The sequence below is a fragment of the Aythya marila genome (genome assembly GCF_965140915.1).
Source record: "Aythya marila genome assembly, chromosome: 2".
NCBI classification, from domain to species: Eukaryota; Metazoa; Chordata; class Aves; order Anseriformes; family Anatidae; genus Aythya; species Aythya marila.
Window position 1 is genome coordinate 135,193,263 of NC_139043.1, and position 242,238 is coordinate 135,435,500.

The 242,238-nt window shown below is 40.8% G+C and overlaps 5 protein-coding genes and 1 long non-coding RNA gene across 8 annotated transcripts; 2 read left to right on the forward strand and 4 right to left on the reverse strand.

Annotated features, from left to right (window-relative positions):
• Positions 1-917: 917 nt before the first annotated feature.
• On the reverse strand, positions 918-64,639 carry RGS22 (regulator of G protein signaling 22). Its single transcript, XM_082752766.1, has 27 exons — positions 64,612-64,639; positions 63,924-63,952; positions 61,263-61,325; positions 51,699-51,920; positions 46,624-46,709; positions 45,066-45,231; positions 44,553-44,721; positions 40,892-41,552; positions 40,203-40,364; positions 39,138-39,309; positions 37,381-37,517; positions 36,730-36,835; positions 34,724-34,849; positions 33,043-33,144; positions 26,880-27,074; positions 23,051-23,143; positions 22,387-22,553; positions 19,180-19,342; positions 18,393-18,551; positions 16,536-16,598; positions 14,326-14,487; positions 11,271-11,450; positions 9,565-9,726; positions 5,697-5,804; positions 3,832-3,934; positions 3,150-3,260; positions 918-1,041 (listed from the first exon to the last, which is right to left on the reverse strand). Exons 1-27 carry the CDS (start codon positions 64,634-64,636, stop codon positions 1,022-1,024), a joined length of 3,912 nt encoding a protein of 1,303 aa, XP_082608892.1. The 5' UTR covers positions 64,637-64,639; the 3' UTR covers positions 918-1,021.
• Positions 64,640-77,210: 12,571 nt separating this feature from the next.
• On the reverse strand, positions 77,211-81,145 carry FBXO43 (F-box protein 43; the record flags this gene model as incomplete). The annotated part of the gene is made up of 4 exons (XM_082755327.1): positions 77,211-77,459; positions 77,551-77,733; positions 78,675-78,777; positions 79,701-81,145. 4 exons carry the CDS (start codon positions 81,143-81,145, stop codon positions 77,211-77,213), a joined length of 1,980 nt encoding a protein of 659 aa, XP_082611453.1.
• Positions 81,146-88,520: 7,375 nt separating this feature from the next.
• On the forward strand, positions 88,521-92,334 carry POLR2K (RNA polymerase II, I and III subunit K). Its single transcript, XM_082752767.1, has 5 exons — positions 88,521-88,570; positions 88,688-88,736; positions 90,289-90,352; positions 91,162-91,254; positions 91,697-92,334. Exons 3-5 carry the CDS (start codon positions 90,292-90,294, stop codon positions 91,717-91,719), a joined length of 177 nt encoding a protein of 58 aa, XP_082608893.1. The 5' UTR covers positions 88,521-88,570; positions 88,688-88,736; positions 90,289-90,291; the 3' UTR covers positions 91,720-92,334.
• Positions 92,335-93,354: 1,020 nt separating this feature from the next.
• On the forward strand, positions 93,355-134,224 carry SPAG1 (sperm associated antigen 1). Its single transcript, XM_082754322.1, has 19 exons — positions 93,355-93,441; positions 94,437-94,578; positions 94,667-94,826; positions 97,918-98,043; positions 102,622-102,689; positions 103,813-103,931; positions 104,417-104,522; positions 105,177-105,307; positions 105,883-105,989; positions 108,365-108,527; positions 113,912-114,274; positions 114,652-114,751; positions 118,147-118,299; positions 122,457-122,632; positions 125,547-125,688; positions 126,613-126,739; positions 129,892-130,056; positions 131,986-132,363; positions 132,485-134,224. The coding sequence occupies exons 2-19, from the start codon at positions 94,439-94,441 to the stop codon at positions 132,611-132,613; spliced, it is 2,853 nt and encodes a 950-aa protein (XP_082610448.1). The 5' UTR covers positions 93,355-93,441; positions 94,437-94,438; the 3' UTR covers positions 132,614-134,224.
• Positions 118,163-129,963, reverse strand: LOC309875180. Its single transcript, XR_014317001.1, has 3 exons — positions 129,890-129,963; positions 126,367-126,478; positions 118,163-118,252 (listed from the first exon to the last, which is right to left on the reverse strand). It is a non-coding gene; the product is annotated as an uncharacterized lncRNA (long non-coding RNA).
• A 5,026-nt stretch (positions 134,225-139,250) lies between the features above and the next one.
• On the reverse strand, positions 139,251-192,465 carry RNF19A (ring finger protein 19A, RBR E3 ubiquitin protein ligase). Of its 3 annotated transcripts, XM_082754296.1 has the most exons (11): positions 192,311-192,459; positions 181,930-182,152; positions 157,455-158,219; positions 153,534-153,742; positions 151,426-151,570; positions 150,636-150,798; positions 146,760-146,874; positions 144,236-144,397; positions 143,085-143,298; positions 141,924-142,067; positions 139,251-141,539 (listed from the first exon to the last, which is right to left on the reverse strand). In XM_082754296.1, exons 3-11 carry the CDS (start codon positions 158,048-158,050, stop codon positions 140,849-140,851), a joined length of 2,439 nt encoding a protein of 812 aa, XP_082610422.1. In that variant the 5' UTR covers positions 158,051-158,219; positions 181,930-182,152; positions 192,311-192,459; the 3' UTR covers positions 139,251-140,848. The 3 variants fall into 3 exon arrangements, with proteins under 3 accessions (XP_082610422.1, XP_082610423.1, XP_082610421.1); XM_082754297.1 differs by lacking the exon at positions 181,930-182,152 and having other exon boundaries at positions 192,384-192,465; XM_082754295.1 differs by lacking the exon at positions 181,930-182,152.
• Positions 192,466-242,238: the final 49,773 nt, after the last annotated feature.

The window sequence follows — 242,238 nt, forward strand, 5'->3', positions numbered from 1 at the left end:
TCCTTCTTCTTGTCCAGGAGGTTGGGAGGGGGAGCAGAAGACAATCCCACCCCTAGCTCAGGAATAAGTCGTCAGGAACTCAGCAAGCTGAAGCTCCCTGATCTGCCTTTCTCTTACATGCGTTACACACATGTAGAGAATGGAGCCAACAATGCTGTGGCTGGGGACTGGTGTTTAAAGTGGTCTGGAAAATGTGGAGAGGTCTATCATCATCCTGTCCCCTGCCCAGCAGCTAATTCTGCCCCTGCCCTTCCTTCACTCCCCGCTATCAACTCTGTTCCAGCTCTTTTTACAACTTAGTTTTAAGACTCAACTCATGTTTTAAAAGGAAGTAAGAAAGAAGGGAGAGCTACCCAACAGTTATGAATTCCTGCAGCCTTCCAGTGAATTACACCTCGGGAAGAATGATGTTTTGCAAAAGTTATCAATCAGATCGGTGTCCTGATATATGTTGAGTCTTTCATGTGGATCAAAACTGAGAAATGAGGCAGAAGGTGTACTTTGGACCAGGAATCAGACTGGACTGGGAACAAATCACAATAGGGTTTGTTTTTAGAATAGTTCAGACACTTCATAGGGTTATTCTTGATAACCAGAAGCTGTGTGAATTGCAGTACTGAGACCATAGCATGCTGAGACACTCTGCTTCAGAGCTATCAGTTAACGCAGTGTTTTACTTTTTCATCAGATTAGGTGCTGAAGAACTAGGCTTGGTTATAAGATCATTAGGACCAAGACTACGTCATTGTTTGTATTGTGCATACTTCAGTGGAATCTTGCTCTAAGCTGAGCCTCCAAGGCGTACTGTTAAACTAATAAATGACACAAGAGGCAGTTTCACAATCATGTTGATAGGGAATATATTGGAAGATGTTTCTTTTCTACCCTTGACTAATGCCTCATGGTTCTTAATTATGGTCAAAGTCGTTGTCTTTGCTCTGGAAATTGAGTACAAACCTTGCACGCACATTAGTTCTGTGTCTCCTGCCCACCTGTGGTGAATGTCTCTGCATTTCCTTCCTCAGGGAGATTTTAATCTGCCTGCAAAAGGTATCAGAATGTCATTGCTGTGTGGCAGCCAGTTGAAATAATCAGAACAAGTCTTCAAAAAGTGCATCAAAAAGTGTAAGAGAACACCTGAGAAACAAGGTGTGATGGGTTCGTCCTGCCTAGCACATCTCCCACCCACAGCTGCTCACTCTGCCCCCAGCAGGATGAGGGGAGAAAACGGGAAGAGCAGGAGAGAGAAAGCTTGTGCATGAAAATTATGATAGGGAGATTAGTTATCAATTACTGTTGCAGGCAAAACAGACTGGAAGTGGGAAAATTAACTTAATTTGCTGCCATTTAGAATAAATAATTACTGATTTTGGTAGTGGGAAGCAAAAACAAACAAAAAGGGAGAAAGAAATGTGGATGCACTTAGGGAAAACACTTTTCCTCCTCCTTTCCCTGGCTCAAGTTCACTCCAAGCACCTCTCCTCCCCTACTTGTTATCACCGTGGGTCACACACAGCCTCTTTGGTGAGGCACTGGGCAGTGCAAGGGGGGAGGCTGCAGTCTGTACACAGCAGTTTCTCTCTGCCACTTCATCCTTCTCACTCTTTCCCTCTGCTCCAGTGTGATTCTACTTGGGCTGCAGGGAGTATCTGCTCTGCCACGGAACACCTCCTCTTTCTCTTCTTCTCCTCCTCCTCCGACCTCGGTGGAATCAGCAGAGCCCCTGCTCTCTCCTCAGAGGCCACCCCTGCAGCCCACCACTACCAAAACTTTGCCATTTATACCCAAGGCATAAGGCTCTGTAACAAAGCAGAGAGACGCTGTCCCATCAAAAGCAGCAGTGGTCTTTCACAGCTGTTTTGCCCCATCAGCAGAGTGAGCAGATCACTATGTGAGTAAGGAGAGCCACCAGAGAGTCATGAGGGAAAAAGAGGAAACCACCCAGGGACAGCAGGAACATGAGCTGTTGGGAAAAGGCAGGGCAGGCAAACTTCCAGTGGGCTTGGAGAATGGGTTGTAGCTGAAACGAGTGGGAGAGACCTATCAAACCTCTCAAGACCTCTCATTTCTCATTTTGTTAGCCTGTTCCACAGCCTGGTGCCTGTCAGGAATGCCTTTTTCAGGTTTAGAAAATCAAGGTGGGCCAGGAACTGCTGGTCTGGTCTGCAGAAAAGACTGCAGTGACCTTGTAGGGCCCCTTCGAGCACTGGGCCCAGCTGGAGGTTTCTCAGCTACAGAGAAGAACCAAAGACCCAGCACAAGAACTCCCCATGCTGACATAATTGCACGTGAAGCAGAACTGCAGTGCAAAAAGGCATAAATGCATGAAGTATTGTAATATCTGCAGAGAGCCATAAGGTCCAACACAACCGAATGAATTTCACCTGCAGCTAGAGGTGATGAGAGGGCAGAAAGAGAACATGAGGAAAGAACAGAATGAGGAATGCTGTGGTTTTCTTCCTGAAGCCACATACAAAAAACGCTGCCACAGAAAGAGTGTCTTCAGGCATTGGCAAGTTTAGGAGGATGAGGGAGGGCTGGACACCTATTTGCCTAAAATAGAAGTGCTGAAGTACAGAAATAGAAGATGAAGGAGAAACAGAGAAGAAAGGGGAGCAATAATCCAAGTTCTATTATTTTTTAAGTCTATCTAATTTCAGCAAAGGCTTAAAAAACTCTCCAGGGGATTCTTTCATCTAAAAATCCAAGCTTTGAAGCAAAATCTGTTTTTCTGTTTTTAACAGATCTCTTTGCTGTCCTATTTCTTTCTCCCATTCTAATGTTTAATCTGCTTCGGCAGGGATGATCTATTGCTAGATCTGTGTCAGGTCTTTGCCAGACTCCATGGGGTCTGAGTTTACTCCAGTCATCTCATGCTCTTATTTAAAATATTTTAACTGGAAAGCCCAGATAACCACATTTCAGAGACTGCCATTTTGCAACAAAATTCCATCTGGCCAACATTAGGTCCACTTACCGTGGTTGGAGTAAAAAATAATCTTGCCTTCATGTTGAGGCTGTACAGCTTCAGTTAAACGTGATTTGGAATGGGACAGCTCACTCCTAATGAGCATCAGCACTGACAGCAGGAAAACTAGCTTTTAAGAATCCAAATTTCAAAGCACACTTGTTGGCAGTCTGGTACTCACTTTCTGTTTCTTTGGGAGGATCTGAGCGTTTCTCCAAAGTCACGCTCCTCTTTGGAGAAATGGTGGGTTTTTCAGAGTTTCTAGCCTTCATGAAGGATGTAGATGAGGTACCTGTATTTAAAAAGAACATTTAAATGATGTGAAGCTGAATGGTTTAGTATTACATAGTGCTGTTGCTAGCCCTACTGGTAAGTGGAGCTATTTAAGGAACAAAGAGGTCATAATATCTTTGAGGAAGATGGTAAGAGGACATTCACAGAAGCACGAGGTAATGCCTCGTACAAGTCCTGAAAGCATGCTGCATACTGACAAACTGGTGAAAATAAAATAGTTTAATCTCTTGGGTTGTATATAAGTCGCTGAAGCATAAGAAGCCATGAAAGTGAAATCTGTGTGTGACTCAAACAGTATTGCTGTGTCACTGTGCAGAATGAATGGCCAATATTCACCTCTGCAACAGAGCCTGTACAGTAAAGGCAATGTAGTACCTTGCAACTTTCACTTTCCCTTTTGTAGAAAACTTATCATTCATCAGTGTGGTGCAGAAAGCAACCCTCCTGCAGACAGCATAAGAGAGGCAGATGTTTATGTATGCAACTCCAAAGAAGAGCGAACAAAGCCCTTATGCTGAGAGAATTTTAGCTAAGCTTGTCCTCATAAACTACAGAACTTGGATAACAACCTGTAAAGAATGATGATGAATTTTTCTCCACATCTTCTTGCGTTTTAAGGAGTACTCTCTCCTGCTCCAAGGCTTCTATGTACTTGGAATAAGACCAGGAAGCCTGCAAGAATCATTAAAAAAATCAGCCTCCTGACCACACCACTGGTTGTCGATGGTCTGTTTCGACCATGAGATTAAGAATTTGTTTATATTATATCCCAGTTATTGAATAATCTCCGTTACTGAAAAGAGAACTTTTTTCATGACAATACTAGAATCACGTGAAAAATAATATATTGCTACAAATGAGCAAATCGCAAAACACCATGAGATGTAATGTAAGCAACTCTGACAGATACAATGTTTATCTTCATTTATTCTCTATCCCTAGTTCTGAGTCCTATTCTCTCATTTCTTCTACAAAAACTAAACACAACAGACCTTTCCCCTTCCAAAGCTGCAACATTTAGTCCTTTTGAGGACTTCATTTTATCTCCCTGACACATCCTTTTATGTGCCATATCTCAAATCATAGAAAGTCTCATTAGCCTCACAGTTCTTTCTGCTGGCTCACTCCAGCAGAATGCTGCTACCAGTAGAAGCAGGACATCCAGAGATGGTCATTCTTTCCTTTTCTAAGGAACAAATGCTGCCTTTTTACATTGCAAGAACCACAGTTCAGTTTCCTTGTAAGCTTCAGGTCACTCTCTCAAATCAGAAGGGAAATGGGAACTGTGTGGTTATTTGGCTTTTTTTTTTTTTTTCTTACAACATCAGAAGTTTGAGACCCATCTGTCATTTTGTGTACTTGTTAAGAACTTCAAGCACCTTCCCATAAAAGAAAGGGGCTTGGAGGGAAAAAAAAAAAAAAGAACAACAACAAAAAAAAGTTATTGAGCCTTCTGCAATTACCTGGCCTCTTCTTGAGGGCTTAGGAATGTAATATTGATATCCTGGCTCACCCATCTCAGGTTATGCTTTTTTGTTTGTTTGATTGTTTGTTTTGGTTGGTTGATTGGTTTTGGTTTTGCTTGGAACAGGTATGAGTGAAGGTTAAAAGGCTTATTTAAGGGCTAAGACTGTGAGCTTCATACAGCCTGTAGTGTGGCTTCAGATTTTGAGAATATTTCAGACTTATTATCTATATTCTGCTCTCACTAATGTAATGCCACAGGAGCTCTGTGGAATTTAAGCAGTGGCCAGAGTGCAAGTTACTCCTCTATCACATGACATAGCTGTGATTATGTGGTTGCACAGATTTCCCATTATATTATGTCAGTGTCAGGGCAGCTATGAGCGATCACTTCGTATGCCCAAGGTGGTGTGTCTAATATTCCATTTTCTCCAGTAAAATAACTGCCACCTTTTCACTACAGATTTGGTGCATCACGTGAGTTGTTTCCAAGAAGTACTAGATGGCTATTTTCTGTCTGAATTTCTGTCCAAGTAACTAGATTTCCAAAATGAGTTCAGCTTCAGTTTTTGATGAGTGAGCAGAACAGGACTCAAGCCTAAACCATTTTTTTTTCAAGATATGAATTTCCCAAGTAGTGAATTATTTCTTATTCCAGATTTGAACTTCCTTTCCTTCAACTTATATTTAAATACAGATAATTTTTACATCTCCAAACCTAAAGATCGTAATGTGTTTTTAGGCATTAATACTACTCAGAACCTAAACCTGGAAGCAAGGAAGGATGGGAGAAAGGAAGGAAGGATTGAAAAGTTAACCTTCTAACAGCAAAGCTATGGTACAGGAATGAACAGGTACTGAAGAACCACATGTAAGTAGTATTCAAGACCAAACCCCACCTTCCCATTCTGCCAAGATCATCTTATCTCTCTTGAATGATGATATCTGCAGCAAAATGTTTATTATTCACCTGCCACTCATATCCATCTGAAAATGATGTTGGTCTTCTCCCCATGCCAGTATCTCGTCCCAGAGCACTACTTGGCAGATTGATGAGGTTTGCATCCACTTCTTTACCCTGACAATAATAAGAACTGATAATTAGCTCTAAACAGGAGCTGCTGAGCTAATGTAAAAAGCAAATCTGAGGAAGCAAAAATTGTCATTGGAAACATGACAGTGTTGTAAGCAGTGTCGTTTTATATGATGGACATATTGTGGACAGAGTTTTGTAATGCCCAGTTTTATAATTCATCACTTTGGGCATACTAAAAGATACCAGGAGGTACTGCTTTTTTAATACTTTTCTTTGTCTTAATCAAAATTTCCTGACCCCTACACACCTACTGACTATCTTCATTTTAGATTTAATAACTGCTTCAAGAGTGAGCTATCACTAAGTGAGAGGGAACACCTGCAAGAGAACTTATTTTAAGGACAGAGAGGCCATTGTGGTACCCTAATTGAGCCTTGGGTATAAATGTAGAACGAAGGACTTCCCATGATTAATTCCAGCCTGGTCCAGAAGCTGTGAATGAACTACAGCATACATGCTAGGAAAATGGGCAATCTTGTTTAAAACATTTACAATGAAGGACAAGGCATTGTAACCCTTGGTAAACTGCTCTAGTGATTAAGTGTTTGTCATTTTCATGTTGTTTTAGTGTTTTATTAAGGCTGCATCTTTGCACATTCTGCCTGATGATCCCAAAACTCGTTATGGACATTAATCAGTGTTCACATTTAACCTCACATAATTAACCCACAAAATCCCAATGAGGCAAGTGATATAACTCTCCTGCATGCAAATGAGAAAGTGAGAAAAAAACAAAAGAAAAAAAAAAGAGGTCAAATGTTTCCCAAAGTTGCTCAGAAACCCCCTGAAAGATCTGGAAAAGGACCAGAATATCCTACTTCATTGCTCCCATGGAGCCTTTCCCTTCCTTACCATTCCCACTGACCAATGGACCCATCCTCTGTAATGGTGATTTTAGGGCATAGAACTGCCCGGGCAGCATGGTGTTTATATTCTCTCCACAAGCAGACTCACTACCATCTGTGGGACATGCAATTGTTGGAGCAAGGAGGCCAAAACCAATACAGAAATAGGGTGTATAGGATAGTATATTAATACCATCATTTATGTTTGCTGTGTTTCTAAATGAGAACGGTGAATTGAGTCCTTTAATGATGTTTTCTCATAATAAATTAGCCAGGTTATGGCAATGTCATATCTCCTGATGGTACACCACTTACCAACAAATAAGCTTACTGCTTAGAAGCTTAAAAAGAGATGGTGGGAAACATGGAAAAGTAAAATTAATATATATGTTTTTAACCTTTCTCTGTTAAAGGGCACGGAAAGAGCAATGACAGATTTACAGTGGAAGTATTATTTTGTACACTTGAAATCTAACATTTCAAAATCTGTTTTGGGGGTAAAGGGCAATTGTGTAGGCAATACATTACAAATAATAGCATCGAGGCAGCCTGCAAAAAGTGACTAATGATATTTTTAAAAGTATGTGGCACGTGCAGTTACCAGAGGAACAAATCCACAGAAGGGCAAAGAAGAGCCCATATAGCTGTGCCACACTAAGGACAAATGTGTGAAAAGGGACAAGAAAAGCATGCTCTCCCAAGGCAATATCTTTTAAAACAATGATTTCAGCTATATACAGAAGCAATCACATGGTGTTGAATATTCCAGCTTACTTCACACCATACCTATTTATTCCTGCCTTTCAGACACAAAGCTTGGAAGAGGTCTCTGCACAGTACATGCATGGCTTCCCTCACTGTCAGCCACTCATCCCCTGCACTGAGACCATGGCGAGGAAGCCTTCAACAGCATTTGCCCCGTAAATAACCAAAAGGCACCCACAAAAAATAATGAGATAGTCAGATGACACTAAGTCACGCATCACTGTCCAGTGAAAACTACCTTGTGTGCCTGTTTTTCCTCTATGCTGCATCAAGGCCTCGCTGCCTTATCTAGTCGGTTCTGACAGTGAGGCAAGCCCACACAGATCAGCCACCCTAAGGACAAATCTGGGAGAAAGGAGAAAGCAAAATTCCTCCCACAGGAGGATGGTTGTTCCATTTGACATAAAACAAAAATGATATGAGGTGGGGGGGAAACAGCTATAAGAAAAAATATCATTTGTAATGCTTGCCAGATTATTCCTCTCCCTCAGCATGGAGGGGCAGGGGAACAGGAACAGAACTTTGCAGGAGGTGGGAAAGGCTTTGATCCTGAACCAGGCTGATTGGCTTTAGGAGCTTCCTACACTGCTCTGCCAGGGAGACTGGATCAATTGTCTGAATGGTTGGTTATGTTGTCTCTGAGGGGACAGAAGTCTCAGGTAGGAGAACAAACAAAGGCAAACTTAAAAATAATTGAAGAGGAAAGGGTTTTTCAAAGACTTATCTGTTCCACCTATTCTTTCAAGAGGAAATAACTGGTTTACTGATAATATATATATATTTTTTGTGAATAGTCTGTAAACTGTTTACTGAACCGCATTCCCTGCCTGTCACTTTCTAAAATTTCTTACCCTTTTTCCCAACTCAGATGGGTAATTCACCTTTCCCATTTGTTCCCCATAAAAGCTAGGCTTTTGCCCTCCTGGCCAAGATTTTCTCTTTACTTCCTTGATCTTAATCAGAAATCTTATAGACAGGCAACAAACAGATGGAAAAAATAAGTCTGCAAAAACACAAAAGTGCATTACTTTGAAATATTGCATTCTTGCACTGTAAGTGTTGCCAATGGCCTTGCCAGACATATCTGTATGCAGGCAATGTGCTTTGGAGAAAGCAGCATGGGTTTTTGAATTTTAGACTTCACTTGACATTGCTGTGTGGCCTTGAGTAACACTTCACTGGTCCTGAGCTTTCACATGTCTAAAAGGAGGATAGCAATGTACAGGCATATGTCTTTATCTGTTTGGATGCTCATGTGGTTCTCATCATAAGCAATGTCTCAACACATGTGTACATGGCATTTAAAATATGTAAAGGTCTTTTAACGCTACTTATGATGGTTTGCAAGTCCAATCATTTCTCTGCCCTTAAAGGAATGTTCTCTCCTCAAAGCTTGCTGAACAATTACATTTCATAAAAAATAATATTTTGCAAAGCCTATAATCAATAGCAAAAAAAATATATTTTTTTTTTATTAATAAAATTCCAAGAAAAACAATTTTACAAGTGAGCATTCCACTGCAGAGGTCACAGTTGTGCTAATGCACTGACACTGTCTGGGAACTTATTGTGAACAGTCTAATAATTTCACTGTCAAAGCTGAGAAATACTCAAGTAAAGACAAAGACTATACAAAGCATTTAGCTCATAAGTATTTTAAACAATAATGTGCAGCCTTTTCAAATGCTCCTTCTGAAAAAGAAACATGAAATCTTGTTGTTTGTTTGTTTTTTGTAAATTGTGACCCAGCAGGACTGTAAATTCTTTAAAAAGGACAGTACACATGGGAAGTGTAAGCAGGTTTGCAGTTACCCATTTTACACATGAAGTATACATGGAGTTTAAAAAAATCAGACCTCTTTTCCGCTATTCTCTTGGCACAAAAGATCGCTAAAATACATTTTCCTCCCTGCTTAATGAAAGGAGTATTCCACTGACTCATCTGCTTCAAGTTAAACATATGTATATGCATTGGCAGGATTGGGAACTAATCGCCCTAGGACTACATTGTATGTAAAGCTTGAAGTCTAACAAAAAGATTTCGGTAGCTTTGGATCAGGCTGAGAAAAGGATATTTGGATTCCTATCCGTTTGCTCATGAAACAGTTTTTATTCAGTCCATCAGCTCTCACCTGAAGCTTTGCGAGCCTCTCCTCTAATGTTTTGCCTTCCTTCTTTTGCATCTTTTTTCCTTTTTTTCTCTCCAAGGCAAGCAAAATTTCATCACTATCCAAACGGCTTTGAAACTTACAAAATTTTGGCCAAAATTTAAACAGAAGAGCAAAAATAGTCATCTGTGCAGAAAGAAAAGAAAGTCAGTCTTGACTGTACTAGAAAGACGGAGTTTGCTGTAAAATAAAGTATAGTTTACCGTGAGAATGTAATAACTATTTCTTTTTGAATACACAGCCTTGTTCCTCCTACGTACTGTGTCCTGACATTTCAACCCAGCTTTGCTCGGCACATGCTTTTTTCATCAGTGTGTTTATTACTGGTGAGAAATCTTCCTAAAACATAGTTAAAAGGCACTTTCTTTTTTATATATTTCCCTAAACAATTGTTTGCATTAATGAAAACATCCATCATTTTTTACAAGTATTCTTGATAAAATATACACCAGTAGAATTGCTTTTGCACCACTGTTCTGTTCAAGTATTTCAACTATTCAGTTCATTAGGGAGAGAGGGGTTTTTTCCTCCTTAAGAGAAAGGAAATACTTTTTTGCCTCTGGAAAGCCTCTTAAACCACATTACAGATCTATGAGCAAATCTTGGATAATTTTTAAATGATATAATCTCTCACAGGGTCTTTTTTGAACTAGAATAAGAAAAACAATTTTTAAAAAGCAAACAGAAGGGCTCAGTGAATTCTGTTGCTGCATGTACTAAGGCTCACATTTTTCAGTTTATTTAGATGTTTAATTCTCATTGAGAAATTTGGCTTCTAAGTAGTCAAGTATGCTCAGCACCTCACTGCTTCTGGTTTAAAGTACTTGAAAGTGACACTTGAGTCATTGTCATATTTGAGTCACAACTTTTTGGCCAAGTTCTTTCCTTGGTTTTGTGCCACATTTCTGGAGTTCACTGTCTTTTACATAGGCTGAAATGAGACTTATTTCTCTTAGGATCCATACGTACCCTTTTGTCTGACAAACCACCCATCTTTTGCAATCCAAATGTTTTGCGCACTCGCATTTGATTTTTAAAGGTATTGATGGAAATTTGATAGGAAAATAAAACAGATTAGCTTTCTTGGGTTTAGAAGATAAGTCATAGATTATAGTAATGAGGAATAAGAAAATAATAAGTCTGTAGTAAAGGTTTATAGATTACTGTTTTGTCTGATTAGTAAAAAGATCAGAGAGAGAAAATTGCCTGCAGACTTTCTGTAATGAAAAGGGAAAGACTCAGTAAGTTGAGCTTTGTGCTTCACTCACATCTGCTTTTTTTTTTTTTTTTTAATATTTTTTTAATATTTATATGAATGAATCCTGTAACTGTAAATTGCTTCTCTGGCATTAACCAAATTATAAACAAGCAATTCAAAAAATAAACAAAGTTCATTTCAACTGACAGTACTCCTAACACAGAGCTGGATACCACCTTTCCCATATCAGCTGGCTGACACAAATTTTCAGTTTATTTGGCAGCAAATATCTGAAACTTCTCTGTCATCTCCACCATACAATCTTAATTGAAATGGATGACTCTAGTGTTCTACTTCATGGTTAGGTTTATGTATGGAGTCAAAATTGCCACGTAAGTAACAAAGGATGTCCTTAAAATCAGCCACACAAACTCTATCCAAATCTGTTACAGAGATTCTCCCAGCTTCTTACCTGCGCCTCTCTAAAAATGTAAGGTCCTAGTTCTTTCCTGTGCTCCAAAATCTTCTGTGCTTGTTCAGTTGGGATGTCAATCTGCAAAGCTGGGGGTACGGTGGAATTAATAAAGCGGTTGATGATAGCCGTGATCTTATTCTGGACTGTGGCATCATCACAATGAGAATGGCACAAGTCCTGAAAGATGAAAAATAGCACTTTCAGTCAGTGTAAAGAGAGATGCAAGACCCTTTCCAGGGGCCCAGTGATCAAAGAGTAACAGTCATACAAAAATAATTATACAAAGAGATTCCTTCAGTATGTAGGATGAAATTCTTATAGCAAATGTGCACGGTCACAGCAATAGTTAAAACATGAGTGGGACTTCTGGTTTGCAAATGCAGATACACAGCAGTCATTGATTTTAGGTGATAGTCTCTGCCTGCACATTCTGATGGAACAGTGTAGTCTTTGTCCTGCACTCAATCTGAGTACGTTATTGGTAAATAGGAGGCATTTCTGAAAAGACAAACACACTTGCAGGTGTGAGATGCACTGATTTTCACAATGAGCTTGCTATGACTAGCAAAGTAACTTTAAAAAAAAAAAAAAAATGCTTTACAAACTCCAAGAACAGAGGGGGACATTTTGAGTGGTACAAGGTATTATAACCAAGAATGCTGGCACAAGAGGAGACAATTTAAGCTACAAGTACAGTCTTCCATTCATTTCTAGTTTCTCCAGTCATTAAGATTTTGTAGTTTCCCAAAACCTCAATGTCTGAAATAATTCATGCAGGATAGACAGAATACAAAACAAACCTGAACTTACACGAGTAAGATCTCAAAGGAGCACTGAGGTTTTCTGCTCTTGGTAATGTGACCCTATCATTCTGTTAAAACCTATTATTACCGTGTTTTCACACTCTGGTGATGCTACTATTGGGCTTTGACAGGAGAGAAAAATCATTCAAAGAGCTTCCCTGAAATCCTTTGAAACGTGTACTTTCCATCTATCTATAAATATCAAGACATTTCTATAACAACAGGAGATTATCGCATGTATCTTCCATAGGCACAATGAGCACTCCAGAGAATTTTCAGGAAGTGTGCTCTCTAAATGAAGAATATGCATTTAGTTTTGGTAGAGGAGGCTGGATATTTACTTTGCAAAGAAATTAAAAACAGGGCTTTTAACCAGAAATGTGGTATGTGGAAGAACAGTTTTGTTTTATTATGAATACTTTTTAGTTTTGTGAAGGAAAAAAAGAATGATAACAGCTACAATGAAGAAAGTAAGGCAATACAAAAACATATTCAATATATCCTAAGAATATATTATGGTTTTCTTTGCTCATCTAGCACAGAAGAAAATGCAGAGAGCTGTAGTAAGAGGGAAGAAAAACAAGCCATAAGATATGAAGAGGAATGAGACGTGAACATACAGAAACAGATGGAAATGATCCACAGAGTTATATTTCTTCATATTTGTTTTCAAAAATTTTTTTTGTATTTTTTGTTTGTCCCAATATGTGCTGCCAGCCCAAATGGGTTACAAGGAGCAATGCAGACACTGACTCCCAAAGGGAGTTCTGTCTAAACTGATGGCGTGATAGGGCTCAGACAACACAAGCATGCACTATGCAAAGTACTGCCCACATCTTTGGCAATATTCCTCCAGTTCAGCCTGACCCACAACACTCCTACTGCTCCAGCCCTTTGCTTCTATAAAGAGCATCAACTGCCAACCATGACAAATCGCATGCATGTAGAAATATGGTCAGATTGTGCTTTTTCTTGATAAGAAGACAAATAAAATTAACATAAATGAAGGAGAGGGGGTGGGACATAAAACAATGAGGCCTTTCTTCAGAAAGCAGACACACAAAGAAAACAGTCTAAACTACACTCCACATTTGTAGAAAGTTTCCATGTCCTCCAAAACGTAGCAATGAAGAGTCACAAATCTGAAAAAAAAAATGTCGGATATTGTGAGAAGCATTTATATCATGTAACTTCAGATGCCCTAATGTGATGTTTCTACTATAAGACGGTCACTCTGTAACCAAGAGAGACAGCAGCACCTCCAGAGAGAATATCGGCCTACAACTTTGGGGTCAAAGCCACTGGATTGACAGGAGGATTGCCCTCTGTAAGCAGAGAAGCTTCAGCTTCTAAAGTAGACCCCAAATTCAAATGCCAGAACTATCCAGTGAAAGTGCACCCACATGTCTGCAGCAGGATCTCCAAGTGCTACCGCAGCATCACCTGTGTTCAGCTCCTAATTTCTGAGCATGTTAGCTAACCTCACACTGCCTGTGCTATGTTCAGGAGCCCAGGAGAGGCTTTGTTTGCTCCAGCAAAATCCCAGAGGCAACGGGAGTAAGGAAGAAGTGAAAGATCTGCCTTTAGTCCAGGGTGTTACTAGGAGGCTGCTGTGTGATTTAAAGTCTCACTCCAGAGGTTTCTGATTGTGCTTTGCCTCACACGACAGCAGCTGCTGGAAGCGGAATGCATGTGGAAGACAGAAAACCCCTGCTGACCTTGGCCACCTCCTCAGTGGCAGTCAGATGCAACTGTGCAGGGTGTAAGGGAGATGATGTCTGCATTTTACATGCAAGTTTTTTGGGTAGAGACCATATTTACATTTGTACATTTGATTGAATTTCAAAGTTCTTTCTGATTTTTGAAAAACTACCCAACTCAGCAATAATCCCTCTGTTTAACAGTGTTTAGCTATAAAGACAGAATGAACATTTACTGCTTGCATATTTTCTACTGCTCAACACATGTATACCAAAATCTGGGCATTTGTTAGTACCCCTTCAGAGATTGAAAAGAATGGTAGAGTTTGAAGAAGCACAAAAAAAAACATTCAAGTCATTAAAAAACAGCTACTCTTAAGAAATCAGGACTTTCATCAAAGAAAAAGACAAATAAATGGTGAAGGAGGTTTTACTATGAACAAGAAAATGCTTAGAGATATTCTTGTTAAAATTCTCCTAATTTGCAGTAATGGATGCATTTGCTTACAAGTTGAATGATGCTCCCCTTGTGCCGTTTTACCACCGTACCTTATACTTCTGTACCTCTTGCCAGAAGAGCACTCCATTCTCCAGGAGGTCTCCTTTCAGGGACACAAAGCGTTGAAACTGATTTGCTGTCACTGGATTCAACAGCGCTTTGCGGAAAGCAATTATTTCACTAGATGAAGAAACCCACTTATTGTCCACATGCTGTCAAGAGAAGAAATAAATGCACCAAATAAACTTTGTTTCAAAAAGCAATAACAAAGGCATTAGTTAGCGTAAACTGTCTGATTCTTATCTTTGCACTGACCCTAACTTTCAGTAGTTTATGGGTTTATGACATGGATACAATAGAATTTGGCAAGGTTTCATTTCTTTCTTTCCTTTCTTTTCTTTTCTTTCTTTTTTCTTTTTTTTTTTCCAGTTTGGTTTGGGCAACATTTTTTGGAAAACGTGATGGGAGAGGAAATGACTGACAATGATTTAGACCATATGAGTACATACTATAAAGTATGGAAACAGCTATTGTTATTGATTATGGCAACAGGCTACTTTTCTAGAGAACAGTTTGAGTTTTGTGCAAACAAACAACAAAGAAAAAGGAACAGACAAACCACATAGCTAAAAGTTGTAAAATGCTTCTGACAGGGATCTCACTAACAAAATGAGCTTTGAAATGTGTTGCCATGATCACCAACAGAAGCTAGAGAATTTGCTCTCGGTGGAATAAAACTACCAATAGTAAAATAGAATTTAAAGTCATCGAGACATTTTGGAAATCCTCCTGCTGCAAAGCAGGGAACAGTAGGCAGCCAGGAAAGGGTGGAGAAAGAAAGATGGCTTATGCAGGGACAGTTTGTTTGAAATGAAGTTCAGGCTGGCCTGCCTTCCTGAACAAACAGTTCTTGTGCTGTCAGTGAGCAGCAAGCCAAACAATCCCCCTTTGTTATCAGATGGATGAATGAAAACTGTCTTGTAACAGTGGTAGAAAACTCCTGAAGTCCTGGAGAGATGGAGTGCTGTTCTGCAATGGTCCCATGCAATGGTCTGCATGGGACAGGAGCATTTGTAGTTGTTGCAGACAGTCCTGGCAATATAACCTGATGCTAAGCTGAAAGACTTTCTGCAGCTTTGCTTAAAGACAGGGGATACAGTTCAGATTCTGCTGTGGAGCTTGCCAGGGTTGGGCGCCTACCCTTGCAGGAGGGTGTGTGGTGGTTGTCCAAAGAGTCCTCTGGTTAAAATGAAGTCAGTGCAACTTAGACAGTAAGTAAGGTGGCATCTTCTCGGCCCTCCTCCAAATTTCCAAACATGTTCCCTCTGCTGTGACCAGGGTTTAAGAAGCTATTGGGAAAAATTCCTCCTGGGGCATATTCATAAAAGGAGGAACAAAACGCTGCTCCCACCCCTATCCTGATGTATGAATACTGTTTAGCTTATGGTTTAATAACCTTAAAGCAGAATATGGAAAATAATCATCTTCCTGACAAACAGACAAAAGAAAACTCAGTTAACAGAACCCACATGCACTTTGGATCCCTTCCGAGCTAATGGTTTGCATGGATAATTGGTGACCGGGTCTCCAGTTTGATTTCAACAGACAATAAAAGTTCAACTGAATAAATGTACACAACTTGTATGTTGGCAATCACCAAGAGTTCACTGCTCTTCAAGAGAAAAAACTGGCAAACATCTGATGAAATGTATTATTACAAAGGTTTAAGATGTTTAAAATTGATATTATCTCAGTGCTGTAAGATTAAAATACAATTCTAAATGAAACAGATACTGTGAGATATGATTAAACCTGCCCACTCCACTGCATACTTCACATTCCCTTTTGTGTCTGCACGTAATCCACTCGCAATAATAAATAAACTACCAGATGCTGGAATGAACAGCTTGTCCCAATAAGTCCACAGCATGCAAAATACAGATAAATGTGAATTAAAGGTACAATACCAGTTTAAGGAGGGTTAACAGTACTCTACAGAGAAGGATGAGACATGTTTTTTTCAAGTATGACCTCTTTAGCCAGGAAGGGAGAGAAATTTACCGTGAACATCCAGCAGGGAGCTAGATTCACCAGTGATGTGAGTTTTTGTCCCACTGTAGCCAATACAATCATGCCTGCTTTTGACAGCACTGCATTTGGGCTTCACGCTGTCAGCAGGGAAATGGTGAAGGATGTGCAAGGTCTGAACAGAAAAGACATCAAAACTGCAGACACATGAGACATAATAAACTTCACTTGCCTTCCACATCCTAGTTGTCTTCTCCTGCTTTTGGCTTAGGAGATCTTCGGTTCTGTCCCTTACCTACAGTTGAACAAAAGATTATCATTGGTTTTTTTTTTTTTAATATTTTTGTTTAATGTTCAGCCCTCTAACGATTGAGACCACAGTGGGAGAATAGTTGATACTTCAACCATCTTCATTTGGCTCTTGATACATGAAACTTGTGGACCCACATTGAACACCATCCAGGGTTAAGCTATAAATGAGCCCTCGCTCATTAATACTGAGGAGTTAAGTCAAGAGGCAATGGCAGTGAAATGGTGCTCTTCCCCTGGTTTATCCTACCCATAATGTACCACTTAATTTGGGAATAGATTTTGAGTCTAATGACATTGTTCTTTTTTTTTAATATGAATTGGTTTTGTTCCTTTGGACAGCTGTATCAGAAATACAGACTTGATCCTTCAGCTTCTTTGTAGCAAAAAATACACCTCAAATCAAGGGCAGATTTTCAGAATAAGGACTACATAGCATGCCCACAGTGTTTGGTCACTGTGAAATATGAAGCCAAGTGGAGAATGTCATCTGGTTTCGTTTCTTCTAAAATACATTCTTCAAAGGACCTTTTCATCCTCTGAATTTGCAGTAAGAAAGAGAAAAGAGCAGTGAGACAAAAATGAAGGGAAAGACTAGGGAAAGACTAAAAGCTGATTAAAACTATGTATTTCCTGCAAACTGTTTATTAGGGCTTAATACAGCATTTTCCAAACTGCAGGGGCTACTCTCCCTGCCAGTACAGTGCAGCAGGTGCAAGAAGAGGCATGCAAAAGCTAGCTTCCAGAACTGGAAGCAGCTTAGCCTCATCCCATGGTCTTGTGCCAGGGCTCATAAGTGAAGCAGAGTGCAGCTACAAAGGGCAGAGGACTAGGAAATTTTGCTTCAATTTTATCATTATTAAGATTACAGTTTGGCTTACCAGAATCTACACTTTTCCAATTCCTTAATGCTCTAAATCAATTAAAAGGATCCAACAACACTTCTGATAACCCTTTTGATGTTAAAAAAAATCATAGAAAGTAAGTTTTATGAATCACTGCGGTGTGCATGTCTGTCCGCATGGTGGAACCATCAAGTTTCCTTCTGCTGTGACATTCACATTTCCTAGCTCTTGTGGAAGTGCAGAGAACAAGTTGTTCTGCAACTGTCATGAGCAGGAGATCTCCCTGCATAGATCCCAACGACAGAGGCGCTCCTGTAAAAGGCAGATGTTGGCTCTGCCCTTTCCCCAGTCTTCCTAATGAGCCAGCAGAGTGAACGGCTCCTCATTCCAAGTTTTTTGGCAACTTTTTAGAGTAACTTGTTGGAAGCAAGGCTTGTAGCAGTTAACATCCCCACCAAGCAGAATTTCAGAAGTCCAGCAGTCATTTCTACAGGCACTGTAGCTCCCGAAGGGAAAATACGGACACCATATGAGAGAGTGAATACAGCATGGGAAGCCCACTTGCTTGCGTTCTTGTCCCCTTGGGCAAATCCTTTACAAAGCAGCATTTCTTCTGTGCGCAAGTGTATGGCTCAGGCAGAATGGCACATGGAGAGTGCAACATTATGGCAAAGATTAACTTTCTCCCTTGGCAGCAGAGCCAATACCAACTTCTTCAGATGTAGGATCTAACAATAACACTGTCAGCCAGACTCTGCCTTCAGAGGAACTGCCTTCACAATTATCAAGCTAAATGCTTCAACCTGCATGTGCTAGGGTGTCTTTTTCAATGTAAAGTGAATGTGAGTTATAGGCTGTTTTCCCCCAAACCTTTTTCTCCCAATGAGCCAAACAAAAAACAATGCCCATATGTGTTGCTGTTGTTAAAAAATTACCTTTGCTTGTCCCTCCGCCCCACGTTGTTCATCTGCCAGGAACAATGGCAGCCATTGTTCTTCTAATCTCTTCTGGATGCACTGCTGAATTTCTAGCAAAACCGCTGGAGGAAGCCGATCATGAAGGATTTGTCCCCATCCTCCACCTGAATGCATTAGCTAAGCAATCCAAACACAATAACACATGAAATAAACTTTTGTGTATACCAGAAGTCCTTTATCTCTCTACATCCTTGATTTAGCAAAGCATGAGCTTAACTGTAAGCAAAGCATTTAATGCATGCTTACCCAAGGCTCACATGTACTTTTCATAAAAGGGAACAGATTACATTTGTCCTTACCTATAATAAAATACAGACTCTGGCAAATAATACCCCAACTTGACCAAGTATATTTCATAAGTATGAAGATGTATTTGAGTACCACAGCTCAGACTTGCCATCTGTGACTTTACTGACACACCAAAAATAGAAAGCTGAAACAAGCCACTCTGCCTGAAAAACATTTTTACACTTTTTCTGAGCTGTGCTGTGCGTGCTCTGGCTGTGGCCTCAGATCAGGATTTAAGAGAAATGTTCTGTGAGGACCTGGAAGGGTGACCCTGAACAGGAAGTAAGGGACCCTGACAACCAAAGCAGAACCAGACTGGTTCTGTTCCAGAAATACTGGCCAAAAAATGTAGATTACAGTTGCAGAGATAGCTTGGGAAAAGTAAGAGTAAAGCTGATGACAGACTCATCTCAGTCACAGCAACTAGTTTCTTAATGAATGCTTTTGTAACGGGTACCTGTTCTTGTTGCTGTCTGGTAGCTGGGCTGTTGGGTCCAAAGAAGTATTTTTTGTTCAGGTACTTGTTTTTAATATCCTTGGATTTTTCCTCCCTTCCTTCTTTATCCTTGTGGAGCATCCTCCTGAACTGTTCAATATCCACCCAGCACATGAGATCCACCCTACAAACAAATTTAAACAGAATGTTTTCTTCAATATTGAGTTAATTTCATAACATTCTAGAGAGTTATTAATTTAACCACAAACCACCAAAGTGTTAAGTCCTAAATACCAGGTCAGATTGGACTGAAATTTTATGTCTGTTTTTCTTTGCTTGTACCATCTGGTGAGACTGTGGCACATGCTGAACAGACAGATCAAAAAGCATCTGGGGCGGCTCATTCAGGGTTCCTTATGGAGGACCCTGAATGGAGCAACCTCCTCAGCTTGCTGCTGCTAAATCTAGCAGGGACTGCAAACTAGAGACACAGAGAAGAGCTCACAGGGTGAATGCAAAAAGAAACAGATGAGTATGAACTGGTACTATGAGAATTTGAATTGATACTACAGGCTGTGGGCCACTGGGAAATAAGTCAACATTGCCGTTCTGCCTCCTGGTCTTGCCTTCTGACAGAGGAACAGGGATGAGAGGTTGACAGCTAGGAGCAGCAGCCCCAGGAATCAACCCTCTTCCACCCCATGTGAGATGCTAGAGCTTTTGCATTAGTCCACAAGTCAAGCAGACAAAAAGAATTTATGGTAAATCCTACTTCTATGGCTTTTCATGGGCTGCCTTTTCATAAACGACTGATTCTACTACTTATTTCATTATTTATAATAAATGACAAATAGTATCTATAGGCAATACATGGTCATTCAATACTTATTGTTCATAATTGTGTGTATACTATCTATTTGAGTTTGTTTGAATGGAACATATATTGGTTTTATTCTTTAAACCAGAGGACATAGTAGTTGACATACCCACAATTTCAGTAATAATTCACATAACTGTTTTCTGATAGTATCTTACTATCTGGACTTTTGTGAGCATTTTAATGAGGACATTCATTGTATTTGCAGCAGGAAACATGAAGCATTAAATTCAGACAAATCTGTTTCACTTTTCCATTTGTTTAATAATGGGCTTTTTTGAAGGATTAGTCTTTGAGTAAAACTTTCAAAAGCATCCAACTGATTTAAGAACAGATGTCTCCCTTTCAAAAGCCTTTTGAGACCCATACAGGCCTAAGTTCTACTGAGACTGAAATTCTTTCATTTGCTAGTTTGTCAAAAGGGAAATAAGTTCACCCACAGGAAAGCGATCCAAGTTACTGTGGTTTATGGAGTTATTCCTTGTCATCTACCCATGCCAACTGACCAAATATGTCCATCTTACTTAAAAAGCAAAATATATCATCTTAAAGTGTATTAGCTTAAACTGTCTACAGCGATGGCTTATCCAAGCATGCTCTAGTTTTTACTTCGAACAGATCAGGAGCATGTGCAGGGTCAGTTGCTCTGGCAAAACTAACAAATTAGTTATAAATAACCCATTAAACCTAAGTAACACAAATTGTCCTGAAACTGTGTGATTGTATCCTGTATATTTAACAGGGTATAAATTAATGGAAATTGATTTTGTTTCTTACCAGAATTTGTGTGCAGGTGTTTAGCAACCTGACTTCATGAAACTTGAATTCCTTACAATTGGGCCACAACAGACTTGGGTTACTAGGTCTGGACCTATCTCTAAAACTGTTTTCTGATACTTTTTCAAATGTTTTTCTTTAGGAATTTTCACAAAAGGCAAATTGTTCATAGATTAAGCATTTCTCTGGCCGGCTCTATTACTTAACACAGGACTTGTCTGTGATTAATAGAGAGACAGGAACTCACAGAGGTGACTTAGCATACTCCATCCTAGCCAGTTCACTGGTGATTGCTACCATTACCCCAGCTAGAGAGGAAGTCTAGACTGGTGGTCTCCAAAGTGGAGTGTGAGCATGCAAGGGTTCATGAAACAACCCACTGGGAGGGAGGAAGAAACTATTAGAACTTCAGTAGTACATGCTTCTAATTTATTAAAAAAATAAATACAAATATATTGAGTATGCATGCTCAAAAAACTTTTACTGACAGGTGTGCACAATCAAAAGAGTTTGGAGACCACTGATCTAGATAACTAACTTAGAAGAAATGTGGCACCATGCTTGCTTGAACGTGAACACCTACACCATGAAATTTTCAGTCTAAGCTTGTTACCTACAGTCTTTTTGTAGTCAATGAAGAAAAATAGATAAATTAATCATTTAGAAATGATTCATCCAACTGTTTCTAGATGTTCCCTTCAGAATAACAAGAATTGTGTCCAGAAGTATTTATCTCTCTGACTACAAAGGGAACCTATGATGATAAGCAGAAGTGGTGACATTTGGTCTTGGCCAGAGGAATCCTGTGCTAGATGACCATCCTTAGGCACTTCAGAAGAAAGTGACGAACATCCAATTTAAAACCACAGCAGTGTTTATCTATAAGTATCAGCTCATGGGAACCCAGGTTCAAGGAAGTGACAATTAAGGGATTTACTAGCAGTTACTTAAAAAAGTACAATTGCCTTTTCCTAAAACAGAATAGAGATAAGTGAGGGGCTTGGGAAGAAAAAAAGAAGGAAAAAAAAAGTGGCAAACTCACATTTACTTCTGCTAGAACTATTGTTTAAATCTTCATTTTTAAACAAGTGGGTTGTTTTTCAAGAACCTTGCATAAACTGTATCTGTTAGGGGTGCGTAGTTAATTCTGTTCAGATCAGTACAAAGAAAACTACAGTTGCCTTCACACAGTAAGCATAACATGGCTGTGTTCTATTTGTACGTTTTTGTAATGTCCTACCTTAATTCTTAAAATGTACTCAATTTAAACTGTACTAAAAAAGATATTTTTTACTCATTATTGACTCATTGCTTCACTCAGGAATTTGCCACTAATAAAAGTATAAACTGAAAGTAAAACTGGACTACAAACACGCTATGAAGAAGAATTTTTACCCTCAAAAATAGTTAAGACAATTCAGCTGTCTGGACAATGTGCATGCCTACTTCATAAATATGCAAACACACACACAAAAAAAGATTAAAATCCATGAGCATTTACATAGCCAAGATTCTCAGCAGAGATTTCTTCTGAACTTTAAAATGGATAAATTAATAATAAACAAGAAACATACCCAGCAGAGTGCTCATTAAGAAAAACCCAGAACTTTTCTAACTTCTGTTTGTCGTGGATCAGATCATACAGATTAGAACCTCCCGATTCTTTGGGAACTGGACACAAGTTCTGAGCAACTTTGAGAACATCAGGGCAGGATGGCAGACCAGTGTCAGCAACAGTACTCTGAGGGAAGAAATGATTTCACTTGCATAACTACTTTGCTCGTCTCTATATTTGCCCAGTCTAATAATCCTGCATTAAACAACTTCTGTTTCCATAGAACAGCTTTGTGATCACTAAGAAAATAGATTGAGTTAAGGCCCTAACTCTTATACAGCTTAATTTTTATGCTTGCTTTAAGCATACCATCTGCAGGTTCTTTAATCAAATAAACCAATACATACCTGTAATTTACTTGAATTTGGGATATTTGTTCAAATAGTGGAAACTGTCCCATTATGTCCAATCATATAATGATGTATTATTGATGTAACTGACAGAAAACTGAATTTGTAATTAACACAATAGCTATCAATCATTACACAAAACCTGCATGGTAGAAATCAGATTACTCTCTTCTCCAAACTGGCATTTAGTCAGTCTTTCATTGCTGATACTCAAAGCGTTAACCCTCTCTGATAGAAAAAGAGTTTGTTTTTGTTAGTAGGTACTTGTCTTACCTCATCCTTCTTGGAAACACTCTCTTGATGCAAAGCCTGGAGCTTTCTAAAGTACACGGAGTCCAGCTGTCGAGTTTCTTCCACCAACTCCACCTAATAAAAATAATATCTTATGTCATCCCTACAGTACACATTATAGAAAGATGGAGAACTGGACAGGCAACTTGCCAGTGACAGTGGATAGAAAAGAATACATTTGCCAATAATGAGACAGATGTTTAGGAGACACTAGAAGTCACATCCTTGTGGCAAACAATTCAATTAAAAACGCTGGTGGAACAAAATTTTCAGGTCTATGTAGTTTCACATGTAGATTTCTACAAAACACAGCTAAATAACCTCTTTAAGGGAAGAACACCATATTTTAAAAAATTGTTGAATTATAGTGTATAAAGCACACCAGACTTACCTGATAGCCTCTACCAGCAAATTAGCAAATTGCATTCCAAAGTGTCACTGAGAAGCAGAAAGCCAGGTCTTAAAACTATCACTCTCAGTGGGAAATAATGAAAAGATAAAATGACACGTTTCCAGAAAAGGAAATTCGAGACGAGGATGACATCTTACTATAATATCTAAACAATTAAGTCGAAAGCTTTCAGACTCTCAGTCCTGTTCCTTTCTTCAGTCTGATAACAGTTAATTAATGCCTTAAAACAGTAAATTGTACATGATTGGAACTCATTAATTGTTGGTATTTTTTAACTTAACTAGAAGCATTATATGTACATGTATAGTTAGAGTAATGCTCCATGTTATGTGCAAACAACCCGTAACTGAGTAAAGAATAGTTTGGTGTCCCTCTCGGCTGACTAAACCATTCAAATGTAGGTTTAGGATATTTAGCAAAACTGAGTCAATTAATTAAATTGATTAGCACTCCTATTACAAAGATTAGAAAGCTGTGGTCTAATTAAACAAGAATTTGCATGCAAGAGAAAGAAGAGTTTTTAGATTAATATTCATTACACTTTTATGTAAACATGAATACCACACTAATCACCATTTTATCTGAATGCCCTTAGGCTCAGTGTAACTCTATTCCACTGTTACAAAGTGCTTTGGGGTATTCTTTTCTTTAAAAGAAAATGTAGTTTAAAAGCAAATAGGAAAATAATTCAGAACGTTTTTCACAAACTTCAAACAAAGAACAGATAGAGGCAGGATGAGAGTCAATAATAAAAAGGAACTCTCCTGTTTTCATGTTTTGCTTAAAGATAAAAATGTAGATATATACTGACTATGTCCCAAATAAACAAATTTGAACTCACCTAATTCTTGATAAAATATCTTGTTTCATTATGGGCCAAATACATCCTGATGTATGGGAGAACAAAGGGGGAGAGTAGAGCCAGGGACTGAAGAAAATACAAAGCAGACCTTTTCTTTGTGCTCAGAAGGAGTGTGCCTAATGCAACAGCCTGCACCCAGTACAAAGAGACTTGAGTGCCTCCCAGAACAGGTTGTTTTATGTCTGTTTATAATAACTCTTCACAAACACATATATATTGTGCATTCAAAAGGACTTAGTTCTATTTTTTTTTCAATCTCTGATTAGGATGCTTGCATTATTAGGGCACTTACTTAAAAGTCTGCCTGTAACTGAACACTTGCAAAGCAAAGCATCATCTAAACCAAAAGAGGAATAGATTAATCCTCAGTTAATTCAAGGAAGTATTACCTGACACGTGCATTTAATTAACATAAAGTAAGGGTTTGGTTTTGATTCTTACTTTGGAGGAGTTCTTGTATCACTAGAAGCAGTGAAAATGTTGTATTCAGAGTCCTCAAAAGCAGAGTCCTTTTTATACGCAAGTGGTGTATCCTAATACTCTGCTTAGCCGATCATGTGCTTCCACGAGGCATTAGCACTAGATACTAGACATTATCATATGTGTGTAAAATATGCATTTGCAAATAATATACAAATTACTTTAATATTAGTCTGATAGAAAGTAAATAAAATTTCAGATTAATGAAAGCACCAATCAATTACACGTCATTCTGCAGGTCACAAACAATTTTAGATGAATAGCTTGGAAAAAATAACACAGAAAAAATTGAAAATTAAATGGAATATTTTGCAGATGTGTTTGGATTCCCATATTTCATTTTAGAAAGTTTCAGCAATGTTCAAACTTTCAAAATTTCTTAAGGAAATTAAGTTATCACAGGATGAGATAGAAGGTCCCCTTGTGAATTAATTAGAAGGTAGAAAATCAAAAATAAAGAAATACAGAGTTTTCATAATGGGGTGTGGTTCCTATTGGAGTCTCCTGGGGATCTGTGCTGAGGTTGTTTTTTCAAACATATTCAGAAATTATCTGGAAAAGGAGGTGAGTGAGGAGACAACAAAGTTTGCAAAATGATTCCACAAAGCAAAAAAATAAATTGACTGTGAAGAGCTCCAGGATTTCAGGATACTTAATGTCTGCGTGATACAAGGACAGCTGAATTCAACAACAATAAACGTTAGGTCATTCAAATGAGCTCCAAATTAGGACTTTACATTAGCTGCTATTACTTAATAAAGAGATCTTGGAATCATTGCAGATGGCTATTAGCTTACATTTTGCACATCCACTCAAAGTTCACCAGAAATCAAAAGGCATCTAGAATAACAGGAACAATTAGGAAAGGAAAAAAAGAACAAAACAGAAAATACCATTCTGCCACTACATAATCCTTAGCGCATACAAATCTTAAGTATTGCTTGCCTCTCATGAAAAGAACATAAAATAGCAACTACAGATGGGATTGACAAATTTAAGAAAGGTATGAATTGACTTCTGTAAAAGGGGAAGTTAAATAGTCACGGATTTGTGAGTTTCAAAGAGATGTAATTGAAGTGGGTTATGACAGAGACATGTAAAAGCATTAACACTAAGGATATGACAAGATAACAATTGTTCACTGTTCCTCGTGCTTATAGAATTAGGGCATCAGGTGAAATTACCAGGAAGGGGTTTGAAAACGAACCAAGACAAGTATTTATATTTTATATGCATATGAAGGTTCGTGTGATTTTCTTTGATGACATAGCAAAATAAGTATTTGGGTTCATTTTCATAACCATGGATCGTAACTGCTACAGTGAGGCTGAAGATATACAGTGACCCAAGACACGTTTACATAAAGTCGTGGGGAAAAAGGGTCATCAAAGACTATTAAACATAAAAATGTGAACGAGACATCTGAAATATGAACCTCCTCAATTGCAAAGTGCTGAAGCTGGCAATACTGCTGTACGTTTTTTCTCTGTCCTTATACTCTATTCTTAAACATGTAGTACTACCCACCACCTAGAAATGGCCTTTTAGGACTTCCTAATAGGCCTAGAAGACCATTCTCTAATTTGAATTTAGGTCTAAGTTCTGCTACTTGTCCATACGTACATGCAGGAAAGTAGTGAAAAAAAAAAATACACTGTACTACATAATCCCTTTATAGTATATATATATATACACTATATATACTATATATATATAGTATATATTGTGCTATATACTATATATATATATATATAGTATATAGCACAAAGAGAAATTTTGCTGTAGCAAGAGGCATTCCTTCCCTTTCCACCAAGTGTGGGGTCTATTAAGCCTGCAACACCCTTTGAAGTGGAAGTCTGCTCTTCACAAGAAGCTCAGCCTACTCCTTGCATCTTTGTAGAAGGGAGTGTGTGAGTGAGATATCCCATAATACTTCACCCTTCCTGGCTGTAAATAAAGCAGAATTAAGTGCAGGAGTGGGGAAAGGCTGTATATGAAAGTTCTTGTGATTTTCTTTGATGACAGAAATTTTTCACAGTGTCATCCAAGCCAATTACCTTTCCGTAAGTGTACTTGTCTGCTTCCACCATTTTCATCCATGGTTCTAACAGAAGAATGAGGATATATTCTTCTGCTAAGTCAAAAAGATCCTCAAAAGCTGGGTCAATTTTCTGATAAATCATGTTTTTCTTCCTCTGATGAAGTCCAATGTCCATACTGGCAGATGGGGCAATGTAAGTTGCATAAAGGAACTGTAAAAAAAAAAAAAAAAAAAAAAAAAAAAAAAAAAAACAGAAGAAATCCTTACCAAAGCAAGGTTTATAATACGCTTTTTTTTTATGAAACACACAGAATTTGCCATTCAACATGTAAAAATAGAGAAACGCAGAGCCTGGAGAATGTTTTCTTTTCACTAGCATCACATTGTTGAAGCACAGTCTTTTTTTGTCTTTTTTTTTTTCCTCCCAAAAGACTTCTTTTTTTTCAAACAGAGACCTAGATCAAATTCTTCTTTCATTTTAAATGTTTCACAAATTGCTGTGAAAGACAATACTGAAGAGTTGGAAAAAAGCACTTTCTTCCAGGAATATCTTGAAAACATATATTCAAGAATATCTCTCTGATACATCATAATGCTGACTGCAGCTAAGACATCAAGTGAAAAGAGAGATTGCCATGATAAAATTCATATAAATGCTTTCTCTTATTCACATTGTCAAAGTCCAACTATTTTTAAACATATGGTTGGGGATCAGATTAGTAAAAAAAAACAGAACTTCTCTGTAGGACGGCACTGAAGAGTCCATCTTCAGTATTTATTTTCACACAGTTTTGACAATGAAGAATGCAGGTTTCTGATAAATCTCATTTTTCTTTATGCTGATAAAATCCAGCTGTAACTAGTAGGTGAGCAAAGCAGTAGAAGGAGGAAAATAGTACATCTACTCTGTTTTCAAGCAATAATAGAACACAGTTGTTATTAGATTTCTAGCACAGTGAGAGAATGTTTGAGTACATTAAATAATTATATTTCTGTTTGACTTAGATCAAATTCTGACTTATTAGACTCTTTCTTTCAAACAGCAATAGTACCAGACTACATCTCTATTCTTTTGGACCTTTCAAACATACCCTCTAGATTCTCACGGTATCAGGTCATCGAGGAATACAGAGCTACAAAAGCTGAAATCCTCCAATTAGAACCTGTAATTAGTATATTTGCTGTTTCTGCAGGATTCCACTCCCTTTCTATGGAGATGTAATCACTGAAAACAAAGACTGTAGCTATTTTGGACCACCTTACCACCACCTTTTTGGGCAACCTTGTTTGTAGCTATTATGGACCACCTTATCAGTGCAGCCCAAAGGTGGAAGGGTATGGCTGAGGAAATAGGAAATTCACATGTAGAGTCCTAGCCAAAGAAAAAGACCACATTTATCCTAACTTATACCTTTCTCAGCAAATCGCTGAATAAATTGAAATTTAACAGGGAGAGCATTAATTAGGTTCACAGTGATTTCAAGTCTTAGAAGTTACTTTGAAGAACCCTAAAACTACCAGAGCTTCAGTTATGTTCTAGCCTGATCCAATCCATGTAACATGTAAGATAGACAAATTAGAAAGGAACAACCCAATGATAAAAAGATGCGATCTATTTAGAAATAGATTTTTTAAGGAGAGGTTAACCGGTTAACCATTTTATTCATCATTAGGGATATATTGGTCCACCTGTCATGACTCATAAAACCACACAAGCAACCTGCAAATAGGTGAAAGGGGCTAAAATAGGTCCTCAATATTTTCACACACATTTAGCCTCATTCCTTAAATGGCTGGTCATTTTCAGTAAAGATTTAAGAATAAAATTTAAAAAAAAATGAAAAAACACAACTTACTAGGTGGTGTTCCTCTTTCCCTCATGATTTTGTACACAATGGGTTAAATTAAATATTTTTACCAGTATTCTTTCGAGATGACAAAAAATATCTACCTACAGGGTCAGAAATTGCCCAGATTTCTGAAATTTTAAATAGTCCAAAACCTATTGGCAATCTGCTAGCACAAACACTGTTGTGATGTTTTGCTGTATTAGGGACTGCCTTTGCAGGCTACTCGACCTGCAAAACTTCTCTCTAACCCTGTTTAATTTCATATGAAAAATTAGTGCATAATAAAGAAATTCTTTCTTTTTTGTTTGTGTGTTTTTCCATAGACAATTGTTAGGGCTGGTAATACATGTGAAACAGAAATTTAGAGGTGGTTAAACCTCTAAACCTAGTTGTGCACTTTTCCAAACATAAAGAATCAGACACTCAGAGCTGTAATCGGTACAGCCTCTTCACCTTTGAAGGATGCAGATTCACACTGTCTGACAATTTGGTGTGATGCCATTTTTTTGCTTTAATCCTTGTAAGAATCCATTGCTATGGAATTTGACCCACCATGTAAAAACATAACATCACAAAGCAATAAATTGACTCTTATAAATAAATTGCATGCACTTGCAATATTTTTATAAATAAATTGCATGCACTTGCAAATGGGGTGTCCCCTGCTGAGGGTGCAGGCACATCTGTAGGTCTGTGCTGATTTCAGTGCAAGGACTGTGGGAAGACCAACTGCTAAGAGTTCTAGGCATGTCAGAAAAGAGGAAAAAACACAGCCTTCAACACTGGGCAATGAAATTAGCAAGAGGAAAAAGAAAAAAAAGGAGAAAAAAAAAAGCATTGTGTCCTTTTAAATAGAATGGTCATAGCCTTTTTAGATTCCTTTGTCATGGAAATTTTATGTTTTTTTCAGTCTCAGTGGAACAGTGAAACTGTGGTATTGGCCAGTGTCCTAAAGGATCAACAGGAAAAAAAAATGACATTATATGAATTTGAAGTTTATAAAACTCTTACAAAAATCTTAGGCATGTGATATCGAGTGCACATCATGCTTCATTTACTCGATGTTTTGTTTCTTTTGTAAAATACAGAGAACTTTCCTACCTGCCAGCTATACATTTTCCTGTAAGTGCATTAGAAGTGATGGATCCAGCCCAAAACCCTGATCTGGAATTTTGATCAGAGTTTGTATCTTGAAATTAATTATGATGGCACAAATCTGAAAATATGAAATGTTCAGAAAATTCAGATTAAGAGTTTGGTCTCTTTTACTAATTTTCAAATCAGGGTTTTTTCAGGCCTTGGGTTTTTTTGTGAATTCACCTTAGATGAGAAGGCTTTGGTAAGTAATCTCAGAATGACTAGAGTAAAGCAAAAAACACCAAAAATTTAAGTCCAAATGCTTCATGTTGCTGCCCTTTGGTGTGGATATTGCACTGATCTAAATGAGGGGCTTGTGCAGCTGCTTGACAGAATTACATGATGGGAAGAATACAATGCACTGCCTGGCCTTAAATGGAAAGGCTGCACTGCCTTAACCTCCATCATCACTTTCCATTAACATAAATCTTGCATCTGACCCTAGAACTTCACAGTAATGAAAACTTCCTTTATCTAAGCTGATTCTAGTGTTAAAATATTGTACTTCCCATAGCTATATTAAACTTTCCAACTCTAAGTAACATTTTTTTTTCAAAGGATGCATCTGTTTCTTCATTGTTTTTCTTTCCCAATTTATTTTACACTCCCGCGTGTATGGTTATAGTGAATAATGACATACGTTCCTCGGTGATTACCAGTACCCATCACTTTTCTTATGTATCAGATTTCATCCTCACTCTATGTTGTTATTTGTTTTTTGTTTGTTTGTTTGTTTTTGTTTGTTTGATTGATTGTTTTTGTTTGTTTGTTTTTCCCTGAATGAATGAATATACATCCCCCTGAATGAATGTGCTTCTCTATCATAAAACTATATAAAAATACCTAACAAATGAAACAATGAGTAGCAGACACACAGCAATCCAGGTTTGCTCTTGTTCCTAACAGGAAGCAGGCAGAACACATACAGAATACTCTGGATGTCTTTTTCTGTAATAAATAATAAAATACATAGGATGATGTGTTGGTAGAATCTGATCCACATTCTCTTAGGAGTATTTGGTATGACTATCTTATTGTGCCAAAGGTGAGCACAGAATCTGGGAGAGCATCTTTTCCATAAGCAGACCCTGTAGATTGGATGCAGCTTGACTCTTAACAGTGTTCCAATGAAAACAAGAATAATTTTTGTGCAGCCTTAAAAGGCAAGCTTGAGAATGATACCAAATGTTGCAGCACATGTGTTGATTTGTTATGTTACATTTCAGCTGTTAGTTATGCTAATGGAACAGTTTCACATATTTCGTTTTGATGTATTTACTTTAATGGCTATGTGTACGTAGCTCTTTGCAATTGCTTAGTAACACCGATTGTGCGATGTTCTGCTGTCACCACCAGGCCAGCACTGGAAATTTTGATAAGAAAAATAAAAAAGACCTGAGCCGTAATTTTCAACCATGCAACCGTATCAAAAAGAGATGAAGATGCTGTGAAATTAATCTGAATTAAAAACTGAATTGTAGCTCTTAACCTGAGATCATCATAGACCATAACCTAAGACTGGTCTATGAAAAATATACAGGAAGATCAAGACACAGTCTAGATACAGTAGGTTAAATAATTATTTTTTTTACTTAAAAAAAAAAAAAAAAGAATTTTCTCATGTTTTTTTTGACTTTACACAGAGTGCCACTGCCACACTCCTAACTCTCTGATTAAACAAGCTAACTATGCCCACAAATGGCACAGTAAATTTGGGCCAGTATATCTTTGCCTAATGGAAAGAGGGATTTATCCAATCTGTTTGTGAATCTCCAACATCTTATATTTTCTGAGTAACAGTCCCTATCAAGTTTCCCCAGAGATTATCTAGTTAAGTATACCACAAGTTCAGAGACTCAGCTACAAAGTTAAAAGGATAGGGACAAAACATCCACACAGTCCAACTTGCTTGTGCAGCTTCTTTGATAGGTGAGAGTTCTGAAGAAGGACACCAGGAGAGGCAGCCAGCTTACGTGTCTGTTGTGAACTAGGTCCCTAGCCACAAACCCATGCAGCTATGGGAGATGGTCAGCCTTAGGAATGCCATCGGTAGAGTTAAAGGGGAAAAAAAATAAACAAGGTAGTACTTCAGGTTACCCAGTATGCAAGAGGGAGAGGGAGTCCAAGTTTCAGCCTCTGCTTAGAGTTTCCATATAATTAACATCGATTCTAGTGAAAAAAATGGACAAATATGCAATGTTGTGTCATTTGCCCCAGTAAAACTCCCAAGTTAGAAGAGAAGACGAATTCAAGATGCTCAATAGTGTAAGCCATACAATGAGATTATTCTCCACTGCTCCCTAGAGATATTTGCTCCAACAACCTCTGAAGTAGTTTTGCTCTATTACAGCGTATATTCAAGTATGCAGATAGAATATACTCCCACACAAGGTTTACAGGGGAAAAACAGACTGGTTTCACAAAATTATGTTAAAAGTTGCTTGGAATCCTTCTCACAATATCACACTGCTGTAGCCTCCTTCCCTGGCAGTATCAGACTATTTTGCAGTCAGTAAGAGCTATCAGTATCCATGGCCTGGGGTGAACCACCTTAGATTTGTTTTATTCCCTGACTTAAAGTGCATATTCTATTAAGAATACTTGTTTATAGGAAACATCCATTCTGCTTGACAGTAAATAAGGGTCTAAAGATCAAATCTGGGGATGGAAGATATGCTTATGTAAAGAGTATGAATGCCCTGACAACCAGAAAAGGAAAATCAGGACTGACAACTGAAAGATCCATTTTCATGACTTAAGGTCAATATCTGAGGCCTGGACTACGAGACCTGCAATTTTAACCCACGTAGGAGACGGAAAGAAAGGTAAAACACAATTAGATGATTTATAAAAAAATGTTATCACAGATGTTAACACTAAACAGGAGGTTTCCAAATACGACGTAGAGTAGCAAAGGGGAGATCAGGTAAACTGAGTATAATAGATAAAACTGGGAACAGACAACAGAGCCTAGAAATGAAACTATGCATGTTTAACATTTAAATCAAGACATTCTGTGGAAGCAAGCCAAAGAGCTTCTTTTATTGTCCAAAACCAGATATACTTTGGTGTGAGTTGTCAAGATTTGGAAACTTTTCTATCTTCTTTTCAGTCTTTACACTGAACAAAAGCATTTGTGAAGGGAATGAACAAATTTATTTGTGAAGAAAAAATACATTATTTACAACTTACTTGAGCTTGCTTGCATATTTTGAAGGGATGAAGAGTTTCTTGGTAGAAAAGCTGATGATAAGCCTGTAGGTCAGCCCAAAAGTACGCACTGTTCTTCCACAACTAGAGATGAAAAAAAATGTAAGTTATTACTACCCGAATATCAGGCATTTATAGAAGGTTGAGTTTCCAATGCAAGTAATTATTTAGCTCCTTGGGGTCATCATAAATCAAGCTCAATTTAAAATGGATTTAATCTTCTGTTGCACACTGGCAGAAGGACAACATATTTAATGGCATCGTCACTGTGATACTATATCTTTTATTGTATCCTTTATGCATAATTGGCCATTAAAATTGTTAACATTGTAGTTAACATTTGAAGAGTAACCACATTTCAGTGGCATAAAGCCAGCACTTAAGAAGAAATGCTGATAACGGACATGCAGAATTTGTGCCATGGTGAAACAGCATTTTGCAGCAATAACCAAAACAATTAAATATTGTATACTTGATATATGTTACTGTGGCTATCGTTGCATTTTTGTTACATGAATTTCTGAGGCATAGTGTCTTGGAACCAGTTCATAAATTCAAACAAATGCCAAATTATCTTTTAAAAAAAGGAGTCTAAATCTTTCCCCAAATCCTCTGTTTTAATTATGGTGTTTGGATCTGAAAAATACCCTGAAACCACCATCATTGGACAATAATGAATGTGTTTCAAAAAGATAGGGACAGGAAACTTTTTTCCACAAACTTTAGCCTATGAAACCTGGCATATAAATGAAGTAGGTTCCACAGTTTTAGACAAGCCCTTAAGGAAATAATTTTCAAAGGAGTTTGGCACCTGCATATACTAGAGGATATGTGGGTTGGTGCCTATCTCCCATGAAAAATGAGTTACTTTTACTTAGATTCTATCTGTACACATTTAACATTTTTAGTTGAAGGTATTCAACTTTGAAAATGTTGACTTTTTCCTTCTGGTAGCCAAAGGCATTTCTAGCTACTGCTGCTCGATTTTGGGTTGTGCTAGCAGTGAAACAGATGTCCATCTTGATCGCATTCAAGTCTCCCCTAAAGACTTAATGTTCCTCAAAAGCCACTAAACACTGACTCAGATCAATAAATTGTTCCAACCAATCTTCAATTTACACCCAGCAATGAATGATGACTTTACTGACTGCAGGGAAGAAACAGTGTTATGTTTCTCAGAAATCCAAAAAGCTTCATGGAAGTAGAAGAACGTTTTTAAAACATTGGAGAGTTTGGACATTGCTAACCCAACAAGCAAGAATGAGACAGATTATCATGAGTAATAGCACAGCGGATTTTCCATCTTTATAAAAAATGTTTTTGTGGGTTAAGACCTCATTTTTTCTGCCAAGTTAAAGGCCAGTTTTTAAAAACGATTAGTCTTTTTTTTTATTCCTGATGGTACATTCAGATTTCCAATAGGTTTAAGACAGTTAGGATCTGACAGCTTGGTTAAGACCTGTCATTAGTTTGAATATACATATGAACAGTTTATTGTTGTTGAGGGATTGTAGTCTCACAAGTAATAATTCATCCAGTCATCAATCTTTCTTTCTCCAATTTTTTTTTTTTTTTTTTTTTTTTTTCAGTCTGGCTGCCCTCTATAACTTGGCATTCAGTCAATTATGGACTAAATTATCACAGGGTAGGAAAATGCTCATACCTTATTCCCTGACTTCTCACAGAAGTGTGTGAAGTAGTAGCCTGCTCTGCTCTCCAAATAAAGAGACTGCAGCATGCTTTCCATTATTGATCTCCCTAAGACAGCACTGCCAGCAGCACTTTTCCCCTGGACAAAAAAAAAAAACCACAGTTATACAACAAGGAATAACAGGCTTTCATTATTTTTAAATGTCAGTACATTGCAATGGAGGGCCATGCAGTGTGTTCAATTAGTACCTTCATCCCAAGAAACCAGACTCCATTTTCTATTACATGTGCAATTGATCATAGCTCTCCTTACCATTTTCCTACTAAATATTCATGTTTTATGGAGTAAATCTGATGACTTAAGGTGTGTAGAGCAGCAAAATGACCATAGCATCCCACAGGTGGTTCCTTGAAATAGGAAAAGAAACTTGGCCTTAATTCTGTCATTGACTCTTTAGCACTGAATCCATGGAATTGTAGTGATACTAAACTATATCACGTAGCTGTCAAAAGCTGTCTCAGCTCAGGCTACTGTGTTTTGTACTAACAGAAGTTACCAAGTGATATTTTTGGTCAAACCTCATAGTGGTTAATCTCCATGGAATAAAATATGTCTCTTGGAGGTATGCCACCAACATCAGTAACAAAATCATGAATATTGTAAGGGAGAAAATCCATACCCTTTGCAGCAGCTAGCTCCCAGGGCATTTGAGGAGGAATACATCCATTTTGCCAATGCTCACAGAGAAGCCAGAGGAAGTTACAAACTAGTACATTAGCTTCTGATGATCATGAAAGAGAAACTTTGGCTGGCCTGCCACCTCTGATGGAAAAGGTGAAAGTAGATGAGTATGGTGGCTGACCACCAGTTTCTTTCCAAGCAGTAACAAGGGATGGAAAAGGCTTCTGAATCAGAGTAGGAAGATCCCACTCCCCAGTATGAAGTTAAATTGTGGATCCCTGCATTCCCCTTTACATTGTTTTTGTGATAGCAAATTGGGGGGTCCTGACTGTAGGTTCCAGTCTAGCCTTCCAAGTGTAAACAGATAGAATTTTCCTTCCCTTGGCCAGAGAGAAACCCTGCATGATGAAGGTGCATAAAAACTAATAGTTCATGATGTAAACATTTCCTGAATGTAAGTTTCTAAATGTAAATGTCCCTAATTGCAAAGACAAGGCTTTTTTTTTTTTTCTGTCAAAATTAACAGAGAAATAAAAAGAATGCAGTGAAGTAATAAACAAAGTATGGTTTTGGTGTGAAAAGCAAATAATCTTGTGCTCAACTGATCCAACTAATTCCATGCATGTGTAAACAGGCCCAGATTTCATAACATACTTTTTTTAGGTATGAAGCCATGGGTATTGGTACCTCTGTGAAACAGCAATCTGCTTTGTGAACAATCCACAACTATTAAAGTTTTAGATATGTTTTAAATTGCTAAATCTGGACATCTCAAATTGCTTGATTTGCCAGCATTTTAGAAGTTATTAAGAGAAGACTCTTCTGTTCGGCCTGTCCCTCCTGAGGCTTGCTGGACTGAGGGCTTGCTTAGGAGGCAATAATTCAACAAACAAAAGAACAAAGAATGCAAGCAATAAAGATGACTTTTACAACTGAAATATTTTCCCCTTATGAATTTTACTATTTTAATGACTTCCTATGCCAGATTCAGTTCTCAGTTACACTTTAAGTCTGATATACTTTCCTAGGTAATGATTCCACTGAAGCATTTATCCAGTGAGTTTTCCATAATAGCCTACTGAACACATGGTCACCATGGAGAAGATCAACACTTTCTAGTGAAAATAAACCTCTGTATGTGCCATGATTTCCTATCAAATAGGTGACAGATACCACACACAAAATGCTGACATTCTAATTATACCTCTGCATAAGGCATTGACATTCACATAATCAAACCCATTTCCCCCATCATTGCCTACTTCCCCTTTAATACTACAGAATAAAATATTTTAACCCATGATGCAAGACAACTAAAATTTTCAGGTACTACTTACTGGGAGCAACTCAGCATAGGTGTACTTTCTACGAGCCTGGTATTTCACTTCTGTAGAGCCATCCAAAGTTGTACAAGGTATCATGTCCCTGCTCACTGACTTTGGCCTAAGTCCACCAAAAAAAAAGAAAAAAAATCTATTTAAGAATAAAACTAAAACTGTCAATGAAATAAACAACTAAGAAAGGACATCAGAAGGGTAGAAAACATAGCAAGCAGTAGGGAAAAAGTAAATGGAGTTCAAACTTACAGTGAATGTAAAAAAGGTGAAGAAATACTTTTTTCATGTGACCCCATGAAAATAACTGACACAACATATCTTTAAGGCCAAATGCTTGAGGTGAGTTTAGAGAATGTAAATGTATGTAGAGAATATTAATGGTTACATGAAAGGGTAAAAAGTTTGCATTTGGAGAAATAACCCCTTTTGTGTTGTGGCACAAACAAATGAATAACTAATCAGACAGGAAGAAATTCTCCATGCAAGCAATCTATACCATAAATGTGCTTCACTAAGCAGAATACTGTATTAAAGATAAGTATTCATGAAAACAGTAGGATCTAAAAGCCTTTCATAAATGTTTGAGGTGTATTGGAAAGATGTACTTTTGTGTATTTTTTGAAGTACTTTTTGAAGTCCTTTTGTGCTTACCACTTTCTAATGCTAGAAAAGTCATCCCTTTGGGGGCTCTGACGTGAAGACAAAATAGGTGATAACCTTGATGAACTCTTCAAAGAGAAATCTGGTGTGGCTAGTTTCAAAAACGTTGGTGTGCTGGTTCTACTTCTCTAAAAGACAGCAGAAAAATAGGGCAATTATGTTATTTTTCCACCTTTGCATTTTCTTAACGTGTTCTCATTAACTACTCAAAAGCATTAAAAAGGTTTTCAGGACCATTGTTCCTTATCAATCACAATATGTAAAGCTGGTAATCGCAAAAAACTTCTCTGAATATCTTCCAAGATTTTTCAGGACTCTTTAATAACTATGATAACTTAGAAATTGCATTTTTAACAGGTAGAAGTATGTTACATACACTTTGCATAGAACTACAGAGGATGTCAGGTGAAAAGCGTGCTTTGTGAATCTCAAGGACACCTTGAGTAGCTCTCTGTAAACCAGGGCTGTAAGAGAGATACAATTGTTCAGACTAAGAGAGAAAGGGTGCATTCTGCCACACCTTCACTAACTTCTGAACAAAATCATGCTATGACTTTTTGGAGATGCCAGTTGTAGTCAGAGTGCTCTCAGAAATCCAGCCTGAGTTACTGCTTCTTCTAAGCTGTTGCAAGCCCAATAGATACAGAAGATTCAGAAGTCCAGATTTCTCACAGCAAAAACAGCAGCAAGAAATCAGCTGATTCTGTAAGAGTCACAGGTGCCAGGTCATAGTTTTCTTCATGCACTGAACCCAACAGGGGCTGGAAAACCTGCAGAGTTAGGATCCTGTCTCCATGACCTACAGCTAGTCCTGGGTCATTAGCACACCTCGTGAAGCCAGAGCTGGTCTCTGTAAGAAGCAGCTGCTTCTGGCCCATTCCTGCTGTGCTCAATGGGAATCTCATCCTGAACTCAGCTGCTTCTGAACAGGAAATCTCTCCCACTGTTTTTCCTCCATTATCCCTATGAATTAGCTTTTTGAAAACATGCACTATAACTGTAGTCTAAAACTATCCACTTCAAAGTAACAGAGGCGTGTGAACAGATCTGTGGCATAGACCATCCAGTTCTTGATACTGGAATCACACTCTAGAGTCATATTCTCCAACTGCCTCCTGTCCAGAGTCTTAACACATCATTGCTGAAGACCTGCTGCTTACACTGCAATCACCTCTCAAAATGAGGCTTTCAGGGAAGAGCAGAGTCAAAACTGAACTGGCCGCCTGCAAGCTACATGCTGTGAAAAAGACAGGTCACTGTCCTGTGGTTCATGGCCCTCTGTAGAAAACAAAAATCATGTGTTGCTAGATTATTGAAGTACTGTGGTGTTAGAAGCTGAGCAAAACTCTGCCCTTTTTATAAACATGAAAGTAGATTCAGGGTAACTGCAGTGAAGTTGTAGGAATTACTCAGGATTAAGATAAGGCTGGCTGAGGGGCAGAATCTATGCTGCTAGAACTTTAGTATTTTAATTCTGAGAATGAAAATAAAATACATATTCAAAAGACTTACAAAATAGCCAGGATATAACTGAGAAGAAAGTTTGGCTCAATTTACAGTGACCTGTTGCATAAAATGCAGTAAAATGATACTTTATTTTGCTATACAACCATCTGGAAGAGACAAGATTGCTAAATCTCAACTTCCTAACAAGCAAGTATGATATGCTTGTTACGTTGAACTCAAGGAGTTTTATTGTTATTTTTGATGGGACAAGGCTTTGGTCTCAATGTCATGATGCTACCTACCTGAGGAAGCATTCGGGGCACGCAAGTTTTAGGTGTCAATGGCAGCAATGATACCATTTGTGGGAAAGGATCAATGTCTACCCTCGGTCTCTCCTGGCACGTGTGCCAGAACTTCAATTGTGCACTGGCAGTATCTATTGCTGTTGAGTGAGTGACACAGAATCTGGGACCCCTAAAGAAAAAGAAAAGGAAACAAAAACAAACAAACAAAAACTAGTAAGTAGAATTTTTCCAAAGCATGAAATACTAGGCTATTTGGCTTTTTCATTTTTTTATTTTTTAAGTTATGTTTATACATTGCACTCTAACAAATTTAAAAACAATCTACACATAAATTAACTTAGGTTCCAAATACTGCACCATTACACAGTTGCCTTTGTATGAGTCTGTAGTGGGATATGCCACATTCATCCCACAGCAAAGAATAGGAAAGAATTTTAGGTCACAAGACATAGACCACAGCTCTCATGAGGCTTCACAGCAAAGTACACAACTGCAGGTATTTGTTTCTGCCTGCAATTTGTTGATACCCCTTGGGGAGGAGAGAAGACCTTCAAAAATCTAGCTAATGTTTTGGAAACAGGCTAGAATTTGTATCCTTGCTTAAGCTGTCAATATGTAAAGGCATTTTGTATAACAGACATTGAACAGTAAAGTCTCAAGGTCAAATTCCACGTAGATGTATACACAGAGCATCCTCAGAAACTTGAGAAGGGCAGTATGGGGAATAGGTTAGGACAGAATTAACCTTCTACGCCTGCAGGGATTTCTCTACCCTGAAGCCAAAGTTTATTAGAATGGTATCCAAGGTAGCTATACACAAGGTAGCTCAGATGCTCTGGCAGTAAAATAACAAAGGTTCAGTAAGGCAGATCTACCTGTCTTCTCAACAGATTGCAGTGTAGTTTAGTCTCAACTGAAAACTTAGAGGCAACATCTGCTAGTATTTATGTGACATTACTTCCCATAATTGCAATGGGATAAGTGAGAAGAAATAAACCTAGTAGGCTTATCAAAGAAAAGGGAAATCTGTTAAAAGTAGAATCTTAGTTCATTTTTTCATACCAGTAAAGAAGAAGAGGTTTCACTACTTCAGGCTGAATCCGCTTTAAATGCTTTATATTCCACTGATCTCCACGTAGCAGATCAAGTCTAAATAACACTTCAGAAGTAAGGAAATAGTCTCCACTGCTCAGCAGATAGAATTTTTTCATCCTATCAAGTTGCCTTGAGTCAAACAAAAATAGTCACATAAGCATGTATCATATGCTATACAGAACTAAGTACAGTACATTCTGCTGGTTAACCTGCTGTCATGCAATGTATCTAATTGCAAGTGGCAGAAGCCAAAACAATTTTTCCACAAATTAAAGACAGGTTGTGTATAAGAAAAAAAATGTACTTTGCCTTAGGATAGACAACCTGAATGTAGTAGAGCCTGTCACTAAAGCAGTTTGTCATACAAAATGCCCCACTTGTGATTTTCAGTTCTTTTGTTCTTTTTGCCTCTCTATCACTTTCTGTTTTCCAAATTTATTTCTAACAAAGCCTTAATGCTACAGTGATTCTGAGCACATGTAAGTTTTGCTTTATGAGCTTCAGCAGACTCATTTCTGACCTACCTGTCAGTATACTCATGATTAATTGTGTCCATTCTATTCAAACATTATTTATTCTGAAATCCCAAAACCTCCATTGATCTGTGTTACAAATATAAAAAATAATAGGAATAAATGATAAATAATAGAGAATACCTTTGTTGCCTTGTAGTGTCCTTAAGAACCTTTAGTCTCTCAATATCCATCCAGAGACACCAATACCTTTCCCCAAGTGTTCCTTTAATGAATTTCTTGAATCTTTCAAACTCATTTCTGTTGCCAGCATCATACGTTTTGTGGCTAATACACCAAGCAGCCCTACTGTCAGCCCCATCACTTTCAGAACTTGATCTTAAGCTCACTTCTTCAGTATCCTGTTCTCTTATATCTCTTGTGGAGTCTAAGACTGTAAATGGAGAAGCACTTTGGGAAAAGAGTGGCTCTGCTGTACTACAGGCAACTTCATTATCCGCTAACTCGCGTACAAACACTTCAGGCTGTTTATGGAAATCCATGTCACTCTCAATCTCAGCAGATGGCTGGTGGCTCAGTTCTGAAATTGATTCCTCCATTGCTATGGTTTCTTCTGGTGTCTGAAGAGTTGCATTCTCCTGTCCACTTTCTTCTTTTGATGCACTTTCCAGTTTCTGGTCTACATAAATTAGCTGAGTGTGAGAAGGAGTTTCAGCAATGGCCACAGAAGAATGGTCCTCAGCCTCTCTGGATTTCTCCCTAATATCATCAGCTTTTGCTGATGCAGTCCTTGAAGGGGAAAGGAAACTCCGTTGGTGATATTCCTTAGACAGGGAACCTGCTTCTGCATTAAATCAGAAAAGATCATTGAACACGCTGTTGGTTCAGGACTGCTCTCTTGCACATCAACATTTCCAATGCAACTTACTCATACTGTGCTGCAGCAGCAGAACAACGAGACCGTGTTGCACTGCAGCACAGGTATCAGTGGAGGTGCTTCTGCTCTTGCTATCTGGCTAGAAACTCAGCTCCATGACTCAGAAACACATTCCCTATTGCATTCCAGAAGAACAGCAGAGTTCAGGAATAACTCCCTCTGGAGTAAACTGTCCTGTTTACTCAGCTGAATATCACAGATCCTCAGCATTTGTTAAACCACCCTGCAGCAGGGCCTGATTTCTTCCCTGAGCGTTTGCTCATGGTTTGATCAAAATCACAATTCATAGCAGGATTGTTTTCTCTTTAGGCATAAGGAAGCTAGTAAGTGATAACTCTTTGTATACTTACGTTGATTATTGCAAAGTGTCTAAAACATCGAATGGACCTTTGTTCAGCTGTCTAAAGTCTTGGCATACACAGGAGAACAACAAAGCCCTTGATTATGTCAAGGACTCTGGAAACATTTAACAACCCTGCAGTCCGGTCTGCCACCCAGAAATCACAGAATCACAGAATTGTCTAGGTTGGAAGAGACCTCAAGATCATCGAATCCAACCTCTGACCTAACACTAACAAGTCCTCCACTAAACCATATTGCTAAAATCCTTTCTGGTTAGAGATGTTTTAAAACTAATAAGTCCATAACAGTGACCAGACATGTTTGTTTGGTTGTTGGTTGGTTGTGGGTTTTTTTTGTGTTTTTTGTTTTGTTTTGTTTTTGTTTGTTTTGTTGTTTTTTTTTGTTGTTGTTGTTGCTGTTTTGTTGTTTTTGTTTGTTTGTTTTTTGTCTTCACTACCCCACTCCTCTTTGTGCCCATGCTATGAGGCATGCCCTGCCATCCTGGTCTGCTGAGAAAGAAACTTGATGCTTTATCTTACTCAAGAACCTTTTCTACTTCTAACAGACTTTCAACAAAACACGTACTTCTGGAACATGTTAGTGGAGATGATTTGAATATACATAATGTTTACCTAGGTTAATGCTGTTACCATTGCACAGGTCAGCCCTGTAAAATTGAGCAGAATAACTGCAGATATTTTGACCATCAACAGAATCTAAGTGAAAGGAAAAAAAAAAAGTAATATTTCAACCATGGCTTTAGAATATCTTCATATCAATCCAGTAGTTAAAGTAACTAGATAAGCTTAATCTTCTGTATTTTCCTAAATATAATACTTAGGCAATTGCATTCTATTGTGTCAGTAAGGTAAACACCTGGGTACATTCAATCACATTGTCAAAGAGATGGATGCTATGAACTCTGAGCACATGCACTACATCAGACTGTGACAGAAAAGGGCTAAAGCCCTCTGAGCCACTAACTTCACACGTGCAATGTTATCAGCCAATGTAACTCTCCAGTAGGCTAGTCAATAAATGGCAATGGCAGTTAGACATTCCTTGTGTCAACCTACAAAGAAGCCAAGTGCAGACCACTGCACTAAACTATTTCTAATACTGTCTTTGACAAAGTATAACTTCTCAACACAGTTCTATGAATCTGAAACAGGAAGAATGATTTCACAAGACCTAGAAGGATCAGGGAGAGAGGCACACAGCTTTTGAGTAATCAAAAGCCAAGTGGTAATTTTTTTTGCTCAAGACATCTGTTCATCACCCTGATCCAACTGAAGCAGAGAGCAAAGAATTCAAACTGTATTGTCAAAGCAAATACCTTCAACTATTGCTCTCTTTTTAATTGTAGGCTGGTTCTGAGAAGCTTAGCTGATGCCCTTTATTGCTTTTAGTTCTTGATCCCTACAACAGATGAATATTGTGCCTAAAAATAGTTTTCTGACTGGAAAATGAATGCTAGCTTTCCCGTGAAAGAAGAATAAAGAATAAAAACTTACTGCTGTAAGTACATGTAAAATCAATGTCTATGTTATAAAACACTGCTTTCAGCGAGCAAATACATCCATTGAGGCAAAATGCTCAGAGGACAGAGAGGTTTTCTATAGTTCTATGCCCAGTCCACTGCAATACAGAGCCATGCTATATAATGGCACTCTGCAAGAATGGTGCACTTGTGACCTTTCTGCTCAAAGCACTGCAAAAATTACTGGTAGAGTCATGAGCTGCAAACAAGTGCAACTTGAATAACTTCTTCAATAATCCATGAATCAGCAATATGTTTCCTGAGAAAACCCACATGGGTTTGGGAAAGAAGACAGATTTCTGGAATTACCACGTCTTCCAATTTTCCATTCAGCCTTTCTACTCCAAGGTCCCAGCAGTACAAGTCTCAAGGCATGGCTGTTTTTTCTCTGAGAATGGGAAGAGAGAGAACTCCTAGCAACATTGTTCATCTTGCTAGTGCAGAACAGAAGCAAAGCTATGCAATCATGTATGTTAACATGTGTGTCTGTGTGTTTTCTCCCAGTACCTTTGAACCTGCTGAACAATTTCAGTTAAGTTTGACTGACAGACAAGAATGTCACAAACAATTACATTCTCTAAGATTCATAAAAACTGGCAGCCAGAAGGCCTGTAAGTGTCAAACATAAATACCCTGGGATGGCTGCAGTGCAAATCATATATTATCAAATACCCAAAGGATCTAGACAATAAAGTCTTTCAAATCATCTCAAATGAAAACCAACCAACCAACTAAACAAGCAAACAAAAAAACTCAGTTGAAACTTAAAGACATATGTGAGACACAAATATGTAAGGAAAGCGGCTTCTACTATCACAAAATTACTTGACTATTAGGTCAAATTTACATTTAATGTTGTGACTAGGGAAAGAAACAAACCCATTTTTTCCCCCATCTGAAGCCTGAGATACCATGTGATACTTTTAGAAAGTAGTAAGTGGAGTTAGTAGCAATTCCTTAGAATGCCTTCTATTTTGACTAAGTCAGACAGTTATATATACAATATCTGGGCCTCTGTTACTTACCTAGGCCAGTTTTGTCACTTAATGAATCATCTCTTTCATGCATCTCAGGCAAATGCTGAATATCTTGAATTTGACTAGAAGCTACAGGACACGTAAATGAATCTGTAGTTTTTGTGCAATCACTTTCCTGTGCTAACGTAAACCAATCCTTCGTCTGAGAAACTGTAGCCTATGAAAAGATATGTCATAGAATAATTCAGCGTTATTTATTGCAGTGTTTCTGACAGAGGGCTTACTGTCTGCAGTCATTTTGTGCAGTCTGTTTGTATACATTTCTACTCCGATACTTCCCAGTGAAAAGAGCTGTATGACAGTAGCTGAGCATACTCATAATACAGCAGCAGTTCTGTTTAAGTTGTGACCCACCAAACTTCTTCTTTAGCACAAAGAGCTTTAAAAAGATGGAATATTCAGAGACTCGGTTATTCAATTAAGTTGAGACCTCAATTACAATAATTTAACCCAATGCATTCAATCTAGCTCAATGTTACACCCACTAAACGTTCATTTTACCTGGCCAAGTGATACATAGAACTTCTTCATAGTGAATGAAGTCTCATCCTCTTCAGGAGAGGGAGGACTAGGAACTTCCTTCCTTATCCAGGGATAATAGTTACTGTCTATAATGAAATTAATGCCAGTCTGGCTCCATTCTACTTGTGATATCAACTTAGCTAGCCTGGAATTAAATGTTCAGACAAGAAAATGGTTAATCTTAGCTTTTAGTCAGAGGAACAATTGATTTTTCCCTAGAATAGGCAATGAAAAACATGATCACTCTGAAAATAAATTGCCACAAGGAACTTCATGTTCTACTTTATTATTTCACCGCTCGCCTGCTGTCACATATGTAAACACCAGTACTGCCATTCCATAGTCCACCAGCTTTACAGATGGTGGCCTGCTTTACATTATAAATCTTTACCAGCAAAATTGATTTCTGTCAGGATGATCTTGCATATATCCATACAGCTCCAAACCCTGCCAAGAAACACTTGAACATATTGTTTGCTAAAATGGAACTATTTCCCCAGATTGCAGAAGCCCTGTATCAGTACCAGACATTACATTTCCTGTCCCTGACACAAGCAATCTGTGAGCAGCAATGCCACAGCAGTGCTCATACTAATTGAGCTTTCAGATGATAACAAGACAGCAGATGCTACCATGTTCAGTTGGCTGCTCAATGTAGACATAATACACTCCAGTGCTACCTTGTGATATTGTGAACATTGCAATGTCCAGAAAAAGGCAGTATTAGAACCACATGACCAGGAGGATCTTGAGGATGCTTTGGTCTCAAGAACTGTGGCAGAGCTTACTCAGTTAAGTCAGATAGTAGTATAAAACCAAGGTGAATGTGAAGGGAAGAAGCCTATGCCTTAGCATATGACCATGAACTGAATGCCCATTTTTGTTTGTCCCCACTACTTGGAGGCAAAAGGATTTCATTCTAGGATTGGGGTACCTTGTGGTGGTTTCACACTGAAGGGCAAATAAGTTCCACAATGCTGCGCTCTCATTCCCCTTCCTCAAAAGAGCAGGAGGAGAAAATATGATGAAGAAAGGTGCGTGGGTTGGGATAATGACAGGGAGATCACTCACCACCTACCACCATAGGCAAAACAGACTCAGTATATGGAGTATATATCCCACAGAGAACCTTGCAAAAGGAAATCTGAAGTGGGCCCGAAGATACAAAACAGATAATTAAGATAAAAAGGACTGTCTGTCTTTTTTGAATAGATTTTATGGATTCATCTCTTTTACCCATATGGCTTATATATTAATTAGAGAAAAATGTATTGCTACCATTATATCTCTGTGAAAGAGAGATCCAGGAATCTGCAAATACTCCTCCTACTCTCTGTAGTGTTGTAATATAGTATGTAATTGTAGTCAAAGATAATTACAGAAAAACAAATGAAAAAATCACTGATTTTAACTTATCCAGGTTGCTAAAAAGCTAAAAGACGAGATGTGAGAGAAAATATATTGAGTACTGTCATGATTAGTTAAAGATAAAAGAAAAACATAGATATAAAACTAAGAGCATAAAAGACTGCAATACCTGTATTCAAAGTAGCAATCACTTTCTAGAAAAGCTGGAAGTCTTTCCTTCTTAATCCACTGCACTGCTTGTTCTCGATCAAGGCGCTATTAAAAAAGAAATGCCAGATATTTGCAGTATTCTTGACTTTATTATTTTGCTTGCCATATAATGGATTCTCTCCATCCCCCTTCTAAAGAAGCATTGTCTTAAAAAACTAGTATACAATGAACATCACCTTTGTTATCCAGTTTAGTCTTAATTGTACCAGGAAAATTGAATTTCTTTGCTATTAACAGGTAATAAGATCTAAATACGATTTTGCCTATGAGAGTACAACTTTTTTTTTTAACAAATCATGGCTGTTTTTTCTTCAAAAATAATGTCTACCTAGACTTCAGCAAGGCCTTTGACATGGTCTCCCCCAATATTCTCCCGGAGAAGCTGGCAGCCCATGGCTTGGACAGGTACACACTTTGCTGGGTTAAAAACTGGGTGGACAGCCAGGCCCAGAGAGTAGTGGTGAAAGGAGTGAAATCCAGCTGGTGACTGGTTACGAGTGGTGTTCCCCAGGGGTCAGTGTTGGGGGCCATCCTCTTTAATAGCTTTACTGATGATTTGGATGAGGGAATTGAGTGCACCCTCAGTAAGTCTGCAGACAACACCAAGTTGGGGGGAAGCGTCAATCTGCCAGAGGGTAGGAAGGCCCTGCAGAGGGACCTGGACAGGGTGGATCGATGGGCAGAGGCCAGTGGGATGAGGTTCGACATGGCTAAGTGCTGGGTCCTGCACTTTGGCCCCAACGACCCCATGCAGCGCTACAGAGCTAAGGGAAAATGGCTCAAAAGCTGTGCAGAGGAAAAGGATCTGGGGGTGCTGATTGATGCTCTCCTGAACACGAGCCAGCAGTGTGCCCAGGGGGCAAAGAAGGCCAGCGGCACCCTGGCTTGTATCAGGAATAGTGTGGCCAGCAGGACCAGGGGGAGGTGATCATCCCCTTGTACTCTGCTCTGGTGAGGCTGCACCTCGAGTACTTTGTTCAGTTCTGGGTTCCTCAGTATGAGAAGGACGTTGAGGCCCTGGAATGTATGCATGAGTCATGCTTTTACCGCACAATTCCAATACAAATTAAATGCTCATAAATTTTCTGCAGTAGGAAACTGATAATTTTTCTTATTCATCTTTTATAATCAGACATTATTACATTTTATCCCCAATAATTTGAGGAATAGGGAAGCTTTAGCATAAATTATGATTCCCAAATGGTGGAACTCTGGATATTAAAAATAATAATAATCAAAGATCAGTTATCACCTTTCCCATTTTTATGTTGCATAACTGCATTGCACACAGTAACACTTTAAATGGAAATCTAAGTGTGAATAGAATCAGACCCATAATATATTTCCGCTCAGGTGGTCATTTAAATCTCAGTGCCTAGTCAAAGCAGAAAGCTAGGTGCCGCCAAAGAGTGATTTGGAGGGTGAAAAGGAGGTGTTAAGCGGTGAGCTACACAGAAACAGCTAACTGAAAAACTTGCCTGAGGGTCTTATAAAGAGAGCAAGTTCTCCGAGTGTGGGCCACCGTGAACCGTAACTATTCAAATGACACAACACACCTTTTTTACTTTTCTTTAAAAAAATAATTTAAAAAATCGTGTTTTTTACATTCTTAGGGGATGACTGGTTTTATTTATCTGAGATGCACTTTTCCATTTAGTGAAGGTGAAATTGATGATTAGTAAAAATGCAATAACTCCTCTTGTCCAGAGAAACAGGTGAATTTGGGTCAAGGATGGAAGTATCAATGTTTTTGCTACTTGCTATATCAAATAACCAGTTCATGTAAATTACATTTTAAATTTTCTTTCCATGAGCTAATATTTCATTAGGGACCAGGTTTATTTCTCCTTCATGCATATCTGTAGGGGATTAAAAAAAATCTAAATTACTCAGAAAGTGGGTGGTTTCATTTAGAGAGAAGAAAATATTTCAAAATACGGAAAGCTTATGTTGGCAGTGGCTCACACAATGTAATTTGTGGAGATGGAGACTAATTACTCCCAACCATACCGTATATACCTCCTTTTGGTAACTAACAAGCCTTTTGGAAATACAGAAGATTGTCTCTTTATTTTGGCCAGTCAGTCTGCATTTAATATTTATGTATTTACTGACTCACAGCCCAGTTTTTTATCTGAATGATTCATAACATGTTCACGTCTGTACATGGTTGGTACACAAAATTATATATACTATCAGAAGGAAAGAATCTCTACTCTTTCTCCTTCCCCAAAGACAGATGCAACATTCAATCTGGTGGGTTTTGTTACCTTGGTTAGCTTCCTTACCCAGTCAGCCTTAGGCCATGTTGGGACCCAATCCAGTAAAGCTTTTAGCACGTGTTTAAGTTTAAGCATGTGTTTAACTTCACTTGATTAAAGTTAAACACATACTTAAGTGCTTTGCTGAACTGGGGTTTCTCTGAAGTAAGGTATGTGGGATGCCAGCCAGTTTCTTTCCATAGTGGTGACTGGGTCTACCCAACTCTGCAGGTTTTTTTCTCAATATATTTCACACCGAGTTGATTTTGACTATTGATAAGAAATTACCTCCAAATCAATAACTAGCAAGCGTGCATGCACACATGCAGAAGGATCTTTTGCTTATCCATAAATTTGTGGCAGTGTGAGAGAGAATTAAAATAGAGAGAAAAATGCTGCCAGTGCATTTCTCAGGCTATACATTTGAAGTCAGGCTGTAGCCTGAAAGGTCACAACTCATTTTCACCAATAATGTGCAAGTGAGTGATGGCTGCTCAACTATCAATCAATGAGAGAAGCAAAAATAGAACAGTCAAAGCAACAGAGGCAGCCTTGCTCTATGCTTGAAAGATCAAATTCTATTTGATTTGAACTGAACTACTTGACGCAGTGGGTCTGGGATGACTTCTGGTTCCGCCACTGTGTGGTACAATGAATGAAGTTGACATCTTTCACCTTACATAGTTGCAATCCTGATTTTTGGCAGACTATTTTGCAGGCCACTTAGTTCCAGCTCAACCTTAAAATGCCAAGTTGAAGTGGATGAGTGTCTAAATTCTCTGGTTCGGGATGGGATAATTTTCTTCCTATTAGCACATATGGTGCTGTGTTTTGAACCTGCGACCAAAACAGTGTTGATAACATACTGTTTTAGCTATTGCTGAACAGGACTTACTGAGCCCCAAGACCTCTTCTTTTCACAGCCTACCAGCAAGGAGGCTGGGGGTGAACCAGAAGATCGGAGGGGACACAGCCAGGACAGCTGACCCCAGCGGACCAAAGGGATATTCCACAACATATGCTGCCCTGCTCAGCAATAAAAGCTGAGGGGAGTGATGTTCAGAGTGATGGCATTTGTCTTCCCAAGTAACCATTACACATGGTGAGCCTGGCTTTCCTGGAAATAGCTGAACATCTGCCTACCAATGGAAAGTAGTGAATGAATTCCTCGTTTTGCTTTCCTTGCACTTGCAGCTTATTTATTTATTTATTTATTTATTTATTTATTTTTATGTATTAAAATGCCTTCATCTTGATCCATGAGTTTTCTCTTACCTTTCAAATTCTCTCCCCAGTTCTACTGGGGGAAAGTGAGCAAGTGGCTGTGTAGGGCTTAGATGCCCACTGAGTCATATTGTTCCTGAAAAAGCCATAATGCTTCCCATCTTTGGAAAACTCCATGGAGAAGGAAAGATATCCTTAAATAATATAGGAGCCCTGTTGCTCCAATCCATGAGAGATGTAAGTAATAGTGAAGACAAGGTGATGGCTTTGAATTTGTCAAAAAAGTCATCCACTGTCACAATAATGTGAGGTTATCCAAGAGAACAATGTTAGCCACTCTTGCACAGGCACAAAACATTTCCCCAGTTGAATCCTGACCCCAAATAAGAAATCGAGAATACATGTAGTTCTTCTACTTCTGAGCTTTTGTCCCAAGCAAAATATTCATGAAAATAATCATTTAACATGGTGGGCATGTCTGTGAGCTTTGTCCCATTTTAGCATTTTCCCAGTTTATATTGCAGATAGTTGCAATCTCACATTGCTATCACTTTGTTAAACATCGTTGCCTTTTGACCTCTCCCAACATTGTGTTTTCTTTTCTGAAAATCATTAAACTTATACTGAGCAAAGCAGCAGTCTGTTTTAACTCCCTGATTTTCTCTCAGCTTTCCAGCTATGACATAATTTAGAGCAGCCGCCTCTAAAAATGTAGCAAGACCTTAAACTGGCCTTGAATGAAATGAACTGAAGTCACATCAGTCACACCAATGCAAAATAAGCAAGAAAGGAATAAACCAAGTATCCCAGTGAAATATATTTTTGTGCTCCAAAGATATTGCTTAAAGGTAAACTCCCACAACTAATGTCTTATATTCTCACAGATGCATATGGTACTTTGGTACTTGATTTTAACATGCCTAATCTGGTGCTGAATAAAGTCCTGAAAGTGAGCACGTAACAATACCAAAATTGATGATGTCTGAACAAATCTGAAACTCTTTTTTTTTTTTTTTTTTTCTCTAAAATCCAACCTATTTTTCCATTAATTTACTATTCTTGTTGCCAAAGGTTATTTTTTCTGGCCATTTCAATTGATGCTAACCATGTAAACCCTTTGGGAATTGATGGGGGAGAGACTTATGTGTTGCCAGACCACAGATGAGCTCATAGCCACATAAGGAAATTAATTAATAAGGAAAGACTGAGATGCATTAGTTTCAGTCAATTTGCACATTCCAGGGATCACTAGTAAAGTAACTGTTGTCATAATATTTTTTCTTTTAATATTAAAAAGTATTCGGACCACACAACTGAATCCTGCCCTACAGAATCTTCAAAATTCTGTGCTACAGGATGTACATGTGTAATTCCATTCAGTTGTCTGGTAGACACATGTGCATTGCAGGGCATAATTTGGCCCATCATTATGTTTTCCTAACATAAATTAACATTTTTCCCAAGCTACCAAGCCAAACACAACAATAACTACTGCCAGTATCTCTACAGTAAGATCTAAATATAAACTCAGTGGCTATAAGATGCTTACCATAGTGTTGTAATTTGGATCAATATTGAAGACAGGAGAAGCGCTGATCTTTTTGGAAAGCTGCCCATCATTCTTTGCTTTCCTTATAACATCATAAATGGGGTTTGGAGGTTTCTGATCATGTAGAACTTTTTTCAGCTGGTTTTCCAGGCGTTGTGGGGCATCATTAACTACTTCAAAAACCCCAAAGTCAGGGTTAAATTTAACTGGCTGGGCAAAAGTCTACAAAAAGAAGTTTGGAAAGTTTTTAGCACTGTAATAAGGGAAATATCTCATTTAAGAAAGTTACTTTTTATAGTATAGCTGCATCCTACAGAATACAAGCTGGTATTATGAGGCTTCTTTCTCTTGATTCTAATTCACTCTAGATCACAGACCATTCTTTTTCAGATGCAAATTATAGATCCACTGCACAAATGCCTAGAACATATAATTCATAGTGACTTCAACAACTGTTCTGCAAGAAACTACTTTAGATACCAGATCAGATCTCCAGTATTATTTTCCCATTTACTACCACAAACAGGCAAGACTTGAAAAGATCAGCAATGAAGCTGACTTTTTAAATGTGAAAGCATTTGAGGAGGATGAATCTGAAGATTCCCAAATATAAGAAAGGCTTTTCCCCATAGTATTACTTGTAGGTCAAGCACCTGCCATAACCTATGGCCTATAGTGAATATACAGCACTACAACAGATAGATACGGTAGTACACATGAGGCAGACCAAACTTCATCTTCACCTACATAATTTTAACTTTTGTCAACACACACACACATAAAAAAAAAAAAAAAAAAAAAAAAAATCCCCGCATTGTACATTTTAAAACAGATCGCAGAAATCTTTCATCTTTTAGCTCTCATATTAAATATTTCCTTTTCTTCTACATATTTCTACATATCTTTCAAGTGAGGAGGGGAAAATATTGATGGATTTTACAGAAATCTTGGGAGATAACCAAACCCTTTATGAAACTGAGGCTATACACAACCAGAGCATAAGTATCTCCATATTGAGCTGGAGGACTAGCGGACATGTCGTATTTAAGAACTGAAGAAAGCAGGAGGGAAAAATCCTGGCCATATCCAGATCCAGTGCCAAGACTTTTTTTTGGCGTTGTTCCAACTAGGATCCCACCTGGTGTTTGTACAGTTGTCGTTCCCCTGCACTTAATGAGATTATTATATTTTTTCAAGCACTGTATTTTTCATTTCCTTGAACTTCTTCATGTATCACAGTATGCATATAGAAGCATATATATATACACACACAGACATAATTCATACACGTACTACATATGTTGAATACATGCTACATATAATATAGAAGTATATTATAAACCAATTTTATTCTTCTTTACACCTATGTAAGTCCAAAGCAACCATGTCAGTGTCAGCTATTTTGTTGCTTCTGTTTGAAGCACCTTTGTTGATAAATGTCTTATAGAGGAATGCCCCAAATCAACCCATGTGGCTGCAACATGTGGTTACAACATTCCCTGCTTGTCCCATAATGTCTCGCTGCGGAGGCTCAGCCTGGCAAAGCACGTAGCACGTGAGAGCTTTAAGTATATCACAGAATCACAGAATTTTCTAGGTTGGAAGAGACCTCAAGGTCATCGAGTCCAACCTCTAACCTAACGCTAACAGTCCCCACTAAACCATTTCCCTAAGCTCTACATCTAAACGTCTTTTAAAGACCTCCAGGGATGGTGACTCCACCACTTCCCTGGGCAGCCTGTTCCAGTGCCTCACAACCCTTTCAGTGAAGAAGTTCTTCCTAACATCTAACCTAAAACTCCCCTGGCTCAACTTAAGCCCATTCCCCCTTGTCCTGTCACCAGGCACGTGGGAGAACAGGCCAACCCCCACCTCGCTACAGCTTCCCTTGAGGTACCTATAAAGAGCGATAAGGTCGCCCCTGAGCCTCCTCTTCTCCAGGCTGAACAAGCCCAGCTCCCTCAGCCGCTCCTCGTAGGACTTGTTCTCCAGGCCCCTCACCAGCTTCGTCGCCCTTCTCTGCACCCGCTCAAGCACCTCCATGTCCTTCTTGTAGCGAGGGGCCCAAAACTGAACACAGTACTCGAGGTGCGGCCTCACCAGAGCTGAGTACAGGGGGACGATCACCTCCCTAGCCCTGCTGGCCACACTGTTTCTTATGCAAGCCAGGATGCCGTTGGCCTTCTTGGCCACCTGAGCACACTGCTGGCTCATATTCAGCCGACTATCCACCATCACTCCCAGGTCCTTCTCTGCCTGGCAGCTTTCCAACCATTCCTCTCCCAGCCTGTAGCTCTGCTTGGGGTTATTGCGCCCCAGGTGCAGGACCCGGCACTTGGCCTTGTTGAACTTCATGCAGTTGACCTCAGCCCATCGGTGCAGCCTATCCAGATCCTCCTGCAGAGCTTTCCTACCCTCAAGCAGATCGACACACGCACCTAACTTGGTGTCATCTGCGAACTTACTGAGGGTGCACTCGATGCCCTCGTCCAGATCATCGATGAAGATATTAAAGAGGACCGGTCCCAGCACCGAGCCCTGGGGGACGCCACTAGTGACTGGCCTCCAACTGGACTTGGCTCCATTCACCACGACTCTTTGGGCCCGGCTATCCAGCCAGTTTCTAACCCAACGAAGCATGCGCCAGTCCAAGCCAAGAGCAGCCAGTTTCTTGAGGAGAATGCTGTGGGAGACGGTGTCAAAAGCCTTGCTGAAGTCAAGGCAGACCACATCCACAGCCTTTCCCTCATCCACCCAGCGCGTCACTCTGTCATAGAAGGAGATCAGGTTCGTCAGGCATGACCTGCCTTTCATAAAGCCATGCTGACTGGGCCTGATCGCCTGCTTCCCCTGCAAGTGCTGCATGATGACTCTCAGGAGGATCTGCTCCATGAGCTTTCCTGGCACTGAGGTCAAACTGACAGGCCTGTAGTTTCCCGGGTCTGCCCTCCGGCCCTTCTTGTAGATGGGCGTCACGTTCGCTAGCCGCCAGTCGATTGGGACCTCCCCCGATAGCCAGGACTGCTGATAAATGATGGATAGTGGCTTGGCCAGCTCCTCTGCCAGTTCCTAATATGATTAGGGCCTATGACATCAGACTGTCACTGGTCAGAGCCGTGCATTGAATTGCAGTAGTCTGTTGAGTTACCTAACTTCAGTTGAAAATCAAGGCTTGTTTTTTGTTCTCTGACACCTCTTTCGGCATTAATTTTCTCCAGGGTACTCTGCAGGTTTTAGTGCTTTTTCTCCAGATGTACCAAACAGCATTTAAAAGAGGCTTTTATGTGTTGTTTTATGTGTTCTCTCTACTTCATTCCGACCTGCTCCCCATTTGTTGTGCATACGTTTCACTTAGTTTCAAACCTAATTTGGGCAGCTACTAACTTTTAAGAGACTAACTGTGCAACCTTAATAATCTCCAAATGTATTCTTTCTCATTTTTTGTGTGTTTTTAAAATGGAAGCAGAAGAAAATACACTAAGTAACAAGGTGCTTCAGTCTCTCAGAATTGGAAATGCACTTGCTTGCAGAAAAAAAGCAAACAAAATGCAAATTCCATAATCTTGGGTTGCATGACTAGATATGACCAGATTATTTTAGTACTATGTCATTCAAGTTGAAAACTAAGCAAAGAGGACAAAGTTTGTCACACATACCTGCTTTTACTAAATCCTGTTTAACTTACTCTAGATTTTTCAATGCACATTCTCATTCACTGAACGGAAAACATATGGCAACTTTAATATAGTGAAACAGATGCCAATGGCAAGTTTTAAATTGTAAAGTGTATTGCTATTTTGGATGTCCAACTATGAATCATTTATAAGACATACACTAATGGAACAAAAGGACATACATGGGTAAGAGGATTAAGACTTCACACAGTACATACAGAATCACAGAATCATCTAGGTTGGAAGAGACCTCCAAGATCACCTAGTCCAACCTCTACTTCACTGAAACAGGTGGTTCTGGTCCAAAGTTTTGAGGTATAGACCAAGCTGTAGTTTACTTATCCCCAGGTATAATTATCACCAGCAAGATAGCATCTGAAGTACTATATCCAGTTTGGGGTCTCCAGTACAAGAAGAATGTGCTTAAAATTTAGTAGACCCAGCAGAAGACTTCTGAGATTTTCAAAGGCTGAAGCACTTGCCCTGTGAGGAAAAGCTGAGGAAACAGAGCTTGTTTATCTTGAAGAGCTCTGGTGTGAGACTTAGCAGCGGTCTGACAGTACTTACAAGGAGATTACTGAGAAGACAGGCTTTTCAGAGAGGTACATGGTGAAAGGACAAGAGATGATGTTCATACACTGAAATAGAAGAGGCTCCAACTGGATATAAGAAGAAAAAAAAAAAAAAAAAAAAAAACTGATAGTAGGATAACTGGAATTGGGACAAACTGCCCAAAGAGACTATGGAATATGTTGTTGGAGATTTGCAAGCAACCTGGTCTCAGCATTAAAGCACTGACCCTGCTTTGAACAGGAGGCCAGACTACAGACCTCCCCAAAGCCCCTTCCAGCAGGAAGTGCAAGTCCCAAATTCTACCAGATAGAACATCTCATCAAAGCATCATATAAAAACAAATTAGAACAGTTTAAGCCTTCCTGGGGAAGTGTATTTCACTACCTTGCTTAAGAAAACTAGAATGATAAATCAGAATGCTTTTATAGGCATAATGAAAGAGGAAGTCATGACCTTCTTAAATCATCCTCACCACAAAAATAAAAATGATAATGTTATGATAAAATCAAATAGGAACATATACACACACACAAAAAAAGCTGATTTCTTTGTAGGAAGCATTTTCCAAGTTACAGGACAGGGCAAAGAGTCTCTCAGTTCTCTCAGCATATGAAAAACAAAAACTTTGGAACAAAACACATGATCTAACCATTCCCACACATTACAACCACAAAAAAAAAAAAAAAAAAAAAAAAAAGGCTCAATACCCTGTAGCAAAACTAAAGCTTTTCCCACAGAAGCCAAGCGCCATAAAATCCTATAATGTTTCACAGGACAATGATGGGAGAGGTTTATGGCACCACCAATATGCTGGGTCATTGCAATAACAAGGAATTTCTTCAGTGAAGATGACTATGTTGCGTTAAGGAGTAGATGATAGCCTACACTATAAAAGAAGGGAAAAAAAATATCCATGCCAATCTAATATACTAAGAAATGCCTTTCTTACCCCAAATTTGGCAAGTGCTTTAGCTTTTTATGGACAAGTAAAATACAATAACCAAAGACTAAAAGTATCAATGCATTCTTCCCTACATTCTTTTTCTAGTTTGGGCCAGTTTTTGATCCTTTGAAGATAAAGAGGAAAAACTCTAGAGCCAAATTATACTTCAAGATGTTAAAAAATAAAAATAAAATTTAAAAAAAAATCCGTTTTGGCAGGAGTCTTGAAATTTGGGATTCATATATTATCAGTTTAGCACAATAGAAAGGATCAACAAGGATTTGAGAATACTAACAAATAAGCTTACTAACTCTATAATCTACAGGCAATTCCCCCCTTGGCTCCAGTATGACCAATATAACTCATCGTAGTTAGCTTCAGAAAAAAATCTCCAAGCAAACAACAAAAAGATGTTTTCACACTGTGGTACAGCAATACTATTGAATAAATAAACAATTGCTTGTACATTTTGACAGCAAAGAAATTTTGTGGCTGTCAAATGCACATTGATTATGGTTTCAGCTTAAGAATAAATAAAATACATAATTCTGAAATCTAAAGTTATACGCTTAACTGAAGGGAAGGCAAATTTCCCTCAGTCCTCCCAAAACAGAAACCAAAACAGCATCCATCACCATGTTGCCAGGATATCAGACATATAAATCTTACTGTCCTCTGCCTTAACAGTTTTCAGATATACTTAACTTCAGATACAGTTAACAAATGCGTAAATATGCTCACCACATCCCACCCCGAGTAATATAGTTTGATCCCAAGAGAAACAGAATGACCACAGCTTGGCTGCCTCTTAGGTTAAGGCCCTGAAAGGGTGGGAATGAATAGAGACCTCATCCAGGAACTTTGCCAAAACTTCTTTAAGAAGGGTATGTGTATATCATAACTAAAAGTCAGTGAGAATCCAGACCAGAAAAGAATTTGAGCAGCTCTAGGAAGTGCCTGGAAAATTCAGGCTGCACATGGTCAATGCCAAATCTCCCATTGACTTCAGTGAGTCCAGGATTCCCCTTCCATTGATGAGTAAGATGCAAGTCACAGTCACACACCACAATATAACAACGAGAGGAGCATTTTAGGTAAACCTACTACCAATAAGAAGAGAAGTCAGGAGAACTTTTTTTGCCTCCTTGTATATCAGTGCAAGTTTTTGGCCTGGATAAAACTCAACATAATATGTATGTAAGGCCTCACTGATATAAATGTGTTTTGTTGTTGTTGTTGTTTTAAAAAAAGGGGTTGTAATGGCTCCTGCAGCCTCCTTCCATACACCTGGAAAAGACAAGCAGAAACTAATGGGCCTGCATTGATATCAATGATATCAAGCAATCTACCTGCAGTATATTGTGTCTTCTATCCTTGTGGCCCTATTAATACATCTCTGTAAGGTTCTTTTTCTTTTTTTAAGAGTGGAGAGCTTTTATAGCGGGAATGAGTTCTAAAAGAAGTAGGTCTTCAAATCTGAAGTTGATAAAACTGTGGTCACTTCGTATCTTTCCGATGCAAAGGAAACCCACAGCCAGGGACTTGCCACCAAGGGTACCATCTCCCAAATACAATTCAAATGAGGTACACATAGCTCAGTTGTCTGTAGTGAAATTCTTCAAGCAGGCTGAACAGAGCGCGTCTTCATCAGGAGCTGGTAGTTGGAATTGGTAACTGGAAGACGAGAGGCAAGGCCCCAGTATGGACTTGGGTGTGGAACGAATAGCAGGTAGGAGAACGAGAAACAAGTTGACATGACTGCACTTTCTTACTGAGGCCTACAACACAGAGCTGGACAGAGATTTCAGACTTCTGAGTTTTCATTCCTGGGTAAGCATAATCTTGGATGTTTTAATCGAATAAAGATTCCAGTGCTAGGGATTCCTGACCAGCTCAAAATGGAAATGCATCCATACCGATGTTTCTCTTAAATTTTTCATTTTTAATTATTTACTATGGAAAGTGTAACTTGTTTGTATGCCATGTGATTGATTGCTGCTGCTGTGAAATCACTGTACTACTGGCAGTAAGTGCCCTCATGGGATTTTTTCTATTATTTTATCTTTCAAAAGTATTTTCCTTATAAACTGTCTTCCATTACAATACGTAGTTCTTTGGAGTACATAGATATTCATGTCAGATTTTCTGATGATTATTATGTCTATATTATTGCTTAAAGGATATTTTGTAAATCAAAGGAAAAAAAAATGTGCTGCTATAGCAAGTTCCCAGTGATATAATTTTCCATACACCAGAGGTGCATTATAAATCAATACAGAGACAGGCTCTTAAAATAAGCACGTATTACCACTGATTTCTTGTATCAAGTCACACAATATTTTCAGTTTAACTTGTTGCCTAACTACTAACACACCTGGGTAATACAGTTTCTAGGCAACAGCATATAAGCACAACAAGAATAAAGCAATGGAATTTTCAAGGCGCTGTTTTAGTAGAAGTGTTCTGAGAAGGAGAGGGAAGTTGGGAATATAAAATATTCAAACCGCAGAACCCAAGGCATTAATAGAACTTAATCCTGCAGAGGGTAAATCCCCAAGAAAAGATCAAAGAGAAAATAAATCCAATTATGAGAACACGACAAATAAACATAGCTAATACATCTTCTGTTTTCATGAAAGTTCATAAATAAATAAAGAGAGACCATGTGTGGTTTTAGAAACCTACCAAGATTACCAGCATAAAACAGTGTTTACTCAGGACTGTCTGTGAACTCTTTTCTGTGGGCTTCAAGAGCAGTCAGAAGTGCCTGGACAATTGCTGCATTTCAGAGCTGCTGAACTGAGCCAGGACTCTGGGCTGAGGAGCCCTGTGAGGCCAAAGAGAATTTTGGCCTCTAAAAGATGTCCTGAAATCTGTGCATATCCAAGGAGACCCAGATACTAAGCAGGCTGAAGTTTTTTTCCCACTCCATCCTCTGTGATTTTGGGAAAACCTGAAGCATAGTTTCCAAATAAGCAGGGAAGGCGTGGAGGATGGTATTTCTGTGCTAAGAAAAATCTGGCATATAGATGGAGGCCTCGCTTTAAAGGCTAGGTAGTTAGGCTTGGATTTAGGCAATTATCCTGAAGCAGCTGCAGAAAAAGAGAGAGAAACCCAACACTCTCAACATACATTTCCTTCTGGCTGTGTCTCCATAGCTTTGTAAAAATTTTTCTTAGGAATCTTGCAATGAGGTGAAAGTGTATAAAGTCTGAGATACTGTTAGAAGTTAGTACCACTTCTGTGCACAAAACCCACACTCTGATATGGTTGTTTTAAGCTTCCAGATTCTATTTTCATATCAAAAATTGATATAGGCATCCCATGCGCAACTCCCATTTGGCGTATTTTAAACAAATGTGTGATATGGTTTAGTAAGTACATGAAAGTGTAGATCAACTTGGTAAGCCTGAATCCTAACTGAATTTATTCCAATACTGGCCAAGGAGCATCCAAGAAATATTCTGCCCCTTCCTGTTGCTAGTAGTGATTCCTACCAAGCAAGCTGCAGAAATGAGTATATGCAACATGTTTGGCTGCAGTGGATTAATGTGGGGCAACTCTGGGGTAGATTGTTTGGGAGGTCCCATGAGAACTTCAAGTGACAGTCTGTGCCAGCACGCAGGGGAATACCTATGTGATGTGTGCCAATGGAGAAAATGGGGACCTACTAAGTAAAGAGTATTAAGATGAAGTCAGGTGAAGTTGCCACATTGAGGGAATAGGACAGTATACGTAACTCGTCTGAGAATGTGGGGAGGCAGGGTAGTTGGTGGGGAAAAGGAACAAAGTATAAGGCAAATGGTTATATATAGGGCACTGGATCTGCTGATCTAACTGCTGGATCAGCACACAGAATACAGTGTAAGGCTGCATCCTTCTAGCTACAGATGGGAGGCGGAAAAGAGGGGAGCACCAATTTTGAGGCCTTCACAGACATGAAGAAACACAGTGTTGGTTCCTAGGCTAGAATTTTTATTAACTGCTGACTGCATTGCCAGAAGAACTTAAATGACAAACATTGGTTTTATCAGCATGTATTTATTCCATGATACTGGAATAAAAGTGGACTCCTTATATTTTTTACGTAAGCATTTATGTATCTTTTTCATTTACTGTTCATAATATTTTGGTGCACTGTAAGTTAAATAAGTAAATTTGGAGGAGAAAAATCCATCCCCAGAAGTGCTATTTTCTTGACACTGATAATTACATTAAATAGTAAGAGTTACTACCATTAAAATATGACAAATTGTAAAAGCCATTTAGCTTCCTTGTGGCAAAAATGCAAAATGTTCTAAGATGGATTACCTTATTACTAATCTTAGTAAGGTGTTTCTTGTATTTTGAAAAGGATTTCTGTAAGGTACTTACTGGAAGACTCAAAAATTCATTGAAGTAGTCCACAAGCATATCATCTGTGGCTAAGCAGTCTTCCTACGGAGACACAAAACCAGAAAGCAAGGCTTATAGTAATATATGCTAACAAGTTTTGAATGCACTGTTGCCTCAAACAATGTTTTTTTTTTCCATGAGATATGACATGCAAACTTTTGTAAAATGTTATTTCTCACTTTTGAGAATACAGTCATTGCGTCATCTTTATATTCTGGCCATTACACACCACTGAGGTACTTAACAATTTAAAAAACACACGTAAAGTTAAATCCTTTGCCAAGAAATTTACAGATAAAGCCTTTGTAAACCCAGCAGATTCTAAATGCTGGACACCTGCATGTTTACTTTTGAAAAAATGCATAATCTAATAGTCTAGAAATTCCCCACATTATACCTTTCTCTCTCCCACTGAGGAATGAGAAGAGTATAAACGTTCAGCAGAGCCTGCTTCTACTCCCACAGTACTGCTTGGAGATGGTTTAGGGAATGTTTAGGAAACAAAAGCAAATTTTCTGATCTATAATTTGGCTCACCAAGCAAGCAGTATATGCCACACCTGGAATCTGACAATACTGGGAAGCTTCCAGTTGACTTCATCAGAAGTCAAGTCTGCATCTACAGGTTTTGGTACCTGTCTGACACCTCTTATTTAAGTACTGCAAATGAGACTCATAAACTGCCAGTAAAATAAAGTTGTCATCTGTTTTACTGTTGTTGAATCAATAAATATGAATCCCAACCTTACCAATACCACCACCCCTGATTTAAATTCGACAAAAGGTAGAAGAACACTATTATATTTGTCTTCAGAAATCTGCCTTCAGTATCATGAAGACTTCTGAAAAGTTTTAACAATTCCTTGAATATTATTTCTGCCTTGCAACACAAGGAGAATGCACCCAAGTCAAATCTGTTTACCAGTATCAGCAAAGATTTTATGACCAAAATCTTTTTCTCTTTCACAAGTTCATAACATTCAAATATATTAGTGAGGTAGAGTGTTAAAGAGAGGTTACACACAGCGCCAGTGGTATCATTTGTAGACAGGCAACATCTTGATCCAAACTCCACAGAGTCTGAACTAATTAAGGATAGTTTATCTTCAGCAAGGAAGAAATCTCTTCTAATCTACTCTTAATATGAACTCAGGAAGGTCCCTATGTGCTGCATAACAAGCCACAACCACCCCAGTGGTGTTTGTCCACTCTTCGTCTGCCAACATCTATTCCTGAACACTTGTGGTGACTGCTTTGACTGATACAGGAAAAGCAAGTTAGTTCATGCTCATTCCTGGAAAAAGCTGACAACACTGAAAGCAAGGCTTTCTGCTTTACAGAGATCATGCTTTTTGATTATTTGGATCACAGGCCCATAATCCAGTGCAGTTGTAGTACCATGGACCTGGAGATGTTAGGGTACTGATCATATTTACCAAATTGTCTGAACTAAAGCATTTTGAAGTCAACAGAAAATTCTCCCACTAATGTCACTAGGCAGTCAATAAGATCCATAAATCTCAATTCAGCAAGTATTAACACAATTAACAATGAAAATAATTAGAAACAAACTGCTGTTTGCCTCACATTTGGTTTGGGTAATGCACAATTAGATTTCAAACTGATAAAGATGAATCTGAAGATTGCAATATATATAATACACCATTCACATTTCACTGTTTCAAAGGACTTATTCAAAAACAATTCATTTATTACTGGCTGAAGTATAAGCTGCTGAAGAATACGCAGGTAACATGTGTTTTTAATTTGTAAGGAATATAATTCTCTGTAGTCCCATATAACAGCAAGAAATATAAACACACTGGATCACTAATCAATAAAATGTTTATGATCTTATTAATGCAAGCTTTGCTACTTACTGCATCTATTGATATACACAACATGCTTTCCTCAGGTTCTTTTTTTTTTTTTTTTTTGTGGTCAGTCTTATTTTCATTTGAAAGCATAGTTGCACTTTCATATTTGCACATTATAGGTTACAGAGCTGAATATACAATATTATAACTTAGATTTTTTTTTGTGCCAGGAAGACTTTTAATTTCTTCCCATGATAGCTTTCCTCCTATACAGTCAAAATTATACCTAGAAAAAGCTGCTTTCCAATTGCAGTTGGAAGTCGATTTGCTAAAAATTGGTCAAAAAATATGATTTTAATGAAATAGATGACAGTTTTGCCTTCATGCAATTTTTGTGTAAAATACAGCTTGTACAAATTCTATCAGTCTTTTAACATTGAAAGGAATTTAAAACTTATTTCTACAAAGGAATGCAACTGTTTCTTAGATATTTTGAGGAAAAGATTGTTAAATCTGTCTTATTGAACCAAACTTGTTGATTGTTTCCTTCCTTCAACCTATTTCACTTTTCATTTTCATCTTTATTCTTCACAGTTTTGTTTCTCCTTTTTCTTTCTTTCTTTCTTTTTTTTTTTTTAACTGTTTTTCAAACTAAGTGTTTTCCTTTGTCTGAGAAAGTTGTAAGACATTGTTCTGTCACTCCATACTTAGAAGAGGGAATAAATAAGAAAACAAAAAACAGTTTCCAGTAACTTTTTTGTTGTTGGTTTTGCTCTACTATTACATGACGAAATGACTGATCAAGCCTTATAAAGCATACTTACAAATACGTCTTCTGTTATACATGGAGGCTCTGAAATAGAAAAATGAACTGTTATACATTGTACAAGCAATACAATCAAGTTCGTTCAACTATGAGCACCTAGCAGAAACAAGAAGTAGTGAGGCATGACAACCTTCTTGGATATTCTGCAATAAAACAATATAGCTGAGGAAATAAAACAAACTCTAAGAAAATGCAGAAATGTTAGTCCATACATAAAAAAAGTCAAATATCACAAGAATGATTTAAATATAATGAAAATATCATTTAACTAGATTTTTTTTTCTGATATATATCAGCTAACTTCTTGTCAACTTTCCTCAGCAAAATTGATGACTAGAAGCTTGCCGGTCTTAATGAAAACACAAATTTGCATGAGGCTCTGGGAGCCTTGAACAGCAAGTATTGTGAATCATAAGATTAAAATTTAAAAACAGATGAGTTTGGGGTGTTCTCAAATAGCCAAATCCCACTCATTCCAGGAAAAGTCTCCATCTTCCGTGATACCACTTAAGACAGTACAGCTCTCTCTTCAGATTAATTAATTTTGCTAAACAAGTTTAAACCTAACAGTTCCAAATCCTTCTCCTTTTTATCACAGTCTCTGAACTTGAGACGACCACGCCAGGGGTCAGACTTGTGTCTGGCATAGAGTCAGTTCATTACCCTGTTTAGAAAGCGCTACATACCAGTAGTAAGCCTCTTCGACTGCATGCTGGAGCTACACGCAAAAGGGCCGGCATCCACCCCTGCAAGCTGACAACCTCATTTGCAAAGGTGAAACCCTTCCCTGCAGGTCAGAAATAGAAGTTGCAGAGTTGCAGGGCCTGGCTCTGAACTCCTGGTCTGCACTAAGGCAGCCTGGCTCTGCTGTGGCTCACGGCAAGCCCGGGTTGCTATGGCACTGCAAACAATGCATGGGACTCACATATCAGGCACGCTTACGATACGGTCCCAAAAGAGATGCCTGGGAAACAGGAATTTGAGGATATTCGAAGGAAAAAGAAAAAAACACTCTCTTCTCAACCAACCTAGGCAGTTCTTAGTCCAAAATGATATTCAACTTTTCTCCTACATTAGCAACTCTCTTCAGCCAGTTGGGATATTGCCCTAAAAAAAAATCTCAAACCATACGATTAACGACCAATGGATTTACATCATAAATCCGTATCCTTAAGTGAGGCTGGATCCCAAGTAACAAAGCAAGTCCCATCTGTGGTAGAGCCAAGTAAGAAAAGGAGAGGAGCTTGGTGTTCCTCAGGCCGAGCTGAAACCAGGCCTGAGGAACTGCTTCCAGGCCCTGACTTAGCAGAAATCCAAAGGCAGCTCCATTTTCCCTCACTTAGGGAGATTATAAACGGCCTAGGGGGGAGGAGAAAAGACGTTGAGAAGTTGAAGAAAGCCTCCCAGAACGTTGGTGGGCTCAAGGAGATATGGGATATAAGAGAAAACCATATTTCTGACACATTTAGCTGAAGCTGCACATGAGGGAGGAATTCATGCTCCTAAATGTGAATTTCAGTGGATTTTAGCTACTCTATAGTTGAGATATGAAAACTTCCTACTTAGTGGGTATCTGATCCTAGAACTGCTTAAATTCTTCAGTCACCTACAGGTGGTTTTTGTTTTTCTTGTTATTGTTGTTTTTCCATAAAATCTCCCTCAGAGGTTTTAGTGCTGCATATTTCCAGAACAGCACTGATTCCAGTAGCTTGGCATAAATCCCACTGGGATCAGACGCAGTACAAAAGGTCATGTGTACAAGTTACATAAAGGTCACCTTTAAGAAGCCTAATCCCAGACCTACATGCAAGAAGGACCCAAAATGGACAAAGAACATCCAATTTCCAGCAAACTCTTCTCATTGTGCCCATTTTCACAGAACTATACAGTATCTCCAGACATACTCCAGGTGTGGAAAAAGGATGATTGTGATCAATACACGACTTTGGTGGAATTTATGATCAAATAAAACAGGAGAAACGCATGTACTGAAGGACTACAACTTACAGCCCAGGAACTGACAACCACCAAAAACAAACAAGCAGCAAATCTAGTATCTCAGAGGCAGGGAAAAATTGTTTAATTTCCTGGAAAGAAGTGGTATTTTGCAGCCTTTACTTCAAATGTGCGTTGCCAGTCACGGGAGTGCCTGCCCAAATACCCTGATCATTGCTCTAATTACTAAATACCAGAGTAATGCCTCTAATTGTCCTGGTGGAGTGCTGTTTGCTCTCAATTTGGCTTTTTAGTGTGTTTTGTTTTGTCTTGTTTTTTCACATAAGGGAATAGTAGTATTTCCAAAAACCTAAGAAATAAGTCTGAATAATATCGTAGCCAAGATACACATTTTGGCCAAAAGCTTGATATGTCTGAAAAGTATACTCAACAGAAGCAAAGAACAAAATATAAAGTTTCAGTCTCCCAACCTAAGTAAGCTACGCTTTAATTTTTGTGGTCAGTATTCTGACAAATTATTAACCACTCATAAGCAAAGCTCTCTATGTAGCTTCTTTTCAGTAAGAGGTGAGAGATTAACACCAAACGACACATTTAAACACATGATTTCTTAGTGTTGTGTATCAGGACACGTTCTGTTATGATTATGAAATATTTCAAATGGGTATACCTTGCATATACGTAAGAGAAATATTCATAACCAGATAACCCATAAAATGTAAAGTGAAATCTTTCCAACAGGCAGCAGAATTGCATGGCCTTTTATATGAGACTGAATGGTCTTATAACCAAACTACTTAACCCGATTTTAAATCTTTAAGTTAAGATTCAAGGGAGGATTTCGCTCCTTTCCCCCACCCTTCTCTTTTTCTTTCTGACATTGGTTTAGATATAATCTTTGGTGTATTACATTCTCTTAAACTTCCGTACTTGCTTGTAATTTTACAAGAACAAACAACAATAGGAACATGATGAATGAATCTTTTTTAAAATACAAAGTGGAAGCCACAAGTCAGCTTAGATAGAAATGAAGTCTGGAAACAAGTCAATAAAAAAAAACAATAGTCCTTTTTCTCTCCCGTCATCTGGTGTATTTTGGTATAAAACTCTTAGGTCTTTGGTCTCTTTGTAGTATGCTTCAAAGACTGCATTTTGGAGGGAGCTCATCAGGAAATACACACTGTACTCTCATGGAGAATCTGTTCGCAGTCATCATTGCTTTCTCATTCTCTTAGTTATCAGCACACATTTAAATTGACCAGTGTGTGTATGTGTGTTTGGAGAAACAGAACCTTTCACTCTTCGTTATATATTGCCAAATAAGGTTCATCATCTGATAAAATTGGAATATAAGTGTTCAGCTCATTTCTCTCCTCTTCCACATTTTTCTTTCTATACTTTTCTCTTATTTTAATTTTGATTAATATTTGTTTTAACAGAGGTGCAGACCTAAAAAGCATTTCATAAATATAATCAAAGCTATAATCCACCCCAAAGAGCATCTGATCATGTAGAAAAGATGAATGGCTGGACAGGACAGAGAACAAGTTACAAAGGTTACACTAGTAAAATCCTAAACAGAAATAAAAAAAAAAAAAAAAAAAAAAAAAAAAGAGGACGTCTCAAGTTATTAGCATTTTAACAAAATGTTAGCCAAGCAGAAGGCCCACACAGCTTTGCAAAGGAATATAAATTAGAGGATAACGTAAATGGGTCCTATCCATCCCCATTGGCGTCTCCCTCTTCTGCTCATTACTGAAGAGCCATTTGGAGATGACTCAGTCAAAACTTGTTATTGTCCCTTTCACCCCATTTCTCTAAAACTTGAAGTGTTCCTAGGCTATCAAACATTTGCCAGGAGCAGTGTTTTAAAGCATCACCTAGACAAATCAGAGCAAATCTGCTGAGACAACTTTGCACCTGAAGAAACAAGCCTATAGACTATGACAGCCTGCTGGGTGAACAAGTCTCCTTGTGACTTCTTCCAGTGAAGAAGAGAAACCGGATTGCTCCATTAAATTCAGATGTCCACTTGTCCTTTTTGGTGCTAACCTGTGTTTGATTCCCATCAATGGTCACGGTGAAATCATGAACACCTCCATAATTAATGACATTCAAACCTAGTAAATAACATTTTTTTAAAAATGCAGTTAGACATCTAGCCATCAAGGGCAGCTACGAATGAATTGCCACTGATTTCAATAGGAACTTTCCATCTCGGGTATACGTGGGCACTTCATCATATGTTATCCTTAATGCTTAACTACCCTTACAAAAATCCACCCTTACTTGAACGTAGCCATTCTTTCTCTTTTGGATGATTGCCACATACTTTTTAGCTTTTGCATCTGTGAAAGCAGCGATCTCATGATCAGAGAACAGGTGCTAGGAAACCTGTTTAAATATTGACTACAGGGCTGCCAAAATGGGAGTCGGACCCTGAGGGGAAAGCATGAATTCATCACCAGATAGCTGGTCCTTCCATGCCTGGAAGGATTATAGTAGCAAAATGGCAGAAGGCAGCTGTTGCAGTGGCATGTCCCCCATGTGTGGAGTCTGATAATACAGGTTTACAGCATGGCTTAACACGATCCTGTGGCTGTTGGAAAACATTAAGGCAGACACCAGAAGAAATAGTTATTAGGAAAACAAGCACTCACTTCTGAAAGGAGAAAAAATATATCCCCGAATATAGTCTAAGTGAAAAGAAAAAAAAAAGTGCTTAAGATAGGAAGAGTTAAATAGCAAAGGTGGAGATGCAAGGGAGCCTGACCTGTACAACAGTAAATATATGGATGGCCAGTGGAGAACATTCTCTGCCTTGTCTATGTCATCAATGGCTTGTGGATTCCTGTAACAAGTCTTACTCTACCAGGACAAGGCAGAGGTGTCTTATCACATCTAAAGAGTTTATTTCAAGTTTGATTCCCCTGTCCTTATCACAAACCTTAGGAAAAAAAATAAAGAAAGTACAGAGACATTCCTGGAAATTGAATTAGAATTTGGTAGAACCACCTAGCAACTTATGATGCATATTTGTACTCTTGCTACCTTGTATATTTCAGCTACCTTCTTCATACCTGATCTCTTCAGAAATTTCCATTATCACCTTCAGAGAAGAAGTGCTAGAATTTTAGGAGAATATGGCAGCATCTTTCCTAATTTTGGAAAGGAGCATTAATACTTGATTAGAGAAAAAAAAAAAAAAAAAAAAAAAAGCTATTCAGCAAAATTGTTGCAGTTTGAAGAAATGTCTTAGAAACTTCTTTACTGAAAGGGTTGTGAGGCATTGGAACAGGCTGCCCAGGGAAGTGGTGGAGTCACCATCCCTGGAAGTCTTCAAAAGACGTTTAGATGTAGAGCTTAGGGATATGGTTTAGTGGGGACTGCTAGCATTAGGTCAGAGGTTGGACTCAATGATCTTAAGGTCTCTTCCAACCTAGAAATTCTGTGATTCTGTGAAATAGTCATTTTATGAAGACAACATAAAAATCAGGAAAGAACTACTGGACCCACAGCTATTAAGCCTCATAGAAGATTTTTTTTAAAATGGCATATGAATAAATTTACAGCATGGCAGACAATTTATTGCTAGCAGCCCTACTACAGTTAACATAACCTAGCTTCCAAATGAAACAAGATACACAGATCAGAATAACCTATTGCAGATATTTCTCACAGAGGTTTCAGTGTCAGGGGATGTATTAGAAATTTTGGCACTGTGTATGAGATATTGCACTGTCACTGTCTCTTCTCTATTTCTCATGTAGATAAAATGAGTCATTGTTTGTGATGCATTTTAGTAATGCTAGTTCAAGCTTTACAAGTTTACCACCACTTCTTAGTTTTAGTTGTATGAACAAGTTTCATGACTTTCTTTTTCCTCCTGGTGTTACCTGTAGCTTGGTTTCAAGTTGGATCAATTCCTTGATCTTGCTTTCACAGGTGTTTTATCCAAGTGTAGGGCTCATGCAAGAGACATAAGCAGTAGCTTCAGTAGATAGGAATAATATATGCCAATAATGCTGAACATGACCTTTGCCTGGCAGCAGGTAGCACATACCCAACAAGAAACAGTAAATGCACGCATGCCTTCGAGTCTCACTGTTATAAGCAAGCAGGTGTCAACAACAGCCCCCAGGCCCAGGATTCCCCAGCTGACAGCTAAGTTATCCACATGGGATATTACTGATGCATCCAGCCTGTGAATTCATAATAGCACCAGTGCTGTTTCAGGCAGCACCTCCTGCTGACCACTGATCCAGACTTTTGCATTACAATGCTGTGGCTGCTTGTCCTGCACTGTAAGGAAGCAGACAGGGAGACCAATCCACCTAAGAAAATATCAGGAAATAAAGAGATTTCATATACATTATTTTCCAGAACAGCATAGCACCAACATGCAGGTCGTAAGAGTGGCGTAAGAGTCAATAACTAATAGGAGCTCATAAAGATTTCAAGGCTTCTGAAAAGTAGACAAAGTTACAGCTTTCTCCCCTCATTTATTCTTCTTTCCTGCCTATTGCTCTCCTGGACTCCAGGAGTATCTAGTTAAAGAATAAAAAATTCCCAAGTTAGCACTCCAGACTTCATCTGACAAGCTTCAGCTAAGAAGAAATGCTGTGATTCTGGTATAGATTAAAAACTTCCATTGGAATACTGGGATACTTAGCCCCATCCCAAATTTGATTTTTTAAAAGTTAATATTTCCCCTTTCTTGTTCATTGAAGCCACCAGAGCATCAACTAAATATGAAAAAAGATACAAAACAATTTTTCCCGTCATCGTTTTAAAATGTGATGGACAGTTACATTTTGCAGCCAGCACCAGGCTGGTATAGGGACTGCTGGATGATCAAGTCTGTGGCTGAGACAGAGGAATGGAGCCTGTTCAGGCCAACCTTGCCTGGTTGCTGTAGTACCTGGCAGTGTGCCCACCCTGCAAAGGAAGCTCTGAAGAAATAATACTCTCTCGATCGCTTCCCAGGATGCCACTCTTCCCATGGAGATTTGAAGATTTTGGTATGCAGCTCCTGGGGACAGGAATTACGGCCATCCTTGCTTCCAGCTATTCAAAACATTTTGCATTTGTAATGTTGAGCTGGTGTGCAAAGGTTAAAGAAAAAAAAAATAACACACAATTTAAAGTTTTCTTCTGAAACAAAAACCTTTGGTGCCCCCTTGTGATAAAATGCTTTCATCAGCAGAATGTGTGCAGTTGAAATGCAGGTCTATTTACAGTGAGAAAAGTAGCTTGGCCCTTGAGACACATTCACATTTCAGTTAACTGAGCAAAGCATTTCCTGGAATTAGTTTGTTTTCTTGTTGTCCATTCCTTGTTGTATGATGTTCTCTCTAGGTGATGATAATTATTTAAACTAAAGAAGAAATCCAGAACAGGACTTAGATGACTGCACCAGCAAGCATTTATGTTTGGAGCAGAGAACAGTATCCATATCTTGCCTTTCACAATGATTTAAAAATAAATAAATAAAAGCTTCTTACTGTGCCCATTTAGAATTCAGAGTCTTGAACCATTTCTTGACAGAAACACCTTCCAAACAGCAAGGCTGGAGAGTAACTGTATCTCACCAATAGCTTTTGAACTCCAAAAAGCACACAGTGAGAAAGGGAAAACAAGAATCAGGAAGGATGAAAGAACCTGAAACTCCAACACTTTAGAGGAGCATTTTTCCTTGTAGAAATTTTGAAAGATAGGAGAATGTTCTCAACACAACCAATCTTTGTGTTTGAAAACAAAGCTGTTGCTATTGCTGCAATCTGTGTAGCATCTAATCCATCAGACCATGCACCAGAAAAATATATGGGATTCAAAGCGGAGGAAAAAATAATTTTGGATATCAGTGACCAATATATAGACAAGTCATTGAGCTCCTTGAGTACTGTCACAATGAAGCAATTCTGTGAGGCATGTTCTTCAGGCCCTGAATAATTTCCTACACTCTAAAGACTTAAAGAACACTAACATCTGCTCTGTGAACATGAGATTGGAGTCCTCTGTTTATGGAAGAGAAGCACTTTAGGGTGATAATCAATGTTTCTGCTGAAGTAGAAGACCACTGCACAGGTCTAATTCTGCAGTTCCAAATGATAAGCATAGCTTCTAACAAGTGTTTTTATCTAGTCTACTAACACTTCTCAGCTAACTACCCACCTTTTGCCAGAAGTTACTATCCCTCTACCACAATAGCTGGTTCTAGTCATGATGCAGTGTTTAAGCTTAAACACCCATGGAAGCAGATTTTCACAATGGTTCAAGACTGAAGGGGAGCAGCTGAAGTGCACAAATTCCACATCCCATTAGCCAGAAATTGAAGGTGCCCACAGAATTAAGATAATTAATAGATAATTGAGATAATAACTCAGCAACCCTCACACAAGTGTTTTCAGATTTAGTTCTCAGATGCACAAAAAAGTCTCTAAAGTAAAGAACCATTTTTATATGAAACATCCACTATTCAGCACCGATGCTTATGGATTCATTCAGCACTCTGTGCCACTCATATCATCTGCTGAACAGTTGGTATCTCTACTGATCATCCAGTAGCACTCAGCTCAAAAAGGTCTTAAAAACATTTAGGCTTCCAACAAGCTTATACAGATTCCAACACTGTACAGAGGCTTGTAAAATTGAGTATAGAAGTGTTAACTTTTTTGTAATGAGCATTTCAAAAAGGCAGAGCTCAGGAAGTCACAGACAGTAAAAGCAAACTTTGTTTTTGCTTAACTAAAAATAAACAGTTCCCAAAAAGCAGTTAGATTTTGTTGGGGCATGTGACAAGTAATAACAATCTGCTATAAGTTTTACATAAAAAAAAAAATCCATTAAGATTCACTACAAAGAATTTGCACTTAAACATGTATTAGAAACACAGAAAACATTAACTCACGACAAGACTGAAGCAGAGAAAAATTCTGAAGCTTAGTAGTACAAAGTACAAGGTTATATACTTAAGATTCTGTAAGAATTTATGGAAGAAATTGGGATCTTATCTTTTCAAAATTTGAGAGAGAAGAATGTGGGAGTACTACACCTAGTGACTAAACTGCAAATGTGTTGAAGCTGTATAAAAGAAGTTCTACTCTTAGTATGTGTTAGTATTTCCAAATATTTCTGATAGATCAAGGAAAGCACTGATAATATTCAAGGTTGTGATGAGCTTTTACCTGGAATACTGGCTGCACACACTTAAAGAATAGATTCAAATGGAAACAATGGAGTCATTGAAACAATCCAAGGAACAGAAGATGTATCTATAAGATTATATTAAGTTCAGTGTTTTGTTTGTTGTTTTTTTTTGTTTGTTTTTTGTCAATGATACAAAGAGTGAGAAGATATTTGTATTACATAGTCACAACATTGGGGAAAAGAGGTGAGTAACAGATGCATCAAACAGCTGTTTTAATGGCAATGTTGAAAAAAGGCAACTGGCTAAGTGACTAGTAGAGCAATTTGAAATAGACCTCCAATATAAAGGTAATTAGATGGGATTCTATCCAATTTTAAGACAGAGCCTCATGAGTTGACACGAGCTCAGCACTAGACTCCAGGAACCAGGAGTCCCTTTCTAATCTGTTATTCCTGCTTTTCTTCATGTGCCTATGAAAACAAGGAAAGGGAATTACTTCTTGTATTAATTAACCTAAGTAGTCTAAATTACCAAAGGGTACTGATGAATAACCAATATATAGAAAAGGAAAATCTGACAGATGTTGGTGAGCTCCTTAATTTAGTAAACAACTTTTCTTACCATTTTTAGCTAGAGTTAGTGGTAAAATATACTAATGTTCTCTGTGCTATAAACAATTAGAAAAATTTATAACAATTTTCCCCAAGTTCCTTGTCACCTAAGAAAGAATGATCAGAGACTTAAAGTCATTTCAATTTCCCTCTCAGAGACTGCTTGAAGTTTATAGCTGCTACTTAAAAAGGATTTATGATGTATGACTGTTAAGGCAAGGTCTGTCAGCAGACCAAGGCTATTTCTAAGAAATCTTGTTTAGAATTCAAACCCACAGTTTTGGCTCAAGCCATCACCTTCAGAAATCTAAGCGCATTCCTTGGACATCTTTTTGTAGGCAGTATTGCTCCTCCCACTGGAGAACATGCCTGTCTAAAGGGAAATGTCAATGAAAAAATTCAGCAGCAAATACATGAACCAATACTATATTTTATTAGGCATTAATTTTAACCTTATTATCCATGTCTTTCAGAGTGAAAGACAATTCATTCCTCCCTTTCCCACAATCTTATTACTAAAACAAAAATTCTGCAACTGGAGAATAATCATAGGCAGAATACTTTAGGAAATTCTCGACCATACTCATCCTACTGCTTCTACTCAAGGAGGAATTTTGCATCCTTTTTCTCTATACTAGAAAGTGGTGCTAGTATGTGACAAACTTTAGTCATTAAAGCTGCAGCAGTACTGAACAAGTATCAGGTCCAGGTCTTCAAATATTAATTTAGTCAAGTAGGAAAAAAAGATGTTGGGCATGAATCCCTGGACACCCTCACACTCATGGACCATTTTATTTTATGAAGTTGGAATAACAGCCATACAGAACCAATTTGCCAGCCCTGTTCTTAGTGAATTATTCAGATTTAGTAAAACCAAACTTTTTGTATAAATTCATCTCTTAGCAGAACTTTTGTTAAGTATGTTTTAACTTAATGGAACTGGTTCTTAAGCTCACGTATGGCTTTCCATCCAAAGGTGGTTGCTTGAAACAGGTGCACCTATTTTAGGTGCACCTAAATACTAAATACTAATAAATTAATAAAAATATTGATATAAAATATAAATAGTAAATAATACTAAATACATTTCTCAAATACTTTGAGAAATATTGCTAAAGTAATTAACACGAGACTTGCTCTCTTCCCGTATTTCCAAATTAGGCTAAAATACTGCATATCAGAACAGTGAGCTAAATCATCTCAGCATCTGTGATAAATCTCCCACTAATTTCAAGGATGCATTTAAGGCTTTTTTTTTTTTTTTTTTTTTTAAATGTTAGAGACAGGATAAATTGATATTTAGCAAAGGAAAAATGCAGCAATGGGTATAGCACTCTGGCATGGTTTGATATGCTGTACTTATTCTGCAGTGCAGCTACTACCATCCCCTATTTTATTTGATAGTTTGATGACAACTATCAACAAACACTAAACCAAATGAAGTTATTGCAAAGTTACAAATTACATGTATTATGCAAGATTCTGATTACAACTTTCTACACAGGAAGTTCTGCTTCATCCTGTGAATGTAAACTTTCATTGAAACTACTAACTATCTATTTTAAAAGTGTTTACTTTGTACCTAAAAATTAAAAAAGAACCAATACAATTAGCTTTCAAATTAACTTTCAACTAGACCTTGAACACAAAGTTCAAAGCAAAAAATACAAATATTAAATCAAATAACTTAGCTATTTTCCCCATTTGCCATCACCTTCTTTGTAATTATTTTAAATTCTTCCTAAATCAAAACTATGTATACAGGTAACCCTAAGTTTCCTGGCTTGCCCCAGAATCCTTCTCCTGAGTTATCCCCCTCAGAAGAGGCTTTATGTAGTCTCCTCTTTCAGTCTTCCAGTTCAAGAGCCACCAATCTAACCCTAGACAAGAATAACGTAAAGGCTTAACAGAATGCAAATGAGCATGGAATTAAATTGTTGATAATTAACAGAGTAAACATGATTTTCTGCCAGATGCTCGAGTTGATCCCTTCTTTAATGTTGTTATGCTTGGTTAATAAGGTTAGTACTAAAACTATGATATTTTACTTAGCGTATTTTACCTCCTCCTTCCAAATGCTGTGCGGAACTGCTGTCTGGAACTACTAGCACTATCCCCAAAATCAAATATGCTACAAGGACTAACCAAATTGTAACAGTTAGAAATGAGAAATAGGAAATTAGGTTGCTAGAACATCTTGAACTGAATTATATCAGTTCATTTCTCTTAAATATCCACAGATGGTGCGGAAGGGGAAAAAGCACCTGAAGTTCCAATTCATGTTTTTTAGACTATAAAAGTAACAGATATGTGAATAAATAAATATGAAGACAAGCGAACATACAGATTATAACTTAGTTGAAAGCCCATTTTATCAAGATGCTTTTTTAATACAGCCTAGAGCTAAGGCTTACCTACAAATACACAGAGTAAAATTACAAAGTCACAATCAAAACACAAGACAAAAGAAGGGAGGCTGGGGGGCAGGGAAAACCTGACTATAAACACTCTACAAGATGTTTGTGACAAAAAAAAACTCCTTGAAATGGCAAGTAGAAAAATGACAATTTGAGATGTAAATTGACATTATATCTTCATGCAGTAAGTACTGTGTTGCCTGTATTTCAAGTTGTTTAAAATTACTAGGGCAAACATGAAATTCACTTAATCTGGGAGACAGATTGAGTTATTTTTCTGCAGATGGTCAGTATATTTTGTTCAAGTGCTAGATCAGTAAATTTCCTTTAAGTCTACAGATGGAGAAAGGAATATTTCTGTCCTTTAACTCAAGGAAAAAGTATGAAAATGACCCAGTATCTGGGAGCTAAATTTAAGTCTAAGTATACAGCACAAGTTCACATCAAAAGAGTAACACAACAGCTTATTTAGATACATATTATGTCACTTGAAGTTTTCAAGAGAGAGAAAAATGCCATGAAAACCAGTATAACCAAACAGAGCATCACCTTGATTTAGATTCCTCTTCTATTGACTTGCACTGTAGAGGTTAAAAACAACAGAATCATTATTCTAATTATTCAGATATAAAACACAGACAACGAATAATTTGCTTGTGAGGTATCACCATTTATAAAAGGTAGAAGTATCTCTTGCATGTGTACTTAAGGTCCAACTTTAACAGATTTTTTAAAGATTTACTGTAAATTGAAGTGAACAATAAATAAATCCCCAAATTTTAAAAAAATGTTTTTTCTTTAATTTGTCATTAAGACAAGAATCACATTTTTAAACACCTATGAGATGCTGTAAGCTAGATATTGAAGACTACATTTAAGATACTTTATTGAATACTTAAGGTGTTAGTAAGTGCCTAACTACTACATGACAGGTAAAAGAATACATAAAATGTTTTAAAATACTCACTTTTTTCATAACCATAAAATACACTGAACAATTAAGATGCATACATGAGAAATTATCTTGATAAATCAGCAAAAACACAACAAATTAGACTTTCAAAATGTGCATACTTAAGAATATGAACAAGACTGGGAATTCAGGAGAAGGTAAAAAGAATCAAGTGTAAGGACTTGCATGCCTTACAAATTTAAAGTCTTTTTAAATTTCTTTTGCTTTGGGCACTTCCTGGAGGAGCATCTTCTTTGTTCTTCCGTTTTGCAGATAAACTATTACATTCTTTTGACCCATGGAAAGAATGCAGACATAAAATACAGAACTCAAATGCACAGGCCTCTCTGCTACATAGCCCCCGTTTCTTTACCAATTGATACTTTGCAGGATATTGACATCTTGGACAAGGTTTCAGAGCTTCATCGGTGAACAGTGTTTTAGCAGCCTACAGCAAGAGGAGGGAGACAAGAGATACTTAGTTCTTGTAATTTAGAGTTTTCCAAAGCCCCAAAATTAAGAGTGTGTTAGAGACCTACTTTTATGTATTCTTCCTGTCTAGTAGTTAATTGGGGAACAGAATTACATCTCCTGGGAGTAACTTCAATGCGAGAAGGCGGTGTTTGTACAGGAGTTCTGGCTTGAGCCTGAACAGGCCTTAGAGCAGATCTGTTGAGAACATTAAGTCTTGTGGCAGCATCTTCAGCTTTCAATAAATATTCCTGTTATGATTGATAATTATAAGAAAAAAAAAAAAAAAAAAAGAAAAAGAAAAAGAAAAGGAGGCACATCAGGGTTTTATTTAATTTAGAATTTGCAACTGTGTTTTGCTTCATATTTTAGGTTTTCCCCTGCAACAACACATTAAAAATGAAAGTGATGTATAGTGCCTGTATTTCCCATTAGAAGTTTGTATTTAGTAAGGGGACAAGATAGGAACCATTAAAAACAAAGCCCCATGAGCAGGTAAAGAAGCCAGTCTTTAGCACTTGGTTACTCGCTACTGATCCTTATATTTCTGAATTAGGATACCTCTCAATATCAAGCATTAAGTGATCAAACAGTTTTGTCACAGTTAAAGCAAGGTTATCCTGAAGTGTTGCGTGTACATGTGGAGGATTTCTTAAAAAAAAATACTCCTATTAATACTATGCTACTTTTTCAAGAAACTCCTTAAAAACAAGTGATCTATATGCTCTTCTATATGCTCTATGACGATCTAGATCATCTATGATATAGATCTATATGATCTATATGCTCAGAAGTACACCACAAAGAAGCTCAGCAACAAGCAGTACTGAAAACATTTGGGAAGTAGCCCAGAGTGGGTTCTAATGGACTACAGTGAAATGGGAAATGAGCAACAGCATGACACAAAGGTATAAACAGAGTTTAAGATCCAAAGCCAGAATCAGTTTAGGAAGAGATCCTCAGGATTTGGGGAAAAGGGGAAATCACATGATTGAAAGACTGCTACTCAAACTGGGGCCAGATGAAAAAGAAGAAATAAAAGCAACGACAATCTCATGTCAGAATCTTTTACATACCCTAGTTAGAACTGTTGCTATCAGCTACCTTTCTATAGTTTTGCAAGATCTTTACTCTTTCCTCTGACCTGCATTTGTTCATGCATGAAAAATATTACCTTTGAGACAAGCCTTACCCCAGCTTCTTCCTTCAGCTGCTTTATGTACAACTTTCTCCTCTTATCTGCACTTTTATCTTGTACAATGATTTCACGCCAGTTTTTGCTTACTTTCCAAATGCTGGAACAAATGAATTTAAAAAATTATCCACTTTCACAGGGTAGCACAGAAGCCATAACAGTAGAATTACCTTTTTCAGATTTTTTTTTTTTTTTTTTTTTGCATGATTTCACATACTATTTTGGTCATTTTACAGACTATTGCTATATATTAGCAGAGTTCACTGTACTGTCATGAAACAAACTTAATGTATTCCACACCATTGTTCATAAATACATAGACAAATCTAGTGAATGACTGCAATATAAATAACACAACATATCTTTGGCTTACAAAATCAGATGTTTCTTCTCTACACATAAGACACTTCATTTTTATTCCTAAAGTCACATTTGTATGTATTAAGTCCTCTAAAAATCTGTGCCATTATACTTCTACACATTCCCTTTGTAACTAGTAACACATGGCACTTTTGGTTCCTTTGAAGTAAGTGACAATTTCTGTTGATTTCAAATGAATCCAGAACTTTACCCACAAGGCAATATTCTTTGAGCATTTTTGTCTTTGTGCTTAAAAGTGACTGAGGAAATCAAATTTGCAAGAGAAATCTAGAAAACGTGTTCTAAGTTCCATGCATTATTAGGAAACCTCTAATGAGAAGAACTGACTTCCCAGATTCTAAAAAAAATAAAATAAAATAAAAAAATAAATAAAAATGGTAATGTGTTAAATTTTACAAGTACTATAATAGTTTTAAGTTTGTTAATCCCCTCCTTTTTCCCCAACTCCTCCCTCAAATGTATTTTTAGAACAACATAGAAAGAACCGCTTGATTGCCCCAGTGACAAACCCCTTCTGATGTCCTTAATTTGAGGAAACTTCTATTGACGATCCCAATTATTCCAAAAATTATTCTAATTTATTATCAGAAATGCATTTTCAATGTTTTGGGCGTGGGGAGTGGGAACAGCAGTAGTACCTACCTGCAGAGACTTTCCACTGTCAAAGCACCTAAAACTATAGCAAGAACATGTTTTAAGTTTCTGTATTTTAATTCAGTTAAAATATCTAGTTTTTCAAGGCCCATTTTCTTGCCAATAAGTCCAGAAAGAACGTGTTCTAATGCAAGTATTTCTGTTCCATTAATATTCTTTGATACTTGATTTTGGTCTGATCTTTTTCTTTGCAAGCAAATCTCATGGACTACTTGCAGAGCTGGAGTTCTGGAGAGATCTATATAATTTACAATTAAGTCTTCACTTGTCTGTTCTTTTAGAACTACTCCGTGGTGTTCACTGACATTTCTTTCTTCTGTTAGCATATATTCTGAATTAGAAGGACTGCCATAATGATCTTCTGTCTCTGACTGTGAGCCCTGTTCCCGAAGAGTGGATAACCTTCTAACTCGCTCAAGCTTTCTTGCTTTTCTTTTACTGCCTTGAATTTTGGAATCTTCTTTATGTTTTTGACATGACTCTTGGAAAGAACCCTCATAATCAGACGATAAGTCTCCTGATTTGTCTAGTTGAAGTGAATTATATCCGCTGTCCTCAGGTGTTGAAAGACTTGGGTAACTGGTCAGTTTAACAGGGGGAGTGTTTCTATTACACAGCTCAAAGTTAAAGTTCTCTACAAGCCTATCAACAGTAGTCAGTAACTTATTCTCATTGGCCTCAAGTAATGCACTGTAAGTAGGGGTCTGAAGCAACCCCTCATTAACACTCTCACCAAATTCACTAGCGTTACTAACACAAGCATCCTTACACTGAATTGGTGATAAACATTCTGTTTCTAGTGATAAGGGGTCCTTACTTTTGGTCTCATCTAGCGTAGAACTCCTTTGTTGAGAAAATGACAGTCTCCGTTTGGGGACATTAGGACTAGAGTCCTCTATTTTTGAAGTGCTACTTGTCAGGTGTTTGCAACTGTTTTCTTTTGAAGAACCTGAAGCAATTTGTGAAGGTTTTTCTTCAGAGCTCGAAACACAAGAGAATAGTTTTTTCCTACCGCTTCCTGAAGGGCTAGCTTGTCTTTCACAGGATCCTGCAGGTGTGCCAGCTGGAGCAGCCTTGGATAAAAGCAGTCTCCTGCGTAGCAAGAAGCCTTTTCTACTCGCTTTAGGAGTTTCAAAAATATCTGTACTTCTATTTGCTTCTCTTCTTTCTGATAAGGAGATAGAATTCATTTCTTTTTCAATAGATGATGATACGGACCAGAGGGTGTTTGTGCGAATATGGTCAGAATGCTCTTGCAGAGAAGATAAACTTGTTGCACTTGGTGTTTCTGTATGTTCTGCTTCAGGATCATTGTCCATAAACACTGAAGGGGAACGGGTGTCTTTAAAATCAGAGTATCTAAAATTGCTGCTGGGAGATGTTAGCCTATTTCTTTTCAGAATATTGAACGTTATTGAGTGACTGTCTGACATCTTCTGATTGGGACTTTGGCTCTGTGAATAAAGATACCAGTGTTATTTCTGAAACAAACAGTAGAAGTAGTCACCAAAAGACACCTGGAACAGTGAAAAAGTCTTCAATAAATCTACCAAGATAGAGATTTAAAATAATTTTCATTAGGCTTAATAGAAACAGTGCTTAAACATGATCACAATGGTAAAGTGCAACCAAATAGGTTGTTAGAATGAGCTAGTAAAATGAATGCTATATCATAAGCAAGGGAAATTAAAATTTCTTTTCAGTTAGCTGATTAATCTGATAACATTCACACAATGAAAAACATTCAAATAAGCAACACAGCAATGAGAGTCCCATTTACACTGAAGTCAGAGACAGAACTCCCCCTCATACCAGTAGGGTCAGGGTACTGTTTTTTTTGGTTGTTGTTTTTTTTTTGTTTTGTTTTAAATAATTACTTTTTAAAAAAATCATCGTTGTGTTATTGATTCGTGCAATCACTAACAGTTTAGTCCTCAAGAAATAGTGGAAAGTCTGATAACAGATTAATTAACGAAAACTTGCCTTTTGTCTAAAGAAAAAAGAGAGGACCGATCATGAAATGACAAGTCTACAGGTCTCCCTATTATTTAGATCCTACAGTCCCTGGATGGAATAAGGTTTTTCCTCCAGTTACATATCAACTACTGCATTCTCATCTGTTTTAACATGCAAATATTACTTTGTAAATAAGGTATCTGCTTGTGCACTGTTCTGTGGATAAACTAAGTGTTCAGAAGATTTAAACTTCAAAGAAACTGATGGATTATACATCGTCTCACCATGCACATAAACTTTCTACATTAAACTTAGTAAACACAAAAGCTTTAAGTTTTCCCCCAAAAACTACAAAGAGCTGATACACCCATAAGTAAACAGACAATGATTTTTGCCATTCAAACATGCCGTTTCTCCACCCTACCCCAAATGGCAATAGGTTACTGCTTTATGCATACAAAAAGTAACCAAAAAGATGTGAATAATACCAGCATGAGGGTTGTTCTCTCAGAAACCATAGTAGTTCACATCAACATCCAAGGACCCTCAAAGTCTGAATTAGCAGACTTTAGTAAGGCACGTTCAGACCAGACAAAAATTGGAACATTTATCAGTGGCTTAAACACCAAACATTAAGACATCATTAATAACCCAACAGTACTGACCTAGACAGGCCCTAGGCTACCAGATACAAGCAATGGGAACCTGAACTGCTGGGGAGGAGATGATCTCAGGTCATTTAATTAGTATTTTTTTGACCTATGATGAAGGCACACTGTAAGATCTTTGTGATATACAAAGTTTTTTTTTTTTTGTGTGTTTTTTTTTTTTTTGCTGTCTACAGCAAGCAAATCGCAACGTAGACAAATTCAGAGGAACAGGATATTCAACAGATTAGAATTTGCCTTAAAGGTCTATGGAACCATGCTGAGGTCAGTATGAAATCAAAACAGATTTAAAACAAAAAAAATAAAGTGTGTAATTGAGAAGAACTCTTCAAGGAAAGAAACATATGTAAGTATAATTACAAAACAAAGACAGAAGCCTGGCCTGCTTTCTTTCCCTCTCCCATTTACCTCTACAAGTACCTTATTTTCACATTATTATAGTAGCTTACTTCTGTAAGTGTTTTCCCTGCCTTTTTCCTCATTCACTCTTTTAGTTTGGTGAATTAAGAGGCAATGCAAATAGGACACATGAGGGGCATTGCTTTAGGCTAGCTATTACATGGATTAGGGATAACTTTAGTGATAGTGCAGGACCAACTCCACGTAGTGTCTAGCATTTCACCTGCATAGCTTTTCAACATCATAGGTAATAGGCTGAAAATGCTGTAAAACAAACTGAAAGGCAATATTTAAAAAAAAAAAAAAAAAAAAGTAGAGGAGATATAAAAAGTCTTTTTAGTTCACCGCTGCTCTTCATCTGATTATTCACAAGGAAGAGCTATAACATACCAGTACTAAAAACATGGCATGATCTTTTTGTAAAATACAAGAAGAGTAGGGCCTCACTTTCCATGAGGAATTTTGGTGAACCACAGTTAGTCAACAAATGTGACCAAGAGATATTCCTACCAAAAATACTGATGGACAGATCATTTTGAAAGTTGTTTAGAGACAGAAGCTCAAGTTTTCAATGCCACCAAAAAGAAACACACCACACTTACCTTTAAAAACATTAATATTTTCTTTAGACAGTCTAACTATGCATTTAACAAAAAATGGATGGGCCTGCAGGTTTGCAAACTTAATGTTCAGGCAGCAAGATGAAGAAATAATAGAAGGGAAACACACACTTGCAGTTTTGTTCTCAGACATTCCAGGGGAGAAATTATTTAATCTTATGAACAGTTGAGAGTAGAGTATATTTTAAATATTACAACTTTAAAGTATTTATTTAAACTCGCTTGTGTTTTAAATAGCATAAAATCACCGGGGGGGGAAGTTTCTACAGTTGTAGGAGAGGTCAGAATGGCACAGTTAAAGGAAAAGCCGCGCTGCAACCTTAAGCAGCAGCCAAAAATACACTGTCAGTATGCCAACGTCCAGCAGGAGACGCTTGTGAGCTTCCTATATCGAAGGCGTGAGACCTCTGAAAATTTTTAGGGAAGACACCGCAATACAGACCCTCAGTATGTAATTCTTTACGACAGATCCCAGTATACACCTTAGTTTTGCATAAATACTCTTTTCCAAGCATGTTACTCTTGAAAGTTAAGATTTAATTAAACACAATGTCTCATTTAAAAAAAAAAAAAAAAAGTGAAAGGGAAAGCCTTTCAGAGCTGCTGATCATACCTCATAACACAGTGAGATGCTATTTACATTCATAAGAGGTACCTAGTAAAACTTTCAGAGGCTTGTTTAGTCCTTTATAAGCACTTTCTCTTCTTATTGGGAGAGACATATGAGCTACTTGTTTTGATACGTAGTATCAAGCCCTTTTCATTTGAGGATCTTGAAATAATTTTATGAAAGTATTCTTACCCTTATTTTAGGCATCAGGAAACAGACACGTCAGGAAAAAAAAAAAATACTAGTCACATTTCAAGTCTGTTACAGAGAAAGGAATAAAATGCGTATCTGCTAAGTGTAGTTTCTTGTTCTCCATCCATTTCTCTGGTATCTATTATTAATTCTGTAGTCCTCAAATCCAGAAGTCATCAGCAAACTTCACAGCAGTTTACAGAATAAATTACTTCATGCTCAGAAACCCAATTTAAATTACAGACAGGATTTGGATATTTAGATCTGGAATTATATCTGACAAGCCTAGGCTTTACAAAGCATCCTAAGGGGGAAAAAAACGTTTGTTACTAGAAGACGGTGTAAGTAATACCCATAACATAGGTGTGAGTTCCAAGAGGGAATTACCCCAGTTCTAGATGCTAATTTGCATTCCTTAGTAATAGAGGCTGAACACTTTCGTTTCTAACAAGATGCTTTCTGTCCTTATTTGTCACTGATCGTCACGTTAACAAAAACAGATAAAAATACAAAGTTTTGGTGGTACAAGACTGCTTTCTGAGCTTTTTAAATAAAGATGATATCTGCAAGAAAAGTGGTTTTTATCTGAGAGCTGCTCTTCGAGCTCCCAGATCTAAACCCAGAGAAGCCGTCAATACAATAGCATAGCTCAGTCCTGTGTGTGAGATGGGGGTAACTTACCCTAATTTGCGAAGCAATTTGAGCTCTTCCAAAGCAAAGGTACCGTATTCGGAGCACAATTTACCCCTACCGACAACCTAAAGCGGGGAAGGGCGTGGGTAGAAGAGAGAGTTACAAGAGCAACGTTACCCAGTAGCTTGGTGACAGCTGAGAGAGTTTACATAGATGCTTTCACTGTAACGCCTAATTACCCAGCGAGGAAGACAACTGACGGCTACTTAGCGCTCGGGGGCCTCTCGGTCACCTGCAACGCCGGACACGAGCAAAGCAACAGCTTCACCCCCTCACGGGGCAAACCGCCGGGCAGAGGCCGGCGGGGCTCCCTGAGGGGAAGGCGAAGGCGACGCCCAACCTCGCCCCGGGCTTGCTGGCTGGAGAAGGCGGGGATCCTGCCGCCTCAGCGGCTCGCCGCCCGGCTCCCGAGCCCGTTGCCCTTGGCGAGGAGCCGCTGTGGGTGGAGGGAAGCCAAGCGGCTCCTCGCGTGCAGCCACCGCCGCTGCTTTCCCTCGCTTGGGTTTGAACCGCCCGCCTTTACCAACCGCCTCGGAGCGGGGGCCTGAGGAGAGCCCGCTCCGCGGCGTGAGGCTCGCCTTCCCCCTCACGTTTACACCTCAATGCAGTCAGCCCACCATAAGATCGCCCCGATGGTGTGGCTCTCTCCCTCAGCTCCCCCGTCCCTTTCTGCCTCTCCTCAGGAGATGCTGGGGGCGAGGCGTTCCCGCCTCTGCCAGAGCCCTTCTGCTTCTCCTCAGGAGAGGAGTTGGGGATGAGGGCTGAAGAGAGCCCTTCACAGGCGCTGGTCAGTCACGGCCAGCCTTTCACAGATGCAAAACGCTTTCTGCACCCGCACCTTTAAGCTTGACTTGTAAGGGTGCCAATTAATTCACATTAATTAGCGCGTTTGTACCCGGCGGCTCGGGAACGAGATAATCACGGAGTGTTTGCCTCGGTTAAATCACCTGTCAGTCGGGTGGGAGATGCCAGTGATGACGCCTAGGTTTTGCCGTGTTTTTACTGAAACTGTACATTTAAAAATGAGTAATTGGGTGCCTGCGTTTCCCGAGCTCGGTGCGGCTGCACACACCCACACACCTGGGGGCTCCACAGCGGGCGGGGGGAGCCACGGTCCTCGCAGCAGCGAGGAAAAGGAGCAGGGAAAGCCTCTGCTTGCCACACAGAGGCCGAATAAATTGTTATTGTGTCCTCCTCCTTCTGGGTATCATTCTCCCTCACCTCGTTGAGATGAGATTTACCACAGGTTACCTCTAATTTTTATGTTTCTTCCCCCTGTTTACTTTTTATTTCCTCCACCAGAAACGACATCAGATGAGAAAGATTTTAAACTGTTGTGCGTGACTAAGAGTAATGCCTACACCCAAAGCAGCAAACTAGAAGCTTTCTAAATTAACGCCGAAATTCAGCCGTACTTCCAGTTCGTGGGCTGGGCGGGCTCTGCCCCGCCGCTCGGAGCCCGTTCACGGGGCGGCGAAGCCTCGCAGCCAAAGGGAGCCCGAAGAAAGGCGAATTTAAAAACTGCCCATCCAAAGTGGGGGAAATGGGGACATTTGTATATAAAGAGTACGGTTTTATGTGGCTAAAAGGTAACCGTTACGGATCAAAAGAGAAAGGGGGAAATATGCCAGAGGCTTCCATTTTAGAGGGAGAAATTAATAGAAACTGATTGAAGAGGAATTGATTTCCCAAAGGGCTTTGTGTAGTAGTATCTATTTCACATGTATCAGGAGAATTTCTTTCTCTAATAGTTGTGTTTATCTATAGGAAAAAAAAAAAAATGCTTTTTCTGTGAAAGGGGCAGCTTGCTGTGGTGAAAAAACATCCAGGGAATTTAACAAATTATAGTTACAGTGTTTAATGCGACATACAGAAACCTCACACCAAACAGCACCATTTAACAAAATGCGGCACATGCGGGCAGTAAAAGCCTGAGAACGTAAATTTTACAACGAAATAATGCGAGAGAGCCCGCGATACCCTGACGGGCAGGCTACGAGCGCCTTGCCATCCCCCGAGCACTCTGCGCACCTCAGCCCGCAGCCACGAACCCTTCTTCTGGGGTTATTCCCCCGGAGTTTTTTCCTCTATGGGGACAGCAGACATGTCCCATATGCTCCCAGCCCTCGGAACACCCTCGGACTGGCGTTTATCAGCCCTTCAAAGCGGGGCTCTATCACGACAGCGCTGCTCTTGGCTTTGACAGAAACGGAGCAAGGAAATGAGGCACCTGATAAAACCTTTTTTTTTTCCGAGGGAACAGTTAAACGATAGCAACAATCAAGCAATTGCGTGATTTCTTTGAGACTTTGTTTTCACATAATTAACTTTAATTTTCTTTTTCATGGCAGTATAATTAGTAAACCAGTTTTACAGTATCGTCTCGACAAATCCGTCTCTAAAAAAAAAAAAAAAGTCCAGAGAAATCGGTTGATTTTTATTTGTTTACTTCTCGGATGTTAATTACTTGATATGCATTACCAAGTGAAGCTATGGTTCAGGCTTTATTTTCTCCTCTGCTTAAAGCTCTTCGCACCAGCTCACGCTTAGGAAAACCGTGGCGAAGAGGACACGGGCAGTAAATTTGGGGGAGTGCGAATCAGGACGAATAGCGCTGCCTTTCACCTGTCGTTTCGCTTGCATGTGTTTTATTCTAGCACCCAGAAGTTATATTTAGCTTTATTTATACACAGCAGCATGGGAAAACAGACGAGCTGTCTAAGATCTTGAACGTATTTTTATTACATGTAACTTAAATTAGGAAAATTAGGAAAAAAAAAATAGGAAAACCGCCGATATTTATTGTTCCTCAAGTTAATTTTAGGTAAACTACAGGGTAACATATGAAGGTGATTTGCTGCTATGAGAGCATCAGTAAGTTATAACTGGTAAACTCGTGTGGTATCAACCCATTTTGTTCCTCAGGAAACAATTTTTATTCAGTATTCGGAAAGAGTCTTTACTTTTTTTTCAGTATTGAGAAATAGCATTTTATTCATCATTCAGAAACATTTCCTTAAACAAGGAAGTCTCCTGAATGATGAAGTCATTAAATCAGAATATTTACGAAAAAGTATTTGTTAAACGATTTCCAGAGGTGAAATTCTTGTGAAATTGAGTAAAGAAAACAGTCTATAAAATGCCTACTGAACATTTGTCATTTACACCAGCATGGACTAAGCAAGTACCTGGTATTGTTTCGTATTTTGGCTGTGCTATTTTGGTTCAGTATGCTGGAATATTTCGGCTCAGGATGCTGGAATCGCCCAAATTTGAACCTCTTCCATAATACGATCCTGCAATTAAAATGTATAGCATCATAAATTGTAAATTTTGTTTAAAGAAGGAGTACACACAGCAAGGTACCAAATTTAGCTCTGAGGACCTTAAAGTGCTTCTGAAAACAACAAGAGCCGTGAGGTGAGACACCGCAGCGACTTCAAACTCTGCGGTGGCACGGCGCGAGCTGCAGCAGGATTTTTGGCTGAGTCTGCACAGACAGAGGCCGGGGACGGACAACTAAAAAATATTTTGTTCCAAAGCACTGAGGCCTCGGGACGGGCGCGGAGGAGCCCCCTCAGGTTCCCTCAGCAAGCGCCGGGCTCGCTCCGGCCACCCGGCGGCGCTCCCGGGCCGCCCGCTCTGAGGGGAGGCGGCGCCGCGCCGTCATCAGCCGGCGCCGAGAGGCCGAGAAGCGCCGCGGTTCCCTTCGTGGCTGGGGTGAGCGGGGAGGCTTCCTTAAAATCCCTGTGGGGTTCAAGAGGGTGTTTATGGGGCTGCGAGGAGGGCAGCCTGCCCTCAGCGAGACACTAAGGACCGCGTTTGTTTCTCCCGCAGGTACGCCTGGAGGGCTCGGGGACTGTGACTGGAGCTCCGCGTCCTCGTGGTGAGTTGTGGTGTGCCCCGTAGTGCTCGGAGCACGCAGGTCTGTCTGTGTGCCTTCTGGCTGTGCCAGCTTGTGCTTTAGCTGCTGGGGGTGTGAACGCTAGCGAAATGGTGATGCTACCCTGCAAAATGCAGAGCTGTAGTTCGCTGCTGTCTCCTGCAGCTGTGTTGTTGTGCTGCATGGCCAGCACTGCCTCCAGTTAACTGTAACTGTGGCAGTTCAGCCTTCAGATGTAACTGTGGTAGTTGGGCCTCCTGAGTCTGGCTCGCTTTGAAGGTACTGCTCTTCTCAAGTGCCAAGGGATGACTGCCAACCCTGACTATATATAGCTTGTGACACAATAAGACTATAATATGTGTGTTTTAAAGTGCCACTGTGATAACAGTAGAGCAAAACCTTACTTAAAAGCTGTAGAGTTTAACTAATTCAGTTACCCAGAATGGAACGGCATAGTGTTGTTTTGTTTTGTTTTAATGAGGGGGTTTGGCACCTGCTGATCAGACTCTTTTAAGCAAAAGATAAACTGTTTATGTCAAGCCTGTGCTTCTACCCTTAAGCCCCAAATGCATTTATACTGGAAGAAACTGAAGATCAGGGAAATATACCAGGGAATTAAGTGAAAGTGTCCAGGACTCGTGCTCACGAGGAAGCACTGTGAAGGTCATTTAATGACATAATAGCTAGGAGTTCCTATCCTCTATGTCAGTGGGCTCAGAAACAACAACCTCAAAAACTTACAAAGAGATATTCATCTATCTTAGTCTGAGTGGAAGAAAAAACATCTGCTATCTCTGTTGTAAAAACCTTGATGCTTGCAAACATATTTATGTGGAATTACTTAAAACTCCATTAAATGTTTGTGGAGTAGACATAATTGTTGTCTGATAACGTGAGGGAATACTTGCCTCTAAATAAGCCTGAACAACTTAAACCATTACAATAGAGCACTAAGAGATGCTTGAAAGTATAGAGACCTATCTTGGGGGTTTGAGGGTGGAATTTATTCTATATGGCCCCTCTTTATTTATGTAAATGCCTATTATTATCTTGCCTACAGTCTGTTCCCAGGATTTATAATCCGTAAAATTAGAATTAGGTTAGCTAGTGTTGTTGCCTTTTTTCTGCTCTCCAACAAGATTTATCTTGTTCATGATAGTGTGGCCGTTAAATGAATGGTACATGAATTGTTTTATTTTTCTGTTTCCATCAGGGTTGAAGGGAGGAAAGAAAATAATATTTATTTACCTTTTGTGTTTAAAATTATCTTTAATACAAAATGATGTATAGATTCCATTTTTGGAGTTTTTTTTCAACACCCAGTTGGTGAAGCTCAGTGCAACCTGATCACACTATTTTAAGAAGGCAGCTGGACCAGATAAGTTTCTGAAGTCTCTTCCGATGAGTCATCCTATGTTGGTCAAATACAGATGGAATTTGTATTTACTTTGAAGAGTTTTTCATATTCTGCTGACTTTTGATGGAGATGTTTCAATATTTATGTATGCCTCTTAAAAAAAAAACTGTGTATATTTTGTTTTTTTTGTTTATGTAGAACATGGATTCACAGAAGGATGTTCAGCCTCCAAAGCAGCAGCCAATGATTTACATTTGTGGAGGTAAAAAAAAAAAAAAAAAAAAAAAAAGACATTAGTGAATTCTTTTCTCTGTTACTGGAGATCTGGTGTTCTTATAATGAAGGATGCATCATCACAGTACTGAAGAAATGGAAATAGCATTGTGAATCCTGATGATCTTTTAAATTTTACTCACTGATGCTACCACGTATGTGGTAGCATAGTAATAATACATACAGACAGTGATATGGAAGTAATTCATTAGAGCTTCTGTTGCTGCATGGAAGTCTGCATCTCCAGTGGACAATACTTCTGCATCTCCACAGGACAGACTTCTGTTTAGTGCGTTTTTGGGGGAGGATTTTTTGCAAATAATTGGTCACTCAGCTTTTACTAAAGTGTAATAGTCAATTTAATAGTCAACTTTTCTTTCACCTTATAATGTAAACATTGGAGATTGAGTGCATAAGAGTCAAAGTGTTTTGGAGACTTAAGAAAATAAACTTGGGAGGCTGGGGGGGAGGCAGAGGGGAGCCTGAGGTGAAGTTTTCATGAGTAGACAGTCAACTGTACAGAACACGTACCATTCTCAATACCACTAATGATTTGGTGATTTCTAGCAAGGTCCTCTTTGATATTTAAAAAGTGAAGTTTGTAGATCTTATTTTTTCTTTCTGCACAGAATCTTAATGTCTTTCAGTTCTTTACACAAATTCATTACAAATTATTTTGTGAATTATGTTGTGTTTTTTTTTTTTTGCCACAAATAAGAAGTAAGACTTCTGAAAGTTGTCTGTGCATTAACAATGCTGATTTTTACTCACTCCCATTATCTTCCTCTGTCACATCAGAATGCCATACAGAAAATGAAATAAAGGCAAGAGATCCTATCAGATGCCGAGAATGCGGGTACAGAATAATGTACAAGAAAAGGACAAAAAGATGTATCCTTTTACAAAGGCACGTGAATGCACTTGGGGAGCTGTGAGTGGGGATAAGGCGTCTAAGGTAAACAAAACGGAAAATTTTAGTAATTGTGCAAGAATCCTTCAAAGCCAAAAAATCAATACAGTAGAGCAAACTATAGAGACATCTTTGCTGTATAACTGTGGACCTTGTTTCCCAGTACATTGTCTCATTTTCCATTTTCTATGAAAACTATAATAATCCACAAAAGTCGTGTGGGTGACGTACAGGGTATGGCTGATATCATGCAGGAACATGTTGTAGGGTTAATTAAAAATGAGTTCTAAATGCTTTTATATGGTTACTTGTGTCTTTAGATTTGGATAGTCTTCCCTTACTGCCTCCTTTTCTCTCCCTGATCTTTCTCTCTTTTTTTCCTTCCCAACCACAACACATTTTTCTTTAACTGCACCATTCCAGTGGTGGTTTTTGATGCCCGGTGATGTGAGCTGAAGATATATTGATTATTATGCTGCAGTTTATTATTTCTGACTTTGTTCTGTAAATCTATTAGTGTACAAATGCATATTTTTCTTTTAAGATATTAAAATATTAAACTTCACTTAGTATTTTTTGTCTGTATTACTACAGGTTTCTAAAACTGTGACTTAAATTTTAGTCATAGTATGTAGAAGTCTGTTAAATTCATTGGTATTGTATTTGGTTTTGAGTTCATCTTGTTTTCATGACTCTCGTCTAAACCTTACTTGCATCGTAACTTTATTAAATGCTCTTTGGACTCCTATGAACTGCATAAAATCTTGGTTTGAATAAATTCCCATGGGAATAAATCGAAAGACACACAAAGTTAGGTCTGAAACACAGATTTGGATTTCAAAAGAGCAAGTATCAAAGAACTTGAGAGCAAACAATTCGCGATAAATTACAAAGCATGTGTAAACAGAAATCTCCGAACTGTTTTGTGACTTGGTTGTACCCAAGAAAAGAAGGACTGTAGTTTAACGATACCCTGAGTAAGGGTCCCAAAGCTAAAATAATACTGTTCTGCTTTTCAGATGACTTTTTGTGAGTCTGTAATAAAAAGTGCTTGTTTTGTATTTATGAGCCAGAATTCTGCATCTGTTTGTTCAGAAAGTATTAATACTAAAATACCTTGAAAATAAAATACATTAATGTGTATTTTAAAATACTGCTGGATTGTGTCTGATACTAATTTACCCTACTTAAATGGTAGGGTAAATTATTATTTTGATAATAGTGCCAATGATGCCTTTAATAATGACATAACAACATTTTTAACTTTCTATCAGTGTAGTGAGATACCTTTGTCATGGAATATATGGTCATATACCGGTTCATAAATGAACTATAGTGGGTTGTTCTAGGAAATGGGATTTTTAAAAAATATTTTAGAGCTGTTTTGTTTCCTTGGCTATCTTACTGGATTGTACCTGCAAATGCAGCTGGGTCTGGGACAAGGCTAGGAAGGCAATGGTGCTGTAGATAACACAGCTTTGGAGAAACTGGCGGGGGGCTAGATCAAATTGTACACTTAGGCTAGATAGAATTGTACATGGGAAGCAAACCGGTGATGTTTTATTGAAGGCCAAATCCCCGAACTGCTGAGTTGAGTGGCTGAGGTGAATAAGCTCTCCAGAGTCAAATCACGTATAAAAACGAAGAGCTTTTTAACTTATAACAAGGGACGTTTTATTTAATACGTCGTAACGCGGGGCATGTATTTTTAACAGCCACAGAGGGATTTCTCTGGTTCCCCGCTTTGCCACCTCAGGTGTGGCGCTGTGCCTCTCCGCCATAGCCCCGCTGTGCCTGCGCGGCTACACCCGGCCGGGCAGCGGCCGTGCTGGAGGCACCGCGGCACGGGGCAGGTGGGTGCCGGGGACCCTCAGGCGGCTCCGCCGAGACCCAGCGGGGCCCTGCGGGAGCCCTCGCGTGTGGGGCGGCCGCGGAGGGCGGCTCGGAGCCCGCCTCGTCCTTCCCCGTGCCCTGCGCGCCGCCCGCCGCCATCTTGTACATAGCAACGGTTGCCGGGGCCGGCCGCCATCTTGTATATAGCAACGGTTGCCACGGCCCGCCGCCATGCCGGGGGTCGGGCGCTGCCTTCAGGCAAAAAGCTCCGTCTGCAGGAGCGGGGAGCCCCCGTTCAGCCCCATCTCCTCCTTACCGCACTGCCCGGGAGCTGGGTGAGCGAGTCCGGGGGTGAGGGCTGGTTTGGTTTGGTTTGGTTTGTTTTCTATACCAAAACTGTAGATTCTAGGGGCAAAATCCTGTCTTTATGCGCAGTACCTAATTACGACCGCTTATTATTTAAATGATGCTGTATTACAAACATTTCATGCTACTACAAACTAATATGTGTAATTATGCACTAATTTAAGTTAAAATTATTTTTATTAGATTTGCATCTGCACGTGGTTATCATCACATGCTGCCTGGCTGGCTACCCTCATAATACCTGTTAAAATAACATTTTTCGCGCAACGTAACATGCTCTGTGGAGCAGAGCTTGGAAATGAAGTAGAAAAAAAAGTGCAATAAAGCAGTTCAAAGGTACAGAGAGACAGGAAATGTCTGCTTTGAACACCTTGCTTCATCTGTTACAGGCATACTGGAAAAGATCTGTATTAGTACGGTAATATAATCAGAGACCCAGAAAATGCAGTTAGTGAGGAAAGGCAATCAGATTAGTTTTGGCTACAGAGAAGATAAGGGCTATCACTCCTTAAGATGCAGTGAATCATCTTAATTCTGGGGAGGGGGAAAAAAAAAAAAAAAAAAAAAAAAAAAGAGAAGTCACTGCACCATCGTCTTCTTTATCCTGACCACCCTTAATTAAAATAAGAAATACTATACCACGTTTAAAGAAAAGCAGGTAATGGGGTAGGCATAAATATGGTAACTTTTCTTTAAGACTTTCTGATATGTTCTGCCATGCAGAACCAGTAAAGTTGTGCACATTCTTCTCCCAAAATATATCTTGCATATAACCATATATTTGTCAGTAGGCCTCTGTCAATAACTGTTTGCATGATAAGGTCTTCAAATTGGAGGTTTTTACTTTTGTGACAATAGTTCTGCTTGCATAAAAAAGTAATAGCTGGGCTATTCCTTAAATTACCATTACTTTAAAAGATAACTAGATGTCCATAGATTTTTTTTTTCCTCTTTTAAAATTTAGTTATGGGTGATGAATCAGTACCATATTTGCTGGACCAAGGAACCACAAAAACTTATCAAATACCTATTGGTCATCTGGACTACAAGTTCATTGAAAAATGCACAGATGTTAAACACCTGGAAAAGATTCTCAGGGTATTAAGGTATACATATTTTCTTAATTTCATTACTAATTTTATTCCCCTTCTGTAAAATTTTTCTTTTGTAACTTTAATATCTTCCATTTCAAAGGTCTGGTGAAGAGGGATGTTATCCTGACCTGACACTGTTCTGTGAAAAGCGTATTGAGCATTTAGACCCGGGGAGCAGAGCTCTCAGGAAAGACAGGCCTGCAGCTACAGCTTCTGATTTCACAGCTGAAGAATGGGAAACAATTAACGGTGAACTGATGGTACAGTATTACTCTAGTTTATAGTGGTTAGTAATGTAATCACTCTGATGTATCAATCTGGAGTGATTGTTCAGCTTCATCTTGTGCTTAAGTAGAGCATGATTATTTGATTAAATCAGGAAGTGATAGAAGAATTTTGTTTTTTTATTATTATTATTATTTAATTTATTAACGTTAATGAATTTTTCATGTCCATTATAACTCTAGAGAACTTCTTTATGTATTATTTTTCATTCAAAAAAGCACAAAATAATTGCAAACTACATTTATGAAATCCACTTTTCTCAATCTGTATATCTAAAAACAGGAGAATATTCTATACCGTTTCTATACTGTAAGAACGGAAGAGTACTTTATCCAGCTGAAAATATTGAAGAAATCTGGATGGGCATAAGCATTTTAGATTATGGTATTTTATATGAAAAACAGATTCTCTTATAGTGAAGAATGACACTAACATCTCTTACCTGTGATTAAAAAAAAAAACTAGATGTGTATATGAAACAACTATTTTTCTGGCCTAGAAGCAAACATGCTATGAATTGAATTGTGCAGGAAAAAGTAAAGCAGCAAAATTAATTTTATGAGAAATTAAGCATAGTTGTTTATTTTTTAGTAGAGTCTATGAGAAGATATACAGATGCTTTTTGTTGCTTTCTGAATCTTTAGGGTAACTTAGAGGCAATTTTGTTTATAACATGTTCTAATTATATTATGCTATTTCTGTTTGAAATCAGTTATTTCCAGTCCTTTAAGGAAGCTTCTGCCAGTGCTTAATAACCTCTTCAGAAGAGATAGACAGGGAAGGAGGGGAAGTGGATGTTGCCCTCTGTATTAGGGAAAGGTTTGATTGTGAAGAGATGCTTCTGAGAAACAGCTATGAACAGGTTGAGAGCTTGTGGGTGAAAGTTAAGGACCACACCAGTATAAGTCACCTTTTGGTCGGGGTCTACGACAGGCCACCTGATCAAGAGGAGCCTGTGGACGAGGCATTCTTACTTCAGGTACAATAAGCATCATGGTCGCACACTCTCATCCTGATGGGGGGCTTCAACCACCCGGATGTCTGAGGGAAAAGCTACCCAGCAGGCTGTAAGCAATCCAGGAGATTCCTGGAGTGCACTGAGGATAACTTCCTGGTCCAGGTACTAGACAAACCAACCAGACAAGAAGATGAGATCCTCTGAAACACTGTTCTCAGGGACAAAGGTGTTGAACAGAGCTGGCAGCTCTTTAAGGATGTTTTCCTTAGAGCACAAGAACTCTCCATCCCCTTGTGTAAAAATGCGGGCAGGGAGGGTGGACGACTGGGATGGCTGAGCAAGGACCTGTTGGTCAAACTGAGGGACAAGAAAGGAATGCACAGGCAGTGAAAGCAGGGACACATGGCCTGGGAAAAGTATAGGGATGCAGCCCAGATGTGCAGGGATGGGATTGGGAAAGACAAAGCACAAATGGAACTGAGCTTGGCAAGGGATGCAAAGAATAACAAGAAGGGGCTCTATAGGTATGTTGGGCAAAGAAGAAAGGCCAATGAGAGCGTACCCCCTCTGATGGACAACAGATGTGGAGAAGTCTTAGGTACTCAACAACTTCTTTGCCTCAGTCTTCACTGACAGTCGGGCTTCCCATGTCCCGCGTTTCCCTGAACCCGTAGATGAGGATTGGGTACCATGCACTGTAAGCAAAGAGCAGGTTTGAGACCACCTGATGAAAAAGTCTATGGGGCCTGATGCCATGCATCCCAGGGTCCTGAAGGAACTGGCTGATGGAGTTGCCAGGCCTCTCTCCATCATATATGAAAAAGCCTGGCAGTCAGGAGAAGTCCCTGGTGACTGGAAAAGGGGAAACATCACTCTGTTTTTTAAAAAGGGTAGAAGGTGGACCCAGGAAACTACAGGCTGGTAAGCCTCACCTCTGTGCCTGGGAAAATCATGGAACAGATCCTCCTGGAAGCAACATCAAGGCACATGCAGGACAAAGAGGTGATCTGGGACAGCCCGGAGGTTCAACAAGTCTAAGTGCAAGGTGCTGCACCTGTGTTGGGGCAATTCCAGATGAGGACAGACTGGGAGAACAACTCAATCGGAGCAGCCCTGCAGAGAAAGACTTGGGCCAGCAGTGCGTGCTTGCAGCCCAGAAGGCCAACTGCATCCTGGGCTGCAGCCACAGAGGAGTGGGCAGCAGGAGGAGCAGATTGTGCCCCTCTGCTCTGCCCTGGTGAGGCCCCACTTGGAGTACCACATCCATGTCTGCAACCCCAAGCAAAAGAAGGATGTGGGGCTGTTAGAGAGGGTGCAGAGGGGTGCTGTGAAGATGACCAGAGGCCTTTCATGTGAAGAAAGAGATCCGGGGCTGTTCAGCCTGAAGAAGAAAAGGCTCCGGGGTGATCTTATTGCTGCTTTTCAGTAATTAAAGGAGGCTTATAAAAAGATGGAGAACAACTCTTTCTCGTTCAGATAATGACAGGACAAGGATGAATGGTTTTAAACTAAAAGAGAGGAAATTTAGATTAGAGGTTAGGAGGGAATTCTTCACTCAGAGAACAGTGAGGCGTTGGCACAAACTGCCCAGAGAAGCTGTGGATGCCCCATCCCTGGAGGTATTCAAGACCAGCTTGGATGAAGCCCTAAGCAGCTTGATCTAGTGGGTGGCATCCCTGCCCATGGCAGGGGAGTTGTAACAAGATGATCTTTAAGGTCCCTTCCAACCTGAGCCATTCTGTGATTCTGAATGATTAAAAGCACTTTTGCTTTTATTTTGCATATTTGGCTTTAAAATGGTTCCCCTTTCCTGACTCTAAACAACAATAAAGGTAGGCGTGGATGTAGCTCCTACTGCGTTCATCATTATCTGTGCTCAGTTTGGCAGTGTGACTTACAAAAATAACCCTTTTAACCAGAGTAAGGAACTTAAGTTTATGTTGTTTTGTTTTTTCATTTTAAGCTTGATTTTAAACTTTGTTTTTAATCTTCCTCATAATGGCTTTTCTCCATTAAGAGCAATGCATTATAATGATAATTGTTTGAGTCATTGTAGACTGTGTATCTGTTCTACTGCTTTAATGTACAGATGTATTACTTATTTTCAGAGCTGGGTGACAGAAATGCATGAAGATGATCATAAACCACAGGTTTTGAGAACAGACATGCTGCTTGAAGGACAAGATAACTTGCCTCCTGTTCGTTGTTCCAGCAGCTGTCTTCCTGCTAATCAGGTATCTCCAGTTTTCTAAGGCTTTATTTTTACAAGTGTACGTTAGTTATGTCTTTCTAAAATCAGAAAATGTCACCTGTAAGAACTTCTATTCACTGGGCCCCTTTTAAATATTTTGTTAACCAGAAAATAAAAATCTTCAAGCAGTCTTGCAGGAGACCAATGCTTAAACAAAAGTGCTTCTTTCGTACTAGCATGCTTCTTGTAGTAAAGTTATAATTCTGATCAAGAACTCATTTCTGAAGCAAATCTCCGTAAACACCCTTGTATGTGTTTGTTTCACATGAAGTGTGGTGTTAAAGCAGATGAACTAGGTTCCTTTTGGAGGAAGCCATGCCAGGAGCTGTATTCTGCCATTCTACTGTATCTTACTATTACATATGTAATACACAATCTTATAATATCTTACTAATACTAAATACAGTGCTGCTGGAGGGATTGACAGAAACGTAGGTGTGGGAATGGGTTTTTTTTTTTGAATTGTCAGATGTTACTATGAATGGTTTCAGTCTGATTCCCACTATTCCGTTTGTAATTCTGGGACACTGTCACAACAAATTCACTGAAGCATTTTTCTTTTTGGAAGTTAGAAATTTAAATTAGAACAGATCCTTATGGAGCATGTGATATTTTTTAATTGTTAAAATAACACATTCAAATTATTGGTTTGAATTCCTATGTTTTAGTAAATGCCTGATTTGTGTTCCTATATTGTCACAAACTACTTCTTACTGTCAGCCAGTATTTAAACACCAGACCAAGATAATGGAGAATGCAAGGTTATTGCCATATATAATATACAAAGAGAAACTGGCTGCTTGCACAGGTATATGCTTTGTTGGACTAAATACTGGATGGTGTCCCCAGGGCTTGGTATTGGGACCCATCCTGTTTAATATTGATGATTTGGATGAGGGAGTTGAGTGCACCCTCAGTGAGTCTGCAGACTTACTTCAATGCTACAGGCTGGGGGAAGAGGAACTGGAAAGCTGCCCAGTGGAAAGGGACCTGGGGGTATTGGTCCATAGCTGGTTGAATATGAGCCAGCAGTGTGCTCGGGTGGTCAAGAAGGCCAACAGCATCCTGGCTTGTATCAGAAATAGTGTGGCCAGCAGGGCTAGGGCAGTGATTGTCCCTCTGTACTTGGCTCTGGTGAGGCTGCACCTCGAGTGTTGTGTTCAGTTTTGGGCCCCTTGCTACAGGAAGGACATCGAGGTGCTGCAGCATGTCCAAAGGACAAGAAAGCTGGTGAAGGGTCTAGAAAGCAAGTCTTACAAGGAGCAGCTGAGGGAGCAGGGGTGGTTTAGCTTGGAGGCTCAGGGAGACCATATCGCACTCTACAATTACCTTAAAGGAGGTTATAGTAAGGTGGGTGTTGGTCTCTTCTCCCAAGCACCAGGTCATAAGACGAGGGAATGACCTCAAATTGTGCCAGGGAAGGTTCAGGTTGGATATTAGGAAAAATTTCTTCATTGAAAGAGTTGTGAAGTAGTGGAACAGACTGCCCAGGGAAACGGTTGAGTCACCATCCCTGGAGGTCTTCAAAAAAAACTTGTAAAGCTTTGTGACATGGTTTAATGGTGGACTTGGCAGTGCTAGGTTAAAGGTTGAACTAGATGATCTTTTCCAACCTAAATGATTCAATGATTCTAAGTTTTTATTACTTTTATTCTCTATACAAGGTTTAGGTATTAGTGTTATTACCAAGGAAACACGGATACAGCTTTGTGTTATTTGTGGTATATGATTTCTTTTCCTTTTGACAGTGAAGGCTACCTCTGAAATAATTGTAACCTTTCCTGGAAGAGAAAAGAGGGGCCTGAAATTGTGTTCTAGAATTCAATCTTTTTATGTAGCAGTGCAGTTACACCACTACTAGATCAATACTGAATAAAAGGCTTTTTCTATACCGCACACTAAGACATCTGTATAATGAAATTTCAAAAAAGCAGATTAATATTTTGAATCAGTTCTTATTTGTTGTTTTTGTTTGTTTTCTATTTGATAAAGCAATGGGCAAGGTGGTAATTTTTAAACATATTTTGTTAATCAATTAGGTCTGTAACTATCTTTTTCACTAGCATCATATAACTTTGTAATGTGATGTCAGGTATAAAGTTGGGATGATAAATTAATCCTCTCTGCTAGAAAGAAATCCACAAACCCTTCCATTTGATTAGAGACTGTGTGTCTGATGTGGTGCATAAAAACTCCAGGAACTTCAGTGAAGCAGAATCAATGAATAGATAGAAGAAGCTTATCAATGAATAGATAAATACTTCATGTAAAGCATCCCTTTTTTACACAATATGGAAGTTTCTTAATACCCTGGTTTTCATTTCACACTGCCTAGGATTTTGAGGTTACAACTATACTGTAGAATAAAAGAGGACTGGAGAGACAGAGTATTTCTGTTTCTAACTGTCCATATTGCTTAATCAATTTTACTGCCTCCCTTTTTCCAGGACAAAAGGAAAACATGTCCTGGAAGCGTGGGTTTAGAAATACTCAGTTCCAAAATATTGTACAGATGAGATTTCAGCAGACATAGGTTTCTTTGCCAGACACAATGGGCTACAGTCCATGGCATACAACGCGTATTCCAAGTTCTATTTAATGAAACTGTCTGTGATGTTATCTATATAGCCCTCATTATTTTGGATGCTCCAAATTGAAAAAGAATACTGGTTAGTTGACACAGAATAATAATGTGTTAGTATGGGATCCAGAGGAGAACCAAGGCCAAATTGTTTGTCATCTGAACTAAATCCAGTCTGTACTTCGTTTTTAGATGCAGAAATAACTCACTTGGCTTCAAACACTTTGGGATCCATGCAATTTGGCAAGAAACATGACAAGGGCAGAGGGTTGTTCTTTTTTTTTTGTTTGTTTTGTTTTTGTTCTCTGCCTGTAATACCAAGTACCAATGAAAAGTTAATACAGCATGCAAATGTAGCTTTTTCATGAAAGCCTCTTGAATGAGATGCTCTGAAATATTAATGATTGAGAAATTCCTTACTCCATTGGAGCCACAATTTGGTTACAGTGGTCCCAAGAATATGAGACCTAGAATATTAAGGATTTTTGAAATTTTGAGTCAATGTTTCTGCCTTATTCCATGAAAGGATGTGTTCAAGTTTGTGTAGTTACTTTATAAATGTTCTTCTGAGAGTTTCATCTTTTTTTGTGCTCATTCAAATTAAGGGCTTCTGGTTTGAAAAGAGATTTGGTATTTTAAAAATTACAAAGTTTGTAATATACCCCAGGATACATATGCAATGATGTAATATTCCAAGAAGCCATATTTAGGAGTTGCCTCCTCCAAACATGCATTAATCACTAAATGTGTGTCATTTTGTCTAGCTTCTTGAATGACTGAGAGCATAAGTGTAATTCTCAAGTCGAATACTACAAAAGCTTATGTAACCTAACATTATGGATAGCTGTAGGTGTTTATAGGAAGGGTCACATTTGCATTATGTAAATTGAGGTGTTTATATTCAACTTCAGAAGTGTTTCCTTGCAACAGTGTCACCACTGGTAAAGCTAGTTTAAGAGGTTCCTGTTTGTTTCTTTGGTTCAGTTTATCACATGCTCACTTGCACTGATACAAATATTTAGGGGTTGCACTGTGGTATCTATTAAATTGTTTGTTCGAACCCAGATAATTGTAAGTGTGCAATCCTACAAGAAATTACCCTGGTCTAACTTGGTGAGAGATGGATTGCAAGGTAAGAGGAGGGCTGAACGGCCAGCGAAGAGTAAAAAAGAAATATTTTGAACTGGCTGTACAACTATGGAATACCTGTTTGGAACCACACCTTGCTGCTGAATATTGTTGAAGTAAACAAGCAGGGAGGGACATTATCGGAAACATAGTCTGATGACAGAGATGGAAGAGATGCCAGAGGTGGTGGCTATGGAAATACATCCCATATACATTAGGATAGGAGCTGGATTGTGATACAAATCAGTTAAGTCAGTTATTGGGACTGATTGTTGCAGTGTAAATTGTCTAAAACCTAGAATGAGAATAAATCGTCTTGGAAATTAGCTTGATTGGTGTGTCAAATAAGTACAGACACTATCTAGAAGAAGTCAAACCAAATTTTTATTTTAAGTTTGTTCAGAGGGCTTCAGGGGCTGTCAGAATCTGTGCATTGCATTCTCCTGGGAAGGACAAGGCTAAAATGAGGTTACTGATTCAATCTCGGTGTTAAACATCGCGTTACAAGGCTGGGGTTTTCCAAGAGTAAGTAGAGTTTGTTGCTGTATTGAAAGGGTGGTTCAAAGCAACACAAAATACTAATTAGGAAGAGCAGTCTCTTCTATCTGAAAGTTTTATCCAGCACCTCTGTGACACGTAACAGGGTAGTGGAGAGAAAGTGTGAGACTCAGATTACAATGGTCCATCAAATACATAAAGATGTTCTTTAAAGCAAGATAAAATTTTCAAGACTATGCTGAAATTAGTCATGAACAGTGTTAATTAGTGCGGATATGTATTGCAGAAATAAAAAAAAGGCTGTGAATTTTCTCTTTTGAAAATTGTCTTACAGGCTGGTTGTTTCTCTTTCAGAATGAAAAATTACAAAATAAACAAAGAAGCAAGAAAAACATACCACGGGATTACAGCGAATGGGACAAGTATGTTAAGCCCTTTATTTTTTTTATTAACTCATTTATTTATTCTATAATGGAACACTACTGGGGGGGGAAGGCTGCTGTTGTTGTTTAAGTATTTTTGAGAAACATAGTAGTAACTTTTCAGGGAATTATAATAATTCAGTGAAACTTACGTTTTTCATAATAAACATTCTGTTAAACATCAAATGATGCATTGTGGTGCTGCTAACTGAAAACAAGTTACCTTGTATTTTTTTGCTCAAGTGTTGTGAAATATAACAAGTCAACAGAAAATAATTTTTTTTCCAGCATCTAAGATACAAGTCTATGGAGGTACATTAAAAAAAAAAAAAAAAGAATTAAAAATAGCTCAATTTATATATTTATTTATTTATTTAAATAATGTAATGGTGGCATATTACCCTTCCCAGTTGGATGACAAATATTGACTGTGGAAGGGGCAAAATGCATTCTTCTGTTTTTTGTGCTAGTGGCTTCCCTCTAGCTCCTTAAACAATGCTGTGGAATCTGTTCTAGTGAGAATACTATTGTGAAAAGCAAAGGCTGTGTTTCATTGTCATAAACAGAAAAGTTTAGTGTAGGAATTGGTTATTACCCTATATTTTTAATAGGATTATAGCTGCAATATTTATTCAATATAAATTCCTATACACTGTTTTCAAAAGCTGTTTCATAGTAATCTTGGAAGTGTCCTAGATTGTTTTTCAAATTTCTCTCAAATTACACTATTAATCAATTCAAAGACATTTCTTCAGTATTTCTAACAAAGGTTAATACCAGCATCTGATAGAAGTGGAATCGAACCTGAAGATACAATTCCATAAATTTCACCTGTCTTTTGTTGGAGATGGTTGAAGAGGGGAGGTAGACTCTTTTGTTTGTTTTTGAGCAGAAGGGATGAGAAAAGGAGCGGTAATATATATGCAGGAGAAATGGAAAAAATAACATGAGGAAAGGAGATAACGCTAAGCTTTATTTTTTCCTAACTAGTCATGGATAATTGAACACTGACTTTATGCCTGCTTACCTTTAGTTTAAAATGGAAATAGAAAGCATACCTTTCTACTAGTAGAGGACTTTTACTGTGCAACATTATTGTATTTGTCATTTTTATTAATTTAAGGTTTGACGTGGAAAAGGAGTGTTCTAAAATTGATGAAGAAGGTGAAGAAAATAACTCAAAATCAAGATTCTTTAATAGGCCAAGTCTACCTCTAATTGAAAAGAAAATAGATACAACTGGTAATGCCTTAGAAACATTTTTTTCTTTAACTGTAATACTGTGTTATAGAGTGTGAATCTAAATTGAAGAAGTAAATTATTGAGGTAAAATTGCCTATATTTTTTGGCACCTAGAGATTAAAAAAGTTCTTACAAGGTCAACTGAGAGTGAAGGCATATTTAAAAAAAAATAAATCTGTTAATAAATCAGTTCAAATATTTGTTGCATTTAGGTTGAGAGAGCCAGGTAAAAATACAAAGCACACTTCCACTATTATAATTTAATGGTGGGGTAACCTCTTTCATCTTGTATTCTGAACTGTGTGCATATCAAAATAATTCAGTTTTTTATTATAGAAAATGTAATAGAAAATGTCTTTTAATAATACATGTTGTTTTAAAAGTAATTTAAATAATATGATATTCAAAGTATTTTAGCTGACAATGTTGTGATTGCATCTGTGCAAGTTATTAATTGTTGTGATGTATAATTATTTTTTTTCTAGGCATGACAAAGAAAGAGAAGATCTTTATTGCTACTCGTGAAAAAGAAAAGGGCAACGAAGCTTTTGCCAGTGGAGATTACGTGGAAGCGGTGACATATTACACTCGGTGAGTAAATACTATTGTATTCTTTTATTTTAATTATTGTTACTTGTGAACGTTATTTTTAGAGCAATAGGGATAATTAGATTATTGTCAACAGTGCAAAAAGGTTTTACAGGAGAATACTTAAAGCACTGTTGCATCCTGATACTAATTTTTATTTGTCAGGAAGAAGTGGATGAATAGTGATAGGACAATTTGCAGGTGTCACAAAGTTACTCAGATCTTTCAAAACCATTGAGATTCAAGGGCAGGTTGACAAAAATAAGAGGAGGCTCAGGGGAGACCTTATTGCTATCCACAATTATCTGAAAGGAGGTTGTGGTGATGTGAGAGTTGGCCTCTTCTCCCAGGCACCAAGTGATAGGACAAGAGGGAATGGCCTCAAGTTGCTCCAGGGGAGGTTCAGGTTGGATATTAGGAAAAATTTCTTTGCTGAGAGTGCTTAGGCATTGGAACGGGTTGCTCAGGGAAATGGTGGAGTCATCATCCCTGAAGGTCTTTAAGGAAAGAGTAGATGTGGTGCTTAGGGACGTGGTTTATTGGGCGTTATTGGTGGTAAGTGGACAGTTGGTCTAGATGATCTTAGAGGTCTTTTCCAGCCTTAATGATTCTATGATTCTACATTCAGGCTTTCTAACGATGCATCATTTTTTTCAGGAGTATATCAGTACTACCCACTGCAGCTGCATACAATAACAAAGCTCAAGCAGAAATAAAACTTCAGGACTGGGACAGTGCTTTGCAGGATTGTGAGAAGGTGTTAGATATGGAACCTGGCAACGTAAAAGGTGAAGTTTAATATAAACGTGCCTTTATATATTAGTTTAGCAAATAAAATGGTTCATATTCATTCACGTTCTTGATTCCACTGAGCTTTAGATCAGTTCCAAGTATGAAGAAGGGGGAAATTAATGGCTATTCTTAAGCAGAAGCATGGAGCAACTCATTTTTTTTATATGATGACAATAAGTGCTCTCGTGTTTGTGCAACACGTTGTTTAGATAATGACAATACTGAAGTATTAATCACCTTACAAGCAACCTGTAAACAATGAAAGTTGCTGATTTAATCATTTCTGAAGACAAAGGCTTGAATACAGCCTGAATACAGTATTTGCATGTGAGGAGCAGACAAATTGGAAAAATATGAGGGGGTGCTTTTTACGAGTCATGATTGCTATCTCAGCAAGTGAAATTGCATCATTAAAAACAATCAAGAGAACAGTAATTAGTAATATAGAGTCATTATGAAGTAAACTCAGAATCTTAAAAAAAAAAAATTTACACTTCATTATGTCTAGAAAAATAGCCTAGTTATCCACTTAATGCTTTTAAAGTGTATACAATACTCTGTTCCTTTGTAGCTCTGATGCGCCGTGCCACTGTTAACAACCAGCTGAAGAATTATGAGACTGCTATAGAGGATCTGAACAAAGTGTTGTGCATTGAACCAGAAAACGCTATAGCTAAGGTAAAGACATGTGACCCACAGATGACTAGAAGAAGGTTGTAAGCAGCTGTAGAATAAAGTGCATACCATTTATATTGTTTGATTTGAATATGAGTTCTGAGGACACGATTGATCTACTGTGCCAGTGATCAGTTTCCAAAGACCACTTAGTAGCTTGTGATGGAAATCAGGTACCTGAATGTGATCAAATATTCTATTTGCTACTGTATTGTTAGAACCTGTAGGCACTGAAGTCTTCTGTATTAAAGTAATTTAGGTGCCTAAAATTTAGCTGCTGAACGTGCTCACAGTATTAATTCATTGGTTAATCAAAGTTACTTGGAAATTTCTGTCAAAAAGATCCACTGGGATAGGAGTATTTGAAGTTTGACATGCAATTCACAAGAAAAAATCAAAGGAGATGCCAGATGGATGCCCCATCCCTGGAAGCGTTTGAGGTCAGGCTGGATGGAGCTCTGAGCAACCTGCTCTAGTGGGAGGTGTCCTCACCCATGGCTGGGGTTTGAACTAGATGATCTTTAAGATCCCTCCAAGCCAAGCCATCCTATGATCCTGGGATTCTTTGAAAAACCTTGCGTACCCTCTTATGAATATGGACCCTTCTAGGTCAGTTCTGGACCTAAGAAATAGGATGCTTTCTTTGAAAACTCAAGGTCAGGATGTGGTCCTTGTAGGAAAAGATTGGTTTGTATCATTTCATTGGTATTTTCTCAAGGGTGTTTTGTGGCTTAGAACCCAGTCCTTAAATTTGGACGCTACCTGTCCTGAGGATCTTCAGCACTAGGCAGTTTTGATACTAAACTGCTCTTCACCTGTTAATTAGTAGTCTATCATACTGCTACCCCCCAATTTTATAACATGTGATTCCTGGATGCTGTGCAATTGCCTCATCATGTGAATTCCATTTAGCTCTTATTGTTGGCACACTTTAAGCTGCTAGCAGCTTACTGATTAGTACTTCTTTCTGTGGAATTACTTGATCCAATACTGCTATTGCTTGCACCAGAAAAGCTAGGGAGGTCCACATCAAGTCCACCACCTACTGCATTCATGCCCATTGGGGTGTTTTGCAGCTAAATTCCTGTCCAGAATAGTTTCGGAGTTCATGTCAACCAAGGAATCAACCTGCCTGCTTTTTTCTCTTTTTCTTTTCAAATGCATCTCTCTAGATTTGCCTTCTGAAAGGGCACTTTTGTTTCTTTTCACCTTTACAAGACTGATCCACTAGCTTCTGAGTCTGTACTGAGTCTGTCTCCACAAAAGTTTTTTTTTGTGGAAAAAAAACTCAGAGCTAAGCTGAGACTTCTTAGAATACCAGATATACGATACTCATTGTGAGTACAGTCTTCTGGGAATCCAAATACATCAGTACGTTCGCTGAGTACAGTGCTGCTGTTGCTGAAAGCAAATGTCTGTCCTTATCCATGTCAGCTTTTTTGCCTTGGCTGAGACATCTATAGGTGACAGCGGGTTTTTTTGAGTTACTCTGCTTGAAGGATCCTCAAAACCCTCTTGAGCTACTTAAAAATACATGAAACACATGCAGAGTGAAGGTTTATATGCAGAGTCACTGATTTATTTGCTTGTCAGTAACTGGAGTTTTTCATTGTACTTTTCCACATGAATCTTTGCTTCTTCCTGTCTTTAACTTTTGCTTGTTGAAGTAAGTACTGAAATGGCACTTCCTCATACAGCACTGAATACAAAACAGAATAGAGCGTAATATTGGGTGTGTCTTACTCTGTTCTGAAAGCATGAAGTGCAGGTGGAGCATTTCTTTGATTCATCCAAAAACGTTTATGGAAATGAGAGGCTGTCTGATTATCTAATTTGCAGTTCTTACATGAGGAGCAAAGCTTTTCATTATTCAACAGTGTCCTTCTGCTACACTGCTAAGAAATTGTTGTCTCTTTTGGTTCTAGTTCAATCATTTACATTAGTCCATCAAATATCTATCAGATGCTGAGTTCTTGATAGCGTAAATTTTGATAAACTGTTTTTGGGCTTTTTCAGAGATTCTGGAAAGCCTGTTTGCCATGGGTCTCTTCTGACTAGACCATGCTGGATATCACAATAATACAATCTACTTCTGTTTATTTATCTATGCTTAAGCAAAGAAAGGAATGTATTTATTTGTGTGGTATCTTCTAATTAAGTTTCTAATAAAGAAATCGAGCATTAATCTTGATTTTCATACTGACTCTTGGAAAAGTCACGTTTATTTTCTCTTTTTTGTATTGGTAACATTTATCTGGATGATTATATATTCAGGACCTTATGTATTATTTAACAGAGTGTACTTTCTGGGCATAAATTACAATTTATATACGTATAAAAAAAGGCTTCTGCTACCACTGTTTATTTCTCTATTGCAGAAAAATCTGCTAGAGACGGAAAAGAAACTGAAAGGTTTAAAACCTGTCTCTAAGACTGAAGGCAAAGGAAGAAGAATACTTATTGAAGAGATAGAGGACTCTGAAAGTAGTGAAGAAAGAGGAGAAAATGCAGAGGAATGTGGAAGAAGTAGTGGAGATAAAGGTAATGTCATGTCATTTCCTGTTTAATTTTAAGCTGAAGAAAAAAATGTTGCCTTTGATATTATAATCTTTATTCACAAAATTCATCCATACTTGCTTGCAAATAATTTCCCGTTTGAAGACTAAAAATACATAGAATCATAGAATACCTGAGTTGGAAGGGAACCATAAGGATCATCGAGTCCAGCTCCTGGCACCACACAGGTCTACTCAAAAATTCAGACCATATGACTAAGAGCATAGTCCAAACGCTTCTTAAATTCAGACAGGCTTGGTGCCGTGGCTGCATCCCTGGGGAGCCTGTTCCAGTGAATGACATCCCTCTTGGTGATGAACCTCTTCCTGATATCCAGCGTGAACCCTCCCTGTTGCAGCTTGACACCATTCTCTTGGGTCCTATCGCTGGTCACTAAAGAGAATAGATAGTCAGCTGGCCCTCCACTCCCCCTCGTGAGGAAGCTGTAAACCACGATGAGGTCTCCCCTCAGCCTCCTCTTTTCCAGGCTGAACAGGCCAAGTGTCCTCAGCCGCTCCTCACACATCTTCCCCTTTAGGCCCTTCACCATCTTAGTAGCCTTTCTCTGAACACTCTCCAGTGGTTTCACATCCTTTTTGTACTGTGGTGCCCAGAACTGCACACAGTGCTTGAGGTGAGGCTGCGCCAGTGCAGAGTGGGACAGTCACTTCTCTCAACCGCCTAGCGATGCCATGTTTGATGCACCCCAGGATACGGTTGGCCCTCCTGACAACTGCCCAGCTCTTGAATCTGTCCAGATCTCTCTACATTCACTACTTAAAGTAGATATGAATAGGAAGTCTAGAATCCAATTTTGTTAGACAATTTTTGAAATATTTCCAAGAAAGGTATAACAAATGCACATGGAAAAATGTTGCTAAAAGTCACCTTCCTCCCTGTGTTCTGTATAATTTTATACCTTTCCTTTGATGAAGGACCCCATGAATATTCTGAGATTAGAGAACATCTTGTGTTCCTTAGATTTTCCCTTGTACAACTCTCCTTCCTTCCTACCGTCATTTTTTTTCTTCTGCATTTTCCTCTTAATTGGATCAAAGGGCCTAAAACTGATCAAGTAGCACTTGAATTTTTGTTGTTGTTTTGTTGAAAACAGTTCTAAGTTTGTTTTTGTTTTCTTTTTTAATATGATGTCATCTGCATGCACTGAAAGTATATATTAGAGATAAACAACCTGTAATTCTTGTACTGTTCACAACTCACAAGCAGTTGAAGTGCAGCTCCTGTTCCTGTATTAGTGTGTGATTAACTGCAAGACTGTTGAGATGAAACTGCTGGCTTAATCAGAATGCATGACTTCAGGAGGAAGTGGGGTAGCAGAAATTTCTGAGGCTTGCTTTTGGGTTCAGCTGCATGTCTAGACTCCAGCCTGCCACAGAACAACATCCCAGGGTTGATTTCCACCCTTTCCCCCTTTCTGTTGTTTGTTTTTTCTTAAAGTAATTTGGCCACAGACAGCTGTGGCTTTTGTGTTTTCCATGGTCTATGTAAAAGACCTTAGTTCTTTGTCTGGAAATTAAAATCAGTCTGGTTTTCCAGTAATCAAGATGTTCCACTTAATTGTGAATATTAGTCTCTAAATGTGTGATTTAGTAATGCATTGTTTGCACAAGAGTTTAGGCAAAATACATTTTTCAAAACCAGTAGGTTTCCACTAAGTCTCCTCAGCAAAAAGTCTTCTCAGCTAATACCCTGGAGGAAAGGATGGATCGTGTCCCTAACATTACATATAGGTAATGTGGGGGTTGCTTGTCATTGGGAGCATTCAGATGACTAAGTGCCTTTTAGCTCCACAGGAAGACTCCCATTCATGTGATGAAAGGTTAGGCGTTTAAACGTAGGGAAGATTGTCAACTGCCATCAGTGTAAGGTGTTCATGTGATATACGTAAGTATTTTTAAGATCTAGGAGGCAAGCATCTTCATAGATTACTGTGGGTTTTAAAGTATATCTGGAAACAAAGTAAATTCAGCTGTTAAATAAATGTAATATGCTCTGCGAACAGTAATAAGCAGGCTAAGCATTGTAGTCTTCTAGTTTCACTTCCTGTGTGGTATTAAACTTACTTGATGCCACAAAAGTTGTTTACAGAGAATTATTTTGTGATTATTTTTTTATCAGTCTGTTTTCTACTTCATAGTACCAGATTCATTACCTCTGAAGATCATCTAGTCCACCCCCTCGCCAAGCTAGGTCACCTGGAGCACATTGCACAGGATCACACTGAGGCAGGATTTGAATGTCTCCAAAGAAGGAGAGACTTCACAGCCTCTCTGGGCTAACTTATGCCAGTGCTCCATCACCCTCACAGTATAGAAGGGTTTTATCATAATCAGCTAGAACTTCTGTGTTTCAGTTTGTGCCAGTTGCCTCTCATCCTGTCACTGGGCACCACTGAAAAGATTCTGGCTGCATCTTCTTCACGCCCTCCCTGCTCTCAGCCTCTCCTCATATGACAGATGCTCCAGACCCCTAGTCATCTTAGTATCCCTTCTCTGGACGTGCTCTAGTAGCTCCGTTTCCTTCTTGTACTGGAAGTCCCAGAGCTGGACACAATACTCCAGGTATGGCCTCAGCAGGGCTGAGCATAGGAACAGGATCACCTCCCTTGACCTGCTGGCAATGCTCTCCCTAATGCAACCCAGGATCTCGTTGCCCTTCTTGGCCTCAAGGGCACATGGCTGGCTCATGGACAACCTACTGTCCACCAGGACCCCCAGGTCTTTCTCCACAGAGCTGCTTTCCAGCAGCCTGTAATGGTGCACAGGGTTATTCCTCTCTAGGTGCAGGACCCTGCACTTGGCTTTGTTGAGTTTCATGAGGTTCCTCTCTGTCCAGCTTTCTAGCCTGTCCAGGTCAAAGGATGCCATCCAGAAGGACCTGGACAATTTTTATTTTTTTTTTTTATGTAATGGACTGGGTTCTTATTTTCACTTCTTATTGAATTATTCCATGTGAAATAACAGATTTGATGCTACAGATAGTACTTCAACATGCGTGTTAATGTCATGGCTTTTCTCAGGGAACAGTGAGTAAGGTCTTAGATTTGCATTTTGAAGTTTCTGATTTGTTTAGGAACAACACATATTGGGTAGGAGATGATGAGAGCTTTCTCCTACTCAAGTGATTAGTTGTTCTTGCTGATGTATTTTTGGCATAGCTTTATGCTCTCCTCTACCACTGAGCCTCTAATACAATGGAGATGTTCTCTGTTTCTTGATACTTAGTGGCAGCAGCTCTGTATACTCTCTCACTTGGCCTTTATGCCATATATGAATATGCATCTACCCAAATCTTAATTTGTAGTAATCTGTGACCAGACTTTTACTGTAATAGAAAGTTTCTTTGACACTGTGGCCATGAATAAGTCACTCTCTCTGTTCTCCTTATGGTTACAAGCCTTATTGATGGGGTCTTGTAGGAGGACATTTGGCCACCTTGTTACCCATTGCCATACTTATTCTGTATTCCTTGATCCTCCTTCCAGTGTGCTTTTTCATTTTCTATTTTTAATTTTTTAGAATTGTAAATTCTGTGAAGAAGGAGCTCTCATTTATAATTGATTGGTATAATGTCTAGCACAACAGGGCCCAACCCACTGTAGCTTTTAGGCTCTATTGAAAGCTTGCAATATGAGAAATCAGATCATGTTAAAATAAACAGCATTGAAAATTAACTCTAGAATTTAATTTGTAATGAATTTCTTGAAGTTAAGAAAACCCCTCAGTTACCGTGTCAGCATTAATGTTGATCAGTAAGTCCTTTTTTCGTTCTTTACTACTGCACTGCAGCAGTCAGAGATTGGAATTATTTAAGAAATCTGTTCGTTATATATTCTGGTTTCAAAAAATTTGGGTACAAACCAAGAACATGCAATCCAAATCAGATTTACTGGCCGTGTGTGATAGAAAAAAAAAAAGCAGAATTATTAAACATTAATCTCTGGAGATTTGGACTGTTCCAGTTGCCTTCAAATATAGCTATGCCAGGGCAGTTAAAGCATTGGAACCTGACTTCATCATAGATGAATTCGTTGTGAACTGAACTTTGGGGCCAGGCTCTTCTCAGTGGTGTGCAGCTGTAGGACAAGAGGCACCAGCCAAAAACTGGAACGCAGGAGGTTCCACATGCACGTGCGTAAGAACTTCTTTACAGCGAGGGTGACAGAGCACTGGAACAGGCTGCCCTGAGAGGTTGTGGAGGCTCCTGCTCTGGAGATACTCAAGGCCCCCCAGACATCTTCCTGCTCAACCTGCTGTAGGGAACCTGCTTTTAGCAGGGGGTTGGACTTGATGAGCCCCAGATATTTCTTCCAACCCCTGTGATTCTGTGAGCTGGGAGAAGAGTGGTTAGAAAGCTGCTTGGCAGTGTACTCAGGTGGCCAAGAAGGCCAACGGCATCCTGGCTTGTATAAGAAACAGTGTGGCCAGCAGGGCCAGGGAAGTGATTGTCCCCCTGTACTCGGCTCTGCTGAGGCTGTACCTCAAGTACTGTGTTCAGCTTTTGGCCCCTCACCATGTCCCTGTCACCAGAAGGACATGGAGGTGCTTGAGCAAGTCCAGAGAAGGGCGACGAAGCTGGTGAGGGGCCTGGAGAACAAGTCCTACGAGGAGCGGCTGAGGGAACTGGGGTTGTTCAGCCTGGAGAAGAGGAGGCTCAGGGGCGACCTTATCGCTCTCTATAGGTACCTCAAGGGAGGCTGTAGCGAGGTGGGGGTTGGTCTGTTCTCCCACGTGCCTGGTGACAGGACGAGGGGGAATGGGCTGACGTTGTGCCAGGGGAGGTTTAGGCTGGATGTTAGGAAGAACTTCTTTACCGAAAGGGTTGTGAGGCATTGGAACAGGCTGCCCAGGGAAGTGGTGGAGTCACCATCCCTGGAAGTCTTTAAAAGACGTTTAGATGTAGAGCTTAGGGAAATGGTTTAGTGGGGATTGTTAGTGTTAGGTCAGAGGTTGGACTCGGTGATCTTGGAAATCTCTTCCAGCCTAGATGACTCTGTGCTTCTGTGCTATTTTGCTTTTCCTTGTGCCATCGTTATTTTTGTGCCATGCTTCTGAAGGAGAAATACCTCGAACATTTGAGAATTCATTTTCAGTGAAAGATGTCACCCATTCCACAAATCCGCTTCAAATATTCCTTTCAGAGTGCCCAAGATTATTGACAGCCCTTCCATTTTAACTCGGTTCCCTCATTACTAACGCGAATTAAACTTCTTTAAGTTCCCATGTGGTGGTTTTGCCCCAAATCCTCAACTTCTCTCCCCCCCCTCCGTGAGGCGCGGCGTGAGGCGGGCGGGGCGGGGCGGGGCGGGGCGGGGCGCCGCGCCTCAGCCGCCCCTTGGCTCCCCGCAGGGCGCCGGCAGGCAGCGGGCCCGGCCGCCATGGGCAGCGCGCAGAGGAAGGCGCAGGGCGCCAAGGCCGAGGGCAAGGAGCGGCGCAGGGACCCCGCCGACCCCAAGGGCACGGCCGAGGAAGGCGGGCAGAGGCCGGAGCAGCAGCAAGGTGAAGGCGAAGCCGATGGCTACTCGGATGGAGAAGGGGCGAGGGGGAGCCCCGCAGCGCGGCAGCCCCCCGGGGCGCACGGGGACGCGGCCACCTCGCTGCCGCCGGCTGCAGCGGAACTGAAGAGGGAAGGAAACGAGTTGTTCAAGGGGGGACAGTTCGCAGAAGCTGTGCTCAGGTACTCCGAAGCCATTGAACACGTCGTCGGTCTAGGTGAGTGCGATACCTTCTACTTAAAGCTTATGTAGGTGGTTTAAGGGAGCTAGAGGTGAAGTCACCGAGCCTATCCCTGGATTTTTGGCAGGAGTTACTGTGCCGTATTACTTCGTCATTGGCAGCAGGCGCCAATTCATGCAATACAAAATGTAGGAAGATGAGTGAAGTAATCTTTTAACTTCCTTGAGACAGAGATGTTTGCATTTCTTTATGTCTGAATAACTCCATATTCTCAGTGACATGATAAAGGAAAGCTCCTTACAGCTTTGCATCAGCAAACTGCATCACTGCGGTACAACTTGCTCTATGCAGCTACTTTAATTCTCTAATGTTGTTTTAGAGTGGTCTTTGATTTTAATTGTAACTTCTTTTAGGGGAACAAATTCCAGATGATTTAAGTATCTTGTACTCGAACAGAGCAGCGTGTTACCTCAAAGAAGGCAACTGCAGTGACTGCATTCAGGATTGTAACAGGTAAATTGCAACCTCCTATGTAGAGCAACAACATTCCTGATGATGATTAAACACTGTAAGTGATATCTTGTTATTGCACTTGGAAGCCCTGCCTGCATGACAGATACTTTTATTTTTCATTTATGAAAACAATCACATGAAACCTAGGGAAAGAATAAGTTTTAGTTTGCTTTCTTACTGTGTGAAGGCAGTTGTTAGACTTATCATATTCACAAATATGCGTAGAAAGCTTAAAATCTTTATAATAAAAGCAGGCTTACTTCAGTAATGCTCTATGGTAACCTACATGTAAAAAATTTGTTAAACCAAGTGCTTATCATAGTGTTGGAAATTACTTTCAGGCATCTGTGTGGTGAATATATGTGTGTTCTGTGTGCTTGGTTTTTTAATATAAACTCAGCATAGTTAGAAACAGTGATTACAGTTGTTAAGGAATAGAGCTAAAATCCTTCTGCTTATAGTGGCTTTTAAGGACACAGGCGTGAAAGATCAGACACCTTCAGTAACTTCCTGACACTGCCTTCAACTAAATTACTGGTGTATTTCCAGATGTCTTTTGCTATATTTTCTTACATAGCAGTAGTAAGACTGAGGCTTAAAGGGCCAGAGAGGAGCCCAGATGGTCAGAAATCTGTTTTCTTTTTTTTATTTTATTAATATAGTCGAACCCAACTATTAAAAAAAAAAAACTAAACTATGTATGTAACTTTATACTAACTGAATATTTGACTTACATTATAAATTCTGCCTGACAAAAGATTTCTGAAAATGTTGTCTGAGAAAATTGACTGGCAATCAGTATTTCGTTAAAGTAGATGCAGGATCATAGACAGCTTGCTGATGAGACAAGCTGGCATGCTTACGTGCCATGACATTCTTCAATTCAGGAGGTTTCTAGTATGTAAGACTTCAGCCAAAGTCAAAGGTTTGTTGTTTTTTTTTTTTTTCATTCTTAGTGATTAGAAGCTTAGTTTTCGTATTACTTCCATAGTATTCTTAATCTCATGCATGTTTTCTGGATCCGTGAGGACCCGTAATGCTTAGTGAGCACAACAGAGGTAGAAAGAATGTAGAGACTGGGAGGTAGAACAGCAAAACTTCAAATGCAGAAATTAGGCAATGTCAATTAGATTTACTCTAGACAACACAACAAAAGGGATAATCTATGAAGAGGTTACTTGATATCATCAAAGTAAAAAATGGCTTAGTGCTTACATTTGTGATACAGAAAGTATAAAAATTATTGAATGTTTATTAAGTTTTAGCTACTTAGGGCTTAGAAGTTTGTCAAAAAACCCTTTGTTGGACGTCTCTGACTCAAGACTGATTCAGGGTGCTTGTGTTTCTTGCTACAGAGAGTGAAATAGGGCTCCTATGTGCTAGATTTCTTTTCTCTGGTGTACTGGTATTGCTTGGTTCATGACTGAAGTATCATAGAATAGAATGATTTATGTTGGAAGAGACCTCGAAGATCATCTGGTCCAACCTTTAACCTAGCACTGCCAAGACCTGTATTAAACCTTGTCACTAAGCTCTCCAAGATTTTTCAAAGACCTCCAGGGGTGGTGACTTGACCACTTCTCTGGGCAGTCTGTTCCAATGCTTCACAGTGAAGATATTTTCCCTAATATTCCACCTAAACCTTCCCTGGCACAACTTAAGGCTGTTTCCTGTTGTCCTATTGCTTGGTGCTTGGGAGGAGAGACCAGTCCCACCTCGCTAGCGCCTCCTTTAAGCTAATTGTAGAGTGTATATAAGTTGTTTCTTCATAGTCTGCCATGGAAAGGGAGTTTTCCATTCCCACTGACGCTATTCTTCAAGCAGTGTCTTCAGTCCCTGAGTGTATTTGTGTGTTTGTTTTTTTTCTTCTTCCTCAGTTTTAGGAACCTGGAAATTGTGTTAATTTTTGTCTGTGTTACACAATGTGAAGCACTTTCAGAAGCACTGCAGAGGTTTTTTAACGGCTGTGATGTCATGCTGTTGTATTTTGCAAATGCATTCAGCAAAATAAGGAGAAATGGAGTGCTGGAAATGCTTGTGAAATGGAAATATTTGTTCTAGAAATCATTGTTTCTTTATTGTTAATGGAGGAGTGATGGCAAAAAAACTAAGAGCAAAAAAGGCCAGCAGCATCTTGGGCCATATAAAGAGGAGTATAGCCAGTGGATTGAGGGAAGTGATTATCCCCCTGTACTCAGTCAGCATTTGATAGGTAACATCTATGATATTGTGTTGGTTTCTGGCTTTCCCAGTACAAGAAAGATATTGATCAGCTGGAGTGAGATCAGTAAAGTGGTGCTGAGGAGGCTATGGGCTCCGGAGCACTTCCCTAGAAAAACTAAGGAAACTGGGTTTGTTCAGCTTCAAGAATGGCCTCAAGAGGTCCTAGCAGCAGCCTGTGAGGAGATTGTCCAGAAGATGGAGCCTGGCTTGTTCTGGCAGGGCACTGTGGGTGGACAAGTGGCAACAGGTGAAAACAAAACCAAGAGGTTTTGACTGCATGTTAGGGGGAAAAACAAACAAACAACTTTTCCCCATGGGGACAGAGGGGCATTGTGACAGGCTGCCCAGAGAGGCTGTGCAGAAATTTCCTTGGAGGTTTTCAAGGCCTGACTGGATAAACCTGTGAGCTACTTTCTGATCTCAGAGGTGACCTTTAGCAGAAGGTTGGGCTAGGGAGCTCTGAACCTGAATTACCTCATGATTCTTTGAAATCTAATTGCCTAGACTCATCCTAATTTCAGTATTTCAGTTTCTTTTTGTCTGAATAGCAAGAAACATTGATTAATAAAAGGTAATCTTTAATCTATAAAGCCTTTGTGGGCTGCTTTGTCACTTTGCTGGAAAAGCACATGGTGTTCGGAAGTTCTGATTGCAGCGTATCAGGGACTGAGTTCACTGTTGAACAGGCACCAATCGACAAAACACAGGCACAAACCTAATAGCTGAAGACGGGGGTGCATTCATGTTTTATTAAATCCATTTTTTTACATGCATACTTCTGCGTAAGGAAGAAGAACTGAAAATTGTGTAGGTAAAAGCACCATATACGTGAAATCCCCACAGATCTTTAAGATCCCTTCCAATCCAAGCCATTCTCTATGATCTAGACATGACCACATCACCAGGAAAACATTGGTTCTGCAGAAGGAAGATATGGATTTAAGCGGAGTAAGCTGTAGTAAAAACACTAACAACTACATAACTGCATCTCATTTATTAAAATTAACAGTATTAATAATAAACCACCCAAGTGTGTTTTCCAGGTTTATGTTACTGTATGACCCATCTGAAATCACAGAATTGTTCCATAGAGATGTCTATCTCATAAAATACTCTTACTGTTGTTATTTACATTATTCTGTTTCAACACCACATACTTCTGTTTTCTCCAGAGCTCTGGAGCTTCAGGCATTTTCCCTTAAGCCTCTCCTACGACGAGCAATGGCGTACGAGTCCATGGAGCGGTATCGACAGGCATACGTTGATTATAAAACAGTTCTGCAAATAGACAGCAGCATACAAGCAGCAAATGATAGCGTTAATAGGTAAGTGCACTTCATACATTTTCTACACATCAGTCCAAATAGAAAAATAGAATTCAGTTTTATTTGGGGCCTACCCGCCCTCTGTTCTACATGCTTGAGACAGGGTCATCGCAACTAGCATGTTCTAACTAGTGGACTGGTTATTTCATGTAGTTGTTTTCCCATTGCTTCACCATTGTCATCAGCAGTAGGTCATTTTTTATTTCAAAAAAAGTATTATTTAAAAGGCTTTCTTTTGCACTGGTTCTTCAAATTCTTTTCTTTCGGAATTTGTTTGATGCAATATAAAGTAATATTGTACGTCAGTACCTTCTTTCTTGATGTTCCTGTGCATATTAGCACTCTTCCTGTAGCAGTTGAAGATGTATGTTAAGTGTTAATCCTCTATTATGCTGCGGTTGTGCAGGCACTGAAGCAGCTTGATACATTGATTGACTGCAAAGCTTAGAGGTGTAAAAAATAAAACTGAGTCTTATTTTTGACTTGATTTCTGATGCTTCCAACATTAGCTCTTGCTGCCAAGAGAGGTGTTTCAATTTCTAAAACTATATTTTAATAGTTCACAATTGTGATAGTGTTCATAAAAATTATTCTCATTAACGTATAGAAAGTACTTCTATCCCCTTTTATTTCTGACCTGGTATCTGAGTGAATTACTGTACTCTTTTTTTTTTTCATTGGCTTATTTTAGCTGCAGATATTCTTTTAATATTTCTCCTGACAATGACTTGTAACTTGCTTAGTAATAAGCTTATTTCCTTCTTCTCCCTTAACAGTCTTCCTTTTCTCCCCTCTAGGCTTCCTTTTGTTTTTAGCTTCACTGCTCATTACTCTTTCCTCCCTGGCAACCCATCACCTTATTTCAGCTGCTTCTTCCTTCTCTTCTCTTCTGCTGGTAATTCATTTTTGCTTGCAAATTCTTAGTTTCTAGAGCCTAGACCTCCTGCATAATTGAACTTTTAATATAACTTACTTTTGAATTATTCATAATTCATAAATTAAATCGTTGACCAACATATCGATTTTAATTTCCAAAGTAACACACCTTCTTAAGATCAATTTTAACCAAAAAATTGTAGTTACTCTACTGCCTTTTTACTTAATGGGACAACCCCAAAACTGCTCCATGAGTTTATTTGGAACGTCAGGTCATAACAGCATGCTTTTACTGGAGGATTTACTCAGTTTTAAGTTCCTGGAGGAAATTGGATGGTGATGTTGTAAGAAGCTGACGGATAAACTCATCTTACTACTTCTGTCTGAAGACAGGTTTACTAAATCTTGTTACAGCTTGTCTTTCTGTCCTTACCTAGCTAAGCAGGCTTTCCAGAAATCTTAGAATCCAAGGGGTTTGGTATTTCAGATAATCCTTATGTAAAAGATGAGCAGATTTTTTTTTTAAGATCAGGCCTTTACCTGACCATTTTACAACCAAAAGAAAATAACAAAGAAAGGAATAACAAAGAAAGTACATATTTTTATGAAAAGGTAACTGAGGACAAATATAAACAATTATTTGAGTGTTTCTCGTGGTTAGATGATGATCAGTCTTTTATTGGTTATTCTAAGGTGACTTTTAGTTAAATTGGAAGGACTGTGTCTTTTAATAGTCTGTGCCAAGCCACAGGAAAATGCCTTTCAAGTACACTTTTAATTAGCGTCGTTTTACTAGCTCTGTAAACATCAGTGACTTTCTTTGTATTTTAATTTCCTCTTGAGTGATTGTTTTATTATTTGCTTTTCATTGTTAGAAATACACAAACTCTAATGGGGGGCAGTATGGTCATATGCATTTCCATTTACTAAATTGAAATTTCATTCCAAAATTCCCTCAACTTCTTTTATATCAGTTAGCAAATTACACTAGGCAACTTGAGAACTTTTATTAAAAGTCCTGTATGAGTATTGTAGTGTACCAGCTATGTCTTTGTGATAAATTCCAAAACTGCAAGGAGTTTGTTAGGTCAAGTTAGGGTGATGGTGTTGGGGAATGAGTATCTGTCACAGCCGTATTTGTGAGATACCTGTGCTTTGTGAAATTAGCCATGGTACACAAGTATGCATTTTGGCCATCCTAAGAAGAGCCTGCTCTATTACACTCTTTTACAATCAATTTCTTGTAGCATTCTTTATGTTGAGCTTGATGAATTAGATCAGGCTTTTTGTCCAACTTCTGAAAGCCATTACAATAAGTGGAGAACTGAACAGGAAGGAAGTGGGATGCTGGTTTACACTTGAAACTGTTACTTTCTGTGAGAAGTACCAGAACAGAAGTAATTGGCTTTTTAACATAAAGCTTACAGTTTTGTTCTCTAATAATAATAATTAAAAAAAAAATAAATAATGGAGTAAATCTTAGGGCTGTTTAATTTATGATGGTATGCCACATTTTTCTTAACAATTGTGTTTGTACGATGGTTTAAAAACTTAAAGTTTTAGGAAAATTAGAGCAAAACAGAACTTGGAGAAGCTTCTCAGTTGTTTTATAAAATACTACTTATTAATCATCCAGATAGAGGAATGCCCTGAAAGGGCATGTGCAGCTAATACATAGAAAAATAGTCTTGTTCTCTTAAAAAGAGGTGAAACAGATATATAATACTACAAAATGTGATATTCTGCATATGAAGAACTTAGTTTCAATTCAAAATGGTATGTTTCATTTTATGTAATACATAAAATCGCATGTTATATTGTTCCACAAACAGTGTTTTTAATATACATCACTGAAATACGTTGGTAATTTCTGTTTTACAATAAACGTCCACTTGGACATGGTTCTGGGCAATCTGTTCTAGTTGTCTCTGCTTGAGCAGGGGGTTGGACCAGATGACCTCCAGCGTTCCCTGCCAACTTGAACCATTTCACGAGTCTGAAGTAATATTAGAACAGATGCTGCTCCTTGTATTGGTTCTTCTCTCAGACCCAAATTGGAAATGAATTTAGTCCCAATTGCTTTGACTCTATTGCCATAATCTTACACTAAGGAACTTTTATTATTATTATTTTATAGCCATTATTCAAATACTGAAAGAACAAAATAAAGGAAGAAAACTTTATCTAGGTTATCAATACTCTTTTTATCTCATTCATGTCACATTCAAGGATACAATTTATTTTTTTGGAAGAGTATTCATGTAGTATGTTTTCAAACTTATGTTAAATGGAAACACACCTATTATGCAAATTTCAGTTTGTTGACTTCCGTAATATCAATGCGACTTGCTTTACTACAGAATTGAGGATTTTTCTTTGTTAAAGCATTTGTTAGACTTACCACCAGTTGAACTTAAGAGCTAAGTTAATTTTGATATCAGAAGACTTATATCATTGTTATTCTCATCACAGATTAATTTGTGTTTTTTTGATAGTCTTTTAAAACACTGCAAAAATTATAACAGAAATATTAAGTCATATATGGCTTTACTCATGTCTATTTAGGTTTTGCTCCAAAACATATCACAGCAAAGGGAAACTCCCACCTAAGTGCATTTTGAATTCAACCTCTCACGTGTGGAAATAAATGCTGGTTAAAGAAAGATTGAAAAGATCAAATATATTTTTCTTTGCATTTTAAAATGGGGATGAAGAATGATCATTTGAAAAATTTCTGATTGTTGTATAAAATGCAATTTAATATATACTTTATGACCTGCACTGGTTATCTACAAAATTGTTACGTAAGAGGTAATTGTTGTATAAGAGGTTTTGCTTGACACTGGCAAATTTAGGTACTGCTTGTGTATCTGAGTGCATTGTATTTTACTTATGCTACAAATAACAACAATGAACACCTAAGAAAACTAAGCAAAAGAGATGTCTTTCCCCTATTTCTTTATTGCATGTTTCAGACAGCAGTTAGAGCTTAGATGCAAAATTAGCCATTTGCTTCAATATTTATAGATCTGGCTTATGTCAGTTTCTTGTCTCCTACATACTAGCTTAAGTATTTTAATTTTTAGTGGAAAAAAGTCAGAATCAAATAAATTAATTCAATGGAGTTGACCGCTGTGACTTTTTTTTTCATTAGACTTAAGGATAACTGTTCAGTTGTTTGGGGGAAAATTGGAATGTTGCATTATTTAATTTGGCTGTAGTTTATTAAAGCATTAAATAAATATATGAAAAGTCATGCTGAGAGGAGTTTTCTTTTTCAGAATAACAAAGACTTTAATTGACCAGGATGGCTCTAGTTGGAGGGAGAAACTGCCACCGATTCCAGTTGTCCCAGTTGCTGCTCAGCTACATAGGTGGGATGGAGGATGTTTTACTTCAGAGGTTAAGCCAAGCAGTACTACAGATACCAACAGAGAAGAACAGTTGCAGATGAATCGTACGTATAGCTAATACAAGTATATGTACATACAAGAAAATTTTAAATGAAAAATTAAATACAATTTAATAATGTCAAAGGAACATATTTAGAAAATATTTATCAGATAAGATGATGGTCTTTTGTATGATTAGGGTTAATGTGCTTTAAGGAACTACAGTGATGATAATTTTTTTAGTCCAGATGATTTAGTTTGTAGCAAATAATTTCTAAAGCTACATAAGATATAGCAGAAATACTCACTAGCAGTGTGTTGAATCCTATCACAAATGGTAGTGGTTTCCCTGACCTCATGCTACAGTTATAACATAGTTCCACCCCCTGCTCACCCCTCCAAAACAAACAAACAAACAACCTCAGACCAACACCAGAAAACCATCCTCAGTAACATAATCCACTGCATAATCTGTAGCCATCGTTTAATTGTTCATGAAAGTATAATTCAACTCTTCAGGTAGACTGAACAGGCTACAGAATAACACTTCTGATGTTTTCTAGTACAGATTTCAACTTTGATAGTGACTATTCAGTAGTTGCCTTTCAAAACCGTTAGTTTAAGACTTTTTACATATATGCACCAAGTGCTTTATTCCTTAAGGAGACTTTGTTCCTCCTGATTTTTCCACTTTTTTTGGAGTTTCTATTTTTTTTCTACTCCAGTAATTCAAACAATGGAACCCTTCTGATTCTGTTTTGTTGATACAGCTAAAGACTTCACAAGAAGAATCTTTAACATCATTTTTGATTCTTAGTTGACTGTTAATTGTTTCCCTTTTAAGTTTATTTCAATATAAGGCAAATTAGCACTGAAGATAATCTTCCTTTGATTAAGAGAGGGGAGCCTGCAATGCATAGCTGCATTGTTGGCCAAGTACATAGCATGTGGTTTTCTGTTAATAATCCATTATTGAAATCATGCATGTCCACAAATATTTTGCATTCATGGGCCCTACAAGTTTAAAGACTTCAACACTGTCTGAAGGATCGTCTTTAAATTTATTTGTACCTGATGTAGAACAACAAACAACTTACAAATGCATGCATTTTTGAGAATTGGACATTTTTCTCAAGAATAAAGCGTTGTTATAGAAACTTAGAATAGCATTGTGTATGTGTGATCTATATAACAGTGCAAATTGAAGTATGGTAAACAGAAAACTTACTACAGAAAGCTGATTTTTCCCTTAAGGAATGTGAAGAATATCAATGTATAATTTAAGTTCAATTAAATTCATAACAATGTCACTTTTTAAAATTTCCAGTGACTTAAGTATTTTCATTACAGTTGTTGTCAGTGCATATCATTACTGATTTATCACTCTGTAGGATTGGGCAGTAATTGGATTTAGCATTTATTTTTGAAATACAGTAGAAAACTGATGTTTTGCACAAACGGGTTGCTATTAAAAGTAAATTCTTAGGTTGAAAATTGTTTTTGTTGTAGTGATTGTACTCCAGACTTTCCCTGTTACTAAGGGTTGCAATTTGTTGTTTTTTTTTTTATTTCATTGTATAACCAACCTATTTAATCTAAACCTTTTAACTAGTAAGGATTAAATTTACATCTATATAACCTTGCGTAATGAATTTAGCTATCACTGTTTCCAGGGAGTGTGATCAGCAGGATTTTGATACAAAAAACTTGTATCAATTTATTTCAAATAGAGTGGTCTTTATTTAGGTTTTGTTTTTAGAAATGGAAGCTGTGTAACAGTTTACTGAAGGCTGACTCAAAGATCGTGGTTGCCTTCTAGGACTTGTATTAAATCAGTGAGACCTCCCAGTAATAGCTGGCACTGGAAGCGTGCCAGCAATAACATTCAGTAATTATTTAAACATTATGCGTGGCTGACATTTTTTTTGCAATGATTGTGTGTTGTGTTTTTTTTTTTCTTTGTGTCCTAACAACTTCAGCTATAATTTAGTTATATTTCCTGCTTAAATCTGATTTGCTCTCAAATTGTCATTTATGGTTTTCCCCAAGTCCACATGTAGTTTTCTGGCATAGGAGACTGCCATTTTTTTTTTTTTTTAAAGAGTTCACTGAGCTTAATTATTGGTTAAAATGGTCTTCTTTGTATGTAGTGTTTAAAACCTGAAGCTTGACAGGGGGCTCATTTTCTTTTAGCAAGGTACATAAAATAGATTTTTCAAATATTATTTACTTGGAACTATGTTACTGATCTTTGTTTGCTCACACTTAGACATGAAACTGCTGTCAGGATTGGTTTTCCACTACAAGCATAATGAAAAAATGCAGACTAACCCAGAAGCACATGTAATAAAGGATGTGAAATTTAGAAGGAAAGAAAATTATTGAAGAGCAACACAACATTATATATTTATAACTGTTTTCAGGTTACTCTGAAAGCATCTTTTTATAGAAATCATTAACAGACTGATATTGATGTATCACTAACCCCAACTGATGCAATTTGTTTGTCATTGTCAGTTTAACATAAAAATTATGATGGCTAAGTTGCTTGCAGAAAGAATATTAGGTGAAATGATGGTTTTTGGTATGATGGTGAAGATTTGGAAGGCTTATCCTGCTTATCAAATCTCCTCCACTGTAAATAAAGTTAGTATGTCAGTGGAGATGCATAATCCCTCTGCACCACACAGAACAGGTTGACAGGAAGAGGTAAAGGTGTGGAGCTGTCCATTTGCATTCACATGATTTTCAGCAAAATAGTTAACCTGGTGCATTGGAAGGTATGTGTCGTGCCAAATCTGTGTATGTTAGTTCATGCCTTTCTTAGAGCAGCAGGGAGATCGGGAACACAAATTGTAATGTGCAGACTGGTAAAGATCCTCCAGATGCCAGGCATTTATTCTTAGTCTGGATAGACTGCTCAGTTACCTTTAATGAACTGACCTTCTTAGGTAACACTGTGATCCTTTTGTAACATAGGTGAGAAAGCAGAGGAAGAGTTCAAGACATTAAAAAACGAAGGGAATGAATTTGTAAAGAACGGTAAATACGAAGAAGCTGTAAAGAAATACAGCGAATGCATGAAGTTAAATGACAAAGAATGTACAATCTACACTAACAGGTAAAGATTTAAAATTTAACCCCCCCCTTTGTGGGATAACAATACACTACGTTTTCTTACTGCAGATAGAGATTTCTCATCACTTCAATAGCTATTGTAAAGAAAGCTTTTTTTTTTTTTTCTGCTTGATGAGTGTTTCTAAGAAAAAGAATGATTTTTGGTTGAACAGCATTGCTTTCCAAGGGGAGCAAGTATTAATGTCACTGATATTTATATAAAGATTTTAAGGTATATGTAAAATAAGCTACAGTAGAAGCTATAATTAACATAGTGTATGCAGATTGTTTTTGAGAATGCTGGTATGATCTTAATTAAAAACTAATGTGCAGTAGCAGTATCTCAACCATGAAGAATAATAGTTCAGAGAATGGACATAGTGTGAAAGTAAAAGTAGGAACCTGGTCACACAGCAGCATTATTTTAAAAGTTGACCTAATTCTGCAACATAATTCTTTATGCTGTAATCCTGTCGGCTTCCACGAACTAAGAAGGATTTGATTAGGCCAATACTTGAGTAGGAGACTTCCAAGTAATAACTAGGAACAGAAGGTAGTAGTGGTTATTTAATCTGGAGCACTTTTTTTTTACCCAGAACGGCTGCATAGGATCCATACTGTATCCATTACTATACTATCATATTAACCTAAGATAGACTCTGCTTTTAAAACATGTATGTACCTGCTAAACTTCAAGCATTATTCATACATAAATTTTGACTTTTTATTACAGGAATTGGCTTTCTCTAAATCCATCAAGTGATGTCATTAACACTTAGTGGTTTTGATGTAGTCTGAAAAAAAAAAAAAGAAATAGATATTAAGATTGTGTGAAATATTTTAATTAACATTATGAGTCGGATACTGTTGGCACTACAGTACACCAGAATTTACTTATATTGCAGTGTATTCTGTTTTTCTGTGTTAGAGCTCTCTGTTACTTGAAACTGTATAAATATGAAGAGGCTAAGCAAGATTGTGATCATGTTCTTCAAATAGAAGATTCTAATATTAAAGCTTTTTATAGAAGAGCACTAGCGTACAAAGGATTACAGGTGAGGAAAAAGAACATGAAAGGTATTCTTAAGCACTTCTAAACTTGCTTATCCTCTTCAAAGGCAATCAGGTAGTTACAGTCAATGACTGAACACAAGCAACGTATGCAGTGCTGATAATTTATTACTTTGTAAAGCATTAGGCGTACATAAAACATACATATTTTTGGAATATAAAAATCTTCATGTTGACTTGCAGTAACTTGAGAAAAGACAAGAATATTGGAACAAATGAGCTTTGACTGGAGATAAGCTAAGCAAGTTTTGACTATGTTCTAATATACTTTCTATTCTAATATACTTCTGGGTGTCATGGCGTTTTTTTTCTGTCATGGTGTTCACTATATCTTTGCTAACGACACACAGATTCTTTTCAAGTCTGTCTTCATCTGTCCAAACTAAAATCTCAAGCTGTCTTTTGGCATCTGCTCTTATATAACTGCTTGTCAGTGTTGCACCAGGCCTTTAATTATCTTCATTCTCTTCCCTGTTCCTCCACTAAACACATTACAAACCTTTGTCAGTGAGTTCGTTTCTTACTCTGTGGGCAGTATGGGGACTGAACCTTTTCTTTTCCATCTTCATGTTGAAGTTGTCTGTGCCGTCCCTGTCTTATCACAGTTTCTTGAGTATCATTTTATCTGACCTTGATAAAACACAATCTTATATTGCTTGTATCCATCCTGAGTGTGACTGCAAATGTCATGTTACACCACTTGAACCGTCGTTTTGTCCATCACTGTTGGTTCCCCCTTCTTCACTGGGTGAGTTAACTGCTTTCTGTACTTCATAATTCCTTCATAGCAATCCTTACTCTACCTGTCAACTCTCGTATTGAACAATCAGCTTCTCATTTTTGTTGTCTCATGATTGCAGCTTTCATCATCTACTTTGTATTAAATTTTACAAGTGTCTTTTAAACAAAGATCTTAACTGCTTTCTCCTGTGTTTTCTGTAATTGGAGGTGATCACTCCAAATATCCACCAAGTTCTAACAGCGTTCTTCAAATGAATACTTAGATCAGAGCTCCCTTATGTTTGATGCCTTAACAAAAATTCATTGTCACTCAGCCTACAAATCACTTGAGAACAGTTTGTGCTTATCAGTATACCTGACTATTCACATTCTGTGTTACAACACCAAATGTAGGTCTTAGTAACCATGAGAACATTTTGATGATAAATGTGTTCCTCTGTTTCAGTAGCTACAAAATCTTTAAGGTTTCCTTTGATTAATTTTCAGAGAAGGTGAAAGTGTCTTCATTTTGTGCAAAGCCATTTTTGTAGCTGTACCAAGCTCCCAGGTATTAATCATCTGCAACCGTATGTTGTTGGAGTTAATAACAAAAATAAATAAATAGTACAAATAGAAGCAAAGACAAATAGTGAATCTGCTGGTCAAAAAAAAATAATTACACACGAGTGAAGAATGTCAAGAATTTGAGAAACAGTCCAGCATCTTTTTTTGTAGCATAACCCTCCCAAAAAAAAAGAAAAAATGCATTTTGGTTGGATTTAATGGCTTCATTACTTCAAGCTCAAGGGATGTGAGTGAGTGTTAATGCCAGAGGAAGCAACAAAAGTGATCTGGGGTTGACAAATGACTGTGTAACAAAAGTTATTACTAACTGGATGTGTCTGTTTTGGCAAAGATGTAACTAAGCTGGAAAGTGTTATTTGTTTATAAATATCTGGGCATTTATTTGGCAAAAAGCTGCAGTGTATTTTAATGTAGTAAATTATTTTTATAGATTTACTGAGATGTAAAGGAAGATCAGAATGGAAATCATGCTCATCTGGTAAATTAGGCATATAACATGGGATGTGGGACTGGCCTGCACCTCCTACAGCTGATAGTCAATTCTCTTGCTTTTGGTACAACCATATCAAAAGAGTTTGTTACGAAATCTGTAAGGCTGCAGTTTGAAACCCAGGAGGACTGGTTAATTTCTGACTCTTGTTCTGGAACCTCAGTTCTCTGTAGTCTTCACATCTGTAGTTCAAATGGTTTATCTTAAATAGTAGCTGGTTTTTGATGCAAGCAGTCTGTCTCCTTCGTGCTTTCATTTGCAGAGACTGAATAATTACAGCTTTCTTAACTCTTCATTTATAGTACAGCAAACTGTTTCATTTACAGCCTTACTGCAATGTCTCTGCACCTTGAATACAATTAATTGGTATTAAACAGAATATTCTGGATAGAAAAGAGAATGAGTGTCTTGTAGACTGGTGCTTCAATTACAGTTAAGATGCTGAGGAAATACCTCAACTGATACATCAGAAGACTTCTTTTTAGGAGTAACATGAATGACTTATAAAACTTCATGATACTGCTCGGGAACAGAAGAAATACTGGGTCCCTCACTTGAAGCAATTGTGTTTCTGCATGTTTCATGTCCTTATTTTTGATACTCCAGTCCTCAAGGTATCTTTATTTTTTTCATGTGGTGTTTCAGCCTTCCTCAGAACTGATGCTGCTATTACCCTCATCTATCCAGAAAGTTTAATATAAAACTTCATAATACTTAATGCCAAAATTTGAAGTGAAAATAGTAAATAAATCACAAGACTGATCCTTGAGGAATTATTTGCTGATGTCATTCTGTCTCTTTATTTGTCCTTCTCTTGGTTATCCCAGAATTCATAATGTAATTTCAATCTTCTCAAGTATAACCAGAAATCTCCCATGTCAACCTGTAAGAGATTACCTATTGAAGCAATGCCCAGGAAGATTAGGCATATTTTTAACTTAAGTGACTCTCTTTTATTGTCAAAGCACATATGCAAACTGTTGGTTGTCTAGCATTATATTAATCTTGAGGAGGTGTTCCAGCTTTAAGCAATTATGCTTAAAAGCAAAAGTCTTCAATAAGCTGTTCACTGATAAAAAGGAAATGGTTTTCAGAGCATAAATTATTTCATAGTACATACTTAATAAGGAAGTCTTTAGTCAGAAAATATTCAAGTTTGTCTGTGGTTTCACTTTTTTCTTCCTTTAATGTAATTACACTGCATTTAGATTATTTTTGTCTACTTAATGTCAAGATTCTAGCACTTCTATTTCTCTTAATTGGAAAGAACAGTATGGTAATTATAATTTATATTTCTAGTGGTGTGTTTCTGGAAAAAAATATTTTCCCTTTTACTTACAGAACTATCAAGCCAGTGTTGACGATCTCAACAAAGTCCTTCTAATAGATCCAAATGTGCTTGAAGCAAAAAATGAACTAGAGCAGGTAACCCAACTGCTTCACCTTGGCAGCAGCACTGTAACTGGCAGCCTACAAAAGCAAAGGAAGAAAATAATCATACAAGAGGTACATCTCTTCATTTTTAAAAGGAAGCAGTACAGAAGCCACACATTTGAAAAAGTACTGTTAAAGATTTTGTTTTGTAGTCCTTAGCTATACCCTTTTTGAGGGTGGGGTTGTACTTTTAATATTATTTTAAGGGCATGTTGGAAGATTCTTACATAAGATGTTTGGCATCCACTGTGTTCTTTAGTAAAGCTTGGCATGCTTTGAGGTACACTCATAACCACAGCAGAAATTTAAAAAGTACATTTAGATGGCATTAAGCTTGAGCATATGCTCCTTGTAAACAAAAACTGCTTACTTTGGAATACCTATTTTACAGAATGCAGCTGACAAATAGCAGATTTTCTTCTAAAGTCTGTGCTACTCAGGAAACCTCTGGCAAAGGTTCATTGTGAGCAGGCGTGCTGGCTGTTCTCGCCCTAGTAATATAATTACTGGTCCAAAGAATAAAATCCTGCCTTAAAGATCAATGGTATGGGTGAAACATCTGTGCAATCTTACAAAAGAAATGCACGATGTAACGTTACATCCAGGATCAAAACATTAGCTTTGCAGAGTTGTGTGTTGGATTAGGTGATGAAGGGATTTTCTCAGTCATCTGATGGTTTTGGATTGTAACTTTGCTAGTCCTTTAAGAATGTTTTTCTTTTCCCTTTTCTGTTTAAAAGATGCAAGCTGAACTCTACACAGCATGAAACTGAGACCGTAATTTGAATGTGTAATTTCACAATGGTGTTGTAACAGAAATTTTAATATGGAAACAACTTGTTTTATTGATACACTCACTTCGGATTGTCACAAATTAATGGGATTTTCACATAACTGGTGTAAGCTGGGAACAGTGTTAGTTAAGCTGTGAGTTGTGACAAACAAAGGGACTTGGAGAGTGTTCAGAGGAGGTCTGGGAAGTGAAGGCATTGTTCAGAGACCAGCTAACTGCATTACTGGCAGCGGTAATTTTTCCAGGGGTGGGGCAGGAAGCATTTATATTTGCTATCATAATTATAGCTGTCCCCTTAGAGAGCGTTCCCTGTCTTACCTACTGTAATACATGGGAATTCCGTGAAAACAGACTGCAAAGATAACTAAGGAAAATTTAATTAGAAATTGATTTATTATCATTGTTGCACTTTAATCAAGCTATAATTGTATATAAGACAGATACCTCTGTGGATACTAACGATTTATTGACTAACAGAGCAAAAGCTCTATAAGCCCAGTGCAGTGCTCTATGGAAATGACTAAGCAGGCTCTCAGCACAGCACTGATACTGTACAAGGCAGTATCTTCAGACTTCTGGAAAACCTTGGCATCAGCTAGAGAGATCCCCTGCAATGATTTGTTTTGGGTCAGTTTGTACTAATTCCATGACTCCTGACGGTTTTAAATGGATTTTAGCAAATGTAGTTGATCCCAAGGCAAACTTTCTTGCAACCGCTTCATGAAATTCAGTACAGGCTGCAAGCTCTGAAGACATTAAGTGGATATTCATGCAGTTACACCATGATGAGCTTTCTGCTTCCACAACAACTCAGAACAGCAGCCTGATGCCGCTGCCGTGTGCCTGTACTATTCTGAAGTCATGGAAGTAAAATGAAACACTGCTGTCTGGGGGCTAAACTTCAGTTCTGTCTGTGTTCTGCAACTTCTCGTTTAATACATGCATACAGTCCTCCTTAGTGATCTCCTGCAGTGCCTCAGGTGTCTTTCGGCAGTGAAAGGAAATGTAAAATACACACTTTTGACTAGAAGCCTGTAAAGATAAATTAGAAAGGTACCATTCTGGGAGGGGGGAAGTAGGATATAGAGAAAAACAGGAGCCTTTCTTTTACGAAAAGTAAAATGCTAACTATAATGAAGTGACATTACTATTGAATATGTGCATGCAGCTTATGAAATCAATGAGTTGATGCTATTTCTTCTGTGAAGGTGACTGAATCTGATGAACAGGAGGAGAGGCAGCTTGCTACATCAGAAGATGTTGTGACTGATGATGATACTTCTAAAGAAGCGGTTCAAAAGAGCACGCTGTTGAAGACTTCTGAAAAACTGACAATTTCCGAACCATCTAATGCTTACGACTTCGGACAGGTTATAAATGTAGTGAATGCCAATAAGGATAAAGTTGCTTGTGCAGATCTTCTAACAATTACTGATCCCAAAAAATTACCAGTGCTGTTAAGTAACAAACTTGAAGTAGAGACCTTTGTGATTTTTATCCAGTCATTGGAACATTATGTACTTGGAAAAGATCCCGGTCTTGTATATCAGCATCTTTTCTACTTGAGCAAAGCAGAGAGATTTAAGGTAAGAACCTAGGTTGAATGAGTACTGAAGTTGAACAGAAACTTAGAGGAAATTTTCACATTTCAGTAGGAAACCATATAGTCATTGCTTGTGCTAATTATAAAATAATCTCTTTTCTCAGGTGGTGCTGGGCCTTCTTAGCAAAAATGAAAAAGAACAGGTTCAGCAACTGTTTGACTTGCTTGCAGAAAACCAGAATCAATACTCTTCAGAAGATCTTGAGAGCCTTAAAAAGGTTTACGAACTTTAAGAAGAACTTAAGTTAAAATTTATTTGTTGCATGGATATAGTTGATGTTTATGAAATAGCTGTATAAACACTGCAGTCTTGCACGGGTTGAAATGGGTCTTTATGTGGACTGTTTAGATCCTATTTTGTTTTGATAGTATATGCACATTTAAAACTTGCTGCTCTTTTGTAGTTGTATACACTTTTAATCTCTACAGTTTAATGCATGTCTTTACGTTCAGTAACAGAGTTCAAGTTTGGCATATTGATTTTATTTAGACTTACATAAAACATATTTTACATTTATATATAATGTGAAATATCACGATGGTACGATAGATAATGTAGTTTTAGTCATCATTTTGTGGGTTGTATGTTCTTGTGATAAAGAAGTGTCTTCAAGGTAAACGGGTCAGTTAGCAAGAGCTTTGCTAAAAATGAGTTTACAAAAAATATAAACATCTTTCAGATAAACTACTACAGACCATCTGTTTCTTCACCATCTGATCTACACAAAACAGATTTAAATATTTTGGTGCAGTACTGCTTAGCAGCAAAGGTGAATGAATAATACATTAGCTTGTCATGGAACACTTTGAATCAAAATAGTTAATTATTAAATGAATGGATATGTTTTTTTAAATGACGAACAAACGAGTAATTTTTAGTGCACAGAGAATTATTTATTTTCTCTGTGTGTAGAAGGATTGCTGGTTTGCACAGCTTTTAGAGTGATAGTGGTGAAAAAGAGAACAAGTGGCTGCACTTAACATTAAAAAATATTTAACTACGAGTTTTGTAATCAGATTTAAAACTCCGGGTATTTCTGTTTGCAGACATACCCATAAAGCTAAAACTGCTTTGTGGACCAATGTGATTTTTGTTTAATTTCAGGCAGTACTTATGTTTTATGCATAATTTAGACAAAGCTGCATTTTTTCAAGACTAAGCTTAAAAGTTTTTCAAATACCCCAATGCCTTCTTTGCACATGTGATATAAATCTGTTGAACTCACAAGCACTGCAACAGTATCATTAGGGTTGTTGTTCTAATAATATTTATCTCAGGTGTATATTAAAGTTTTTTTCTTGAAAAGTTCAGGTTATGGATTCTTCATTTCTGGTTCTACACTCTTCAGACTTGTAATTCTGACGTGGTTTATGAATTTTGTCTTGAAGTAGAATACTAAGAATGTGGCTCTCAATTCCTAAAACACTGCCAGCACAACTGATGCTTCTTGTCCTTAAATGTCCTCTATTTGTGAGCTTGTCATGTGTCCAAGAGAGCTCTCTGTGTAGGTGATCTAATCTGTGCATAACCAATTAATTGTACTTATCCAAGGAAGCACCAGGCAGTTTCTTCTTCAGCTGTAGTGGCAAAGATATTCGTGTTCACTGATTTCTATTACAATGATTTCAGTCGCTCCTGCTGTAGTTCAGTATGTCTGAGGAAACTTTGTATGCATGCAGCTTGCTGACATGGTTTGGGGTTGAGAGCATTTTGTTTCCATTCCATTTGTAGAAATGCAATACAATTTAAACTATCAGGTTTGTAGGGATTGGCGTGGAGACATAATTCTTTAATAAAATAAAATATTGCCTTCTGCAACAGAAATACAGCTTTAATACGTAGATTACCCACATTTTTCCATGAGTAACTTTTTTGTTTCTGCAGCTTTGTTTCAAGTGATTCAGCTTTGGGGCTTGCAGCTTTTGAATGAACAGAGCTGAAGGTGGTGGTAAATTACACATTTTAGGAATATTTTGTTGATCAATGCAGTATGTTCCTTGTAGTTTATTTGCCTGTCAGCATATTTTTCTCTCATAAAATCCTGCTGAAGTTTTTTTCCAGCGTTTATAGAACACTTTTTTTCTCACTAGAAACAGATTAAATTACTAAAATTACTGATTTTTAAAAGGTGTATTTCAACATTTATGTTAGGGAGGGTGTTTTACTGAAGATTATTTACATAGCTAGTTGTAAGGTTCCTATAATATTGAGGAAAATTATCAGAATGCATCAGAGAAACCCTGTTAGGGGAAGGGAGGAAGAACCCAGCCTCTCTATGCAAAAAGATTTTGGTCACTGTGACCCATGAAGAGCAATGCTGGACTGTTGCCTCTATAGGTCTCACAGGAGACAGTGACCTAGCCTAGTTTTGGCTAAATTGAGGAGATATATTAGTAATGCATGGATTAGAAAAAAGTCATTTTACTGAAAGGAGCATGAAATCCAGCTAGGTAATTTAAAAATAGTTGTTTGGTAGCTGTAGTTGAGTAAAAGGTGATGTCAGAAGCCACAGCACAAAAGCTTTTGATGAAATTAAATCTTTCCCTGTGTCTTCAGAAAAAGTACTGAAGATCCAAGTACTAAGAGCTCTGGCTATCTTCTAAGATGTAATTTTGACTGAAAATTGACTGAAAGCCAAAATCACCTCTTGATAAGAAGTGTTAGATGAAGAACCACAGCAAGCGAACCCATTGCCCAGCTGGCAGGAGGGAGCCATCACCAGCTGCAGTCAGAGCTTTGTGTTTCAGGTGCAGTCAGCAAAAGATCAAATAACAAACATCCTGATCTGAATAACCAGCACCTTGCTCTGAAGCTTCCCATCCTCCAAAGTACCGAGCTGGTCGTTAGTTCAATAGACAGCAACAGGACAGGCCTCAGTAGAAAACTTAAACCCAGCACTAACTAGATATTCAGCAACAAAGGGTTTTTGATTTCCCTTTTCAGTTTAAGGCAGGCTGTAACGTTAGCCCAGTTGGTTGCTTCTCTGTCCAAAAAGCTGATTCACTACAAGGACATCATCACTATGCTTTTTTTATTCTTCCTTCATACTGGCAAACCACGCTCCTTGCTCTTATGCATCCCATAATCCATGAGCATAAGAAAAGGGCTACTTACTCTTTGTGTCTGCCAGGCCTTGTTGAAGGGTGCAAGCTGATCTATTTAGACTTGGTTCTTAAAATACACAAACTACATATTCTGAGCAGCAGGAACAAAACTCCTTCCCCACTTGTAAATCAGGATTTATGACTTGAGTCAACAGAACTCAGAGGAACCAAAATAGCAGAGTGCTGCAGCAGCATGGGACACGATGTGCACGGTTTTAGAAACACCAGTGTCCTTTAAAATGCCTGATGCAAGAAAGCATAACAATACAAAACCAACAGATTGAAAATGAGCTGATGTGAATGGATTTTGTAATTGTCCGCCTCTAAAAAGAAGGGAATGTTAAACCCACACGAGGCAGGGAGGTGCAGCCCCATGGTCTAAATATTATGCATATTAAAAATGCATAATATGTACATCGAATCTGCCTCCTCAGGAAAAACTATATATATACACACATATATATAATATATACACACACAGAGATATATAGTTCTTAAACTATGAAATCCCTGACAACTCAGCAGTTTGGGTCTTGACTTTAAAATTTTCACCAGCCTCACATACAGCTATACTGCTGCTCCTAGTAGTCAAGGGCACCTTGAGTGCCTCTGGTTTGATCTAATCAAGTGTGGCAGCTCAATTGCCGGGTTAAGTAAGCCATTTTAGCACTAAGGCCATCTGAATTAGAGGGTGAGGAGGCCTAAAAGCAGCACCTCACAGAGGCTTCCTGCAGCACAGCCCCAGGGTTTGCAGGTGCCACCTGCTCTCATTCTCTTGGCAGGGGACCCTTTGCACAGCCCGAAGCAGGGACGTGGCTGTGCACTGAACTCCAGCTCATGTTAAAAAAAAAAAAAAAGGGACTAATGTGTCCTGGTCAGGACTCATCTCGGCACCTTTTCGTGACCACAGGAACATCAGCTCATTGTGCAGAAGATCATGTGCATGAAGCATCAGATCCACTAAGAACCTCTGCCATTCTGGAAATGTTTAAACTTGATTACAGCAACTTGAACGCTGTAATTACAACTTAACCAGCCCCCAGCCATGGCAGAGGTATCACGAAAAGCTGCTGCCTTTAATATCGGTGTGCCATCGCTGCTCATCTGCAAGGAAACAAGGACAAAACCAGCTGAGCAGCTGCTCTCCTCCACCTCCCCGTGCGTGTTCACCTCCCAGCTCTCTCCTGTCTTTGGCATCTTCTGAGACCAGAGCGATGGAGGCAAGGATGCCCATGCCAAACACTACCAAGCTGTTATCAGAGCACGCCTGCACACCCTTTCCAAGCACCTCCTCAGGCATGTTCCTTATTTTCACCTCTTCTGTGTTCCTTATTTTCTGCTCAGTACCTTTTTCCCCCTTCCCAATATGATTTGGCTTAAATATTACTGTGTACATTTAAGAAGACAATTTCATAACATGCAACTTTTTCTTTTCTCCTACTGAGGCAACTAAAAATCAATCAATCCCCTAAACACCTAGAACAACGGAATTTTTATCCGGAAATTACTTTTAAGTTCATTAACTCCGCTTAATTTTTCAACCGTCTCCTTGGTTATCCTCATAAAGCATCATTACCCATGGAAGCGATGGCATTACTCAGTAGGCAACTATTTAAAAATTACTTCGGATTTGCACAATAAGAAATTACTGGGAGGGAAGAGACATAACGCCATAGTCAAAAAGTGTTTACCAATCAGTTAAAAAAATAAAAATAAAAAAAAAGCTTGTCCTTTCACGCACACAATTTAGTGACACTGATTCAATGAAAGGAAACCATGTACAAGCCCAGCTGCTTTACTCCAGAAAAAAAAATAAAATAAATAAAAATCTGCAGACTGGTCAGAAAGCTTACACAGCAGTTCTTAGCTACTTAAAATTGCAGCACTATCTCAAGTACTCCCTGATATGGCAGAGGTTAAAAACAATTTCCGCGAGATTCATCATCTGTCATAGATCAGCCAAACTGTCTAGGAACCATGAGTCAGAATGGTTTGGGTTGGAAGGGACCTTAAAGATCATCTGATTCCACCCCCTGCCCTGGACAGGGACACCTCCCACCAGCCCAGGCTGCCCAAAGCCCCATCCAGCCTGGCCTTGAGCACTTCCAGGGTTGGGGCAGCCACAGCTTCTCTGTGCCAGGGCCTCACCACCCTCTAGGTGAAAAATACTGAAAAACTGGGAGAGCAGGTGGCTATTTCAAGGGAATTGACTTCTCCTGTAGTTTATTTCAGTGCAAGAACAAACCCGTTGCTTAAGTGAATTTCTATTTCAGTAACTCTATAAATGAGAGGCATCTTCTCCTCGATGCACTTGCAGCACTTCCATCAATACACTGATATAGCTTTTATTTTTTTTTAATAGATTCCAAACAATTCAATGCTGCATTAAATTTAAATTTATTAGACAGTGCTGTTTGGATTGCTTCACATATGAAATATTACCTCTGAATAACAGATGAGTCTGCACAACCGTGTTCTGCTAAAAAAAATACTTCACCTCTATTAACTACATTTTAATGTGACTATAAATTATCAAAGATGGTTTCAGAGTGACTGAAAACTACGCTATCATTTGATAAACCTTATTTACAAGAGCAAGCCATGTTTTCAATTTCCTGCACAGCAGAACAGAGGTACTGAGCGATTGCTAGGTTTAAGTTCACAGAACAAAATACATCCACCAGTTCCCTGCTGCGAGCTTTAGATTGCATTACTGTGAATTGATGTGCTCGTGTCGGTCCATAAACACACTGGACAAAGCCAGAGCAGACATCTTCAGAGCTGGAGACACGAGCGAGATCTCAGGTTAACAGCAAACGCTTCGGTTAATGCTGGACCTAATTCAACACCTTACGCTTCAGTAGCAATGTATTTTAAAAAGCAATCAGACTGGGGGAAAAATCAGTCCAAAATAAAGCACTAAAGAACGCTATCCTCCACATAAAAAGCACCTGATGCCATGGCAAAAACTGCCTTTATGCCTTGCTTCCATCCTAGGGCATGCTAGGTTTCACTCACCCCGTTTTTTATTCTCTCCTGAAGTATCCGCTATTGGAGACAGTATAAAAAACTCAATGCTTTTTAATGATTTAGAGTTGACCCAGCCTAGTTATCTCATTATTCAGTCTGTTATCAACAGAGCTTACGCATGGCTTAGGGATCCGTGCGTCACAGCACCCCAATCAGATTTATTTATTTATTTATTTATTACTTCCTGAGCCTGTCGAAGTGCAGGTGAGAAAACAAACCTAATGAACACTTGAGCTCAACCAAGAAATACCATTTTTTAACCATAAATACCGGGCAATCTGCAGTGTTTCAGAACAAACATCTTACAGGCTGTGTGGATTGATGAGCGCCCCTTTAGATAGAGGGGAAATCAGGGCTCAGTCTAGCCCAGCAATCCCACCACAGCATGTCCACTTGTACCAGATGGTGCATTTTTAAACAGAATGACTTGCTTGCCAGAGCCACATCCTCTCTGAAAAATCACTTACTGCCCGGACTGCCCTGCAGGCAGCTCAGACTGACCTTCAGTATGATGAAAAGGAGTAAGGCTGAAGTCTTGCACAAAAACGCAGCCATCTTCAGATCTTGTATCTCCAGGTATCAGAGCACAAACTCCAAAGCACGCCAAACAAAACGAAAACTGAAGGGAAAAGATGACAGCAGTCAGCACCTCACAGAAAAAAAGCACCCTCTGGGAACAGAGAGATTTCTACAAAGCTCTCAGCACGCTAAACCAAGGACCACCAGAAGTCAGTATTTAGACATTTATTTCAGATATGCAGTTTACACGCATATTATTGAGCAAAACTGAATTGCAAATATACAAATACTGTAACAAGCATTATCAAATAACATAACTGGCACTAGTGTTATAAGCATATTCATGAAACTGGTGAGGGTAAGTCATGGAAGAGGACTGCAGCTCATGGCATTTTCTTTTTATCCAACCAAACTTCCAGTAGCACCATAATGGCAATACATGAAACACAAGACAGAACATCGTTAACTGTTATTCTGATATTCACAATTTCTTTTCCCATTTTTAGTGATTTACATAGCAAAAAAACCAAACAAACAAACAAAAAAAAACATCAACAGTGCAGGCGCTTTGGCCAACTTCAGCTTGTGTTCAGCTGTACATCTTCCGTATGCAAAAGAAACAAACAAACAAAAAAGCCAGCATATTTGGAACCCATCTTTGCACGTGGGCAGTCATTGCACTGCACTCTGATTCGGGGACTGCAGGAACGCACGCCTTGCAAGGAGATGTCACGTGAACGTCATTCACGAAAGCCTGAGTGAGTCTTTGGTAGGCTAATGCTTTATCATTATTATACATTTATCTACCACAGTCATTTTATTCACTAGGATTTTCTTTTGTGATTGAAGGTGGCCAAAGAGGACATTCTGGAAAACATTACAGTAAAATCCTCAAGCGACCAGGCACTTCAAACCCAGTCTTTTCCGAAGGCACCGAGAATTGATGGGGCACCATTTTTCCCCCCTCATGAAAGGTGACTGCATCTGCTTTTCTACAATGCTTATAAATCAATGGATTGTTACTCTACAGGTTTTACACGATATATAGTAGCCTTATCTGCCGCATGGTTGGTTGCATGAATAAACAAGTGACCCCACTGCTCTTCACAGGTGATGTCTCCATTCTGCCACGCATTAAGTACCAATTTCTTCTGTTTCAAAACCATATAAAATGCCGTAACCTTGCTCAAAGTGTACACGCAAACGCTTCTGACACAGGCTACATCCACCTGAAGACACGCGAGTCGTTCTACATGCATTCTAAATAGTGTGTCCAGTTATGAAACAAAATGATGCTCATGAATATTCACTGCTGAAAGGTGTTTGGACAGGTCTCTGCAAAACTTTTGCTTCCCTTAGAGTTCACACTAGAATGGTTTTAAGTCACTAATGCTCAGCTAACACCCATTTATCCCAAACCCCATATTTTTCAAGTGAACAGTGCAGGACATAGTATTCATTTTAGCATTTAACATTAACGATTACCCAATTTTTTATTTTTTTTTTTTTTTTTTTTTTTAACCTAAGTACACCAAGCATATGCTTTCAAGCAAAGTCGTGGCAAAAATAAAAAAAACATGGATGTATTTGTACTGCTGTAATGCACTTGTTAAAGCCTTCGTGCCCCTTCACACAGGTCTAGGATCCATATGAAGTACTCTTCTTTATTAGACAGGTATATATAAAATACAGTTGTATCAAAACCTTGCTTCCGCTGGTCACCTGAAACTTAACGCAAGTCATCGCATTGTAATTCAACCAGCTTTCAGGCAGGGTTCGTTAGTGGTAAATACGTTTTTGCAGCACTTTTTGGCTTAAATTTCAGTCTGAATAGCAGTGCTCAACTCCGCAGCATGTTGCGAATGGTTGTTGTTGGTTTCTTTCAGCGTTTCCCCAGCACCTGGATCTCCATCCGTGGCAGAAGCGTTGTTCACGCCTTCCTCGGCGATGTAACTCAGCTGGGGAACGTCAGTGCTCGGGGCTGCGGGGACGGGCGCAGGGATCCCACTCGCCTGGGGGGAGTTTTCCAAGCGGTCGTTTTCCACCTCTGGGAGGACGCTGACCGTGGTAAAGCGCGTGTGATAGTCGCTGGAACCGTGGCTACAGGAAGTTTTCATACTCTCCATATCTGAGCAACTGAACTCAGAAAAGTGACTCGAGTGGGAATCTGCTACGGATGGAATACTATCGCTAAGAGAGGGAGAGTCAAATTCACTGGAGTTTGTGCTTTGTTGTTCCAACAGCTGGGCATCCATGTCCTCCCTTGTCTCGTTTATCTTCATGCTGCTCTTCTTTCGCAGCTTACCTTTACATTTTTTTCCTGCTGTTGTTTCTTTGGACCACTTGGTGGCACTCGATTTACTCTCTGGCACGCAGGCCGAGGAACAGCCAGCGTTACTACGACCTGCAGCACTGCCGTCGTCAACGCTGCTGCTTCCACTGTTGTGTCTGAATTTGGCTGGCTTTGATTCAATATCCACTTGTACTTCCATACTGTTGCCTTCCCTAGAACAAGAAAACCTGTCAGTATATCTGGGCATCTAAGACGAGCCAGCCAACGCAGCCAAACAAACTCCTGCTGCTTTCCAAAATACAGAGAGCAGAAGAAAGTTACAGCGATGGGACTGATTTTAGGAAAAGTGTTCGACCAAACAAACAGCCCAAACAGAAGCACACAGTCTGAAAGATCAAATGCTTTCCTGAGCTGCACTAATTGTGTGTTCCTCTTTGGAAATAACCTTGGCAAATACAAGCGATCATACATAATTCAATTTCTAACAAAAAAAAAAAGTAGTTTCAAAGTTTTAAGTAGATCAGATGAGGCATGCTTAGAATATGCTTTAATAAGCAATGTTTATCAATCTTCTGTTCTCAGCACATTCCTCTTACCTGTCCAAAGGGATATAGGAGTTCAGAATGGATCCTGCCATCGCTTTGGTACTGGCATTATCACTAACTGTTCCCAAGCTCACTGTGCCAGATTCTCCACTCAGACTGTATCGTTCTTTCTGCACATCTGCTTGTACTTCCAGTCTTGGAGAGAAAGAAAGAATTATGTATACTGCTACTACAGTTAAAGCACCCTAGTTGAAAATTACTGTCACCTTGTAAAATTTCTCCCCCGTTCAGTAGTAAGCACAGTTTATTAGTTAAAACCCCAAAATAGATGAAATTCCCAGCTGAGCAGAACATTGCATTGTAAAAACAGTTTCTGGATGCTTTCCTCCCTGAGGTTTACAATAACAACTTTCAGACTAATCTACAATTCTTTTGCAGATAACGTAAGGTCCTCTTAAAAAAAAAAAAAATGGAGAAAACAATCAGAAACAATCAGAAGGGTACGCAAGTTCAAGACAGTTCCCGTGTTTTCACAGCTGCAAATTATTACTGATGAAGTAACTGTCAGAGAACCGTGTTCTCCACTCTGCTTTATATTGCATTTTATTTGTTGCAACAATTTCCTTTTTCGACATAGCCTGCACTTCTGAGTTACTTAAACCAGGTGCTAAATACTACTCGTTTTCTTAAGGAGCTAATTCCATCCTGATCCCTAAAAAAGAGTATCCTTTCCAGACACTCCCTGTCTCTGCAGCATACAGGACAGTCAAAACATACAGTAAGACCCCAATTAACAGAAGGCACCGAGCACCTAGGTGACAAAAAGCTGTCACCCGGGCAAGGCTGAGGTGCTCTGAAGGGACAATTTGGTATTTGCAGATTACTGAACAAGCCAGAAGTCCTGACTTTGCCATGAGATGCACTGAGACAACACAACCGTGGCCTCTAATAGGAGAGCTAAGTGTGAGGTGCCTCCTGGGCAGGGGCTGCCCTCCTGGGAAGCAGGAAAAAAATGCAGACTCTTTGAAGATGGTGATCTAGCAGGATCTTTTGGATACCAATAAGCTTGTCATAGACAAATTCTATCTCAGAGACGGTGCCTTTTAGCAGGAACCACATAAATTGAAAAAAAATATCAAGAAACCCGCTAATACAACATCCTCTGCTTACATCAAGAGCTGGATCCTCTGTGTCAGGAAGGATGTCCCTTACCTGTTAAAGCAGTTAACCATTGCACTTCCTGAGAGGCTCCCTGTTATACTGGCTCCAGCCAGGGCCATGGTGCTAGCAGTTTCGCTGAGGTTGTCTCGGATGGCTCCTATTCTGTCCATGTGGCTACCGCTTGCACTCAAGCTGCCCGTCAGTCCCCCGACGCTCCCTTCACCTATACTGGGGTTGTGGCGCGCCTCTGCTACTGAAGTGGTGTCTAGACAGAAAGGAGGAAGGCTCGTTAGTCATGGAAGCACAACTTACTAGTTTCTAGAGCATGACCATGGAAACTGCCCCTGGAGTTATGCTGAGAACAAGGATTTATAAACTAAAGTAACTTGGTTAAAGAAAACTGGACCTTTCTTGGGGTTGCTATCGTGGTTATGCCTGGTATGACATAGTAAAGACACTGAAAAGTTAACCATAGGATATGAAATATGGAGTCAAACAAAACAGGGAGACCCAATGTCAAAGGGTATTGCTACACAATTAAAAAAAAGCACCAGAACAGCAGCTACAAGCATTTAGTTCTCTAATTAGGGACAAAAAGATGAAACTCAGCAAGCTTGCACAAAGCAGTATTCTGAAAAAGCAGGTTTGATTTTTGTCTTAATGCTTTTACCTACAAAATGGACATTACATGAGCCTGGCTTTGGTTCAAATGGTCAAGCAAAGCTTTAATGCATCGCTACTTTGAATTTGGATTCTGACAATTGACTTTAAAAAAAAAAAAGAAAATACGTTTCTGCTTGTTTTTTAAAAAAAGATCATTTAATCATTTTTAACATAAGATTAAGCTGTGGATGTGCTGTCCTCCATTTCTATACTTCTGAGATCTTGCTGACTATTAGAAAGGAAGTAAAATAGAAGTGGGATGCTCAGTTACCTTTCAGTCATACTAATGGAAGTGCAAGACTGGATTCTAGAAAATTAAAATTTCCTACTCTTACCTTACACTTAGTGCTGTATCAGAAGCAGGACAAAACCACAAGAAGACTGTGATTGCCTTGCTCTGTGTCCAAATGGGCAGGTGCTGCATTACAGCACAGCAGAACATGAATGCAGAGCAGCTACCCTCTGCATTCTGGGTACCTGAGGCCATCGAATACAAGTCACAAAGCCCCAATTTACAGAAAATGAAACCTTTTTCTTACCTACAGCTGCATTTGTCCCACCAACGTTTATATCATTTTCATCGTCGAATTCTATCCTGACGCCTTTCCCGTTGCCTGCCGAAACGCCACAGCCTCCACTTCGGCAGAGGGAAATGGGAACGACTCCGTACACGTACGCCAGCATAATAGGAACACCAATACCTGCAGAGGAAAATACCATCCTTTATTAAACACAGCTTATGCTTTGCACTTACTCATACCACTGATCTCATAGTCCACGATTACTTAACAAATTCACACCTGAAAGAAACCAGGAGGGGGCAAAACTAAGAGGCGTTGATAAATCACTAGGCTGAAATGACAGCAAAGTACTTTGAGCAGCCAGAAGAGTCCTCTCTCAGTATCAGTAGGTAGAGAAGCATAACTAATACTTCCAGTAGGTCTGGAACATCTTTTATAAACAAAATTAAAATATTTCATGTTTAAAGTTCATGCAAGTTCTATTGGATTTTGCATTCACTGGAGTCAGACAGGGCTTTGCTATTGATTTAATAGGGCTTAACGTCATTATTAGCATAGGATCTTTTATAATTTTCTGAATCACACTAATTCCATTTAAGAATTAGACAAACTTTCCTTCTGGAGGCCATGTGATAGCGGCAGTGGGGCAAGAGTAAAATAAAAAGAGCAGGTTTGAGACCACCCTGATGAAAATAAACACGTACAAGTCTATGGGGCCTGATGCCATGCATCCCAGGGTCCTGAGGAAACTGGCTGATGGAGTTGCCAGGCCTCTCTCCATCGTATTTGAAAAGTCCTGGCAGTCAGGTGAAGTCCCTGGTGGGGGTTTACCTGGACTAGCCAGGTAAGTGTGCCCATGTGAGCCTCATGAGGTTCAACAAGTCGAAGTGCAAGGTGCTGCACCTGGGTTGGGGCAACCCCAGACATGAGGACAGGCTGGGAGAAGAACCAAATCACTGAGAGCAGCCCTCTGGAGAAGGACCTGGGGGTTCTGGTGGATGAAAGGCTCAAAAAGAGCCAGCAGCGTGTGCTTGCAGCACAGAAGGCCAACTGCATCCTGGGCTGCATCAGCAGAGGAGTGGCCAGCAGGTGGAGGGAGGTGATTGTCCCCCTCTGCTCTGCCCTTGTGAGGCCCCACCTGGAGCCCTGCGTCCAGGTCTGGAGCCCCCAGCACAAGAAGGACGTGGGGCTGTTAGAGCGGGTCCAGAGGAAGGTCACAAAGATGATCAAGGAGCCGGAGCACCTCTCCTATAAAGGAAGGCTGACAGAACTGGGGATGTTCAGCCTGGAGAAGAAAAGGCTCCAGGGAGATCTCACTGCAGCTTTTCAGTACTTACGAGGACTTATTTAAAAAAAAAGAAGGAAAACAACTTTTTGCCTTGGCAGATAATGACAGGACAAGGGGGAATGTTTTTAAACTAATAGAGGGGATATTTAGATTAGAGGTTAGGAGGGAATTCTTTGCTCAGAGGGTGGTGAGGCCCTGGCACAGGCTGCCCAGAGAAGCTGTGGATGCCCCATCCCTGGAGGTGTTCAACACCAGACTGGGTGAGGCCTTGAGCAACCTGATCTAGTGGGTGGCATCCCTGCCCATGGCAGGAGAGTGGAACTAGATGATCTTTAAGGTCCCTTCCAACCTGAGCCATTCCATGATTCTATGATCCTAAAAAGCTCCACAAAATAAAACCAACTTCTTTCCCTAAAAAGCCAAGCTTTATCTCTACTGAAGAGTATGGAATAAGCTTGAAATCGTGAGGCAAAGCAGACCTATAAAAATATCTGAGACAGGGAGCCCCACTGCCTGTTTAGCAGGAATCTGATGCCACAGCGACATGAAAATTCAATGCAACATTGAAAGTCACCACAGACACTACGTTGGCTAGTGTATCTGCATTTGCATGGTGGCTCCCCATTGAACAAGTGATTTAAAACCCCAGCTTCATGGCCAATTTACACCATCACTTGCTAAAAGTCAGCCCTTCTTCCCAAGGCCACTCATTTCTCTAAGCATTGTTTCTAGCACAAGGGGGAACACTGCATACACAAGGGCACGATGAAGCAGACCGGGGTCTCAAAATCAGGGTTTGTGTACAGTGATCTTGGAGCTACGTGGTGAGAAGATGAATATGCCATAATATAGAGCCAGGTCTTCTTCAAATGCCATCCTCCACATTCTTATGAAAAAAAACATGGTAACATTCAAATTGACTCTCACTGCACAGCAAGAGGTTTATCAACCACTGTAACGTTAAATGTAACAGGCTACTTTTCTTCTGTGTTGAGAAAAGCTTGATATGAAATTATTCAAATATGAACAGACTCCACAACAGGGTTTTTTTTGGTCAATCATTTAAGAAAAAGCTTTAAATATGTCAGTTTTATGAATACGTATGTATAACCTCAGACACTTCATGGATTTTCTACCTTGGTTTCTTCACCTGCAAAAGAAAGCTATCAGGCTTATCTGGGCTTTATTCACAAGTGTTTATACAACTCTGGTTGCAAGGTGCTACCAATATACAAAGCAGTAATATTTGCTTACCTACAGTTACTGCAGCTACAACTGGAGAAACAATGACAGATAGGGTTACACCACCTGCTATGGCCAAATTTCGCTTGTGCTTGGAAATGTCTTTGCCTTCGTATCGATTGTGAATCTTGAGAGAAGAAAAGAAGGGGAGAAGGGGTTTTTAGAGTATTATAATAATAATACATTGTTGCAACAACAGAACTGGCATGGTTGGGAACCTGTATCCCCCTCTCTTCCATACAGACCATGTTCTATGTTGTGATTTATTTCTTAGCCTATCTCAAAGAACAAGAAAATTCATACTTGTCTTAATTTTACGCAGCTGTCTTAAAAGTCCTCCAATCCAGCAACTAAACATTTACTTTCAGCCTCAAGCTAAGAGAGCTAAAACACTGAACAGCTTTTTTTGTTTATTTGTTGAATCATGACTCTACCTTACGTGGTTGGGAAAAGTCAACAATTTTCTGGATCAAAGAACTGCCGCCCCTGAGCCAACTGACCCTTCTTATTCCCTGTCACCTTTCCCTTGAACAACACAGAGTGAAATTTTCACAGATCAGATCTGTGGGATCACAACTTGAAAGAACATCACGAAAATCTTGTAGTAAGGCAGCCTTCACCAAACATAACCTGGAGGGAAGAGCAGCAAGGACTCCATTGCTCTGGCACCTTCTCATGATGAGCTGTCGAGGTAGGGAATATTTTAGCAGAGCTGAGTCTTAGCAGTGCTATTATTTACTGTAGGATCTGCTAACCAAAGCCCTTCCTGATGGTTCAAGTCTTCCCTTCTGAAGTGTGACCATCTCAAATTTACTTGCAGCAAATGTATCTGCAACCACACAAATCTGAAAGGCCTTCAAAGATCACTTTCACAGAGATTTCCTACTTTTTGTTTGTTTTATTCAGCTCTCTAGAAACATGGCTTTTTAGCCACATGTGCTTCATTTGTCAGCATTCTTGGTTAAGAGGTAATTAATTACAGAAGAACAACAGGTCACTATCTTAATGGCTGTCCTGAGGGCTACGTTAATCCTCAGTACATCTAAGGAAGAACACAGAAAAATAGTAAGAGGATAATCACAGTATTTTTGTACTGATATGCTACTGCAAGAAGAATGACAATGTAAGTTGAACTGGAAGTTTTATTACACGTGCTCTCTGTAATTTCCATTTGAGGTTTGGTAGGGTAGTTCTCATTCTAGAATAAAGTAAGAATTTGTTCAGGGAAGGCAGGCAAGGAAAAAGAAGACACTGCATTTCTATACAATGAGAAAGCCTGTGCTTGCTCTGAAAGAACAGCACGGAATGAATGAGGGGGGCACTCAAGTGTGGAACAAACCTGGAAAGCCTGCAGGTACAGATTAAAAGGAAAAATTGAACATGAAGACTCCCACAGTATGAGTGTGTAGGAATTAGAAGATCAGGTTTTATGGGTCTCTGTGAGAAGTTCAGCAGGATCAGCTCAGGCACTGAATTTTATTGGTATGGGCAACTTTAACTACCCAAAACAAAAGAAATATGAAAAAACCACCAATGGGTTCTGGATTCCTTAAACACAAAGCAACAAAAAGGAACAGAAGGGATGGTTACAGAGGGGAAACTGATTAAAAACACGAAGGCAGAGCGTTAATAATGACAATAACAGAATTCTGAATTCTCAGGAAAGAAGGAATACCTAAATAAGAACACCGGGCCAAAGAATGGATTTCTATCACAGCAGAAAACTGGTACATTACCAGATATTTATCTATGAAAACGAGTGAGAATAACGAGTGCTTCCTTAAGGAAACTATAGAAATACAAGCACCAACTCTCCCAGTGCAGAAGAAAATGTTGCAAAGGAACAAAGTAGCCTCCTTTACTGAAGGAACAGCAGCATTTAAAAAAAAAAAAGGAAAGTAGGTCAGATTACTTTCAACAAGTACAAAGGAACAGCATGAGGGTGTCAAGACAAAGTCAGAAAGGTTAAAACTGAGGAAATAAAAGAGCAAGGGCCAAAGCTAACAAGAAATTATTCTCAAAGTACACTGCTAGTAAGAGGAAGACCAAAATAGATCCCTTTGCTATTTAACAAAAACGAAGAGCTAGCAGACTAAATTGGAGGCCTTTTTTTTTTCCCCTTCAGATGTCACCGAAGATTACCTGTGAGACAGGTGATTGGTGACAAGGAGTAAGATCTGTAGGAAAACAGCACATTAGAGCATACTTGCATGAGCTGCTCTGAAAAACATCTTATCAGGCCCAATTTCAAAGCCACTTATAATAGTTTTAGAAATTTATTATTCAGAAATGTTTGAGGAAAAGAAAAGGAAAACAAAAATGTTAAACTGCAGTGATGATCTTTAAAAAGGTGCAAAACAAGTACCCAAGGGGGTTAAAGACCAATGAACTGAACTTCAGTTTCCTGAAAACCAGCAACTTATAGACAAAGCAAAAGCAGAAAATAAAGAGGCCATGTTGATATGCCTAATAGAAAACAAATCAGTTTTGTTTTCCTCAGCAAGAGGATGATTGGCCTTGAGGACAGGGCGAAGCAGATGCCACACACAGACTTGCAAATTTTAAAGTTTTCTTTCATGATGCTTTTTATAATGGGCAAGACTGAAAAAAAAAAAAAAAAAAAAAACAGCCTGGAGCAAAGAACTATTAACTTCATGTAAAGCTGACAGAAAAATGTCAGATTTGTCATTAGGCTGTGGGTTTTTTGTTTTTAACTCCCCAAATTGAAACTCTTTCTCATGTTCTTCCTAACAAGAGATGTGCTCTGAATCCAAGAGTATTTTCATCATTTTCATTAACTTGAAGGATGGAAGGAGGGAAGCATTCCTATTGTCCTCTTTCAGGACAATACCAACCCATCAGGGCTACAAGACTGCCAGAACTCAGACTGGTCTTGAGAAATTGAAAAAATGCCCTGGAACAGTTGGATGCAGCACAATGGGAATAGGTGCATGCCCCTTGGGAGGAGAACAATTGCTTGAAGTACCAGTACTGTGAAAAAGGGCACAGGTTTTAGAATACAGGAACTCAGAATAGCACCTTGCTGAGAAAGAGTCAACAGGTATTTGTATAAAGAGGGTCACCCTTTTGTTTAACTAAGCAGAAATAAAGCCCAGCTTCACTGCTGTACTCTGAGTGGACAACACCAAAGTAGGTGTGATGGCTAAGGTAAGGTACTGAACTACTTTTTTTGCCTCCAATCTGTACCACCAAGTGCTCTAGTTGCACAGCACGAGCTGCAGAAGGCAAAGGAAGGGACTGGCAGAATGAAGAACTGCCCACTGTAGGTGATCAGGGTCAAGACCATCTAAGAAATTTGAAGGAATGTAAGTCCACGGGACCTGATGAGATGCATCTGCAGGTCCTAAGGGAACTGGCAGGTGTAGTTGCTAAGCCACTACCCATCGTGTTTGAGAAGTCATGGCAGTCTGGTGAAGTTCCCACTGACTGGAAGAAGGAAACCTAACCCCCATTTTTAAAAAGGGAAAAAGGAAAACCTGGGGAACTCCAGGCCAGTCTCACTTCTGTGCCTGGCCAGATCATGGAGCAGATCCTCCTGGAAACTCTGCTAAGGCACATGGAAGACAAGATAAGTGACTGCTGACAGACTTTTTTCTACTTTTGCCTTCCTTCTCTCTAAATATTGTTCAGTTCTAGTGAACACAATAGAAACCAGAGACTAAATACAGCAATTTTGAAAAGCATACAAGAACTCCCATGGCAAAACCCAAAAATCCTTTTTCAGCATCTTTTTCTACCTGTTTTTAAGACTAACTACATCCCTAAAAACACCTTCTCCTGTGCAACTGACATCAACCTTTTCTTAAATAATTTGTCCTTCCCCCAAAAAAGGCTGGTGAAGACAACCAGCTGAACATAGCATTTTACCTTCCGTCCCACATACACGGGAATTCCGATAATCATAGCAGGAATAGCAATGCCAGCTATTAATGCAATTCCTACAGGAGCTCCAACAAGTGTCCCGAGTTGCCACAGTATTTTCTTCTTACGGCTCCATGGTTTCTTTCCCCAAAATGTGCAACCTGAGGGGCTAAGAGAAAAGTAGGAAAACTGTAAAGAAACTGCAAGTAAACTGACATAACTACACAGTCCTAAACTTTACAAAAGTTTAAGTTACAAAATTATCAAGTTTAAGGTTATTATTTTATAATTTTATAATAAAATTATTAAGTTTAAGTTACAAAATCATTGTTCTTAGGTTAAACTTACAGACACCAAATTATTAGCTATTTCTTCAGATTTCTAGCAGTGGCTTTAGAGAACATTTTGAAACGTAGAGAAGCACACTGCGTATTACCACGTGCTGATCTGTGGTTCACAGGTAACACAATATAATCAGAGTTCTTGTGTTACTTTATGTAAACACGGTTCAGCAGTATTAAGATGTCAGTAAAAACAGTGGTTATGTCTATCTAAAACACTTCATTTGTTGTACAAAGTACACATTGCATGCATGAAAAATATTTTATACTAAAACAACAATGTACTAATTTAAGTACTTGCATTGAAAACCAACTTAATTCTCAGACATAGATGCTTCAACTTTGATTCTCTACTCCAACAGGAAGAAAGTCAGACTTATAACACTCAGGAATCTACTTCTACGTACTTTAAAAAATAAGTTACCAACCATACAGATCTTTTTTCGTGGATGTACCTTAAATAGTGTAAATCTGAGATCTCTTTCATACACAGCCAGCAGAACTCACAGCCACAGACAGCACAAGTCATATGATTGCAGCTTCCATCATTCATTTTTATTATATAAGCAGCACAGCGTGGGCATGGCTTTATGTCATCAGCTGTTTAAAAACGAATATTAAGATTGCATCAGTTCTTTAGGCACACAGATTTAATCAAAATATAGACAGGTATTTGGAAAAGTTGACTGAACCATCATCTGAAAAATGGAAAAAGTTTATTGTAAGTTTTCTTTACGAATCGTGATTTAGCAATTACTTCTCTGACAGCTTTTTGTAAACCCATGGACGAAGTGATACTGATCAAAACAAGGTGTATTAGATCACATTCAAGTAACTGAATAGTTAATCCACACACTGTTCAAGGATTTTCTAAGCTTAATGCAATTTATATTGGAGTCAGACATTAAACTTGTATGATAATACAGGACTGACAGCACACTCTCTCTAAATATTATTTATTTATTTTAACATTTCATGCTGTTATGAATATTTTCCTTGAATACTGTCTCCCCTTCTACACTTCTTTGGCATCACCACTCTCTTCTTGATTTCTCTTCACCGAAGAGAAATACTTATTGCCTAGGAAAAAAAAAACTGTTGTAGAAATAAGAAAATTCCAGAGGCTCTCCTTGTTCCTAAGACAAATATTTAAAAATTGTAGCCAAGCAGCTAGCTCGATCACTAGCAAACAAGGGGGCATTGCGCAACAGTGAAATACTTGTGTGCTGACACCATCACAGTTGTGATCTTCGTTCCTTTACATCACTGGTTAGCATGAGCACTCTGAGCTGAGCTATTTATACGCAGCAGCTGAAGTTAACTTGCAACTCCTGGTGCAGAAGTTCCGGTCTCCTACCTTTGTGCTACTGGTGGGGATAAAAGGAAAAGAGGGATGGAGCTTATACCTGGTGTAAGGAACATCCAAAGAGGTGAGGAACTGGCAGAAATCAACTCTACTAACTCCAGTGCAGCTGGAAGGATGCACTAGCTATTCCCAGATGGGAAGAGACACAACTAAACTGAGAGTGGATGTGGCACAGCTACTGGTGTTCAAGCTAGCAGGGACTGAAAAGGGAAAGGAAAGGAGATGGCACACTAATTTATTTCAAGTTTAGTGTTCAAATGAATTTTAAAATAGAGCAAGATGCCAATTTAAGGCAAAACGGTGCGCCTTGTTTAAAACAAGCCAGCACAAACAACAAATTAAAGACTCCCAAGGCTAAGGCTGGATCGGAGAATGACAGCTCTAACGACGTTCAAGTTGCAAGAGGCTCCTTCCCCAAAATATGTACTTGGTTGGTCAGCCAGACAAAAGCTGCCAAATAGATCAGAGTGTGTTGAAACGTGAGGCCAAATCTCATCCACAGCAAACTGGACTCTCACTCTGCAACATACTGCTCTAAAGAGCTTCTCTCTCCCTCACCCCCCTTTTTTTCCCTCTAAGTTATGAAGAAGTCAAAATTTTCAGAAGCTGGAATTGCTTTGTTTCTGATAGCCAAGAAAAATGAGCGTTTTATTGAAAAACAGAAAGTAGGTAACTCCCTGTGAACAGGGAGTAGCCTTCTCACAAGGAAAAAAAACAAACAAATATAGATGTCAAACAGCAGAGCTGGCCTCAGCCTAACAGTCTCTTCTGGAAGCAGAAAAATAGCGTTGTGGGATTTTCTTTTAACAGCATTTATTAGTAGTAGCCTTGTGGAATTTCACCTACAGCATAGAAAATGCATGTTGCCAGAGTGCAAGGGATGGAGCTCATGGAGTCAGCCTGTCAGAGGCAGAGAATGCTTTGCACCAAGCTCCTTAGAGCTCCCATTTTTCAGCTACAAAGAATTTAAAATGCTGACATGCCTCTAAGGTCAAAGTCTGGTGCTCTGGTCACAGAGCACTTCAAATATTAACATCAAAAATTTGAATCCAAACCTAAAATGGCAGATTTTATGTTTCTGAAACACGAAGGAGTTAGTAGCTACCAAGCTACCATTCAGCTCTTTCCTTTTCCACGTTTATTGTGCAAACGTAGCAGGAAGGTGTTTTACAGGCCCAGTATCCTGACCATAAATACCTGCCGCTCCAGATTCCTGGCTGTAGCTGATAGACGAGGAACGAATTGTTCTCAGGCGCAGACTTTGAGCTCTCTCCTGGCGAGCGGCATCGCAGGTCTGGTTCGGGTGCCAAATCTGCTTACAGTGATAGCAGAACTCAGTCCCGCAGCCTTCTCGTCCGCATGTAAGTTTGGGACAGCTGGCGCATCCAAACGCGATCACGGCGTATCTTGAATTATCAAGGGGGGCACAAGAGAAAATTTTGTTAATAAAATAAAGTTTTAGTTATAGACTAAAGCTAAAAAGAGCTACCAGAGCAGGTGAAGCAGCTACGAAGGCAGCAGGGATCAGGAGGTGACATTGTGTGATCAGCAGAAATTCTTTACCACCTTCATCTTCCATGTTAAAATATCAAAACAGAGAAATTATAATGTAAGGATTCGGCTTGCTAAATTAACTTCAATTCCTACCCACTGCTTTATTTTCAATTATTTTATGCAATAGCTTTATTTTAAATAGAAAACATTACTATGCCCACTGCTACGAACACTTAAAGCATGAATGCAGTTTTATTCATACGAACAGCCTCCCTGTACAGACTTCAGCAGATCTGTAAGTACAGCAGGGCTGAAGTTTAGGGCTGTTCAAATGAAAGTAGCTTTATTTTAAGAGTATATTGTTAATTTTCAACGTACGCTGCCCCATTTATAGTAGCTGCATGAAATTCACGTAAAATATTCAGTAATGATGCTAAAATATTTCCACACAGATGTTTAGCTGAAACTTAGCTATTTTAATGTTAGAGTTGATGGATCTGAAGCTCCGTAAAGCTAATGTGGTATCATTTTGTTAAGGTTTTAAACCAGCACGTTGGAGGTTGCTCCTCTTAAAGAGTTGTGCAAAACGAGCAGGAGTTTTCAACCTTTCAGTTCCAGATGACGTAGCTACACCCAATTACACCTGCTTGCCTGTTTTCAAACAATTTCCTTCCCGAGCAAAAACTCGTTTCGGCAACTGCTGGAATCTTTGATACGGTTGCCAAGTTAATCAGCTCAATTTGCCTCACTTAGAGTGACCGAAGAGCTAATTACCCTGCATGTACACAAAGTGGCTCCGGTCCAAACACTTCCTCAGCACAAAGGGGCACATCCACGATTCCTTCGTGTTGTATCAAAGCAGCTCAGGCTACCGAGTGAAGTCTCAATTTGTTTGCTGCCTCCCACAGCTAACAGGGGATGGGCACGGACCTGAAATCACTCCCTGGGGCGGACTGATGTATTGGCAGACCTCTGGAAGTAAGCTTTTAGACCAAGGCAAGTGTTTGGTCAAACTGAACAAGATTACAGGTGTAGCCTCAACGCTCTGCATTGATTTTAGGCTGTGTGAATGCTCAAAGTTCTTGTTAGGCTGACAGAAGGGACAAATAACCGAACTCAGGGTAACAGCGAGTTAAAAAAAAAAAAAAAGGACAACTCATTGCAGAAATGATGTATGGTGGGAGCAGAACAGGAACAAAAAATGCGCACTCTTTTCCCCGATCTACATTTTGCTTGACAGAGATAAAAATCTGAGAACTGCAGCTCTCTTCTAATAATGTCAGCAATAAAATCCCAGCGCAAAAACCCCTAAATAATTCAGGCAGAATAGAGGACAGACCACTTTCGGCATACTGATTCATCAAGGCTTATAAAAACGACATTTGACAACTCAAAATATTGAAACCAAATCCTTGTAAAATTTGTCTAGAAGAAAGTCCAAGTGGTTTCCTCATCCCCAACTATTTGCCAATGTCCCCTAGCAAGCTATTGCAGATAGGCTGCAGCTGGTCCAGAGATTTTTACCTAATCTAGCCTAATTTACTTTATTTTACGCTACTCTAGCTTCCCTCCTTTCCCTCCCCACAGCCAGTATCATGCCAGATGTTTCATCAGTGCACTGTCATATGGCATCCAATCGGTTTGTTCTCTTACCTCCATGGGCAGTAAATGATCCCTACTGAAATGCTCAACTTTAGCAAAGGATGCTACCTCATCCCCTGCACCTCTCCTGCTTTGGGATTAATCACAAATTTAGTAAACGCAAGCCACCCGGCTTCTTCAGGAGAATTTCTATGCATCCTAAACTCAGGTGAGCTACAACCTGCCAGTAATACACGCCAAAAACTGATCAGAAAAGAGAGAAGCCCTCAATTTTCACTGGATATCGTGCAAGCCGAGTACAGCTGCCAAAGCCATTAGCAAAGTGTGGCTCCTGTTGCACCCCATCACTGGTAAAGCAGCCATCTGCTGAAGTCTGTGGCTGCTGTATGGGGCACGGGGTCTTCAAACACCCTTTGCTAGCATAAACTACTCTCTTCTGCTCAAGTACTGTGTGCTTTTTCCACAGAACTTAGTGGATTAAAGTGGGTCTATGCACTAAAACCTGAATCCCACGTCAAGCATTTCCCTGCCGTGAGGGTTTCCAACGGTACAGATAGGGATGAGAGAACTGAGGTGCACCAAAAAAAAAAAAAAAAAAAAAAGGTAAAAATTGTCCATTAAACAAACCTGTGCCTTTCTTTTCCAGCACTTAGACTGAATCACTGCAACATGGTTTAACAGAAAACGTGACCACGTTCTCAGATACTCCTACACACCTTGAGTAACATCAGTTTGTTCAAGAACACCAAAATTCAGGGAATCCCAAGCAAAGAGACCAAAGGCTTATCCAACAATGCTTTCCATGGATTGCTTTCACTAGTAGTGAAGCTCTGATTTCATCCACATGACTTTGTTACAAACTCACGCAACCAATCCTTCTCCCAAGTCCTTCTTTCTCCTCTGCTCAAATTACACCACAGCAGTGCCATCCTTTTCGGACCAGAGGACCCAAGAAGCTGTCACCTTACCAGTCCCTTCTTTTGATCCACATTAGCAAATTATATTTCATTTAAAGTATGAAAGAAAAATTGTATTTCATCTAAAATGTTTCTTAATACACTGTTTAAATTTGAAAGCCTCTTAAATATTAAATATTCTGATAGTAATGTTCGGGTTGCTTAATCTACCTAATTGCCTGTTCTATTTAACTCGTACTCTTCAAACATTCCTCCTTTTTATCTCTCCTTACTGTTCATCTGTACCCAAAAATAGAGATATTCTCCAAGAGTTTTTACCGTGCGCTGCACATCTGGATTGCAGTCATGGCTACAACCTTTAGGCATTGTAGTAATGCAAAATAAAACCCCTAAAAAAGCAGCTTGCTGAAAAAAATGGCATTATGAGCCACCAACGGGAGAAAAGCGTGATGAGCCGCGCTGTAGTATTCAGCCTACTCATGTCAGAGTGATTTCAGAGCTGTTTAAATATTAAAGCAACGTTAAAACACTACGTTCTTCAGATAATAAGCAGGAACAAACTGATTATTATCTTACATCAGAACTCTGTTGACAGGCAACAAGTGGTGTGTCAACCAGCCAGAAGATATCTGAAACTGGAGAGGGCTTTTTATAAGAAGAAAATCTTCAATCATATTTCATTGTTAAAAAAAAAAAAAAAAAAAAAAAAAAAAAGAGAAGTCCATGAAAAGTCCAAATAAATGGACTAAGCTAGAAGTACAGTAAACTAATTTTCATTTTATTTCTTGCTTTAACAGTGCAACATTTGAAGCTTTTCCCTGCAGTAGATACTTAGCAACCACCTAGCAATAAATTTCATTAATTTACTGACATTCTCTCTGTGCAGAGTAAGAAAATCCTACTTGAAGAAAAATGAGGTGGAAAGGTTTTTGTGTTTGCTTTTAATGAGAATTCTCTTTGCTACCCACTCGTACAACACAGAACAAAATACTAAGTGTATTCAAAATACTGAAGTAAAGTGATTAACTTCTCAAAACACGCAGTGCTAGGCACGTTATCCGTTTATGCTGTCACTCCTTTTGCAGATATGGAAAAGAAAACCTACCCGCAATCTGGAGCTGGGCACCACCTACAATCGGGATCCGCAACAAGCCATCGCCTAAGCATGAACTCCTCGTATTTTTCCATCAGGATGTCGTCATTTAATATCAAACGGATATCGTGAGGGTTAAATCGTTCTGAGCACTCTGGGCAGCTAATATTAACTCTACTCTCAGAGATTTCTATCCGGAGATACTGCCGCAAGCAATCCACACAGGATCTATGGTGACAAGTCATGATCTCTGGGAACCTGTCCTTGGAGTGCCGCAGAAGGCACAAGGGGCATTCCATGAAGTCTCCGCTTGGTTTGCTGCTAGAGGTTGTTCCATTATCGGAAGAGGTACACGTGGAGAAAATAGAGTTCTTGTCCGTACACATTTCTGAATGAATGCTTTCGATGCTCGCAATTCCATCGACGCCCCCATTTAAATCCCTAGACTTGCGTTTTGTGTCTTTTTTCCTCCGAAAAAGAGAGCCCAAGGAGATTCTTCTTTTCTTTGGTGCCTTTTTAACCGACGGCAAACTCACAGAAGAAGCAGAAGACTGGAGGTCCCGATCAGAGCCCATTTGCCGATGTAAACTCATGTCTAGATCACTCATCAAAAATGGGTTAAATTTCACGTAGAATCCTACTCATTTTTAAGGATTAAAATAAGAGAGCCAGAGGACACATGCTTAAGTCATATATATTATGTAATCCAGTTTGAGAGTCTTCACGCAGAAAATTCAAACGTATCTTTGCCTGCAGCCAATTCTTCACAGGAATTCCCTGTATTAGGAGAAAAGAAGAAAAAATAGATTAGAATCACATCCATCACTTCAGGTACTGAAACACCACAGCGCTCTAATGACCTGTTATTCCTATTACTACCATCTTCTTCTCATCCTTTTAACCCAATATTTCTTTGTCTGCTTTTTTCTATCCATTACATCCTTCTCATCTTAACAAGACCAAACTGCCCCGGGGGCAAGGAACGTCTTCGTTGTGCTTAAGTGGCGCTGAGAACGGCGACCTCTCCCCCTGCTCCCTACGGATGTGTGCACAGGAACCACCGTAACCCAAGGTGACAAGTAAATGTATAACCAGCTCTTACACACAACACCCTCACAAGCTGAGAGCATTGGAAACTTTTGTTTCCTCTACGGTTTCCACACGTGATCAGATCATGGCCCAAACCTATGGGGTTATTTAAAAGGAACTAAGGAGTTCTCTGTGCGTTTTGAATTCATTTAGACAACCAGCAGAAATCAAGTCACAGTGGCTAAACAACTCAGAGTATTCTCATATCCTAAGGGTTTGTAAAGCAGTAAACAGATGCATATTTTTATACATAAAGCACCTGAATATTTCAGAAAGCAGAGCTGGAGAGCGAGTGACAGGCAACGCTGCTTTGCCATTCCATCTCCGTACTGCAATCCAAGCAAAGACTAGAGTGAAGATGATGACATTTGAATTTTTCATGACATTTAAAGAAGTAAAGAGCAAAAACGTCAACCAAAAAACAGATTCCCATCGCATACTAAGGCTGAATTATTCTCTTTAAGGCAGAGGGGTTCCCTGTTGCTTCAATGAGTGGCTCAAAGGAGAAAGGAAGGTGTTCTCCCATTCTCCTCTGACAGAGACCGCTACAAGCAGCACACCATCTCCAACCAAAAGCACCAGGTTGCCCCAAACATGCAAATATTCCCATTTTTTGCCAGCTTAATTGTACAAGAGGAATTCGTAGTCAACCACTTCTGTAACAGAAGAAGACATTTCTCATGAGACATCAGTGAAAACACCACCACAACCACCACCATCTCCTGGTTTTGTTTAAAAGACGTCTTATGTTTCATGTCAATAGGTTTTTGTTTTTTTTTTTTTTTAAGGAAAAATTAAAAAGACACTATATTCTGTTTTTTCCAAGTGTTGAATTATTACTTTTTTTTTTTTCTTTTAAATGATGGAAAATCTTACCTCTGTGGAACACCATGCGAAAAGTCTTATTCCCAGGGTTTGTCTAAAATAAAAGCCAATTTCAGGAACATATTCTTCCCTGCTGAGGGAACACTCTCAGCCTCAAACCTAGCCAAGCAGAATCCCAGAGTGGCTGAGGCTGGCAGAGAAATCTGGAGGCCAGATTTTCACCCGGTGCCACCTGTGCCCAGGCAGGGACACCCAGAGCAGGGTGCCCAGCACCACGTCCAGGCGGCTGCTGAAGGGCTCCAAGGAGGAGACCCCACAGCCTCTCGGGGAGGCTCCCTCCCAGAGGGAACATCTTGGATGCTTCACCTGCTTCTGTTCCCCCACAACACAATGCAGTGGTTTTACTGCCACTGTTTCTCTTTCAGTGAGGTAAAACATTCCCTTATCTTTAAAAAAAAATAAAATAAAATAAAATAAATTGCTCAATGATGCCAGAAGTGAATGGTCTTCTGTCTAGGATCTCGACATTGAATCATAAATATTGCTTGCAGTTGGTAGATAGTGTCTGAAATATACTACAGAAACAAATCCTATAGCCTCCATCTGATTATAAATTCAGTTTGTAGGTCTAGAAGTGCAAGAATAACCTTAAAAGCATAATCAGAACTACATACTTCGTACTATTTGCATATTCACACAGATACTATCAGACTAGTGGAAAGCACCAGTCTTCTTCAGCCAGGAGAATCCACGAAGGAAGAGAAGTCAAAACATTTATTTCAAGTGTAAAGGTGTTTTTTTGTTTTAAATAAAACTAAATACGTGTAAAAAAAAGAGGAAGTAAACACAGAAACGCAGCCAGATCTATGACTATAAGCCTCCTCCTCCCTCTCTCTGGAGAGGAAAGAATGTGTATTACAACATTTCTGCCAGCTCCAGCAGATGCATGAAATCAAGAAATGGAAGCTGTGGTGATGATGAATCAGGCTTTTTTTTTTTTTTTTTTTTTTGTTAATAAACAAAGATTCTCCCATGCTCTTCTCCAGAAGCAGACGGCTAGGTCTCTGCGTAACGCAGTCTAAGAAGCAGCCTCTCAGAAAGAGCAGGCTGTCTTGAAATAACTGGCAGCTTCGCAAAGTCCTGACTGAATTTCCATCGTTTTCTTTAAAAGAGCAATCATCAATTACCCTCCCTAGATTTAAGTGCACGACGCTGGTTTTAAAAGCCATTCCCTTCCTTATATAGCAATTCTGGATTGCCGTTTCACTGACGTTCAAAGATGACTTTGCTGAGAAGCCTTGGCGGATGATTTATGACAGACAGAAAGGAAGACAAACCTTATAATGCTAATTCCGAGCAGAGCCGTAGGGAACCACAAAAGCCTGACGAGCGCCGTGTGGAGCCCTGGCCGATTCTCCTCCCGTTGCCCAACCCAACGCAGCATCTGCATGCTCGTGCTGCCAGGAGAAGGGAAGGAGATTTCCTTCTGTACAGGGGGAGAACACAATGCCTGCATTATCCCTGTAACAATGAGCCCACACGAAGGAGACACGCTGCGCGAAAAGTGAAGTGGTGAAATCAAAGGGCTTGAAAGGAGCTGCGGTACACGGTGATGAGCATCAATGGTCTGAGTTTGAGCTGCCTTTATTCCACGCTCTGCACCACTCCTCCAGCCCAGCACAACCTCTGTCAACATACAGAAGCGACTAATGCAGGCAGCAGGGAAGGGATTAAAAAAAAAAAGCCACACACGCAGCATCATTCCTAAAAATATAAGTTCACCGCTGTCCTCAACATTTCCTCAAAAGCACTTACAGACTACAGAAAAAAAAAACTTGGTTTTGGCTTCCTGCCATGCCTAAAACCCTACCACAAATCAGGATTCCTGCAGTTCCTCACATTCTCCTCATGCCACAGACTACCACAAGACACAAGTCACCACAGCACAAAACACCTTATAATTTGAACTTTTCCAAAAGCACAAGTGACATTTATAGATGTAGCTCCCAAAGCCCAGCACGTAATTGCTCCCTGTTCCTTCGGGAATGTCTCCTAAACAGTTTGATGGAAAAATCTAACATCACTTACATCCAGTTCATTCCCTTTTGTATTTCATTTTTATCACACTCCCTTAAGTAAATGCTATTGCCGACCACATAAAGCAGTGGCAGGGAAAGTAAATAAGGCTTTGGAAATCTTGGAAAGGGAAAAGTTTTCAACTTCGCGATAACAGGAAAATATCTTCTGGTATGGCTTTTTATAACATAACATTACGATCTCACCAATTTCAAAATTTAAGAAATGCTCTAGGACAGCCAAGTACAACCCTACCGGTTTTGCAAGAAAGCAGCAATGAAGTACTACTCCCATAAGCTGATTTCTACAGAAAACAAATGTGCTCGTGTTCCTAACTGTCCTTCCAACACAGAGGCACAAACTTAACACGTTGCCTTCCCTTGCACCACACATGCACTCACAGGAGCAATAAATACAAGATTCTCAGCTACCAGTACAAGTAGTTTCACACACCTTTGCAAAATGAGGGCAGGCTTAAATATTCACGTATGCAAAAAGAAAAAACAGCGTAAATGTAGATGCAACCACATCCTCACACTAGAACCCTTAATAGTCCCTTATGTCATTGATGCTTAAATTGCAAATTTTGACTTTTCCTGTTGCAAATGATCACCCTTTCATCACAGGCATTTGTTCCTCCCGGCAATTTAGTCAAGCATCAACTCTGCATTGCTATACTGAAAGCAATTTCTTGATTAAAACTGATTAATAACAGCTCCCTTTGACACCTGTAATTCTAAACACCTATGCTCTGTAGTTGTTTTGTGAGATGCGCTACTTCAACTTGAAGACAGCTGTAGCAAAAAAGCCCAGAGCTTGAAATTCATCCACTGACAATGCATCTGCAGATCTGAAATCCACTTCTGCCTCCCCCTTCCAATGAGGATTTCCTGTTGTGATCGTACAGTAGCCTGGAATTTCTACTTCATGACGTTCTTTATGCACAGATAAACATCTATAGGAGGCATCACAAAGGCATGCTGTTTTGTTTACTCCATAACGTACGAACCGTAAAAATAAAATGGGATGATATAAAACATGCAAAAGCTTAAGATACTAAATTAAATGCCAATGAACAGGAATTTTAAACAACAATCACGTTTATGGCTCCAATAGGCATTCTTTAAGCGTCACTTTGTTCCATAACAGTCTTTAAATTGGGGGAAAAAAGCTTTTGTCTGAGGATTTCTAAAGAATATACCTCTACTGCCTTTAAACTTGGTTCACCCAGAAGTCTGGTATCATGAAGAGTTAAAACAATGAAGAACAGTTCAATGTGTTTCCCCTCAAAAACTGCATTTAAAAATAACAACATATTCACCATTTAATATTTACAAGACTAAAGGCATATTTAGGAGATCAGCCACCCTTGTCCTTATGGGTGACTTCCACACAGCTGTCACAAACAGAGCCAGGAGATTCCTGAAACACCTTGATGATAACTTCTTAGTACAGGTACTAAGGGAAAGGCACCCTCCTGGTACCTTTGTTCCTTCTCAACAGAGAGGATCTCATGGGTGAAGTGGTGATCAGTGGGCATCTTGGCCCTAGTGACACAAAGAGTTTAAAGTCTTTGGTGGTAGGAGAAAAACTGCCACCAAAATTTCAACCCTGGATATGAGGAGAGCAGACTTCAGGCTGCTAGGGGAAATAGTTGGTAGAGCCCCCTAAAAAGCTGCTTTTAAAGACACTGGGGTCCATCAGTGCTGGTCACTTCTGAAGTACCACTTCTTAAGAGCACAGGAGAAGGCAATTCCAAAACGTCAAAGCACACAGGGCAGAAGGCCAACTTGGCTGAGCAGGGATTTTATTCTAGAGATTAGGTGGAAAAAGAAAAGTATATGGCCACTGGAAGCACGGTTGGGTGACACTGGAGGACTACAGAGATGCTGTTTGCCATTGCAGAGAGAAAATTTGTATGGCAATTTGATGATTGCAGTAACGATGAACTCCCAGCCAACCCCAAGCTTGTGCAGGATTTGCTGCTCCAAGTGGCTGATAATTTATGGGCCTGATGGGACTCAACCCAGGGTACTGAAGGAGCTGGCTGATGTCATCACGAGACCTCTCTAAATTACTTTTCAATGGTCTTGGGAATCTGGAGAGGTCCCATCTGACTGGAAGCTGGCAAACACTGTTCCAATTTTCAAGAAGGAAGACCCTGGCAATTACAGGCCTGTCAGTCTCACTTCAGTGCCTGATAAAATTATGGAGAAGATTATTCTGGGAGTTAATGAGAAACACCTGAAGACAATGCAGTCATTGGTCACAGCTAACATGGGATCACAAGGGGAAAAGTCCTGTTTAACAAACTTAATTTCCTTTTACAACCAGGTCACCCTCTTAGCTGACCGAGGGAAGCCAGTTGATGCAGCCTTTTAGGATTTCAGCAAAGCTTTCAATACTGCTTCCCACAGTATTCTTCTGGACAAAATGTCCAGCACACAGCTACATAAATACATAATATGACGAGTGAACAATTGGCTGATGGGTTGGGCTCAAAGGGTTATAGTAAACAGGGTTACATCGTCCTGGCAGCCAGTCACCATTCTACAGGGCTCCTTTTCACAGCCAGTTCTCTTTAATGTTTTCATGAATTACTTGGATATAGGACTTAAAGGTACACTAAGTTTGTAGATAACACTAAACTGGGAGGAGCTGCTGACTCCCTTGAAGGCAGAGAGACCTTGCAGAGAGATCTTAACAAATTAGAGAGCTGGGCAATCACCAGCAATATGAAATTTAATAAGAGCAAGTGCCAGATTCCACACCTGGGACAGGACAACCCTGGTTTTATGTACAGACCAGGGGATGAGAGGCTGAAAAACAGCCCCATGGAAAGGGATCTGGGGGTTCTGGTCCCAGCAAGGTGCACATGAGCCAGCAGCGTGCCCTGGCAGCCCACAGGGCCAACCCCACCCTGGGGTGCCTCAGGGCCAGCACCGCCAGCCGGGAGAGGGAAGGGATTGTCCTGCTCTGCTCTTTGTTTTGGGCACCACAGTGTAAGAAAGATATAAAACTGTTAGGGAGTGTCCAAAGGAGGGCTACAGAGATGGTGAAGGGTCTAGAGGGGAAGATGTATGAGGAGCAGCTGAGGTCCCTTGGTTTGCTCAGCCCCGAGCAGAGCAGGCTGAGGGGAGGCCTCATGGCGGCCTGCAGCTCCCTCACGAGGGGAGCGGAGGGGCAGGCGCTGAGCTCTGCTCTCTGGGGACAGCGACAGGACCCGAGGGGACGGCATGGAGCTGGGACAGGGGAGGGTCAGGCTGGGGGTTAGGGAAAGGATCTGCACAAAATGCGTGATCCGGCACTGGGACAGGCTCCTCAGGGAAGTGGTCACAGCACCGAGCCTGATGGAGTTCAAGAAGCAGTTGGACAATGCCCTCACACACAGGGTCTGATTTTGGGGTGGTCCTGTGTGGAGCCGGGAGATGGACACAGCGATCCTTATGGATCTTTCAACTCAGGATATTCTGTGATTCTACGAAATGCAGTTCGTGCATTTTTTTTCATGCCTTCTATCTTTAATTTCCAATAAAAGGTGCACGTAATCCAAATAATATGATCTCTTTACACTAAAAAATTATAAAATTATTAACTTCTATTGAGTATCAGAAGCTTTCTCAAGCCTTGAAGAAGTACCCAGACCTTAAGAAACTTATGTTTATCATTCACAGTGATTCATTACAGTGTGCCAGGATGCAAAAACGTGAAGTCAAAGTGACCTAAATAATTGATTCACCTCAAACTGAGCTGTGTAAAACTACTTTAAGTATATACTAAGGTCAACTGTACTTCACTATGGCTTTCTACTTTTTAAAAAAGAGGGCACCAGTGTGGTAGCTTACATTTTCCAAAACTGATCTAAGCAAAAAGTCATTCTTATCTCTCAGACACTTGTGCAAGATACCTTTACGTTCGCATCCTAGGTCATTCTAACAGCCGCCACATACATGAATGCCTCACTTCAAGCATGCAGACCACTGGTACTCAAGTTACCAGAGTGTCCTATTACTAGCAGATCTTTTTCAAAGTGCAAATTACTTCTTCATTTGGTTAATTAGGCTCTCACTTCTCTGTATCTATGATGGACTTACTGATTGATGCACAGAAGCCATTATTTCAGAAACAGGACTCCCATATCCACATTTCAATGACAAATTCACCAAAACCTTTAGGAATGTCATGACAGGTCTTAAACTTTACCTATCAACTTTAAAGAAACAGAAGGACATTTCCAGTGAAATAATTTCACTTTTAACTTTTGTGTGTTCAAACAACTGGGAATTGAGCTGCACCAAACATTCACTAATTTCACACTGGAGTTTGCAGTAGACTCAATAGAGGTGCTGACATGATCACAAAAATGCCCGTATCGGCACAAAACCGATAAGCACAACAGAGTAGGGGCCTTATCCCAACACTGAAAGGTAGTCACAGCCTCTAGGAAGAACCAGCTTGACATGAGTAGGGCATTAAATCACTGCCAAGTGAGAAAAAAAGGGATCTCCCAGGAGCAAAAGGATTTGTGGGATTCATCATACGGGATGAATTTCTGTAACAGCAGTTTTGAAGTCTTTTAATAATTAGGATTGGTTTATAAATAAGTAATACTTTGTTAGAATTAAACAAAAGAATATTTGAGATACCAAAAGCTGAAAAAAATTTAGTAAGAGTCCCTGACCATGTGCAGCCTCTTTTTTCAGCTGAGAATCCAGACTAAAGCAAAAAGACAACTGCAATTTATCTGTAAAACATCTGTCAACATTAAAGAGAAATATTATGGTTTCTCTAATCAACTTTATGCCTACATTATTACTCCATATTCCAAGTGACGTTAGAAAAAAATTTGGTTTTCACAGCTTCAATTACGTACAAGGATTTAAGAAGAAGAACATTTGTTAAGGCAGAGATATTTTAATCCCTTAAAAGTCTAGGGGCTGCAAGGTTATGTCCCAGTTTGTTCTACTGAACTGCATTTTTCCTTGCAGTCCTCTTGTCAATTATCTGGAAATGTTATTTTCACTTACCGAACAAAACCATAATTGTTTGTAAGACAATGAAGCAAGCAGACAGACTATGGACCCGCTTGGGCTCAGAGCCTAAGACAGTCAGACTGACCGGCCATTAAAATCAAAAGATTGACAGTATTTAAAATATACAGAACCCTGCAGAGTAAACAACGCAGAAATGCCAGAAGTTAACTGATATACAATGTTCTGCTTCAAAATCTGCAATGGTATTTAGCACGACTAACCAATCCTGACAGCTAGAAAAATCTTCATCAGCTTATAAAAAAACAGTTATGCTTCTTCCTTAGAAATTTATGCGCAATACATCCTGTATCATGTGTCCATGACAGCTGCTATTGGGAAAGGAAGTCCTGCAAGCTGCTCAACTCATTCTGAAAGTCGCTGAGTGACTGCCTGCCAGCTCCAGCAAAACTGTTCCCCTTGCTCTTACAGAGCTGCAGGCTCTTATTTACAAGCACTCTCATGTACCTCCCAGCTCAGCTTAGTTGTGTTTTTTTTTTTTCTCCTTTTTTTTTCCTTCTTTTTTTTTTTTTTTTTTTTTTTTTGGGGACACACACACAAAGTCCTTTCAAATCCCAAAGGCACACTCCATCATCAAACACAAGCAGCTTAGGAGAGAAACCTCTTTTCCTCTACAATTCAGATGTCCAGTAAAAGCTTTCCTCTGCACAGACATAGATTACGAGCGAGGCCAGCCACGGTAAACTGGAGGTTGACTGATATTCTTGTAAGGGCCCACGCTGTATGCCCGCATTTTGCTGACAAACGACAAATGGGCAACAATTCCTGAAACTCTAAAAACATTCATTTTCCAAACCAGCAGCATTAAATCTGGATACAGCGAGCGCAATGGTTGACCAAAACTAACAACTCAGTGGAGACAGACTTGTTCCTAGTCATAAATCTCCCAGCCTACATCTGTTGGGAACGAGACGAACAGGATCAATTTTCCCTTATCTAACTGAGCAGAGCCAGTCTTGGTTTAACCATGCATTCTCTCGCTGTACAAGAAAAAAAAAATGCTTATTCTAGACACTGTGCAAACAAATGTACACCAAATTCTGCCAACACAAACCAGTCTTGGAAACCCTGGGAAGAAATAAAAAAGGAAGAAAAACAAATGTACACCAGAACTATTTTTCCTTTAACCATTAAAAGCTTCACGTTGCCAGAGTTTTTTCTTGCAGAAGTGATGGCAATGTTTTCTTCTTGCAGCAGTATCAAAATAATCCCAAAGCACGTTTTCTTTGCTTAAAGCAAAATCTCAAAGCAGGATTTTTTCAGCTCTGCATTTCCTTTAGTCAAGAGCAAGCATTTCTTACTTTTTTTTTTTTTTTTGCTCTTTAAAACAACTATTGGATGATGCCTTGGCATTTATTTCAGCTGCAATTTAATCTGAACTATACATTGCAAAATAACTGAATAAACACATACACAGGTGAAATAACGCCAGAAGGTTTTGTTTCCTGCAAGTGGCACCAATACTGCAAGGGGAAAACATTGCAACACTTCTGAACACTTAGATCATTCCTTCAGGAAAAGCTGCTCCAAAATGAAAATAACCAAGACTTTCATAAATTTCCAGAATATGCAGATGTAATTTCAGGCCTGTAATCATGCCTGATCAAACAGTAATGGCTACACAATGAGTTCTGAGCAGCTTTTGTTTCCAAACAAGCTGCATAATTTGCCCTACTATAAAAACAAAGCAAATAAAACGTACCACAATGTAAGATGGGACAAATATTGCAGCAGCGGGATATGAAACCGAGAGCAGGAGTGCCAGAGACAGCACAGAGACTCTGAAGAGCAGCACACCATGCTGTAGGGGCAGAAGTCTGGGGTAAAAAGAATACATAGGAGCTAACAGATCTCAGCTCCTGGCTCCTAGGAAGCTTGAAATTTAAAAGCTAGGAGTTTGTCTTGCACTGAGACAAGATATTACTGACCAGCTGACTGACAGCATCTTCCAGCTCCCTTCCAGTTTTCCTCTGGCATAACTAACCTCTATTTTCAGGGTGGGGAAGAAAAAGAAAAAAGCACACTGTTCTTGAAATATGTCTCAAAGAGTGCTGGAAACTATTCATGTATTAGTTTCTAATTCTCTGGTGCTATATTTTCAGTTGTATTCAAAATATACATATCCATCTTAATACAATTTGTGAAGTACTCAAAACTAACTTGAAAAGGGAGCGAGTTAATACAGGTTTTGACTTCTCTCAGTGAGAGTGAGTCAGGTTGCGTTACCTTAGCCAGGCACAGGAGAGATGCTTGGTCACGGTTCCTGGAAGCCACTGTTTGACAACCCACAGCAGCCTCCCTACAGACGCTGCAAACTGAGAGTGCATCTCAGGCCTGGCAGCTTACCTATAACATGTCCAATCCCACTGCCACCTGGGCTATGAATGCGTTCTGCCAACATACAAACATTAGCTACAAAGTTCTGCATGGCTGAGTTTTTATTTGATGATTTTCCTCATTAAACTGGTGCAATTTTAAGGACAGAGCAAGATGAAAACAGAACGAACGAGCGAAAGAAAGAGACAAAAACAAAGACGGGGAAAGGTCTAGCCAGGGAAACAAAAATAAGCCCTCCTGCCAGGAACACTGCCTCTAGCTTCCAGACAGGAAACGCTCGCTGCCTCCAGAAAAACCATTGGCGTCAGGAAACGGCAGAAGTACCACGGAACTTATCTCACGGCCCAACCTGCTGCAGAAAGAAATGGGAACAGTAAAAAAAAAAAAAAAAAAAAAAGGGCAGCAAAGACATCAGATAGCCGTAAAGCACTCAATCTTCGCTTACCAATACATGAGGTGTGAAGTTTGATCTTCCTGATGCTTCTTTGGGGGCAAAGAGCAAGTGGAAAGGATTCTTCCAGCCCCATTGAGATTCAGTAAATTAGAAAAGGCTGGGCTGAAGAGATAGAGCCCAGTCAGCAGAGACAGGGCAAGAGAAGGGGAATGATCTAGCAGCCTTTACAGACAGATTCCACCAGCAGTATAAATGGTGTAAACGCTAGTTAAAAAGCACAAAAGGAGAAAATGCTGAATGTATGCCATTAAAAATACATCCGATGCTGTACCTATGCTGGAAATATATGCCAACAGGGGTAAGTTCCTCTGCCAGCAGTGTTTCACCACCTACATCATCATCCACTACGCCAAAAAATACGCTGTGTCAGCATGCAGCAGGGTTCAGCTTGGTTGATGCGACTTTTTCCAAGCATTTTTCACTGACAGCAACGCAGTGTAACAACACTAACTCACAACACAAACTCATACCCACATGCAAGCCCACACATTCCTTCTAGCAGCTCTTTAACTACGCTTTCTTGGACATTACATTTTTCTTCACCCAGCATCATCTCTAAGAGCTTTCTCTACACGTTTATGGCAACATCCATCAGTTAGAGCACTCTGTGCAACGCTGACACATTATCCATTTCAAGCAGTTACAAGAGGGGGAAAAAAAGCAAAGCGAGCATAACAATTCCTAGAAAAGCTCCTGTGCTTATTTTCTCCATTACTGAAAACAGCTTCGACACTTTCTCATTATGACTTCCAACCAAAGGGGGGTTATTTCAGGTTCTGAGGTAAAACCATACTTTGTGGTTTTTAAGCAGTAACACTGGGACATGCCTTCAACGACATCCTTTTTAGTAAACCTTAAAAAACAAAGAAAAAGTCAAATTTAAAAGCTTCCTAAGATCACAGAAACATCAGATCTGGTAAACTGAATTAGCACAGAAGACGCTGCCTCAGGCCAAGACTACTTGTTAACCTGAACTTGAGATAAAGTCCTCAGATGTCAGGATGAATTTTTCTTTAAAAAGCAGAGTAAACAGTTTGTAGAAGCTACAAAAGCTTCTTGTTTATTTTTTAAATCGGCTGCAATCCCCCGGCTTGACTTTGAGCTCTGTCACAGTGACACCCACGGTTCTGCTCTGATCGCCTTAAATAGGGCTCTCCTGAACTGTTCGCATCCAAATAAATCTCGGATGAAACAAGCCTCTTAAATTCACTCCAACACACACAGGCTTTCACGTTTATTTCCAAGTAAAATATACTTGTTTCATCAGCGAAAGCAGAAGTCAATCCTCCGCTCATCTTTAAAAACACAGTACCGCTTTCTCTGGCAGATCCCAAGTTCACACAGCACCTTTAGCTCTCCGCTTCCTTTCTACTACAAGCTAATCACTGGGAATTTCAAATTGCAGAATATGATCTTTTACTTTTCTTGCTTAAACAAACCTTGTATGAACACTGGAAAAAATCCTTGAGTGATTGTTGTTTCTGAAAAATATCTTCACTCCGAACACCAGCAAAGAACTGCTACTGCAGAGCTAACAGCAATATCCTGCAAGCCATGCACGTCAAGCACAAACATTTAGAAAACAATCTGAAACGTCTGGAATACGTACATGTAGCTTGTCAGGTGCATTTTCTACCCAGAGAAGACAGCGTTCGTGATGGTTTCTTTCCCCTGCTAACCCTGCTGCGATCCCAACAAGGCATCACCCCCGACGAAGGAGGGGAGTGAACGCGCGCAAGGCAGCCCTCGCCCTGGCACTGCTGACGTCAGCTTTCCTTGCCTGCAGATGCTTTGGAAGCAGTTGCAGAGCACAACGGGGACTTCTCCCAACTCGGAGCTGCCTTCCCGACTCGGAAGATGAATGCAGAGCAGCAGGAAGAGGGGGAGGACGGATTCGGTTTTGCAGCTGGAGACGACGGCTCCATCAGGCACGCTCCCCACGCGGCCGGCTCCAGGCTTCAGGTGAATTCTCTGCACCAGCCAGAGCCAGGAGGAGAACAAAGCAGTGGCAGCAAGAGCTGAAGAGGCTGGCAGAGTGAAGCTTGCTGCCATGTCCCCATCCTCCCAGCGGCTCGGCAGGGAAGCAGCACGATCCCCCCAGCCGCCTACCTCGTCCCTGCAGCCACGCAGCCTGACCCAGACGGAAGGAGGGCAGACGGCGGGGCATTTGTCTTCTTTCCCATCTTCAAAAACAAAGCAGATGCCTCAAGGAGGAAAAGAGTCATTTGAATTATTCTAAAAGCAGGAAACAGAGCCAAAGCTAACAGTTTGAAGGCACTGCGGATCACTTAAGACTAAGGGATTTCTCAAACAGCCGGCAGAGGCTGACCCCATGACAGTGGCAGAATACCTCACACAGGATGGTTGGGAAGCAGACAGCAATACTAAAAAGTCCTCAGAAATTAACCCCAAAGCATCCTCTATTCACTCAGCATTTTACAGCTTGCAGGGGTTCCCCTGTGCTGCAGCCCCACAGCAGTGACACCTCGCATTCCCACTCCAAAGCTGGGCGCTCGCTCCGAACAAGCACGAAGGCCGGTTCACAAACCTGACAGCGGCTGTGCCAGACCCCCGGAGCTGAGCTGCACGTGGAAGTGCCCTCTGTAAGGATGCTGAGAGCTATCCTCACACATTACTCCCAGCTAGACACGGGTGTTAATAACAAACTTCCACTTCTGTCAGTGCTTCTGGTTCATGTGGCACCACACGTCAGGTAGAAGGACCCTAACAAAAGGCTGCAGGAGCTGAAACAGATTTAAAACAGGAATTTTACAAACCTGCATGCAAACACTCAAGGATAACGCCATTCAGCTTCCACAGCTCCTGCCAACACGCCTTGGTTCTTGGAAAAGGGAAAAAAAAAAAAAAAAAAAAAAGCAGCTCCTGGGAGAGAAACGAGTGTCTAACAAAGAAACCAGACAAACCAGAGAGGATGCGGGCATTCAAATGAAAACCAAAGCTGAAGAGCTTCGAGTTTCGGATTCACAAAGGGCCATGTCTCCTTCCAGATAAACCGTCAACTTTATCAAACATTACCCAGTTATCTGAAGTTCACCTAAAGTTCCAGCTCAGTGGACTGTGATCTGGACAAACCTGTGTTTGCGTTTGCCATCTCCCAGCAAGCCCGGATCAATGCAATGCACTCAGACACAATGCCAGGAGCTCTCAGCAAACTCTGGCAGCTATCACAACAAGAGCCCTTCCCCTCAGCTCTAAGGATTACTGCGCAGGTAGAAAACCTCGCCTCTAATCCCAACTCAGCCCTTTCCAGGGGCTGTTGAAACAAATTCAACAAACGCAGCGTGGGGCTGTGCTGGAGGATGGGAGGGTGGCGAAACAGCCAGCATAAACAACCTACAAAAACTAACTCAAATTTCAAGAATGGAGCATTACCATCAGCTCGATTCTTCATACAGTGCAGAACTGCTGCCTACAGTGAAGGCAAAGCACGTCTGTGCAAGAGATTCATTTTTTCCCCAAGTCTACTTGGTACCACAGGACGCAGCTTCCACGGAATAAGTAAGTATCCTCGACGGCTGGTCCGCATGCAGTTGGAAATGTACTTCTCTAACCTTGGTAGGCTGCAATACGCATGTGGTTTCCTTGCAGCAGCTAGCATGAGACAAAAATGAATCATGTGCTCTAACAGCGCCAATACTGAGAGTAACGCGGCCCCGATCGCTGTTGCTGAAAAATGAAAGCTGCCTGTAAAAACTCCAGCTGCACATCTGGTTCCATCGTACAAAGAAAGGAGCAACTTCACCCTGCACTGACTCTGAAATTCTGCAGCTTCACCTGGAAAAAACAGGCATATAAAATGTTGAAATAGTTCTAACGCTCTAAAAGCGAGGCGTTTTAATCAGACCGTCTTAACACAAGCTGTTACAATGCACATTTTTATGGTTTAATACCTATTTAGAAGCTCCAGATCTGCTGACTGAAAGCATTCCAATGCCAGAGAGACAAACGATTCCTCCCTCTTTACAACTGCACACAGCTATGGGAGCACTCTGCCGCAAACTTTCCGGCAGTATTCCAGATGAATCCTCCTTGGAAGAGCTGAGCTGCAGTTATCCAGCAGAAGACCACCTCGTAGCTATCACCGCTGCATGACTGAGAGCAGAGCGATGGAATTCAGGCGTGCAGAAGGGCCAAGGCACATTCAAAAGGCTTTTACATCAAAGCCGGTGGAGAATATGAATAATAAACACCAATAAACTGGAATAATGATCTGCCAGCCCAGCTCGGATATCAGGCACGACGCTGTCCGAGAAGGAATTGTTCTGCCTCGCATCACAAGACTTTCATTATTTACTTACACCAGGCAAGCTTTAACTCAAAGCGAAACGTACACAGAGCGAAGCCTTTTTACATAACTGGTCAGGCTGACATTGTTCCGTACGAGGGAGATAAGAGCTACGTTCAGAAAGACAGCACTTTGCTTAAATTTAAATTTTCACCTAACTGGAGTAGTTTGTAGCTGCCCACACTTCCCCCTTAGAGCTCGCAGCCGCTCCGGCTGCATTTGTGGCTTTTCAATGGAACAGAAAAGTGTCTGTGCCCGTAAAAAAAAACGGCAAGTTATTAGAATTTAATTAGAGCTTTCACTGCCCGGGTACAATCCCTCTCCTTTCCGTTTCATGCCCGAACGTCCACTCACGTACTCACCGCCGGAACCACAATCCTAGAGAGCTCTGCTGCTGAGACAGGGACGGGAGAGGAGGAGAAGACAGACGGAAGAAATGTGAAATGGGTGGAGTGAAAGATAAGCTAACAGAGAAGTCGTAAGTCTGCACAACCAGCACATTGATGCAATACTGTTTGCTCGCCCATTTCAGCTCACCAACGATCCTGCAGCACACAAATGACAGGGCGGGGAAGAAACCTGGCAAGTTGCTCTCGGGTCAGCAAGAAGAAAGTGTAGAAGTTTTCAGAAGATGCCTTTTTTTCCATTAGGTACTCTCTCTGCCTGGTCTGAAATAATTGTCTAAGTGACATCTTCTGCTTCCTCCTTAAGTTTGGCTTGATAACGAAGAAGAAAATTAGCATACAAGTCTGGATGCAGTCCGTTTTCCAGCAGTGCCAACAGCTTTTCTAATCCGTTTACATTTCCTTAAAACATCAAGATTAGACCAGCAAGATGCACCAAGAAGGCAGAGCTGCCATGTCTTCTGCTAGCAACTAGAGCAGCAAAACTTTTCTATTAAATAAGGGAGATTTTTTGGAATAAATTATTTCCCATGAGGTGTTTAACCACATATTAGAGCCCCGTGCAGCCGTGCCATACGGGGCAGCACAGCAAGGCTGCCACAACCACATCACAAAATACGAGAGGATCTTACTGTTCGTCTGCCTTTCCCCAAAAAGCCCTCACTCATATTACCTGCTCCTGGCACATCACCATCAAATACCGTTTGGATGCAGTTTAGTGCTCCAGCAGCCATGTCCCAGATCCTGGGGACAAGGGCACCAAGCGAGGCAGGAGGATCCTAAAGGATCCTAAAGGCTGGGTCCGGCTTCTGACCTGCGGGGAGGATCGAGCCCATACTGATCTTTCTGGAGCTGGCCTCATTCCACAGTGCCTATTCTCAGTTCCTTACTAGATGAGGCCCCATACCTTATTTATCCTACATTTTTTGGTTTACAACAACATTATACAACATAATGTTAAATAAATACCATACAAGCCTAAGATTTTTATTTTTTAAACAAGACTAATGGCTTCAAAGCCATTAACAAATCCATCTTTGGAGGACTCCTGTGAAGTCGTCATAGTAATTCTGCAATGGAAAATTATTTCTCCTAATTTACAGGATGGGAAACAGACACTAAGGCCAAGTCTGTCCCCTACAATAAGCTGACACAGGCTGCAAAGTTGTGAGGCTGTTTTGTGTCTTTATAGGATTGTATAGGCTCAAAGCTTCTGTTAAGCACTGACAGTGCTGGCTACTTCTAAATCAACCCCTTAACATCTGGAGAAGGGCACAAAGGAGAAGAAGCACCCAACAAGTCCCTAATAAGGGCCTTGCCCAACACCACGCACACAACTCTACGAACGAGGCCACCGCAGACCTCTCACTCCAGCATTTCCTAACCTAAGCTTACACCGCAGCACTCTCCAAAATATGTAGCTGGTTTCTATCATGATTTAAGCATCAACAATACATTTTCCTCTGGTTCGGGCATAAATACATTCTTTTATATGAATTTTATGCCGTTCAGTAATGTGCAGACACCACGAGATAAGATTTTTAGCTAGCATTAACTAGAATTAGTTTCTCTTTGAGACTTCCATCCCCACATCACATTTGATTAACGTTCACCGATGGGTTTCTAAAGAGGAAAACAAACCTGTAAGAACGCCTTCCCCTAAGACAGACTGAGGAAGTAGGGACCATGGAGAAGAAAACACAAGGAACCATGAGACAAATCCACGCTCCTGCTGCAGCAGACACGGGGTTTAAGGGGTTAGATGTGAAATACACAGAAACGTAGGTGCCACAGCAACCAGTCTTTAAAGCAAATGCTCTGAACAGTTTTCTAAAAAGCTGCCATCATTTGCAAGCTCTCACAGGCACCCAACAGAGATGGAGCAAGGCTTCTGGTTAAGAAAGCGCCAGCCACCTCTGCTCCAGAACAGACACCACAGCTCCATCAGGGCAGCTGCAAGGGATTAGATTCGTAATCACGAAGAAACCTTCCCTCTGTGTTCTCAGAGACAATGATTGGGTGGGGTTTTATGTTCGTTTTCATGTTTTGTGGCTCAACCTGGATATAAGTTTCAGATCATTTATATTTTGAATGAAATTGAATCAAAAGCCTGCCTTTACGATGTCAAGTATTAAAGGATCTTAATCATAGGAGATGCTGATAGGCCCAAATATTGGGACATATACCCCTATAAAGATGAATTCCTTGTTGCTTACTTCACGCCAGCAGCCTCAATCAATCCGGAAGGCCTACCAAGGCCACTCCGAGCATCACACACGTGTGAGCGTGGCTATCCCCGGGCAGTTTAAATTCTAAAAATAAAGCACGGAGAGAAAAGGAAGCCTCGCTCTTGTTCCACAGATAGGGGGCTGAGGCAGACAGATACTGGGACTTGCCAAGCTCTCACACTGTCTATGGGGCAGGGGAGAACGTGACTTATCTCGCAGCCAGCTGGGGATCACATGAACCGTCAGCCTCCTGCATCGGAGCCACCCAGCACTAAGCATGAAGCCACAGAAACTTCACGACGTGCACTCAGCTGCCTGTCACTCTGGGCATGTAGCACAGCGGTCTGGCCTCTCATCACCATGGCTATCTTCAACAACATTTATAAATCCCGTTGCCCTTTGGAGCAGAAATAAGGCATGTTTTTTTCCTTCCTCATACTTAGCCACACCGCCTCTCTCAACTATCCACAGTAGAAAGATTGTTTCTCCTTTTTTTTAATCAACTGCTAATTTTGCAGTATAACCTCTTCCATGTGATTGACATCACTGAAGAAAGAGCCCTGAAGTTTTTCTCTGCCCAGCAGATGATGTGGTCCATGCTGGTGGCCTGGAGGCATTTTGTGCCATTCAGGAGCACGCCTTCCCCATCCTTCAGGGATCCACACATCTAGAAAGGCAAATACTTGATGAAAAAGGGCAAAGCACTTAATGAAATTTCCGCTAACATCATCATACAGTGTAACAGAAAAAGGTGGATACTTCTAGATGAAATTACCTATAGCTAAGAACCTAATAAAACCTTACTGACACATAGAAATGCTCAACTGGAAGAAGAATTCACAAGCTTGAAGGCCTTCCTTTTGCTTCCCCAAAGAGAAGCATTCTTCAACCCAGAAATAAGAACATGTACAAGGCGACCACGCCTGCTATGCTATCAAACTAATTCTGAAATACAAGTTTGAAAAGGATTTAAATACTAGACGACTGTAATCCCAAATTTAATTTAAAAGGCCATTTAAACAATTACTTTATTTGATTACATTTTCTAAAAGAAGCTGCAAACTTCCATCTGCCTCCTAATTCATAAATTTGTGAATTACAGGATGAGCTACAACATCATGAGAAATACCCTGCTGGAAGCGTTTATCTTTTCCAGGCATTTGCTTGAGAGAAATGGTATTTAGCTCTTGTGGAAGACATACTCTTTGGCTACCCCTTTAACATAAAAATTGCATTTAACAGAATCCATCTTTTATTCAAGCATTATAAATCTGATGAAAACGTGCCAACACCTTACAATTTTAATGCATTTCAGGGTATCAATAACCATGACAAAAGGTACACTGTTGGTTGAGCATCCACCTGCATTCCTGCCCTCAGACTGGCCAGGGACACAAGCAGTTACCCTGAGCTCACGTGCACAGGATCCTGCCTCCAGCGCACACAGGAAGGGCTCCACGGTGGAGATGAAAGGTGCAAGAAGTTTCCCACTGGGCCCATGCCCTAAACGTGAACTCTCATCAGGCTACTTTCAAATCCAAAACTCAGGCTTATCTCCCTGCCAGTAGGTTCATTACCTTGGTATATTGTTATCCATTTAAATACCAAATCTCTCTCTTTGCTGCGAATCCTCAGCAAGTTCTATGGTAACGAGCTCAACAGTCTCATGAAACCTGGCTTAAAAAGAGATCACTCCTCTAAAACCAGGCCTTAATTTGCGTCTGATTTTATCGAGCATCTCCTTGCTCTCGTGTGAGAGAAGAGGAGGAGTTCCACCCTACCTTCATCTTTCCCCTACCTGAGCAGGGTCACCACCTCCATTGCATCCGGATCCTTGGCGCAGCCGGGGAAGGAAACGCACGAGCAGGGAGTGAGGAAGACCTGCACCAACCTTTGCACCAGTTACAGCTAGGCACAGCCACTTGTGATAGAGTAAGTTACACATTTTCTCGATTTACAAACAAACAGTTGAAGGATACTTGTTTCTGCTTTTGTCAGTACATTAGCAGAAAAACAGGAAATGAATCAGACTGAAATAATAAACCTTGAGAAGAAACGCCATGAAATTTTTCGGTCTTGCATCTTTTTTTTTTTTTTTCTCTTTAAAGTGACAGCAGCTTAGACATATTGATCTGTACCACATCATGATTTCAATAGATAATATCAAACCTATACAGAGTTCAGTTAAAGAAAATAAATTAGGGTCGTTTCCTTTGCTATGGTGTATGACAGGTATTTTCCACAGTTTCAGGTGCTTCGCATTTTCAGGTGGACAGTGGATAAACGGAATTCAAGTGATCCACATCTAAGTGCACTGACTGATAAAACATTAGCCAAGATAAGAAAAAATGGTGTGCTGCCAAATAAACATCAGTGCCAAAGTACAGCGAACCCTCGGTTTCTTTCCAGCTTAGCCACACAGTAGGCTGATTTCTGGCTTCATTTGGAACAACTCTAGGCCTCTCTTTTATAGATACGCCATTGATACTGCATTTACACTCCACTAAAACTTCCTCCATTATTAAATATGCAGTCAGCTTTCCCTCGGTTAGAATCTCACCATTGTGCAACAGATTAAAACATTAAGAACCAGCTATTTAGGGAGTTACTGCTCTTAAAGCCTTCATATTCTTTTAATGTATTGGATTTAAACAAATTATCGCAACAGAAAGATGCTTAAGGTGTTCCTCCCCGCATCACGAGAGTAAACTTGATTACTCTGATGATACAGCAGTATCTAGGATCAAATCTAGTAATCAAACTGTTTTATTTAGTCAAAGAACATTTTACTTACTGCTACAAATGCTGTAAAGACAGCACCATCAAGGGATGCAAGCAGATTTTGATCCTCCCAAGGCAAACTGTTCTGTTTAAACTATAAAGCCACATCTGTACAGTGCAAAACAGAATTAAGACAAGTGTTGCAAAAGCAGAAGAAGTAGGAGATAATTTTGCCTGGAGAACTATTTATTACTGGCAATGCACCTGAAGGAAACCAACAGCTGAACTCTCAGACATCAGCTGCCTTCTCAGGAGCTTCAATTAAAAAGGGGGCAGACTGCGTAATTGACGAGATAAATATTACTCCTTCTGTAATTAGAGTAATAATAATTGGAATATTAATTCTAATATTACTGTCTTCTGTAATTAGTTCCAAGGAAAACATGGCTTTTCACTTTTGCACAGGCAAAAGGAGAAGTTTTTACTCTTGTTCCTTCCATGATTTCAATGTATGCAAGATTTCTTCTGGCAATTTTTTTTTCTCACCCCCCTAAGCCTAAAAGGAAGCCAGCAGCTCCCAAACATCTCCTGGATGCTCTCTCTTACACGTGCAAGCCCCATTCCTATGGTTGCTTTTATTCCATGCTGTAATGACTATCCCCAGTAACTTCATTTCACAATTTATTTTTCTTAGGTAACGCCTGTATCTAATCCAGCTGCTCATTTCTGTTTCCAAACCACTAACCTGAATAGAGCAGCTTTGAAAATGACTAAACAAAATATTCAGGAATTAACGTAAGTGCCTTCAATGAACTTTAAGTGATAAATTACAATGACAACAACTGCGACAAAAGTTAACTTCAAGTTCTGAAATCACTTTTCCATGCAAGTGCAAAATCCTTTCAGCCTTGAGGGCCGTTTCTTCCCATTTCCCCATCTCTTGAACAAGAGCAGCAAAAATCAAAGAGATAACGAAAAAAAAAAACAAACAGAGATGTTAAATGTTTTCTTAAAATGTCCTTCCACAAAATAAAAAAAATAAAATAAAATGATAGTCAAAAGCCAGACATTTTGACAGCTAACTGCATATACAGAGGAAGAACAGAGCCAGGCGAGAAGCCCAGCTAGATACCAGAGCAATCACTTGAATTTCAACTTCGGACTAAAGTACTTTTCTCCCCCAGTAATCATAACTAGTTGTCAAGGAAAAAAATGAACAAAATTGTCCTGACCAGGTATGGCTTTTGTCTCATTTATAAGACTTACAGCAATCTGACATTGTATTTTTTTCCTTCTTTTGTTGAAGCATTATTAAGCCTGTGGTAATATCCCCTCGGAGCACACTGGATACGTTTCAGCTGAAATTAATACTTCTTTTAGCAATTTAATCTCAGGCTGCAAGGTCTTTGCTGGCCACGTGCAGGGCTCAGAGATGAACCAAGCCCAATGCAGAACTTCTCTCTGCATGAGTGGATGGAGCAGATTCCTTTGGGTTTGTTTTAAAGGTGGAGGGGGAAATTGTCTTCTTGTCAAGCACCAGAGATTGGCTACACGAAGGAGCTGGGATACAGCAGAAGTATCCTGGTAGTCTGATTATTATTAATTATGAAGATTTACATGGCCAGCACACATTGCCCAGGTAAGCACAGGCATACCAGTCACCACACTTGGCTCAGAGGTGAATTCCCTTTGTTTTCCTTTACACCATGGGGTGAAGCAACTCCCTGCTATTTCCATATTCCCTTCTGATTACACATAACATGTAGAATAGCCCAAACTTTTTTTAAAAATCCAAGTAATTGAATTAAAAAAAAATATTTTAATAGCATCCCAATTGTTCAAAAGAATTGTTTTTAGCCTAAATCTGTTTTTTCCTCATTATTTTAAATGCCTCAGAAACATCTCAGTTAGCTATAAAGTACAGTTTGTTATCATAACTGGCAAGAAGTAAAGTTTTTATAAACCGATGCTTTGGTGCCAGATGCTCCAACAATTTAAAGTGTGGGCCTTTTCTGAAGAGGAGTACTTGCACACACAAATGTTTCTGTGAGGAATGCAAGCTCGCTCAGATCTAGCACAAGGTTGTTAACAACGTTCAACTAAATATATAACCTTCCAGTTACAGCTTTATGCCATATAAAGACATATTACTTCAGTTTTCTAACAGATTTTTTTTTTCTTTAAAAAAAATCCTGCCCCAAATACCAGATTTATAATACAGGATGCAAAGCAATCCTTTACTATGATGCAAGCACACTAACCTATTTGTAAACAAGCTCATGAAGAAAAGCTTCCTTCAGAAAAAGGCATTAAAGTGCCTTTATTGAAGTTGTGCTGTGTCCTGATTAAAGCAAGAGGAAGCCAGATCATCTACAGAGCTAGAGAGAGCATTTTGTACGTGAAACATAGCCCTTCTATTCATATGTAATTCATACCAGGTCTGGCTTGCCAAGAAGAATAAAATATATTGCTAATCATGAACTTGGAAAACATTTCTCTGAAGCGAACAAAAAACTGCTCTGAAGCACTGCTGAACTGGTAGAAATCTTAGAAATTGTGTTCTTTCCAGCAGGTTGGTGTAAGTGTTATATCGCATTAGAAGAGCACGCTCTTACAAATCTGGTAACAGACCAAAGCCAAAAAAATAAATAAATAAAACCCAAGCTTTTAAAAATGTTAAACATACACTTATAAACACCGCAAAAATATACATACTCCAGGTGAGAAGTAGTCCTTACAGGCTGGATTTGCTAAAGAAATGAACTAATGAAATCCTAAAACAGATTGAGGAGCATTGAGTATTTTAGCAATAGTAATGGAAACAAATGGGTGTCCAATACTTAAACTTTTCATCTGTGTGTACACAGAAGCTTATTTGTAGATTTGCTATCTGCACACATCCTAATTAAGCAGCCTCCACCAGTAAAATCTATTATGTTTTAATTGTATTCCTTAAATAACATCCCGGTCAAGAAGAGCATGAGAACAGATGTTACCTGGTCTATTTTTGGGACACTCCAGGTAAGCAGTCATTGAAGAAGAAAAGACGCTGTCCTACAGCATTACTGCAGAAATATTTAGCTGTAGACTCTTCTCAACAAGAGCCCATCTTCAAAGAGAACTTATCTTTTTACATCACCATAATAAAGATATGCAGCAGATGAGAATAAATCCAATCTTTTCCAGCACTCATTTAGACATCCCACACTACTTCTTTTCCTGCAAAAGACCCAAGATGAAAATCCCTGTAGACATGGGTAGAAAAAAAATACCAAGGTAAGGTATGTTTGGTTTTTATTCATTTAAGAAAGGAAAGTGAAGTTATTTCGCTTTTGAAGGAAGTTCTTTGAAGTCGGGAGCTTCACTGTTTATTTGAAACCATTTATTTCCTCCTGCAGTTCCAAAGAAAATAGTTACGCAAATACATTAGAGGAAGCAGGTGTATAATCTCATTTAAAAGCTATTTAAATCTGTTACAAAGGAACCTTATTTCAGCACAGGAGATCTTTCAAACATTTCCTTAAGTTACTTGCTAGGATGTAGAATTGAATACTTGCCTTACTACTTTACAAAAGGAAAGCAGCCATAGAGTATTCCACAGAACTAGCAAGCCCTGCTCTGTGACCCAGAACGGGAACTACAATGGCCAAATTGCCAGGAAAACGCCAGCGTCACCTCAGGTTGCGGATATACGAAGACAATTCTGAATATCACAATTCAATGGTAAAGTACCTAGAGACACGACAGTTAAAAAATCAATCAAACTTTACGCAAGGCTGCAGTAATTCAACAGAACTCTGGCTGATACCACACCATTTGTTTTCATTGTTCCCTCAGTTTTGGTTCAGATTTAATTGTTTTCTTCTAAGTCAGTTACTTCAAGTTACAGTAATATCTGGAGTTATTAAAGACTAATTAAGACCTGTGTAACTTTAAGAAAGGTATTTCTGCAGCGGAAAAAAATACTTGAACAAAAAACTCTACTAACGTGCAGAGTTCGGCAGCTTGCAGATTTTTATATTTTAACAGGATTTCCTCCAAAAATTAAGTTTCTTTTAATAGAAGTTCCTCCAACAACTCAGTGTGTACAGACACAGGGCTGACAAGTGCTGCAGGACTAGAGATGGGAAGTTTCTTCCTTGCACTTTAATATATCGTGTCCCTAAAGGGATCCACCTCTTCCTAGGTCCCTAGAAAGATGCTCTGGCATAGAGAGGCTGTAACCTCAGAAAGCTTCACGATGTCATTCGTGACTCCTACAGATGAAGCCCCTACTGAAGTAGCTTAAAAACTGACTTAGGACAGGTAGTTGTCCACTCTGTCTCTGCTGTGCGTTAACCCAGCCCACAGCAGATACCCAGAACACTAAAGACACCTCGCCCCCTTCAGAGCAAAGCTCAATGTTATGTATAAACAGCCTAAAAGACAGCTTTAAACTAAATTCCCAGATCTGAGCCAAAGCAGGGGTATGCATTTCATCATATTGATGGCCATAAGTAAGTAAATTCCAAGAGGAGGACAGCAATAAATAGGAGGTGGCAACAGGTTTAACATTTTAAACCACTGAGGCTGTTTGCTAAATTAATAGCGTCCTTATGACCAGCACCTAAGCTTCTAAATTATCAAGCTATGCTATTTTTTGGGATTAACTCCCCCTAATCAACAGTTTCTTAGACCTTACTCGGCAGGCCAGACGCGAGCAGCACATAAAAAAAGAGTAGAGCAGTCCTACATACACAGCAGCAGGCTTAAAGCAAGGATGGATATAGCACCTCCTGGTTAAACAGCAGATGTTCTGGGGGAGGAGAATGTAAGCAGACAGTCAGATTAAGGCAAAATGGAAAAATATAACCATGCTACTGAAAACACAAACCAAAGTAATACGCAGTTGAACGCATTGTGCCTCGCCTCGTTTTTACGGTTTAGTATGTCATTTATCTCAAAAAATGATGATTTCTTGTTAAAATAAAGGGCAGTTAGTCTATTATGACATCTGCCTGACATTTCCCATTGTTACATCCCATTTCCAAATCTGCTTGAAGTCTTCTCAAGCAAAATGGGCTGAAAAGTTACACACCAAGATCTTCAGTGGTTGTTTAACCAAGCTGCTTATGCCAACTCAAAAAATCCAAGACTGATGAAGAAAGTCATCCTAGGAATGAAAATAAATCCAAAACTTGAAGTATTTCCTCTAGAAAGGTTTAGCACCAGCTTGCTTTGAGACTGGGACGTGAATTCTGACCTGCGTATCTAGGACATACATTTTATCAGCCCTGTAGCAATGTCAATATTGTCATTCTTACAAGTTTTTGGGAACCAGAGAGGAATGCAGAGTTTCCAACAAACAGTGTGTGTTTTGGCTGCAAAAAGATCTGTCCTGAACTTGATCCAGGCTTGAACTGGGCAGGATCTTCCTTTCATTTCCAGATGCCCAATATATAAGCCAAAGTACCCCAAAATAAAGCTAAGAGGTTGCCTTACCCTTTCCAAGATCGCACTATGAAGTAATGGCATTGCTGAAGACCCTATAACTGAACTTGGAGGAGACAAGATTAAATTTGTGAAAAAGGGAAGAAAAAGAGTAGATGAAAGCAAGAGTGGATGTAGTCCAAGCTTCCCTCGTCAGTCCTGAGGACTGAGAACCTGATTTAAGATTAGCCCTGCTTCAAGCAGGGGCTGGACTGGATGCGCTCCAAAGCTCCCTCTCAACCCAAATCAAGCTTGGACTTGGACACAGGGCTTGGGTGACGGAATATAAATGTCATCAGAGCCTGCTGCAGAAAAATAAAAGAAAAATGGGAATCACAGAGTGAGGAGTTGTTCAGAGAAGTAATCTGGGAACTCGTAGCACAAGTAATTGAGACAATACATCTCCTGAAAAAAAACAGCGAGGCAGGGGAACTGACTGATCACAAACACTAGAGGAAAATGAGCTAACAAGGACAGGGCCCTGATAACACAGAGACCCTACAAAGAGCAGCAGAACTGGGAGAGCTGACAGGGAGCGCTGCCAACCAGCAGGAAAGAAAGACATCAAATTAGGTATTGAAAGGGTATGAATTTAAATTGGCTAAGAATCGTCTTAACAAAGATCATAACTGACTAAGTAAGAATAGGATTTGGATACAACACTTAAGCAGGCAGAAAGCAAAAGGTACACTGCTGGTGACAAGAAAAAAAAGCAGCAGCAGAGGAGGCTTGTGCTGTCAAAGCATGCCTTCCTCCACAGCTTGTCCTCCAGAGCCTGAAGAGATCCATAAAACCCTCTGCATAAGCACATGGATCATACTGTCTCGGGCTGATCCCTGTAAAGCATGACAGAGTATTATTAGACACCACAAGCTCAAATAGCAGAGGTTTGCCTAGCGAGTAGGTTCCAAACCTGCTGGTAGGATTGCAATTATTATTTTTAACAGCTGGGAAACAGCACACAAACTGCACGAGAAATAATAGCAGGGATTAAATCCGCTTGCTCGGTGCAGTTTGGAAATGAATTATGAGGGCTTAAACGCGTGGCTTTTACCTCTTTCGTCCCTGTAGAAGAATCTTTGCCAGATTCATTATTGCCAGGTCACTATTCCATATTTTGTTTGTCCTTACTGACTGATCATGCCTCTTATCTTACAAAAAAGAGAAGAATACTGAATATAATGCTGCACTGCAAAAAGGAACTGATTTCCTGTTAGGGCACTGCAGCCCACCAATATGTTAATATTGCTGAAATAGTAAAATACCATATTCACCCCTCTGAAGCAGCATGGGTTTCCCTGTTAACAGATATGATATTAAAGCAGATGATTAAGGGTGGAACTGGGTGCCTGATCTGAGATATCCTAGAACGTAATTCCTTTCAGACTGTTAAACATCAAATTCTGTGTCCAAAGATCTCTGCAGTATCGAGGGGGCACACATGCAAAAAAAATCCACAAGAAATACCACTAAACGTTGACCTATGAGAAAACAGATCACATCAACTGTAAAGTAGGGAAAGGATGGGATATAATATGCACAGCCAGTATTCACATGCCTTAACCGGGGAAGATGAAAATAATTTCAATCTTCTGGTTTATTTGCATTACATCTCCCAACTCAAGGAAAACAACTGCCCAGGAGATGAGGTTTACTGCTTGCCCAACCTAGACTGACTACCCAGCAGACAGAAAGTGTCTCTGGGGGGAAAAGAGAAACCAAAAAGCCACAGCATAACTGAGAACTACAATTTAATACGGGTAGGCACAGAAGTTGATCAAGCTATGGCTGCTTCTTCAACCTTAGTTCTGGTATTTCTCAACTTTGGAGAATTCGCCCTGAAACCTTAACATGGCAAACTACATGCAATGGGCAGAATTGATTTCACTTTGCTGACATGTGCAATCCTTTACCATTACTAAAAGAGGGCAAAGAGGAGCAATCGAATCACTGCAGAAGCCGTACCCACCTGTTTCTAGTATTTCTAGTGCACTCATAATTGTGGTTTCTGAGCAATGAAGTTAAACTACCTCATCCTGAAGGCACTCTCCCTGTCTTCATCACCCCAAAAATACTGGGTTTTTGCATTCTACACACTATTAAAAGCTGAGCCATCCTGCACCCACTAAATACACTATTTTGCAGAACACCCATTGAAGAACTTAAAACAACATTAGGAATATACATTTAGACAATACTTAAGGTTTTATTTCATCACCAAATATTCCAAAACCACTCACATACTGGTTACTACCTTGTCTGCAGTAATACTGTAGAACCAAGGCACACACTTCTGCAAGTTCAACTTTAAAGGTGCGTAGTTCTAAATTCAAAGGAGCTATTTATTTTATTTATTTATTTTTTACAGAGTGCTTGGAACCTATGTCACTTAAAAAAAAAAAAAAAAAAAAGAGATAAAAGCATCAATCTACTTTCCATAAACTGTTGCATTTTTGTTCGCTATATTGCCAACTGGAAGCTCCCTCATTTTCAAGTTCTGATTTGTCCCTCTTGTGAATGATTTCTAGCACAATAAAGCCAGTCATTCTCTGCCTGCTCCTACTGCAGTGCGTTTTCCTGGAGTTCAGAACAGCAATCATATCAAAATACATGTTCCCTGTTATTTACTTTCAACCACCAGAGGTGAACAAAAGCACATTTACATTAGGTTAAAGAGGATCTGCTCCACAAACACAGCATATTGTGGCTTCGTATTAATTGTGCACGTATCATTTTCAGTATTATGGCTTTGAAAAGACACAGTGCAAATATTCCCAGTTTGATAATTTCCAAGTCGCAGTTTCAATCTGAATTATTTATTACCCTTAAAAAAAAGAAAGGTAATATTGAGATAATATTGATACCTTTGAGATAACAAAAAGGATATGGATTAATTACACTGCCCTAAAAAAATAGATCACGCCTTAGAAACAAAACAGAGGGAAAAGCTACAACGAAAAGAAAACTGTGTCACTGCTCATGCTTCACCCAAACAACACTTCTTAGTCTAGATCTAGCCACAAGATTATGTTGATTAGGGCAGAGTGTAGGAGGTGGGAAGAAACCATTTTCACTGCTTACTGTTTGAGAGTCGCAATACTGCTGGGCAGGACTTCACCGGGTGCTTTTATTTCTTAAACTGTGCCCCCAGTAAGCAACACCTCCTCGTGAAGCTTCAATTCAACAGCAAGAGATAAGGTTATGATGTGCCAGATAAACTTAGCTACTAACTACATTAACACTGAAAACAGGGGAGCTTGTTCTTCCTTTTCCAAACATGCAGGCAGCATGTAATCCCAATCATCTGAATTCTTGCAAGGCAGGATCCTTCTCTTTGTTTATCCTTGTTCTCTTTTCTTTAGTTAGTTAATCCATTGCCTAATTTATCATGGAATCATCTTTAATTGTTAATAATGGAAAGACTCGGGACTCCTCTGCTGGGCTTACACAGCTCTCTTCTATTCTTACCCTAGCTGAATTTCTGCCTGGTGTCAGGTCACAGAAGGCAAAGCCTACTTTTCTGCAACTACCCACCACAGACAAAGTCCAAACAAAAGTGTACGGCCACTTAAAGGGGAAAAAAACACAGCAAACAGGAACGGGAAGAATGAAAGGGGAAAAGTAATTATTCAGGTAGGAACTGAAGGAGGAAAATACTTTTGATTACTAGACACAAAAACAAACTCCAAATGGAGGTGGTTTAAAACTATGGTGTTGCAAAATTAAGAGAACAGAGTAAGCATGATATCTTTGCAGATTTTTTTCTCTATGCTGTCCCACGCAGACCACAGAATCTTCCGTAGCAGGAAAGCAATAGTCTGGCTTCACAGGCTACAAGCACTGAAGATCCCCTTGCTTAAAAAGGACCTCGAAGTTTGATACCTCCATCTCTGACCCTGAGTAAAAGGGCTCCTGGTCTCCCGAGATGTATTTTTAGCAGCATCATAGAAAAGCAAAGCTTGACACCTTTCTTTGAAGATACAGAATGAAATCAAACCAAACTATTAGATACAGCTTTAAAGGTAAAATGAAACTGAAAAGGAAACTGCTTTTCTTGTGAAACTGCAGCAAGGTCTTCAATTCAGCAAAAAGAGTTTAAGTTTAAGACTTTAATCTGTTTATTTTTTTGACTTAAAATAGAAGAATGTAAAGTAAGAACACCATAAGGATGTACAACAAATCTTTGTGAGAAAAATTGTTTTTCTAGTAACACAGCCTAAGAAGAAGCCCTTAACCTTGACTACGCTTCATTTGGAAGACATTTCTTTGCATTAATCACCTTATTAGATTGCCCGCCATGGAAACTTGAAAGGTAGGCCCAAATTAAGATACTTCCCAACCGCTGCCCAGATGGAAAAGTTTCTCAGTAGGCTTCACTCCAACTCCCTTGCTAGTTGGGTGGTCTCACTACAGCCATTACTTATTCCCATCTGATTGTTCTTCCACTATTCAGTGTTTGAGGGACAGCTGGAAGCTCACAACATAAAGGATTTTGATGTGGAGGAGAAAACACAAGAAGTATATTGCGTCCACTACCCTCTGTCAGCATCTTCACTTCATACACAGCCCCCTTACAGATTTTCACTTAATACTTCAACAAAACATTTACTGTCAAGGTACAATTAAATCTCAAGATGAGAAAAAGCTGCAGCACGGAATCTGGACTGAGCATATGGCGCCAATTTCCAGGTCATGAGAAGCCCAAAGCAATGGCAGAAAAGCAGTCATCAGCTATCTAACCTAAACTAGAATAAAAGCCTTTTACTTCCTAAAAAAAAAAATATATATATATATATATAAAAATATTACTTCCTGAGACTGATTTCTGAACGGTGATACTGCAGAAATTCTGCCAAAATATCCCTCCCCTTGACCAGTTTCGCTGAAATATCCAGTCAGTTCTGCGTACTATGTGCTTCCAGCAAAGGAAATGGCCAGCTGACACATTCAGGCATATCATCACCAAGTCTTTTCCTCTGGAACACAGCCACTATGGTGCCAAGACTCTTACTTGCCCCTAAGAGCAGACAGCTAACAAACTGAATTTATGTATATGAACACATTTATATATGTATGTATAGACATGCACGTATAAATACGTATAAAATGAAAACAAGGTGCAGCAGCACTGATGCTGTGATGCCCTCATGCCAAAAATGCCAGCCAGGTAGCACCAGAAAGCCCCCACGGCTCAGGCAGGATCTTCAGTCTCACCTCAGCCTCCACCACGCAGCAGATCCCTGAGGTGCAGGACCGCACAGCACTCCCTACAAACCCTTTCTGGAAAACATGCAAGGTAAATCTGTCTCAGCAGAAGCCTCTCTCCAAACAGTATAACTGGAACTCCTACAGATTAAGCGTGTTCAGATAAAAATAGAGCTTGATTAACTTGACGTGGCTTGCACAGTTTGATTTTCTGTGAGAAACCCGAACGTTAAGCGACAAACTTAAAATTGATATTTTTGTTTACTGAGAATATGCAGCATCGATGAATCTCAATGAGAACAAAGCAACGTAATTCTTATGGCAGACAGCGTGTCCAGAGCCATTCCTCTTGCTGAAGCAGCTCTTTATTCAATAAATGGAAAAACTGAAGGGGACAGCCAGGGGCTCCAATTTAGAATAAGAGCTCTAATCTGCCTTATGGGAGCAGCTACAGGACCTATGGAAAAATGTTTGTTTAACAGTAATTTATCTCAACTATAAATGGAAACAGAACTGACATAGTTCCACAACGACAGTTTGTGTTGAACAATAACAGGATACTTGCATTAGCAGAGCGGTGCTTCACTTAGGAAGCACACACACAAAAAAAAGAAAAACAAGTGACTATACCAAATTAAATTGGTACAAACATTTCTTTCAGCAAGATACCTTTCAAATGCCTTCACAGAATCATACAATGGTTTGGGCTGGAAGGGACGTTAAAGACCATCTGATTCCAGCCTCCCGCCATAGGCAGGGACACCTCGCACCAGCCCAGGCTGCCCAAAGCCTCATCCAGCCTGGCCTTGAGCACCTCCAGGGATGGGGCAGCCACAGCTTCTCTGGGCAGCCTGTGCCAGGGCCTCACCACCCTCTGAGAGAAGAATTTCTTCCTTGTGTCTAATCTAACTCTCCCCTCTTTTAGTTTAAAGCCATTCCCCCTTGCCCTATCCCTACACCCCCTGACACAGAGTCCCTCCCCAGCTGTCCTGCAGCCCCCTTTAGGCACTGGCAGGCCGCTGTAAGCTCTGCCCGGGGCCTTCTCTTCTCCAGGGTGAACACCCCCAGCTCCCTCAGCCTGTCTGCACAGGAGAGGGGCTCCAGTGGTGCTCTACCACCTTGCTGAAGACATCATTAGAAGATATGCTGGCCTCTAAAGAAAGGAAGTTTTAATGCCTGAGGAAACACCTGTGTATATGTAACATTTTTTATTTTTTTTTTAAAAGCTCATTTCATTAGATCTCTTTGCTTGGTTGCTTTAGGTTAAAGCAACCCTTAGGTCAGCTTTCCAGTCTGGTGTAATATACCTAGAAGTGCAAGGAACCTGCTAGAAACTCATCCTTCAGAAAAAAAAAATATTCTTCTATAGCTTTGCTCACCTCGTAAAGGCAATTGTGGCTGCAGTGCACAGACTACCTGTTCAGCAAGATGCTAGGAGTCATCCAGCAGATGGCTGACTTCAATCCACAGGTTAAGAGTGGAAAGCCTATTGTAATTCTTCCACTGCAAGAGAGTAATATAAGGACTCCTACTTTTTTTTTCATTCTGTGGATAAACCTCCAGGTAGGGTTAAATCTTCTTGTAGAAGAACTTCCACAAAAGTCAAGCAGAACAGAGTCAAAAGCCTTCCTTGCTTGTCTTAACGAGGAAAGAGCAAGTGATACCACAAATCACATCTCACTGCTCAGCTGTGGGGCTTTCTTCTTCTCTCAACTCCATCTTTCAAGAATTCAAACTAATGTAAGTCATACATACAATAAAAACCACGTTGTTAAGGCCTGTAATATCCAGTCCCACATAACATTTACAGTTCTTTTTAGATATCACTGCCATGTTTTGGATCCTTGAGTCAGTACACTGAGCCCACTGCACAAAGGGAAGCGAGCCACACATGCCAGGGAAGGCCCAGCAATCAAAACCAAGGTGAAACAGCTCTGCAGTGCCTGAAAACTGCCAGAAACATACATGAAACAACCAGAGATCACTGAAGGAAGAAGACTAAGCCTTCTTAGGACTCAGATGATGAAAGTCTCTTCCACTGATCTTATCAACTAAAGAAAATATCTTTACGAGGAAGCCTCGGATAAGAAGGTGAGAGTCAGTTTCTCAGAAGTTTGGAATGAATCTGTCAATTGATAAGTATCAGCAGTAGACCTGAGACCAAATAAGTTAGAAAACACTGAAAATAAATAAGAGTGACTGAAAGAATCTTCTGAAATAACCTTTTAATGAAAAGGTACGAGGAAGAGACTGAAATTCTGCTCTGAACAGAAAGAAAACACATGGAAGTCTGGTTGGGGCTGGATTCCTTAGTTCAAGCTGAAGTCATTTATTTGGAGTTTTCTTTCTTCCTGAGGTAGAGCACAGAATATCTGAAATCTAACCTATCTACAACACAAAAGTTTCAGTTTTCTTTAAGATTATTTCACCAAAGATAAACTACTATGAATCAACTGACATTAGGGTAGATCATGGATAAAACTACCACTTCAAAGAATCAAAAATGAAAGGAAGTCCCCTCTTGTGAAATCTCAGGAACATTTAAAAAAAAAACAAAAACAATTTCCTAGGAACTGACAGAGCCTCCTTCACATTCACGGGAAAAGAAAAAACAAAAAAACAAAACAAAAAGTACATTGCTGAAATCAAAGGCCAACACTATTAAAAACAACCGTTTCTCTAAGGCTCAACGTAACATTTTACCTTCTTGGTAGAAGTCTACGTCCTGGTGCAATTCAGACGCATCTAGCAACTTTAGATCCAACACCATTCTCACCGTATCTTGAAGCCGAGTTACGTGCACCACTTCTTTCAGCTACACTTCTTCCATCAGTTAATGCAGAGGTGACAACGGAAACAGGTCTAAGACAAATGCAAAAAGAGAGAAAAAAAAAAACTAACATTAACTTTCTTGTGGATAAGCCAGTGTTAAAATGACTATTTTTATTAGTCCTTCCTAGAGCATTTGCTGACCCTACGAATCCGACTGACTCACAACTCAGCTACATGCCAGAAATCACACTAAGAAATGGAAAACCTACAACACGTATCCATCAATTTGTTCCAGTCAGGTATTAAAATTTCTCCCACTAAGCTGGTATGCAGCGTTTAGGTACAATTCAGAAAACAAATCACAAAGCTAATTACGGATGTCTGACCATGGGCCAGAGTAAACTGACCCCATAATAGAGACCACAAGCTTGGCCACAAGCCATCAGACTGTGGTACAGCACAGCGTAGCTGCAGTTCAGAGTTCAAAGACCTTTCTTAGCACTTCCAGGATTCTGAAGTCCTTTGAAAAGATTCAGGCATCCCACTGGAAAGAAAGAAAAGGTATCCTTGTGAAGAATCTTTTTAATGAGACCGCGTGAAGATCAAAAAAGCCCAAGTAAACAGGGGAAAAAATAAAAAAGGGAAGGTTAGGAAGAATCACCTACCCACCTGACAAACTGAGAGCCTCAAGTTTTTGCCATGTTAAATAGTAAAACGCAGTTAATGAATAATTTAAAGAAGAGAAAAAGTTTGCCCATTTTCCATCAGAAGGCTCTGCCCAACTGACAAAAGAATTCAAGGACTTGTGCTCTTTCACAAGTTGAAAATATCCACATAAAACAAGTTGTCCCAACATGTATATTAATACTAACTTGGAATCCCAGGGCTAAGGGAGCTTTAATGATTCATTTACTAAGGCAGAGACAAGGATTTGTACACACTACGAAGGTAAACAAATACATCTATCAAGTGCCTTCCTTCCTCCTGAGCCTCAACAAGCGTAATTAAACACAATCTGATGACGGCTCTATGCAAGAACAGCATCGTTTGGCTGCTGGAACTAAGGGGAAGTGGATGGAAGAAAACCGCATATACACATTTCAATTCCCCCTCGTAGAAATTTATGATCTGATGTCCTCAAACTCAAAACGAGCTGACGGCATGGAGACAAGAGGCAGAATTCAGCACCTGTAAAATGCTGAATTTCATAAAGCACTGCTGAAACTCTGGCACGGTTCAAAAAGCATGCATATGGGAGAGAGGTTTCCTGTAAACCTTTTAGTGAGCTGACCTGAAGAGCAGCATTATTGCCATTACGCCCAAAACTTTCATTTTCATTTTCTGGTCCAAACGGGTCTGGGCTCACGTGCAATTAAAACGAAGCGGTTTTGCAGCTTTCGGAAAGTTTCCAAGTGCAAGCAGAGCAACGTTTACAAGGGAAGTGATGCTAAAACTTCAGAAAGCAGTAAGTGCTGTTACACAACCAGTGCTTCTACGTAGGCAAGCGAATTCCCTGAAGCCGGCAGCTCCCCGTGCTCTGGACGTTGAACCGAAAGCCTCCTTTTTCCACCCAGCAACCCCACCACAGCATTTCAGCAGATAGGGGAATGCAGCCCTTGAGCTAACAAAAAACGAAACTCTTTTTCAACAGAAAAAAAAAAAAAAAAAGTTTGAAAAAAAAAAAAAAAAAACTGCTTTGAAGTAAAAATTACGAAAGCTGGTATTTGGAAGTGAGTTTCTGAGGCTGTTCTGCAGAAGTGAACGCTGCAAGCTCCATTTCCCAACCTGCCCTTTGCCTTTTCGAAAAAAAATAAATAATAAAAAAAACCACTGCTGTCCTCGATGACAACCGAGATAAAGCCCTAATCGCTTCCAACGCCAGCTCCGGTATTTTATTTTTATTTTTTTGACCAGAACCGGGATTTGCTGTGCTCCTCGCAGGGAAACCCAGGCACGTTTCCAGCGAGCCTCCCCCGGGGGCAGGGAGGCCCCTTCCCCTGCTCTGTGCCCCCCTCCCCTCAGCCTTCCCGCTCACTGTGGGGCACCAGGAGCCCCCCCACACCCTCCTGCAGCCCTTCCCAGGCTCGTTCCCCATTTTTCCCCGTTCTTCGCCGTTTTTCCCCCATCCTCCCGCAGCACGCCGCGCTGCCGCAGGGGGACGGGGGCCAGGAAAGCGCCCCCGCTGCCACCTCCCGCCCCCTCCCCGCACCTCCAGGGGGGCTGAACCGAGGTCCTGACACCCCCAACCCCCCCCATCTTCCTCCTCCTCCTCCTCTTCCTCCTCCTCGGGGCGGGACAGGCCCCTCGCCCCGCCCGGGGGGGAGACAATGGGCGCGATGACTTCACCCTCCAGCAATGCGAGGGGCAGCGCCCCCCTCTTCCAACCCTCCCCGGACCCCCCCGGACCCCCCCAGACCCCTCTCCTCCTCCCAGAGGCGGCTCCGCTCCACCTCCCCCCCCCTTCCCTCATCGCCCCCCTCCGCCACGCTCAGGGCGGCGGCTGCCAGCCCCCGGCGGAGAACCGGGGGCGGAGGGGGGGGGGGGCGCTTCCCCGCCGCCGTGTACCTGCGGGGCGGCGGCAGAAGAAGCCGGCCCGGCGCAGGGAGCCTCTCCCCGGGTCCGTGTCTCTGTGTGTGAGGGAGAGGAGGCGAGAGGAGAGAACGGGGCGGCGCTGCCGGGGCCGGCGCTGCCGGGGCCGGCCCTGCCCGCTGAGGGGAGGCGGCGCCGGGGCCGTCGGTTTCCGCGACGCGCTGAGCTCACGCGTATGGCGGCGGCGGCGCCGCCTCGGGGCGGGTCCCGCTTGCCACACAGTCGCCGCCCGCCTCTCGCTGGGGTGTTTATTCTTCCCCCCCCCCCCCCCCCCCGCCATGCCTTTATTTAATAAATTATTATTTAACGCCGTGGGGATTTGGTACTCCGTAATGGGTGAAGGTGGCCGGGGGAGAGCGAGGTGTTGAGGCGTTGCGGTGGGGTCGGGCTGCTGAGGGGTGTGGGAATGAGCGAGCAGAGGTTCCGTGCCGTGGTGTGGCACTGAATCATAGGATCATTGGGGTTGGAAGAGACCTCCAAGATCACCTGGTCCAACCATCATGCTGCCACCAATGTCACCACTGAACCATGTCCCCAAGCACCACGTCCAACCTCTCCTTGAGCACCCCCAGGGACGGGGACTCCACCACCTCCCTGGGCAACCCATCCCAGTGCCTGGCTGCTCCTTCTGACAGAAATGTCTCCTCATTTCCAGCCTGAACCTCCCCTGGTACAACTTGAGGCCATTCCCTCTAGTCCTATCACTAGTTACCTGTGAGAAGAGGCTGACCCCCAGCTCCCCACACCTTCCTTTCAGGCAGTTGTGGAGAGCAATGAGGTCTCCCCTGAGCCTCCTCTTCCCCAGACCAAACACCCCCAGCTCCCTCAGCCGCTCCTCACAGGCCTTGTGCTCCAGGCCCTTCACCAGCTTCATAGCCCTGCTCTGGACATGCTCCAGGGCCTCGCTGTCCTTCTTGTAATGAGGGGCCCAAAACTGAACACAGTACCTGAGGTGTGGCATCAGCAGAGCAGAGGGGAAGGATCACCTCCCTGGTCCTGCTGGCTACGCTATTCCTGATACAAGCCAGGATGCCGCTGGCCTTCTTGGCCACCTGGGCACACTGCCACCCCATGATCAGGCCACTGGAAAGATAACCCGCCCCAAAATTTTGTCCAGGAGCCCCCCGGCTTTGATTGCATCACCCTGTTCTCCCTTTGCACAACTGCAGTCAGTCTCTGGCTTCTGGGTGCCAGGGCGAGAATAATCATAGGTTATTATTATTATTATAAGGGTGCTTGCTGTGCTCGTCTGCCCCTCTCCTGGGTTCCTTTCTCCTCTTGCTGCTGACCTTCCCAACTTTTCTCACAGGACTCCCTATCTGCAATAATACCGTAGCTGTCTTTTTTGTTGACCTCCGTTTTGTTGACCTCCGCTTCAGGGCCAACTCCAAATCACTCTCCTCTGGCATGCTGTAAGAATTATTTGCATACGTAGTTATTACAGTGGTCTTAAATCTTGTGCCTTTTGTTTTCTCCAGTTAATCATTCATACTTTCTAATGTCAACTCTGATTTCTCCAGAACTGGAGTTTATCCCCTGGTCATAGATGAACCGTGGTGCTTCCATTATGCTGGTTTGAAACCTAAAAGCTTAACTCTGGAAATAGTTACCGATTATCCAACCTGCATTTAATGTGCAAATATTGTAAAATGAATAAAATGTGCCATGCTTTTCCTGTGGAATTCGCTGTGTGTGGTCTGCTAAAGGGTTGCACATATACTTAGCTTCATTTGTGTGCGTAGATCTATTTAAGTCAGGAGGACTGCTTCCAGCGTGGATTAAAATTAAGTGTGGATACGAGTCTTTCCATGGTGAGATACTTAATCTGAAATAACAGAATAGGCAAGTACAACAAACGTGAAGGCCAAGTGGGAAATGAGGGTAACAGCAATAAAATTATGCTGGAATTTTGCTGTGTTGTGCACAAACAATGGCAGTTTCTTCTTTGCTTGTGGAAGCCAGTAGCAAGGTGAGTTACTTGGGCTCTGCTATTGCAAACACGTACATGTTGTTAAAGGCTTGTCACTAGTGCCACTGTGTCAGCTGGACAAGATAAGCAGAAAAATGTTATTTATAATTTTGCTGGGTAAAGTCTTGGACACTTTTTATGTATTACATTTGGTACAGAGAAATGAAGTAGAGAAGTGACGTCCATAAAATGAGGGGAAAAAAGGAAAGACAAGATGAATGAGGGGTAGAAAATGAGGGGAATCGACAGCATACAGAAGAGTATGATAAGGCAAATTTTGACTGGGACAGGAACAGCAAACCATTTTACCAACTCAAATGTGCAATTGTCAATTGCACTAAAAGGAAAAACAGCAACAACAAAAGCAAAGTAATGCAGTAATGTATTGGTTTCTAAATGTCCAGAGGGATTCAGCAATTCAGTAAAAATATTCTGAGGTCTCTTGGCTAATGCTGGAAAACAGGAGGGGAGCAGAGTCCAGGCCTTTTAAAATTCTGCACTGTGAGATAGAGTGGTCATTGTGGCGGTCAGATGGTTTCTCCTTGAAGCCGATGAGGGACAAAACAGAAACCTCCAGCCAGCTGCCCTCCTGAGAGCTATGCAGCAGAAAGCCTGCAGCTAAGTAGGTGCTTTTTGACAGAAGCATTCAAAATAGTCAATTAGCAAAATACAGAAAGCACAGGGAGGAAAGAGAATCTTTTCTGCACAAGCAATACACCCAAAAAACGACAGAGGTTTGTTTTGATTTATAGGGAGGATATATTTATGTGTTTGCTTGCTTGCTTCTTATTATTATAGAACAGGATGACAAAGAGGTACTACGGAAAAGTAGGGGCTGCCCAGACCTTTTAACAAAGAGGAAATACCTCATGCGCAGTGCATTTTGTAAAGTATACAAAATTTATGAAAACAAACACGACTGTCTTTCCAAATCACTTTCTGGAGAACATCTAGGATTGAAACATTCTGTCTAGATAGCTGGGTATTTAATACAGCTGCTGGCAGAAAAGTACAAAGTAGTATGTCAGAAGACAAAAATACTGCCCTCCAAACAAAGCAGCTGGTACGTCCTAAAAAGATATAAGCACACACAGCACACTGTCAAATGTGGAAGGGCAGAAATCATATCAGCATGCACAGAGGAGGTGAGTGGCCAGAACTGAGAAAAAAAAAGTGTTTTTGTTCCTTGGTGGTAGGGAATGGAGAATGGGTGTGACATGGATAACCTGTTAATGTAGTATATTCTCATAATCTATGCTAGTATAGACTGCTGATCTCAGCATAGTTTCATATCTCACCTGAAAGGGTACTGTATCCTGGGCCAGAACTTCAAGTGTTTATGTTCAGTTCTTTTAACTTATATTGGAAGAGTATCAAACATGATGGCTAAATGTTTCCATCCGTCTGATCCCACATCTGACTCTGAAATCTTTTAGTGAATATTCCAACATCTTAAACATAAAATCTCCAAAGCCAATCTTTTTTTTTTTTTTTTTTTCTTTTTTTTTGTAGGTAAGTTTATATTTCGTACAGCCTCTGCCATCATCTGGTATCCAGTTCATTGTTTTGGGGGAGAAAGAGACATCTTCAGCCTTTCCTCTTCTGACAAACACATTTGTGTCTCTGATCTTTCATCGTGTTTGAAGACCCCCCCCCTGTTTGAGGATCCACTACTTTTCTACATTTACCAGCTAATCTCTCTTGCCAAAAGTGTTCTTTCTGGTGAGTTTATTTTTAGCACCTCTCATTTTACCAATCTGTCTTGCTGTGTTGCCCCACAAATGGCTGTATTTGCACAAAAAGCATGGCAGAAGATTGATGTGGCAGCAGGAGCAAGCGTCATGGGAAACGCAGAGAATTTAGATCAATTTTGCCACTGGAGAAAATTTAGTGTAGAAACGTACTCTGACTTGCACCTGAAGAAGAAAGGACAAAAGCCTTTGAAAAAGTAAAATATCTGCCAAATTCATTGATAGCAAAATATATCTTTAGACCAGGCATGAAAAAAATATGCAGTACTAATAAATGTCAATATATAACTGATAAATATATCCTATATTAGTATGGCCAAGATACAAAGTGCACAGGAACTGGAATAGGTGTTGAATTCTGTCCGTTTTCTGTCGACTCTGAAAAATCTTTTGCCATTGTATTGAGTGGAGCAGATAAAAAATATATACAACAGGAGAAATCCAAATTAGGATTTTCTCGAAAGGTATAATTAACCTGAAGATAAAATGAAAGGATATTTAAATACAGGAATACTATAATAAGAAGCACATTTAAAATGCCTAGGAGAACGGATTAGTATCAGATAGAACAAGATGAGGTAGATGCTCTCACTGATCCAAGCTACAAAGTGGCAAGATACCAGTAAATAATGTGCAGGCAGAGAATTTCCAAATTCTCAGCATGTCATAAAACATTAAAGATGAAGGCTTCCATAGCCATTTCAAACATCTCATATATCATGCAGTTACATCATCTGCTCAAATCAGTTACTGTAGTAGTCAATAAAGATAAAAAAAAGGTAGAAAATTTAAGATACCTTGGACTACAGGCCGCAGAACATGCCTGCCCCAAGAAAGAAAATCTCTTTAAAAGAATTAAGTACGTTAATTTCCAGCTCTTATGAAATTGAAAAAGAAGACTGTATTTTCCCAGGTCTTGATGCCGCATTGTCTGCTCTTCTACTGACTTCAGCAAGCTCTGCCTGAGTAACGGGCACAAGCTGGAGCCTTGTAAATGGAGAACTCGATTGAAGGAGGAAGCCCTTGATTTTTAAAGTTTCCCATCAGTAAATTTAATTATTGTCACATTTTTGGGGCACTTTATGCTTCTCTGATATAGTAACACTGACAACTGGTCATACAAACTTTTTTTTCATGGCACAACAGATTTGATTTAATTGATGCTGAAGAGACTAGACAAGTAGTTACCAAACAGTTGTGCTAGCCATGTGACAACTGAATTCGGGTGACAGGTTGTGTTTTATGCCAACTTCTGGGAACTCTTGGTCTCACAGTGTACATGGGGAAAGAAGTTAATCATCCAGTCCATCTCTCTGCACATACCAGATGTGTCTGCAAGGCACTTTCTATGATATTTAGAGAAAATTCCCATTAATTATTTTTTTTTCCCAGTACTGAAATCCCGTGGTGTATGAAATGTGCATTGTTTGCTTGACATAAAATACTGGAAACAACATTATGTAAGGTATACCATATAGCAGGGAGCCATATTCTTCTGTGTGCTAATGCCAGCTGGTAAGTTATGATTGTAAGCAGGATGTAAGGTGGAAAGTGGGAATTACTCTTTGTTACCCTGCCAAAAAAAATAAATAAAAAATCCCCAAATTCTAAAAAACACATATTTTCTAATTCTAAAATCTTAGAAATCCTTATATCATCCCAGGTCCTCCACAATCTGGGAGCCATTTTTAGAAAAGCACATTTGTTGCAGCATAACAAAACCATCGTTAACAGTTTTCAGTGTAGGTAAAATTATGTACTTGAGCTTTTTTTGTTCCTTTTTCTGTTTCAAAATTCCCTTTTTTTTAAAGATATCTTTTTATAATGCACTGATTCTCCTTGTTATTTAGAACCATGCCTCCCCCTAAAAAGACCTGAAATAGAACGATTCAGAGAAATCAGTGTGCCAAAAAGTTGTTCCTAGATACAGCTCAGATATCACTCAACTTGCAAGGCTCCAAAAGTCTGCAAAAGCATCATTAATTAGCTTAAAATTTTGTGAGCACCTAAAACTCCACCTCTGGACATAATGGTTAAGCTCTGGTGACTTCTGGAAGTCAGGTACCTATGGGTGAGGAGTGGCAAGGGGCTCATGTGATAACTACGTACTTTCTTGGAGCTAGCCCTTTTTAAAGGTCAGCTGCTATCATTCCCTGTATCACTGGGTAGCTTTAATTTGTTAAAAAAGAAAAAGAAAAAAAAATCCAGCACGAGTAATATTGTGAAAAGTAGCAGACTATCGTTTCTATTGCTCAATTCTGTTTCCATTCTAGTCCTCTGGGCTTTCCTCCTCTGTTACTTAGAACAGACTGAAACTTCTGTTTTTCTGGGTTGAGAAGTTATGTGCTTAGTCTCTGCCCAAAGGTGAAATTGTTTCTGGAAAGCTTGAGTAAGACTGTTTTTGCTGTTTCAAGTATGAGGACAGTGGGATAGGGGGAAAGAATTGTATAAAGGGAAAAGTGCTTGAGGTTTTTTTTAAATAGCTTTTTCATCAGCAACACTAGATGTGAAAAGATTAAAGTCATGGCAGAAATAACCCTGCTTAGGAAAGCTTTTTTTTTTTTTTTCATTTCTATTTGGTCTCAAATCAGCTAGAGGGCCCTTCAAGCAGCATGTACAGTCCATCCTCGGCAGAGCCAGAGATTATTTAGGTTTGCCCTTCCGAGTGGAGTTAATGTCTGTTCAGAATTAGCTGTCCTCAGAGTTACAAACAGAGCACCCATATTTTCACGGTGACACTTTAATTGCACCCCAAAGTCCTAGCCCACTAGTTGCCCTGTTGCTGCAGATCCCTTGACAGGGGGATCTGCATTTTTCATCATGTCTGATTTTTCATCTGGACATGAACCCCACGTCCGACAAAGACAGCGAGGGAGGTGTCCTCCTCAGCTGGACATGCAGTGTACAGCCTGACGCTCCTGGGTCCCGGGGGGGGTGAAATGGGGTCTTAGGACATGGGTAGGGAGGGAGGATTGGGGAGGTCAGAGCTGTGGGTGCTCTCGATGTCCTGACACATTGTCATGGAGAGACTCCACATGGCTTTCACCATCCCTGATACCAGGATATCAGAGCTCAGTGTGTGCTGCCAGGTGGAAAGGGACAGAGACAGGGGTTGTTGAGGAGTGGTTGCCTTGACCATCAGTGTGTGATATGATGACTATGGCTCTGAGAGCTGAGGCAAGCGGCAGCAGGACACGGGACCTCTGTACAGGGAGAGCTTTCCAGAACTGCGTCAGCCCCTGGCCTCACCAGGGCAGACTCATTCTCACTCGGTGTGGGGAGGTGCATGCAGCTACACCAGGTTTTCCAGCAATTCCCACTCACAATAAGACATCCTGCAGGCCCAGCTACTGCCTGAGGGCCGGGGACATGTGTAGGGCACTCTGAGGGGGTCTGGGCCTTCCCAGTGTCCGGGGATGAGTTCTGCTTGCCAGGCAGAGATGCTCTCCTCTGTGTGCTCAGGCCACCACCAGGGTGGCAGTTTCCCCACGAGCATTGTACTTGTGGCTGTGCTTGCCACCTTGCCAAGGCCTCTGGCGAGTTTGCTGTTCTTCAGCAGTCCCCATGACTTCAGGTCCCTTTTGGGACAGTCATTGCGCAGAGGGATGGCAGCGGCTGCAATGCTGTGAGATTACTCAGGAGCGGTACACAGCTAAATCTTTGACAGAGAGCTCTAAATAGTTTTGATTCATGGTGGGCATCATACCAGGACGTGCCTAGTTTGGCCATGATGGAGCATGACTGGAAGATGGTCTCAAATGTCCCTTCCATGTCCACGGAAAGTATCTGAAGCAGCCAAAGGTCTTCAGGCTACTCAACACCCTGACCAGGCTACAGAGAAGGGGAAATATCCGTGAAGATCAATCAAGTTACAGGTATCTTCAGGATCCATGCTGCACTAGGGCCCTCTAGGACATCATGGCAGAGGAGTGGCAATACAGCTACCTCCAGCAGTTTTACCACCAGCTGCAGATCTACCTTTGGTGAGAATATGCTTTCATAGCTGTGCAAGAAAGGAAGCTGAGCTGGCAGATAGTCCATGAGACTTCAAAATTAGTCCCCGTGAGCTCCAGGCCTGCAGAGAGTTGAAGGGAGGATGTCCCTCAGGCTTCTTCCTTCTAGTCTGTGAACCCAGAGGGCTTGTGAGGGGTGAGAACAGCACAGGAGTGTTATGGAGTCCTTTCTTTCAGTTCACTTGAAGAGCAACTTCAAGGGTAAATGGGAATTTTCAATAGCTTTTTCAACCTATTAGTATTGTTTGGGAATTTGAAGTACTTCTGCCTGCTTGCTAGCTCCTCCCTGCACTCTTGAAGCCTTTGGCAGCTCAGTTTCTTGCCTGCATAGGGATGAACAGCCCCGTCTGCCTTTACTCAGTGAAACAACACATAGGTTGTGGGCCTGTGAAAGGCAAGAAGTGAATCCCACCGGGTTCACTGGGAAGGTCTGGATGTTTTATGTCATGCTGTCCATTAGCTCTTTAACTACATTGTTGGCCAAACATTCCTGTGAATTCCTCAGATTGGCTGCAGACCATGGTATCCGGCAGAGGATCAGCTGCGCGTGGTTGAGAATGGGCAGTGTCTGTGCATAAAGCTTTCCGTAGCAGGGCCAGCTACGGGATAATCCCCTGGAGCACATCTAGCAGAGTCTTGTCCAGTACCATGCTCAAAACCACAGGACTAGAAAACATATTGCACAGTTTATTCACAGGGGAGTTTACGTGCACTTGTATTGATGACAAAGCGAGGAAAATGCTGTTTTGTGTCTTCACAGAATCACAGAATTTCTAGGTTGGAAGAGACCTCAAGATCATCGAGTCCAACCTCTGACCTAACACTAGCAGTCCTCCACTAAACCATATCCCTAAGCTCTACATCTAAACGTCTTTTAAAGACTTCCAGGGATGGTGACTCCACCACTTCCCTGGGCAGCCTGTTCCAATGCCTCACAACCCTTTTGGTAAAGAAGTTCTTCCTAACATCCAACCTAAAACTTCCCTGGCTCAACTTAAGCCCATTCCCCTTTGTCCTGTCACCAGGCACGTGGGAGAACAGACCAACCCCCACCTCGCTATAGCCTCCTTTAAGGTATCTGTAGAGAGCGATAAGGTCGCCCCTGAGCCTCCTCTTCTCCAGGCTGAACAAGCCCAGCTCCCTCAGCCGCTCCTCATAGGACTTGTTCTCCAGGCCCCTCACCAGCTTCGTCGCCCTTCTCTGGACTCGCTCAAGCACCTCCATGTCCTTCTTCTTCCCCTCTGTCGTGCTGCAGATGGGGTGATGCAGCTCTTGGGTGGAGTGCCTGTTTTGCCCGTCCTCAGAAGGAAAACTGAATTGATTTGATGTGAAATATATTTAACATATGCTTTAGGCCACAGTTGTTAATTTCTACAGCCAGGTGTCTTGAGTTACCTTCTTACTTTCTTTCATGCTGGAATTTGCCTACTGTCCCAAAGTCATCAAGGCAGGAATGAGTGGATTTGGCTCCTCTGAGGACGGTGCCTGCAGAAAGTGCAGTGTGTGTTGGTGTTGCTTCCTTTTTTTTCCCTCTTGGCTTGTCTTCACAGGGTTTCTTTTCCCCTGATTCCTTTCTATTTTTGCATTAGATCAGGCGGACACATGACACCTAAGACTTCACTCGCTCTGCACCCTCCCCTCTGCCCCCCCTCCCACTCAATTCTGACCAAGATATACAGACAGAGATTTCCTCTCACCCAAGGGTAATGACTCACAAAGTCTGGGTGATTAGAAGGAAGGGTTAGAGTTTCACCTGCTTTTTGGGAGATCACTTTCTCCCTCGGATACCATTCCTAATCCTGTGCTCGCTGCACATGCAGTCTACCACGAGACCTGCAGAAGTGAGTCCTCTCTGGAGACTGCGGTGCTACTCATCCCTTTCTGGAAGCTGTTTCTGCACCACATTTATCCCTACGGGGTTGGAAATGACACTTAACACTGAAACCTGTTCAATTTTTGTTTTGTTTTGTTTTGTTTTGTTTTTTGTTTTTTCAAGTTTCGATAAAGTTTGACCACAGAAATAGCCCAGGTTTCTATCTGAGGCCCCAGAAGGGCAGTCACACTGCTCAGTAAGTAGGCTGGGACACTGTTGTGAGTTTTATCTATAACGCATAGTATGTAGATGCATCTGGGCTAGCTCTACATGGGTTCAGCTGGCTGTGCAACCACAGAGCACAGGGAAGGACAACAGCTCGCCATCCTCCCAGGCTGAGAAATGATCTGTGCTGTCGCAGCATGAATGTGCACGGGAACACAACTGGTTGTGATCTTGAGATTCTTAGCTTCAATAGGGAGTGCTGAGTTAGCACAAAGCTAAGATTAAGAGACGTGGTACAACATTATTCTGGTCATCCACAGGTCTCTGCTCCTGTGGATGTCCCTCTACGGTGGCAAGGAGTGTATGTTGTGAGCTTCAGGTCGCCCCTATTTAGCTGTCAGATCTGGGACCTGCAATACAGGGTCTGGTGTTCTTGGTGACTGACTTCAGAATTACACCCAGATACTGAGGGTATCTGCCTGGATAAGAGGTTGGGATCAATAAAGAGGCTGGATAAGTTTATGATCAATAAAATACTCTCATAACTACAAGGATGAGGACAAGAAGCAGATGATGCAATGTGCTAACCACAGCCCAGGGAAGAGTTTACACTTCCACAAGTGCGTTCAGGCTTCATCGTAGAGCAATTCCCCTGCAGCCTCTGACGTTGCCCGTTGCTAGAGACAGGGCTCGGTGGGGTAATTACCTCAGTCATGACAGGTACTCCGGTGCCATCAGCTGAAATCCTTTTCATGGCTTGACAGCAGAGATCTCATGACACACTCCCGCTTCTGATTCCCCACCTGCCTCGTGACAACTGTATTGCTTGGTTACACGAACAAAACAACATCGCTGCCTAACAGGGTGACAAAATGACAATAAACTTATTTTTATGAATTCTTTGAGCTCTTCCCCATCTGTCATTTGCTTTCTATATTTTTATGTTTCTCCTTTTTTCAGGATTTTACACTTATGAGGACTGAATCTTTGCATTCCCTGCAATTCCCCACTGCTCTGATGCGATCACTTCGCAGTTTGCAGTTTCCTTCTGTGTTAGGATGCGGTGTCACCACTGGCATTTTACTAGGTTAACATTTACACGGGTGAAATGCCTCCCAGCCCCCAAGGCAAGTTTGAAGTAGTCGTCAAAGGTATGGCGGGATGTTTTGCTGACAAAAACAAAGGAAAAAGGAAAAAGTCTAGGAAATTTCCGGCTCACAAACTGAGTTCCTACCATCTAGTAATAGGAATGCATGGAGAATTATTTTTTATTTATTTTTATTTTTTTTACATACCACAGTGAGACAAAACACCTGGGGCCTGAGCACCTGGAGTTAGGATATGAAAGATGTCCCGTACTGCTCTGAAGAACGGAGACGCTGAAAACACTTCATATTTTGACACTGAAGTCATAGGTTAATGTAAATATTTTACCATATAGCCAATACGTGACATTTTCTCGTGGCATACTGTAGCCCCATGTCAACTGGTTGTCACTGAAGAAGTTGTACGAGTCCCTTTCTGCCTGTGTCTGTCTTTCAGTGCAGAGAAAGCACAGATTATGAGCTTAGACTCATGCATACAATTTGAACAGCTAAGGTTAGGTAACGTGAGCAGATTAGTCAAATATCAGAATTAGTTAAAATATCAGAAAATACATCAAATGCTCTTTCCTTTCTTCCTCCACAGCGTTACTAAAACCTAGACGGTGATTCCTGAAGAATTATTTGGTATAATAAATGCTCATACTTAAAAGCAAAGTGCTATAATTAGTCAGTGATGATAGCTTACATCATAGTTTAATTTGCAAATAAACTCTTATCCTATTTCTAAGATCCTTAAGCCAAATTTTCCGCAGCTGGAGGATTTTGTCAGCCAGAGCACAACAGCCAACTGGAGGGATGCACTGCACTGATGGCTCTTTGCAAGGATTTTTATTTTTATTTTTTTCTATGCAGAGATGTGACCTGGCCAGCTTGTTAGCTTTATTCCTCTTTATTGCACATGAAACCTTGATGAAGTGTTTGTGCGGTACCAGAGCTACGTGAGGGATGCTGCAGCCAAGCAAAAGGCATTGAGAGTGCCCCAGGTGGGATTAAAGCGTGTCAGGACTAAATAACGAGGAGAAGGAGCAAATAGAGGATCACAGGAGCTATAAGGCTTACCGAGTGAGTGAGGGCTTCCCCAAAAGGCCACTTGTGCCTCCTGCTTGGAGGCAGGGAGGGTCTGGGATTTGTGTGGGGTGCCAGTGGGGTGGGCACCCAGACCCCACAGCTCGCAGCCTCGCAACACTAGGCCCATGGTGTCCTGCTTGCTTTTTGTCTTACTGCAAAGCAAACTGCAGGATGCATAAATAGCAGCGCTGAATATAGACTGCAGGAGGTTATTTTAGCACAGCACGAAGACGTGATGCCAGTAAACCTGTAATTTGAATATATATTTTTGTTGCGAGGCCTGGTGTTCTGTTTCACACGTGCACCCGCACGCATAACAGGAGCAGTGAGGCTGTCGGCGCTGGCCATCTCGGAGGTACTGCAGGAGTCCGAAGGTGACAAAACACTGCCTTTGGCTGAGAAATTAATTCAAGCAAGATGCTTGGAGAAAACAGATTTGTATCTCTAGAAAAAGGGAAATTGAGGGCAAGTGGCACTTCACTAATGTATGCACTGTTTTGGAGAAACCAGAAGTCCTGAAGCCACAAATGGAGTTGAGCTGAAACCAGTTGAGCAATTCAACTTGTTGAGCTAGCACAATTGTGAGAAGAATAATCCATAATATGCAATATGATGTTTCTAGAAGCTGAAATTGGCACTAAAAGGATGTCAGGGACTCCTATACTGGCTTCCAGAGAACTGTTGACAATAATTCACGTATGCAATGAAGTAGCAGGGCAACGAGAAAAGCCACAGGTGGCGTTTTGGACAGGACTTAGTCAAGTCCCTGGCCACTGTTCCCATTGCTAAAGAAAAGCACCTAAATGCACACTCTGAGCGTTTTCAGTTTCAGGGTTCCTTCATCACAGTTGCCCAAGGATCTCGTCACACCATAATGCACCAGGAAGCAATTTGAGGGTGCTGAAGGCATTTCCTTTGGCAAACACATGGAGCTATCCCAAGGGGCTCGGCCAGAGTCTGCCGGAGCACAGCACGGCCGTGCCCCCCAGATCTCTGCAGCTCGGCCATTCCCCAGTGTCTCCTCCAGTCTTGACGAGACTGACAAGAAATTTAATGAGGTTATTTCCCCTTGGTGTTCTGCAGGTTCTCCCTGTCCCTTCTTGTTTCTCACACGAACGATCATGCTTGCTAACATTTTAGCCAAAAGGCCAAGACTTTGGTACAGCTTTGGAAATACTGCCTGCACGGCATGCAATCTTTCAGTTGTCTATTTATTTATTTTTTCTCCTGCCTTTAGGTCATTACTAGAACAATTCAAAAAAACATGACTTAACCCATATAATACTCGACTAAATATCCTTCCTGGCACAACTAAACACAGTGTCTCAGTGTCAGCATGCAGAGAACGAGACCAACTCTTTTCCATCTGTCTCGAAATTTCCAACTGTGATCTATGGAGAGCTGCCTGGTGGTCCCCACAGACTTGCCCGATCACATGCTGCTGGCTCCTCATCTTTTCCAGCTGCTAGCTTCTAATAAAAGCAGGGGAAAACGGTGTTCCACAGAAATAATGAGCGTGCCTGCCCCAGGGGTATTGTGTGAATGTGTGCTGGAGAAGAGATGATCTCCACCAGCCTGAAAGGGGGGAGACAGAGTCTGCAATGCTCCCCCTTCGTTAAACTGTGATACACCATATGAAAATAGAAAAAAAATTGGACAACTGAGTGGCCTTTTAAGTCCTAGTTTGATTAACCACTTGAGGGCCATTCTTTACCCTCATCTTGCTCCTTTTGGTTGCAATACACCATTAGACAACATGTTTCTTCCAAATCCAGGTTCCTGGAAACTACACAGAGCGTACGATCCTCAGGTCCCGTGGCAGGGCCATTTCTCTGCCAACGCAGGACTGTTTAATACCGTAGTAGTCTTAATCTAATTACTTGTCCAGTCTCGTTTAAAAATTTCCCAGTCAATACAGAATTCAAATGAAACTGTAGGCTGTGTGAATAAGCCTGGCCAAATGGGATTTTATTTTTTTTCTCTGCCTAAAGACCAGGTTTGGCCTCTAAAGAACAGTCTGCGTAGTAATGAGTGTTTGGCTCCATTGGAAATTGCAATTGTATGGAAATGTCACAAGCGTACATGCATCTTTATTTAAAGAACTGTGATTTTTTATTTCTTTTTTTTTGCTCTGGCTTGCTTAAAACCACATGACTGAGGTATTTTACAGCACAGCTGTTGCAGATGACTTCACAATAACCTCCCTTACAATCAAAGGGAGGCATGGAAAGCAACAGATCTCCAGATAAGAGAAAAAGCAGTTGTAGCTGCGCTTAGGCTTGTCACTTGCCTTTTTTTTTTTCTTTTTTTTTTCCAGCAGAATGTGTGGGTCAAATCCTGCCCTCGCTCCCGTGGGACCATGCTGAGGGCTGCAGAGTCGAGGCACTCAGCCTGGCTCCACATGCAGCCCATCGAGGAGCTGACCTGGGGTCCAGCCCCCTGCCTCCCTTCTCGCCCACACATGCCATCTGCTGTGGCCACTGCTGGGGAAATCAGCTGGCCAGGGGGAGATGCTGGCCTCAGCTCGCATGGACAACCCCTGCAGCCCCTGTCAGGGCTGCTCAGTCAGTGCTCGGGACCAAATCCAAGGTCCTGTTAAAAATTCTCCCTTTCCTGTTTTGTGCTTTCCTCTCTAGAATAAATCCCAATCCTGGCATGTCCCTAGGACCACAAGAGATTTATTTTAGCTAAGCAGAGAAGAGAGAATCAAGTACCTACTGCTGATGAGCAAATAGCTTTTTATTCCAAAAGCAAACACAATGTGAAAAAGTATCCTTCAGACGGAGGATTGCAGCAACATATCAGTGAATGTTCACACTCAGCACGGCACTTACTGCTACCCTTTCGACAATTATCACCTCCTGGCGTAGCTGCAGTGCTGGTACGGAGCTGGATCTCCCGTGGCAGTGGGATACGTGCACCGCAGAATCCCCAGCATCATCCCAGGTGGCCCCATAGATCCACTCGCCCCAAAGGACAAGCCCCAGTTCTCTCTGATTTTGGGCACTGGATGATTGTGATGCTAACCTGAATGCTCACTGACAGCATGGGAAGGTCCTATAAAAGGATGCTAGCCACGATCAAGGACATTTGGAGCACCCTGCTGCAGTTATAGTTCCTCCTAGTGAATGACTGTGTAGAGGCAGCAAATTTTTGGGGAAGGAAATGAGAGCAGCAAGGTGGGCGGCCAGGCAGAGATGCTGGGATCAGACAGCGAGAGGCAACATGGGGAAAACGCAGTCAAAACTGCTGGGATTGACTTCTGGCATGTTGCACTCTTCCTCCAAAACATCTGGGTGTGGTGGCAGTGACCAGCGCACCGCTCTGTGTCTTGTGCCACCATTCGGATCTCCCAACGCTGTTACTTCAGGGGAGCAGTACCTAAACGCTCAATATTCAGGTCGTGTTTTGAAAGGCTCTTTTAATTCCCCATTCATCAACACCGGAGGTTTTACAGGTTTGGAAATGGCCAAGTGCCGTGCAATAACTTGCAGACACACGTAATGGGTTTTTACAGGAGGTAATAGAAAATGCTCAGACTACCGTAATGGAAGTTATACAACACACACAGGCACACAAAAAAAAGGGACGAAGAAAACCTATTTACTTTTAAAGGCCTGTTGGTAGCTAACATAAGATCAAAATGTTTTTAAAAACGGTAGATTTTTACCAGGCAAAATCTAATGAGGCTGATTTTTAAACAACTTAGCACAATTACATTGATTGCAAGAGTAATTTGAGTAATTACACGTGGAAATGACCATAATTAGCCAGAAACGAGCAAGAACCTTACAAATGTTCACACATACAAGATTTTCTTCATCTTTCCATGTCATGTTCAATGCTTATTACGAGCTCCTTTGAGCCAAAGAAAAGGTGCAGATCAAAGAATTTGTACTGTGTTCATAAATGATGTGTAATAATCCAGATCCCTAAAAAACCCCAAACTTTTGAGACAGTTCTGAACTGTTACACATGACCTTCAAGATCTTTTGGGGAAGACTGGACAGCCTTTGTTACAGCAGCAGTGGCCGGTGGTGCAAGGAGCGGCCTTTCGGCATGTGGATGTAGAGGGGGAGGAATTATGCATTTTGTATTGAAGTCCTGCCTGGCGTCGTGTCAAAAAGTTAATTTCAATATGGTAAGAAGAACAAAGAACAATTTTAGGAAGGGTTTGATATTTTATTCATATTTAGATTAGGTCCAGAGAGATGATGAGAATGTTAATTGGTCTCTCTGAAGAGACAGCCGCTCTTGCCACCAGGACAAATCAGCTCAAGCAACTGGGTCTTTTTTTCTTCACTTTTCTTTTGTCTCTTTTAATCTTTTCTATGCAAAGCTAAAGAGAAACTGAAGAAAACCAGGCCGAATGGCAAGAAAATGAGCACAGGAACAGAAGAGACTTTAACAGCAGTCAGCTGATGACAGGAATTGTGGATAGCAAGGACAATAGTCAAAGTCGGTCCTGTTTTTCTGGGTAGGAATGAGCCAGCTAGGACCTCTCATATTTTTTATGATCTTTTATAATTGTTGCTATCATTATAGATCTCTAAAGAGAGCGGAAAGTAGCTGATGGGAGTTTATGGTAACTTTAGAGACAAAATGGTGACCCTACAGAAACTTTCCCTATTGAAAAGCCACATTTGGTGGTTGTAAGCATCTTCTTTGTTTGAACAAGTGGTCCTGGTGATAAAGGCTTCCCAGCAAAACGCTCAAAATAACAGTTCGAAGTGACTATCACTATAAAACTCAACAAACCACCAGCAGAGTTGTGTTTTTGGCAAAACTCACCCTTGTGTTGATAGACGCAGTGAACTTCCTCTGTAAAATTCATCCGTAGCCCAGCTGGACGTGGTTCTTAAAATAAATACAGCGAAGTAGACCAGCTTTAAAGCTCTGACCAAGAGGTGGTAAAAGCAGGGGGACTGTGCTGAAGCCCTGTTGTTCAGCTCTGACAGGCTATCTCCCAGATTAATATCAATTTTCCAATACTCAGTGTTATTTCAGTTGGCTACAGTGCTCTCATTTCCTGGTGTTGTCCCATCTGTGTTATCATTTCGTATCTCTTTTGACTGCTTTTTCCACTCAGCTCTCTTGCTTCCTTAGCACTGTTACTGCATCTGACGCAGGAATATGTTAGGTGTTCCTTCTGGTTTTGCTGGGACCCGAAGCCCAGCTCCATCCCAACACATCTGGCAGCCTAAGGAAGAGCAGCCTTGTCATAACCAAATGTGAAATGCATCCTTCTGTTGTGATAGCACGGGACAAACCAACCCCATGTGATTCAGGTGAGTAGTAGCAATATCTGCTGTTGTAGCTTCTCATCTTGAGGTAAAGAAATCATGGGCAAGGAGAAAGAGAGACTATTTAGCAAGCCTTCCTCCCACAGACAACACCAACCTGTTCTGTCCTTTCCTACCGTATCCTGCTTCTTTTGCTGTAGTTAACACTGCAGTTCCTGAAGAAGCAGAAAATGCAGCACTGTTGCTTGCGAGGTAGAGTAAATGCCCTAGGATGATCCACAGACCAGCATAAATTTGGACTAAAGCTGGTTTTGGCTTTTGCTGTCAGAGGCATGAGTACAACTAAATTTTTCCACTTGGGAAGGATATACCTGATGAGCATTGTCTGTCAATTGATATCACCTAAATGTACGGACTATAACAACCTAATTTAAGTTTAAAAAAGTTAATTTAAAAGACATTGCTTGATTTGCCATGTCGGGGAGCGAGTGGATCAGAGCTTCAGCTGGCCCATGACCGTGTTACTCCATGGAAGAGCTGTTATGGCACGTACCAAGGGGCTGGCTGTGGCACTGTGATTGCTTTTGGCCCATCTGTACTCACTTTGAAGTGCGTCAGCTCATGAGGTAAACACACGGCATGCCCCATGACAGACTTGGGAAGCAGCAATGCCTGCCAGAGAGATGCTCCCGTATTGCTCGGTTTCACGTGGAGGTGTTGAGGGCTCTTTTTGCTTGGGTTGCATGACATGTATATATATTTTTTCTTTTGTTAAAGTGGCACTGAGACTGGCCCGTCTGTTTAAAAGTCAGCCCTTCTGCAGGCTACGGTGATTGCTTGCACTGCTTGCGTTAGCAAACTTCCATAACCTGGAGAGGTTCAACTGCAGTTAGCTGCAGTGGGGTAAAACCAATTACTTTTGTATATTCCTGTGCTGTAAGCACAGGGTGCAGCTATTGTGCTATAATATTAGATTAAACGGAGTACATTATTAGCTTTATCAATGATTCATTACAATCTTAATGCCAACTGAAAGGACACAGAGTACCCATTTACCAGGGTGCCTCTAGCAAACACTGCAGCGTGCACAGGTGCTTTTTGGAAGTGCCTTTTTGGAGGGATATAAAATACTACAGGCTTCCTGGGTTGAGTACACGTGTGTCAAGTAGATCACATCAGAAAGAAGAAAAATATACTTGTGTGTTTAACTTCAGGCTGAAGGCGGGGCGCTCTGATGGTGTGACCGGTCCGCACGGTCCACGCAGCCTGAGAGCGAGACCATTTCCCTGCCTTGTCATACCAATGGGCAAGCGTGCTCAGGTGAGCCCTGTGCAGGCTGCAGCAGCTGAAAGCAGTTCTGAAATAAGGCTGAATGTTAAAAAAAAAGGATCTGCTGAAGTCTCTCAGGAGCTGTGGCATCTGAGTGATTGCTTCCCCTTGGCCATTCCTTCCCTGCCTTCCCCCGGCCTTTTGGAAGGAGCTGTCTCCTCAATTCATCGCCCCATCAGTTTCCTCCCCTGAAAAGTCATTCCTCTTCCACACATCCCTTTGCTGCAGGTCCTGGAGGAAGGGTGGGAACTTGGAGTGCTATTAATATGTAGAGAAATGCTAACTAATACCAGCTAGGTCAAAGAGAAGAGGGGATTTTTTCTCTTCCTTTCTCTGTCAGATCAGTATCAGGAGGGGTATTCCAGAGGGCAGATTTCATCTCCTAACGATACAAGACACAGCTTCAGGGCTTCCCAGTCTCTTTGAAAGCCTAGACATCGGGCTTGTGGTATGCACACTTGTCAACAACTGTATATTCACCCCCGTGGGCTCGAATCATATCTTACTACACCCCAGTTTGTCACCGGTATAACCACTGATTTCAGTTAAATTATTCTTTATGTACGCTGCTGAGTATGAAGAAAGGCAGGTTTGCTAAGTACAGCAGATCACACAAAACCAGTCGTTTTCTTCAAGGGAGGTTACAGCATTAGTCACCACCGAAGGCACGTCAATTTGTTAGTCTGTACACAGCACAAGCAGGCTTTCGAGACGGCAAAAGAATGTTTGTGTGGGTTTCCCGGGTCCTTTGGCTCCATTGCAAAGCTGGGTTTTGGTGAGGCTGGTTTTAAAATAGGTAATTGTCTGCTCCGAAAACGAGTCAATAAAATCCCAGAAACAAATCACACTGGAGGTTAGAAGCAAGGGTTGCTGCGTGCAAGGCTGAGAAGGAAAATACGTGAGTCCCAGGAATAGCCCCCAGCTGTTTACAGGGCATCTCTGGTAGGACCTGAAGGACGGAAGTAATGCCATGTGTCTCAGTGTGTATGTGTAATAAATGTTACTCACTGATAGCGATTTGATTGTGCCTTAAAGATCTCAAAGTCCTTCTAAGAAAATAAAAGTTATTCGTAACAAAAAATTACATATCTGGGGTCTTTGGGACCCTGGCTGGGGTGCTCTGACACCAGGGGATTCAGTAAACCACAAGCGAAAAAAATAAATTTTTAACTGCAGATAGGTTTCGCTTCACTGGAGAGGAATCTGCAATTCTACTGGAAAACATTTAGGGTTTAGTGACTCAAAAATAACTGAAAACTACTGACTACGGCTTTTGCCATTTGCAGATGAGAGCAAATGACTTCATATAAATGAGAAATCTAAGTAATCAGGGTTAGATATTTAGCCTAAATAAGCAGAATCCCAGAGTGGCTGAGGCCAGCAGGGCCCTCTGGAGCCAGCCGGTGCCACCTGTGCCCAAGCAGGGACACCCAGAGCAGGGTGCCCAGCACCACGTCCAGGCGGCTGCTGAAGGGCTCCAAGGAGGAGACCCCACAGCCTCTGGGCAGCCTGTGCCAGGGCTCCGTCACCCTCAAGGTAAAAAGTGTTTCCTGATGTTAAAACTTATGCACTGAGTCTTAATTTTCATAATTAATTTATTTAACAACAAAAAAAAAAAAAAAGGTTTTGCTCTCCCTTCTTCAAAATGCAGGTAAAATGGAAGTTTCTAAAGAAAAATAATCAAAATGAATAAAAAAAAAAATCACTTCTTCAAAGCATTTTCAGACAAATCTAATTAGAAGGGTAATTTCCTAGAAGCTTTCAGCAAATTTGCCCGTTCCTTCCACTTATATTTTTGCAATATCTCTGCACTCCACCTTATGTGCGGAGCGTCTCCCCGAAGAAATCTGGAGGGCCTTGGCTTTGACATGCCTCTCACAGCTCGCTGGTGCTATGACGCCAGCAGGAAAAGCAGCCACCGTATGTTAGCTAGGCTACGAGGCAGCTGGGGAAAGGCAGTGCCTCCGTAAATACTCAGACATATATATATCTAATTCTGTATGTATCTATGGATGTTTGTAGTTTAGATCCTGAGGTTTTACATCAGTAGATGTGTAACATATAGGTATATGTGAATGCATTTGGTGTGTGCACAGACACACTTACACAACCATATGCCTTTAAGCTTGTTTTATTTCTCCTCCATCCTTTTCCTTCTCTGTTAGACTCCTTGGGTTGTAAGCCTGCTGGATCAGATGCTGTGCCTGTGCTGCACTGCCTCAGTACATCTTGTCTTGAGGGGAAAATGAGGGTATTCCTGTACTATAAATACTAGCTTATAACCCAAAATCTCTGTTCAAAGAACAGGAAGGCTGCAAGGTCAAGCAGCCAAAGATAGGAAGTATCAGGATTTGGAAGTCCCGTACCATTTTAATTCAGCCTCCTCTGCATAATGATAATTGCCTGATGATGTATTTTGCTTTTTCCCTAGTCATTGCCTCGCTCACTGTATGAAATGCGTAGTACTAACCTACAGAGCAACGAGGCTGGATTGGCTTTCCCCTGACAGTCCCACATGTGAGTTTACATCCTATTTAACGTGTGCCATTGAAACTCCACTATAGAGGAGAAACATTTTTTTTTCTCACTGCTTTATTATCACTAGTGCTCATCTCTGTCACCTGGGAGAGCCTCATGAGTTTCTGTTCATAACATCCTCTCTTTGGTGAGAGGGATGCCCATCACTGACGGCAGACCAAGCTAGATTAAGGTGAAGTAGATTTAATCTGGTAAAACAGAGATAGATTAAGGGGAAAAGATCAAAAACTGGAGGTTTGCAGTTTGAGATACACCTCGTTTCTCACAACATCCATTACCAAACAGTATCATACTTTCAAAACTCAAAGACTTCAGCCTGGTGCGCAGCCCTCCTGATACAGGAGGCCAGGGAGAACCAAGACAGACCTTAAGCCCCAGAGCACAGCCCCGGGATGCTGAGTAGTGGGGTCCCAGATGTGTGTCTGTTGTTACGTTACATCTAAGACACCCAAGAGGCAGAAGAGGGCTCTCTGAGCTCTCTCTGTCCCGTGGCATCAGTCCCATAGGTCCTGTGGTAAGAAGCCTTGATCCTGCACTGCTCTGGCCCCGTGCACGTCGTAGGATCCACAAATGGAGTTTGGGAATAAATTAAATATGAAAATGAATAATGTACTTCGTGCATCACTCCGGGGGCGACCTAGCTGGAAACCACATTTAATTTCATGCTCCTCGTAAATGTTTAATTTTAGTTGCAGTGCAGGGTTTTAAACCAAAAACGCCGGGTTACGTCACAGGAGCTGTGGTGGAGGCCTCAAGGTTTGGGCTCTGCTGGTCCTTGGGGAGGGAGCAAGGGTGTCATGGGCTGAGGGACCTGTGAGCGGCCTCGTGAGGGTCATCCACATGGACACCGACCCTGCTGTGCAGGTTGGAGGTGCTGTCATTACATTTCAGAGTCAGTCTTGGGTGTATTTCTGCGGGGCTGTCTCTTCCTGTCAAGATTCTTGGGCCTTGCCCAGGCTCTTGCAGGCTCGCGCCCATTTGCACTGAAAAAAAAAAAAAATTGAGCAAGTTGGATGGATTTCTCTAAAAGAAGAGGTGGATTTTTGGAGCATGATTTGTTAGCACTGCAGGAAGCATGGCTTTAAGAAATTTGTCACCAGGTGCACACAGCAAACAGAGAGCGCCCTGCTGAGCCCAGAAACAGGGCTCTCTTTGCTAAAGCAGAGGAGTGTTTGAGGGAGGCAGTTTTCCTACACACATAGTTTCACTCATATGCTGAATCTCATGATAGGCATCTGCACTAGGGGTAGTTCCCTTACCAACTAGCAACAAAACCCCTGGTGTTTTAAGGAGAGTGGGAGTGGACCGAAGAATCTCTGAAATTCTAATTCCAGGTACAAAGGACTTCTATAGCTTACCACCAATTAGAAATTCAGCCTGAAAATTAAAATATAATCAAGAAAACAATAGAAGGTAAACAAGCGTCTTGAAATTGGATTTATTCTATACTTACAGAGGGCTTCGCTTGATTTTTCTCTGAATCAGAGTAAATAGCCCCTGATACGAGAATTATCTAACTCCATAGCTACTGCAGTAAGTAATTGCACGCATTTTTTTCTACCAAGTCTGGAAAGGAATTGGAAATCTGTTATCCGGGCTTCACAAACAAGCCAGCAGCATGACATTTAGCCACCTGGTTCTCCAATTTGTGCGCGTTGAATCAGTGGCGTGGACCACTGTGAATTAATGGCTATGGCCTTTTGTGTACTCTAGCTGGCTACAGCTGTTGGAGACACTTAAATATCCCAACAACTACAGCGTTGTTTGCTGACACGTTCTGAGCGCCCTGCTTGGCGTTTGGTTGTCCTGTTAGCGTCCTCTGCTCTGTTTCACTTGGAGGCAGCCAGAGATTTGGTTAAGGACCTATCCAGGTGCTGTGGAAGTAATCAGGGGGCAATTCTAGCGCCATCTAAAAGCCAGGCTGTTTGTTCTTCTGTGCACGTGGGCTGCTTATCGCGAACACGTGGAAAAATCCACAGATGCGGTTGCTCCAGAATGTGGCTTTGTGTCAGGGCAAGAAAAATGTCTTTTTCATCCGATTCACTTGCACTAGGTGAAAGCATGTTTGTTCTAGAGAAGAAAGGCAGAAAGATAAAAGAGAGGCTTGGATTAAAATGGAGGCTTTGTTGGCATAAGAGATTAACCTAAACATCTGCTGTTGAAGGCTGGTAACCTGCTTCCCTGCCATGACCAGCAAGTCAGCATTGATTTATACCTCTGTGGGGCAAAGCCGTGTGTAAATTGCAGCTACACGCATTTGTGCCAGCGTTGTGTGGCAGTACGACTCTGCTGACAGCTTAGCAGAAGCACTGATGGCTGCAAAGCACTTGCTTTCACCTCTGCTTTTTCCTCAGCTCGGCCAAGGCGGTGGCACTGGCAAAGGTCCCGGGGCACAGGAGTGCTGGGGAGGAGGAGAGCATTGGTACAGGCTGAGATTGGGGTGAAGTGGCCTGAAGCATCGTGTGGGGCCACTTTCTCAGAAGCCTAAGCAAGAAAGCATGGGGCAGGAAAGGAAGAGCTCCTCTTTGTGCCTCGCTTTCTTCCAGCAACCTGCTCTTTACCCCTGCTGCATCACCCCACAGCTCTGCTGACAAGCGCTTTGGGGTGGCTGAAGGAGCACTGCAAAACCTGTCCTGCCCTTCATCTTGGTCCCTTTGATAGAGAAGTGCAGTGCTCTGTGCCCAGCCTTTCCCTTCCTCCTCCACCTCAGCCTCCAGCCTTTCCTTGTGCAAACATGTGCAGAGCTGGAAACTGTAATCTGAGTGACAGGAGCCGTATGGTCGCTCCTGGGTGACCCGGAGCATGTACACCACAGCAGCTGATGATAATAAGGAGTGGGGAAGCAGTGGACCTTACGGTTGTCCTTGTAATCCTGCAAGTGGTCTGTGCACGAGGATTTCCTCTCCGTGCTCTATCCCTGGTCTGCTGCACAATGGCAAAGAGCTAAACTCTTCAACAATGCCTCCCACCACCGCTCGGAGACGATTTAGCCAGACAGATGTCCAGGCTGAAAATCAGGATAGCAGGGAAAGTGATGCAGCACATTAATTCAATGAAATCACAGGAGTGTCTGGAAGCCATCCGAAACCCATTTGCATGTTATAAAAGGACGACTTTCCTGAAGGTATTCCAAGCTTCCCCGGAGTGCTGATAGCAAAGTTTTCTGCACCAGCACACAGTCTTGACACAGACTGCTGTGCAGTGCAAATGTCTTCATTCTGGCTTGGCTCTGTTGCCTCCTTTTAATATATTCTCCATTTATCCAACTGGTTTAGCAGTCTCCTCCCCATGACCTATCACATCGCTGTTATCTTCTTATTAATCACATCTGACATTCAATTGGCATGTTTTGACAACCTTATCAGCGAGATTTGTGTTCTCATTTGACCTCAGCCTGTAAGGGAGGGGAGAAAAGGAGTCCTTGAACAAGCCCCAGCCCTACTGATAAATACTGAATGGGAGAGACATCTTTATGACCTCTTGCCACGTCCCGTAAGAAATTATGGGGGAGGCTGTTATAAGGTGTCTGACTAGCGCTGGGTGCCACAGGACTCCCTGCTTTCACTGGGCGCAGCAGGCACTGGCAGAACACACACAGAGCAGTGCCTAATAGCTACTTGCCTGTTTTAATGCAAGGAATCACATTCCTGTTCTTTTCCCTGCTCTATCGCCAGCCTGCTGATAGGGTCTAGAAATGTACCTGCTGTCAACACCAGCCACCACTTCAGGAACAACATGCAATTATGGCACTTTCAGAGCTCCTCACAAGCAGTGTGGGCAGCAGGAATGATGAAATCTACTGGAGAGAAAATTTTGCCTAAAACAGCATGAATAAGGCCATGGTGTAGAGAACACTGAGCAGGGTCCAGACCTTCAAGGGGTCCAGAAGAGATGACAGAGAAAAGAGAGTTTGTAGATGTTATAGAGTGGTCTGCTACCTTAGGTTTCTAAAGGGATTCACAACAACATTGGACATTTTTTGTTCCAAAAAATTGAAACAAAATGTGAAAGGTCTAAAGATTAACGGAGAGTAACCCACTATGAGACTGAGACATCCTCATATTCATATTTCCTAGACTGTAAACTCCTCAGGACAGAGAATCCCCCTCTGTCCCATGTTCTGTAAAACGAGGCACATTTTTTGGTGATAGATGCCTGCTTAGGGAAAACAGGAAAGCTGGTCTCGAAGCATTTAGTCAGGCCAGGCTTCTACACAGCTTTCACAAGTGTTTTTCAATTTCAGAAAAAAAAATATTGAGAAAGACCCTCAGGACGTAGCCCATGAATTGTAATTCTCACAGCACAGATGGATCTTGAGGTAATTCAAACTAAAATCCTGTCAGAAAGGTCTCTCCTTCTGCTTGTGTTCCTGTTGGAGCTACAGACATTAAGACTGTAATGTTTATAGCTGCCGTGTGATTGCTACTTGCTGCACAGGAAGCAATTATGGATGAGGCCTGAGCTGCCTGGCCTCATGGCTGTCTTTTCGGGTCTCGTTAAGCACCTGTGGACAATTGGATGGATGGAATGTGCTAACCAACATGTTCCCTGCACCAGGCTTGTCCTACTGCTGACATCAGTCACATCGAAGTGCTAGGGCAAATCAGGTGAGTCAGATAAAGGTCTCAAGTGTGGGATTGTCTCAAAGTAGTGAACACGAAAGCAGGTCTGTACCTCACTCCTTCATAGGAGAACTTGGGAAAGGAAGGGTGAAATAGAAGAATCTTTCCTCTGACCATTCTTTGGAAGGCTGCTTTGCAAGGGAGACTCCTGGAAAGCTCATCTAAATCACTATGAAGACACTAGAGATGTGTGACCTGGCAGAATTGTCCAGGTACCCCTGTGGGGGAAGCAGGCTGAAGTATCCACGATGGGATGTAGCTTAAAAATTCACAAAGGATCTCCTCTTTGGTCTTGGGCACGCTGTACCTCTCTTTCTCAAGCCTATGGTCAATTTGCCAGGTTCACAGTCTTGGTTGTACAGATCTCACACGTGGTGCCTACCCCAAACTGGTTATCCTTTACCTTCTATTAAACTTTCCTGAAGGAGGTTCCCCCCCCCCCCTCCTTTTTTTTTTTTTTTTTTTTTTTTTTCCCTTCCTTTGATGACACATTTTCTAAACCACAAAGCTGCTTTGATCTGGACAATGTCAATGCAGTCATGCTGGGCTGTGGGTTTTCTCTTTAAAACCTGAGGTGACTATGCACACAGGCAGCTATGCCTCCCTGGTGGCCACTGCTCAGAGGTCCTCCAAGTGGGCCTGGTGCTTTCTTACTGCTCTGGACCTTCTGTCTTCCTGTGACCTTCATCCACAGAAGTTTTGCTTGTCCTTGAGGCCTGGCTGCCTTGGACGGTGATAGCATACTTGACTCGAAGCTTTCCATGTATGCAGAATTGCCTGCCACGAGACTTGCACCACTGACTGCCTCCTCACAGTCTTCCTCTGCAGCTAGGCTGACACATGGAGTTTTTGCAGATTTCGCTTCTGTTTCATGACCCCTGTGGATCAGACACATTTGGACAGACCAACCCGTGATTCATTCATAGGTTGCCTCTGACTTCAGGTTCATGGCAGGAGAAAGGCTAGTTTCATCTTGTATGCGACGATCCTACGTGTGTCAGAGCAGCTATACTCAGAGGTCTGTTTACTTAAAAGGAGAATTTGGTTTCAGCTGACCTGGGGTTAGTCATACTGCTGACTGAAGGGCTGCTGCTTTGGGTTTTGATTGCCGTTTTTGTCGCAGAGGTTGTGTGTTAGCTTCCTGCCGATGACTGGATGCGGTCCTGGAATATTGTTTTGCTGATAATCAGGAGCAACAGAGAGCCCAGACCATCCTGCCTGAGCGTCTGCCTGGGAAGGCCATTCCAGCCATCCAGCAAGGACTTTGAAGCAGCTGAGTAAAGACAGCACAAATAACCTGTTCCAGGCTGCCTGTGGGATATCATAGCAGGAGCCAAAGTGGATTTCAGGCACAGAAAGCAGAGCTTTTAATGGTTTTGTCCTTGACCTTGCTGGGAAGGAGGGAAAGTGCCCAGCTGCCCCTGGCTGCCTGATGCTTTGCGGGAGCATAATTGGCGGTGTCCATCCACTTCCCCATGAGCCAGCACCCATGTAAAAGCCACCAGCCACCACCAAGCAGCCTACGTGACAGCAGGCCTGGGTCTCCTGGTGGCAGGAGGCTGCCACAGGGTGTGGTGTGCATCAGCACCTCCTTTGTGGGCACATCAGAGTCCTCTGTGCTTATTAGAGGTCTCCGTGCCAGCTCCCTGCCTTGGTCGGTGGCCAAGAAACGTGCCAGACCTTTAGCACAGGCCATCATGTGTCAAAGGACACTACTACCAAGGACTTGAGCAGAGCATGATGTTGCCTCATGCGTTGCTAATCCCGCAGGATTTTCCACCTGTGCTTCTCCGCTCTTCACCTGCTCTTTCCCTTTGTTTCGGCACAATGTAGAGGCAACGAAAGCGAGTTTTCCTTCTCCCACCCGTTGGATGCCTGCTCACAGTCCAAAACCTCTCCCCCTTCTCTCTCTCTCTTTTATTTTCCTGATGTTTAAGGTTTCCAAGCTCAGTTGCTCGCCCACCTCCTCCTCACTGCCTTCCTCTCGCAGCCAAGGGGCAGAGCTCCACCACCTCAGGTGCGAGCTGTGCCAAAGGCTCAGTGTCCCGTCAGGTACAGCAGATATTGCTGTCATTTCTGCCCAGCTCCTCTGCCAGTAATAAGGGCGTAAATAATGCATGAGCTGGTGCTAGATGAGGATCAAATATGCACAGCTGTTGAGTTATTATGTGGTGCCGTGCTTTCAGGTGGGTGAAAAGAGCCACTTTGCAGCTACTTAGGATTTTTGTATTCTCTTCCCAGGAACCTCCATTTGAATCTGCTCACAAGATAGCATCTTAATTAGTCACAGTCCTTCATGGCAGTTCCTGCCTTGCTGGCCTTTGTTGGTTAAACAGCTGAGGGCTTCCTGGGCCAGGGGCAGAGCAAAGCCAGCGGGAGGTGGGCGATAATGGCCGTGGAGATTTCTCACTGCGGGAGGGCAAGCAAAAAAGGCTTCAGGTAAAAGGGGAGGATTTTTCCCTTCACTTTGTCTCTCCCTTCACTCGGAAATACCTGCATAACACAGCCTAAAACATCCCCCCCCCCCCTTGAGGCCTATGGTTATCCCCCTCGTTTAAGTGCGGAGGGAGGACAGTTCCTCGGAGGTGGGATGGCGGCGCTGAGGTGACGCAGCCGCCATTTTCCCCTCCAGGCCATTTGGGCTGTACTTCATGTGCGAGTTGTCAAATTTTGTCAAATGGCAGGCACAACACGAAGCAAATCGCCTCCAAAGCTCCATCCAGATTGTCACTTTAGTGCACTTTTGTGTTCAGCTGTTACAGGGAGGCTTTTAAAAATCCTTTTTTGTCTTTGTTGGTGTCGCTGTTCGAGATGCACCAAAAGGCTGGCGACCTGCCTTCCTCCTCTCGCTCCACACACCGGTCTGTCTCCAGCACAATTGGCACACACAGCTCAAAGACTTCAGATTCTGAGACTGGGCATCATGAACAAAACTATGCCCAGGAAGGGCTGGAAAACACTGAGCTCGGGCTGGGAAGGCTTTGCTTTGCTTTGCAAATCAACTCAGCAGGGCTGGCTCAACCTGAAGGCAGGCATGTGCTTAAGTGGAGGGCGCTGTCAGGAAATTTCCATCCTTCCCAGGCTGGAAACTCAACAGGTAGTTGGACAGAATGCCAAAGGCTCAGAGACCATGGAGACGCCAAGTTCCCAGACTCTTTGGAGAGAGCAGATATGGCAGATTTTCCTCTGCATCCCTGAGGGGACCCCTCTGTTACACCACCCCAACATCAAGAAGTATTACCTAGATCCTATTTACCTGTGAAAATCCCTTTTTTAACTTTGCTGAGAAAAACAAAGGTCTGTCCAGCCTCCTGCAGTTAGGTCCCATTTAGTGGCATACTTCCTTTGACAGAAGGATTTTTAAAGGTGTTTAAAAGCATTAAATTTCCGACACTCAGACAGCTTTCCAGCGTGATGTGCACCTGATTATTGCATTGAGAGTATTTGGAAATGCCAGCTGGGATTCCTTCCAGGTTTCCTCTGCTGTGCTGTGGAGTTATACTGTGCCATAATCCTTCCCATCCACACCCACAGACGTGGCCACATCCATCCCATGCTTACTGACGTACAGAATGAATAGCTATGAGTTTTATTGACATTTTTCTACAGGGTGCAACTCATAACAAAGAGATGTCCAGACATCCGATTTAGTTGCAAATTTACCACCGTCACACAGACCCTAGACCTGCAATTACGAAATGTACTGCCATAACAAATACCAAATTTCTCCAGTATGGATACTAAGAACAAGTATTCCTTTGTCATTTTAAATGGATCTTCCTTTTCTGTTAGAGCATTTTTTGAGCCCAAAGCAATAGAACTAGTCAGTAGCAAAACATTTGGATGGGAAACTGGGAATGAAGAAGAGGACAAAGGGAGGAGGCTTTTAATTTCATTTAATGAGGTCTACAAATACTTGCAGTGTCAGAAGATGAAGCAACATCATCTACATCTGGAGGAGAAAAGGAAATGGTTGTAGTTCCATTTTCAAATCCTAAAGCTTATGAAGTGACAAATGGTGTTTATCCTATCCGGAAAAAATGTTATTCTTAATTGTAATACTGTCACTGCTGCCAGTGCTCACAGCTTCAGTGTATGTCTCTTTTGTCTCTTGACAAATGGTGTCTTTTCAAGCCCTGATTTGATTATATAGGAATCTCAACAATGCTTTTTTTTTTTTTCTTTTCCCTAAGTTTGAAAGTACATACTGGAGCAGAACCTGAAGGTTGAAAAAGTGGAAGACCAAGAATTCACTACATATTGGCTTTTTAAAATCTCATATTTTAAAGAAAGTGTGATCATTTATTGTTTCTCTTTGCCCAGTTAATAATACCACGCTCTGAAACAGGGAGGTACAATATACATGGACACAAACATACCTGTCGCTTCATTTGTCACCAGTTTCTTTCTGCAAAGAATATCACTTGGTTTTGCACTTATCATATTAGTGTGTGCAATCCTTGAATTTTTCACGTATCTGCCGGACCATTACATATACACAAGGTATAGGAATATGTAAGTGTGCTTTTGTTTGTTCATCTAGTTACATTTCCAGACTAGCCTGGGAAAATATGGGCCGTGATACCCCAAAGAGCTTTCATGCCATAAGATTACGAGGAGAAACTTTATAAGAGACATCTAATAACGTTTTTAAAAAAGCTGAAAGAAACTAAAAACAAACCAATAACAACAAAAATTATATCTTGTCAGACACTATGCTTTCATATCAAGATACAGAAAAACTAGAAATGAAGAGAGTTTCCAGGAGATATTTTTCCACTATTAAAGATTGATGGGAACATCCAGATGAATCCAGTGCTTAGGTGGAAGCAGTTGGGGCAGGTATATTGTCGTGTATATTGTCACTAGACATCAGAGAGCACTAAAGTGAGCAGCTTCCCATCTCCCTAGTGTACTGAAGATGCTGGGCACTCAGTCACGTCCACAGCAGCAGTGCTTACGTACAGAGGTTTTCCTTTTCAGAAGCAAGCGGACAGTGCATGAGCAGGAGCAGACCTTTCTGTCCCTGGGACAGCTGCAGCCAGCTTTGTCCTGCCACGGCTGGCTTGAGGGAAAGCTGTTGTAGGATGCAGGAGTGTCTGACTGTGGGGTTTTTGCTTGAAATAGACCTCGGTCCAGTCTGCATAAACACTTTAATGCTTAACCGCATAAAGGAGTTGTCAAAACAATGGTTTAACACGCTGGAATTGGAGTATTTCTTGTAAACATTAGGCTGACTTTGTTCCTTTGCATGTGGAGGAGCCTTGCCACGGAGGAATGCAGGGCTCATGGTCAAACTCTGGGAAAATAAGGGCAGGCAGAGAGGGGTACGCTTTGGGAGCAGGTTAACACCACCTGAGCCCCTGCTAGGTGGGGGTTAAGGGGGCTGGCGGGTGTCTGCGGGTGCTGAGGTCTGTCTGGGGGCTCCTCTGCGGGAATACAAAAACCCGTGGGATGCTTTTGACAGGTTGACTGCATTTTCTGCCCTTTGTTTCCTCCCTGCTGGGCTGGGAACTATTGCTTGGTTTGAGGATGGATGGGACACCCCATGCCCTGCTTAAACAGCCATGCACTGTGTAGGGGACGGGACAGCCAGCTCCCTGCTGGGATTTCAGAAAAAGGCTTGGAGGTGGCTGTGCTTGACCAGCAGCTGCTCCCTGTGAACTGGGTGAGGCCTCAGCCTTACAGCTACCACCAGAGCACAAGGGGTGTGGGATGCTGATGTGTGGGATTCAGACATCCAGTGGCGTTGGCAGGCCCTCAGTGCACACCAAAAATACCGAGACCAGCCAGGTATCCCCTGTCAAGTCACCTAGCTCTTGTTAGCCCTCTTCCCTGCCAGTGTTGGCAAGTGTAGAAGTGTGTGGGGTCACCCAGGGCCTGTCCTGCAAGGGACGTTGTGCAAGGCATGGCCCCACTGCACGAGGCACCGCGTTTCCATCAGCAGGGATTTTTCCCCACACGTTTGTGATATCAGCGTGGAAGAAGCAGCAGTTTCCTACAAATCAGGTTTCCTTCACTTTTACACCAGAATAGCAAAGCAAAAGCTCCCAAGAAGCTCCTGTTCCCACAAGAGCTCTGTAGTTCAGCACAAAGCACACCCACCCTTCTCTCTGGCCTCTCTCTTTGGGATGAGTCACGCAGATCTCTGCCTGCAGTCGCCTTCGATCCCTGCAGTGAGTCTGCTGTGATTCAGCCATTCTCGTTTTGAACTCCCTGAGAGCATTCAGTCAATCCCAGCTTACCGAGCTCGGAAACTAATGAAAATAACACCATGCAGTTTCCAGAGATGCTTGATATGCTTGATCCTCAGCCACTTTTCTGCTCTAAGTCGTGGTGCAGCTCCTCTGCAGGAACACCATTAACTCTCACGCTTGGTGGGACAGCAGGCGTGGGGCTGTCTGCCACTGTGTCCAGCGAATAGTTCACAGTCCAGCCGTGTGTGTTTTACCACATGCTGGGATGAAATAGGGGACAAAAACCTGAATATGACCTTGAAACGTGTGCTTGCAGCACAGAAAGCCAGACGTAGCCTGGGCTGCACCAAAAGCAGTGTGGCCAGCAGGGTGAGGGAGGTGATTGTCCCCCTCTGCTCTGCTCTCGTGAGACCCCACCTGGAGCCCTGTGTTCAGGCCTGGGGCCCCCAGCACAAGGAGGACATGGACAGGTTGGAGAGAGTCCAGAGGAGGCCACAAAGATGACCAAGGGGCTGGAGCCCCTCTCCTGTGCAGACAGGCTGAGGGAGCTGGGGGTGTTCGGCCTGGAGAAGAGAAGGCCCCAGGCAGAGCTTACAGTGGCCTGCCAGTGCCTAAAGGGGGCTGCAGGACAGCTGGGGAGGGACTCTGTGTCAGGGGGTGTAGGGATAGGACAAGGGGAATGGCTTTAAACTAAAAGAAAGTAGATCTAGGTTACATATTAGGAATAAATTCTTTACTGTGAGGGTGGTGAGGCCCTGGCACAGGCTGCCCAGAGAAGCTGTGGATGCCCCATCCCTGGAGGTGCTCAAGGCCAGGCTGGATGGGGCTTTGGGCAACCTGGGCTGGTGAAAGACAGTGGGGTTGGAACTAGATGGTCCTAAAGGTCCCTTCCGCCCCAAACCATTCCATGGTTCTTTGATACTATGAAAATACATGACATGGTACCTACTTGTAGAAATAGTTGGGAATATGATTTTAGTAGTCAGATGGCGTGGGGCTGTCACAGTTGGCCCAGAGAATCGTGGCTTTGCACCAAAGCAGGGTGCTCTGTCTGAAGCAGGAAGCTACAAAATTAGGAAAGATAAAGGCTCAGCATTTCCAAAGATGCTCCGTGTGTGGAGCAGGTGTGGCAGAAAGTCCTCTGCTTAGACCTGGAAATTTGAGAGTGGGCCATGTCTAGGGGCTCAGGGACAAGTTTGAGTGGAGAAATGATACAAAGGAGATCCTGAGAAGGGCAATGGACTAAGGAATGACCAGGGAAATGTCTCTATAGATCAGCTGGCAGAAAAGGCCTGGTTCTTTGCAGCAAACAACAAAACCAGAAACTTGAACAAGGCAATAAGCTGCTGTAAATGGGAAATGAAGGAAAAGGGAAAAAAAAAAAAACAACCACAGCAACACCACCGGGTTCTGTCGATTAGGAAGTTCCCCCGGGTTTAGCAAAAGGTTGGAGAAAATAGGGGATGAGGAAAGACTTGTTGTGGGGAAGCCTGCCAACTGAGCCGTGATGTTATGGTAAAAATCCTGTGCGGGGGCTTGCGCAAGTATCGGGAGGCAGTTTTAAAAATTCCAGGGAAAAGGGAAACCAAAGCAGCAAGATCCAGCGAAATCTCTCTTCCGTCTGCCTGTGTTAGCAGTAAGCTAACTCGAGTCACAAACGAAGGCTGTTTGTGTGCAGGATTCAGCAGGCTACCTTTTAATTTCCAGGGAGAGGCTTTCCAGCGCACATCTGTGAACCATCTCCGAAGCCCTACAGTGAAAACAGGAAAGATGAATGATGACACTAACCAGTGAAACAAAACAAAAGGCAAAAATACCCAAAGACGACCAAAAAAAAGCCCCGTTTGGAAGGAAACTCAACACAAAGGTTTCCCCCAACCTCCTTGTTGTTTTTTTTTCTCCTTAATACACTACGAAGAGCACAAAGGGCATATGTAGGATTTCTTTCCCTTTGGGACCCGACTGCAAACCACATAATGGCAAAAGACGCTCAAATAAGTTGGCCAGGAGGCTGGAGCAAATGCCTGGCCCTAATGGAAATGCCTCAGCCCTGTTGCTGATCCCAGGACCTCTGTTTCTTCTCAAGGAAAGCTCCAGCTCTCCAGCACACCCAGGGAACTGCTGCTTTAGATTGTACCAGCCTTTCCTTTCCACTTTCGAATTACAAAGGACACTTTCTGTGGTCCGTGGTGGTTTAGGATCCTCACAGCCTAAGGAAGCTTTCTGAAAATCCAAATCCAGTCTGTTCAACTTATCTCCATCCTTGTTACCGCCCTCAAGGAGCTGTGGCAGACTGATGAGGCAGGATTGCCCCTTGTGGATGTGGAGGTGACTCTTTTTCCTTTGTCCATGTGTCCTTACGGCTCTGCTGCCACCGGGGGGATGGAAATCAGGCTCACCAGCCTGGTGCCTGGTCCTGCTTCCTCTGTTTGCTATACAAAGAGCTATTTGCTATCAGTGTTTGCAAGGCTCAACACACCTTTTTTAATTCCTTTATAAAGGATTTATAAACTTTACCCAATATTTTAATACAGTATATATATATTTTTAAACAACATCTAGGTTGCCTTTTCCCTCTTGCTTTGTGGACTGCCCCTTCTAAGTTACCTATTTACTTATTTTAAATATCTCATGTTGATAAGACCATTGTGAAACTCCATATCCACGTGTGGGATTCACTTGGGGCGTTCTCTCCCATTGCAACACCGACCTAACGGTGCTGTGGTCCTTATCACAGATCTGCTCGCCCATTAACGCCTCCTGAGGTGGGTTCCCTGCACCGCTCCAGACCAAATGCGGGATAGCAGCTCTCTGTGGCTTCTGTGGGTAGGTTTGTGTTGGTGTTGGTGTTTGTTTTTGAAGAAGCAGTCATAAAATCATAGAATCACAGAATGGTTTGGGTTGGAAGGGACCTTAAAGATCATCTGATTCCACCCCCTGCCATGGGCAGGGACACCTCCCCCCAGCCCAGGCTGCCCAAAGCCCCATCCAGCCTGGCCTTGAGCACCTCCAGGGATGGGGCATCCACAGCTTCTCTGGGCAGCCTGTGCCACGGCCTCACAGCCTCTCTGGTGAACTCTACCAGTGTTGGATCACCCTCGCATTAAGACTTTTTTTTTTCCTAATATTTAAATGGACTTTCCTGTATTTCAGATTGTGCCCATTGCCTCTCATCCTTTCACTAAATATCACTGAGAAGAATTTGGCTCTGGCTTCTTTCCCTTGGCTTGCTCAGGAGGCGTTCAGGTAAGGGATGGTTTTATAGATGCTAACTGCGGTGATGGAGTTTTTGGAGAGCTCAGCACAGCCTGATAGGTTTTTAATTCATGACAGTCCTGTTCCTTGTAAGAAACCCCTCTATTTAGCATAAATAAGACTGCGTTTGAACTAGTGTGCCCAGTCTGGGCTCCTAGTAAAAGAAAGACACTGACAAATTGGAGAGAGAGCAGAAGAAGGTCACCGAGATGGTCAAAGTGCTGCAGCACGTGAGGCACAAGGAAGGGATGAGAGAACTGGGTTTGTTTAAGCCTGGAGAAGACTGAGGGAGCATCTTTTCTCCATCTACACCTACCCAATAGGGCTTTACGTGGTTGCTGCAAAAGGACAGTAGACGTGGTTACAAGTTGCAAGAGAAATTCCGTGTGGACGTAAGTAAAAGATCCAAGCAGGGCATTTAATAGTGGCTCAGGTTGCCCACAAATCAGCTGGAGTTACTAAAAACCCAGCTGATCCAGGCCCTGAGAACATGAGGTAACTTTGAAATTAGTCATGCTTTGAGCAGTCCTTCCTCCACCCCTAGCTTCTGGCGTACCTTTCCCTGGAAGCTCACCCGTAACTCGTGGCAAGGTAATTGCCTTCTCTGGGCATCAGCATTTGTGAACGCCTCGTTTCATGACCGGCCAGTGCACAGAACACCTTTAATGATGCAGCTCTCTGCTAATTGAACGAGTTTGGGATCTCCTGGTGGCTTGCAGCATCTGGAAACAAAGCAGAGTGCCCTTCAGGGCAAGAATATGTCCAGGACGAATAACTCTTCCACTACAAGGCAGGATGGAAAAGACTCCAGAACAAGCACCAAGACCTTGCTCCTTCGCAGGCGAGCTAATCCCTGCTTTTCCATCCTTTCATGTAATCCGCCCACCACAGAAAGTTGCTAACAAGGACTTGGAAAGTAAAATGTGCATTAAATGAATGGGCTTGGCAGAAGGAACATCTGTTTGTGAGTAACTTCTTGTTCCCTACATATGATAATGGTTATGGATTAGCGTACAGAGTGCTGAATTTGTTTACAACGCCTCGGAACTGTATGTTTTGAATCATTAATAAGGAATGTTTTTAAATGCAGGATTTCTCATCAATATGAGCGTTGCTGATTTTTTTTTTCCCCTCCCTAAATAGGTGCAATTCAGTTTGCAAATTAAATATCAGCCAGCTTTACATAATGTCGCTCTTTCCACAGCCAGAGAGATCAACGTTTTTATCATCATCACAGCCTGTTCTGGTTAACATGTTAATATTCGGGACAGCCAACAGGTGAAAGCAGAACCATTTTAAGGTGAGCTCTCAAAGACATTCCAGGTTTAAATCGACACGATCCCGAAGGGAGTCGGGAATGTTTGCTGGGAGGGGGTGGGTCTGTTTGCTTAAAACAATCCTGGGGAACAAAGGAATGAAATGAGATTATCAATAGCTCAGAAAATATGGATTTACACTTCTTTCTCCTTCCTTCCCACCGTACTCCTCAGGCAGGCCAAACCTTTCTATTGTGGGGTTTTGCCTTTTAAAGAACCAAAGAGAATTTTTTAGTGAAGCATGCCTGTGTAAATCCCGGCTAATCACTGCACTGACTTCAGCTCTGGCCAGCATTAAAGGCAGATTTGCAGCGGGGCGGATTTGCTGCGCTCCCTGCACGCTGCACATGGCATTTGCTCGTTTCCTTCTGTCAGCTCCGCGCGGCGTTGGCCCTGCCTTTGGGCTCGTTTTCTCTCGCTTGTAATGTGAGCCCCCCAAACGCGGCCACTCCTGCGTGTGGCTGGGAGGTCTGCATTCCAGCTCCCCGTTGGAAACCCGTCAGAGCTGGGAGCGAGAATAGTCCATGACATATTCCAGTCGGAATGCCTGTTTTAAAGAGCCTTTGGACACGCTCCAAACACAGCAAGTGCGGGACGGGGGAATCTGATTTCACCCCTAATGCAAGAAGTATTCATGTGAAAACTTCCCTTCCACAGAGGAGATTGCAACAGCAGGCGTAATTAGCTTTTTTTCTGCTGCTATCTGATTTTGATAAAGACACGCAGAACACCACACCCACCTCTAACCACGTTCACGCCCTGCCAGGGCTCGGTTAACCTGGAGGGAGCTGGTGGTGTGGGGCTGTGTGGCAGAGAAGATACTCAGAAAGGCTTGGGGATAGCCGGGCAGGTTTGTCAGACAAGACAAAACAAGACAAGGCAAGGAAAAAAATAAAAAAAAAAATCCACATGGCTGTGTTTTGGATTTCTTTTTGTTGCTTTCCCCACTGCAAACCTGGTGTGCGTGACCCTAGCTGAGATCCCTGAGGAGGAGAGCCCCGGACGGCTGCCCGCCGGGACGGCCTCTCCAAAACAAGCCTTCGGGCACCTTCCCACGAGAGGACGTTGCTCACCAAGCAACCACCCCATCTCTACCTTCAGTTCTCAAGGAAGACCTACAGGAAGTAAGCCTGGGGGATAATATTCACCTCTGCTGGCTACTGAAGTTCAGCAGCTCAGCGGAGATGTTTGTCATCCTGCAACGTTTCACATTTCATTCACTTTCTAATCCCTCTCTGATGACCTCAGGTGCTCCCTACCTGGTGCTGTCCCCACCAAGGACATCGCCTCTCTCCTTGCACCACCCTCTGTGGTCCACAGGCATCCTTAGATTTCTTTTAAAGTGATTTTTATTAAAAGTAAGGTGAATCCAAAGCAATTGCTCCCCATCTGTTGCTTCTACATTTGCTGCTTCTGTCTCAGACCTGTAAAAAACCTGTTTGGCCAGAGATTTACATGCAGCTTGTGAGTCTAATGAGAAATGAGAGCTGCAGTCCTCTCCTTGCCTGTGTCCTTAGAGCTATTACCACATAAATGAGTGGTTGGACATCGCCACTTCCCATCATTACAGAAGGGCTCAGGCTCCCTTCTGGAACCAAGCAACTCACAACAAAGGCAGAGCGATTCCAGTGCTATCTCTGGTGGTTTGTGCAAATCAAAAAGACACGCAGACACAGCAGAGAGAGAGGAGATAGCAAGGAAGGACAGACAAACAGAGAGCTCTTCACAGCAGGAAAAATCCCCCCCCCCTCCTCCACCCTAGTGCAGACTTTTGGCTGAAAGATAATGCCTTTGTTCCCAGCTCCAAGATGCTGTCACTCCTATTTCATTTCTTCTGCTCTAAAAGAAACAGACTTCTCGCATACTTGGGAAATGAAAGGGATTGCGTTAAAAACCTGTTTATTGTTATTTTTTTTGTAGCAGAAACTGCCTGCGGGGTCCCTCCCTTTGGCCAACACTTTGACAGAAAGCAGTAACAGTCCTGTGAACCAGGCTGATGTGTTACATGCAGCCTGCTCAGCCGTTATCCACCCAAGGGGAGGAACAAGTTGCACTGGGTGGATGCTGGGGCGTTTGAGGAGAGGCTGTCAATATTGGAACTGAGCAGATGGTCGAGTTTCGGTGAGTTTGCAGATCAACGCCTCCAGGCACCTTCAAAGGGTGTCCCTATAGGTCAGAGCCTGCTTTGGTTATAAGGCTGAGAGGGCCTCTTGCAAAGATTAGATCTTGTCTAGGGGTATTTGCACAGTAAGAAAAATTGCGAACTGAAAGATAAAAACATTCCAGCCCGTCTTCCAAAAGCAGGGCTGCGTATCAAAACGTTACACGCTATCCATGAAGAACATTTTTAAAAGCTCAAGAAGATTTCCACGCAACAGCTCGAGAAGAATAGCCCATCCAGATGGACCTCAAGTTGTCCTGCATGTGTAACTACCCACAGGTACAAAACACAAAATAATAAGGCTGTTTTGCAGAAGACTGGGAGTTTGAAAGTTGAACACTTTGAGTAAGACCATCTCTTCCAAGGCTGACTGCTCAATAATCTAGACGTGTGAGTAAGAAATTTAAATGTCTTCAGCTCTGCCTCACTGCAAGGCGTTGGCTTTTTCTCAGGTGAAGGCCCCAGCGTTAGAGACATGAAATTGGGCCACAGGAGTGAATAACTGCACCTAAACCAAGCCCGATGACAGCCGTCGCAGCGGCAGAGCTGGCTGTGCAAACGTTGGGTACTTTGTCTCTCTTGCTGGAGCTGCAGGCAAGTCTTGTAAGTGTTGTTGTGGGACTTCCCGTGTCATCGCCACGGGTTTATCAGAAATGCTGCTCTTATCTCCGTGAGATAAAACCATTTATTAAGGCCTACAGTGTAATGACTAGCACCCCACAAACTGTGTAGGACCTCTCGTGTGCGATTCCTTTTGAAGCCTAATGATTTATTAAGAGGAAACGCCGAGGCTGGGGGGACGGAAAGCTGTGACTGAGCCAAGGAGACCCCTTTGTCTGCGTCCAGGCAGAGGCAGGAGCAGGCTCCTTCAGAGGCTGTGCACCTGGAATGCAAACACAGATAAGAGCAGCTCCAAAACCCAGTGAAGAATGGCAGCCTGCTGCTCGCCAGCACCACACGACCAGGACGGGCCAGTGGTGAACTCCAGGAGCCAAAAAGGCTTTCCTGTGCACGGAGAGCATTTTAAAGGCTCCCTCTCATGGTCTGAGAGCTCGCAGGCTTTGCTAGAGCGATTTCCAAACTTCCCTTGCCTGGTTTGAGTGCAGTGGTCCTGTTCAGGGAAGCAGTGCTGTTTTTTTTTTTATTTCTGGAGCACTTTCTGAGGAAAGATGTTTTTAGCAGCCTGGCAGGGACGTCCTCCCCTCTCTGCACCGAGAGGATGCCCTGGGGGCACTGATGGCTGGGGACAGGGCATGAGAAACCAGAGAGGGCAGTGGGATCCAGAGAGCTCAGCAGGGATCCAGGCAGGGATCTCAAGCAGTGGGATTGTTACTGAGGACCTCCAGGAAGGCTTTTGTTCCCTTGGTTGAAGGCAGCTGTGCAGCAGGGTGTGTTTTTAACCCTGTGTTACTCCTAACCCTTTCTCTGTGGGTTTTGGTGGGGTTACATGGCTGCTCTGCCGTGTAACTCCACGGAGAGTAACAAAGGGCAGTGAAGAAATGCGATGGAGTCCCCAGGAAGGGCTGTAAGGAGCCACATCCTGAGAATTTGCAAGGTGGTTGTGGGAAGCCAAGTGCTCTGAGGCTCTCTGGAAACTCCCGAATGCCCCTGTGATGGCAAGGGGCAGCTTCAAGCCTTCTTGGGCCTCCCCCAAATGCCAACCAGCTAAAGTCAGCCCATTTCTCCTTCCAGTGGCGTTTTAACACCGGAGATTTTGTAGAAGGCACTTTGTCAGCTCTGTGCTAGATCTTCTTTCTGCAGCTGGTCACTAGAGAAAGCGATGGTTCCAACCCTCCGACCCACCCAGCATAACCTCTCTGGCATTCACCAAGCAATTTGGGAACTAGATGAAAAGTCTTAGCAATGTTCAAGACAACGTAGCTTAACAGTGAAAGCTAACACACAGCAGGGTGGCGTGGCTCTGGCTGTTCCACATCCTCTCCCTAAATACTCTGCAATTACTTGCAGCATAAGAATCCCTTTTCCCCTTGGTTCCCGTTTTGCTGTCACCGTTACTCGCAGCACAGCTGTGCCCACACCTGGATGTCTGGTGGCATGGGTTGCTCTCTGGCAGCAGTGGCCAAAACCTGCTGGGGCTGCTCACGACTGCAGGGAAAGATTAAAATGGGAAGATAAAATGTTAAATTCTCAGCTGAACACAGTCTGGATTCAAGTGAAGGAGAGGCAGTAAGAATGACAAGGGCCATTTTTTTTAACCCACCTCTTCAGACTTGGCTGGCAGGGTGATGTCCTAGGCACCTTTATGCAGCTGAGAGCATTTTTTTAGCTGTAACTGGCAAAAGGGGTGGTGAAGAACCAGCCAACAAGGATTTCCTGGGATACTTCAGACAGATTTACACCTCTTTGCACTCTTTGAATGATACAAAGAAGGTAAGGGCCACAATTTTTATTGCTGAAATGATTTGTTCCTGTTAGCTGCTCACAGTCTGCTCCAGAATTGAAGTTAACACCGTCTCTCCTGCCACACATTACAACACCGCAGTCACAAGATGGACCACATGAGCTGAAAGCCTGAACTCTTCTTGCTTTTTAATGTGGGAAGTCACTGGTCAGCTCAAGGGCAATCATTACTGCATGAGACACAAAAGCTGATCTGCCTAGGGATGCATTTCACATTTCAGAGGTGTTAATCTCAAGATACCGCTCAGCTTCCAGCCTCAGTAACTCGCTATGTCTTCACAACTTCCTTCTCTTTCAGAAATTCAGCAGCTGCAATTTGAGTGAGATTTTTCTTTTTGTTCTAAATGTGCTGTGTGGTTCCACACCGTGGGGACCACGTAGACCTGGTCAGACAATTCCGACTACATTATTTTCCCCACAAAAAATGTCTCATTTTCCCTTTTTGGAGATATTTGTTTCCTGATAAATATACACTGTGCCAGGGAAAGTGGAGGGAGGTCAGCACCTTCTGGTCTGAAGATCAGGCCCCTCTTAGATGAAAGAATTCCAAGTTCAGGTTCAATTAATGGTTGATCACCAGACAAGCAGCTCATCTTTTCTCACGTCCTTTTAGAAAAAACAAAACCCAAACCAGACAAAACCCAGAAAGGCCTCGGTGTTGACCTACGAGAAGAATGCAAAAACTCTAAAATCTCAACTGTTTTCATGGGATGGCACGAAAAGCATTTATTTTAGGTCCCTCTCAATCAGCTGGTTTCATGTGAGAAGCGACAGCTTCCAGTGGGGCTGACCCTCCCCCTAGCACCCCTTCCCCTTAGGATCGGGGTCTTTTCTTTCCCAACTGATCCATTCCTAACAGAGCCGGGCAGAGGGAGGGTGATGGGAAAATTGCACTCAGAGAATGCTTTTTGCAAAGAAACTGAGGAAAACTTACTGAGAAGGCTCCGCTGAGCTCAGTGACAGCTTTCCAACAACCCAACTCGGGGAACTACTTGAGGTCTGAGGAGGCAGGAAAAGGCCACAGCAAACAAGTTCACAGAAGAGCTATTTTGAGCCAAAAGAAGTCTGTATCTTCCCACACAGCAACTGCAAGCGTCAAAGCTACTGAGTAGCCTGCTAAGTTGCTTTGGCTATCTGAATGAAGACGGGCGTTATCTGAAGAAGGGAAGTTTGAGGAAAAATAGCAGGAAACACTGCCTAGAAAGCCGCCTTTTTTTTTTTTTGAATAGCTCAATTGTAAAGCAACATGGCAACAGGGGGAGAACAAACCCTACTGGACAGACGCTAGACACAGCGCCCGAGGCGTTACTAGAATGCACTCGGGGATGATGGGGATGTGGCTGGTCATAAAAGCCCACACAGAATGAAAGCTTTGTAAAATACGGCTTTGCAGTATGCACCAGGGGGTGTATCTTAGGGTGGGAAAGAGTTCCTTGCTTTTGCCATTGGGACAGAAAGACCTGAGAGGGTCATGGCATACTGTGTGGTGACAACCCTCAGAGCAAACCTTGTACTTGAGGGCTGGATAGTGCAAGTGATGGCTGTTATTTAATACTATTGCTAACATTTTGGTGATGTTTTAAAAATATAAGCCAAAAATGAAGGGCATGCTTCGGAAGAAATCCCCAAGTTGGTTGTAAGTTAATGCCACAAACAGGCCGAAGTAACTTTTGGGGCAGAAAATGAAAATTGTCCATACAGCACAGTGCTGCATGTGCATGCTTTTAGAAGAATGAGGAATACTGAGGTCAGCTTTGTTGTCTGAGCTTTTCATTCTGTGTAGCATGAGGAGCATCATGTCTCGTTAGGCCCAGTGCTCTCTACAGCAAATACCTTGCTGCCTTCTGCAAACTGTGGCTTGGGCACCTGGTGTCAGCTGGTATCTCTCTGGAAACAATTCACTTCCTGGTGCACCTCCTATCAAAGACACACAACGTTTATCACTGTTATTATTACCGAGCTTTGCCATCACCAATCTCATCTCTAGCGTCCTGCGGGGATTAACACTCGGGGATGTCTGAACGACACAAACTGGTCCAGCTCGTAGCTGGGGATTGCTGAGCTGCAGGTGATTTAACTTTGAGAAATGGTGAATCAGACACATTACAGTGCTGGGAAGATGTTGTACAAAGGAAAGAACCAGGAGGACACAGAGAAGTGTGGAGTCACTGCTTTCAGTTAAACAGGTATTTAAATCCAGAGTAACCCCATCAACTCCGAGTCTGTTCGCTTCCTGTTTGCCTAATCTGACTTTGACAGAATTGGCCCGATTTTCCATGCTTTACTTCCTTTTTCCTGACTTCCTTTCTCAGCACACACCAGCCAGGTTTAGTCTACTCACGTCCATGTTTACATCCTTTCTGTATCTGACTCGTATTTCTCTCGAACATACAGTCATGCACGTGAACACCACCTCCTCACAAAATCTTGTTTTCACACACCCCGCTGTCTCGGTGTTACAAAGCTCCCTTCATACCTGTTACATCTTTGTTTTCACAGTAACTATAAAGATCCCCGAAAAAGGGGGATGGGAAAAGTTCTTAAAGAAAAAAAAAGGTCAAACCTCAAGCTCTCTTGCCACTAGCTAGAATGGGAGCCATTTCCTCTCAAGAACCCAGTACTTGCAAGGCCTCTGGAAGACTGTTGTGATGATAATCTCATGCACATCAGCCTTTCTGAAACTACTCTGTGATTTACAGAGTCTGCGCTGGCCTTTGTGCTCGGTGGAGAAAAGATACCTGGCAGGTAAATTAAGCAAACAGCTCAGAATTTATGTTTTCCCTGTTTAATACACATGAAGTACACTTTCAGGATAAGATCATTTTCTCACAGAAGGGCCTTCAGAGTAATATAAATGATCAATGAGCACAGAAAGTAGAGACAAAGTCACTGAAAACTCATGAGGCAGGGTGCCGGTAGAGTGGGGTGAGGGAACTACAGAATTGAATTTTTATTTTTCAAAGAATCTGAATTCAGTGTTCCCAGTGAGGCAGTATTAATCCTTCCCTGAATCGTATGGCCTTCTACTTTGTGTAAATACAGAAGGATGCACCTATTCTAGTTCATTTAGACTTTCTGCTTTCTGCTCTGCGGAGATGGCTGACCCACCCTCCCAGCCCTAAGGAGAGCTGGCTGTACCTTCATTTGCTTTCCAACACACTACTCTGAAGAATTTTCCTCCTTCCAGGACTTGGTCCTCAAACCAGCCCATTATTAAACCTCCTGGACACCTTAATTTTTGCAATACGAAGGAGACACATGCAGTGTTTAAAGTTAAAGGTGTTGCACGCAGAGCATTTTAATCAATATTTAATTTAGCCATCCTCACCAAACAGTGAAGCTCTGTGCATTAAGAATGATTTTGCACTTTTTTTTGCAGGCAGTTTTTAGGAACGCAAGCACTGCTGCTGAATTCCAGCACATCAGTACCTGTGCCTGCAAGGGCTGAGGGAACAGGCTGTAGACCTGCACCGTGCACTTGTTATGGTAATTTTTCTTAAAATTGCTTAGAAAAGAACAGAGATTATTAAACTTTAGATTCATCCCTTCCAAAACCTAAATTTATTTTGCAGTTGCAGAGCTGAGTGACCTAAACTGAAAGAGCTTCTGGAATGGCTCAGTCTGTTCATCACTATAGTTCAACCAAAGCAGTGTCTCTATCATCTAGGCTTGCAAAAGCAGGCAATTACCTCATTTTAGAACTGGCTCATTAAAAATAATAATAAAAAAAAATCAAACCCAGCAACCTAGTCTTGGCAGAGCGCAGGAGTTGGTCTTTGACACGGGCTGTGCAGCTGGGTGGCTCAGATAAAAATCTGCCGGAGCTTGTGATCTGTGACTGCACAGACATTTGTTGGTTTACAGCTTGTACAAAGTCCTGGAAGAGAATTTGGTGATTAAAAAAAAAATGTTAATCTTGTCTTTAGAAGAGGAATCTACACTTTTAATGGGTTTTAAGAAGCTATAGTCTGCCACGGACAGGATTTAAGCAATGTAAGGTTACCAATCTCTTCCCCATTCAGAGTAACTGTCATTCAGGATTCCCGGCCTTTTGTGTTTCTATCATTAATTACACCCAGATATTTATATTCATGGAAGAGGAAAGACAAAACCCCCTGAATAAGTTACTTGTTCTGAGTTAGCTGCCCAGCTAAAGCATGGAAATCTCTCCGATGAACTAATGAGCAGCTCATATCCCAAAATATTTTTCTGGACTGTGGATCGCTGGAGAATTGCCCGCAATTCATACAGCTGGAAAGGGAAAGGAATGGGTTTGTTCATTGAACAGCACTGTCAATCTGTGCCGGATATCTGGGTGCACCATGGGCCTCGTGACGATGAGGAGTGGCAATTTCAGAGCCCAAAGCTGGAGTCATGTCAAAGCTTCAGTGGAGGTACTCTGGATTTACGGCGGGGAAAGTGAGGTTGGAATCTGGACAACTAATAAGGGGCCGGTAAGTCCTCTTCTCAGCCTTCTTCTCCTCCCAAGAAAGACAATGAAGCTAATTAAAAAGGATACTGGCCTGAAAGCAAAGTGAAGTGGCTGTTGCAGACAGTTACCATCGCACACAGCGTTCTCATAAAGAACAGGGAGTTTCCACCTGGGAAATTCCCTCAAACTCTATGTTTATCCTCATGAAAGACGAGCAGGCGGCCAAGTAAGGGAATGCAAAGGACTCAACTGCTCTAAATGAAGATGAGCCTTTGATTGGAGAGAGAAAAATTTCTCTATTTTTAAATTTAACAATCAAGAAGTGACATCACTGAGTGGTCCATGGGGCCAGTGGAGGCTAAGACATAAACACCCGACGAGAGATGTCCAGGTTGTTCACACTTGACCTTTCCCCAAGCCAGTGCAATAAAATCTGTGGTAAAGGACATTTTATGAAGCACAACACAAAAGAAAACAGAAACAACAAAGCTTACGCAGGAGCTCTAAGCCTGGCTGCTTACACCTCTTGTAGCTCTGAGAACTCTCCAGCCTGCTTCCATGCGAGACTCGTCTCTGATGTTGCATGAAAAGCTCCACCAAAATCAAGGCAATCTCCCTAACAATCACAGCATGTTTGCTTTTAGAGGGAAGGAATGTTCTTTTAGCTAGCATAAATTTCTTAGTCAGACATCCCGAATCATAAATATTAATAATTTTACCACCACACACAGAGGACTTGTCCAGCCGAAATAAAGCCTCATCAAGCACGACCTGCCATCAGGACCTTGTGTTCCCTTTTCTCTTTTGTGTTCCCTTTACTCTTCCTCCCTCTTGTTTTGGGAGTTGTTTCTTCATTGCTTTTGCTCCCCCTACCTCCCGAATTTCCCCGATCTCTTCTTTCTGGATAACCACAAACTATTTCCCTCCTCCATGGCTGTGAGGATGTTTGGCACCAACCCATATTGCACAGGACCTGGTGCAGGCAAGGGCCAGGTGAGAACTGAACGAGACCTTTGAGACACGATCCTGGGTGAGTGCCTGGACCGGCAATCCAGGGAGCAGAATAAGTAAGACTTGGAAATGCTGCAGTAAAGAAAGAAGCCCCCTTTTAAAAGTTAGTCATCACCCTGGGGAGATTTGAATAGCTGTGGGATCGGAGCACTCTGAGCAAAGTAACTCCACAGCTCGTCCAAGACATGGCTGGAGAGCTCTCCCCTAGCTTCATGCACACACAGGTGCAACATCTGGCCTGACTTCTGCGACTGGGTGCTGGATTTAGGACCTGGCCATCAAGCGCTGTCGTTAAATGATGTGCTAGGGGTAGTGAAATGTCACTGAAGACTTTCCAAAGCTCTGAGGCTGTAGCTCTTACATCCTGTTGCTGCCAGACTTGTTTCCAGAATGAAAACTGATTCCCTGCTCAGCAGGGAAATGTGAGAGCCCCTACATCCACCAGAAAGAAGAAAGGGAAGTGCCGTGGTCATAATCCTTCCTACTCTGCCGACTCTGAAGCCAAGCCAGAGGCACTGACCTCAAGAATGTGTTTCTTAAAAACGTCAGGAAACTCCAGACACCTGGCTCGGCTTCTGTATTTTTGTCTTCTTCCATTTCCATTACATCTTGATGAAAACAGGGAGGTCTTCAGTACTTCACCACGATAACGAATCTCAATCATCTCTGGGCATCAGCTGCTCTTGCCCACAGCCACTGAACCCAACGGGACTTCATGCACGGGTGCAGGAGTCTCAGCTGGTGAGTGATGACAGATCAAAGCTTTTGTCTGCAATTCATGCATGCCTGAGGGTGCCGAG

What these genes read in the sequence shown, in the direction of transcription:
- RNF19A (XM_082754297.1), bottom strand. Translation starts at nt 158,050, where the DNA reads ATGAGTGATCTAGACATGAGTTTACATCGGCAAATGGGCTCTGATCGG. An exon ending in TGCCCAGCTCCAGATTGCGG is followed by an intron (nt 153,743 to 157,454) that starts GTAGGTTTTCTT and finishes TGATAATTCAAG; the next exon opens with ATACGCCGTGATCGCGTTTG. An exon ending in CCAGGAATCTGGAGCGGCAG is followed by an intron (nt 151,571 to 153,533) that starts GTATTTATGGTC and finishes GTTTTTAAACAG; the next exon opens with CTGATGACATAAAGCCATGC.
- RGS22 (XM_082752766.1), bottom strand. Translation starts at nt 64,636, where the DNA reads ATGCAGTCGAAGAGGCTTACTACTG. An exon ending in AAGTGACAAAACTGGCCTAG is followed by an intron (nt 41,553 to 44,552) that starts GTAAGTAACAGA and finishes GATTTAATGCAG; the next exon opens with AAGCAGGTTCCCTGTCTAAG. An exon ending in ACATTTTTAGAGAGGCGCAG is followed by an intron (nt 9,727 to 11,270) that starts GTAAGAAGCTGG and finishes CTTTCTGCACAG; the next exon opens with ATGACTATTTTTGCTCTTCT.
- SPAG1 (XM_082754322.1), top strand. Translation starts at nt 94,439, where the DNA reads ATGGGTGATGAATCAGTACCATATTTGCTGGACCAAGGAACCACAAAA. An exon ending in AAAGAAAATAGATACAACTG is followed by an intron (nt 103,932 to 104,416) that starts GTAATGCCTTAG and finishes TTTTTTTTCTAG; the next exon opens with GCATGACAAAGAAAGAGAAG. An exon ending in TAGCGTACAAAGGATTACAG is followed by an intron (nt 126,740 to 129,891) that starts GTGAGGAAAAAG and finishes TTTTACTTACAG; the next exon opens with AACTATCAAGCCAGTGTTGA.
- POLR2K (XM_082752767.1), top strand. Translation starts at nt 90,292, where the DNA reads ATGGATTCACAGAAGGATGTTCAGCCTCCAAAGCAGCAGCCAATGATT. An exon ending in AATGATTTACATTTGTGGAG is followed by an intron (nt 90,353 to 91,161) that starts GTAAAAAAAAAA and finishes CTGTCACATCAG; the next exon opens with AATGCCATACAGAAAATGAA. An exon ending in CAAGAAAAGGACAAAAAGAT is followed by an intron (nt 91,255 to 91,696) that starts GTATCCTTTTAC and finishes GCACCATTCCAG; the next exon opens with TGGTGGTTTTTGATGCCCGG.